Source organism: Leguminivora glycinivorella, chromosome 6 (genome assembly GCF_023078275.1).
Source record: "Leguminivora glycinivorella isolate SPB_JAAS2020 chromosome 6, LegGlyc_1.1, whole genome shotgun sequence".
Classification (NCBI taxonomy): Eukaryota; Metazoa; Arthropoda; class Insecta; order Lepidoptera; family Tortricidae; genus Leguminivora; species Leguminivora glycinivorella.
This window is the reverse complement of record NC_062976.1, coordinates 14,826,686-15,066,275: the sequence shown is the minus strand read 5'-3', so window position 1 is coordinate 15,066,275 and position 239,590 is coordinate 14,826,686. Positions and strand designations below refer to the sequence as shown.

General features: G+C 37.1%; 7 protein-coding genes and 1 long non-coding RNA gene across 8 annotated transcripts; 2 read left to right on the top strand and 6 right to left on the bottom strand.

Moving 5' to 3' along the window:
- Positions 1–7,107: 7,107 nt before the first annotated feature.
- On the bottom strand, positions 7,108–8,773 carry LOC125227395. Its single transcript, XM_048131703.1, has 2 exons — positions 8,257–8,773; positions 7,108–8,167 (listed from the first exon to the last, which is right to left on the bottom strand). Exons 1-2 carry the CDS (start codon positions 8,757–8,759, stop codon positions 7,108–7,110), a joined length of 1,563 nt encoding a protein of 520 aa, XP_047987660.1. The 5' UTR covers positions 8,760–8,773.
- Positions 8,774–11,658: 2,885 nt separating this feature from the next.
- LOC125227045 (LIM/homeobox protein Lhx3) lies at positions 11,659–111,383 on the top strand. The gene is given in 9 exon segments (XM_048131237.1): positions 11,659–11,922; positions 99,175–99,349; positions 100,383–100,585; positions 100,915–101,101; positions 108,116–108,191; positions 108,194–108,272; positions 108,764–108,952; positions 109,812–109,953; positions 110,783–111,383. Coding segments are annotated over 9 exon segments (1,197 nt in total). The 5' UTR covers positions 11,659–11,789; the 3' UTR covers positions 110,796–111,383.
- LOC125227046 lies at positions 71,153–72,551 on the bottom strand. Its single transcript, XR_007177137.1, has 3 exons — positions 72,018–72,551; positions 71,618–71,734; positions 71,153–71,276 (listed from the first exon to the last, which is right to left on the bottom strand). It is a non-coding gene; the product is annotated as an uncharacterized LOC125227046 (long non-coding RNA).
- A 139-nt stretch (positions 111,384–111,522) lies between the features above and the next one.
- Positions 111,523–147,732, bottom strand: LOC125227024 (protein phosphatase PHLPP-like protein). The gene is made up of 8 exons (XM_048131216.1): positions 147,726–147,732; positions 144,539–145,270; positions 144,232–144,425; positions 138,146–138,384; positions 116,240–116,351; positions 115,673–115,789; positions 114,981–115,134; positions 111,523–113,878 (listed from the first exon to the last, which is right to left on the bottom strand). Exons 1-8 carry the CDS (start codon positions 147,730–147,732, stop codon positions 111,531–111,533), a joined length of 3,903 nt encoding a protein of 1,300 aa, XP_047987173.1. The 3' UTR covers positions 111,523–111,530.
- On the bottom strand, positions 147,723–171,065 carry LOC125227273 (serotriflin-like). Its single transcript, XM_048131532.1, has 6 exons — positions 171,047–171,065; positions 155,123–155,214; positions 154,447–154,580; positions 153,436–153,581; positions 148,545–148,739; positions 147,723–148,061 (listed from the first exon to the last, which is right to left on the bottom strand). Exons 2-6 carry the CDS (start codon positions 155,211–155,213, stop codon positions 147,830–147,832), a joined length of 798 nt encoding a protein of 265 aa, XP_047987489.1. The 5' UTR covers position 155,214; positions 171,047–171,065; the 3' UTR covers positions 147,723–147,829.
- Positions 171,066–175,845: 4,780 nt separating this feature from the next.
- Positions 175,846–179,941, bottom strand: LOC125227605 (dynein axonemal assembly factor 6). Its single transcript, XM_048131949.1, has 3 exons — positions 179,749–179,941; positions 177,665–177,870; positions 175,846–176,131 (listed from the first exon to the last, which is right to left on the bottom strand). Exons 1-3 carry the CDS (start codon positions 179,921–179,923, stop codon positions 175,874–175,876), a joined length of 639 nt encoding a protein of 212 aa, XP_047987906.1. The 5' UTR covers positions 179,924–179,941; the 3' UTR covers positions 175,846–175,873.
- Positions 179,942–181,813: 1,872 nt separating this feature from the next.
- On the bottom strand, positions 181,814–183,507 carry LOC125227111 (probable 26S proteasome non-ATPase regulatory subunit 3). Its single transcript, XM_048131324.1, has one exon. The coding sequence runs from the start codon at positions 183,386–183,388 to the stop codon at positions 181,904–181,906; it is 1,485 nt and encodes a 494-aa protein (XP_047987281.1). The 5' UTR covers positions 183,389–183,507; the 3' UTR covers positions 181,814–181,903.
- Positions 183,508–184,105: 598 nt separating this feature from the next.
- LOC125227301 (extensin) lies at positions 184,106–190,080 on the top strand. Its single transcript, XM_048131578.1, has 4 exons — positions 184,106–184,920; positions 185,520–185,720; positions 186,897–187,127; positions 189,453–190,080. The coding sequence occupies exons 1-4, from the start codon at positions 184,294–184,296 to the stop codon at positions 189,936–189,938; spliced, it is 1,545 nt and encodes a 514-aa protein (XP_047987535.1). The 5' UTR covers positions 184,106–184,293; the 3' UTR covers positions 189,939–190,080.
- Positions 190,081–239,590: the final 49,510 nt, after the last annotated feature.

The following is a 239,590-nucleotide window of genomic DNA, read 5'->3' as shown; positions in this document are numbered from 1 at the left end:
AGGAAATATAATATATGACCACGCGCCATCTCGCGGAATTTCATTAGAACTATTTTCTTCATACTAAATGCAGAACTGTCACCCCATACATCAGAATAACAGAGCCCTCTTGACAATAGTCATATATTTGTGGCCCCGTAGCCGAATGGCATTTCTACGACGCGAAACGAAAACGAAACGCCGCCAAAGGTAGACTCTGGCTCTGTCGCGCCAATACGCAAGAGCGATAGAGATAGACATCTACGAGCGTTTCGTTTCGTGAGCATTTGTGCCATTCGGCTACGTGGTCAGGCTTTAGTTACGTAATGTGCGGTAAAGTAGCACCATAGGTTATATGTATGTGCTATAATAGTTAGTATTTGTTATACAAGGGGGCAAAGTTGTATTTTAACGCCGAGTTTTTCAATACACGAGAAGTAAAATACATTTGCACTCGTGTGTAACCACAGAATAAATAATAGTACAAGTACAGAAGGCCCACTGCTTTGATGTTCACGAAATGCCGCCTTTTATATGCCTACAAAATTCTAACAAAGAAACGAGCCGCACGTGCGCAGCGTCGGACGATAGGGTTGCCTATGCCTATGGATTAAAACGAATTAATACTTAAATGTTATACTATTATATTCCAGTCTTGGGTACTTCCTAGGTCACAAGCCTTATTGAAGATTTCCCTGGGACCTAATCAATAGTAGAGCTGTGGAAGATTGTCCTATTATATTCACGATGTCTATTTAACTAAGCACTATTAGCCATTCACACTCGGATATCGCATATAAAACTTTAAAAAAACTCGCGACGTAAAGTGCGAACAATAGAAAGTGCGAACGTGCGTTCCGTGAGAACGCGCGCCAACCCTGATTAGGCCGCGAACTCGCGGCCGCCAGCATGTACTTGTAGCGCGGCGATAGAATCGCGGAGCGAGCCGCCCCTGGTGTAACACAAAACTTTTCCCCTCACTATAGCGAGGAAAGTACAACGCAAAAAACGCGTTTATCACTGCTTCCAGTAGTTCCACAGGTGGTAAAACATCTTCATCACTAGATTAACCCACTTTTATCAATTTTAGAGCAGAAAATTTGCGTCTTTTCAAGGTCAAATCTTTATCCACTAGTGGATAAAATGAGTTTTTACCCGCTGGTATTACAGGACAAAACACGTGTTTCCGAGCTAGTGGGGGGAAAATGACATAGTTTATTATAGAATAGACCAAACATGAAAGAAAGACAAAACATCACTGAGCCTTGAGTTGTCATGCTCATCATGAGCCTTACCTTCCTACTTGTACGGGTACATCATGAAAAACTACATCACGCAACTTAGTGTGACGTAAATTATTCATTTCTCAACTTGTTGATGCCTACCTAACTACCTAATATGATCTTTAGTTCCGTGGATTTCTGACAATTGCCATAATTAGACATTTCAGGGATAGTGAACTTTTTACTGTAGGTCATATTATTGTCTGTAATTTTATGTGAAGTTCATATTGCCTGCATATAATTTGATGTATGTCTAAACATCAATATCACAAATATACGTAGGTAAACTCGCGTTCACTTCTTATAAACTGTGCCTATTCCCAAAAGGGGTAGGCAGAGCACATGAAGCTAAACACTACTCTTAGCAATTGAGGAAAAAAAAAGAAATACTATCGCCTACATCACATAGGATAGGAGTGTCTTTTCTACAGGACTTAACAGAGGTTATTTGTATCTATGTCTTCCTAGAGAAATAAACCTTGACGATTTATAGAAATAAGTCCTTTTGAAAAGTCACTCTTCAATTGAAGTCATGCGAAAAATTATTATCGAGTCACCATGGGCAAAACTTCAGTAGTAAAAACTTTTTAATTCCGTAACTATATAAATTGTATAATGTATAACGCATGGCATGTTTAAGTTACTTTATGTGTAATAGTACTAATAGTGCTGTATTCTAACGGTAGAAAGTTCCCGTAATATTCCCCATAGTAATAGTGATAAATGTTATGCAGCGTTCGCGGCTGCCGAAGCGTATCTTCAGCGGTCAAGGGCAGCCCGCGGTGCCGGCACCGGCGTCGCGCCTTCCGATGCGATGCGCTCTAACAGTGACACTTCTATATGGGAAATATCGCTTCCTTCCTGCCCCGTAGACGAATGCCATTTCTACGACTATAAACGAAAACGAAACGCCGCGAAAGGTAGTCTGGCTTAGCGTTGAAAAAACCGGAAAAAATCAAATGTTTTTTTCAGGAGTTTATGAAATTTTCGTTTTTTTTCGGTTTTTTTCGGGTTTTTTAGGAAAAAAACGAGCACATTATTAAAATAAGTATTTATTTAGTCACTCAAATCACTGTCACTCTCATCATATACTTCAGTTATTTCTTCCTCCATGTGGTCGGTGTAGTCCGTTTGTAGGTGCAAATTCGCCCGAATAAAGATTAATTTATCCCATCAAAAACGTAAATGTGAAATGAGAGCCAAGTTCAATAATATGATAAATGCCTTGGTTGTTCACTTCGACGACTTTTTCGTCGAAGTGAACAACCACTAGAGAACGCTTATTAATTAATATGTCTATCTCGCATGTCTCAATATATGAGCCAAATTTGACACGTTTATGTAAAATAGTTTTTGAGTTATGAGGGGGTCAAAAGTGGCTCCAAATGGTTCGTGTAATATAACACACGGTGCTGCTCGCCAGTTCTGTTACTTGAACTTGGCTTGACACGCTACCGCTTGTCTAGATTAAGACGCTTTGGCAATAGCCGATTTCTGTCTCTGGTGTCCGTCCAAACAATGACCAATTTCTCTCAGTTGCGGCGGACGATGGAGGAATACTGAGCAATCTAACTGCAATATTTGACAGCAGTTTGGTAGAACATAACCCTTTCCACCAACTCAGTGGGGTTATGTTCATGACAGGCCGCCAAATAACTTCATTTGCCCAAAAGCCTTCTTTTGCTCTCTGCATACTCGGCGAATTCAGCCATCAAATACCCGTCAGTAGTAAAAAGCAATGTGTAAAGGTTTCAAAACCTTTAAAAAGTCAAGTAAATACTTTTTAACTGAAATTTTTAAATTGAAAACTGCATTCGGTTTTTTTCAATTCGTTTTTTTCGGTTTAAATCGTTTTTTTCCGAAAAATACGAGCCGAAAGTTTCGCGGTTTCTTTCTATAAATTTCTGAAAAAAACAAGTGAAATGGAAAAAAACCGGGAATTTTCCGGCTTTTTTCATCGCTAATCCTGACTTCCCGCCCTCCCCCGATTCTTGGCTCGGAGAGCCTCACCATTATTCACCTAGGTAAGCTTCAGTGCTCATACCTCATATTTCAGGACTAGCCAGACTCTGGCTCTGTTCCGCCAATACGCAAGAGCGATAGAGATAGATATCTACGAGCGTTTGCGCCATTCGGCTACGTACCCTGAGATTTAAAGGCAGCGGGCTCTTTAGCCAAAATAACAATCGTTGACGCTCCGTGGCGAGAGACACGCAACGGGAGAACGACAGAAAAAGAGATAACTTGAGTATCTTGACCAGTGGCCCGTTTCTCGAAAGGTACAAGCCTTGTATTACAAGTGTGTTTCCATGACAACCCATACGATTTGACAGTTCGCGCACTTGTAATACAAGGCTTGTACCTTTCGAGAAACGGGCCCCAGGCCTTCAGGAGATACATGACTTGACGACCGGTCTGGCCTAGCGCGTAGTGACCCTGCCTGCTAAGCCGCGGTCCCGGGTTCGAGTCTCGGTAAGGGCATTTATTTTTGTGACGAGCACAGATATTTGTTCCTGAGTCATGGATGTTTTCTATGTACTATATAAGTATTTGTATTTATATATCGTTGTCTGAGTACCTGCAACACAAGCCATCTTGAGCTTACCCTGGGGCTCAGTCAATCTGTGTAAGAATGTCCTATAATATTTAGTTATTTATTTTATTTATTTATACATGTAATACAGGCTGTGCGGCTTTGGAACCGATAAGGTGCCATGTTTCAAACCTGGCTTGTACCTGTGTATATCTTATCTTATAGTCAGTGAGTTACAGAGTAATTAAGTATTGTAGCTAATCGTTTTAAAATGAGACTGTAACTACGTTTGTATGGAGAACCGAGCTTGCTACGGAGCTTTGAAGGTTAATCGACAAAAAATAACAATGAAATAAGTATGTCAAAATAAATATAATCGATTTATATGAATAATATTTAGATAGTTACAATATGAGAATAAAATATAGCAAACACGTTAACAAACAATATTAATATAACTTACATCTCATCTGTACTGCTGTTATTAATAAAAATTATCCTATAAGTGCGTATGTCCATTCCACAATCTGATGTAAGGACAATATTATGCTTTTCATTCTTTTCCGATTCCTCTGGCACACAGACAGGCAACGAAAGTATGGCCGACGTGTGGTGAGCCAGCCTCGCATAATTTTTTCTGGGTCTCAGTGTGCGCGACGATATGTTATAACCAACCTCGTTCTGAAGAATGTGACGTACATCCGACATGTTTGTGCCATCGTCGGCTAGTAACATTTCCAAGATCATTTTTCCATTAGAAGTATCTGAAACTCAAAATTAATTAAATTGATTGCTTAGATACCAAAATTGTGTCAATGTAGAAATCCAGTGACATACCAATAAGATTATCAAATATGTTTATCATTAGAGCTGATGCATGTTCAATTAAAGCATATCGTAAGGCCTTAACCATCAGCTCATTACGATGTGGGATCATTACTGTCGTCGTTCGGTAGCAGTCGCATGACTCCCCGCAGCGGCCCGAGTCACAGTCTCCAGGCGAGCTGCAGCTGACTTGTATCGAGTCTAATGGTGAGTCCCATCGCGGCTGTGACGTCACTTTTATGAAGAAATCGCCGTGTTCTCCTCTAAACCAAATCCAGCTGTTGCCTATTTGAGTACTTAAACAAATAATTTGCATATATAGCTTGTGTTCTGGGACCTCCTGGCCGCTTTCTTTTGGCAACCCCGGCAAATACATTTCCTTATCAATAAGATACAGCCTTTGTACATAAAACTTTGGAATCGGATTATCTTCGAACTGTATCGGAAGAGTAGGTTCAGTATCAGTAATACATAATTTATATGTACCAGAAGAATAAAATGGCGAAACGACTAGAACATCAACTTTGTTAGGCCGATACAGGGGCCCAGTTACTCTACATTTGAGGTGAGGAATTAATGCACCTATTAGCCCGTGGAGCGTAAATATGATATACGTATCAAAAATTCTCGTTTTATTGTAACCATGTACAAGGAGAGTTGCATTCTGTTCCTGGACAAAATTTGCTGTATATTTTACGGACACGTATAATTTCTTGTTGTTATCTCCAGCAGCTGCTTTTTCGACAGCAAAGTTATTTTTGCGGTTGTTAAGTATGCTACAATTCAGAATCAAAGTTTCTTGCGTTGCTGTACTGATTGCCACTTGTCTGGTTGAAGTCCTTAATATTGGAGGATTAAACTGTACGTAACCTTTGGGTATAAACATTGGTAAAGCGACAAATAAGTGCACAGAAAAAAAGAGCATCTGCAAGAAATTTGGACTTATAAAGTCTTTACTGGTTATAGGAAAATTAAGTTTGATTAGGTTAAGGGTCTCAATAATTAAACAGGCATTATTAATTATATCACTTTCTGAATCTCCTTCATTAACTTCGGAGAATATGGCAAAATAATTCTTCATAAACGAGCAATAATTCATAATTGCCGATATAACAGCAATGCCGTCTGATAAGTCCGTCGTTATGTTAGAAATCAATTTGACTGGTTTATCTTTACCTCGTAAGTTGTTATGTTGATCTCGAATTTGATCGTTATACCAACTTATCATGATATCTACTACGTTTCGAGGTTGTGATGTTACGCACACGCACTCAAAAAAACAACTGTCCATAATGAAAGCTTTGTAGCTTTGTAAAATAAAGTCGATCCAACTTTGTTTACTTAGTCTTCCAAAGAGACTGATATCAGCTAGCAGCTCTTGAGTCAATATAATGTCGGCATTGCAGGTTGGGGCAACATATTCACAGTATAAGCTGAATTGTTCGTAACTGAGCAAAAACTTTGCCTGTAATCCCCATAATTCTACGCCTCGAGATTTTAACAAATTTATTATTTCTTTGTACGTATCGAGTATCTCTTTAACGCTTCTCAATGGTTCATCGACGCCTAATCCTCTGCAGAATAAATAACAGATTGTTAGAAAATAAAGTTTAAAAAGATGCCAGTAAGTATTACAAAAAATATCAAAGTCGGTTATCAACTTATTAGTAATTACGAAGGTTGTTCCGAAAGTTGTTAGCTGCTCAGGCTCTACTCGTGCGATTTAAATAAATGTTATATATTCTGTGCGATGTTTCAATATAAATCATATCCAAAATAAATTATGAGACTAATGCGAATCATTAATTTATTATATTTTTTTTTACCAAAAGCTGTTTTCCATGGAAATTTCTGACTACTTAAAACATTCGATATTTTCTATAAAATATCGAATTTGCTATCCAAATAGGTGAATGACATGCTTGGATTCCCTCGGGATTGATCAACGGTGCCATGCATGAATTACTAGAAGTATTGTATATTTGTTGTACTTATTTGTAAACATCTGATATTCATGGTTTTAGGACATGACTCATTTGTAACCCTCCACTAAGTCATTATTATATTTACGTAATCAAGCTCAATTATACGTATATAAACAGCAAATATTCTCAATTAGTACCACCTACTATAAATATAATAACTCTTGCAATGACAAAATAAAGTTAAATCACAGTACGAAAGAGTCCGAAGAATAATTGATCATAAATGTTCATGTTGGTTAGGCGTCCACGGGTTCTACGCGTTCTACTCGTATATCTGGTTTCATTTATCGCCCTTATTAGGTTTACGCGCTGTATACATCACCATAGTCAATAATGATCCCTCAAACAGTATAAGCAAAATACAAATCGCATGAATACAATCGGAGCAGCTAAAAACTTTCGGAACAGCCCTCGTATTTACGAAATGATTATAGGACATATATGGAGCTGGATGAAAAATTCATTTTGACCTACAAAGTTTAAAAAAATGTAAAATAAATACTTACGTCACCTTACGTATATGTTTCATTAATGGACCAGCAGCCCTTTTAATGAAATTTAAGAATGAGACATTAATTCCTTTTGTTTTTGTGCCACCGCCACCGCCAGTTAGTGATGATGATATAGCATGAAATGTATCAGGTATCACAGGATACAGATCTCTACGAAATCCTTGTTGAAACATCCACTTCTCTAGAAAATCTACGCAGGTATTCATGTACTCATAAAGATCTCGCTGTGTTTCCAAAGGATAATATGGATATGGATGATCTTCTGGAGAGACCAAAAAGTTTGAGTGTAGAGTTAAAGGACAATGTGTAAAGCAAAAACTGAGTTCAATATCACAACCGGATCCACATTCATGGCAAAAACTTAGTATGAAATTCTTGAAAGATTGTGTTTCACAAAAAATTATAACTTCGACTGTGACAACTGTGTGATTTGTTTGTGAATTGTTAATTGTTTCACAAGAACTAATATTAGTTGTGACGCTATGCTCTTCTTTTGAAACAAAGTAGAACTTATCTACGGTCGACTCTTCTTCCAACTTCACAGTGAATGTCCGTCGAATACTAGTTCCTACTTTGCAAGGTGGAAATATTATCCTGTAGGTGCTTGGTGTCATGACCGGAGTTTGCTTTCTACCCTTGAAGGTAAGATTGTAATATGGTATCGTCATTTGTTTATCTAAATATAATAATGCTGTTGCTACATGCTTGCCTCGCCCTTTGGGATGAAATCTTACGGACAGTTGTGCATCACTTCCTCTGTCTAAATCAAATTTGATGTGAGTGTCGCTTATCATATCATTCTCCTTATGTAACAAGTTCAAACTGAAATTGGGCATCAGTTTAGCCGTCAAAATTGCAACATGTAAATAATATTTAGAAATGTTCGTAATAGTAAACTCGATGGTATTATTTCCGTTGGGTTCATAATCCATTTCGAATTCTTCAACAGATATTTGTATCCAAGGTACAGTGATAACTCCAATTATTCGACAAAAACTTATATCTTTGTTCAAGCTCTTTAGTTTCACTTTAACGTTATTTTTATATTGCCTGAAATTATAAAAATGCGCATTATATGTAGAATAATACACTCTTGATGATTAACAAGAAACATATACAGTTTGATAGTAAATACTAACTCTTCGTGTTCCGCGATGTAATGTCGGAGTTCAGTACTTGAAGATCTGTTATCTGGAGGTCCAAGTAATCCATTTATTTTAAAGGGAATATACATTTCATATTCTCGGCGAAAATTATCATGTACTCTAATATACACAGTCTTGGACTGACCGGCATCAACGCAAAACTTGAGAATTCTCTGTTTTTCATATCCTACAGCAATATATACTTTGAACACATTTTCGTCACCTGTGTCTAAAACTTCTACAACACTTCGTAATGTACTGAGATTTTGAAATGTGACTGGTACATACGTGATCAAATTACATGGTATTCGCGGCATGTAAATATTTTTTGGAGAAATTAGTATTTTTGGCTCCAAAACGTTTCCGCTTACAGGCAAAATCAAATTTTCTTTATTGTTAATTTTTACATAAATATCAAATGCAAATTCCAAGACACATGGTATTTTAACTATTATATCAAATGTTATTATCATCTTAGGTCGTATTGCTCCACTCATTGGTTCAATCTTGAGTCCAGGGATTAGAGGTTCAATTACATAAAAAACAGCAACTCCCTAGAGGAATTTTCGAGTTTCACTCTTTCAACTGTTTCTAAATTTAAAGCTATGTCTTTAAACTGTACAGCTAGTTGTAAAAACTTGATAGAAAGTTTTCTCGTAATCACGCTCAATTCGACCGGAATCACCTTTTTATTATTTGAGAATAATTCTACTTCGTGTACTTTTGATTTTGTAAGTTTGCAAGCATAAATTATATCCGTCATCTTTGAAGTCCGACTTGGGATTATACTTTTATTAGGCATTATTTCAAAAGGTGTGTCGGAAGTTATACCTTCCCAGTTAATTGTTACGGGGACATTAAAGTAATTCGATATTTTTATTGGTACCGAAATTATGAAACTTTCATTGGTAACCATACCAAACTTTAAAAACTTGTCTTGCACTAAAACTGTCGGAGTTCCCACTTGAAGTCTATATGGAAGTTTGCGATGGTATTTGTTATCTATCGTATAATCAAACGCTTCTTTCGCTAGGCCTTCCACATAGCCTCGTCGTAGAATCTTTACCCTTGCTTCTGTAAATGCCATGAGTTTCAGTTTTAAGTTTCGAACTTTGTTTTCTGTAAAAAGGATATATTCATCCCTACATAAATTGATGGTTATATCGTAATCTGTATTATTTATTATGGTTACATGGTGCTCACCATAAGTATCTACGCCAACTCTTCCAAAGTCAATGGAAAAGGGCAAAATATAAACATTGAAAACATCATATGTGTTTATACGTTTTGAGGGCCTCTTGCAAAAATTGTATTTTCTGTTTTGTAGGACTTTTATGTTCAGCGATTCTTCTGAATAACATCTAACTGTACCAGTACAAAATTTCTCTTTTGTGGGAAGTATCCTTTTCGACGCCTTGCTGAGTTGCCACAATTCATTAGCCTTAGCTTTTGTTTTTAAATGCTTCTCTATTTCTGCGCCCACGTATGTGTATTTAGCTTCAGGTTCTATTAATTTATGTAATGATTCCACAGTCACTATCTTTTGATTTTTATGATGCATCACATTCACCTTTACATTAATATTATATGTCAAAAAGTTTTCATCTATGGACGACTCAGTAAACTCGTCGTCGGGATTTTTCATCTTGAAAGTACAGCAATGTTTAAATTTAAAACATACGGGCTTTATAGAAATAACGATGTTTTTATAAGTATTCGGAGCTATCGTAAAACTAGCTGGAGTGACAACGAAGCCTGTTGCCTTTACGAAATAAAATTTAGCGGCTATAACACTTGAGTTGTTTTTGATTCGTACATGCCTTGTCACTGCAGTATTCATGAAAACATTTCCAAAGTCCACTACATGAGGATGATGCTCTATGTCACAATATTCATATTGACCGCAAATATAGTAGCGTCCTATTTCAGAATGAACTTCGTTATTACAGCACCGAGAGCCATCTACATGTATCAGGCGGATGTCGAACACGAATTGATTCCCGTCTTTGTCGTGTTTTGCTTTGGTAATGCATTCGTTACCTGGATTGAAAATTATTTTGATGATGCTGTTGCCGATTTGTTTTATCTTATAGGCTCTATGTGATGGAGACACGTCGCGAGCATCCTCAAACTTCTATAAAATAAGCGTCATAAAATATTATAAATTCTAGATTTGTACCTCTCTTAAAATTAGTAGACCTACATGATTTATTATTACGTTCTTTACATTAATTAATATCGTTATTTAGAGTTAGTCATTGATTAATCGTGACATTGTGATATTATAAAATGTGAAAGTTCCATATTAAAAGTTTTATTATTTTAATTCGCAATGACAAAAAATTAAAATGCAATGTGTATACATTGTGTACGCTCAGCTGCAGAGCTGCTAAGTGCCTCTCAAAAGTGATAAGCGAATAGTATTGCACTGTTGGGGAAAATGTAAAGTTTATGTATCAATACTGTACTGTGCTATATCTATGTCTATAATTACCATCAGTAAACCATTGCAGGTTGTTTTAAAGTAGGCAGACGTATTCAGATCTACTCCCACGTCCAAATCGATCGATGTCGACAACTCCACGAACGAAATAGGCACCTCGATTACTTGGAACCGTTTGAAAACATTGTCCGGGTTGAAATGATAACATGGCGACATGTGTGTAGTCATTTTGTAAATTTACATCCTCAAAAAACATAAAACGCATAGAAATAGGTACTAGATATAATAGAGATGACATAATAAGGAATCAATATGTCAAAACAATTTGTCATTTTTCTATTCATAGCACGTGTACCTAACTCAAAACCAACTCAAAACCTTTTCATAGATTGTAAAAACACATTTTTTTCTTTATTTACGATACTGTTTTTTATGAAAAATAAGGTCTGTTGAAAATAATTAAGGGATTATTTTAAAAAGATATATTGTGTATACAAAAAAATGTTTCAAGTAATTATGTACTTTCTAAACGACACCGTACGATTTTAATTACAACCGTTTTACAGGTTTTCAAAGCGGGTATAGGTTTTTATATGGCAACATTTCGAAACTTCAAAATTATTCGATAACGATCGCTGTAATCAAAGAGCATAATAATAGTATTAGAAATATGGCTATAATTTCGGAGTTCCCTTTCTTCACAAGGATGCCAGATGAGTAGAAACGAAGTGCCCTCGCGAACGGGATAACGTGCAGTAATATTGTAGATGGATGTAAGCACCGGGGGTGTGTCGTACGACTCCGCCAAATTAGTTCGGGGCGGGGGAGCCGCCCGCTACCCCGCCGGCCTAGGGGTTTATCAGATTCAGGGGGTAAAAAATGACTTCTCAATGGGAGGTAGCAGGGCGGTGACGAGTAGTCTGCGTCGGCGCCAAGCGAGCGTGGGCGGCGCTGCCACGTGGGGCCTTGGAGCGCGCCGGGACGCCCGCCGATGTCGCTCCGTTGATTCCTCCGGTCTCAAAACATTGTATCTGCAACGGAATGCCTCGTAGAGTGGAGCTGTGTTTACGGACGTAGTGCATTCATGGAAGGATACGGTGACGTTGAGTGCGTGTCTCGTGAAGGGCAGATGGACAGTTTAGAAGCCATGCACGCTCTGGACCCGCCGCCGCCGGATGTCCTGTTGGCGTTGCTTGCTAGGAACAAAGCACTAGAAGGTGAGACCTTTGCCAAATGTCAAATCAAAGGGTTTACCTGGCATATCATGGACTTACATGGAGAATCGTCGTTAAAAGTCAAGTTGTCCTAATAAAAAAATAGGTATATTATATTACAGGTTAAGAGTAAGCAACCGGTTGTGACAATAATTGCATATAATAAGAATGTCGGTAAAGTACCAATTATTTTTGCGTAAGTAGTTATTCCAACTTTAATCATATGGTCATGTCATGTGTATTGTGGATAGCTATGTAGAAACGCCCAATCCAGTATAAACCGGTACGTTGCATCCAAAACAAATGCAAATAAAACATAACTAAAAGCTGTTCACTACTGCGCCCGACACATTACCCAGATATTTCTTCCTGTTCCTTGTACAAATACTCCGATCAAAGACGCGTAGAATGTGCCATTAATTTACTTTACTTGGTCACCGAAGGTAGTTGTACTGAAAATTGGGGGCCTTATGGTCCACATTATACAATCGATTAAATAACATCATAATATCAGCCTTTTATAGTCCACTGCTGAGCATGGGCCTCTTTTAATACACCACGGTGATGACTTGATGAGCTAAGTATGGTATAGGTTTTCCAAAGTCCGACTGAAGTTTCGATTTCGGCATTAAATTAAGACCTTCGAACTTAACTGTTCGAAGATTCGGTTTTGATGCAAGCACTGCCCGGCTTCGGTCAAATGTTTAATTTCATAAATTATCCAGTCATAATGTTCATAGGTTTGTCTGGCAGAGATCGCTCTTTAGCGATAAGATCGCCTGTTGTCTGCTTCTATTTATATTCATTTGTTTTGTCACCACTGTATCTTCTTTCTGTATATTTTGCTGAGGTGTGCCATTAAAGAGTATTCTATTCTATTCTATATTCAGTACGAATATCAATTTAATTATTTTAAAAGTATAGACCATCGTCAGAAAACAAAAATGAAATTTTAATGTTGTGTGATAAGATAAAATAACGTCTACATTGATTTGTCTAGCAGACAAAGTTTTAAGTGGATGCAATCCTTTTTTCAGCAAAAAAATAAAGTCGCATGGTTCAAGTGGTTCAACATAAGTAAGACAAAAAGGGGTCACTAACTTGTTACTCTTAATGTTAACCTTTTGTTAGTCTTATTGATTCGTTCACAAGTTCTTGAGAACCAATTTTAATTAACCGATCATGCAAGTAGGCACATTGTAGATATGTATCTCTCTTCGTCTGCGTATATCTGTCGGCCTAGCCGTAACCGAAGTGACAATAGTTGACGCGACATAGCGATCGAAACGCAGTCTAGTTCAATCGTGCCACTGTAGAGCAATAGGGAGAGCTAGCGCTTATGAACCGTAAGCGATTCTGCCCTTGGCTAGTACACAGACTACTAAGTAGTCTGTGCGGAAGAGAGAGTGTCAACTCAAATCAAGAGGGAAAAGGCACTTTCTGGGCGAGGCGTGGTCGCTCCATCGTAGACCACGTCTTCACCTCAGCTAGTTTGCGGCCATGAGCACATTTATGATTTAAAAAAAAAAGTGCATTGGCAGCCACACATTTCACGACTCTTGTCTTTCCGCACACATTTCACGACTCTTGTCTTTCCGCACAGACTATAATAACAGATGCAAGTTGCATACAAGCGAGGTCTGGGTAAAATCTATTGTTACACCACGTAATATTATTGAATACACCACGAGTACTACATTTAGAATCCCTTTTTTAAAACCGATGTTCATATCGCACGCTACAATTACTGGCCGCCGACACGTGCCCGTTTTGAGGCGCACGCGGCAGGGCGGTGGCGGTGCCTCAACTTTATATGGGCACAGTGTGGGCTTTCACTGCCACCATCGGGCTTCGAGTAATCAAGTTAAGTGCTCTTCACAGTTGTAGGAGCGTCGATGAGCGCTTTTTGATTTTAACGCCAGACAAGGTAATGACCGGCTCCTATTATTCCGATAACATTGCACTTAGCAAATTGTGCAAACACGTGACGCGTGGCTTAAAAAATATACAATTGAATCTATAAGTAAATTGTTTTTCTATCTTATTTAGTGTTTATTGATTTGCTGCCACTTGCTTTTTGCTAAACTTATGTTTTCTCGCAAAGGAATAGGGGACAGGTATAACGTAATTATTAGGTATTTTATTGTTAATAAGCGTTAAAACTATCATAAAACCTGCCTAGTCTACAGCTATACTGGAAAAATATTGTGACTCTAGTTTGATCCTCTTTGCCCACAAGGCCATAACATAACAATTCCTCTTACCTCGGTGTAAAGTTAAACTAGTTTAAATATAACTTCTATATTGACCAGAGTTAATTGTTAACGTTATATTATCGTTGACGACCGGTCTGGCGCAGTCGGTAGTGACCCTGCCTGCTACGCCGCGGTCCCGGGTTCGAATCCCGGTAAGGGCATTTATTTGTGTGATGAGCACAGATATTTGTTCCTGAGTCATGGATGTTATCTATGTATACAAGTATTTATATATTATATATATCGTTGTCTGAGTAGGTACCCACAACACAAGCCTTCTTGAGCTTACCGTGGGCCTCAGTCAATCTGTGTAAGAATGTTCTATAATATTTATTTATTTATTTATTTTATTTTATTTATATTATAACAATTATTGATACCAAATGATACAGGATTGTTTCCAACTATTTTTGTTGTTTAAAATTTTCGTGTAACAAGTGACCCACAATACGCCACTTCACCCCTACATTCGTTCGCTGTTTTCACCGCTGAAAATAAGGAATTCATACCAACCATTTCTCACCAGATTACGTATCGAATTTTTTCATAATAGAACAGAGATTAACCACCAACTAACGTGGATTACATCAGTTCATCAATACTTTCCCTTACTGAGAACCCCTACTAATACAAAATCATTTCAAAGCCTATGATTACTCGGTTAGGGCGCGTTTAGCCGGCGGCCTATGGTTATTATTTCACTAAACTACATTGTATGGTTTGTATGAAAGTAATAATTGTTATTGTAGCGTTATTTGAAATGCACGTATCAGTCAACAATTGCGTTGGATTAGTTTGGCGTGGGAATTGCGAATTTATGATTTAGAAATTGTGAGATTTACCTACTTGACTGCGCCATTACAATAGTCATATTAATATTTTCTTATATTGAGATAATAATAGTTGGTAAACTTTAAAATAAAACCACAGAGTAATAAAGTGATAGGTACCTACAAAAATTAAAACTCGATAACATGGTTTGCATTCCAAAAACTTATCAGATCTCATACCATAATACCTATAGGTAGCCAAGACTATGTCGAAGTAGTTTACAAATGTATGATGCTTGGCAGTTTTATATATATAATTATGAAGTATTTTAGTTTAGTATGACTCAGTCGATTCCCTGTTACAAAACAAACTCGGGTCTAGCGAGACAGGTCGTAGGCTCATAGGTTCATTATTATTGCTAAATGGGTGATTAAAATACGTAATTGTATTGTACTATCAAGCGCTGGTAGCCTAGCGGTAAGTGCGTGCGACTTTCGTTCCGGAGGTCGCGGGTTTGAACCCCGGCTCGCACCAATAAGTTTTTCGGCACTTATATGCGAAATGTCATTTGCTATTTGCCAGTCGCTTTTCGGTGAAGGAAAACATCGTGAGGAAACCGGACTAATTCCAATAAGGTCTAGTTACCCTTCGGGTTGGAAGGTCAGATGGCAGTCGCTTTCGTAAAACTAGTGCCTACGCCAAATCTTGGGATTAGTTGTCAAAGCGGACCCCAGGCTCCCATGAGCCGTGGCAAATGCCGGGATAACGCAAGGAGGATGAGATGAGTATTGCACTCTCAACTTGCGTATTGTTATATGTACAAGGGAGCAAAGTTGTATTTTAACCGAGTGTGGAATTGCAACACGAACTAGCGAATGGATTCTAGGGTTGAACTACGAGCTAGCGAATGGATTCTATGGTTGAACCACGAGCGAAGCGAGTGGTTCGAAAATAGAATCCTGAGCGAAGCGAGTAGTTCAAAAATAGAATCCTGAGCGTAGAGAGTGTTGCAATACACACGAGGTAAAATAACTTTGCATCCCGTGTGTAACACATAACTTTTCACCTCACTAAAGCGAGGAAACACGCAATATAACCACAAAATTAAAATTTTGAAAAAACCCCCGACCGCGATATAGTGGACCGATTTTAATGAAACATGGCTAAGAACACTCCCGACTAACTCAGCTTTCAGACAAAAAACTAAATCAAAATCGGTTCATCCGTTCGAGAGCTACAATGCCACAGACACAGACAGACAGACAGACAGACAGACAGATAGACAGACAGACAAACAGACAGACAGACAGACATACACACGGACAGACACGTCAAACTTATAACACCCATTAGTTTTTGCGTCGGGGGTTAAAAAACAACTGGAACATAATTGCACATGCAGAAATAAGTCAATTTGCGTTTATTACAATTTCCACTATGCACCCACCGACACCACAAAAGTTTCAAATTAAGAATCAAGAAGAAAAATCTATTCGGGTGCGTTCCGTTTCACGCGTTTTGAGATTGCAATGTTACTTAAGGTGCGTTCTGAATAAGTACAGTGGAAAAGTCAAAAATACAATTTTTTGTACGATTTCAAGTGTTTTATGGTAAAATCATGTTATAAAATTGTTTGAATTTAGTGTTTTTAGTCGGATACAATTCGATATGAAATTATTTTTACGTTCACATCACATGATTTGTTAAGACAATTTAAGCACAGGGAGAAAATTGTCCCGTCCGGGACATGCCTTTACAAGAATTTATATTTAAAAAACCGGCCAAGTGCGAGTCGGGCTCGCGCACAAAGGGTTCCGTAGCAGCAAATATAATAAACTTATTATGTCAATTTATACACCTGCCAAAATTACAGTTAAATCAACCTATCTCAAAAACTATAAGAGATACTTTGATCAAACCAAAAATCGTTGAAAGAGTTAATTAGCATGCATCACCTCTATTTTTTTTAGAATTTTATACCCCGTAGTTATAAAAATAGAGGGGGGGGGACATACTTTTTACGACTTTGAGAGCTGATATCTCAAAAACCGTTCACTTTAAGAAAAATGTTTTTTAGAAAACTTTATATCATTTTAAAAGACCTTTCCATTGATACCCCACACGGGTATGTACATCGAAAAAAAAATTTTCATCCCTCAGTTACATGTATGGGGGGCCCCACCCCCAATTCTTTTTTTTACTATTTAGTGTCATAATTTTGTAGCGGTTCATACAACACATATTCCCATCAAATTTCATCACTGTAGTACTTATAGTTTCCGAGTAAATCGGCTGTGACAGACGGACAGACGGACAGACGGACAGACGGACAGACGGACATGACGAAACTATAAGGGTTCCGTTTTTGCCATTTTGGCTACGGAACCCTAAAAAGTAACTAATGACACGTTCGGATTTCAAATATTCTTTGCACTCTTGTGGATAAAATGCGATTTTGCTATCTGTTTTTAAAGAATAAAAAAGTCCTTTCCGAGCTAGTGAGGTGAAAAGTATTTTTTGCCTGTTTTGGCACGGTTATGAACTGAACATCAACGAAACATAAGAGCCATCCTTTTTCTCGGTAATTAAAAAATAAATTGTGTAAAAAATCCCGAACCTAACGTATTTTTTTTACAATTTTAAATAAAAATGCCTAATTTTAAAATTGACACAATCAAAGGCGTGAGAAAATCCCTTTTTAACATTAAAACAAGTAATTGATGAAGAGCCGGAGACGTCTCCTATTATATTATCACATTAGGACCGGAAGTGGCGCGTGGCGGCGCGTGCGACGCCAATCGCTTCCTTCCGGTGCGGCGGCACTTGGTGTTTTGTTAGTTTGTTACCTGGCCCCGTAGCCGAATGGCATTTCTCCGACGCCAAACGAAAGCGATACGCCGCTGGCTCTGTCGCGCCAATACGCAAGCGCGATAGAGATAGATATCTACTAGCGCTTCGTTTCGTGAGCGTTTCGTGAGCGATTGTGCCATTCGGCTAGCCATCCTGGCCCCGTAGCCGAATGGCATTTCTCCGACGCCAAACGAAAGCGATACGCCGCTGGCTCTGTCGCGCCAATACGCAAGCGCGATAGAGATAGATATCTACTAGCGCTTCGTTTCGTGAGCGTTTCGTGAGCGATTGTGCCATTCGGCTAGCCACCCAGAACCGATTTGGACGTGTTATCGTTATCGTGTTATCAGTGCACTTGTAACAGATGTTTTAATGATGTCACTGATTGAAATAATTGTAATGCTTCAGTATAATTGATTTCTAAGTAAAGTCTGGCGCGGTTCTTAGGCATAGGTACCCAGTTTCAATTTTTCATACCTTTTGTAACCGTCAATGAGCTTAAATTATGTGTCTATGTTCGTTATAAAAATGTGCCATCTTAGGCGTTTGTACCTGAGGAGTTTCTGAAAAGTTTTTCTTTTGTATAATTTTTAATTGAGGACCCGATTCTGACTTACAATAATTGAGCTCTAGATGATCGCATCTATATGCGTGGGATAAGTCCGTGTGAAAATCTACGTTTTATGTTTGAAGAAACATTCTTTTAGAAATCGACATATCCGAAAAAGATCTCGTGCTTATAGGTAGGTATATTGGACGTTCGAATCGTCTCAGAAACCACTCATGATATATATTATATATATATGATATATATATATATATACACTATGATATATATTTTTATTTATTCATACAACATACAAGCTTACAGTATTAAAACCAAGACGCTTACATGCTACATAATTTACAATTTACTTACACAAAAACAAATACATATTTAAACATTACACACTTAAATTTAAAAACATATATAACCCAGACAAAAATGACCCTGGGGAGTCAAAAAATACGTCAACTTGAGGCTGTTCGACTGAAAGTTGATTTAGAAGTGAGAGTGCCCGATTGGTGGGAGCATTACCAGCTTGCCGCGTGCGCACCCCGCCTGCGGCAAACAGTCTTCTTCTGCGTCGTGGCGGCAGAGCGCCACCCTCACTGGCACCAGGTACACACGTTCTCGGCGCCTGAGCTAGCAGTCCTATCCGCTCAAGCACCTTACTGTTATTAATTCTATTACGCAACAGGTTATAGTAATGCATTACTAATAACATTTTCCGCCGTAGTTCTAGAGTATCTAGTCCTACCATTCCAGACACAAATAATGAGGGAAAAAGTAGTGGGTAGTATCCATACGTCCTTTTGTAGACATAACGGGCAAACGGGTCATATAAAATTCTGCTCCACATTTAGCTACATATATCGGTAATTACCCTGGCTCATATCTAGTCACGCGCGTATCAGCAACATCAACAATTTTTATAGCGAGGGTTTGGAGTCATCATCCGCCCGACGGGGGGCGCCATCTGTCGGCGTTCGCCCCTCAACGCACCTAGCCTCACCTGATGATGCTACCGATTATGTCTTATTGGCTGAGGGAATTAACTTTGCTCTTTAATTACTATTAAATTTCTATCATATTTTTTGTACTTTATTTAAAATGTGTGTAAGCTTATCGTAAAATTCAATCAATGAATTTTAGCTCAGCAAAGTTAGGTGCAAAATTGAATAGATGCTGTAGGTTCAATTAGTACTAAGGAAGTAATAAGTAATAACTTAAGTATGGAATGATATCTAATTATTATTTTGAACAAAGCACGACATTGCTGTCTATATAAACATAAACGCAGTAGATTCCTACTACCCCCTTAGTCCCCCGAGGAGAAATAATGTTATTCATGGTTTTGACCGTAACACGAATATGAACAACAGCATGACCTAGTGATATCTTATTAGTCTCAAACGGCAGAAGCTCTACAAATACGAGGACACTCTACACCATCTCCATTTGTTTTCCAAAGACATAATTGAAGTCACGTTTCGATTCGTTTAATTTTTCCAGACAAAGAACATTTGTCGGAAAGCCATAATTTTCGGTGGCAGGGAGTTCTTTGATTGCTCGAATATAAAGGGCTTCTTTGTAAAGCTCGCAGTGATCAGCTTTAGCCCTTTGTTAACGTTTTAATCAATCAGAGGAGCGCCGACTGCGCACAGGCTTTAGGGATGTTAGTAGGTATTCGGGTGGGAAATTAATTTGTGAGTTTTGCTCGAATTTCTGCCGGAGTTGGCCTGATTTTCAATGGTTGCACCCATTGGGTGAAATTAAATTGTATTGGGAAAGTTCGACAAGTTAGGCAACTTAAATTAAAAGTGGAAGAGGTATTGTTTTTACAAACATAAAGCCAATAAAATTGAATTGGAGCAACTTTGCTGAAGTTTTATCTATAGTGTAGTCTCTTCTTCTGAAATGTGAGATTTCTGGTTGACCCGTGTGATTCACCATTGTAACATTGTAAACAAATGTTTATACGGTTGTTACACCATTAAATGACCGACACCCAAAAGTTGACCGATGGGTCTAAAAATCTGTATACCTAATTCATTCACGAATTATTTTACGCACCCGGAAGTATTTTTCGTAAACGCAGCAACTCGTCGCCGAAGTTAAAATTTGAATTCCCAGACAATTGAGCCACGCACACGTCCGTGAGCGGTCGTCAAGTTTGGGGTATTATTATAAATTCTAATAAAATAGATAGATGTACTATTGATCGTAGGATTGAAATTGTTCGTATGTTGGTCGTTGATTTTTTGACCAAAAGATGAACGGAGTTTTTTTATCTAATAAGGATTTATTTAAGTTCATATTTGTATGAAAACGGGATTGTTCAACTAAAGAATCTGTAGGTACCCAAAACGTGAACTAGGAAAATTTACTGGTTAATCTTTTAGGTTGGATTAGCATACCTAAATGAATTCTGTATCAAATTAGTTCGTTCGTTTAAAAAAATGTCAACGTTAGGAAATTCGCTTAACTGTTCATCTTTTGGTCATTTTACATTATGTTCTAAAAATCAGGGTATACTGGGCCTAGTGTAGTGTGATGAAAACCTATAAGTACTTAGTAGTAAAAAAAAGTTGATTTATACTAACTAATAAAGTTGATTTATATAACTTCGCCCTTATATTTGCTATTCTAATTTAGCAGTAACTACAGGTTTCCGACGGGGTGTTATAAGTTTGACGTGTCTGTCTGTCTGTCTGTGACATCGTAGCTCCCGAACGGATGAATCGATTGAGATTTAGCTTTTTTTTTGTTTGAAAGTTTAGTTAGTCGAGAATGTTCTTTGCAATGTTTCATGAAAATCGGTCCACTATGTCGGGGGTTTTTTCAAAATTTTAATTTTGTGGTTATATTTTAATAAAGATAGATGTACCGATGATTATTTTTTTTACAAATAGTCTATTTTTGACATACCTAGTTAAATAAAGTCAGTATACTCCAATTAATAAAATACTCCGCTTAATGATTATTGACCATGCATGTTTTCTCCCCAATAAATAGATATGAGAACACCGTATGGGTCTGCCGACGGGAGACAGGGGTAGCGGTAAATTATTATGGTAGCTGCTTTTTGACTTTCATTGTTGTTTAAACTCACTGTGGGTGGAAGCCCTATAGCTATAATAGAAACTGGTAGTTAGGACCGTGAGTAATTTGAATTGTTTTGTTAAATTTGGACTTTGGGTGATTGCTTCAATTTAAAATTTTTCGCGTGTAACTTTGAGACGAGTTTGATTTTAGGTGGTTTGACATGCCTATATCTAGAAAAAAAAATCTTAATTTTTTTTGACGCATTTTAACGTCTTTAGGCAAGACGTAAAATGCTCTTAAATAAATAACGATTCTGAGTATTCAGTAACTGTAGTAGATAGGGTAGCTTTTCCGTGGGTTACTTATATAATTATTACATTTATGTAGACATTGTCATATTTGCCATATGTGAATTATTGATTACCTATTTATGTGTATGTTTGCCTGATGGTCTTTCGATAAAGAAATTGCATGAGTGAGCATCTTTTGGGTGTGTTCATTTTTAACTTTCCAGAAAAAGTCTGCAGATATTTTTGGACGCAGATACACGTAATTACACGTAATAAGGATTAAAGCTACTCCAGTTATTTGTGTTTTTAAAATCAATGTGAATAAGTAGCATTCGTTATTATATTATGCCAGAATAAATATCAGTGTAAGTTATTTTTCACTCTTCTCAAGTTTTGTCCAAAAAGAGCCTGATAAATAAATATGCTTTATATAGAAACACAAAAAATCACTGACGAATCACAAATCTACTCTAAATAGCTATTTTGAACAAGAATGACCCATTTGTCCCTCGTATTAATCAATAAATTATATCCATAAAATTAAATTTTCAAGCATCCTCTAATGTCGTAAACCGTTTAATAAAGACGTACAATCCACCTGAACGGCATGTTAAGAGGACATTAAGGCGCCGACCTCGGCTGCTCATTACGGGGTAGTATTAAAAGCGGGGTCTTCTGCTAGAATATGTATTTTTACGGGCGTTCGGGGCTCCTGAATGTTTGATGGGGACAATCTCGGCGGCACCTGCGCACCGCTGGGCCCGAGGAGTCGAGATCTCTGCTTCGGGGGGCGATTTTTGAATTTCGAACGCAGGATTTTATCAATGGAAAAGTTGAGGACAGCAATGCAATTTTTGTAATATGAGCAGTAGAAATTGGGATTTTTTGATACTGATCTGTAATTTTAAATGTCATAAATTCGTAAGATATAAAAATGCTGGTCTTGGAGATATTATTGAACAAAGTACACGAAATCAATAATCGGCCCCTTAGATTTGTATTCCTACATGTGCACACCTCTATTTGGTAGTAGTGCTTGGTACAAATAGTCAAAAGGAGCCTGAAGATCAAGATATTCTGGACATCGTTCTAAGACTACTCTAAGAATGGGAGGCTCTCTCTGGACGCCCTACCCCGTGAATGACGGAACTTATCACCTGTCACGTACATGAAAAAAATATTAAGAAGTGTTTGTTCGGCTGCAGCAACAAACATTTAACTATTCATGACCATGATATCATATGATTCATATGTACGTTTTACTTCTGACCACTTTCAATCATAATAATATACCTCTTCCTATTTACAGATAGGTATCTAAACAAAAATGTATCACTTTTTTTTTCCTCATAAATATTCTCCGTTTTTCTCATTTAATATGCGTTATTTATAGTTTACATTTGAATAGGTAATGATATTTTATTTTGCTATTAGATTATGTGATGTGCTGTTTATGATAATTTGTAAATCGACTTACTCTATACTTAATGAAAATATTTAAGTTAATCATATTTTGATACTAAATTACTCACCCCATGTAATACCAACATACAACCTGTTTTTATTGAATTCCGTTAACTTTAAGGGAAAGTTCTTTAGATCAAATACAATTAATATCTCTAAGAAACAAGCGTCTTAACTTTTACGGTTATAGAGTTATTTAAAAAAAATAAGATATTTACTGAACGTGTGTGACAGCCTTTACCAATTCCTAATGTTATTTGTTTTGAAATGTGGCGTCAATCACTTGACAGTAACTTGAATGTAATTCTTAAGGGTCTCTTACACAGGGTCTCATACAGGATGGTTATAATGAACCTAACGACGTATCGAATTTAACGGAAAACAAAAAACACGGTGTATAGCTAGTTCGTAAGCTATCATAAAACACAAGTAAAACCAATAAAATAACAAAAAAAATGAAGTCTACTTATAGTAAATATCCGAAATTCACGGGACAAAACAAAACCTTTACGTATTCGCACATATTTATATTGTTATAAATGCAACAATATTACGTGTACCTAAGTGTACGTGTATTGTGGAGGCCCGACTGCGGGTGGGGGGAGGCAGACGGGGGTGTTCTGTAATCAAGAAGAGTACCAAGCGTCCCTAGGCACCTCCCCCGCCCAAAACCACCTCGAGGGCAATGCCTCAAACCTCTATTGACTTGCCGCTTGAATAAAGAAATATTTTTTTATTTCTTTTGTGGCTTGGAAATTCTGTGGCGAAACCGGGTATGAATGTGGAAAGAAATGTTATTTGAAACTCTACCTTTACCTGGACTATTTGTATAATGCATGCGGAACGTATAACTGAAGTTGGACTGAAACATTTGTATGAGAATTTTAAATAAATTACGGAGCATACGTCAGAAAAATATTTTCCCCTCACTAGCTCGGAAACACGTGTTTTGTCCTTTAATACCAGCGGGTAAAAACGCATTTTATCCACTAGTGGGTAAAGTAATTTGACCTTGGATAAAGTCAAATTGACTGCTTTAAAATTGTCAAAAGTAGGTGAATCTAGTAATTAAGATGATTTACCACCTGTGGAACTACTGGAAGCAGAAATAAACGCATTTTTTGCGTTGTAGTTTCTTCGCTGTAGTGAGGGGAAAAGTTTCGTGTTACACTCGGGTGCAAATGTATTTTACTTCTCGTGTGTTAAAAAACTCGCAAGTTCAGGATTCTATTCTCGAACCACTCGCTTCGCTCGTGGTTCAACTATAGAATCCTTTCACTTGCTCGTTTTTCAATTCCACACTCGGCGTTAAAATACAACTTTGCCCCCTTGTATAACAAATAACTATTACTTGCTTATTTTTACCGACGTTATTCTAATGATACCAGATACAATAAGGTTGTATTGTAATCTAAAGATAATTTTGAAATTAGATAAATAAATGTTACACGTCGTCACTACTTTGAAAAAAAAAGCTTGTGTCTTCTTCTGTCAATGAAAAGAAAAATGTAATAAGTGTGTAGGTATGCAATTCATATAGACTTACTGCGTTTTAACTTTGAGGAGCAGTGTGAGATACGAGATTTTTTCAAAGTAGTGAAGATATTTAACTTACGCAATAACACTCGTTCAGTATCGATTTTCACATAGAGAAAACTTACTACTTTTTTTTTCACCAAAGTTTCAAAAGTAGGTAAACAAGATGGTATCAGGTAGTCGTTTAATCATTATAACAATGGTATTTCGTCAATAAAAAAACAATGAATAATTTATTTAATCAATTAGTAACCGGCAAATAAAATGCGTTGTAATTCACATTTGTGCCAACAATCGGACTTGTAATGCACGGCCATTGTGGAATAACAAAAGTTAACCTGTCGGCTCGTCGGGCCGTGGAACAGAACGATTTTAGGGTTGCGAGGGTAGCAATGACAAGTCTCCCCACAATAGCACAAAAGCATTATATTTGCAGTCGAACTCCCTCAGCCAAACGCTTGGCAACCCTGTTCCCTTGTAATAGAAGTTAGGAAAATTTGCAGGAAATTTTAACACAAGGTTATCCAAATAAACTCGCCATGTGCGCGAGGAGCCACCGTATGGCACAGCGCTGACAGCTATGCGATTTTTGTAAAGAAAATGACTTAGTGATTTATTTAAATATCTTGGTATTGAGTATGTTGTATTGACATCAATATGTAGGGAATTATTTATTAATTTAAATATTTATTCATTATAAACAATTACACTTAATTGTTACAATTAATGTGCCAAACGAGAATAACCAGTTTGTTGACGCCGCGCAGTTCTAATAAGCTGGTAGGTATTTATCAAGTATACATAACATGTAGCATTTTAAAATGTATTTGATGAAGAGATGTATATTTTGTCTAACATATTTTTTTTTTATACTTGCTCATCTCTGCTTTTATCTACATTCTAAAACTCTTTACAGTAAACGGCCATAAAGAATGCACATCGGTCTTTGGAAAGAGACAATTAAAGTCACATAAGCAAGAAAGACATAATGCTCTACGAAGACGAAAAACCGATGTGTATTCTTTATGGCCGTTTACTGTAAATAGGTATCAATAAAACTAATAAAATCGCTTTGGGAGTCGAAATCTACTGGCTGCCTCTTTACTGCATATTGTTCTACCGTATAATTTATACATACCTAGTTGATACAGAACAAATCTGTAACGATCATGTTTTAATATTTAATGTTTAATGTTTTTTTAAATAGTCACATTTTTACTGTCTTCTTGTTAACTATAAACTACCTACGACATTGAATATGCTACTCTTATTATGCATGAAATAAATAAGCGATCCACATTCCACATTAATTTGGATTATGCGACGTTCTTGCCAATGTCACTTTTTCCTATTCGCAATTCTGGACAATCTGAATTCTACGAAATTAGTATTTCACCTCATTCGCTATTGTGAACAGTAATTACTTGTGAACAGTGGCGACTCTTCCTGTTCGCAATTCTGCACATTCTGAATTGCACACAATAGGTATTTCGCCTCATTCGCTTCTGTGCACAACCATTATTTGTGTACAGTAGCGATTCTTCCTGTTCGCAATTCTGCACAATCTAAGTTCCACACAATAGGTATTTCGCCTCATTCGCGTCTGTGCACAGCCATTATTTGTGTACAGAATAGTTTTTTCCTATTCGCAATTCTACGCAATCCGAATTCGACGCAATAGGTATTTCACCTCATTCGTTATTGTGCACAGTCATTATTTGTATACAGTACAGTTTCTTCCTCTTCGCGCTTCTACGCAATTCGAATTCCACACAATAGGTATTTCGCCTCATGCGCTATTGTGCACTGTCATTATTTGTGTACAGTATAGTTTCTTCCTATTCTCAATTCTACGCAATCTGAATTCGACCCATTAGTATTTCACCTCATTCGATTTTATGCACAGTCATTACTTGTGTAAATTAGCGATTCTTCCTGTTCGCAATTCTACACAATCTCAGCATCCTCAATCCCCTCAAACACGCACAAACAGAAACGCAGAAAGTGCTTTCCACGGCGCCCTAGCATAGGCAAAGCTCCATATAGCATTATTAATATTAACTATCGTCATACGCACTGTATATATCTTGTAAACAAAATGTTAAAATCGAACTATAGGCCAATGTTTACTAAATAAGTACAGATGTAGTGCGAAAAGATTTTCCTTCGTATTTTTCAGAAAACGTTCGTATTTTCATGGTATGATAGTTCACACTGTGACATATTTTGATGAAGTAGAACTGCTGATAATAGATCAGAACGAAACTCCGCTCATGTTAGGAGATTTCTGCGTTTCTATTTGTGCGTGTTTGTGGGGATTGAGGAAGCTGAGATTGTGTAGAATTGTGAACAGGAAGAATCGCTAATTTACACAAGTAATGACTGTGCATAAAATCGAATGAGGTGAAATACTAATGGGTCGAATTCAGATTGCGTAGAATTGCGAATAGGAAGAAACTATAATGTACACAAATAATGACAGTGCACAATAGCGCATGAGGCGAAATACCTATTGTGTGGAATTCGAATTGCGTAGAATCGCGAAGAGGAAGAAACTATACTGTATACAAATAATGACTGTGCACAATAACGAATGAGGTGAAATACCTATTGCGTCGAATTCGGATTGCGTAGAATTGCGAATAGGAAGAAACTATTCTGTACACAAATAATGGCTGTGCACAGACGCGAATGAGGATAGATACCTATTGTGTGAAACTTAGATTGTGCAGAATTGCGAACAGGAAGAATCGCTTCTGTACAGAAATAATGGATGTGCACAGAAGCGAATAAGGCGAAATACCTATTGTGTGCAATTCAGAATGTGCAGAATTGCGAACAGGAAGAATCGCCACTGTTCACAAGTAATTACTGTCCACAATAGCGAATGAGGTGAAATACTAATTGCGTAGAATTCAGATTGTCCAGAATTGCGAATAGGAAAAAGTGACATTGGCAAGAACGTCGCATAATCCATTAATTTATAGGTAATAGAAACATGCCATACATATTATGATATTAGATAATTATACACGGTGTTTCCGGTATCACTCAAAACCTCAGACACCCCAACTGATTTTTATTTTTTTAAACTCATCTAGAGTATTCGTCTTTTAATCTGATCGTTACTTTTTTTTTAATTGAATTTTTAATTTTCTGTACAGCTCTACTTGACTTTTAGCTCTACACTCAATAAAATAATTGCTAACTACCATCATAAACCATAAGACTATTTATTTGTGTACGTTACTGCAACGACATAAGGTTTACCAATAGACAGCTAAGATGTCACTGTACTCACTGTAAAACACTTTAAAGCTTTGTCACAGTAAACTTCAAATTGGACAGGTAATCGCAGTAAGCAAATAAACTCAATATTCAAAATGACAAGGTTGTAATTAGGTAAGAGTTCAATTTGTTATGACTTATGATAAACATTAAGATTAAACTGACAAACAACGTCAAACTAGTAGCGGAAAAAATAATCGTCCAAGTAACCGGCCAGTATTAATACCCCTAAATACTGAAAAAAGGTAAACAACCTCTAGCAATGCGATATACACAATGTTGTATTACGAGTACAATAGAATGGGCACGTAAAAAATAATTAATAATACTAATTTAAATAAAAATATTACCCCCATCAAGATATAGCTCAATCGATTCTACTCTCGATTCTGAACAAAGTGTTTTCAGGTTTTTAGTGTTAAGTGAAACACGGTGTATATTATATATTGTATATAGAGGTTAGCATTTACGTTTATGTATACTAAACCATTTTTTTAAATTCTTATCTACTTCAGCTTTATTTTAACAAGTTTAATGAGATAATCACCAAATGCTTTTGCACTGCAAGTGTGTAACAGCGCAGTATCGATCATTTACACCATGCACCAGAACAAAACAATCTCATAACTTAATCCGTGCCATAAAGTCGCAAATCGAGTGATTAAACGGTCTAATAGCTAATACCATTAACTGATACATGCAACGAGCCGCGTTTGAATAATTCCACAGTATGGATACAATGTACGGCTTTAGCTAAACGGCTCCATATTTTCAAAATCCCCATAGAGCAATAATATTCAATGAGGCGGGTGAGATGGATGTATGGGGGTGTTCGGAGGTGAGAGGGACGGAGGACGGAGGGACATTGGATGGCAAATCCTGCAGATTAGCGCGACGAGAGCGACATGTGGCCTCCCGGCACTTAGTGCCGCCCCGCGCAATCCTTCACCCTCGTAGACCTGCTGTGAATCTACTTGCCAATGATTATTAATGTCAATAAATAGTATAGGACACTCTTACACATATTGACTAAGGTCCTTAAGCTAAAGAAAGCTTGGTTTGAAAGTTGGTTTGGCTCAGACAGCGATTCATATAATTTATCTCAAGAACAAATAAACCTACCTCATAACATTTAATATCTGTCTGCTCATCACACAAATAACTGTCCATAAATGTGTAGAATAATTCATAAATGGTAAAAGGCGGCATGCCATTTTTTTAACATACCTAAATACTCACGCTGTGCTGAAGTAGGTATACCTACTAAGTAGATAAGCAGAGTATTTTTCGCTGTTATGAATTTCATCTTCGTGGGTTTATTTATATATAGGTAATAAAAACGAAGCAGATCACGTTGTTAGATCACCGTCTGTGACTGCACTTGTTCATGTTTCTTTTTTTTACATGCGCTTTGTAGATGTTTGATATCAATGGTATCATGCCATTGATGTGTATTTTTTATTTTTATTATGGTGTCATATTTTTTCCAAAATTGTTGCATTTTAACGCTCTAACATGTTGAAATACTCACAGAACTGTATATCGTTATTATTTCATATTTGAATAACGTTAAAGCTCAACAAAATATCAAGAGGTATGAATAACAAGATGCGGGTAATTTTCAATCTGATTAAAACCTGAATGCGATAAGTATCAATGGATCTTGAATGTAACATTTGTCAATGTTCATACAAGTGTATTTCACAAAAGGAGTCCCTTTTATGTAGATTGTACAGTTGTAAAGTGTAAGCACCACTTGTAGCTTTTAGTGTGGCGGGAATGGCGGGATGATCGCTAGTCGAAGATATCGTGAATGTATTAGGGCGTATCTTATTTGGCAGTAATGTTACTTACATGTATGTTTTGGAGGTTGAATGTAATGTATATTCATTCAGTTAAGTAGGAAATAAGTATAAGTATATGTGTATACGTATTTTTGTTGAATAAGGTAATTTCATTATACTTACTGAATTTATTTTATATCATAAAGAAACGTCTGCGAGCAATACTATATGTAGGTATACCTATACGTAATTTTAAATCCGACCGATTTTCATTTTGGATTTAGACCGGTGTTCCAGAGAGTCGCAAGTTTGAGTCCTGCCTGGGGGTGTGAATTTATCCATTTTTCCTTTAGTTTATAACTACTGTTTATAAATAGGTACTTTCTACAGATTTGACTTTTCACAACTGATGCACTCGTGATCCATAATATCCACTAGTTAACACATTTTCAGTAAAAATAAATAATTTAATATAAATTGGAATCAGGCAGCACGTTTCTTTGTACAGTCAGCAACAAAGCTATGAATACAGCCAAAGTGCCAACAATATGTATACAGAACTTTGTTGCTTGTATATACATTAAGGTGTGTCGGTATACATATTTTTGACACTTTGTCTGTATTCACAGCTTGGTTGCTGACTGTACCTAGGAACATGTTACATACTTGAAAGCATTAATAACACCACTAAGCACGACATCTCAGATCACAATCGTGTAATATACGGGATAGCCCTTGTGCCATCACGTGTAAGGTCGGTACGGGTCACTTCGGCCATTCTTCGCCATCGGAGCGGAACGAACATTACGTACTGTTAAGGTGAAGGGAGTTCTTCTTTTCTCCCTATGCGAGCAAGCGTTATGTATTTATTTTTTATTTTTGGTAGGTTTTTTATTGAGAAACAAACAACATAACAACTATAAATAAGCTTAGAAATAATAATAAATAAAATAAATTAGATTAAATTAAAATAACTTATAAATAAAAAACCTCGCCCAAGTCGCTGCCACCGGGCAGTATGCCCAGAAGGCTGGCCGCATTGCCACGTTGGATGGCAATGCTAATGCGTTGAGCAAAATATTGGCCAGCCCTCTGGTCACCTGTGACGTCAATAAGGCGCGCCGCTAGTTCTTTGTACATCTGACGCGCGCTTGGCCCCCATGGCCCCAGTGTTTCCACACCAAACGCCGCAAAAATGTAACTGCTGCCAAGGGTAGCATATTTGCGGCGCTTGAGGTCTTCGGCCACAGACGCCGCATGACCAGCACCACCGCTGGTGCCCTGAAGATGGGACGGCGCAAGTGTGTCAACACACGTGGCATCCCACACCAGAGGCCGACCCAACTTCCAAGGCACCAGAGTCATACCGTCGGGCCTCTTGCCATCGTCCCTTGCCAGGCCGACTGGCTCAAGGATTTTTGGTAGGTTCGTTTAAATAGAAGCAATTTTCATAAATGTGCATGATTTGCTTCAGTTATTTTAAGCAATAATAGACATATTTGTGATTTTTTTTTTATAGATCGAATGTCCTAAACTCGGGATTCGAATCGTTCTATGCCCTAGAGAACGCCCTCAAAATTACTAATCAAATCTGGAGCAGCAGCGTCCGTAGCAGTTATTAAGAAATAAAATTTTGAAAAACCCCCGACATAGTGGACCGATTTTCATGAAACATGGCGAAGAACAATCCCGACTAACTCAGCTTTCAAACAAAAAAAACTAAATGTAAATCGGTTCATCTGTTCGGGAGCTATGATGCCACAGACAGACACACATACACCGACAGACAGACACGTCAAACTTATAACACCCCGTCGTTTTTGCGTCGCAACGCAGAAAGCACTACGACCGTTCTTAAATCCCTTTCATGAACCTACTGCACCTTAAGCGCAGGCGCATGCACCAGCGTAGAGTACACGCCATATGTCGCACGCATTACCCCGCACCCCTCACAGATTGACGGTGATTGACTCGATGGCACATTCAAACGTATTAAGCCATGAAAATGTTATATGCACTTAAGCAAATGGGTGAAAAATTTCATTTATGAATGGTGTTTATTCATTATTCAAAACTGGGTCGTCTGTCATATTAAATGGATGAGTTAAGTTGGTATGTTAAAAAGTTATGTTCATATTCGTACCTATACCGATATTGTATTAATTTATGTATCATATAAAATTCCTCAAATTAATTGTTTTGCTCGTTACAACAGTGCCATTTTATTATTAGCTACATGTCATGGTACAAAATGGGTGGTTAGATACGAGCTTATCATCAGCATATCGTCATAGTGATATAAGCTTTTATTTAGTTTTCCCTGTGAATCTGTCCACCCGTTGTCTGTCTGATCCCCTTCTTGGTTTCGATGAAGTATGAGTTTCACACGATACTCCTCAACTACTTACATCTCTAGCCGAACACTATCAAGGTATGGACTAAGGGACCGGCCACATCTAAGAGACGCATGTCCTGAGGCGCGGACGTCCGTTGCGAGACACGCGACGCTTAAGTGGGAACGCTAGCTAAGAGCAGTAAGAGCCCTGGGTGGCTAGCCGAATGGCACAATCGCTCACGAAACGCTCACGAAATGAAGCGCTAGTAGAGATATCTATCTCTATCGCGCTTGCGTATTGGCGCGACAGAGCCAGCGGCGTATCGCTTTCGTTTGGCGTCGGAGAAATGCCATTCGGCTACGGGGCCCTGGCCCCGTAGCCGAATGGCATTTCAAGCGCGATAGAGATAGATATCTACTAGCGCTTCGTTTCGTGAGCGTTTCGTGAGCGATTGTGCCATTCGGCTAGCCACCCAGGCCCCGTAGCCGAATGGCATTTCTCCGACGCCAAACGAAAGCGATACGCCGCTGGCTTTGTCGCGCCAATACGCAAGCGCGATAGAGATAGATATCTACTAGCGCTTCGTTTCGTGAGCGTTTCGTGAGTGATTGTGCCATTCGGCTAGCCACCCAGAGCCGCCAGACCTGCCTCATTTTCTCAAGGATGAAACTTTGGGATAATGTAGAGTTCGTATCGACGTTTAATGTCTGCATATTAGCTAGTTCATCCCGTCCGCCATTTTTTTGCTATAAGGATTTTAAAAAAAACACTAACTCTCTATTAACTTTACATTATCCCAAAGTTTCATCCTTGAGAAAATTACTAAGGTCTGTGGCTCTTAGTCCAGTCCAGTACTATATACCTACCTAACGACTCTTTTGGCATTATTTCATTTAACATGCAAAGGTACATTTTCAAAAACTCGCAAGAAGTGTCTACAATGCACAATGCACCATTTTTATCGATGTGAACGCAGCGAAGCTCGAAGTGAAATTTTGAAACGGAAAGTAATTGCGCCGGGTCGCGTCGCTCGCGCGGCGGGTTCCACAAAAGGCCATTAAATTATTCTCTCCGGTTAAGAATAAAGTAAAGGCCTTGCAAAATCGCCTTTACATATAAATATAAACCTCATTTTCCTCCCAAACCCAATAATTAAATGCACTTTGACCATCTGAATGTCAGTCGCTTTCGTAAAGTAGTGCCAGTTTGGATTACTTATCAAAGCGGACCCTAGGCTCCCATGAGTTGTGGCAAATGGATGTCAAGAAGGATGATGATGAAAACGATTCTTTGCTCCTTTCTAATTGAATAAAAAGTCGACCATAAAAATATTTTTTTAAGTGTCACAATACCCAGAGAGGAAAATGGATACTAAATTTGAATGGAAAATCAATCGTCTCCTTTCCTTTTAATCGCGAAGATCGTTGGCAGGTCGTTGAACCCCATTTGGTGTTCAGTTCACTTCATTAGCTAACTCTCCGGGTAAATGTCGAGTGTTTGCGATTCGGATCCCGGTGGTAATCGGGGCTAAGGCAGATGGGTGGGACTAGGAGTTGTTTTAAAGGTTTTTTTTTTAATAAATTACGTTCGAGTCCGTATCTACGAAGCAAAATGTAGATTTACGACGTTAACTTAGTCGCGTTATTTTTATATGTATAAATACGTAAGAAAAAAACTAAGTGCTGAGTTTCAATTTGGTTCTATTATTTGCATTTGACGTTCCTTGAGGGCTGTAGGAATTGTTTTAAGAACATTTTTTAGTTATGCTTGAGTCCTTATCTAGCAAAATTTAGCTTTACTCGTACTTAGACAGTGACATTAACTTAGAATACAATGCAACGAGTTAAAATAAGAGCAATGGGATATACTATAATTGAGGAACTGTTGTACACCCATATTCATACACTTTACTGTACTTTTTGTGCCTTGACGTAGGCATTATTTGTCTAAATTGGGATTTAGAGGTGTCTGTATTGAAAAACACTTATTAATAAGTGAGTAGTAAATATTATTTACTTATAGCGTAAAAAACGTAGCTACACCATTATTGTTTAGTACTTTCGTATTTGGAAAAACAAAGGTAAGCATTATTGACGTGTTTTATCAAAAAAAGTTATTAATATTTAAGTAGGAACTAATAATCATTATGCAAAAAACGAAGTTACGTCCATACATTGTTCCGTACTTATCCAAAACTAATGTTATTCTTTCTCACAGCAGTAAAAAACGGCAGGCACCGAGAGCTGTCATTCGTTTTGTAGGGTCGTTTGCACCCTTGTTTTACCATCAAAACACTTGGCACAAAAAGTGTAATGGAGTTTGGTAATGACCCCCTCCCGGCGGAGAGAAAATACAAACTGCGTCGACCCGCTGAGAGATGGCACTTTTGTTTTGGTATTTATGGTTATTTTTAATATAACTCGCATTCACTTGAGATGAAAAATAATAGAACTATCATAACTACTCGTATGTATAATCAGCTGCAGAAAAAGTGGCATCTACATGCAAAGTTGCTAAGCGAATAGTTTTGCTGGCTACATAGATATTGGCTATGAATAGGTATGTTGGCTACAGAAAATGGGTTGTATGTATTGAAACTATATTTGTTAGTTATTTTACTTATACGACGTAACGAGTAATAGAAATATATTCGCATTTAGTGTTTTTGTTTTGCTATATAGTTTACGCAGAGATACACAGTTATTGAAATCGCCAGTTAAACATTTAGCACATTAAAGCAAATACAAACCGACACTCCACATTTATAAGCTCTTTCCAGCGATTAAAGATAGTACTCCCCTACACTAGAGACAATAGCGGGTTATAGAGGTCACATACGAATCAAATGTATCACTAATGGCCGGCGGGTATCGAGCGCTGAATAAGGTCGTAAGTGTACTTCGACCCTAAAATATAAGGGCCCTTTGAAAGTAGCACCTAAGGCCCCGTAGCCGAATGGCATTTCTCCGACGCCAAACGAAAGCGATACGCCGCTGGCTCTGTCGCGCCAATACGCAAGCGCGATAGAGATAGATATCTACTAGCGCTTCGTTTCGTGAGCGATTGTGCCATTCGGCTAGCCACCCAGGGCAGAGGACCCTCGCGATTCAATTATCACGCCGGGTTTACACTGATCTGCGTCATGTTGGTGAAAACGATACTTGTGAGAGATTGCTTTATTGTTTTTTCTCGCGGCTAAAAAGGCACACGACCAAGTTTTGATAAGGGTGGTTGGATAATATTATTGTTTTTGATTATACATGCTGAAATAACTGATTGAGATAAAATTGATGAGAGCTTTTTGAAGAATGAGTTACGAGTATCGTTCAAATTGGCGCAATGATTTTTTATTAACCAATAAATTAAAAAAGAAACCCTTTAGCAAACATTAAGTACACTTTCCCAAATAACCAGGAAAAATGTATACGTTAATAAATAAATCGGCGAACAGGTGCGTGCGAGCGTGCGTGTTGCGAATGCTCCCGAGGTTCGCGAGAAACGTATTGTTTACCAAATTCAATTACAGTCCACCGCAGACCGAAACCTCGGCGTGATTCAACAATAAACTGCGCTAAATCAACCTCGGCTCGTGTGAAAGTTCATTGTTTTTGTATACGCCGCATAACATTTTTCTCCGCGCGGAACTTTGGGCTAACTTTCATCGGGATGAAAGGTTAAGTGACAATAAGTGGCTTATAAGAAGCGAAGTTGTGGTAAACATGTAATTTATTCGCGTAGGTACTTTTCAAAGGATAATATAATTCTACTTTAACTTACTTTATTGTTATTTTTGAACGTTTAAAAAAACAGTTAAAGTATTATCAGAACAACATAATATGTATAGTACTTATTCATTATTAAATAATTTAAACTCTCCAAACCTTATGTTACGTATAAATATAGGCAAAATGGTCCCAGCAGACGCCATGGCTTTTGTCAATAAGTAATGGACGCCGGACGCGGCGGATCGATAGACCGTGGATGGAAGCTAAACAATGACATAACCTACTCATTAATATTACTTTTAAGATTAATATTCTTTACTTCAGTATAATTATGTTCTTAGTTGTTTTTAGGTAGGTTTATTTATGTATTAGACAATTATGCAAATAAAATATGCCATGGCGTCATGTCATGTAACTACATACTCATAATTTAATTGATTGGAACGTTACCGCATTTTTAAGTTTTTCAGTAGAAAAGTAACCCGTCGTCAAGAGAAATACGTATATTACTTACCTACATATATTAAAGGTAGAGGCTATGTGAATACGCGTATAAAATACTAGCTTTTACCCGCGGCTTCGCCCGCGTAATAAAAGTATTCTTATTGAAACGTTTACAAAAAATAAGATTTTCATTTGGATCCGTAGGTTTTTTGTAGGTACATCTGTCCGCGATTATTTCGATTAAGGTAAAGCGGGGCAATTCTCGACTGGAGGGCCATTGTAACTGATCTATTTGCTGTACGGTCCGGTTTTGGCTGACTGTACCTTACACATATTACTATTGTTTTTAAAGAAATTCTTGCAATGATTGTAGAATTGTTACACAGCGACCACAGCGTAGGTAGTAGGTACGAATATGTATGTATTTTACCTATATAAATATTTATACTGGGGAATCTTCATACAACCCACATATTGTATGAAGATTCCCCAGTATAAATATCTCGACGCTATGGTCGGTAGGGTAAAAAGTACTTCCTTGCATTATCGCTTACAATTTTTTCCATTTTGCTTATACTTATTGCAAACGTAAACATATAAAAGGCAAGCCAACAACGATCTTCTTACAGCACATTGAATGTAATAGACGTAATAGTTATTACGGATGCAGGATACTCGCCGATGCCTACTTACTAATACCTTCCCACTGAGCCACCTGCATTTTACACTGCCTAGATATCGATTGCCGACCGATTATTCCGACCCCAATCCCTATTCTTATCCCCGTCCCTATCTCTATCTTTGTCCCCGTCCCCGTCCCCGTCCCGTCCCTGTCCCCGTCCCTCCCCTATCCCTATCCCCGTCCCCTATTTTTATCCCTATCCCTATCCCTATCCCTATCCCTATCCCTATCCCTATCCCTATCCCTATCCCTATCCCTATCCCTATCCCTATCCCTATCCCTATCCCTATCCCTATCCCTATCCCTATCCCTATCCCTATCCCTATCCCTATCCCTATCCCTATCCCTATCCCTATCCCTATCCCTATCCCTATCCCTATCCCTATCCCTATCCCTATCCCTATCCCTATCCCTATCCCTATCCCTATCCCTATCCCTATCCCTATCCCTATCCCTATCCCTATCCCTATCCCTATCCCTATCCCTATCCCTATCCCTATCCCTATCCCTATCCCTATCCCTATCCCTATCCCTATCCCTATCCCTATCCCTATCCCTATCCCTATCCCTATCCCTATCCCTATCCCTATCCCTATCCCTATCCCTATCCCTATCCCTATCCCTATCCCTATCCCTATCCCTATCCCTATCCCTATCCCTATCCCTATCCCTATCCCTATCCCTATCCCTATCCCTATCCCTATCCCTATCCCTATCCCTATCCCTATCCCTATCCCTATCCCTATCCCTATCCCTATCCCTATCCCTATCCCTATCCCTATCCCTATCCCTATCCCTATCCCTATCCCTATCCCTATCCCTATCCCTATCCCCACCCCTACCCCCACCCCTACCCCCACCCCTACCCCACCCCTACCCCTACCCCTACTCCTACCCCTACCCCTACCCCTATCCCTATCCCTATCCCTATCCATATCCCTATCCCTATCCCAATCCCAATCCCAATCCCAATCCCAATCCCTATCCCTATCCCTATCCCTAACCCTATCCCGTTCCTGTCCCCGTCCCCGACCCCGTCCCCGTCCCCGTCCCCGTCCCCGTCCCCGTCCCCGTCCCCGTCCCCGTCCCCGTCCCCGTCCCCGTCCCCGTCCCCGTCCCCGTCCCCGTCCCCGTCCCCGTCCCCGTCCCCGTCCCCGTCCCCGTCCCCGTCCCCGTCCCCGTCCCCGTCCCCGTCCCCGTCCCCGTCCCCGTCCCCGTCCCCGTCCCCGTCCCCGTCCCCGTCCCCGTCCCCGTCCCCGTCCCCGTCCCCGTCCCCGTCCCCGTCCCCGTCCCCGTCCCCGTCCCCGTCCCCGTCCCCGTCCCCGTCCCCGTCCCCGTCCCCGTCCCCGTCCCCGTCCCCCCGTCCCCGTCCCCGTCCCCGTCCCCGTCCCCGTCCCCGTCCCCGTCCCCGTCCCCGTCCCCGTCCCCGTCCCCGTCCCCGTCCCCGTCCCCGTCCCAGTCCCTGCCCCTGCCCCTGTCCCTGTCCCTGTCCCTGTCCCTGTCCCTGGCCCTGGCCCTGGCCCTGTCCATGTCCTTGCCCCTGTCAAATTATCATGCTAGGAGGTGAACTTTGAAAAATCCTTTCTTAGTGCTCCTCTAAGGAACTTCCGTGTCAATTTGAAATCTCTTGAACCAGAAGTAAAGATAAAAACTAAAGCTATACTTATGGCTATTTTGGATATTTTAACCCTATTGCACAACAACAGGGGAGAAAATTTCTTTTCCACCTCATTAGATTTTAAAATCGTTGTATTTATCCTGATCAGAGACCCGATAAACCATAAAAACGATACCCATATTGTGTTTTTGTCTTTACCCCCTTTGCACCCCTTTAGGGGTCAAATTTTCAAAAAACCTGAAACATGTATTTAGTCATATGTCTTTAGGAATCCTCCTGTGAAGTTTCGAATAAAATAGTCAAACTAATCTTGTTTCCCCATACAAACTTTGAACCCCAATTTCACCCTTTTAAGAGGAGAATTTTGAAAAATCCTTTCTTAGTGCTCCTCTACGCCATATAAGGAACCTATGTGCCAAATTTGAAATCTCTAGGACCAGCGGTTTCGGCTGTGTGTTGATATGTCAATCAGTCAGTCAATATCTTCTTTTATATATTTAAACCCCATTGCACCACAACAGGGGAGAAGGTATTTCACTTCCGCCTCGTTAGATTTTAAAAACGTTGTATTTATCGTGATCAGCGACCCGATAAACCATAAAAACGATACCCATATTGATTTTTTGACTTTATCACCACCTTTTCACCCTTTTAGGGGTTAAATTTTCAAAAAACCTGAAACAGGTATTCAGTCATATGTCTTAAGGAATCTTCCTGTGATGTTTGGAATAAAATAGTCAAACTAATCTTGTTTCCCCATACAAACTTTGAACCCCCATTTGACCCCCTTAGGAGGTGAATTTTGGAAAATCCTTTCTTAGTGCTCCTCTACACTATATAAGGAACCTACGTGCCAAATTTGAAATCTCTAGGACCAGCGGTTTCGGCTGTGTGTTGATATGTCAGTCAGTCAGTCAATATCTTCTTTTATATATTTTTTTGATATTTAAACCCCATTGCACCACAACAGGGGAGAAGGTATTTCACTTCAGCCTCGTTAGATTTTAAAAACGTTGTATTTATCGTGATCAGCGACCCGATAAACCATAATAACGTTACCCATATTGATTTTTTGACTTTATCACCCCCTTTTCACCCTTTTAGGGGTTAAATTTTCAAAAAATCTGAAACACGTATTCAGTCATATGTCTTAAGGAATCTTCTTGTGAAGTTTCGAATAAAATAGTCAAACTAATCTTGTTTCCCCATACAAACTTTGAACCCCCATTTGACCCCCTTAGGAGGTGAATTTTGGAAAATCCTTTCTTAGTGCTCCTCTACACTATATATGGAACCTACGTGCCAAATTTTAAATCTCTAGGACCAGCGGTTTCGGCTGTGCGTTGATATGTCAGTCAGTCAGTCAGTCAGTCAGTCAGCTTCTTCTTTTATATATTTATAGATTATGTTAAAAAAACAGTATGTTTTGTAGGTAGCAATAATATTAAAAACTACTTACTTCAGTTTTTCTTCAAAAAGCTTATTTTATAGTTAGGTAGGTACCTACTCTGTATGAAAACATACGTACAGCAAGTCAGGGTTTAGGGATGCGAAGGGAAGCTCAATTTGCGTTTATTAGGCTATATGTCAATCAAAAAAAAAAAAAAAAAAAATTTTAAATTATTTATTCAATAAAAGTAAAACAGTTTTTACATAAAACTTTCCGCCAAACTGTAGAACAGTTTGTTGGCAGGAATAGGCTCCCTTTCATCACATTTACTGTTGTTTCTTAACCTTAGGTGCTAAAGTGTTAGTACAAGTTACAAACATAGTTAGTTACTTAATACTAATTACTAAATTATTTTATTTTATTTTAATTACGTAATTTTATTAACTAAAGTTGCTATCAGTTTCAAATTGTTTCAACATAAACTTTTTTAATTTTGATTTAAATACATTTTTGCTGGTGCTTTTTCTAATGCTTAATGGTATATTGTTATAAATCTTAGGTACAAGATAAGATCTAGTCCTTTTTCCATAATAATTAACTTTCCTGGGTACAATCAATGCTTCCTTAGCCAATTTTCTACGCAATAGTGGTTTAGTAACAGGGACTTTAAACTCACAGGGTTCATATTGTTCCACTGCGATCTGAAAAGACACTCTCTCAAGGACCGGCAACATATTACATTTAATAAATAATTTATTATAATCTCCTCTACAAAGTAGTTTTGTTTTCTTATCCACTAAAGCTTTCATAAACCTAATCTGCAGTAGTTTGATTTTATCAAGGTATGTTTTAAATGTTCTGCCATATGTGCTAAGACCATAAGAAAGTATCGAGTCAGCAAGTGCATAATATACTGCATATAAGGTTGCCCTGTCTGTGAGAAACTTGAGGTGGAAACCTGGCTTTGTTATGTTTGGAAAATGTAAGAAGTTTCCAAACTTCTGCTGACAAGTAACATTGCCTGATCCATAATAAATGGCTCTTGTAGCGGGTCAGATTCCCGGTTTAACCATGTATTTATTAAAAAGATAAAAAAAAATGCGGATTTACTGTTTTAAAAATAAAAATAAAGTCTTCTTTTAGCGAAATATCGTATCTTAAATCGTAATTTTCTCTCCACGTGGCATAGCCGTGGGAAACCCTGTATAATGTTTACTAGATTAGAATATTTAGGTTTAGGTATCTATTAAAATGTTATTTCTTGATTTAGCCAGGGTATGTACACGAATGTGTCTTTCCATTTGCGAAGGGTCCGTATACCTCATGTGCAGTAGATTGTGCGTTTAGATACTTTTAGATTCCCTAGTAACTAGAAGGAACAGATACATACATTTTAGTATGATTGGTAATTAAGTTATTCATTTTTGTCGTGCAACAATACAACGCATCATTAACATAGTTATTATCTCGCTTAACAATAGAGTCGTGCAACATGTTATACTAAGTGCCAGTCATGAAGACGCGCTTATTTATCGAACCTAACCTTTGATTGTATGACAATACGAACCTTGTCACGCGCAATCATGAATGACACAATAGATATATAACAGAATGTATGTATGGAAGAATACAAACTGTGTAAAAAAAACAAAGTATGTATTAATTAATTATCTAGTGATCCGCGTAACAAATGGTTGTCGTGTTGCGTAACGTTAACCCATTAAATGGCGACCTAGCATATGGCGTAAAGTCACTTACTGTAATTACTGCTTTAATAGAAAACAATAGACGTGCTTACCCGTAGTTACATGGTTAATAGTTAATGAGCTTCTGTAATGATGAGTTATGTTTACGTATCTATAATGTAATGCAAACTTATTATATACCGTGTTTTTATTGAAATCCGTTAACTTCGGCATATAGTTAGGTCCATTATAGGAAACTGAATGGCATCAGTTAATATTATTAAATTCGTATTTTTTTCTAAAACAACCATACACCTGCGATAGATGTTACTTCAATTGCTAATTGAGAAACGGGCTTTACAATTAACTCACACTAAATAAGTGTCAAAACTACGACATGTCAATCGCATATCGAACACACAAAGCCCGTTTCTTAATAGCAATGAGGAGGCACACTCAAAGGTTATGACAGAATGGCGCCACCCTATTAGTCCATACGTGAGAGCGAGAATATGATATGCTTTTTCTCTCTCTCACATATGAATGACAGTAACATGCCTAGACACTTGCATAGCCTGGCGGGATAAAATGTCAGTGTGCCTCCTCATTGATGTAACATCTACCGCAGGTGTATGGTGTTTTTCAGAAAAAGTAACGAATTAAAAAAACTAACTATTCTATTCTGTTTCCTATGGACCTAACTATATGCCGAAGTTAACGGAATTCAATAAAAACACGGTGTAGATATAAATATACCTAAGGTACCGGCGCATACATATTTCATTTCGCCGTTAGACGTAAGTTTGGCGAAACGATAACAAACGGTAAGGTAACTGTCCCATATTACGGGAACTTAAGACGTTTCCTACTTTGAGTGAGGATTGTAAAAAAAATGCGAAGTTTCTAGTCGTGTTAATTATTTTATTTTAAGGATAAGTCTTCTACGATGGATTTAAGACACTATTTTCCATCGTAACTTCTAATTTATAGAAATTACCGTTGTTTTACTTAACCCTTAGTTTGCCCATTATTCCGGGATACAATTTTGGTATGGCTTCAATTCCGGGAGTCGTTGTACGTAATTACGGGATACCTTTAAAGTCGACGTTCTTTAAGCATAATGTAAGAAAATGAATTAAAAATGTTGTTTACATAAATATATAAATGCACATATCGTTTTAATGGGTGCGCCAAAGTTCATATAAAATTGTTATATAGATTTTTGGTAGTCCGAAAATGTTTCTCATACAATTTTACATTATAACGATCATTATTTATAACAATTTTATGTTAATAACTAACGTAACTTCGAATGACTTATGTTCATAATGTCATTCATCATAAATACGTTTTATACTAATGTTTATGTTTATATACTTATTGATCATAACGATTGCGAGTAATATAATTTATCGTTATATTATTGTTAACAGAACAGACATCACATGTGACAGTCCAGTTAGGTGCGACGACGAGCGTAGCGAGGAGGAGCGTGTTAGGTTGACCGTGAGCGAACCAGAAAAGAATTTTTAATGTAGATTGTATATGTCACTGTAAAAGCTTCGAGCGCGCTTCTATAAATGGCACAAGTTTTTCATAGAACTTCCCCAAAACTTTTTAAATAATTTTATGATGAATGATTTTCTTAAACACAAAATTATGAATGTTATTAATTATTTGTATAAAATGTATGATTAAAAATTTTCGACTAAATTATTATTATGAACAGTGATAGTAGTACTATTGATAATAATGAAACAAAATTATGATAAGTAAAATTATGAGAAATGATCATTCGGAGCACAAATCGGTATAAACAATAATTTTATAACAAATAATTTTATATGAGCCAATATGGACCCCGTTTTAATAGATGCTTATACAGAGTGTATTTTTTATAATTGGCAATGATTTGATGGGTTGGGGTGGGATGGGAAACATGATATTTTACGGTATAACGATTGTATGATATAATGACAGGGTGTTATAAGTTTTACTGTCTGTCTGTCTAAGGCATTGCTTATGAATGGATGAACCGATTTAGATTAGTGCTGAATTAGTCGAGAGTGTTCTTAGCCATGTTTGATGAAAAACACTTCACAATGTCGGGGTTTATTTTTTCAAAATTTAATTTCAATCCAGAACCTATTGCCGGTTATAAAAATTGCAAGGTACTCGTGAAAATTTCAGTTTTTTGTTACTGGTGATCACTGAGCTACACCGTATACATATATGGTGGTGATAGGTTATTCAAGTATGTATATATAAATAAATAGTACTCAATAAATATTATAGGCCGTTCTTACACAGATTGACTGTCCGACGAATTTGTACTATTTTATATTTATATAGCTTTCTAGTACTAATAATGATTGAGCTAAATTGTAGACGGACAGACTGACTGACGGACAAACCAATGTGCGGTATAAAGATTTTTAGCTAACTAAGGAAGTTTAAAAACATAATAATAGTCGGGTCTCTATACCTTATTTTGTGTTTTTATATTTTAATATACTTTATATGGGCATACCGGAATAAGATACACTCATAATAAAGTCGTGTACTTAATTACGGCAGTCAAAACGAAGGCTATATTAAAAGACAAACAAGATTTTATTCTTAGTACATTGGAAGATTATATAACAATTATACTCAAAACATCGAAATAAGTAACCTTTGTGCTTTAATTTTATGAAATAAAACAAATTTAATGTCGATGCCACACTCCAATATTTCGCACGTATTACTCAACGAGTATACATTTCGTACTCAATTATGAGACTAAAATCTAAAACATATATGTGCCGTAATTATGTCACTATAAATCTGAAATCTTTACTCAATATATTTACATCAAATATATAAATATACTTCACCGCAAATAGTAATAACACATAAAAATATTGTAGACTGTGTTTCCGTTATTCCGTGATACTCCCGCAATTATGTACACCGCGTCAAAATGGTGTACATTATTCCGGGAGCGGGTATTTTAATTAAAATATGCTTTAAATTATTTTGAAAAGATGATATAAATGTTTTTTAATAACTATAAGACCATTATGATACAAATTTAATATAAATAAACTTACCCGCATCACAGTAAACCCTTAAGAAGTTCCGCTGCCGCGTTAAGCTCACCGTCAAACACGCCCATAGAAACCACTGCGTGGTTGCGACTGACGCGTTTGGAGGTACCTCACGGCTTCAAAATATATGATACATATTCGAAAATTGACTTTTTCGGTTCTATATGATCTATAGTTTATAAAATACTGCATTGAATTATGATTTTACTGATAGTTTCCTTAGTTTGCGACAAAAACCAAAGTATCCCGGAATAATGTACCACATTTTACTATCCCGGAATAGTGTACAGTTACCTTACATATATCTTTGTTTTCAATAAATAAAAATAAAATACGATGGCCAAGCGTTACAATTTTTTTAAATAAATGCAAGTTTATTGCAGTTTTGTTTAATATGCTAATTAACGAACATGGACACGTAATTTAAGCACTTTGAGACTTATAAATACCTATAGGTACAGACGTATGAAAGTATGAAAGAATCGGGCCATCTTACGCACCAGACGCCAGTATCTTACAAGATATTGCATTAGTTAGGTTACATACCTAAATATAATTTATGACTTAATTATGGCTGTTTAACAATTATAACAGGTAACAGGGGGGTTACCATGACGTGCTAAAGCCGTTCAGTTTAGGTTGAGAGAAAGGGACGGAGCTATGTAACTGCTATAGCTGTGTCCCTTTCTCTCAACCTAAACTGAACGTCTTTAGTACGTCATGGTAACCCCCCAGGTAAGCCAGCTCATGTTAGCGTTTGGCTTACACATTTCGTATAAGTATGCACAGCAAAGTGTCAGATTATGCGCAAATGAGTTGTGAATGAAAATTTAACATAATCACTCGATTTTTAACAATTTAATCATACGTGACAATTATTGTCGTTATTCAATGTAAGCATTGAACCTGTTTGCTGTGTCAGGCACATTCACAAAATAAGTACCTAACAAATACCAACAAGGAAACAAGTATTTAGTTCGTACTTTCTGACACAATCGGGCAATGCTAAATTGCAGGTGTTTAAAAAAAGTAAGTCATGTTATCGAACAAACCAGTTTTCGCGACAAAAAAGATTGTTCATTAAGTACTCAACTATTTTTGCAAATTTCCTTTAATATGTCCTTTTTAACTAACGCATAAAGGACAGTACTTACCTAAATTTAGAGCGCATACATAGATATCTAAAACTTAATCTATGTAGTCTTAGAGTCAAGTTAGTCTTAGATAAATTACCATCTAGGAACTTAATTAGTTATCAACTTTATTATCTATAATAATTGTACTCCATGCATGATTTTGTATCACGAATCAGACTCATGATACACATAATATATTCCAATTACATAGGTAAGGTCAATGCGGGCAAGACCGGCATATTTTAATTGAAATAAAGCTTGAGTTGATAAAACTCGACAATTAAAGCTGTCTGGAGTAATCCGCATGGTCATATGGGCTAACATATATTATATTTTACAAAGCTGTTATAATACTTTGGTGAATTAAAGTAAAATTATATCACTTTAAAAAGTTTAAAAATCACTTTTTTTAAGGCTCGGTTGACCGTCCTCCCGCGCTGAGTAAGGCAAGACCGTCTAGTGCTCGTTGTTGCGTAATTTTTTATGGGAATAAGTATCAAAATCATGAATATTGTGATAGATATTAAAACAAATAACGTTGAAATTTTCAACATATCAGCAGTTTTCTATTTATAAGGCAAGACCGGCATAATATGTCATATGTGTGTGATTTGAGATCTATTTTTTGTACTCGTAGTATTGACATTTTTTTCTGTTTTAAATAAGAAATCACAATGCACGATACCTAATTTATTTGTTATTTATTGATCGCAGCGACAGCGTGGGTCTATGGTGTAACTCGATTTGCTTTTGTCTTTATTCTCAACTGATTCTCAAGAAGTTTTTTTTAACAGGGTCGTTGTACTACAAACACAACAGCAACTTGAATAGGAACTTCACGTAGCCGTTTGCAATTGGCCTCATTAAAACAATTGAAATATCCTTACATTAGACTCATAAAGGTAAAACACCCAGTTTTGATTGGTCAAGGTTCGCGTGCGTTACGCGATATTATCTTGTACGTAAGGGCGCGCCACCGCCATCTGGCGGGCAGATGCCGCTGACGTCATCCGAAGCCCCCGCCGTGGGGCTTCGCGCACGCGCCGCATCTCCCCAGCTGACCCATCCTGATTTACTCATATCCTCGCCTTTTATTACGTCCTGGTACTTGTGTAACCTGATTCAACGCTCGTAAGATTTTATTTGCTGTTATTGTTTAGTTCTGTTAACTATATCACACTTTTACGTATAATCGAATATACTTATGACAGAGACATGTCTCTGAAGTCAGAACTCACTAAAATTATATTGTCCACCTCGCCTGTAGGTACCGGCTTATAATGAAAATTGAATAAAAAGGTTATATTAAATAAGCCATGCCGCGTAGTAATTTACCATACATGTCATGACTACGGTTGTGTTATCATTAGTATTATTACGCCGACTTAACTAAAGTTGTCTTATTAGTGGAGCCACAGATGTCGCTGATATGTATTTGTGCAGACCTGCAACTTACATCAATAGATAGATGCAGATTTCTTAATATAGGTAGACTATTTGCTTATCGCTCCTAAGCGTATTAGATAAAAATAATATGCTGATAATTCGTCATGATATGCTTTTTTGATAATATTGGATTGAGTTTATCTTTCTCCGTCAGATTTCATTTGTTAGTTATCGTTTTTTGATATCCCTTAAAAATAAGCAATTACCGACATTTGATAGTGATAGTTAGATAGTTAGATAGCCTATGGCTGAAAAGTTTTTGGCTCATTAAGATTTACTAATGAAAAATAGTATATTTTATTTGGTTTACCATAAATAAAATCATATTAGCCTAAAGATAACTTGCATCAAAATTTTAATCACAGCATAATTAACCTAAAATAATCATGATCAGATCTGGTATTTCTAGACCAGTGCATGAACACAATGCCCAATACATGACTCACATTGATTAACAATGACTTAAGATAGAAATTGGCATCTACTGAGTCCACACTGGGTCACTATTGATCACTGGTTCTTTTACCTTCAATCACCATTCGCTTGCCCTTATACCAGTCACTAGGGGTTGTTCCACTTCCATACAACACTATCGCCCCGCACGTCATCGTCATTAACTTGTTTTCATTTATGTCATCTCTCACACATACTATCTATCTCACTTTTACCTTAAATTTAGGTAAAAGTGAGATAAATAATAAAACAACTAACTTTTATTATGGGACCAATGCTGAAATCCCGAAAAAAATTTGTTCCATAGAAATGAGCGACATCATGAATCATGAATTCATGACAGACAGTCGAAATGTATGAAACACCCAATTCTTTTTTATTTTAGCAATGTTCCCATAGTAAAAGGTGTTCATTATGACCTCAAAGGTCACTAAGCACGCTTGAATGGTCCTTTTTATTTCACCGTGTATAAAAATATCATTGGGATATCTTTTTTAACAGTTCTTGTTATTAGATCTATGTATTAATCATGAAATCATCACGTATCTGCAACAATAACCTCAGTGGCTTCACAATAATAGGCAAGTGTCAGCACGCGACGGCAGGCAGCAAGGGGTACAAGGGCAGGATGACTTGAATCATCACGGCACTTACTTCGTGTCGAGGACGGACTGCTAGGTCAGGTGCATGGAACACATGACTTTTTATTGCGTTTTCATTTTTATTGCTTTAATCACGATTTTCGGTGAAAGAAGACATTGTGAGGAAACCTGTATCTGCGTAGGAATTCAAATGTGCCGAATTGAGGGGACTAAGCCCCAGCCCTCTCACGCATGAGTTGAGGTGTGCTCAGTAATGGGTCAGCTACACTTCTGAAACTCAGAAACTAAACTTACTAGACTCAAAGATTATCGAGTAGGTATATACTTAGATAATGTTATCTTATGTTAGATATGTTATGTTAGAGAGGGTGCAAAAGTCATTTGTACGCTTCCTTTTCCTTAAAACCTATGGATATTATCCACATCTTTACCCCACCCTCTATGTACTAGGAATGGTAAACTATACTTCACTAGAGTGCAAAAGGAGTTTGTCCCTTGTAAGATTCTTAAGTTAATACGCGGCCAAATTTCTAACCCTTCCTTGTTGTCGCTCATTTCACTTAAAGTGCGTCCAGTCACCGGTTTAGAACTCCGTCCCCGCCGACAGACTCTATTCGCCATCCCGGTGGCACGCACCCATGCTCTGTCGCACTCTCCACTGCACCACGCTTTAACCCTTATCAATGACATACTGGCTAGCGACAGCAAACTGGATATGTTTCACAGCACTGAGTCGCAATTCCTTGCGATCAGCGCCCGTCACTTGGAGTCTATAACTACTCCAAGTTCGATCCATGTGTGAGTACCTACTATTTTATGTACTTTGTGTTCCGCCACACTATTTTTAGGGTTCCGTAGTCAACTAGGAACCCTTATAGTTTCGCCATGTCTGTCTGTCCGTCCGTCCGTCCGTCCGTCCGTCCGTCCGTCCGCGGATAATCTCAGTAACCGTTAGCACTAGAAAGCTGAAATTTGGTACCAATATGTATATCAATCACGCCGACAAAGTGGTAAAATAAAAAGTGGAAAAAAATGTTTTGTTAGGGTACCCCCCCTACATGTAAAGTGGGGACTGATTTTTTTTCATTCCAACCCCAATGTGTGATATATTGTTGGATAGGTATTTAAAAATGAATAAGGGTTTCCGAAAATCGTTTTTTGATAATATTAATATTTTCGGAAATAATCGCTCCTAAAAGTGTGTCCCCCCCCTCTAACTTTTGAACCATATGTTTAAAAAATATGAAAAAGACTTTCTAGGAAAATTGTTTTGAACTTGATAGGTTCATTAGTTTATGAGAAAAATATGGAAAACTACGGAACCCTACACTGAGCGTGGCCCGACACGCTCTTGGCCAGTTTTATATAAGTGTACCAGGTTTATTCATGTTTATTACCCTCCTGTATATATTAATGTAAATTTAAGGAATAAATAAATAAATAATTCCTGTCATAGTAAAACTTGTAGGTAGTCACAGTGCATAGACTACTATCTCTCGAAACAGGCTACAAGCTAAAACTTTGAATCTCAGTTTTGAAAATTTGGCCCATATTCTTAACATGATATGTGTTAAAATTGTCAAATATATTATTAATATTAGCACCATGTAGCCGAGAATCAACCATGGGTGTATAGAACCATCGAAAGGACCGTACATTTTTCTTGATGGTTCCGAGGTAAATAGTTTCTTGATGGTTGTGGAAGGCAACATCCCACCACCATCCGACCATCCGACGACCGGTCTGGCTCAGTCGGTCGGTAGTGACCCTGCCTGCTATGCCGCGGTCCTGGGTTCGAATCCCGGTAAGGGCACTTATTTGTGTAATGAGCACAGATCCTGTTGATGTTTTCTATGTATATAAGTATGTATGATATGTCTGTGGGATATGGGGTAAATTGTGGCGTAGGCGAGAGGCTGGCAACCTGTCACTGCAATGTCACAGTTTCGTTTTCTTTAAACCCCTTATTTGCCAAGAGTGGCACTGAAACTTGAGTAGTTTCATGTGCTCTGCCTAACCCTTCATGGGACACAGGCGTGATTGTATGTATGTATGTATGTATGTATAAGTATGTATTTATCTATTTAAGTATGTATATCGTCGCTTAGCACCCATAGTACAAGCTTTGCTTAGTTTGGGGCTAAGTTGATCTGTGTAAGGTGTCCCCAATATTTATTTATTTATTTAAACATGTTCCACTTTGTTGCTTACCATGCATTGGAAATGAGATTTGCTTGAATCTTTATTACGAACAACCTGTCAAAACTCCTTTAAAGGAATTGTCCAAATAGAAGGTTTTTCCAATGGCACACATACATACACTACATAAAAGTTGACTCAATAGAATAACATCGAATTAACATATCCAATTTTATGGGATTTTTTTATGGTTGCCTAATACGTTTTTAACTCACGTTATTTGAGTATTTAAGTATGGCTAAAAATAACATTTATAAAAGTAATCCAAATATTCACGATAAATATTGTATTATCATAATTATCGAATGTACAGGCTTTTAAGGCAGCATAACTAAACGCAGAATAGCGCGGGAGGCATGCGTATGCGATTCGATTTCAGCTACTGGATCCAGTGGCCGCGTCTCGACTAAGGGCGGGTTCTGACTTCTGACAGTTCTGACTGTCTACAAAAATATAGTAGGTACCTACTTATTTCTTTAAATCTTAACTTGCAATTCTGTCCACAGTACTAACGAATATGGACTTTTCGGAAAATTTTAACCTGAAAAATTAAATGGGCAAGCTTAGGTTAGGAACCGAGCCAACTTAATCGTGTATCCGACTTTTTGCAAAAACTTAAAAACTGCTCCTTGAGCCGTAATTTTTGGATCTTTTGTTTTAGTACTACATATATATCGATTATTTCTGAGAATATGAAGTTTGTCTAAAATACTTTTTGAAGACACTTGTTAGACAATATAACACACAGACGGACAATGAACGTGGTGAAATTATAAAGGTTTCTTGTTGACTACGGGACCTTAGAAAGGACGTTAGAGCTTACCGATTGGGTGTCAAGACTGTCAAGAGGGTCGTTACGTCATAGGAGTAGGTACCTAAGGATATTTTTATACATAAGATGATATTACCATATATTTCTTTTATTTATTTTGCTTCTTAGGTTAAGCTTTTTATAATATGAATATAAAAGTAAAATACAAAAACACATAAAAAACAATATAAAAAATATATAAACACATTATAAAAAACCTAACCTAGGGTGCCGCCAGCAGCGGGGCAGGGCCCAAGCTGCCGGTGGTTAGGGCCGCAGAGAGAGGAACCGTCGGACTATCCGCGCTGTGTCCAAGATCACCGCCTTCTGCATCTGGCCCTTGATCCAGCCACCTAGCGAGAGTCTCTTAAGATGTTGGTCGAGACTCTTCGCTATGAGACCGTTCGCTGAAACGACTATCGGAACAATGATCGTTGATTCAACATCCCACATGGCGGTTATCTCGTGAGCCAAGTCTAGGTACTTACTGGACTTGTCCTTCTCGGCTTTCACGAGATTCTCATCATGGGGGATGGTGATGTCAACGAGCACTGCCCGGCGTTGCAGTCGATCTATTATCACAATTACCATATATTATTATTAGATACCCAATTTACTATAAGTAAATATAACTCATCATGTGCCGGTTATATAAAATAATATTACTGTTTAAACTCCAGTAAATGATTAAGAAATATAAAAAGAATCATATGCACTACCCTTTATGCCACGTAACTCAAGCACGTCGCTTTCTTCTTAATGTACCTCATTAACCGACAAAAATGCGTTCGTTAAAAATAACAATGTTTATTTGCTATTGTTAACTCGATTCTCAGTGGCTAAGGTGCATACAAGCCTTTCCTTTGTCACATAATCATTGAAAATAAACGAAAGTGTTATAAAATTAAGGCGATGTACCAAAATATCACAGACTTTCGGAATCTTTCTGCATGGAATGTACAGTCAACCAATTAGAACCCTAGGACACTGTAGAACTATGTCACAGTGACGTTATAATTCAGATTGTAAGAAATCTCTTAATGCTTGTCATTTTGACATGGTTGTAGAGTGGCCTCGGGTTCCAATTGGTTGACCGTACTTACCTAAGGAGCAACGCATTGATTAATAAAAAAATCAAATGTTCACAAAAGTAACCTTTTCAGGGTATCACACTCTTGTTCCTCTCTGTTTATCTATCCGTTTATTTGTTGGTGATCTCGGTGACCCAAAGACGACGTACATACATCATCATCATCATTGGCCACAGCATCTTTCCAGACGATAGTTGCAGCACTTGCAGCGACTAAGTAAGAGGTAGGTAGTCTACAGCCCACATCAGTTGTGATGGCTGTACAAGCCAATGGCGGATCGGCATTTTCTGCCGCATCGATCACAAATGTGCCTTGACTCCTGGGGTGGTCCAGCAGCTCTACAGAGACGCTTTTGCTTGAGTTGGTCCAGCCAAAGCTCGTCATGCTTTACAATACCCTCCCTCAAGCTACGACGCCACTCCGGTCTCATCTCCGCACGTTCCTCCCAGCTACAAGATGGAACATACAGCGTCAATATAATCATAGATTAACTTGAGAAGATTATACCATCCCTGATCCCATACATTGAAATGCGACCGCCTAAGAACGTGCAAAAAGTAGATGGCACCACTAAAAATGCCTTGTTTCCATCTATTACGTTGCCAACAAGTATAATCAATGGCAAGAAGGCATTTTTTTAGTGGCGCCATCTACTTTTTGCACATTTGGCGGTCGCATTTTAATGTATGGGATTATATTATAATCTTCTTATATTTAATCTATGATATAATATTATATTTTGAGATGGGCTCGGCTCGCACTTGCCCTTTTTTAAGAAAGGCTGAAACTTACGAGTTAAAAATTACCCGCAAAAATTCCGTCTCGAAAGCGAGTTATAATAAATTGAAAAACAAATATATTGGTGCACGTTTATTGTTTGTATTTGTCTGGCAAACAAATTGCCCCAGCCGTGGTTACCCCATGGAGGGCTTGTTGATGGGCAAACATAACTAGATCAAAGAATCGAAGTACTTCAGCACAAGATTTTGTGGAAATGTTGTTATTATTAATTTTTTACAAGCTTTTATTCAACTTGCCTTGTTAAATAGTATGATATTGAATAGTGCGCGTCGAAACGTAGAAGCAAAATTTGACCCACTTACCGGTTTTCGATTGAGCTGAAATTTTGCACACATATGTAGGTAAATCACGTGACAATGCAATATTATGGTATCATGGAGCTGATCTGATGATGGAGCAGAAAGGTGGTCATAGGAACTTGTTATGAAACGTCGTATCCCCATCGAGTACCTAAGGGGTTTTTAGAAACGTCTCGGAGAACAGTAGATGACTGCTGAAAGGAAGGTAGGTACAGTCGGCGATAAAAACTTGCGCCAAAAATTAAATTTTTGCAAAAAACTTTTACTGTTAAACTGTTATGGAAGAGTGAAATCATTCTCGGTAAGGAGTTTGTAGGGACCTAGACTGGAATTCGAAACCTAAAATGGATGTGGACGGGGACATGTTGCTAGGCAGAGAGAGAGAGAGAGAGAGAAGCACTTGGCATCCGTTGACTGTGGTGGACGACATCCGGAAAATTGCGGGTCACAACACTGACAACTGCATGGATGAGACTAGCTCAGGACCGGGACAAGTGGCGTACTAAAAGAGTAGATACTTAAAGTCATAGTCAATAGAGTATAGTCAAAATATGACTTTGTCAAAAATGGTTAGGTACTTTTCATTCGGGTAATATCTGTATTTTTAATAAAATACCTACATAGATTGAAATAGTGTCGGACGTATTATATCTAAAGATATACTTATATATTTTCATATTTGTTTGCCGGCACACCACAAGCGAAATTGTCTGGTTACGAAGTGGGCACGGTCTGGTTTTCGTTGTTTGCCAAATATATTATATCGTTATTTACACAGCGCGATCATTAATACAGACGAGGGCCCACTTATTAATTTTAATAAGTGGGGTGACTCGGAATTTGAAGGGGCGACGACAGTCCGTTAAGTTTGTTTTATTAGTTTTGATTTTATGGTTTCGCTTTATTTAGTTATACGGAAATTATGCAAGTATTTATAATTTGATGTTATTGCTCATATGTGCTACATGTGTCACAAACATATTTTTACGGCTCTATGGCTCTCAAAATCATCAATATTATTATTGACCTATAGCTGGAGAAATCCTGCTTTGCGGGCCGATTTTCGAGTCTCACGCGTTCGAATTCAGAAAATTGTCACTGAAAATAATAAGCAAGTCACCGTTTTCAACCGGTATTTTAGTGACAAAATCCAGTATGCGAGATTCTAAAATCACCCTCTTGGTAATTCAATAACGTAGGTAGGTATCTGAATTAAGTTGTTGATGTTGAAATTAGTTTTAATCATAATATTTAAAAATGGCATTTCACCATTCCACTTCCTATGACTCACTCCTTTAGATATTTAAATATATGTGCCATTTTGAAATAAAAGAAAAAGTCGCTAGCGAAATCGTACAATTATACAATACAAGACAATTTTGTTCTTAAACGAACTTAATCCTACAAAACCCATCCTTAAACTTTAATGATATAAAAAAATTAAACTATAATTCGACGATGTCATTTGATACCAAGGGTAGATACGAGCAGCCCCCACCGAAGCACCACGAGTTCGCCGAGGCGCGTGCCGCGGCACATCTCTAAATTGCAATTTAATCTAATTACCGAATGATATAATTTTTCGGTTCAGCCTAATCAGATAACGAAAGCATTATCGAGTTATACCGCCGTTTGGACCCGGGCGGGATCCCGAACGGCACTTTGGCGTCAATTATTTATGCTAACGTTACTCTGCCGTTATATTTTATGCGCATGCCCTATTTAACTTTACGGATTTGGACATTAAAAGTATTGATTTTTACACGGAATATGGATAATGTGGAGGTAGAGTCACCGGAAAAAATATCGCATAAAATGAAGGTCGCATAAATATCTGATATACCTAATCTTATTCCCGGAGTCATAAAGAGCGTGTTTGATATTTATGCAGCCATCTTTTTGTACGATGTCATTGCCGATGACTGTACTGTGTCATTGGAGCATTCATAAATAAAATAAAAAAGCCTTTTATTCCGACTCATTTTTAACTTATTACTACTTACATCTATATGTTATACTTTATTTAAACGAGCGGACCTCTTCGTGAGTGAAGGCCTCTCCCAGTTTGCGCCATCTCTCTCTATCTTGGGCTTCAGTGTGCCAATTTCTCGGGACATGCTTTATTATGTCATCTATCCATCTAGCCTGTGGTCGTCCTCTGTTTCGTTTACCAGGTGATTGGAGCATTCATAATGAATCGATTTAATCATCCTAGATTAGGTTACCTCTGTGTATGTATATGGAGAAACAGGCACAGATAACTAGACACAGACGGACACCGGATAGATTATTTTCAGTATTAGTTTCGTTAGGTAAAACTAACAAGAAAATATTAACGCTTGGCTTATTATATTAACCAACTAACAATGTCTGACCCTTGTCTGTCCTGTCTAATCGTGAATTAGAAACAAGGTCAGGGGGCCGATTTTTGAGTCTCATTGTCACTAAAATACCGGTTGAAAACGGTGAATTGCCTATTACATATTTTCAGTGACAATTTTCTGAATTCGAACGCCGTGAGACTCAAAAATCGGCCCCCTGGACGCTTCACAAACCACATTCATTGACTTGACACTTGAATTATGCAAAATTGAACCCTATCACTGTGAAATAGAGCTCAAAATTTGGTGGGAAATATATTCCCTATGCCTTATAAAGGCTTAACTAGTCCATGAATGTGACTAAGCCATTTCGTTACTAAAATAATTAATTATCTTCTTACTATAACCAAGGATTATTTATATAGGATTTACAGTCTCCATACTAAGAATCGTACCTAATTTTTTGTAGATTAGATTAGATTAGATTTCTTTATTTCATGATAAAAATTACACTATAAATTTGTTACATGCCAAAGTTAAAGTTTATCTTCTCATCATGATCGTCGAAAATTACATTATAAATTGAAAATAATAAATCTCCCAATAAGGATCGTCATTTACAAATAGAAATACACAAAACACAATAAAATTAAGAAATGAAATAAAATCCGAAGTCAGTGTAATCAAATGCATGCTATCACAAATTCAATTCCATGTACTCATTTACAGAGTACAGAGGGTTATCTAACAAAAGGTCACCACCCACCACCACCACCACCACCTATTAAATGCTATCATAACTACACTGATGATGCCTACAAATTATTATTTTTTTAAATGTGTATTGATGTGATATCATGATATTAAAATAAAAACCGGCCAAGAGCGTGTCGGGCCACGCTCAGTGTAGGGTTCCGTAGTTTTCAGTATTTTTCTCAAAAACTACTAAACCTATCATGTTCAAAACAATTTTTCTAGAAAGTCTGTATAAAGTTCTACTTTTGTGATTTTTTTCATATTTTTTAAACATATGGTTCAAAAGTTAGAGGGGGGGGACGCACTTTTTTTTCCTTTAGGAGCGATTATTTCCGAAAATATTAATATTATCAAAAAACGATTTTAGTAAACCCTTATTAATTTTTAAATACCTATTCAACAATATATCACATGTTGGGGTTGGAATGAAAAAAAATATCAACGGACGGACGGACGGACGGACGGACGGACGGACGGACGGACAGACAGACATGGCGAAACTATAAGGGTTCCTAGTTGACTACGGAACCCTAGAAAACGATCTTAGTAAACCCTTATTCATTTTTAAATACCTATCCAACAATATATCACATGTTGGGGTTGGAATGAAAAAAAATATCAGCCCCCACTTTACATGTAGGGGGGGTACCTTAATAAAACATTTTTTTCCATTTTTTATTTTTGCACTTTGTTGGCGTGATTGATATACATATTGGTACCAAATTTCAGCTTTCTAGTGCTAACGGTTACTGAGATTATCCGCGGACGGACGGACGGACGGACAGACAGACATGGCGAAACTATAAGGTTTCCTAGTTGACTACGGAACCCTAAAAAGCATGTCATTCGTTCTTATAAAAAATATTTCGGGAAAATATGATTTTGGCCACTTCCAGGCTGCGAAACAGCGCTATCTAGTTTTAAGCCTAAAAGGCCCATACATTTCTGGAGTACGCTATTTTGTATGGACTTTGTCTGTCCCGTATTATATGGTCCTTGCTATAACTAGTATAGTTTTTCCTGTAAGTACCTAATGTACCTACCTATCTGGTAAAAAAGAAGAAAATTAGTCAATGATCTCTATGCTTAACCCTTAAATGCATGAATTTTTCTTTTAACGAGATATTAATATATGTGATAGACAATGGTTTTCTGACTCTGGGAAAAATAATAAAACCGCAAGCCCGCAGATTTGAAGACCGCAGCCAAATAGCACTAGACCCTACTCATAGTGTTGTGTTCCTGCCGGTGAGTAAGGCTGCCAGAGCTCAACGAGGGTGCGGTGTGCTGATGACGGGAGGACTTACGGAACTAACTTGTTCCGTCTATTGTCCTTTGAGTCGTCGGCAACCCGAACCCTCCTTGGAACTTGTACACTCCTTTTTGCTGTGTACTTAACACAGCAAAAGGGAGTGTACAAGTTTCTAATGGGGTGGCAACGCGCATGTGACACTGTTTGAGTTGCAGGCGTCCATAGGTTACGGTGACCGCTTTACATCAGGCGGACCGTATACTTGTTTGCCACCGACGTAGTATAAAAAAAAAATTAATACCGATTTTAATACTAAGTCAGTGTTAGAAGTTAAATAGGCCAAAACTTATTTATATAAATATATAATTATTGATAAGTTTTATTTGTAAAGTTTGACTACTATTAGAAAGGTACATTATTTGTGAAACCCCCATGATAAAATGTTTAAACATAAACTAATTACTAACTCCGAAAAAATCTGCCTAAATCACATACTAAAAATCGCCATCATCCTGTTTTTCACACTTTTCCGCCATTTCATCTTTATCCTTAAATAATAAATAGTAAATCATAATATTATTTGATTTATTTAATTATTTATTAAATAATAATAAATACTGAATAATAATTAAGCTATAAATGTGATTTTGGATAGCTACATAAGGACTGTATCGATAAGTATAAGGACAAAACAAACCTCGTCTAAATGTTGACATGTGCATAATTTTATATTATTATGTTCCGAGAGTATGATCTGAAGGTATTGGTAAGCACTATTTGATATAAGAAGGTCTAATTTTTATTTTATTTTAGAGACTTTATGGTACTTTCATTAAGGTCTAGCAAATAAATTTCGGACAACCCCTATCTGGCTTAATTTGAGAATATTTCAATGACTGTTTGCACGATTTCAACAAACAAAGGTTAATATGCTGCCAAAATATTTTCTTTAAGAGTCCTCTTCATGGTTTTTCAATTGGGTACTTGCAGAATAAATGCGGTGAATTTATATAATTAAAAAAAACGCTATTTTGAGCAACGTTCCGGATTGTCGTAAATTTTTGATGCAAGCAGGATGAGAGAAACAGATAAAAAAATTAGCCATAGGCCAAAGTCTAATTGATATTCACGGTGTTTGAACGGTGCCTAAACCAAATCGATATAAACAGTGTATGATAGTTAAATTCGACATCAAAGTCGGAGTTAGAGGAAGCACCATGCCACATTCTCTAAATGGCCGCCATACACAGATCCTGAACTTTATTTCTTAAAAATAACTATGGCTAGACTATGTCCAGATATTCTGCTTTGTGGATCATATGTCGTTGAGGTTCACACAGTACAATTTTTTTTCGCAATCGTATCGTTTTTTACGCACTTTGTGAATTTTCTAGTAGCATTTGTCCGGAATCGTAATTGTTACTCGGGAGGATTAAGTCAATACTGTCTAAACCACTTGCTTTACGTCGAGTTTCTAGGACAAAATGTGAACCTTATTATGTGCCTTATTAAGCCTATGTCTTGTTTTAAGAAAAAAATATAATAGCAAATAAATACGGCTACTCAAAGTTGTCCTCATACTTAACGATACAGTCTTATTGAGCCACAGGTAATCAAATATATGATGCATATATACATCACCATGCATTTAAGGGTTAAACAACTGAATAAAGCCTTAATGAGTTCAATGAGCCAAATTGGCATGTTTAAAAATATGAATTTATCAGTCACATTTTTCTACTATAGATATTTAGTTTTATCAATTTATCAGATCATTGTTATCAACAATTTTGATAAGATTTGTTTTCCACCTTCCGTAGGAAGTGAATTGGTAATGTCAAGTTTAGTATTGTTAACCGCGCCTGCACAAATACGAAATGCAAAACATTATATGCTCGTATACGTATCTAATTGTGTTCGTTCATTATTCAACATCAATATTGTGGATGTGGCCTAAAATTAATGTATCAATAATAATGAATTGGAAAACTTATGCATATTGATTATGGCATAGCTATGCAGGTAAAAAATTAAAGCACACTTATCTGTATTTTTTTATACGTATATATTTTTATGGAAAAAATAGTTATTTGTTTTACAAGGGGGCAAAGTAGTTGTTTAACCGCACGTGCCAATATTGATACCCGAGCAAGCGAAAGATTCCAATATTGAATTGGTTCAAAAAGTGGAATCTTGAGCGTCGCGAGGGTATCAAGGCACGAAGGTTAAACAAACTTTGCCCCCGAGTGAAACACAACATTTTTCACCACACCAACACGAACAAAATACTGACTATAAAACATCAAAATAAATGAAATCCATCAATTAATTCAATATTTATGATTTAAAATCGTCATTTATAGGTAAAATAAGGCAGCCAGATTAAGACATTGAGTTAAACTTTGTATGAAATTACTTTGCCCCCTTGTGGATAAAATGCAATTTTGCTATCTGTTTTCGAATAGCAAAGAAAGCCTTTACCAGTTGGTGTGGTGAAATAGTTATTTGTTATACAAGGGGGCAAAGTTGTATTTTAACGCCGAGTGTGGAATTGAAAAACGAGCAAGTGAAAGGATTCTATAGTTGAACCACGAGCGAAGCGAGTGGTTCGAGAATAGAATCCTGAACTTGCGAGTTTTTTAACACACGAGAAGTAAAATACATTTGCACCCGAGTGTAACACAAAACTTTTCCCCTCACTATAGCGAGGAAACTACAACGCAAAAAAATGCGTTTATCACTGCTTCCAGTAGTTCCACAGGTGGTAAATCATCTTTATTACTAGATTCACCTTTTTTTATCAATTTTAAAGCAGTTAATTTGATTATATTCAAGGTCAAATTACTTTACCCACTAGTGGATAAAATGCGTTTTTACCCGCTGGTATTAAAGGACAAAACACGTGTTTCCGAGCTAGTGAGGGGAAATAGTTATTTGTTTTACAAGGGGGCAAAGTTGTTGTTTAACCACACGTGCCAATATTGATACCCGAGCAAACGAAAGATCCCAATATACTCACTACGCTCGCGGTTCAAAAAGTGGAATTTTGAGCGTGGCGAGGTTAAACAAACTTTGCCACCGAGTGAAACATAACATTTTTCACCACACCAATACGAACAAAATACTGACTATAAAACATCAAACTAAATCAAGTCCGCCTATTTATTCAATATTTATGATTTAAAATCATTATTTATAGGTAAATTCTACCAGCCAGCTTAAGACATCAAGTTAAAATTTGTATGAAATTACTTTGCACTCTCGTGGATAAAATGCAGCTTTGCTATCTGTGTTTTTCACAAAATATTTTGATTATTTTTATATTTCTTAATTCTATATTTAGCGAACATTGATACTAACCGACTGATGTCGGTGATATAAAGTAGCGATTGCGAAGATAAGCGTAGTTTCCCAGTAACTGGATAGGCCCTCGCCCGTAGGTACACGCGTCACTGTATTTGTCGACAATATTTAATTGTGTTTGTCGATTTTGCAGGATGGACTGTGGGACAAATTTCGTATTCCGATATAGATCTGTGTTCTACTAGTAGGAAGTTTTGTTGTAAATTAAGCTTAATCGGTATTTTATATGATCAGGGGGCCGGTTTTTGAATGTCGACCATTCGATTTCGTGAACTTCGTTCAAAAATATCTCCACTACTAGCGATTTAAATTCTACTAACATAATCGAAATCGAGTGGTCATTACCACTAGATTTAATATGACCAGCCGTCCTTTTTCAAAAACAGCGTTTCGTCGTTATCCAGAGATTTTTGAACGGCGAATTCGTGCGTTCCAAATTAAAAAATCGGTCCCCTGGTTAAAAAATATCACAAAATAAGGCTACTATATCAGTAATCAGTAATCAGTATGTTTATTGCTTTCATAGGTTATACAGGTAAACAGGTTATATAATATACCAAAGACTATATTAATGTTAAAATGTATGGAGTCAAATCAGCTCCAACGGCCGCCCCCAGCTTTCATGTTTGACCATAGAAATAGGGTGTCAAAGAAAACTATCAAATATATTATTACGTAAATAAATAATGTTCTTTTTAACAGTTTAATCGATGCCTATACATAAATTACCAACTGTCCTTTAAAATACAACTTTTCGATCCGTTAAACTTAAATTGAGATGGCATGGCCGTTGTCATCCGCTGCTGAGATCAAAAATGGTCACGTTATATCATTTGTTGTCTGCCTCTTTTGGAGTCATGACGAGATACAATACATTAAACCATAGCTTCCATTTCGTACACTTCAGCTACCTTTAAGCTGAGGTGTGTATTATGACTATGACATGCCCATTACGAGTATTTTGTGGCAATCAGCGCCACACCTTCAGGCCCCGTAGCCGAATGGCATTTCTGTGACGCCAAACGCCGCAGAAATGCAGTCTGGCTCTGTCACGCAAATACGCAAGAGCGATAGAGATAGATAGCTACGAAAGAGATGTTATCGTGAAGGTTTGTGCATTCGGCTGCGCACACAGGTAGGTACGCTGTCAATAGTTTGTACTCCGTACTCTCCGTAGCGTCGCGTATTCTATTCATATCTCCCTGTTACTCCTCCATTAATATCATGTATATTTTTTCTTTTTTTTAGATGTACTTTAACACTTAGAGACTATACATCTCTAAAATCTCTTATTAATCATAGTAGCTTTGCACTTTGTATAATTTATTGAAATGAATTTCCATAGAGTAGGTACCTAGTCTGTTAATTTAATATTTCTTTTTTTGATGAATACTTTTGCTGATTAAATTGTATCTCGTTTTTTAATGCATGTTAATTATAAGATGTAATGTTTAAAAAGAAGTGGTCCGCCGAGTTTCTTGCCGGTCCCATAGTGGATACCCCCCTCCAACTGAGGGGGGACTGAAATCTTCTCGAGGCCGAGGCACGGTTAGAGCCGGCGTAGCTTTATTTGACGTTCATAAGCGCATTGTAATATGCCTACTTGGAAAAATAAATATTTCATTTCATTTCATTTCATATGGACAAAATAGCACTTATTATCCCGGATTTGTAAGTTCATATTTTTGACACATTTGTTTTGAAGTATGTTGCGATGTGGCTAAGAAGTATCGTTTGCCAAATATAACGATTAATTTCGAATTGGTTAAATCGATTAGGCCCTATGTACAAGGGGGCTTAAACATAATTATATATAATTTCTATCAAATTACTGAAATGTCATTTGAATCGAAATGACAGACTCTGCTACAGCACTAGTTTAAAAATAAAAATGAATGATAAATGACATAATAAGTAAATCCTGTGTGATAAATTAATATCGTAAAATACTAAAAAGGCCCTCAGTGCCCTGCGTATCCAGTATAACAATGGGTTCAGGATGCTGTTGGGACTGCCTCGTTATTGCAGTGCGTCAGGCATGTTCGCTGAGGCCCGCACTGACAGTTTCGGTGCTATAATACGCAAAAGAACTGCCTCCCTGATGCGTCGCGTGCGAGACAGCTCCAACAGCCTTGTGCGCCTAGTGTTGGAATCGCCTGCTTGTGCTATCAGGAAACACTGGGATGGTGTACATATGGAATCCAGAGGCCAAGTGTATAATTTATTATAGTTGTAGTTTTTTTTTTTAGATGTAATAAATAATATGTAAATGTAACTAACATAGGTTTAAGGGAATGTACACTAACACTATGGATTTTTTCCGAAATAAAAATTATTGAATTGAATTGAATTGAATTGAAATACTCACTAACGAAGATCCGCAAAAATGTAACATGTGTTAGATTATGTTTAAAGTAAGCGAAATATTGTTTTTAAGTACTTGATATTTTTAAATATTATTACAGGATTTTATTTAAAATTTCATTAGGTTGCGCGAGTTTACGTTCTGTGGACGCTGTCATGTGTCAAAAAGAGGTTCTTACAGCTCTAAAGATAACATTGTGCAATCGCCACCTTGCCGAAATGACGTCGACGGTCAAAATAAAGCGTGAAACGGCACAAATCTGATAACATAATCGTTATCGTTATCACTTCACGTATCGGATTAAGAATAGGATATAATAATCGTTGTCAAACACTCTATTAGTCAACATAGTGAAGCTTGATTCCGACACCCAGACTACTGTGTACATCAAGCACATGCCAAATGAGCCATTGTTTATTCATGAAACAGATAATGTTTATATTCGCTATGGCTAATGTCCAAAAATAGTCCGATTATGATGTACAATATAAGATATGGCTGTAGTTAGATAGATAGTGGGTTTTTTAATTGATAAAACATTAAAAATACATATTTTTGCATAGATTCGGCCGGATTTCAGCTTTGTAAGCGAGGTGGTCCTTAATCTGACTATTGTAAGATTTGTAAGTACGTAAGTCTAACTCCGTATCTCGTACATGAATAAAGTAACTGGTTCAAGCCAGTGCAATCATAATTACGTATTTACATTAATTTATTCAATTTGATTTTCAACTTTGAATTTTCAAATCACAAACGCTGTTAACAATAACATTGCTATCAAAATAAATTATAAAGGATTACTTTACTATAATAATATTACCTGTGCATTTAAGTACAACATTAATCCAAAGAACTTAATAGTCATTTTGGTTTTGGTCCAATGCATGATCAAGGCTTATGGTACGTTAAAGTGTCGACACTTGTTTCTACCAAAGAAAATCAGCTAAGACTAGATTTAACAAAGTTATGTCGGAAAAGTAGTTAGAATTCTAGAACGAATATCATAAATTGCAATCATTTTACAATAAGGCAGCGATTCCAATGGATTTGCTGATTTTTCATTTACACCTCTAATATTATGGACTCTGCTCTCTTATACTATACAATTCCGTAAAGGATTAAGGATCCGACGCTATTGACTAAATACGCCTAAGAGATAACACAGCTTTTTTAGAAACACATGTACCGTATGATCTCAATGTTACTAAGGTGTTATTTTTAATGTGCTTTTGTACAATAAACAGCTACTACTACTACTACTACTACCGTACCTACCTACATATATGGTGCTCGTGAGCATTGCGAGAGATTTTAACCACGCATTTCTGAGGTTAAAAGAAATATACTTATATATTTTTTTAATACAGATGACGAAATTTTGCCAAAAAAAATTTTTTTTAAATTTTATTGTACTATTTTTGAACGTACCTATTTCCACATAAATAGTAAATGTTATTTATAGAACTGACACTTAAAAAAAATAGTTTTGACATTTTTTTTCTAAAAACTTCATTTTCTCAAACATGCAATGAAATATTGTCTTTACGTTCCTTAAGAGGATACTGTAACAGAACAAGCGTCTAAGACGAGGAAAATGACTCGTTATTACATATAAAACTTACGGTGAATCAACTTATCCTTGACCAACTATTTGGTGCATATTTTCTTTGGGATTTCATTGGATATTTTAACAAATAATATCTGTGATGTTTAATCACATGTATAGTCACGTCTTCACTCATAAAATTCACTATTATTTGATGCAAAACAGGTTGGAAACACGTATTTATCAACAAACTACGTTCACATGGACGGAATACTGACACTGACAGTTGTCAGCTGCGTAACGTTCCGATATTATGTCTTGATTTCAATCACAGGTCATAAAAGTTCATAATGATTAGTAGTATACTTTCTGGATGTGTTTAATGTAGCATTTAGAAACAAAAATGATATTTTACTGCGTATTTGATCTACAAGTCTAATTAAAACCTTTTAACAAAAAAATATCTGCATACCTATACTAACCGCAATACATAACTCTTCGTCGCTTAACTAGGTATCAATAAAATTATTCCTATATCACTTTGGAACACGTGCAGTCATGCAGATGTTACTATTGAGAAGCAAAAACGTACGTGCTGAGCTGTCTTGGACAATAATGCCTAAGGCATACGGCTTAGTAAACAAAACAGTTATGATCTTTTTCTTATGTGCGCAAGTTAATGGCTTTCTGTCGATATTGTGTCTGCGGTACGTCTGCAGTCCGCATTATGTCTGTAAAACATCTGCATTGTGTCTGCAAAACGTCTGCAGTCCGCGCTATGTCTGTAAAACGTCTGCATTATGTCTGCAGTCTGCGGTTTGTCTGCAAAACGTCTGCAGTCCGTATTATGTCTGGATTAAAGGCTATAAAAGGGTCGGAGCGAGCCGACGCGCGTCATTCTTAAAATATCTACAAGACTAACAGTGTCTCTGGCTTTCGTGTGTTATACTGGTGAGTGAAGTTGTTCTGCTATTATTTCTCTGTTTGTTTTTACTTGGAAATTATTCTAAGTGATTGTAAACTTTGAAATTGTGTCTCTGTTTGATTGTGCGGGGACAATATCGTCGTACAGTTGAACTTAGACCTGTGGTGGAATTGCTTTACTGTCAGTTGTGGGGTTAATTTAGTGTTCTATTTATAGTGTAGTGTTATATTTAAATTGTTGTGTATAGTGAAGTTTTCTGTGCTTTGTTTCATGAGTGCCTTCAAGCAATACAAAGACTGGGTCGATGTATGGCTGGTGCTTGGAGATAAGTCTGTGTTTGGTTTTGTAGGGAGTAATTCTTGCAAAACTAAGCGTAGATTATAGCACGTAAAGGAAACTTCATTCGTTTGTTTAGTTGGTCGGTGAAATTGAATTTAGTAATTTTCCATGGGGTTATTTTGTGAAAGTTATAAGCCAGATCATTGTTTGTGACAGACTGTTGTCCGGCTAAGCGCTTTATACCTTGCGGCTGTTAAACATAAGGCGTTTAGGAGTCTTTTTGTTCCAAGTGGAGGGCTTGGGCGTCTTTATTTACTTACAAAAGGCGTACTTTCTCACCGGTCTCAAAGAGTCCAACTGTTAGATGGAAGTGAGGACTTTCACGATTGACGAAAGACATTAGGAGTAATCCTTGCTCACTGAAGTCGGCAGTATTTGAGGCTGGGGTCCTATATATATATATATATTTATTTACTCGGTGCTCTAGTCCATGCTGGCGTTGGTCGCTGGGGATTTCGGTTGTGATCGATCCACATCTAAGTAAAGTTGATCGCAGCTGGGTCTCTCATGTGGCTGGTACTGGTGTGTCCTAGAATACTGGATATATACACGGATAGGGCGATCTACTCTCTGCTACCCTAGCCCGCGGGCAAAAGCAGAGGGGGGGATCTGACCGACACAAGCCTATAGGTTGCCTATCTCAGCTTCGCTGGCTGAACTGTACAGTTCTAGTAGGGATACACTTGTACATATTCTGAACACAAGATCTATGGTAAGTGAGGGTCTGTGTTTCAGATATGTTAGAGTAGGGAAAACAATAGGATTAGGGTAGAGTCACACACTATTTCTATGAAAGTAGAGTTCTGTTATGATTGGTCTTAAATTATAATTGGTCAACGTGTATTGTGGAGAAATAATTTAACTACTACTACTTATATGGTTTAAATGGACTTTAAATGTGGTGTTTACTATCTTAAAATATGTGGTAAAACTGGTAATTTATAAAAACTCTTATTACTTAATTTATTTGAGTGAAATTAATAATTGTGGTAGCAATTTCTGATTCTTCATGTAGCATCGAGCCAGTGAGTGTTGCTAACTAGTTTTTCAAGGTAAATTCTATCAAGTTGGTTAGGGAAACAAACTATTCTTTGGAATAAAAAGCATAGGTTTGTTATAGGGCCCAGTGGCATGCGAGCGCCGTCCACTGATGACAAGTCAAAAGCTTCAAGGAGTTACTAGACTTATTTACTTCGTTCTCAGTGGTAGCAACTACTCGGAGCCTTGATGATACATTAGAAGGATCGAGAAGTTATGGTCTATTAGCAGTATTGGGGAAAAGGGGGGTTTAGCTAGGGGAAAAGAAACAAAATAAAAGGGGGGTTAGTTAGTAGATAGATAGCCCTTCTGGCTTGGCATAGGACTCTCAATAAAGCAGTTTGATTGAGATTAAGGATCCTATTCCGCAACGCAAGTTCGTACCCAAGCCAGGATCACTAATAGAGCGTAGCGGTTGTTTTCCAAAATAATTTTTAATATTTATTTCATGTATGTTTCACTCACTAACTTTTATTTTAAAATTTCTTCATTACGTCATTAATTTTCTCACATATAACTTTCTAGGCCTAAATCTGATAAAATACTCTTCTATAACACTATATTATTATGCTACAATAACCTTTATTCTTCTTTAAAATATAAATAAATAAAATTTTAAAAATTAGTCAAAAATACAGCTGATACTCATTAAAGGATCTAGGTTATCGCGGTTCACGTCGAAGGGTTCTACTTATTCACGCTAGACGATCACAAGGCCAAATTTACGGGGTATATTTAAAGGGGGGTTAGTTATACTAATGGTTAGTCAAGTAAGTAAGTAAATAAGTAAGGTGAGCGGAGTTTTAGTTACATTTGGTTCCGTGCCCAAGGGATCTAAGATGTGCTCTGTAGAACACATCTTGGATACCAAGGTTTATAAATAAATAATAGGAATTAGCCTTACCAGGCTACATTTGTTGTTGTGAAAACGAGTGGGTGTGCTGTATTTCTTGACTTATTTCATCTCTAAATAAAACTCATATACCTAATATTTTTATTCAATCGCTATTTCATAAAAACTAAAATAACTTTATCGTTAATAAACAAGTCTGTAGTATTTTCTTCCATTGTTAATTCTTGCCGCGTTCCGAGCGAAGTTATGCATCAGTACAGAATCAATTATATTTTCGTCTTCCTCTGGTATCTGTAAAAATAAAATAATAAAATTAAAGTAGCGTAGTAAACTTAGACAAAATCTATTTCTAGGAAATTAGCTCATAATCGCAGTGGTTGAACTAAATATTGTCCCGATTAGGCAATTTTAGCACCATTCGGGTTGCATTGCTACGTAGCAATTGTTGGCATTGGCACATCTTGACGTTCCTTTGCGCCTGTGCGTAGTACTATTATTTATTCTGTGTCTTAATGTATGTTTTATGGCTGTTGTATAGGCAGGGCAAGTACTGGAAATACTAGGTACTTATATAGAAAATACCTATGTATCTAAAATAATAGGAAGCGCGGAGCTGTAGCACTTTAGAAGAGTTTGCCACCTAGTGACCGGAATTGGAAACATAAGTGTGTACACTATGTACAATAGTAATAGAATTTCATGTTAAAACAAATAGTTCTCTATATGCCCAGTACATTTTCTTAGCAGGTTCTGCCATCTTCAGGGCTATTTTGAAAGCTTTACATCACGTTTGCGCTTTACATTGGAGATCGGATAGCTTCGATGCTGTCTTATATAGTCCATGAACACTCTGATATGTATATTCTTGGTAGGCGCCTGTTATACAGAACTTCATTCATAGGCAGGATAACTACTAGTTAGGCCAGTAAGTAGGTCGCTAACATAGTCTAGATGTAAGATTATTTTCCTAAAATAATCCAGGATACCTAAGCCCTAGATTTAAGACCTAGTAATACAAGAAGATAGGCTTTAGTCTAATGGCTATGGGGGCGCGATTATTCGTTGTCGCGCTGAAGTACAATATTATATGGGGCGTCCCGCCATTTTTCTATGAATACTGAATAGCTACACGCATGTTATACTATGACAGTACCTCCTTCGATGGATGGTTTGTTTGCATTTCAGTTGTAACTCTATAATCTAAAATTTGGCTGACAGGATTTCATACATCATACAATAATTTGGCATATTGTTTGTACGGTTTGTACCAAATATTGTCACTGTAGTGCAGCCATGAGAAGAACAGGTTTCTGTCTGTTAAGATATAGGTATTAATCATATTAGGACTAATTTAGTTCATTAGCTTATAAGTCATCATATATTTTCATATTACATCCGTAGTAAACAAGCATATGTCCCTCTTGATGGTAGAGGTCACCGTAGCCTATATCTGCCAATTATTTCAATAAATTAAATCCACTGTACGAATTTCAACTTTCTATAGGTATACATTTTTACTGTAGTAATACAAATAAGTATGTATGTATAAACAAGATTTTCAATAGCTTCATATGACATGAGTTCGTTATCTTACATGATAAGCTGTAGGCTAGTCTAAAATAGTAAGTGTAAAACCATACAATTATTATGTTCGGTAGATTGTACACAGCTTTTATACAATATTTCACAAGTCAGGAGTATGCCAACATACTGTACTTCATTACAACCATGTCAAACATATCCTACGAAATATTAGCATTACCAGCATCTGGGAGGTCGTACCTCGCCATACCTTAACTCCACCACTGCTTGATCATTGTCACAATTGCTTAATGAATTTCATGAAAATTGATTGAAATTTGTAATATTCCTGTTAAGTAGGCATAGATAATAAGCACCATTATCTACTATAAAACCATATTTTACTGAGGTTCAGAAATAGTATGTGGAATGTGGTACGCAGTAGGTATGTAAACTTACCTGATATGACCGGGTCCAGTCTGATTGTCGGATTACGTTGTAGTTCAGTAACGTTGAACATGAGCTGGTTGTGCAGATCAGCGAGACTGAAAAGAAATAGTCAGACATTAGAAATGTTCATATATTATAAGAAATAAAAGGGTTTAGTTTTAGAGTTAGGTTCTGCCAAATTGGGTTCAATATTATTTCATTTATCTACTCACGGGGGCGCGTCGCTTAATTCTGGAACTAAGACACGCCCGTGAGAAATATTGTGTCAGAAAAAACAACGCATACTACAAAATTTACAAAAGGAAAAAAAAAATATTAAAAAGTTTGAGAACCTCTGCTTTGCAGTTCATATCTACATGAGTTAGTACATAAATAAGTTAATAATGAGTTTACTTAGCCAATAAAGTAAGTATAAGTTTAATTTTCACTTCATCGCTATAGTCATCGCTATCCCTCGCAACTAAATTTTCTAAATATAATATTATTAATGCCATGAGCTGTTCACTTTTAAATTTAATAATTAGAACATGTTATTATAATAAAACATAAGTACCTTTCATTTATATGAAGTCAGTAGATATATGGAAGACGGTCCAACCTGAAGCATGGCCTCTCGGGTAAAACCTGAAATTGTACATATTGAAAGATTAGTTAAAATAGGGTGTATGTATGTTTAAGGAATTTTATTTATAAGTATGTATCATTAAGATTGTTTATATTTATCTACTGCACTCACAGTTAGAAAAAAAAAGGACCTACCATACCCATTTTTCTAAGTCATGTAAGATTTTCTGCCGACTCGTTTTACTCACTAAGTAGAGTTAATTAAGTTAAAAAGTAGCTGTTTAGTGGCAATGATTTTTTGTACTTACTTGAGGATAGTGCTAAGACGAAGTACAGTCCATAAAAAGACACACCGGAAAATTCCTCAGTCAACCTGCATGTTGCCGACAGCTGGTTGATGTTCTTCAATGATGATAATCCATTTCATATACTGAAAATTGATACATACATTGTTTAAACTCAATGTAGCAGAAATAAAATCTATGCTAAGTCTGGATTTTTAGTCTACATAATTTTATTTAAGTATCAGACGTCAAGTTTTATCTTTGAAAAATACAAAATTAAAGTTTGGACAAGATTCAATGCCTATTTTTAAATGCCATGACATTCATTTGAGGTCCTACAAATATTATTTTCCATAGCCCATAAGCCAGCGCTTCAGAAAAATAATTGAGAAGTTTATATGTTGGTACGGAAACAACGTTACAATTTCCAAGAACAGTTAGGTAGCCTAGATCAAATAAATTAGTCGAACATATTTTTAATGCTTACCGTTTAACCAAGGTATGTTCAGTTTCTATAAATATTGATTTCCATAAATTTGTGGCAGATGTGTAGAAATATCGGACATTGTAAACTTTCCAGAGAAATTCCAATTAGATGTTGAAACTGAAAAATCGAACAACCATGTAAACCTCATTGAAAGTAACAAATATATTTTGTTAGTTAGGCCTATTTCACGTACATTTAGATCCTCTTAGGGAATGTGAAAGTCAGAAAGTAACGTGGGAAATTTACTAATCATTAATTTATCTGACGACAGAACAACGAAATAAGCAACATTTCACCATATATATTTGGTCTATTTATTGTAGTTCGCAAGTATGTTCTGCTGGGTTTCGAAAACAACGACTTGTTTGAAAACACATCAAATAATAAAACAAGGACTTACCTTTCTTGAAAAGCTGCGTTGAAGTAGGTAACTTAATCAGTGGAGACATGGCCCGTTAAGACATCCTTTGCATGGGCTGTTTGCTCATTAGATCATGAGTATGAGCACTAGATTCTTCTATTATCTTGATGAGAAAAACAACAAAACACATGTCCATTGCATTGCATTCACTAAATGTCATGTCAATTTCATAACCTCACTTTCGCTATCGGAAAATTACATTGCAATTGCAGTTCGGAGTTCAGTTTGATAAAACAAGATCACTTTGTCGGCATTCGGCAATATTATTTGAGAGTAACGCGTGTTTAGGGCAAATAATGTTTTGTTTGCATTTTCTTAGTTTGCAAAATGACAAAATGGCGAGTATGGACGGCTCATGACCGGCGTCGGCGCCGAATTGCCTGTCGGTTGTTTAAGCCGATTAAAATAAAGCAGATATTTAAATAATTCTAATTGTAGATCACGTAATTAATGACGAGCTTATAGAAAACAAAAACGGATCTGCTATTCTTTCGCGAATAGAGCGGTTTGGCGATAAACATGACAGGTAGATTAGAGAAAATAATTTAACCACAGATAACATATATCTCCGCCAAAAGGTGTTCTATCGGTGACATTACACAAACTATCATTGTTTTTAAGTTGGTACGCTTGATCGGTCATACAATTTTCGACAAAAGATATTCAGTAATTCAGTAATTTATTGTCCGGTGTTGTCATTTACAAAACTTTACTTCACTTTTCTCTAGGGCTAATCACATGTCCACTTACAAGTGCGGTCCGACCGTCTGTTAGATCCTTAAAGAATCTCACAATATATTTTTTTAAACCTGGTCACACTATAATCTAAGTTGCGTACACGCAATTTCCTACGCATTTAATGTTTGTGACTACACAAAACACTATAGTGTGTTTACAATGAAAATACGCCCATGAGGACAATTGTAAAAAAAAAAAAAAACGGTTAAGGATGACAATATTGACAGTGACAGTTCCTTACGAAAAAAAATCTGAGCGCGAAGTTATTAAATTTTATTTAAGAAAACGATTTCACAGAAATTATAGTGTTATGTAGCTTCCAATAATTAGTGTAATTGATAGTGTAGGACACGTGTGATTTTTAGTGACGTCTTATTATCACACGAAGAGAAATGTTAACTACGGTTTGAAACGAAGAGCTCTGTTAGTGAAAACATAGTAATTTCAATTAGTTTTAGGCTATAATTAGTCAGTTAAAAAGGTGTTAGTGCAACAGTGCATGACTTGAGTACATGGAAATAGAGTTAACAACAAATTGGACGCGACAAACATGAAGTGAACATTGAAATATTTCGTGCGACGTTAGAGTTGACGTATCCGACTTGTTTGATGTAAATGAACGGAGAGGCAAGAGTTTTTGAGCCTGGTCTCACACCTGCTCATAGGACCAACGTGTTACTGAAGATTTTCAATATGATTATGTTGTTATTGGTGCCATATTATGCCACACTACGCAGAAGAATGGAACAGAAAATGAGGATCAAGAAAAATACATATATGTAAGTGTTCAAAACCCCAGTTAATTTACCCTACGAGTATTTTTGTTTTATCAAGCAAACAAGACGGAGTTTTATAGTCTGCAGTAATTTTGGAGTTAGAAAAATTAAAGTCACTTAGCGATCAGACATCATACTTGAGAAAAATAATAATAATAATAATTGTAGGTGAACGCAAATGAGACGTACGTCTCATATGGTTAAAGTACCTAGATGGTCCTGCAACCTTAGTTGGCATATTTTTTTGGAAAATATTTTAACGCTTGTGATTTTTATTTTATCTTTCCCTCTGTTTATTGGAAGTCTTTAACTTAACTTTAGTTTTAACCTAAGATAGATTCTTACCACAGCAGTGTTCTGTCATTGAACATAGTGGATCAGCGAGGACGGTGGAAACATGCGGTGAAAACTTCAGTGTGTGTTTAAGTGCATGCTTAGTAACGCTAGTGAAATAACAAGTGTTTATGATATTCGATTTATGCAATATTTTATTTTTTGACCAATGATTGGACAAATAAGGACTAGCCAACTTTAGAGTTGAAGAAATATTCATTGGTTTCAAGTTACTTGCTGTGTTCAAAAATAAGTAACTGGATCTTTTGCGGTTATGCTGATTGTGATCAAGTGTGCAACGTGTCTTCGGAAGAGGTTTCATGGTGTCCTGGGTTATGACACCGACTGAGAAGAGAATAGTTTGGAAAATTTTGAAATATTACCAGGAGGCCAGCAGGATCTAATCATCATCATTAGCTACTCAAGAACTCATCATAGAACTAGCCAAGTATGAAAAGAAAAAAAGGAAGAGAGACACTTTAACCAAGTTCCTCAGCCCATTGTCGTGTTTGTTAACAATTTGCAAAGTTTGCTGCAGCTGCAAATGTAATGAAGAAGGAATAAATTGCCCGAGGTTACAAAAGACTTTCGGGGCATGTTATACAATATTGAAGACATAGAATAGGACAATACAAGTTTTAAGCTCGTTTCAAGAAAAATTCATTATTTTGTTATATTATTATCCAATCAAATAAAAGTATTTTGAACCTACTTATGACATCATTTTGTATTTTATCATAAGGCAATTAAAACCAAAATAAAATTTTGCAGATAGTTTGAAAAAAAAAAGGGAATATATTTTATCAAAATCACATCAAATTTGATGTTACATTATATTTTACAAAAAAATATCAAAACCATATCAAAATTAAGGATACATCATATTTTGCGGGAAAAAATTGAAAATATGAAAACCACTTCAAAACTGCAATTACTTTTTTTTGCAAAATTGTATTATGCGTTTATTATGAACATTACATGATGTGTAATGTAAATTTTATGAGTACATTGGTTACAAGTCAATGACTTCTTAGTAAAGAATGTTTATTTATTGCGACATACTTATGTGGAACATTATTATTTTTCTTTCTTATCATCATCATCATTATCATTATTTTAAATGCGTCATGAGTTTTTCAAAATTTTATTGAGATTCACTGTTATTATTATAGGGGTGGTAGAAGTCAAAATTTTGACTAAAATTAATTTTATTTCTATAGTGATATGAGTGTGATAAAGGGCCTTATTGGCTAGCCCATCGTAAAGTTTCACTGTATTTTAGTAGTTTCATTCCTAGGATTATAAAATGGTGTATGATGGATGTAAATTTATAATACGGATTTTTTTTATTATCTAGATAAAGAAGTCGGTTCATTATATGGACAACAATTTTTTTTAAAAATCTTTATTTTGTAAGAAGAATGTATTGGATATACATTGTATGGTTAGATTATTTTAATATAACAATAACTGGACATCATAGTAGCTAGTCTGTCTGGGGTAGACGTTAGGAAAATCGAGATCGGTGGAAAAGCTATTTTTCATTTTAGTTATTACAGTTAGCAGTGATATTTATTATTTATGCGTTATCATTTATTACATTATATAGGGTGGTATACTGTACGATATCGGTAATCACTCAGATCACAGACACAGCAGATCCTCGTTCCTAAGCATAACTTGGTCAGTATTTTATCCTACAAAGATCGGAGTAGGAGGGCCACTATTTTTTTAGCTGACTGTACTTACTTTTATAAATTTTTTGCATTTTATGCTATCAATTTTGCATTATGAACTGTAAAAAAAAAAAAAAAAAAACAAAGACAGGAAAATTGAAAGTAGGGTAGTGTCCTTACAGTAATTGACTCTAATTAAAATGTGAACATAAAATGTAACGTTTTCTTCGTACGAACATTTTATTTTTAGTATGTGCATCAAACAATTTTCACACATTGTCAAATTGTTTGCGGTTAGTAATTATTTTATAAAATTAAATATAGATGTATAAAATGAAACCTATCATAAATAAATTGAAATTTTCTTTGCCTTCGAGTCAGGGTAGAGTGGAGTAAAATGGGATACGTAAACTTTTGAAGTTGTTGTGTAATTTTATTTCCATTTTTATTCGTTATTTTGATTACTTTTAAAAGCGTTGGCTTTCTGTTGAGATCGAGTGAAAGAGCGAATGAGGAAGTAAGAATGGTTACATTGTGTGTGTGTGTGTGAATAATTTAGAGATGATGAATGTTTATAGATGTAAGAATGTTTTGAATGGGATGAATGACTGAATGATGTGTGTCTTGAATGTTTTTTTTATAGAATGATTGGATTGATATAGACAGACAGCGCTGGAAAGTGGTCAAAACTAGTTTGGTCGGAATTTGCGGGAACAAACAAGGGGGGAATTTTGGGAACACATTAGTCATAAAATTCTTATTGGTTAGGTTAAAATCCAATGGATTCGACCCATTTCAAGGGTAGTTTTTTGTGACTACTAACTACACAAGGTAATAAGACCCACACTGAATCCACACACCTCATCTTGAATGGGATGTATTTGACAATCGACATATAAAAGGGCCGATATCGTCTAGTGAGAACGAGGCTCTTTTCAATATTTGTTTCCTTGTTATGTGTTCAAATATGTGAAGTTTAGTATCATCAAATCATTTCTTCATTTGATCATGATATGGTACCGAGTTGAGGTACATGCTTATGTCATTTAAGGTTTGTTTTATAAAAAAAAAAACACATCCAAACAGATCTTAAGTCAGTATATTTTATTCAAGTATGAGACATGCGCCAAAACATGTGGCTGGAGTGATTAGGTAGAGAAATTGGTTTGAGTTCCGACAATGGAGATTGAAGGCTCTGGACTTACAATGAGAGCTCTAAAGGTTTCTTCGTAATTGCGTGGGAAGTTATTGTGAACTCGTTGAAATTATTACGATAATTATTCCGGTCCAACAGTGTGGATGGAATGAATATTCGCCGCGACCGGGGAACGAGCTAGCAAGAACGGGTTAGTAGGACCTATCAGATTCACAACCTGGTATCCCTGGCGATGCGTGGACTCTGAGAAAGGGGTTATCATGGTTCATTGTCGAGATTCTAATGAGCTGATTTCAAAACTGAGTCGCTAGCAGTTGCATAGTATTGGAATACACACTACACGATTAGAAATGGGGGGATATTTCCGACTGATCTAGAGATATTTTTCTTTTATTCTTTTATTCAATTTTATTGCTTCTTTTGCTAAGTGAGATTGGATTTTTTTACAAACCACTTTGTATTTTATAAAAGAAATCCAATCGGGGGCGAGTTGTAACAGAACAAGCGTCTAAGACGAGGAAAATGACTCGTTATTACATATAAAACTTACGGCGAATCAACTTTTCCTTGACCAACTATTTGGTGCATATTTTCTTTGGGATTTCATTGGATATTTTAACAAATAATATCTGTGATGTTTAATCACATGTATAGTCACGTCTTCACTCATAAAATTCACTGTTATTTGATGCAAAACAGGTTGGAAAAACGTATTTATCAACAAACTACGTTCACATGGACGGAATACTGACACTGACAGTTGTCAGCTGCGTAACGTTCCGATATTATGTCTTGATTTCAATCACAGGTCATAAAAGTTGATAATGATTAGTAGTATACTTTCTGGATGTGTTTAATGTAGCATTTAGAAACAAAAATGATATTTTACTGCGTATTTGATCTACAAAGTCTAATTAAAACCCTTTAACAAAAAAATATCTGCATACCTATACTAACCGCAATACATAACTCTTCGTCGCTTAACTAGGTATCAATAAAATTATTCCTATATCACTTTGGAACACGTGCAGTCATGCAGATGTTACTATTGAGAAGCAAAAACGTACGTGCTGAGCTGTCTTGGACAATAATGCCTAAGGCATACGGCTTAGTAAACAAAACAGTTATGATCTTTTTCTTATGTGCGCAAGTTAATGGCTTTCTGTCGATATTGTGTCTGCGGTACGTCTGCAGTCCGCATTATGTCTGTAAAACATCTGCATTGTGTCTGCAAAACGTCTGCAGTCCGCGCTATGTCTGTAAAACGTCTGCATTATGTCTGCAGTCTGCGGTTTGTCTGCAAAACGTCTGCAGTCCGTATTATGTCTGGATTAAAGGCTATAAAAGGGTCGGAGCGAGCCGACGCGCGTCATTCTTAAAATATCTACAAGACTAACAGTGTCTCTGGCTTTCGTGTGTTATACTGGTGAGTGAAGTTGTTCTGCTATTATTTCTCTGTTTGTTTTTACTTGGAAATTATTCTAAGTGATTGTAAACTTTGAAATTGTGTCTCTGTTTGATTGTGCGGGGACAATATCGTCGTACAGTTGAACTTAGACCTGTGGTGGAATTGCTTTACTGTCAGTTGTGGGGTTAATTTAGTGTTCTATTTATAGTGTAGTGTTACATTTAAATTGTTGTGTATAGTGAAGTTTTCTGTGCTTTGTTTCATGAGTGCCGTCAAGCAATACAAAGACTGGGTCGATGTATGGCTGGTGCTTGGAGATAAGTCTGTGTTTGGTTTTGTAGGGAGTAATTCTTGCAAAACTAAGCTTAGATTATAGCACGTAAAGGAAACTTCACTCGTTTGTTTAGTTGGTCAGTAAAATTGAATTTAGTAATTTTCTATGGGGTTATTTTGTGAAAGTTATAAGCCAGATCATTGTTTGTGACAGACTGTTGTCCGGCTAAGCGCTTTATACCTTGCGGCTGTTAAACATAAGGCGTTTAGGAGTCTTTTTGTTCCAAGTGGAGGGCTTGGGCGCTTTATTTACTTACAAAAGCGTATTTTCTCACCGGTCTCAAAGAGTCCAACTGTTAGATGGAAGTGAGGACTTTCACGATTGACGAAAGACATTAGGAGTAATCCTTGCTCACTGAAGTCGGCAGTATTTGAGGCTGGGGTCCTATATATATATATATTTATTTACTCGGTGCTCTAGTCCATGCTGGCGTTGGTCGCTGGGGATTTCGGTTGTGATCGATCCACATCTAAGTAAAGTTGATCGCAGCTGGGTCTCTCATGTGGCTGGTACTGGTGTGTCCTAGAATACTGGATATATACACGGATAGGGCGATCTACTCTCTGCTACCCTAGCCCGCGGGCAAAAGCAGAGGGGGGGATAAGAACACAAGCCTATAGGTTGCCTATCTCAGCTTCGCTGGCTGAACGGTACAGTTCTAGTAGGGATACACTTGTACATATTCTGAACACAAGATCTATGGTAAGTGAGGGTCTGTGTTTCAGATATGTTAGAGTAGGGAAAACAATAGGATTAGGGTAGAGTCACACACTATTTCTATGAAAGTAGAGTTCTGTTATGATTGGTCTTAAATTATAATTGGTCAACGTGTATTGTGGAGAAATAATTTAACTACTACTACTTATATGGTTTAAATGGACTTTAAATGTGGTGTTTACTATCTTAAAATATGTGGTAAAACTGGTAATTTATAAAAACTCTTATTACTTAATTTATTTGAGTGAAATTAATAATTGTGGTAGCAATTTCTGATTCTTCATGTAGCATCGAGCCAGTGAGTGTTGCTAACTAGTTTTTCAAGGTAAATTCTATCAAGTTGGTTAGGGAAACAAACTATTCTTTGGAATAAAAAGCATAGGTTTGTTATAGGGCCCAGTGGCATGCGAGCGCCGTCCACTGATGACAAGTCAAAAGCTTCAAGGAGTTACTAGACTTATTTACTTCGTTCTCAGTGGTAGCAACTACTCGGAGCCTTGATGATACATTAGAAGGATCGAGAAGTTATGGTCTATTAGCAGTATTGGGGAAAAGGGGGGTTTAGCTAGGGAAAAGAAACAAAATAAAAGGGGGGTTAGTTAGTAGATAGATAGCCCTTCTGGCTTGGCATAGGACTCTCAATAAAGCAGTTTGATTGAGATTAAGGATCCTATTCCGCAACGCAAGTTCGTACCCAAGCCAGGATCACTAATAGAGCGTAGCGGTTGTTTTCCAAAATAATTTTTAATATTTATTTCATGTATGTTTCACTCACTAACTTTTATTTTAAAATTTCTTCATTACGTCATTAATTTTCTCACATATAACTTTCTAGGCCTAAATCTGATAAAATACTCTTCTATAACACTATATTATTATGCTACAATAACCTTTATTCTTCTTTAAAATATAAATAAATAAAATTTTAAAAATTAGTCAAAAATACAGCTGATACTCATTAAAGGATCTAGGTTATCGCGGTTCACGTCGAAGGGTTCTACTTATTCACGCTAGACGATCACAAGGCCAAATTTACGGGGTATATTTAAAGGGGGGTTAGTTATACTAATGGTTAGTCAAGTAAGTAAGTAAATAAGTAAGGTGAGCGGAGTTTTAGTTACAATACGATACCGAAGCACGAATTCAAATTTGAGATTTTTAGGTCTTTATCGCCGTCGCGCTGACGGGGGCGGCACCCACAGAGAGGCCCTGCGTGCGTGCGCGTGGCGCACGCACACACCCACGTCCGCCGTCGGCGCAAGTACTTACTCGCGCTCAAGCGCTCTCTATTTTTGTCTAGTTTCGGACTTCTGCAGGCCTAGCACATGATGGCCGCGGGAGTATGTCGCCGCGAGATAGACTACCTGTCCTTATGTCATTAATACAATTAGACAAAGACGTGTCATCTATCTCGCGGCGACATACTCCCGCGGCCTACTGATGCATAATGTTTTGGACTCCGTGAAGATATTAAGTGTACTGATTTGACTAAAATGCAAATTTGTAATGTTTTAAGGAATGGTAGAAACAATTCCTTATCTTATACATAATGTGATTATCTTAAAAGATGATTTCTTTTAAGATAGTCACATTGTTAGCGAAATAAAGTTATTCGGTATGTAAAAAGCTAAAACCTTTTCGATTTCAAAGAGAAGCCATATTAAGTATAGGAGTAGGTACGTACAATCAACCAATTAATCTGAATCCTAGGTCATAGGCCAATCTAGACCCTTTCACAGTAAAAGTAAAACTGACTTCTGTAGCAAATAAAGGACGGTGTCAATACGACAGGGTTCTAGAGTGGCCTAGGATTCTACATAATTGGTTGACAGTATCTACCTACCAAAAATGTATGTGAATCTTATTCTTTTTTTTGCACATGTTTGACAGAAGTGACAGCGTAGGAAAATTTAACTAGGTAACAATTTGGTACCTATTATACTTACCAGACACCGGATTATGTTCCAAGGTAATTAAAACTTTTTAGCAGAATTCTAACAAAAAATCTGCCAAACAAAATCTTATTGCATATGAAGCATAAGGACCTTTATGGAAAGCTACATATGCATCTTATATTTCTAATTTTCTAGGGTTGTGTATACATATTACCTACCTAGCATTAGAAATACAATGCTTAGCACAGAACAAGACCAACCATAAAAATGCTTAACTAATTTGCCAGCTAAATTTAAACCTAGGTATCGGTACTTAAACGTAGATACTTTTGATATTTTTATTATTTAAAACTTATTTATACTTACATATCAGCATTTCTGTTACCATAGAATTAAAACGTATATAACACTCATTTCATCTACCAACTAAGGGCATCTGTAATCTACATACAAATAAGGCCCGGTTAAAAGTCTCGAAATGTTATGTACATTTTATAATTAGATAAGTGTAAATGGGTCAAAAAATTGGGTCCATGTGCAATTGTGCATTAAGTAGGTGCACTTTTCCCAAATTGCTGCATGTATGAAATAAGGCCCATCAGTAACTTAACAAAAAATCAGGTATTTCTTACATACCGAATTAAGCGTAATTGTGTCGCTTAACTTCAAACCTGGATAAATCCATTCTGCTACAAGGTTAATATATATTTTTTATATATTCAATCTTAAAGCAGAATGGATTTAAGTACCCAAGTTTGAAACTAAGCGACACAATTGATAGTATGTATCTAGGAGATATTTTCTTTACAAAATCGTATTATTCAAGAGCACAGAACTTAATTTAGATAGAAGAAACAAATTCATATATTTGTATAGGGGCCGAGCGTGTCAAATTTTGTACTGAAGTTGATTCTTGCCTGTAATTTTAAATATGTCTCAGGCTCTTGATTGTTCATAATTTTTGTGTTGTTGCAATTGAATATCACGTAACGAGGCATTTTTTATGTTTTGGTTGACTTCAACTTACAAAAATTGACGCCCGAAAGCTGCAAGCTGCGAGTAAAGACGGACAACTCAGTGGATTTCACTGAGTTCATTTGACAGAAGTAGATACGTTTGCTTGATCTATGGTATATATGACAACTGTGTTCAAGAGCGCTATGATAAACGCACGTCGAAATAAAGTAAAATTGACAATATTTACCGATGAGATTGTGCTCTGTGTGTAATGGTAAACATTAATAATATGAAAAGTAATTGTTTCAGTCAGAGCATCTTCACTCGTCAATTTCGTCTTACTCTTTAGTTGTGAAACATGGGTGACAAAGGACGGTCGCCGGAAGGAAAAGAATAAAAATATATGGATACCTATATATATTATAATATTTATCCCGTAGGACAGCAGGTTACTTCAAAGTACTTTAATTAACTACCTAATTTTAATGTTGGTTCGGTTCCCGTCGTCGTTCGTCGTTCGTCGAATCCCGGTAAGGGTATTTATTTGTGTGATGAGTACAGATATTTGTTCCTGAGTCATGGATGTTTTCTATGTATATAAGTATGTATTTATCTATTTAAGTATGGTTTTGTATTTATCTATGGGATATGGGTTAAATTGTGGCGTAGGCGAGAGGCTGGCAACCTGTCACTGCAATGTCACAGTTTCGTTTTCTTTCAACCCCTTATTTGCCAAGAGTGGCACTGAAGCTTTAGTAGTTTCATGTGTTCTGCCTACCCCTTTATGGGATACAGGCGTGATTGTATGTATGTATGTTATCTATTTAAGTATGTATTATTTATTTATTTATTAGTAAAAACATGTTTACATGACATTACAGTAAAACCAATGCGTCACGAAACTTAGATAACAAAAAAGAAAAAAAAAACAGTAAGTAAGAACATGAAAAAAAAAACAAACAATAAAGTTTAAAACTAAACAATTTATTTGGGCGATGACGTAACAGCGTGGCTCCGTTGCGTCGTTTGCCCCGGTGTAGGATTCGGCAAGTTGCCCCGGAATCACCGAAAAACCACACCTTTCGGCCAGAAGTCTGCGCTCGCGATGGTGTCCTGAGCTATATCGTCGCCTAGCACCCATAGTACAAGCTTTGCTTAGTTTGGGGCTAAGTTGATCTGTGTAAGGTGTCCCCAATATTTATTTAATTATTTAATTACTTACCATAATGTAATAAAATGTGCATTTTTTCGTGGTTAAAAATGCTTAACTAATTTGCCAGCTAAATTTAAACCTAGGCTATTTAAACGTATAGATACTTTATATACTTTTATTATTTAGATCTTATTTATACTTTTCGGCAAAGCATTTTTGTTACCGCAGAATTAAAACGTTGGTAATACTCATTTCATCTACCTACTAAGGCCATATGTAATGTCAATGCAAACAAGGCCCGGCTATTAAGTTTCGAAATGTTATGTACATTTTATAACTTGATAAGTGTATGGTTCAAAAATTTCGTGCAGTAAGTAAAAAAGTAAAAAGTAAGTATTATTAAACAAAAAAACTATGGGTCTTATTTGATGCAGGTATGAAATATGGCCCATACCGCCCATGTGTCCACATGTTCACAACCTTCGATACCCAAGAAGTAGCGCTGCGGAAATAGAGATGGATCGGATATAATCTTCAAAATTGAGCTATCAACAGCGCCAGTATTTGAGTGGTGGCCTCAGAGTGGACGGCGACCCCGCAAACGCCCAGTACTTATGATACACAATACATTATAATATTTATTGCCCCGTAGGACAGCAGGCTACCCCACACTACTTTAATTAAGTACCTAATTTTGTCCCTTTATACTTAATATGAAATAAAGTCTGCCTATCTTGACCATATTGACCTTGACGCACTGTTTGTTAAGACTTGAACCCCTCTAATTTAGAGTACCATATCCTAAATGCATAGTCCTGAATAAATGTGTTTTAGACGACAGACCGTAGTATAAATACTTATCACAAAAATTGATGATTGAATTCATGAACACAATGTTTACACAAAGTTATAAAACTTAAGAAGCGAGCGATGGGCCTTATTTAGAGAAGTAACTATTTAGGGCATTTTTTGATTCTATGTCTGCGAAGAAAATATACAAAACGGCATGATTGATAAAACTTAGAAGAAATATAAGCACTGGGCCTTATTAAGGGCAGGTACTGGTACCAACCTGAACAAACTATGTATTACTAAATAAGGCCTATCGTTTTTTTAAATATATTAAAACATGACTTAAATTATTAATATTATGTCTGTTTTTATTGTGTGTAAATAAGTACATATAATATGACTAATATAACTACTTACCTAATTGGTGTTCGGCAGAATAGTAATAAATAAACAATGATGACCGAATACCAAATTTTCGGCAAAATGGCTGAAAAGACCGAATACCAAATAGTTGCCTAATATTCGTGGAATCTATCGTAAAATACAGCATAACTTTATAATTGTTACTAGTAAACCAATGACGAGAAAAGTTATGCATGTATAAAATAAACCTATACCTGTATGCAATTGTTACGTACCTATACTTATAAACATATGGACTTAGTATTTCCACAGAATATATAATACAGATTCAAACTTTCACGATTTTTACACATATTTAAAATTGCAAACGGGACTTAATCGCGTATTTACTATGTTTTAAACACTAACCTCCGACGTTTCAAGGACGGCATTGTCCCCGTGGTCTCGGAGCAGACTGGTCTTTTTTGGACCACCAATTTTAAATATGAACATATAATAGATAGTACCTATTTCTAACTAAAAAGTTCGTCAAACACGGTATGTCGATATTTCGACGTAGTATATCGATAACTTTTCACATCACTAGATTATCGACATTAGATGTCGAGTATTTCCCATCACTTTATTTCAGTGTACGTATATAAAAACTTAGCCCCGCCCCTAAATTTGGTGCGATAGGGACAACTGCAGCTCAGGCGCGAAATCCCGCGTAAAAACTGCAAAAATCGAGGTTCCGCTCTCGACTGTTTCCTCCTCCAAAACTTAACCAATCGTTACGAAATTTGGAAATCAGAATGACAAGGAAATTATCTGTGTCGAACCGTTTCGTTTTTTTGGATAATTGATCTCAGTTTTGAATACCACGCCTTTCTTTCTGGCAAATTCAATTAAGCCGTTTTGGCCAACTTTGAGAGGCTCTAATTCCTTTTAAAACAAAAATATCAAAAAAAGCAAAACGGTCCGACACAGATATTGATAATAAAAGTCTGTGTTGAAAAAACCATTGATCTAGCTTCAAAAACCAGAGAGGAAACAGGCGAGAGCGTTTGTATGGAGAAATGAGGGGTATCGTAGCGTCTTAAAATAGGCTGGGAAGTATCGCTTTTTGGGCGCAACAACTCGAGAGGACTGTAAAGGGATTTCATATTATTTTTCAGGCCTAGGCCTGCAAAGTAACTTTTTTTTATAAAATATTGTCCTTTAGAGCATTTTTTTTTTATTTCATTGTATGTTTGAGAAAAGCACTATACATGCCTCGGCGTGAAAACGGATTCCCGGATTTTGAAAGGTTTTACTTCTTACTTGTGGACATCAAATAAACTAAACTAAACTAAACATCTATCAATGAGGATAGTGAGACTATTCTCCATAATGGCATAAACGTCGTTAAAAAAGCCTTCTGTTCTGAGTAACAATAAGATTTTTTTTTCAATTGGTAATAATAACTCTGAAACTAGGCGAAATCTAGAAAATGTATAATGAGTATAATGACATTTTAGTCTTAAAATGGGATCAGGAATATGCTCTTAAAATCTCTCGCAATGCTCATGAGCACCGTGTATAACGTACTGTATATTTTACGCTCCCGAGATTAAGCTCTCCCGTATCAACGCGGCTTAACTGGTAGTGCTTCCCAATTGTTTCCGACCAAAAGCACTGCTGTCGCATCCGATCACCGCATTTACACGAAGCTCCGACAGTGCAGCGGTATCCTCCTGCTACTCTGCCTAATTCAGCACATCATATAGTTTTAGACTTTCAGTGGATGTTTATAAGGGTACAGTTACACTGTCTCGTGGATGTCGGCAAACCCTCAATTAGCGCGCACGCGCCGATGCCCTAGGGAGCGTGCACGCGACCACTCCCTGCAATTTATGAAAATATTGTGTGACTACGTTGCGATTCTCATGTTTGAATAGTGATATTTTTAAATTTTTGTTTTGGACGTGTAACTGCATATAATTTTATATTTGGTAACTTAGCATTAGATAATAATTCTATGAAGTGACTAGATACAATAAAAGCTATCTAAGTATCTAACTGTTGAGTAACCAAAGCAGCAATTTGCGTCTAAAAAATCTACAACATCAGGCAATTAATGCTTAACAGAGTTTGGTGATAAATAATAAATTAGGCCTGTCCTGTGTCTATCTATGAAGAAGGTAAACTGCTTTACTTACCTATATGTTTAGAAAATTGATTAATCAAATCACAATTGTACAAATCTCGAGTTTTATTCCTTTCGTACATTTAAATTACAAAATAACAGCGATTATTAAGTCATTGAGGTTACCGTTACAAAACACGCTTATTACTCAAGAAAGAACCCGCGTGTCATTGGCCCTATATACTTACTACGAACACTTACCTGCCGATCTTAGGAATGAGCCATGTGACGAAGCATTTAAGCGCTAATTGAGAAACCTTTTGTTAGATAACCCTCTGTACTCTGTAAATGAGTGCATGGAATTGAATTTGTGATAGCATGCATTTGATTACACTGACTTCGGATTTTATTTCATTTGTTAATTTTATTGTGCTTTGTGTATTTCTCTTTGTAAATGACGATCCTTATTGGGAAAAACTATTCATTTTATTATTTTCAATAAAATTTTAAGCCTTAACAGCCTTATAAGTGTAATTTTTATCATGCAATAAAGAAATCTAAATCTACTTCAATTGATAATTAATTAATTAATCAATTAAGAAATGGCTAACTTGCTTCATTCAGCATGCGAACAGAGTATCTTACAAATATGAAGTACTGAAACTTTGCAAGTTAAAGTCGTGTAACATATATGTGATTCGATATCTCAATATTAAAATCGATATGTTTCATCAATAGCTCCCTACGTATTGTATAAGTCATCAATTCATCAATGACACTTGCAAAAACTGGACTAGATAATACAGATAACGAGCGAAAGCGAGCGATATAAATTATCATGCAATGTTTCGCATCGTACACAAGTAATCAGAAGTTTGGTCTGTTTGTAGCGCTACGGCGGAGGGCGGAAGCAGTGACGCTAGCGAACACTACCTACAGTGGCTTGATTTATAGGCGCATAAAGTCGCGAACGCACGGATGCCCTTGCGCTCACTTGTATAATTTATTGTTCTTGCAACACTACGTCACGGTTGACCCGGGCCTAGACCAGCCTAACAGATTTATAGTGCCTGCGGTTTTATGGAGCTCGACGCTGGACCTTGTTAGTTGGTTTTTTGACTTTTTTTTAAACTTTGAGCTTGGTTGTCGTGATTATAAAAGTGAAAGCTACATTTGGAAGTTTGACTTATCATGTTACGTAACTCACACACGTTATTAAGATTTTTTTAATATTTATGTTGTCGAATTAGTATTGTTAATTTCCAAAAAGACATTCTCAAATTACTCTTGATTTCATGATTTTTTAAAATTATTTTATTGTAAAGATCTGTCTAACAAATTAGATTTTTTCTAATTTAAATAGTTTGCCATTCTCAAGTACCTACTTTTTGTTTAATTACATATTTTATGTATTTTACTACTACAAATGTTTTCAATGTGGTGCGTAATCACATTTTCATAATTTATATTTCATTTATTCACATAGTATTTATATTAACCATTTAGCAAAATATTTGTCACTATTTACACACACATCTCACAATGTACTCGTAGTTAATACTAATAATGGCAATATTTCTAATGTAATAAAATTAAAATTTGGAAATGAGGACTCAAGTCCTTGTGAAAAATATCTCTCCACTTTTACTTTAGTTTGCAACGACTAATTTTTTTTCTGTTCGTGTTTTTACAGCCGCTGACACTGTTACACTGCCTATAAACTTTTGAGTACCTACCTACTTATTCTACTGTTGTTCCGTATACTTAAACGTGGGTGCGGCATATAGCATTGTTAAATGCTGACATTATAATAGTGTTCTGAATATATGTAATTATATTTATACGTATTACATACATACATACATACAATCACGCCTGTATCCCATAAAGGGGTAGGCAGAGCACATGAAACTACTACAGCTTCAGGGCCACTCTTGGCAAATAAGGGGTTAAAAGAAAACGAAACTGTGGCATTTATACGTATTAGCTGATTATAAATGTGTCTGTTTTATAAAACTCATTTTATAAAGTTTGTACCTGGTGAGCATGGCAAATGAAAGAAAAAAGCCAAATGAAAACTATTCTGTATCAACATTTTCTCTTGATTTTTGTCGACAAAGAACGTACCTACTTTTAAAGAACAGCACACGTTGAATGCAATTTGCTTATTGTGTTCATAAAATAAATCTTAGGTATATTTTATATTTGTGAAATATCCTAAATAATAGTAATATATAGTATAACCACGGCCTCTAAAACAAATATTGTATATTGGTATATTATATTGTTTGTTAGAAATTTATATGTATTGCATGTAGTTGTAAAAAACATAAAACTGTAAAATTCTCACCAGACAGTTCAAATAGTCGACGTAAAAAAACCCGAGTAATTGCTATAACCTCCACGAAAACTGCATTTGCGAAAAGACAACACGCATCACGGTCTGCAAGTTGTACAATGTACTTAATGAATTCTTAGACATTTATCCAACTAGATTATATGAATGTAAAAGTAGTAATAAAATGGTTGAAAACAAAAAGCTATAAAGAGATTGAAGACTTACTAGAATAAAATAGGATAGAGAAATAAAAGCAATTAGGTAGTAAGATTATGGAAATTAAGCGAAAACTCAAAGACACTCGGACACGCACATTGACATAAATACACCCACGCACACACACACACACACACACGCACACGCACACGCACACGCACACGCACACGCACACACACACACGCACACACAAGTACCTACTGATATTGTTAATTTTTGCGGAAGAGCGGTTATCTCTTAATACAAGTATCTTGAATACTTACAAAGAGAAGCCAGCATGGATATGGAAATGTTATATTTAGTTATTGAATAAATTTTATTTTATTTTTATTTTTATATTACTACCTATATTACCTATTTATATGTATTTACACACACGAAATTGTCAAAAGAAGTTAACAGCTTCTTCTTCTTCTTCTTTGTTTATTTATTTGACAAAATAGTAAACATGATTTTTCTTCTGGTTTCAGGTGTTTTTCATACTGATAGATTCGAGTAGGTACCTACTTATTAGAATAAGGATAGGGGTTAAGGAGACAATCAAAAGGAAACAAATTTAAAAAAAATACTTTCATTTTGTAGAGGTTCACGATGTTCATAAATATTCTAAATTTCAAAGCGATAGCTAAGTAGTTCTCGAGATATTTAGTAATGTGACAGACAGACAGACGGACAGAGCGGCACCATAAGGGTTCCTTTTGTATATTTTTGGTACAGAAACCTTATAGGATCTGTCATAAACTTTAACCTCGGGAACTCATGGAGCTATCGAATTGAACTTACAACCATATACCACTCAGGTGTCTAGTCCCATAATTTAAAAACATGAACTCTCTACTATAAAGCAAAACAAAATAGGTAGATCCGCTATTACAATACTCCAGTTAGCCTAGAACTATAAAATTCGTATCGTTCAAAAACTTTGAAATAAAAAAAATCATTACTAACATTCTACTCAAACCTTGGCGGGCGAGTCCGATTCGCACTTGGCTGTTTTCTGTTAATTAGATTTGGATTGAGTTTTACTGCGATTTTTTGACTAGTTTTTCAAATTGGAACAGACCGTAAAAGTCGTCATTTATGAATTGCTTTAATACAATAAGTTTGCTACCCTATAATTAGGTAGATCAATAGTGAATAGTTACCCACTAACCTAATATTATAATTAAGTATTCATTATTTAGGCATTACCATAAAATAGCGTTATTGGAGAGGAAAAAAAGAGAAACATACGAATGCCGTATTATAACATTTAATTTCTTTTTTCATGTTAGGAAATATGTGGGTAGAGTTTCGATTAACCTAATTATTTTTTAACGATACGAGTGTCTGAGATACAAAGATACTGGCGAGTAAAAAGTCTGAACTGTCCTGTTCGCATTTTGACTCCACATTCGACCAGACTAGGACTTTAATATGTATTTAAATTTTAACTTCTGATTAGCAGAAACGTCTGCAATCGATGCCGTTAGGCTTAGAATAAATTTAAAAGTGGAAAATGTCTGCCTTGGGTGAGACTTGAACTCACGGCCTCTGGATCGATACTCCAGCGCTCTGCCAACTGAGCCACCAAGACTTCGTCCAAGCCAGCGAAATTTTCCACTACTGAATATATTTAGTTAGGTAGTTCCAATATTAGGTAGGTAGGTATGTACATGTAGGTATAGGTATGGATAGGGAACGATATGAATCGGACATGTTATTGTTAAAAGTGACGTTTTCATTTGAAAAATGTATTTATATGGAGCTATTTGGTACCTAATTGTCGTACCTACCTCAACAAGCAGCATTAGAACCATACTATACTTAAACAAACGACCGGATGTTACGTACGGCTCTCGCTACAAAACTCTACAAATCAAAAAGTATCACACTGGACATAGGTAGGTATCTATACAAAATTAACGTAAAATTTTCACACGTATATTTTTTACTAATAGAGCAGCTATTCTTGAAAAGCATTTATTTAAATTTGTTTAAAATGCATTTTTCATGCGTTTTTTTCATAATGAAAAATTTGTGAAATATCAAAAATTATCCTCTCTTGGGAAGGGAAAGGATATTTGGTGAAAACGGTACTGTTAAAGACTTTTAGACACCGTAAAAAATACTATAAAGAGTATTAAGAGCATAGCCACGGACACCTGTCTGCGAAGCACTAGAGCAATGCAGGCGTTTAATATCTCGTATGGATGTGCGAAAATTCTGCAATCGATCGATGGGTGTGCCCGCGCTGGATTGGTCGATGGGCGTGGTGGCTGTTATCGCCGAAAAGGCGTCAGCCAATAGCGTGGAGGCAGCGATAAGAGGGTTGGGGTTGTGAACCCTCAGTGTGCCGGTCGCTTCGGGACGGGACGGGTGTGCCATGCTGGGGACCATGATGTACCCCGCCGAGGAGGAGATAGAGGACATGCGCGTGCCGCCGATCCAGTTGGAGCACCTGCCTGAAGTGTTCCTGTGTACGTAGTGCGCGTGTTTTGTTTACATTCGGTTCATAGTGTGGTGTCTTAGCATTTTTAGCTCCTAGTAAATAAACCCTTCAGAGTGGTGTGTGGGTAGGTGATTAAATAATAGTGGCAGAACGGAAAACATCGTTAGCTTTCTGTGGCAATTGTTTTACCCACGACCCTACCCTACGGAAAGGGCATTTGCTGTCAGGAGTTAAATAGTAAACTCTATTGCAATGATTTTGGGGTCAATAAATAATGTTCTGGTGATTCTTCGACTGGGTAATTGTAGTAATCATAAGATCAATGACCATCCGACCAAATAACAGACAAGCATTAGTGACCAGAAGGACTCTAACCTTGTGGCAATGGGTTTTGGGTTTAGTTTTAATTTAGGTTTTTTTTTATTGTATTTAATTTGTAATTTAAAATGAGATACTTAACTAGGTATAGTACTTAGCAAGAAACATGCACGTTATGTGCTAGTGTCCTACAATGCAGTAGCTGATATCCAACTGCAGTTATGGGAACTACATGCCGACTAGACCGTGCTTACTGTCAGTGTTCAGTGCCCATAAGATTTGCAGCTGAAATGCTGTCTGATTTCAGTTACCTTACCTAGATATACGTAATTTAACATAGACAACAAATACAATACAAAAAAACTGGCCAAGTGCGAGTCGGACTCGCGCACCGAGGGTTCCGTATCCGTACAAACTTTCAACAGTTAAAATAATCTCATGTTTCTTAATATAACTTTAAGGACGTGACTAGAAGTATAGGTATAGCGCCATCTCTCGGTGAATTTAGCAACTAATTTGTGCGACCTGTATGGTATGTTGGTTTTTCGGGGATTTCGTATTAATTTGAAGTACGATAATATATATCTGCAAGGGTGATTAAATTAAAAGTTAAAATCTGAAAAGTTTTTTTTTTTACTAAAAAAAGGTTTCCAAGATACAGACACCGCTTTATTTTTCCTGTAATATTTGGCATAAAACTAATATTTCATAATTTTTCGTTGGTAAACTTCGGAGATGAGGGGGGGGGGGGTGCGGTATTTTTTTAAATTTTCCTTCATAGTTATTTTTTTCCACTATAAAAAAATATAAAAATAGTTTTGATATGATAGTTTTGATATGTACAGTTTGAGCTCTTTCTAACGATACCCCACTTGACATTTACAGTTTGCCCTCCTTGCATATTGGCCATTTTCTATAATTAATATTATTAAATAAAAAAAAATACTTTCAGTTTGTAGAGTTTAACAATGTTCATAACATATTAACTATTCCAAATTTCAAGTCGATAGCATAAATATTTCTCGAGATATTTAGAAATGTGACAGACAGACAGACAGACAGACGGACAGAGCGTCGCCATAAGGGTTCCTTTTGTAAGTACCTTTTTGGTACGGAACCTAAAAATGTTCTTTCAAAATAATAATAGATCCTCTGCAAGATGACAGTGACTTTACACAAGTTAAACAAAAATAATACGAGTTCATCTCGTATAAGACGAACTTCATTCTGAGCTTATGATTATGTAGGTATTACCAACGACGATTTAATACTGGACTGACAAAGCCCATACAAAAAAGCGTAGGTACCCCTGAAATGTATGGGTCTTTTAGGCTTAAAACTAGGTGGCGCTGTTTCGCATCCTGGAAGTGGCCAAAATCATATTTTCCTCAAATATTTTTGCGTGTTTTTATTTTTTATTAGAACAAATGACATACTAATTTCTTTATTTTAATATCATGTTAACATAACATGTCGATGCACATTTTGAAAAAAAAAAAAAAAAAATTGTAGGCATCAACTGTGTAGTTATGATAATATTTAATAGGTGGCGTTAAAAAATTGAAGTACGATTCTATATAAATCATCCTTGGTATTACTATATCCAATGGGGTAACGTTAGCATATGGCAGGAACATGGAATATACCTACCTATAAAAATAAATATTTTGATTAACTATCCTTAAACAAGTAATCAAATGCCAAATCTTAAATAATTTCTGGGGGCCGATTTTTGAGTCTCACTGTCACTAAAATACCGGTTGAAAACGGTGAATTGCCTACTATTTTCAGTGACAATTTTCTGAATTCGAACGCCGTGAGATTCAAAAATCGGCCCCCTGGTCCTTTATTTGAATTTCTTCTTTCAACACTTTACAGACACTTCAATTAATCAACACTACAGTCAACACTCAACACGTTGACGAAATATTTACGTAAGATTTAATTCGTCAATGCTCAAGAACAATAGGGTTATCGATGGATAACAATAGAGGTAGGTATAGCTACGGTAGATCACGAAAACTGGTGTAGAAAATCAACCATAATAATTGATCATGGCCACTGAGCAGTGAACTAGGAAATTTTCCTTGCAATGAAAACCGATATTTAAGATATTTTGAAGGTGGCCGACGGTTTCGTGCAAATATTATAAATGGGAAAGTGTGTGTGTCTGTTTGTTTGTCCGTCTTTCACGGCAAAACGGAGCGACTAATTGACGTGATTTTTTAAGTGGAGATAGTTGTAGGGATGGAGAGTGACATCCATAGGCTACTTTTTGTCTCTTTCTAACGCGAGCGAAGCCGCGGGCAAAAGCTAGTAATTTTATATAATGAACACGCCTGACCAAATCCTATTCAATATTTGATATATTCATATCATATCCTAAACAAATCTCATTTTGTAAGATTCCTTCCTATGTAGGTATGAAAATATAATAGTACATTTTGCAACTTTCATTACATTTGAGAGGAAAAAATCATGTGGCAAAACCTTTAATGGCGGAGCTGCGACCAGTACCTAGTCTATTTTCACCTATATAGGATTTTTCATATAAATTCATTGTTTTTTATTACGAACGCTTTTTGAGCCCAAGCAAACACTTAATAAAATACCTACTGCATATAGGTAAATTAAATGCAATGTTTAAAGAAGCATAAAATTGAACTTATTTTACATGTCCGTCAAAAAATGTTGTCAACATTTTTTTTTTCATTTTCTAATTGAAGTTTCTGTTGTACTGCCCGTTGCTATGACAACGCGGTCAAGCGCGAAACGAGATGGTTGTCACAATTTCCTGTCAGATTGTAAATTATAACGACTTATCTGAATGAAATTTACGAAATAAATGCAAAACACACTGAATTGTAAAACATAAGTAAAATGCATTTTTCATACCGTTTAATATTTTTTTATAGCTCAATAGTAAAATTTTAGCTGTGCAACAAAAATCCTTGGCTGATTGAAATATCCTCTGCCAGAAGTATTGTACGGATTGTATTAATTTTTAAAACTAAATCCCTAACTCCCTTGGGAACAAAATAGTACATTATTCTTCACACACGTAGACGCAATGAGACCTTTAAACAGCAAATGTGATGAAAACATTATTATGCTTAGGTAAAGCTTAGAACAGTTAGTCCAGCAGGCTAACGTTTTTAGGGTTCCATAGTCTTCTAGGAACCCTTATAGTTTCGCCATGTCTGTCTGTCCGTCCGTCCGTCCGTCCGTCCGTCCGTCCTTGGATAATCTCAGTAACCGTTAGCACTAGAAAGCTGAAATTTGGTACCAATATGTATATCAATCGCGCCAACAAAGTGCAAAAATAAAAAATGGAAAAAAATGTTTTATTAGGGTAGGGCCCCCCTACATGTAAAGTGGGGGCTGATATTTTTTTTCATTCCAACCCCAACGTGTGATATATTGTTGGATGGGTATTTAAAAATGAATAAGGGTTTACTAAGATCGTTTTTTGATAATATTAATATTTACGGAAATAATCGCTCTTAAAGGAAAAAAAAGTGTGTCCCCCCCCCTCTGACTTTTGAACCATATGTTTAAAAAATATGAAAAAAATCACAAAAGTAGAACTTTATAAAGACTTTCTAGGAAAATTATTTTGAACTTGATAGGTTCAGTAGTTTTTGAGAAAAATACGGAAAACTACGGAACCCTACACTGAGCGTGGCCCGACACGCTCTTGGCCGGTTTTATCTATTCATATCATGTACCTACCGGGTGGGGTCTGTAACAAAAGCAGAAAATTAAACTGTAGGCTATAGATACTCCTTATTTTTACCAATATTTGTTCAGCAACTTTTAAAATATGTAACTTGTATTGTATTTAGATTTGTATGACCCTTGAAAGTTTTTCCTAAGCGGTAATGTACTGCGAATTATTTTAAGTTTAAACTGTGACAGACAACGTTAATGACAAATATGTAACATGTATTTAGATTTGTATGACCCTTGAAAGTTTTTCCTAAGCGGTAATGTACTGCGAATTCTTTTAAGTCTAAACTGTGACAGACAACGTCAATGACAGCAATAATGGCGTACATTGAAGCTAATATTTATTTTGTATGAAAAATTAAAGACTAAATTTTTTTAAAAGTCCCTGAACAAATGTTGATCAGTTTAAGGAGTATAGCCTACAGTTTATTTTTTTGCTTCTGTTACAGGCTCCACCCTGTATAATAAAAGAGATCGAATATTATCAGATCTGCTTCAGAACATAATTAATTACTCGTGCCAGTAGTAAAGTGACTCTAGTATCTACATAATTACTTAGGAATAATGTTTTCACATTATCCGATCCGATATCGGATGTAGTAAGGATGCCAAAGGCAGATGACCAACATGGCACCTTGGACACTTGACATGGGTCCTTCATTCGATATCGGATCGGATAATGTAAAAACCCTGTAAGGTTCCTAAATATTTTTTTTAGTGGCTCGGCTGCTTCATGTATTCAACTATAGGCCATTAAATAGCTAGCCCTTATGTAGAGCAAGTGTCCCAGAGCCGCCAGACCTTCCTAAGTTTCTCAAGGATTAAGCTTTGGGATAATATAGGCATTGGAAATTATTATCATTTCCTAACAGTCTATAAAAATCAGTTTTCTAACATAAAAAGCCTTGAGAATTTTAGGGCGTTCCCTGCGCCAATGACCTACGGTTTGAATCCATTGATATTATGGTAGTTTCTAAAGCCTATCATATTAACAGCATAGTCTTTAAACAAAATAGTATCTCATAATTCCTTCTTAGAACATTATTTCTGTAATATTTGGCATCAAAGTTGAACAATTTTAGGGTCAAAAACTGGTTTTTTGGTCATAACTTTTGTTTTGATTACTTTAAAATTTAAATCTCTCTTGAATTTTTAGAAAAGTCAAAAGTAAATCCAAAGATGTCGATTTCATGTATGTAATGCCCTTCACTAAAATAAAATTTCGATAAAAGTGTTTTTTATACCATGTTTAAAAAAATCATAAAAAATTAGTATTTTTTTTTCAAAACATGGCTCTTACGAATAGAGATAAAAGATTGAAGAACCGATGACCGTTGGTCTTATAATTCTATGTGTAATGCAAATTTAGGAGTTTCAACTCAAAACTTGTCAAAAATCGATGAAAACCGTGTGAAGCCCCTTAAGGAACGTTTGTGTTCTTTTAAGCCTTCTAGCAAAAAAGGCCGTCGGGCCGAACTATTGTGATATGCAGATATTTCAAATCCTTGAGAAAATGAGGAAGGTCTGGCGGCTCTGGGCTCTTAGTCTGCCTACTACTTAATACCAAGGAGATTCATGGGGCTGTAAGTAGTACGATTTTTCTTTAAAAAAACCGGCCAGGAGCGTGTCGGGCCACGCTCAGTATAGGGTTCCGTAGTTTCCCGTATTTTTTTCAAAACCTGTTCAACCTATCAAGTTCAAAATAATTTTCCTAATATAAAGTTCTATTTTTGTGATTTTTTAAACTTATGGTTCAAAAGTTAGAGGGGGTAGGTCGCATTTTTTTAAACTTTTGGAGCGATTATTTCCGAAAATATTAACAATATCAAAAAATGATTATAAGTAGTAAACCCCTATTTATTTTTTTATTCCTATTCAACAAATGAAAAAAAAACTCTCCACTTTACGTGGGGGGGGGGGCACTTTGTTGGCGTGATTGATATACATATTGTTACCAAAGTTTAACTTTCTAGTGCTGACGGTCACTGAGGTTATCCGCGGACGGACGGACAGACAGACATGAGACAGACATGGCGAAACTTTAAGTTGACTACGGAAAATTCTATAAAATCCGTTCAGTACATTTGGAGTCGTTTTAAAAGATGACTTGACGTTTTCCCTTACGTTAGCAGATGATAGACAGACATAAGTAATTTACAAACTTCGCTTTATCAATCAAACTAAAGTCGGAATTGTCAGAAATCATTTGAATTAGGATTGAATCACATTGGCGCTAGCCTTGGCCTAGTTCTTTTAAAATTTTGGAGGTTAACGGTCCTTGTCTGTATCATTTCCTAGAAAATAAGGACGGCTTAATATAGGTACATATCTGCAAATTTTATCTACGATTGTTGGATATTAACGTCATTTAGTCGGTTCCGTCCGTGTAAACGCAGCTGCCGTTGAATTCTATAAATGAACCTATTTAATTCTTGCTTTTTTATGCAGTAATACTAGCAAGGGTTTTTTTAAGTCGAGTAATCTATCATAGATATTTAACTTAGTCATTCTTTAAGACGATACAGGAGGGGTCAATTCTCCATACAAACGCTCTCGACTTAATTTAACACAGATTTATTATTATTTATCATTTTTATCTGTGTCGGATTGTTTTGATTTTTTTGATATTTTTATTTTTAAACACGCTAGAGCCCATCAAAAATTTCCAAAAACGGCCTTATTGATTATGGCGCAAAAAAGGTGTGGTATCAAAATTGGTAACAATTAGCCAAAAAAATTAAACGGTCCGATACATTCATTTCATTTCATTCAGATTCCCAAATTTCGTTACAATTGATTAAGTTTTGAAGGAGGAAACAGTCGAGAGCGGAACCTCGATTTTTAAAAATTTTTTGCAATATCTTTTAACTGAGTTGTTCTGAATGAACATTTTTTTTCGAAAAAATCTAGTTAATAACACTAGGTAATTTAAGTAAAATTTCCATATTGAAAGAGGCCTCCTTTCCATTTTAGCATTTTCGCTCCTGTATAGTCTTAAATTAAAAAAAACTTTGTAAACTTTCTATCAAAAATTTAATTGCCATCAATGTGCAGCAAAAAGTAATTGTGCCGTTAATTAATATGATTGCTGATACAACTATTGCTAATGGATCATATTATTGTCAGTTTTAATTAATAAATGCCCGCATGGGTAGCACATTGTATAAAAAAATAAAGAATTAAAATGCACACTGTATATGAAAATAATTTACTCCATAGTCAAAAATAAAATGAGTTTTGCTCTGGATTCATGTACGAGTAGGTATATAATACTTAGTTCTCTTTGCGCCGTAAACGTCATTTTGCTCCAGTCGATTTAGAAAATGGTCTAAAACTCGTGACGCTTTTATGGATCACAATACTGCTGGCATAATTTTAATAATAAACAATCTTGAGACTTTTTGTAGGGGGCCTTTATCCAATTGAATTCTTAGCATTTAACTTTTGCTCGATGGAAAAAAATCGGGAACATACATACCTACGTAGGTAACTTTAGGTCGCTTAAGAGTAAAATGCACTTGAAAATTTTCATATTACTTATAAAAGGTATTCGTAACAGAAACAAGCTCCGATACCCAATTATTGTCTGAAAGAGAAGGTTTTAAGCGAAGATAGCGTTTGTTGTTATATGTACCTCCGCTTTCTATTTTGGAAAGTCATTTTTCAACTCAAGAGTCTAAAGTACTCGTTTTGTTGCAGCCAGTATCCCGAAGTGCGGTGGCTGCCACGAGATGATAGTAGACCGATATGTTCTTAAGGTCTCAGACCGAACCTGGCATGCGGGTTGCCTGCGCTGCGTCGAGTGTCGGGCCATGCTGTCCGGGAAATGCTTCGCGAGGAACAACCAGCTTTATTGTACGGATGACTTTTTCAAGTAAGTTTAAAAATAATGAAATTTTCTGTGTGTTATTGTTTCGAAATTCCGTGGCAGTCTCGAGATGAACACTATCATTCGAAGACGCACCGATGTCAGGCTGCATGAGGGTGGCGATACTTGCGCCTCTGCTGTGTCAAGTGTTGCGATCAGGGCATTTTTTTTTTTTGCCAATATTTTTTTTTAATTGTTTTAGGAAATTTTAGGTCAATTGTACTCAGAATCACGAGTACTTTCAATCTCACTGGGAGACAAAAAGTGTCCCAGAATTTCCATACATTTTTGTTACTTTCCTCTTTTGTTACCCCATACAACATGTACGAAAACTGGTAACAAAATAAGAAAAAAACGTATGGGACAATTTTTTAACTACTATGATTGAAAAGGCTAGTAATTCTGAGTAGAAATAGCATTTTTTTTTCAAAAATATCACACTTCATAAAAGTGGAAAAAAAAAAAGAAATGCTCATCAACAGTATTGTTGAGTAAGTTAAATACTGTATACTGTCTCTGTTTTCAGTACAGATGGTGTTTTTTTTTACGCACTAGTGCGAGAAGTGGTTCATTATACTTATTTATATGTCAGGTCGAAACTTCGGAGGGCCATCTGTACTGAAAAACGTCGTACGATACACGAGCGAAAAGAAAATTCGTAACTCGTTTCGAACTTCCTTTTTTACGCACTTGTATCGTAATGTACAATTATGTTTACTGTATACACATGTAAAATGAGCTAGGAATATACGAGACAGTGGGTGGCATGATTTAAGCATTATTTGCTATTACGGTAGAGCATGATGGTCCTATACTAGACTCGACCACTGGAGGTCTAATAGTGATTATTTCAGTTATATGTGCGAAATATATCTATCTATATCCAAATTGATATGTGCGAAATGATAAGGGTTTTAAGGTTAAGAATGATTTATTACAGTAGTGTGATACAAAATCTCAGTTCTCCAGAAAGTACGTTGCCTAATATATTTACTCTTTCACGTTGATAATGTTATTGTTTTTCCGGCTGTTGTCCCAGGCGGTTCGGCACAAAATGCGCGGGCTGCGGGCAGGGCATCCCCCCCACGCAGGTGGTCAGGCGGGCGCAGTCGCACGTGTATCACATGCGGTGTTTCGCGTGCGCGGCGTGTGCGAGGACCCTTAACACGGGAGACGAGTTCTACCTGATGGAGGACGGGAAGCTAGTCTGCAAACCGGACTATGAAGCGGCTAGAGCCAAAGGTTAGTAAGTATGCTTTTTGTCATTCTGCTTTTAAATAAAAAGGCGAATATCAAGTACAGTCAAGTTTAAAAGCATCCTACACGCAACATAATAAAAAATATATCACAGCTCTCAATTTGCAAGAGCAGAGTTACACTTGACTGTACCACAGTATCGCATGTCCGAGTATGATGATACGTATGATCTGTGCCATTTCAGGCGTATGTCAAATAATATGTGTTGCTTTGTCAAATAGTCAACAGTCAATAATCATTATTTTCTGCACGTCAGATATTTCAAGGAAAGACGACGATACAAAGTCGGTATTAATTTATTGTTTCTCGACTAGGCGGAGAAGGATCATTAGACGGTGACGCGGCAAGTAAGCGACCACGAACCACCATCACAGCAAAACAGCTAGAAACGCTAAAGAGCGCATATAGCAGTAGTCCAAAACCTGCACGGCACGTCAGAGAACAGCTCGCGCAGGACACGGGGCTGGACATGCGCGTTGTGCAAGTGTGGTTTCAGAACAGGTAAGAGATTAAAAATCATAAATACTTATCTATTTATGAAGTCTCCGGTACCCGGTACCCGCGATAAGTCGGTAAGCGGCCACGGACCACCATCACAGTAAAGCAGTTAGAGACTCTAAAGAGCGCGTACAGCATTAGTCCAAAACCTGCACGGCACGTCAGAGGCTCGTGCAGGACACATGACTGGACATGCGCATCGTGCAAGTGTGGTTTCATAATATTTATGAAGTCTCTCTTACCCGCGGCAAGTAAGCGATCACGGTCAAGGCAAAGCATTTAGAGACTCTAAAGAACGCGTACAGCAGTAGTCCGAAACCTACACGGCACGTCAGAGAACAGCTCGCGCAGGGCACGGGGCCGGGGCTGGACATGCGCTTGTGCAAGTGTGGTTTCAGAACAGGTAAGGAATTAAGAATCATAATATAATTACTCGAGACTTCATCAAATAAAGCTGTAACTCCCTACAGGTAAAACTGTATCTCTCTTCGCTCGCAATGTCGCCTAAAGGTCTTCAACGACAAATTTTGCATGAAGTGCATTTATCGAAAATAATCGATTTTGTAATAAAAAATAAATACGAGTAAATTCACATTTTAGACAACTTTTGAGTCCTAGCGTCCAAAAATATAGTAGTCCAAAAATATACCTTATGTAGTGCGTAGGTAGGTAAAAGAAAATCATTCATTCATTGACAACTATGGCGAACGTAATCCGCTAAGCTGATTTAGAGTTATCGCAAAAAGTCTTCCCTTCTGGGTTATAAGTACAAAGACGTCAAGCATCACAAAGAGAAGGACGATTTATACCTTTCCTGACCACTAAATTAAATTGGGTTATGAATGTTATGATATTTATTCTGACGATAGATAGTTACCCGTACCGTAGTAACTATCTATCTATACGGAATCTTACTATGAGCATGGCTCAAGAACATGCTCTTCTCCGGTTAAGATACGATATTATGTAGGTATAATACCTATTTACATAAAAATTAAAATTTTGATAAAAACTCCCGACATAGTGGACCGGTTTTCATGAAACATGGCTAAGAACACTCCTGGCTAGGCTAACCCAGATTTCAAACAAAAAAAAACGAAATCTAAATCGGTTCATCCGTTCGGGAGCTACGATGCCACAGACAGACACACACACAGACAGACAGACAGACAAACAGACAGACAGACACGTCAAACTTATAACACCCCGTAGTTTTTTGCGTCGGGGGTGAAAAAGACAAAAGCGTCGCAGAGCACGTTGCGTGACGAGGTGATACATGGACATGGACACATTGGACACTGCAGGTAATACCTCTTCTCATTTCATTATACCGGCATGTCATGAGAGCCTGGGATCCCCTTTAGCAACAACTCCCAGAATAAGGTGTATGCACTAGTTTTTACAAAAACGATTGCCATCGACCTTCCAACCCAGAGGGAAAACTAAGCTCTATTTGAGATTAGTCCAGTAGTCTATTGAAATTAGCGACCGAAAAGCATAATATTTATGTAGGTACTTAAATTACTAATACTTATTGGTACGAGCTGGGATTTGAACCCGCGATCTCTGTATTAAATGTCGCATGCACTCATCGCTAGGCCACCAGCGCTTTTGCGGTAAATGTATAATATCTACTAAGTAAAAATAATTTCAGGTATCTTTCATTGCACGTGCTGTTCTTGCTTTAGTTAAGCCTGGACGAAAAATTTGATATGCGACGCGGAGCGATAAAAATTGCAACTCAACCATAATAAATTAATATACCGTAACGTTTGCATGTCCGTGAGTTCTGTAATCAATTTTCCATATCTGCACAATTAAACCAGGCAAGCGAGTTAACACAAATGATTTTGAAATGGTCAGTGACTTAACAAGACGTAAAAGTTTTATCGCTGCAAACAGAAATATAGGTTTTTTCAGTCGTGGAATGAATGCGCATATCTTGCTTGTTATATTTGTTATTTTCATCGTACATTCTACCGGAGCCAATTTTAGAAAAGTCTTGATTATTAATTTTTTGATATTAAAATGAAAAAAGTTCCTCGTTCTTTTACTATAGAATTTTGTTCAATTACGAGATGGTTAGAAATGAAAAATAATTTCATGAATTTAAGATTTTGCTGCTCGAGAATCTGGTATTATTCCTTTTTGTGAAATTCCAAAAACATTCCTTTTTCGTTTTTCCTGTATCCTGAATAAAACTAGAATAACTTTGAAAATTGCAATTTTTACTAATCTTTGCAAATCTATTACGCGACATGTACATACTTATATGACCGTCCTTGCTTAACAATTGACCTACCGTCCATTCTATGATATTGTTGGTGCATCCTTGTTCGCATCATATGCATTGTAAGATTTGTAAGGCACAGGGTCGGTGGGGCATGACCCGGCCTGGTCGCGCCCTGTATTCAGCCTTGCTCGTTATCAGAACCGTTCGCCATTTTAATACTTGTGAGTTCACGTGGATTTAGCCGGTCTTGGTTGGTGGATATTAGAGCAGGGGCCCATTTCTCAAAACTGAAAGAAGTTACAAGCGGAAGTCTCATTTCAACTTGTCAATTTAGACATTGATACCCACTTGTAAATTGTAACTTGTACAAGTCTGACCAAAAAGAGTAGAAATTAAAAAGTGGCAACTGTGCAGTGTCATCTCTTTCAAATCAATACGTGTGGGAAAACGAGACGACACTACGATGTTGCCACTTTTTAATTTAACTACTCTTTTTGGTTAGACTGTAGCTTCGAGAAATGGGCCCCAGATCGAATAATTATTTTGGTTAAGTCAAATAATACAATTTTATTAACTGAAATTAAAAATGACTTACTCCATAGTTCAAAATCAAAATGAGGCCCTGGCGATGTGTAAAACAAATGTTCCATAAGAATTTTTTTTCTTGACCAATATCTTTCATTTTTAGTTGTCCAACTAAAGTGAAAATATATTGCGTACAAAAGTCTAATATCGAGATTTCTTGGTTTGAGATTTAGCTCGTATAACGTAGGTACATACGTATAATATGATTTTCATAACTTTCATTAGCGACAAAATATTTACTTTTAATGTGCCTACTATAAAACCCCGTTTCTTCACCTAGGTACTAGGATAAATGTGCAAATTCGGTATAAATTCAAACTATAAATTTTACATTATTTTGACTTTTTTCTTGTTTTCTTTTCTCAATGAAGTTAACAAAAGCATAATTAGAATATCATTAAGTACTATCATTAGGTATTTAGTACTGATTTCATTGAATATATGGTCTCTATTGGTTCCAATATAGTTTTCAGTTTAGTTATAATATAATACCTACTCATAATGTAACTCGTTTGTCAACATTTTCGTTAGTCATAATTTGGTTTTTCACAGAAACGCGTAATTTTTCAGGATTGCCATAAAATTAAAATAACCTAACCTATCTATAGATGGTTAATGAAAACGCTGAAAAGTTAACCGTTTCAGAATTATGACTAATGATAAAGTGGCAATCATTACATTATGACTTCCAATTATTATGTCAAACAAAGGGATCCGTTGAAGATGATTATCTTAATTACACTAACTCAATTTTTCTTTTTACCCGACCTAGTAACCTTTATATTTATTTCGTAAGGCTCAGTAGGTTCGTGTTCTCTAGACATATTTATTCATTTGTATTTTGAATAAATAAAACCGGCCAAGAGCGTGTCGGTCCACGCTCAGTGTAGGGTTCCGTAGTTTTCCGTATTTTTCTCAAAAACTACTGAACCAATCAAGTTCAAAACAATTTTCCTAGAAAGTATTTATAAAGTTCTACTTTTGTGATTTTTTTCATATTTTTTAAACATATGGTTCAAAAGTTAGAGGGGGGGGGACGCACTTTTTTTTCCTTTAGGAGCGATTATTTCCGAAAATATTATTATTATCAAAAAACGATCTTAGCAAACCCTTATTAATTTTTGAATACCTATCCAACAATATATCACACGTTGGGGTTGGAATGAAAAAAATATTAGCCCCCACTTTACATGTAGGGGGGGTACCCTAATAAAACATTTTTTTCATTTTTTATTCTTGCACTTTGTTGGCGTGAATGATATAGATATTGGTACCAAATTTCAGCTTTCTAGTGCTAACGGTTACTGAGATTATCCGCGGACGGACGGACGGACGGACGGACGGACGGACGGACGGACAGACAGACATGGCGAAACTATAAGGGTTCCTAGTTGACTACGGAACCCTAAAAAACTGAGTATCCTTATAAACCTGGGCGATCGAGCTCCGCTCGGAGTTCAAAAACTCGAAAATTCGCGTTTTCTGAGACCTAAGACTAAGCTAGATCGATTTTTCACCTCCGAAAACCCCCACATAACAAATTTCAGCGAAATCTTTATAGCGATTTCCGAGATCGCCGATCGCCGCGCCGGTATAAATAAAAAATAAAAAAACCGGTCAAGTGCGAGTTGGACTCGCCCACCGAGGGTTCCGTACAAACTTTCAAACTCCCCAGTTAAAATAATCTCATGTTTTCACATAACTCTAACGACTTGACTAGAAGACAAAAGTATAGGTACTAATGAGCATTATTGTGTATAGCGCCATCTCTCGGTGAATTCGCTAACTAATTTGCGCGACCATAGTATGTTGGTTTTCAGGGATTATTCTTTATAATGTTAACCGATTTAAACAGTTTTTACTTTATTGGAAAGAAGATGATTTACGTAACATCTCGTATTAATTTGAAGTACTATATACATCCGCAAAGGTGGGTAAATTAAAAGTAAAAATGTGAAAAGTTTTTTGTGAATAAAAAAAAAGTTTTCAAGATACAAACACGATTATATTTTTCCTGTAATATTTAGCATAAAACCAATGTTTCCTAAAATTTTCATAATTTTTCGTTGGTAAACTTCGGAGATAAGGGGGGAACGGTATTTTTTTTTACATTTTCCTTCAAAATTCTTTTTTTTTCCACAACAAAAAAATTATAAAAAATAGTTTATTTACGTTCAATTTAAGCTCTTTCTAACGATACCCCACTTGACCTAGTAACTTGAAATTTACAGTTTGCCCCCCTTTCATTTTGGCCATTTTCTACAATTAAAATTAATAAATTTAAAAAAATTATACCTTCTATTTGTAGAGGTTCACAATGTTCACAACTATTCCAAATTTCAAGTTGTTAGCATTAGTAGTTCTCGAGATATTTAGGAATGTGACAGACGGACAGACAGACGGACAGAGTCGCACCATAAGGGTTCCTGTTGTACCTTTTTGGTACGGAACCCTAATTAATAAGTAAATACTTTAAGCAGTAGGTATTCGTGATTTACCTGAATAATTTAAATGATTCTTTGGGTCGTGACATTCTCACGCAGAGTCCTAAAAACCTGTTAAGCTGAATACATAATAACATGATTGAGATTTATCGGGGATTCATTCAATAAACCAATTCATAGCTCATGGTCTTTTTCAGAAAATCCTTTTTAACCCCCGACGCAAAAACGAAGGGGTGTTTGACGTGTCTGTCTGTGTGTATGCAAAAACGAAGGGGTGTTATAAGTTTGACGTGTCTGTCTGTCTGTCTGTCTGTTTGTCTGTCTGTCTGTATGTGTGTGTGTCTGTCTGTGGCATCGTAGCTCTCGAACGGATGAACCGATTTTGATTTAGTTTTTTTTTGTCTGAAAGCTGAGTTAGTCGGGAGTGTTCTTAGCCATGTTTCATGAAAATCGGTCCACTAGGTCGCGATCGGGGGTTTTTTAAAAATTTTAATTTTGTGGTTAGGTTATTGACCCCCGACGCAAAAACGAAGGGGTGTTATAAGTTTGACGTGTCTGTCTGTCTGTCCGTCTGTCTGTCTGTCTGTCTGTCTGTCTATCTGTCTGTCTGTTTGTCTGTCTGTCTGTGTGTGTGTGTCTGTCTGTGGCATTGTAGCTCCCGAACGGATGAACCGATTTTGATTTAGTTTTTTTTGTCTGAAAGCTGAGTTAGTCGGGAGTGTTCTTAGCCATGTTTCATGAAAATCGGTCCACTATGTCGCTGTCGGGAGTTTTTCCAAATTTTTTTTATATAAATAAGTACTACCTATTATCCGGTTTAGCGATAAAATTGGCCGTGAAGTGGCCAGTTACAGTTAAGAGATACTTACTAGAATAGAATCTGTTAAATGAGTTCTCACCAAATAATTGCATTAACAGGGTGTTTTAACGTAGCGTAGAAATAATAAAAATAAATAGAGAATCTATCAGCCCCTTTCCTCTTCACGATTTACATGTTGGCTACGCGCCGCATAGCCTTCCGTAGGTAACATTCATTTTGTAGAATGGGGGTGCCGAGGGGAACTGCGAGGCACTTTAATTAATCAGGCTCTTTGTTGAATACCCGAAGCTCCCCGGCGAGCTATAAAACACGCAAAATGTGCATATAGAGCAGTTCGTTGATACCAATCTGGATGCTTTAAAACAGTTATTATTTAAAGACGTTCCGATATAGTATTTTATGCAACAGGCGTTTAAAGGAGGTCAAGAAAGACGAGTGGCGTGGGTAACAATTTGAGGCGAAGCCGAAAATTGTTATTAAGATGCCACGAGTATTTTTTGACTCAGTTAAACACCGTTGCATACAATAGTTTTTCTACGACCATGCACTTAGTTTTTATTTATTTATTTATTTATTTATTCAATCTTTATTGTACACAAAGAAAGAAAAAACTTATAGTACAAAAGGCGGACTTAATGCCAGACAGAGCCAAACAATGCGTTTTTAGTTTTTTCGATACTGCGCGCATGCGCGGAAAGCCGGCGGACACTGGCGTTGGGGAATAGACTTTTATGTAGGGTTTTAAAGATCTATGCACGACCCTGTAAATGACGAATAACAGTTCGAGAGTAGAAAAACATAATTACATAATTGACAATTATAAAATCTAACTGTACAGTGATCTAAGTCAGAGTAATTAACTGCTATTATTTATCACTGCCACTTTTTGCCTGTATAAATTAGTCAAATTAACGAAATTGTTCTATTAATTGCAGGCGAGCGAAAGAAAAGCGATTAAAGAAGGACGCTGGACGCACGCGCTGGTCACAATACTTTAGGTCTATGAAGGGGGCGGCAGCGGGTCACCGCGCCACGAAAGACTGCTGGATAAGGACGAGCTGAAGATAGACCTGGATTCCTTTAGCCACCATGGTAACCATTAATGATGATACTTACAAAATGATACTCGCTGGTTGCAGTACTTTAGGTCTATGAAGGGGAGCGTGAGTGGATCGCCGCGCCACGAAAGACTGCTAGATAAGGACTAGCTGAAGATAGACCTGGATTACTTTAGTCACCATGGTAACTAGATACTCAATGTTTCTTACTTTAGATAGTTCGCGACGGTCTTTTGTTTTGCCGCAAAAATTAAGAACATTGATAGGTACTCAGTCAAGTCAAAAAAAAAAAGGTACTCACTCGTGTGACTCGATGGAGTGGTATTTTATGTCAGTAATTTTACCTGAATATTATTAAGCATACCACCACCACCACCACCATCAGAATGTAAGCATAAAACAGATGAGGTAAATATGTAGAACAGGTCAAGTCCAGCCAATGCAGCCCGTATTCTACAACCATTTTCATACAAACTTGGACCTTCATCGCTTACGTTAATTAATATTACACATTGTTTTTTGCAGATCTCAGTAATGATAGCTACAGCACAGTAGCGTTAGGTGGCGACGAGGGCTCACCAGCGGGCGGCGGCGGCACGGGCGCTACCGGCGGGGCGCGCTACGCCGCCACACCGCCGTACCTGCGCGCACATTCCCCACCCCCGCACCCACACTACCACTACCCTCCAGACCACCTAGTGTACACTAATATTGGTGAGTCGATAGCTACAGTCGGTAACGCTGGTCGGGCACTACACCGCCGTACCTGGGTACGTAGCCGAATGGCACAAATGCTCACGAAACGAAACGCTCGTAGATAACTATCTCTATCGCTCTTGCGTATTGGCGCGACAGAGCCAGACTACCTTTCGCGGCATTTCGTTTCGCGTCGCAGAAATGCCATTCGGCTATAGCACCAGCACGCACATTCACCACCCCCGCATCCACACTACCATTATTTTACCCTCCAGAACAGTTGGTCATGTAAGTACACTAATATTGGCGAGTAACTAGCTATGAGGCTATACTAGCTACAGTAAGGTAGACGCCACAACGCTGTAACTGCACACCGTTACTGTCACTACTTCCCACCTCCACCTCGTTTATTCTAATGTTGGTAATCAATAGCTACAGTCGGTAAGATGGGGGTGGGTTTCACATATATTGCTGTAACTGCATACGCATTCACCAGTCCCAATCTACACAACCAGTTACCGCCTATGGTGTACTTATCTTAACAAAATAACAATAAGAGACAATTGAGTACGTTTGTATGGAGAAATTACCACTCCTATTTGGACTTGCAAGCTTTCGTCCGTCCTAATACTTTAAGACATATGAATGAAATGCTATGTCGGATCGGATAATGTGAAAACGCTCTTGCAGCAATCACGGCGTGTCAGACAGAACTGCATGATTATACTAAACAATGAAAACAACCGCTATTAAAATTTGTCGTTCAAAATTCAGCCAATAAATAGCTCACAATTTGCATCTAACTACTAATTGCATAAATTATTTGGAATTGAATTTAATTTGCAGAATAATTAATATTATGAATGTCAAATTTCAGGTCAGGCCATGAGCGGCGCGGGAATCGGCGCTGGGGGCGCGTCAGATCTCAGCAGTTCATCGTCACCTGCCGCGGGAGCGTATCCTGACTTCCCGCCCTCCCCCGATTCTTGGCTCGGAGAGCCTCACCATTATTCACCTAGGTAAGCTTCAGTGCTCATACCTCATATTTCAGGACTATAACCGGTTTTTTTAACCTACAAGTTGCTAATTTTTATCTTATTTATCGATACAAACGTATCTTATTTTACTTAAATAGGTTATCTTTCGAAGGACGTTACGTAACAAAAGCACGATGTAATGAAAACAAATGATAACAAGATTCCGGCTTCCGAGTAACCCTCAATATGGGCTGACAATTACATGTAAACGAAATAAACATACTCAATATCGCCGGATATAGACTGATACTTAATGTTGATAAAGAATTTGGGATTCGCCGAAATAAAACAAGCTACCTACTTAATAAGATTTTGTAGAAAACACGCCCGTTCCGTGAACACGCCATATCACTTATACCGCGGGCGAAGATTTCTGCATGTATGTATGAAGGCCGACACATCTGTGAATACAGACAAAGTGCCAAAAATATGTATACACACCTTATGTACAGGCAATAAAGTCTAGGAAAAAAACGTACCTCAGTACCATACAGAAAAGGTACAGTGGCCTAGATAGCATTACACCTTTGGGGTACGCTCAGCTAGATGGCGCTAATATTAATATTTGACATTTTAAAACATATCATGATATCAAGCTAAGAATACGGGCCAAATTGTCAAAACTGAGGTTCAAAAGTTTTAAGCATGTGTCAAGAGATGGCAGCTGACAGTTTCTATACAAATTGCAGTAGGGTCCGTCGGAATCTGCGGCCCTTCCATAAAATGATGGTCTTGATCAAGCGCGAGGATACATTTTTTAATACTGGCAGTGGTTGGAGGGCTTAACATAAAGTTATGGTTTATTTTCCAGGGGCTTCCCCTAGCGACGGCCGCCGCCGGCGCACGCGCAGCCCGCGCCCCCGCCGCTCCCCGCGCCCTACCCCCCGCTCGCGCTCGCGCAGCCGCTCGAGCTCGTCGTCAAGCGAGAGCTGTGACCGACCGGACTCTGACGATGACATGAGGTGCCAATAACTTCACAAGGAATTGGATGAAAATGAAAGTTTTAAAAACATAATACCAAATCAGGACTGTAAATAAAAATGGAACAATAAAAGTATGCCGACGATCACGGTTTACGATTTTGAAGAAATTTACGGATACTCCCACTTTGTGTCACACGATTTTTTACTGTTGTGGTGTTTTGTGGTGTGATGGATGTATCCAACGTGAGCACAAAATAAGCATTTCGAATCGCCTTACTAGTAGAAAGGTATTCTGTAAATAAATTATTAGAATTCAAATATTTTTAAGATGTTAAAATATGTATAGTATGTATTTCTAATAAAAGACGTCGATATCTTTAAGTATTTATTTATTAAGATTATTTTATTATCAATTACTTACGGCGTAACTCAATGTTCGACAAACTATATAACATATTGTACATATGAGTGAATAAGTGTTAATTTAGCCGACAATTATCAATAAGTCTATAGTGATATAATACTTTGTGCAAAATAAATTCTAGTCGACAAATTAATGGTATAAATTACTATGATACATGAATTATACCTACGTACAATAACAGCGGAAGTTTTATTTACAATATTTAATTCTAGTTACAGTTCGGTAGTGGCTACGCCCCAGTATTGTTGCATGCGACCTTCGAGGTCCAGTGAGTCTTGGGATTGTGCGGTTTTTTCCTGTATCACAGCAAAATCATACTCCATATTGTATGGCATAAGTCTCTGCAGGGATCCAAAGTAAGCAGCGTTTGGGCCTCCATTTGGTATCCTTCCAGAACCAAACCGAAGATCTGGCTTTAAAGCAGTTCCGAAAGACCGCGCGCTGCCAAAATGTTTCGACAAAAACGGAACACCCTTTGATTGTTTCCCTGTCAGATGGAGTTGTGGACTGCTACCGGACAAGCCTTTTAGGTTCCTTAAGCTGCTTACATTAGACCGTATTCCTTTGGAAAGATTATCGAGTTCTTTGTCAAAAAGCATTTGTGTGTTTTGTTCTAACATATACTCCCAACACTTGAAATTTTCTTCCGGGTTAGGTTCATGGTCTTCTTCTTTATCTTCCTCGACCCGGACGCGTATAGCTCGGGCGACTCCGCCGCGGCAACTCCGCCTCTCCGAAGCTCTTGTCTGCGTGGAGCGCACACTGGCGTAGTGTTGGTGGCTCACCGCTTCACTCGGAGGACGATCGCTTTGGCCGCTCGGAGAAGAACGGTCGCTGCTCGGTTTAGGTGGCGTAGCTGAATGGCAACATGGGTCTAGGCGCGAACAACAACAATCTGGTCTACAAACTGTTTTATTAGTATTTATAGTCTGTCTTAACTCTCTCATTAGCATGTCAACATCAGATTTTCCGGTATCAAATCGTATTATAAGAACTGATATGCATTCTTCTACACCGTAACTTTGAGCCAAGTCCTGTAATCTTTTTGCAGCAAGAACTGGATTACGCTCTGCCCTAACTTCAGACACAGCAGTCTCTATACTGATGGCGCTCCAAAAAATTCCATTACCTAGTATTAAAAATTCGTCATCTTCCTTTATAATTGTCTGTACGATATCAGGGTCTGGTATTGTATTAGGATACCGACTTGAGTGCCCCAAACGTTTGTTATTTTCAATACCAAGACTTAGAGGTCCATTCCGCCTGCTTAAAACAGCTTTCGTATCACCAACATTAGCTAGTCTCATGCTGTACCTGGTAGGTGTGTGTCCGAATCCATTCTCAGTGGAAGTCACTGGAGATAGATGACACATTATCAAGCAAGCACCCTTTCTTTGTCCCTTTTCTTTCAGTTCTCTATGTGCAGAAAGAACCACATACTTCATATATTCACTTACAGTTTCTTTTATTGATCTCTCTTCTAACAGGAGCCCCGGCAAACTTGACTGTAATATTTTCGGAACTTCCATATCAGTTTCTCCGTCAATTACTGCAAAGAAACCCTCTTTATTACAAAATGATGGCAACCTTATTTGCGCACAGCATAGTTGTAGAGACTTGTTAGGACACTCTGAAAACCCAGTAGTCCAAGGGCTAGTACCGTTTAATTCTTCGTGGTAATTATTCTTCTGAGACCAAGCCCCTGATTGTCGTCCAGTTACGTCGACTAAGCTCAAAGGTCGTTGACATCTGTATGCGTTAAACTGCGAAGGGTCTACTTGTAACTTTTTATTACAAGATATGTCTAGGAACTTAAGTTGTTTCGGTGCAAGTAGTCTGAGGTCTATGCTCTCTAATTCATTATGTGCGAAATCAAGAATTTTAACAGATGCACTACAAGCAAACATCGGTACTGAGCGTAGCCTATTAGAGTGTGCTCTGACACATTTTATATTATTAAGTTGCGGTAAATTCTCTGGAAGTCTCGTAAATCCATTTCCCGAAAGTACAAGTTCTTCTATTTCCGGCCAAAAATTTATGCAACTCTCCGGGAGAACTGTTAAACAATTATAGGCAAGATGCAATGTCCTCAAACCACGAAAAGCAATGATAACTTCTGCCACTTCATCCGTTAAACAGTTTGCAGTTAGATAGAGTCGTTCAAGGCAGTGAGAAGATGGCCCTCTAGCCGGCGGCAAGCGATTCAGTCTATTGTTAGAAAGATTGAGAACACATAACCTGTCACAAACAGAGAAGAAATTTTCCGGTAGTGATTGTATGCAGTTGTTGTGAAGTAGCAAGTCCTTCAGTGGCGCTCGTAATCGTGGCATTGACGGAATATGCGAGATTTTGTTGTGAGCCAGGTGAAGACTCCGTAAGCTTGATAGTTCACTACAGAACAAGTGCTCCGGCAAAGACATCAACTGATTGTTGTTTGCATGAAGTGTGGTTAAATCGGAACACCCGCTGAGCCATTGGGGTAGTGATTTTAATTTGTTGTTTGTCACGTCTAATTCTACCAAATTTATAGGTGGGACCGTTGTCGTCAATGTCTCCAGTTCTGTAAAGAAATAATAAAATAATATGAAAATGATTTAAAATATATTCATTTACACAGGTAACTAAAACTTAGAACTAAACCTGCCCAGTAAGTTCATCAAGAACCTAATTATAAATGTAGTTAGGTAATGTAGAAGAAAGAAGTCCTGAAATGGTTTTTTTTATTGTTTGGTTTCGTATTCGTACATTAAATTAACACTAATTTGCTGAGGGTTCATATTTGTAAACATTTGGGGCATTTATTTAAAATACGATCGTTACCGGTCTGACCTACCGGTGGGTACCTGGGTAGTGAGTAGGTAGGTACTATGTAGTTACCCTACCTGCGAAGCCGATGGTCCTGGGTTTAAATAACAGTATGGGCTTCTATTTGTGCGAGGAAACAGATATTTAATTTATTCTTGTTTATATTATGTAAGTACATATGTAAAGACACATATGGGACATTGAACCGCTGAACATGTTATGCCAAGTCGGACAAATGAAGTAAGAACGTAATATTGATTGCTAATTAGAGCTTCCATAGCTCATAATTTATTACTCAACAAACCTCGGTAACATAAATAATGTCTTGACTATGAATAACACACTAGCAACCACTATTTTTTTTAATTTATGACTACATTGCATTACCAGTTTTAGTACGAGTAGGTATGCATGCATAACAACCTATATTTAAACTTAATGATGCGTGTGTGCAATACAAGAATAACGATACTGCTATATAGATATCTACTCCAAATGAATATAATGGTGGACCATTTCATCAGTGGCCAGTGGTGCCGTAATAATTCATCCTCGGCAAGAACAGGGCCATTTTTTTTAAAGTTGTTTTTTTGGATTTAGCAATTTTTATGTGCTTTCCACTCATTCCATCCTAAGTAATAGGAGATGGCGGTAACGGAATGGAAGATTTGAAAAATGTATGGAAATCTTGGGACATTTTTTTTCTCCTATCAGGATCGAAAGAGCTCGCGATTAGTATGAATCGCGTAAAAAATACCCATGTTACAAAAAAAGTGGGGTGGACAACTTAGAAAAAAAAATGGCCCAACTACTTATGTCAAGAGTTCAGACAGGTTCGAGATACGCAAAGAACTTACGGTTATGTGGTGCTCTCAATGTACGCAGGGAGCCACCGTGTAAAGCCAGGTGGCGAAGCGCGTTGTTGGAGGCGTAAAGCTCTCGGAGGCCCCGTAAAGCTGACACCATCAGAACCTCGATCGAGTTGTTGGACACATCCAGGCTGACCAGATGCTGGAATAAAAAAAAATGTGTTGAATTTAGAAAAAAAGTGTATAGCACTTAGCTCTATATATAAGTAGTACAGAAAATCTGTTACCAAGACTGAAGTGTTTCACGTTCTATCCAGCAATGTGCAATACTTATGCTATAGCACCTTGCGATTCTTTATGGAATATTTTAAAATGCTTATTACATAACTCTGATAATAAGTCAACAGTGTTCTGATTGTTAATGAACGACTGGTCAATATTACAATATTACGATATTAAGGTTATGCTTGTGGTATAGTACCGAAAGGTAGCATTTCCTCGCTGGATTGTCAAGCTGAACGGGGAAGCTGCTAGCTCTTCGTTCTCTTGTGGCGTCTTTTAGTCTCTTTGATAAGTCTTTGAAGATTTCTTTGAAATTGTCATCAAAATATTCTGCGAATCTACATATCTGTAATTAGGAAATTTTTCGTGTCCCAGAACTCATCCTATTAGGTGAAAGATACTACAGTAGAGTTAATTAATATAAGTATGTATAAAAAATTCAATATAGATGGTCTTACTTCATAGTTCCCCAGTATGATGCTGCCCTTAAGGTTATTATTACGGAGGTCGACGCTGGTGAGCGGGGCGGGAGACTCCTTATTGTCATCGGGACCCATATGTGCGCTTTCTTTGTTCTGGAAAATATATGAAATCAAATTAAGGTATAGGTTCCTTCTAAGAAGCAATTTCGTAAGGGAAAGCTTTGTTTGTATATTATTTTTTAATTTATATGGCTGGGCCTTAGTGCGTTTTCACATTATCCGATCCGATATCGGATGTCGGAAGGAATTCGATAGAAAAAATTCAAGATGGCGCCTGTAATGTATGGATATCGGTCCGACATACGATATCGGATCGGGTAATGTGAAAACGCACTTAGGAGGATATGACATCATGATAATGGCTTGAAGTGTAGCCGCCCTGAACACTCATGCCTGACGAACGATCTCCAAATGATTCGAAACATGTCACCAGCAAGTAGCGATACAATAAACGTAGAACTATTATGTATGTTTTCAATACATAAAATATATCTCACGAAAGTTTCACTTTTATAATTGATTTTTATAACTTTATAAGCTTACCCCAAAATGCGTAATGAGATTTCGCGCCGCAACGAGGTTGCGCAGACGCGGCAACCGGAGAGCGCAATCTACAGATTGCAGCTCGTTGTCGCTTACTTGCAGGTCTTCTAATCTGGAATAGACATACGAATATATTAAACGAGGTAGAATCATTGGACTGAGATTATTGTCAGTCGAAGTACTTGTTGCTGAAGTTTACAACTTTACCCTATCAACGTTACGTACCAATGAGTTTTTCGAAACTTATGTGCGAAATGTCATTTGATATTTGCCAGTCGCTTTTCGGTGAAGGAAAACATCGTGAGGAAACCGGACTAATTCAAATAAGGCCTAGTTACCCTTCGGGTTGGAAGGTCAGATGGCAGTCGGTTTCGTAAAACTAGTGCCTACGCTAAATCTTGGGATTAGTTGTCAAAGCGGACCCCAGGCTCCATGAGCCGCGGCAAATGCCGGGATAACGCAAGGAGGATGATGGTGACATATAACTACGAAGTATTTTTAGGCAGGCAAGTATTTATTACACGCACAATTTAATATTTTCAATGAAACAAAACATGCTTTAATATTTTCAATTGTATGACCACCAATAAGTATTTAACATAGTTTTATATTTCCATGGAGTATAACAACCATCGTTTTGGGTTAATTCAGAGCGTGTGTCTTACTGACACAATGTTAATTATAAGATGTAATGTTTTGTCGATAATCAAAGAGAGATCGCCAACTGTGCCTTGGGAATAAATAATAAGATGTAATAATTATAAGATGTAATGTTTTGAAAAGAAGTGGCCCGCCGAGTTTCTTGCCGGTCCCATAGTGGATACCCCCCTCCATCTGAGGGGGGACTGAAATCTTCTCGAGGCTGAGGCGTAGGGTAGTCGTAGGGTTAGAGCCGGCGTAGCTTTATTTGACGTTCATATGCGCATTGTATAAGTAATACCTATGCCTACCTGGAAAATAAATATTTCATTTAATTTCACGACTTCTGATTCTCTTCCAATTGGATAAAATTTGGAAGACGGCAATTCTTTGACTAGGTCTATAATCCAATTATACATTTGTATTCCATGTTGTAGAAGAATTATCGAGCAATCGTTTGGCTTTCGGTCTCCCCAGTTTAAACCACTTTCCCCAACTACTTAAACTACGAACTAGAAAATTTTAATGAAAAGAAAAATACCGCAATAATTACTGCGATTACACTGCAAGTTTGTCTAGATTTGCATGAAGAGAATGCGTTCGTTGAACCGTAGTTTTGAAATAATTGTAGGCGCAACACGCTCTTGAAAGCCGGCAGTGAGGCAAAACTTGATATCCATCTGTAAATATTATAAGATTGGAATCGCTATAAACGCTAGATTGCTATCCAAGGAACATTTTTGTTACTGAATAAACACTGTGTTAGCAAAATTTTATTATTAAAGTTATAGCTCTATTACACGCATTTAATTGTCTATAAGTAGTAAGAACTTACGTCATTTAATGTAAAAACGTTCAATCAGTAGGAATATATTGTTCACGGAAATGTATGTAATTAGGTAGTCCGTCGTTGTAGGTACATAATGATATAAATGCAAAGGAAATGAATACAAATCCTAAAATCATTGAAATGTGTGAAATAAATTAGGTGTAGGTATTGTATTTATCGTGGGGTTTGCAATTCCAGGTATTATTTATTTGCTACTCAACGTAATGCTAATGTTCAATGAATATAACCTTACCACTTTATTAAAATTTTGAAAAAACCCCCGACATAGGGAGAAGAAGTAAGAACAATCACGACTAACTCAGCTTTAAAAGAAAAAAAACTAAACCTAAATCGGTTCATCCGTTCGGGAGGTACGATGCCACAGACTGACACACACACACACAGACAGATCAAACAGTCAACGTTAAACTTATAGCACCCCGTCGTTTTTGCGTCGGGGGTTAAAAACACGTCTAACTACTAAGCTACACTATTGAATATTCATGCAATATCAGTATTAGGAACTATATACCATTCATAGGTTTCATACATTTCCGACGACATAATTATACACAAATACTAGTAGGTACCAGTGGCGGCTGGTAAAATTTTCTGCTAGGCAACACCAAAGCAAAAAGAAACCTACTTTAACATTAGGTACTTTACTAGTAATCAATTTTAGGCAAGCCGGTGGGAATCGGCTTGTATGGACCAGCCGCTGCTGGTAGGTACTTACTTACATCTAATAATTGTGTGTGATTTGGATTGATATGATAACGACTAAATTCACTACTACATATACAGAATATACAGATGTAGTGCGAAAAGATTTGCCTTCGTATTGTTACGGAAACGTACGAACGTGTCATGCTATTTCAGTCAGTGTCAGTACAAGATGAACTGACATTGACTGAACTAGCATGATAAATACGAACGTTTCCGAAGGAAACCCTTTACGCACTACATCTGTACCTATTTTTTTATTGTTCACAAACTAAGAGTTATTTTGATCAAATTAATTAAATATAAGTGGACCAATAGTTTCATATAAGAATAGGCTACTTGACCCTTTTTCAAAGTATGTCTTATATTATTAATTACTGTCTAATTAAACGAAAAAAAATAGTATCATATTTTATTACGACTTAAAAACCTGCAAAAAAAAAATTAAAGTTTACTTTTACGTGATCAGGCAAAAACAACATCAGCCATATTAATCTATAGAATATCTATGACATGACGTCAGTATATTTAGAAAAAATATTTCACATTGTCACATCCGTCAACGACTATGAATTTTAGTACAATAGAGATTGCTTCTATGGAGATCAGATTACTACCTCTAATTTCCATAGTTGATCTGAATTATGTGACGTCACTCCATTGGCCAACACCGTTTTCGGAGTCCATAATTAAAAAAAAACATACACACATCTTTAATTAAAAATACGCAGTCATCACGCACTTTTAATGCCCGCAAGCTATAAATATTGATTTCTTAAGTCAAATACTACAGAAAACAATAACTTGATGTGCTAAATTCGATACGAGTCTAGTAGCCTATAAAACATAAACAGGTCCGTGGCTTTTTTAGTACTAACAGGTTTCTATTGTAGGTAACTACTTTTGAGAAATTATGTTTGTAAATCATGCGATGTTACTAGCTTACGAGTACAACTTCTAAGGGATCATCCACATATTACGTCACACCAAATTTCAGGTTTTTGGACCCCTCCCCCCTCCTATGTCACGCTTTTTGTATCCCTTTAACTGGGATTGTCACATTTAGTTTGACCCCCCCCCCCCCCTTACACTGTGACGTAATATATGGATGACGCCTAATCACATTTGTTTTCGTATGTTTTTTTTTCTATACATCTATGTATAATTATCATCATCAACTACCTATACTTTGTTTATCTACTTATAATGAAAAGAAACGTGCATGTATCGTATAAATGGTCATTTTATGTGTGTCTGTAAATCACATAATATCTTAGAATCTTCATATAAATATCAGTGGCGGCTGGTGAAAATTTCTGCAACATCAAAGCAAAAATAAACCTTCAACATTTAGGTACTTCACTAGTAATCAATTTTAGGCAAGCCGGTGGGAATCGGCATGTATGGACCAGCCGCTGCTGATACATATAGTACCACAAATTTTTATCAGCTAGTTTAGTCGGCATTTGTTTGTATTGCATAAGTTCTCAACAATAGGTTTTGTTTAGAAGTTTCACGTCTTGCGCTGACTGTAACATATCGCACCGTATGTTAATCGCGGCCCATAAGCGCACGGGCCGTGACTGAAGAAATTAAAAGTTGGTATTTATTTTTGAAAGCCATTTTAATTAGATGCGTTTTTATTTTTTATTTCGTAGAAACCAATAGAAAAACTAATTACTTACTCTATAATAAAATTAAATATATACAGTATGACCAAAAAGAGTAAAAATTAAAAAGGCAACATCGTAGTGACGTCCCGGTTTTTCACACATATTGGTTTGATATACTGATATACATTATACAGTTTAGTATTATACTTAGGTACCTACTTATTTATTATTTGCAAAAAATACGAGGTAGATACCTAATAGGTGAAAAACTTAAGAAAGTCACCTGTTGTACCTATGTGTGAGTGACGTGTTTAAATAAGCGTTTGTTTTGTTTGTGTTACTAATTTTAAATATGTGTTCTCTATTCGAACACGTCACTCACACATACAACAGCCCCTCTAGCACAACTTGCCTTGTCGCGCGCGAGTCCATACTTGAAGTCGCGCTTGATGTATGGACTCGCGCGCGACAAGGCAAGTTGTGCTAAGGGGACAGGTGACTTTCTTAAGTTTTCGCCTATAAGTAATTGTAAATGAGTTGTAAACAGGAATCAACGATTTTGATAGTTCCCGATGTAGAGAATTGAAGATGTTAAGTTATTACATAAGTTTGACGAGAAGAGCGACAGTCGTAAAATCGCTTGGCACGACGCTAATTTTGAGACATGAAAATATCACCACAACACACCTACACTTTTTATAACATCTCACTTACCAAATCTTCTTCTACCAGTAACACAGGTGATGTAAAAAAGGTTATAAACAACACAGAACGTACTCGTAACCCTGTCTTGCACTACAAACCATCACTTTTATGCTATCACAAGCTTTCGCCACCATTAAATCGAAACATTGAGTAGCGATTATCACGGATAAAAACTCGCATGTTTATTACATTTTAAAATAAACGTAAAGGTTTGGTGCTGGCTTCAGCGGAGTTACGCCTAGACTGACCGCAGAGGCGAGTCGCCCCACTGACCACGCGTTTAGCAACAAGACGCAATGCCTCCACCATTACATAGGTACCCACATATTGTTGTTCAGGTTATCTCTTAATAAATCTATGCAATACCACTTAGCTATGGATCTTTGGCTCGTTACGTGGCTTTGCATTTCCCTTTCGAAATAGCTATTGTACCTTCCCGAGGCGCTGATTGATAGATTTCTGTATAATCATTAAATTAGTCCGAACGCTTTTACTGTGTTAACTAGTTTACTGTTAAGATTTTTTAAAAGAGGTCCAATGGACATCCCGTTTCCCTAAGACCGTTATCACATTATTCGATCCGATATCGGATGTCAAAAGGAAGAAAAAAATCCAAGATGGCGCCTGTAATGTATGAGATATCGGTCCTACATCCGATATCAGATCGGATAATGTGAAAACGCACTAGAGCAACCAAGAGAGCGGCCAAATGTAATGACCGACAGGTCAAGACATACCTTGGCATTTCGTCTCGATCCAGAGTCGATGGAGTCCCGATCTTATTATTCGCTACTTTCGACTCTGCCAAAAGTTTCAGATACTGTACCTTCGTTTAACATACTTCATACTTATTTATTCGTAATTATTATTATAAATTAGAACCGTGTGGTGACGGGTTAAGAATTTCACCACCCCCTTTCTTCCCGTGGGTGTCGTAAAAGGCGACTGTGGGATATGGGTTAAATTGTGGCGTAGGCGAGAGGCTGGCAACCTGTCACTGCAATGTCACAGTTTCGTTTTCTTTCAACCCCTTATTTGTCAGGAGTGGCGCTGAAACTTGAGTAGTTTCATGTGCTCTGCCTACCCCTTCATGGATACAGGCGTGATTGTATGTATGAATGTATTATAAATTAAACTTACTGTTTTCTATACTTAGTTTAAAATAAAGTTAATTCATTAACTAAGTTAAAAACTTAGTTAATTATCTTATAGGTAATAATGAGTCTGGCTTAAATAAGTTTACATTATAACCTTAAATCATATTTAAATATTTACCCCCTTATACATAAACGTACTCTAAAGTTATCAAGCCGATAAAGTTCGTTTGTCTCTTTCCGACGTATTGGTGTGATATTTATTTTATTTATCGTATGGCATATAAACAACGTCACTGATTACAATTTAAAATGGAGACTTAAATTAAATTAAATTAAATTTTTGCCGTTGCCAGTACGCTACTGGTCCGACAAGGTTTTAAAGTCGTCGACCTGTGTATTTAGTTAGGGGGCATTCCAGAATGATGTGGTTTATAGTCTGGTCAGGGTGTCCTCAGGGTGTTTGACCTCGAATAGAGTCAAATTAACTGCTTTAAAATTGATAAAAGTAGGTGAATCTAGTAATATAGATGATTTACCACCTGTGAAACTACTGATAGCAGTGATAAACGCATTTTTTGTGTTGTAGTTTCCTCGCTATAGTGAGGGGAAAAGTTTTGTGTTCCACTCGGGTGCAAATGTATTTTACTTCTCGTGTGTTAAAAATCTCGCAAGTTCAGGATTCTATTCTCGAACCACTCGCTTCGCTCGTGGTTCAACTATAGTCTAACTAGTCAGCTTCGTTCAAAAATAAAAAATGAGATAGTCGAAGCCCAACGTGATTATATGGAGCAAGTGTCTGAGCGCCTATATCGTAACCCAACTCAATTCTGGTCCCACGTCAATTCCTTGCGTTGCAAAGGCGGCGTGGAGCCGAGAGTTACGCGTGGCGATGTAGAGCACTCGGGCGCTGACGCGGCCGCGGCGTTTGCATCTCACTTCGCCTCCGTTTTTCTACGCGAGGAACCAGTTCTGGATCCAAAGGTCTCCAGTGAAAGTCTACCTGTCGATGCTAGGAGCATTGACATTCGAGGCTTTACAGAGAGCGACGTGAGGAGAGCAGTAAAGAAATGATGTAAAGCTGATTAAACCGATTCGGAGGCGGGGGGATTGTGAAGAGCTTCAACGGGACTTAGAGGCAGTCCATCGCTGGAGTGTTGAAAATAAGCTCTATTTTAATGCCAGTAAATGCGAAATGATGTCATTCACCCGGGCTCGCACAGTACAAATGTTTAATTATACCATAGGCGGCGTTGACGTGTCGCGTTCGGAACAGGTACGCGATTTAGGGGTTCTTTTTGACTCAAATATCACGTTTCGTGAGCATGTCCAGGCCGTGACCAACACTGCGTACAGAAGATTGGGCTTCGTCCTGCGCAATTCCGCGCCTCTGACAGTGGAAGCCACACGCGTGTTATATGCGGCACTCGTGCGTAGTATACTCGAAATGAACGCAGTGGTGTGGAGTCCGCATGAGAGTAAATATATCCTCATGCTGGAACAAGTTCAAAAGGCGTATCTCAGAGCATTATACAAAAAAATACACACGTGCTATCCGTATATGTACCCCACGTTGTTTTTGCAGGGACATCTGGGATACGACTCGCTTCAGTTACGGAGGTTACTCTCTCTGGCGAAATTTACGATCGGGGTTATAAGAAGCACAATAGATAGCGTGGATCTGGTCGAAGCCTTCATGCGCTTATTTGTGCCTAACCAGTACACTCGCGCGCGGCGCCATCCGCTGCTGGCGGAGGGCGCCACGCGCACACGGGCGCACGCGCAGGCGCCGGTCGCGCGCGCGCACGCACTGCTCAACTCCGTGCTAGAAGCATACCCGGAGTGTGATTTGTTCGCTAGTGCAATTGGACGATTGATGATTGAATGTAAGAAGATGATTGAGAGAGAGATGCCTGTAAGTAGTATCACTATTAATTAAGATAATTTTGTAAAATATACTTGTGTACTGGATGTATAAGTATTATCGATAACAATTTGTGCCGCTGTGGCCTTAGCTGTTAAGGTACAATTGTATACTGTAAGTAAATAAATAAATAAAATAAATAGAATCCTTTCACTTGCTCGTTTTTCAATTCCACACTCGGCGTTAAAATACAACTTTGCCCCCTTGTATAACAAATAACTATTGTCTCTTTCCGACGTATTGGTGTGATAGAAAGGGACAAACGAACTTTATCGACTTGATAACTTTAGTGTACGTTTATGAATAAGAACCTAGGTAATATACTATGTATTTGTACCTACACACTTATAATTTGTTCCGTACAATAAAGTGTTTACTACTTATTTAGTTACCTACATAGAATGACCAGTCTGGATTCCGGACAAAATAGCCGAAATTAGTTAATTACAATATAAGCAATTGAACATATTGATTTGGCCTTCAAAGGGGCGTACCTAATTAAGGAGAAACTATAGGTTATTATTTTTCATCACATCCGCACTTTAAATGTGCTATTGCACGCAGGCGGAGCGTGAGTTATAGAAAAATCGTTCTCCCAAGGGAATAATGAAATTTCTTGTACCGTACTTAATTTTTTTACATCTATTTACATATTTTTTACATTGCGAGTGTGATGAAAAACATTGTGTGTAACTCGGGGAGTATGAATATTACTAACTCGAGTTTTTAAATCGCTCCGGCAAGCCATCGCGATTTAATTTACTCTCGTTAGTAATATTCTACTTCCTCCCCTTGTTGCACAATGTACTATTTAGTCACGTTTATAGGTACAATGAGGCTGATATGTGAGAGAAATACTGAAAAAAAAAAGAATAAACACACAAGTGTTTAACTTCTTCATAATACATATTCTTCAGTGGCTATATTTCCTATTTTGATATGAGCAGTTTGATTCCAATATAGATTTTTATTCACCTGACGCTGGCACGGCTGGCATATATGTATATCTGAAGGAACAGTACTTTATACCTAACTACCTAGTAGATTACCCCGAACTTGAACTCGCACTTTCTGAAAACTGCCCCGCATCCTTTTGATTTCTAATTAAATCAGGGCAGTGATACCTGGGTACTTATATTTTTCATCAAAGTTAACCGTAAACGAACAAGAAGCAAATATCGTTTATAGTTTTTTTTATGGATAGAATATGTCACGATGCTTTGTCATTATTATAAAATTTATAAGGTTATCTAATCAATACTTTATTTATAAAAACTCGTAAAAGTAAACAGATAATAAAAACAAAACAAATAATTCACATCTTCGCATTAGCTGGAGTATCTTGGTTTATAAAATTTATAAGTGAACGGATTTTGTACACTATTTTAAATAATAGCTGAATGCCGGGTGGCATGTGCCTTCGTTTGTTTTGGTGAGTTGGTGTTGTAAATGAAGCTAACATTTTAGTATTTTATGCAACAGGCGTTTAAAGGAGGTCAAAAAAGACGAGTGGCGTGGGTAACAATTTGAGGCGAAGCCGAAAATTGTTATTAAGACGCCACGAGTATTTTTTGACTCAGTTAAACACCGTTGCATACGATACTTTTTCTACGACTTACTTTCGAATAGTTTTCTAGAATAACTTTCGTGAAATCCGCACTGTTTCCTACAAGTATTTTGACTTGTCTTCTGCAATGTTTCTGCACTCACCCTGTCGCTCGCACTCCCCCGCGCCGCCGCCCGCCCCCGGCCGGCGCCCCGCGGCCCGCTATATCCCTTAACGGCTACCTAACAATGCTGTAAGAGCTATATCGTATGCGTGGGTACGCGGGGCGCCGGCCGGGGGCGGGCATCTTTTATGTAGGGTTTTAACGATCTATGCACGACACGGTAAATGACGAATAACAACACGGGAGTAGAAAATGATTATTTGTGCGTTAGCTGCCTCGAATAATGCACGGAAGCCGTAATAGGACGAAGGCGGTCCATCCTTCTCTTGTTAATAATAATCGTTAACTAAAGCCTTGATACCATCAAATAATTGCCGTAACTCGTCTTGCATTCAAATTTCAAGGATTAAGGAACCTATGTATGTAACTTTAGCTACTACAGAGGCCGGGACAAAGGGGGTTGCCGGCCGAAGACATATAGACGGCCGAGCGAAGCGAGGATAGGTCTGAGGCGGGCAACCCCATTATGTATAGTGCTTTTCTCAAACATGGTATGAAATAAATAAAGTCTACTGAAAATAGTAACATTGGTTGGCTGTATCTCCTAAACGGTGCGTCGTAGCGCAAAAATAATCGAATTTTCGTTCCCCTTTGAACCCCTGTATACGCTTATAAAAAAACAAAAAGTTAAAAAAAAATTAAAAAAAAAAAACGAAAAAAATTTTTTTTGTATGAAAATGCACCCAAAATCAAATATTGTCTAGGGCCCGTACCAGTTGCAGTCGGCACGTCTATAAAGCCCCTTATAGTTTTTTTTTAATTGGTTAAATACCTGGATGTTATGTCACAATTATGTGTTTGGAAATTAAAAAAGAGGACTTTGCCGGCCTTGGCCTGCAAGGTTTGTATGAAATTCCATTATCTATCAATCGTCCTAGCCGCACCTGCCTGCAACGTCATACTTCGCTGCCAATTATAAGGCACATAACATCAATATTTCATACCATGTTTGAGAAAAATAATGTACCTAAAATAAGGTAACTTATAAGTACTTTTAAATTTATCATAAAAAAACTTCCAAAAACATTTTCCGATTTTACAATAACAGCAAGCGGTTCTAGTGGCGCCACTTGCCTTGATAAACTGTGAGTTTCTTGCTTCCTCATTAAGTAAATAATTCTTAAGTTTCTTTTCAAATGCTATTTAATTTTAATCAATCATAAAATTTGAATATGACCACCTCGGACACTGGCGATCAAATATATGAAAGAGGCGCGTTCCTTAGCACACAGTCTAAGCTCGTGTCGATGAACACGTACCATGCTTGTATGAGTGAGGTATGACAGGTCGACGGTTCGCGTTTTTGACAGGCGGTAACTGTGAGGTAACCGAGAGCGGATGAGGTGCACTTTCAGCGGGGAGTGGAAGAGGCCATACTCTACGGCTTATGTTTCCTCTTCAGGTATACCTACATAATTTGCATTAAGAATTTATTAATTATTTTGTTCTGTTTCTACATGGTACTTTGTGTGGGTCATGTTAGCTAACAGTAGGGTTGTACTAAGGCAAAGTGAACGTGGCACGCTTCGACGCACAGATGGAGATAGCCCCAGTGCCGTACGCAAGCACTCACTTAAAAAATTAGCACACAACGGAAACGTCTAACAGCTGAACGCATGTACCTGTGGTGTATTAATTTCATATAGTTTTGTATGGAGAAACTTATTTAAATAGAAAATAAACTATATTTTTATTAGTCCGTTTTATAAAAATGTTGGTTCGTTGATTATTTTCTACATAATGCAACAAGTTTACAAGTCTTTGTAACGCCGTCAATAACTGAGCCGCAAAAAATAGATATAGGTATATACGGAAAGAATAGACATATACATAGGTATATGAACAAAACGACACAAATTCCTAGGCTCAAAAGTGTGGCCTTTTCTAATGAACTGTATCAGCAGCAGCCGGCAGCAAGTCAGCCGGAATACAACATTGAAATGGGAAACAGAAGAAGATTCAATAAGGTATACCGGGGCAATTTTAACTGGGAACAACTTTAACTAATCACAATATTTTCAACGTTTGAAACTATTAACTTGAGTGCCATATGTGTCTTCCAGCGCGTTCAGTGGACACATATACAGCTGTATTTGGATTGCTCAAATATTTCTTGTGGGTCCGCATTCGGATCCAACAAGAAGTATTTGGCTTACGAAGTTCCCTGCGTTCTTGGTCGAGAGGTATATAACTACCACAAAAATGCAAGTTTGGCTAATTGAAATACAAAAAGCATTAGGATTATAATCAACCCAGGAGACCGTGACTACGGAGTGTCTTGATTAGAGATGGGCCGAATATGGACTTTGCCGAATACGAATATTCGGTCGAACATTCGGTTCAGCTCTTACCGAACCGAACATTCAGCCGAATATTCGGTTACGCCATATTTTTAAACCGAATGTTAAATAAGATTAAAACTATGAAATGATTTATAATGGTTATACACACTACAACTATGTTCTTATGATTTAGTGGATAACTAAAACTTAGTTAAAACAACTCTGAATTCTTCTCAACTCTTAAACTACGGTTTTTTAACTTTTTTATAAAACAATTGTGTTTATATTTTGACGCATTTTTAGTAGTTCCTTAGAAGATACTAAAATAAAAACTTATTATTCAATGGAATACGTAAGGGCCTGGCCACATGGGCGCGTTGCGGCGACGCACCGCAAAAATTCTGCGTTGCGTTGCCGCGCCGCCAGTTTCTGCGGCAGGAAATCTGCGGCGCGGCACCGCGACGCAAGAACTCGCGGTGCGTCGACGCACCGCAAAAACTCGCGGCGCGGCACCGCAACGCAGAATTTTTGCGGCGCGTCGCCGCGCCGCCAAAACTGGCGGTGCGTTACCGCTGCTCGCAATTGTGAACTGTTGTGTTCGAATTAAACTTCGTGTCGTTTATATTTAACCCTTCTTTACTTGGTGATGGATTTTTTCCAAGCATCACGAAAATTGAATCAATAGTAGATTTAGTACAGTTTTTCACGATAAAATACTAAGCAATATTCGAATTTTTCAATATGCTATTAAAAATCATCTTTTTTAGTTACGTTGTTTCATATTAAAAAAATGGTGATAGATTTTTTTCATTATTTTTCCAGTGCTCAGCATATATACCACCATGCTGTCATATATCTGTAAATTGTTAAAAAAAGTAAAATCATGCAATTAAGGGTTTATTGACAATGGAGTGCCTCTCTAATTTATATTTCCGCAATGGGTACATCGATGGGTAGATTTAAATAATAACATTTTTAACCCCCGACGCAAAAAACGAAGGGGTGTTATAAGTTTGACGTGTCTGTCTGTCTGTCTGTCTGTCTGTCTGTCTGTCTGTCTGTCTGTCTGTCTGTCTGTTTGTCTGTATGTCTGTCTGTCTGTGTGTGTGTGTCTGTCTGTGGCATCGTAGCTCCCAAACGGATGAACCGATTTAGATTGTTTTTTTTTTGTCTGAAAGCTGAGTTAGTCGGGAGTGTTCTTAGCAATGTTTCATGAAAATCGGTCCACTATGTCGGGGTCGGGGGTTTTTTCAAAATTTAATTAAATAAATAATTTTATGACTTTTATGTAATTCCCAAAAGATTTGACAATTTGTAAATACATAGGTAAAGAAAATATTCGTTCTATCAGAATATGACGATAGGTAGGTACCTACGTTAAAAATAGAGCGCTTTCGAACTACGTCCGAACCGAATCCGATAAATTCGTGAAAATAAAATTACGCACTATTATGGACTATGGACGGAAATCTGGCAGGATTTTGGAGTAGGCCCTTGAGGCAACCTGCTAAGATGCTTCTCTTATCATAGTCAACCTCAGGTCCGCAAGCTGGCAGCTGGGGAGCGGGGCTAAATCGACAATCGATTATATTTTTAAGACGATACAGGACGGTTCAATTTCCATACCAACGCTCTCGATTATTTGCTCCCTGGTTTTTGAAGGTAGACTGATTTCTTCAACACAGATTATTCTATAAATTGAAATAGACATCATACACGAAAGAAAAAACGACAAGGCCCAAGGCAAAAATTAGTGCTTGCACCTCCTATATGAATCCATTTGCAGCATTACGATATAGCGAAAGACTATTTTTAACCCCCGACGCAAAAACGAAGGGGTGTTATAAGTTTGACGTGTCTGTCTGTCTATTTGTCTGTTTGTCTGTCTGTGTGTGTGTGTGTTTGTGGCATCGTAGTTCCCGAACGGATGAACCGATATAAATTTAGTTTTTTTGTCTGAAAGCCGAGTTAGTCGGGAGTGTTCTTAGCCATGTTTCATGAAAATCGGTCCACTATGTCGCGGTCGGGAGTTTTTTCAAAATTTTAATTTTATTGTTAGGTTATTAAATAACAAATCAAAAAAATATTCAATAAAATAATTTGATTTGTTCCCAGTCAGATTGTTATTAATTATTAATCTTATCTGTGTTGAAACGTTTTGATATTTTTATTTTTAAAGACGCTCGAGTCAATCAAAAATTTCCAAAAACTGCCTATTTCATTATGGCGCAAAAAAAGTGATACTCAAGATTGGTAACAATTAGCCAAAAAACCAAAACGGTACGGTATAAATTTGATGAAAAACGTGTGAACGTACGTCGTTTTCGTACGTGTTTTCACTACGATCAATATGCAAATGGATAATTTAGTAGGCAAGTTTTATTTAAATCTATTAAATCGTAAATAGTGGCTTGCAGCTAAAAATAATGTTCAACTGGAAAAACCTAGGTACGTTTTTTCGCTAGAATCTACATTTTAGTAGGAAATTTTCTTAAAAATAGATTAAAATTAAACTGGTACAGATTTTTTTAATTAGCCCGTTATAGTGCCCTACTGCTGGGCAAAGGCCTCTCCCCTTGATTTCCTCAACTCCCTCTGGTGTTATTTTTCCGGCCATGCAGTCACTCATAAAGGCGTCCAAGTCGTCTCACCATGCATGCGACAGACCAGACGTGGCATGCACAAATACACTTCAGCATGGCGGTTTTCTTCCCTACTTACTTTAATATGTACAGATCATTTCTGTCGTAGATCAATTTTAGCTGTAGACCACCGTTAACGACTAACTTACGAAAAACTAAAAAATGTTTACAACATGTCGGTGTGTACCTTAAACAAACCATGAAAAAGACCGCTTCCTAAAAATAAGCGCGTTACAAAACACGGAGAAAAAAGAAAAAAATAATTTTACATTGCAATAATATTGATGATTAGATTTCCTACCTAAACCTTTGAAATCAGATTTCTTAAGACGATACGATACAGGTCAGTTCTCCATACAAACGCTCTCGACTATTTCCTCCTTGGTTTTTGAAGATAGAGCAATGATTTTTTCGACACAGATTATTATTATTTTTTCTGAGTCGGACCGTTTTGATATTTTTTGCTATTCTTATTCTAAAAGATGCTAGATCCAATCAAAAATGTCTAAAAACGGCATTTTTCAATATGGCTCGAAAAAGGGATACTCAAGATCGGTAACAATTGTCCAAAAAATCTAAACGGTCCGACACAGATTATTTCATTTTAAATTATTCAGATTCTCAAATTTCGTTCCGTTTAAATAAGTTTTGAAGGAGGAAAAGAGAGCGGAACCTCGATTTTAAAGATTTTTTCGCAATATCTTTTAACTGAGTTGTTCTTAATGGAATTTTTTTTTTCGATAAATCTAGTTAATAAAACTAGTATATTTAACTAAAATTCCCAAATTGAAAGGGGGACTCCTTTCCATTTTAGCATTTTCGCTCCCGTAGCGTCTTAATGTATTACAATAATCTAAACATCCAAATTATAGACTAATCAATTATTTTTGTTAGTAATTAAATTCCGTTAGGCCGTTTTCACATTATCCGATCCGATATCGGATGTCATAAGGATTTCAATGGAAAAAATACAAGATGGCGCCTGTAATGTATGGGATATCGGTCCTACATCCGATATCGGATCGGATAATGTGAAAACGCACTTACGATTCATTAAGTTTTGAAGGAGGAAACAGTCGAGAGCGGAACCTCGATTTTAAAGAATTTTTTCGCAGTATCTTTTAACTGAGTTGTTCTGAATGGACAATTTTTTTCGATAAATCTAGTTAATAACACTAGTATATTTAACTAAAATTCCCAAATTGAAAGGGCTCCCTTTCCTTTCCATTTTCGCTCCTGTAGCGTCTTAAACCTTGTTTATTGACTTCAGTAAGGCGTTTGACACTTTGAGGCACCACACACTTTACAACAAGCTCCTGCGAAATGGTATACAGGGCCCTTTTCTAGAACTTATAAAAAATTATCATAAAAATCGTTTCACATCAGTTAAGATCGAAAATAACATGATTCCAACAGAAAGGGGAACCGCCCAGGGATCGATTTTCTCACCTACCGAATACCTACTGTATGTGAACGACATGTGCAATATATTTTGCGAGGGTTCTGTATACCAATTCGCAGACGACACCTGTCTAGTAGCCGCCCACTCCGATATAAAAATTGCAGAAAAAATATTACAAAATAACTTTAATTTATTATGTGCCTGGGCCCACGATGTAGGATTAATAATTAATTACGATAAAACAAAACTTATGTATATCCATTCCGCTCACAAAAAATGCCAGATAAAACCTAGAATCATAGCACACAAACACCAATGCCTACACAATATCACAACGAACACATGCGATTGCGGACCCTTACAGCAAGTCGATAAACATACATATCTTGGTCTTATAATAGATAACACATTTAACTGGGGCCCACATATAAATTACGTGTGCAATAAACTGAGATCCATACTGGCCAATTTATCCCTTTTAAAACATAAAATACCCTTTAGTACCCGTAGAATGTTATACATGTCGCTAGCCGAGTCCATAATTAGTTACAGTTTAAGTAGTTACGGTAGAACTTACAAAACTTACCTAGATAATATATATAAAATACAGCTAAGATTAGTAAAAACAATTGTACCTAACTCGATAAGGAAAATGTATAAAAAAGACGAACGTAAGCTATTTGAGTACTGTAAAATAATTAATGTATACGATAAGTTTAAGATGATGCTAGTATGTGACGAAATATCTAACCTGACTAACCTTAAAAATAGAACTAGGTCACAAACATTAAGGAATATCAATATACCAATGTATGTATTACCTACTTACCAGAATACCTATGGGAAAAGAATATGGCAATTCATGTTACCTAATACTCTAAACGCATGGCCTAATGATGTAAATCGTAACATAATTAATAATATACACAAGACAAAAACAATTATAAAAAACGTATTGTTTCCAAGTACAGGTGCGCACTCGGGTTGTTTGCAAACGACCAGCTAAACTGAATGCTTATTTCCTTATTAATTAGATAAGAACTGTTTAATTACCTACTTAGATATAAATTTACCTCTTTCGAATAAAAAATACCTACAGTGTAAACGAGCGACAACAGCGGCAGATAAACCGTTAGCGGTTTTCGCTCGCTGTTCCAATGTAAAAAAATAGTTTGTCAGTACTTAAACACCTAAAAGTACTTAAATACCTAAAAGAACAACCAGCGAATCGTGTCATCAGTCATCACGCACGCACACAAGGGTAGCTTAGCTAACAACTGCGACACGGCCGGCCGCCGCGGCACGTTGCTGTACTTGCTGTATCGTGCAAATGCCACATTGAGCGGTGTAGGCCGTTTTCACATTATCCGATCCGATATCGGGTGTCGGACCGACATCCTACATCTGATAAACGCTTCCGATAGTGTCGGATGTCGGTCCGATAAAACGGATTGTTCCAAATCAATGAAGTATGATTTTGTATCAAAAAATATTTTTAAAAAGTTTTATATTTAGGAGGCTGCAAAACGTCGAAAATACGCATGTCTTGGCGACGGTTACGTTTTTGCAGCCTTCGCTGTGGAAACTTTAGGTCCATGGGGGCCGGAGGCCTTAAAATTATTCCAAAGGCTGAAATATCTCCTAATCAAGTCAACTGGTGACCGTAGGGCTGGCTCGTTCCTCGCTCAGCGCATTGGCATCGCTATCCAGCAAGGAAACGCGGCCAGCCTTATGGGCACACTAGGAGGTACTGGCAGCGACTTGGGAGACATTTGTAGATACAATGTAGTCCCCCTAGGTTAAGTTAGGTTTAGTTTAGTTTAAATTTATTTCTATTATTTAAATGTATATTTCCTGTTGATTGATTGTATTTAGGTGTCCCATTATATTATCGATATCTATATACTATATTTTAATAATCATAAGCACTATATTTCAAATATTTTATTGTAAAATTAAAATAACGAGCATAAAAATACTCAAGAGCGGCAAGTAAAATAAATACTTATAATTTTACATTTAACTATATCTACTAAAAGATGAAAAAATTAGTATCCGCAATTCGGACCGATGAATTACAATCTTTTTGTTTTCAACAGAAATTCATCATTAACAGCAGCTGTTTAATAGACGCCATTTTTGTCACGCACACTACACTACAAACGTATACCTACATTATATACGCACACACACAAATATTATCGGCCGACAGCTGGCGGGGGGTCCGGCATGCCAAAAATGTCGGAAGCGTCCTGCCGATATCGGCAGTTCGGTGGTGCCTCGGACAAAAACTGTTCTAGGAGAGTGCCATCTGCATTAAATCCGCAATTTTTGCGTTTTATATCGTTTTTTAGTAATAATGATCTATTAAATACATAAATAAAAACCTGGAAGCGCATAAATCTTACATTTTACATCCTTCCTATACCCGATATCGGATCGGATAATGTGAAAACGGCCGTAGGGTTGCCAACCGTAGGTAGTATACACAAAGACAGGAAAAATGCTCTGAGGAAAATGATATGATATATAGTATTGTAAGTAATATATTATTTTGGTTCAGCGTACTGTAATTATTTTTAATTTCTGTACCATTTTTTTTGTAGGTACTGTACTGCACACAATTACACCGTCATGTTTAAAATAGATACCTAACTTGGATAAGTACTCGACACCGATAGCAATAAGAAGTTGCAGGGCAATCATGGTCGCGCGATAAATGATAAAACATCGGACCGTCCCTAGTCCCTATCGCACTTACAAATAGTGCGATAGGGACGGCCTGATATTTTTATCATTTATCGCGCGACCATAATTGCCTGCCTGCTGTCTATAAGGCTGTCCTTTCGTCCTTTGTCCACATTAGAGATGGGCCGAATATTCGGTAAATATTCGGTATTCGGCATATTTAGTTAATCTCAGCATCTCCAGAGGTCCGACAGGTTTTCTAAATATATATCGTTTTTTTATTCGAGGTGAGATTTTAAAGACCAGTTCTTCGAAACTTGCTATTGTCATTCTGAAATATTCTTTGAACTTCACTTCACTTGTCTTTAATGCCGCATATTTCCTTTCAAAATGAGTTCCGTCATTATTCATTTTATATACAGAGTGCGGCCTGTAACAAAGGCGAAGAATTGAACTCTAGGCTATTCTCCTTATACTGATCAACATTTGTTCGGCGACTTTTAAAAATAACTTGTATTTTGATTTTTATCACCCTTGAAAGTTTTTTCTAAGAGGTAATGTATTGCGAATTCTGTTAAGTCTAAAGTGTGACAGACAACGTCAATGTCAACAATAATGGCGTACATTGAAGCTAATATTTATTTTGTATGAAAAATTTAAAATTTAAAGACTTCATAATTTTTAAAAGTCACTGAACAAATGTTGATCAGTATAAGGAGAATAGCCTACAGTTCAATTCTTCGCCTTTGTTACAGGCCCCACTCTGTATATATGGGTTGACCCAGCATCTTCTTTTCGTCTCCTTTTTTTTAAGCGCCTCCGTAATACGAGCAAGAGCAGAATGCGCGTAATGGGATCCATGTCTGGATAAAGACTGATCGTGAAGTTCTGCACTGTATATAGTTATCGAGGCGCGGCGACGCACCGCCAGTTTTGGCGGCGCGGCGACGCGCCGCAAAAATTCTGCGTTGCGGTACCGCGCCGCGAGTTTTTGCGGTGCGTCGACGCACCGCGAGTTCTTGCGTCGCGGTGCCGCGCCGCAGATTTCCTGCCACAAAAACTGGCGGCGCGGCAACGCAACGCAGAATTTTTGCGGTGCGTCGCCGCAACGCGCCCATGTGGCCAGGCCCTAAGATCTTCATTAGTGCAACCGAATTATTCGGCCGAATACAAACATTGAAAAACTTGCCGAATATGCCGAATACCGAATATTTACCGAATATTCGGCCCATCTCTAGTCTTGATTGATTAACTCATTTAGCCTTGATTCATCCTTATCACCAATTCATCGTATTAGCAGCCGTTACCAAACAAAGATCAACCAGCCGCCCGTATCTCTAGCGAGGACTGATTGACTCCCAGCAATTACTAAAATAGAAAAAAAAAAGATATATACATACAATCAGGCCTGTATCTCATAAAGGGGTAGGCAGAGCACATGAAGTACTCAAGTTTCAGTGCCACTCTTTTTTTTCTTGGTGGCTTATTAGATATTTTATAAAAAAATGCGGGTTTCTTGCAGCAGTGGCCGAAGGCTGAGTTGAGATTTTGGCCACGCACCACCGCCCGAGCGTTACAGAACGTGGCCCATCATGTGCGTAACCTCTAATGATATGGTTTGAATTTGGAAATGTATGTCTGGGGAACAAGATTGTAAATTGTATACAATTTCAGGTAAGTACGTACTTGGATAAGCTAAGTATGTGCGCTCATGTTGTTACGCCTCTAAATCAATATGCGGTTTGTTTGTCCCTTGGCATAACGTTGCATATTATATCTTTGCGTATTTACATACCTACATATGATGACGTATTAGCCAGTAATGCTTTTGAAACATTGGAACCCAGTTGAAATAGTTATAATCTTAATCCCTTGAAAAGGTAGTGACGACCATCATTTGAAAATTTAAATTAATTCAGTTGTTCAACTACATTTTCACGTATTACAAATACTCGTATACAACGTGTTTCCGGTAACACTCAAAACCTCAGACACCCCAACTGATTTTTATTTTTTTAAACTCATCTAGAGTATTCATCTTTTACGGTATAACCACTTTTTTTTTAAATTGAATTTTTAATTTTCTGTACAGCTCTACTTGACTTTTAGCTCTACACTCAATAAAATAATTGCTAATTTCCACCATAAACCATAAAACTATTTATTTGTGTACGTTACTGCAACGACATAAGGTTTACCAATAGACAGCTAAGATGTCACTGTAAAACACTTTAAAGCTTTGTCACAGTAAACTTCAAATTGGACAGGTAATCGCACTAAGCAAATTTAAACCCAATATTCAAAATGACAAGGTTGTAATTAGGTACGAGTTCAATTTGTTATGACTTATGATAAACATTAAGATTAAACTGACAAACAACGTCAAACTCATAGCGGAAAAAATAATCGTCCAAGTAACCCCTAAATACTGAAAAAGGTAAACAACCTCTAGCAATGCGATATACATAATGTTGTCTTACGAGTACAATAGAATAGACACGTAAAAAATAACTAATAATACAAATTTAAATAAAAAAAATTACCCCCATCAAGATATAGCTCAATCGATTCTACTCTCGATTCTGAACAAACTGTTTTCAGGTTTTTAGTGTTAAGTGAAACACGGTGTATAAGAAACACTCGACTCTTGCCTTTCTACATTTTTTGTTAGAAAAGCAGGATACTACTTCTTATATCATAATGAATAATTTACTTTTTATAACCACAAATATCTACCTCTGAAAAATCCTCCCATAACACTCTCACTCTCTCTTCGGCCGCTAATGAGAACGTTTAATTAAAAGTTAATATAGAAAGTTATACGTTACGTCTCTAATTATATATTTATTACAGCAATTATCTACTGCTAACATTGCATTGCACATCTTAACTGCCATGCAATTTTCTAAGATTAGCATTGCACATTTTGTACATATACCTACCTAGTCAAGATATTTGAACATACAACGTAAATAATATCATTCAGTGCATCGTTTTGATGTCAGTGTCAGATTTGAATTTGAATTGACCTGTGAAATACGGTCTTGACAGAATATAATAGAAGACTGGGCTGAGTAGGTAATGTTTTCGATTAACATTATGAAGAGTTCGTTTTGTCCAAATACATTTGTTTCAATTGACTCCTACCTAAACCGAAAGGGAACGTCGAACAACAAACGAAACTCACTGCGTAAGCTGTCATATTTCCTCTGGCAGCTCACAGCTCTTTTACTAGCGTGCTAGCGTGTACAGTCAGCTAAAAAAAACCCCCCCAAAACAACAACAAACAAAATACAAATTTGTATGCAAGGGGGTCTACTTTTCTCTGCAGCTGACTGTACTTAGCAAGCAGACGTAGCACGCGCACGCGTCTGTCGCGTGTTGCGCCAGCGCGTCGCCAAGCAACGTTCCAAATAACAAATGGCACTCACTGCGTTAGCTGGCATATCTCCCCCGGCACCTCCTTTATCCTGATATCGCTGATGTCTAGGTGGGTAAGATCGCGCAGCGTCCACGCTTGCGGCGGCAGTGTGCTAAGCGCGTTGGAACGCAGCCGTAGCACGCGCACAGTGAACACGCCGCATGCAGGGCGAGCGCGTCGTCTAGCAACGTTCCAAATAACAAATGACACTCACTGCGTTAGCTGGCATATCTCCTCCGGCAGCTCCTTTATCCTGTTATCGCTGATATCGAGATGCGTGAGCGCGCGCAACGTCCACGCTTGCGGCGGCAGCGTGCTAAGCGCGTTGCTGCGTAGCCGTAGCACGCGCACATGAAACGCGCCTGTCGCGTGCTGCGCGAGCGCTTCGCCAAGCGACGTGCGCCCGCCGCCGCTCAGGTCGAGGACGTTCGGCGGCTGCGTGCTGAGAGAACCCTTGAACAATAATAATGATTATAAATATTGGTTTTGCCGTGTGGAGTTATTTGTAATTATTGTACATGGGATTGATGGGATTCAAACGCATTGCATTAGAAAGATTGCAGGTTAGACAAGATAAGCCTTTGGTCATGATTATTTGGACTACGTGAACTCTCATGGCTTCAGCATATGTTTTGAAAAAATCCAAATGTATTCGATACAATAATCTATTTCATTCTTGGACTGTTATGAGATGTTAACCATTTGAAGCCCCATTTGATTTATATTATTACGATGAGGACCGTAATAATAAAAATCATGTATATCATGTCATATATATCCATTAAACAGGCGTGCCATTCTCATGTCAAAGTTTTGAAATAAAATGACAAAATTATAATTATATGAAATAAAATAACAACATTTACTGTCATATTCAACAAAATTGCCTAAATTTGAAAATAATTTAAATAACGGTAGACAAAAGACGCGGAGCTACCGCTAATGCAATTTCTTTCAGATATAGGTACGAGTACATAGGTGTAACAAAAGTTATGGAGATCCGTTCGGTATCGTGATCCGATTACAAAATTAATGTTTCTTTTAATGTAAGGTACAGCGGGGCAAATCTCGACTGGGGGACAAATGTAACTGGTCCATTTTTTCCATTATTACACTATGATGTTGAGTTCTACATGTATCCACTGAACACGCCACCATATATAACCGGTGGACACTCTATTTAATAATGCAAACATTGTAAAACGTTTAATAAATTTCAGTGTTTAGGTACTATTAACTATTTTTTCTTATAAAATAATCTGCCTCTTCAGATTGCCAATAAGTACGATATAAAATACCTAATTTATCTAAAAACTTTTGATTTATCGTAATGACTATTTACTTTGACTTGTTTTGTTTCTATTCATAATAAAATTATAGAGTCAGGGCTCAAGCTATGCATGAATTTGCCCCGTGTTTGTATGCGAAAAATGCGTAAGTGTTTTTTTTTGACAAAACGTTTTTGTATTGCTGCCAAGATACTGGCTTAGAATGAGAAATTCATCTTAATAGTCGGCTTGTTGGTGCCCTGGTAGTGTTCAGCTCTAAAATGCAGATTGAACGTACCACATCGTATCTCTCCTTGAAAGTGGAAGGTTCCAAGCTATCCAGAAAGTCATCGTCTCCGTTTGTTAGACTAAACACGTCGAGGCTGTCAGGCTCTTCGTCGTCAGACTTCATCGTGCTTTGTTCCACCATCACAAACTTTCAAATACACTCATTTATCTGAATTTGTGAAACTAAATTCATTCAGATGACAGTTCAAAAGACTACAGTCTCGGTGCGTAATCATGGGGCGAACGAACTCGAGAGCATTGTTATTCCCAAAGACATCGAATTCCCGTCTGCCACATCATTATTCCGATCACGATTATGTCACTGGCATAAATGGCTTTTAGTCCTTTGTCGATTGTTAAACACTAATGTGAACACGCTTCAATTTTGATACTGTGCATATTCGCAACAGAAACATAGCTGGTACTTTTGAATTTCTTGACTTTGTATCACAAAGACAACTGTATCACTTGTTATCACTATAAATAATCACTGTACATATAAGGAAGCAGTAAGTGTAAGCCTGTGCAGGAGAAATGCGGAATGCGACTGTTTCGAGTGAGTTTTTACTTGTGAGCAAGCGCCGACTGTGCCGCCCCGCGATCGCGGTCTCGACATCTCAACCGTGACATCTTGGGGCGACACGAGCGCTGTTTGTTATTAACATACTTTTTATACAAATAATACCAATATTTTACATTGTGCTCATTATTTTAAGTGTTAAGTACCTACCTACTATTTTTTTTAATTTATAACTACTCCACCTTCAATAGGTTACACAAAGACGACCATCAAATCAATCATGAGTTTGCAGCATCCCTTCAAGATTGGTATCACATCTAACTGACGATTAGATGATTCTGACCTCAGCCGGCTTAGCCAAAGTGTTCCGTGGCGAAGGGCCTCTATCACCAATACGCAAGAGACTTAGACGGAGATACGTTCTAAGAAGCACAATTGTCAATTTAATTTTTGGCATCGGCGAAAAGGTTCCTCTTAAATAAGTCCTAATTGTGGGTCTAAGAAAAATCATCCTTATCACTTTACAGCTGGAGTAGTACGCGAATGTTACTTAGTTAGGTACCTATCGGAATTCCTGAATTTTACTAGTAGACTGCCAGAGTCACTTAGCTTTGCGAAGCTACACATTAGCTGAGTGCATGGTGCAAGAAATTTATACAACTTCATTTTATAACATTTTCAACAAATACGAGCCCTAATCAATCCTATTAAGTTAGGTGTAGTTGCCAGTACTTTTTATCATCGATTAATATTTAATTGGGTAGTGAAAACTTTCCACTTATATTTCAATTTTTGCGATAATACTCGTACCTAAATACAGTAAGTTCCTATAAGTACCTAATTATATCGTATGACTAATCTAATGTAACCTTGGCTTTTACTTCAATCCTATCCGTGGTCAATAATTATAGCATAGAGCACAATGTGACCTAGTAAGGCCTAAAATAGTTAACAATACATATCAAGCAAAAACTTTGATTGACGCATTGTATAATTAACCGTCAAAGATGATCCACAGAGCACGAATCATTCCAAGGTTGTGCAAACTTCGGGTCCGGTCTAATATAGTAATAAATGATTATTTTCACTTCCTTCCGTATGCATACCTGTATAGTGTATAATACAGTAATCAGAAAAAATATCGTGTGATTCGGTCAAACTGTGTTTTTTGAAAAAAAAAAAATCCAAATAAAATAAATGTTTGATACCTTAGCGTAAGGTGCTTTGCGCACACTAGCGTCCCCTCCCGCCCTGGGGAAAGTATACATTTTAGAAAAAAGTTGTCAATGAAAGAAATAATGCTCATGAAATTCCCAAGAAGAAAGGTCGTATAATATTTTTTGATATCATGCACTATTTTCATGTTATCTACATACATAAAAGGCAAAGTCCTGAGTGACTGACTGACTTAAATCAAGGTAAAGCCCAAACCGCTGATGCTAAAGAATCCAAATTTGACACGTAGGTTACTTATAAGGTCTACGAACCCGCTAAGGAAGGAATTTTCAAAATTCATCCCGTAAGGGGGTGAAATGGGTGTAAAAATACGTATGTGGATCTACCTTTATTTTGAGAATATGAGCTTGAAACTTCGTGTAAAGACTATAAAGGTAAAATTACAATGGAAAGAAACTAATTTCAGCGTTTTTGGATTTTTATCTTTTAAGAGAGTTAAAATGAGGCTGGCTGAAGTTTGTATGGGGAATAAGTTTTATTTCAAGCTACAGGCTTGAAACTTGGTAAAAAGGTACTTCAGAAAGGCAAAAACTAGTAGCTTGATAAACTTTGTCAAAATTCTGAAATTAAATCACTAATACACATATGACTATTTCATTAAGTACTGAGCTATATCGAACTTCAACAAGCTAATGCACGAATATGGTAAGTGCTACAAAAAAAAATGCATATAACCTTTTTTGTCTAAAATTTAATAAGAATGAATTCTTTCATAGACACTTTTTCCCACTCTGATACTTTTCTGAAAAATGAAGAAAAACGTAAAACAGGACCTATTTCGTGCTAAAAGGGGATGTTGCGTCAGGGGGACGGTAGGGGACGCTAGTGTGCGCAAATCACCTTACCCTAAGGTACCATACTACATTAAAATTTTGCTGTATTTATTTTGTTTTTATTTCCCATACATTCGAACACAACTTGACCGAATCACGTGATAGGTATAGTACTTATACCTAGAGGTACTTCAGTTTGAAATTACTCGAATTCTATTTTGTGGAAGGAATACCAACTATACCTACTATTTAGACACCACAATTATATGCCAAACTAACCTGACCACTAAAATTTAATAAAATGAATTAGATATTGAAAAATGAAGAAAAAAAAAAAACCCTGACATTCGAACACAACTTGACCGAATCACGTGATAGGTATAGTACTTATACCTAGAGGTACTTCAGTTTGAAATTTCGAATTTATGGAAGGAATACCAACTATACCTACTATTTAGACACCACAATTATATGCCAAACTAACCTGACCACAAAATTAGAATTAAAAAAAAAACCCTGACATAGTGAAACACCGATTTTTATGAAACATGGCTATTAAGAACATAGGAGTGCACTCCCGACTAATTCAGCTTTCAAACAAAAAAAAAACTAAATCTAAATCGGTCCATCCGTTCGGGAGCTACGATGCCACAGACAGACACACACACAGACAGACAGACAGACAGATCAAACTTATAATATAACACCCCGTTTTTGCGTCGGGGCACAGAATATATAATAGTACAAGTACAGAAGGCCCACTGCTTTGAAGTTCACGAAATGCCGCCTTTTTAAATGCCTACAAAATGATTACAAAGAAACGAGCCGCACGTGCGCAGCGTCGGACGCTAGGGTTGCCTATGGATTAAAAAATAATAGTACTCAGATAAAATGTTATGCTATTATATTCAAGTCTCCTAGGTATATATACGGTATTTATATATTTTTGTTTAAGTCCCTACGTCACAATCCATGACTGAACGTTTCCGTGGGGCTTAAATGACATAATCAATAGTAGATCTGTATAAGATTGTCCTATTTTATTCATGATGTGTATTTAACTAAGCATTATTAGATTTACTAAACATTCCACACGCGGATATCGCATATGAACCTTAAAAAAACTCGCGACGTGTAGTAACAATAGAAAGGGCGAACGTGCGTTCCGTGAGAATGCGAGCCACCCCTGATTAGACCGCGAACTCGCGGCCGCCCGCATGTACTTGTAGCGCGGCGATGGAATCGCGGAGTGAGCCGCCCCTGGTCGGGGGTTAATAAATAATACTAAGTATGACCAAATGTCACAATGGCACATTGTCGCTACGCTGTCGATATCACTGTTTGTAATATCGAAAATAATGCCCGAGTAAAATAATGCCGTTTCTACTACAGAGGAGTTTCAATTATGTTGGTTTAATTTCCATTGATATTCAATTATGAAAATTAACTACTGCGTGAAAATTTCCATTTAACGGTAACTATTTTGGAATTTAATTGTTTTTTTTTTTAACTAAAAAATTGGTAATATAATTACTATTTTAATTACGAGTATGAATTATGATGCATATCTTTACTACAAGCAATATGTTTACAATAAAAACGATTCTTAGATATTATGGATGCATGGAAAATTGTAGGTACCTACAACCGGCAAACACCTGGTTAACTGAAGTAGGTGAATATACAAGACGTTTGAGGAGAAATGAGCAATATTAAGCCTGCGACTGATTCAATTATGAGCAACTGTTTATTACTTACTAGTATTTTTGAAATGGACATAGATTTTTATTGATTGCTAAAAAAGTAAAGATTTCATCAGCCTGTATAAGTACTTAAACTATTCAAATGTCAAAAGATACACGGTAATCGGCTGATTTCTAGCAATTTGGCGCTGTTATGACAACCGTTCGGTTCGTTAGTTTGGGAAGTGTGCCGGAATCAAACGCCAATCATCTGAGAGTCTGCACCGCACAGTGCACACTAGCCAATGGAACTAAACACTTAAACTGCAAGATTTGCTCTAGTTACACTTCGCAGAGATGCATGGAATTGTTATGATTTAGTCAACATCAAGTAAACGTTGAAATAATGTTTTGTTTCTTATACTCGCCTCATCGACAACCGGTACATAAATGTTTGCTTTTAAAAATAACTGCGTGCTACTTCTTTCGCATGACTAACTCTTAGTTAATACGGATTAAAATTATGTGCATACCTCTTTCAGCCAGCTGAACCACAGATTCCTCTCCCAGACAGTGCTAAATCCGAGGAACAGGTGATTCATGGCACTGTCGCCGGCGACGCCGTTTCCTTGACAACGCGGCTTCAGGCACAACACTAGTCGCTGGGCCTTCGGCTGACACAGTTCGATACTTCCGCCGCTTAGCTCGATAACTTCCCACGCTGTCCCTGAAATAGCATATAAATTTATAAATACAAATATTTAGTTTAAATAATAATGGTGACTGACATGTACGCTGAATTAAAGACCATTAAGATATTAAAACAAAGATAAATCTCACCATGCATGTGAAGCCGAGAGCCAATAATGTGTGCGGGTCTTGGTTTCCATTGTGGAAACACGTGTCCTTTCAACACGTGAATGGTACCAGATCGGCGTACTCCACCGGAACGCGCCGCCGGGCCCGAGCACCATCGCAGAGAATGCCGCAACTCCGGATCAACGGCCAGCCGTAACCTCCTAGCTTCAGATTTCCACCCGCAAGTTGCCAAGAACTGCTCTTGAATCCTTAAAGGAAATTCGTCAATCTCCAATCTCCTTGTAGTTTCCCCTCCAATCTGAGACCATATAGTAAGCTCGTCTCCAAAACCGAGCTCCTTGTTAATGTCCTCGACAGTGGTACTGAGGGTGACTTTCACAAGTTTGCTGGGTGCGTCGACGGCGAAAGGCTCGAGACCTTCGAAAACGCGTATCCAGCCGTACTCGTTGGCGGGGCGAGGTTTGAAGCCGCGCGTGGAGGCGAGGCGGCGGAGAGACTTGCGGCGCGCGGGAGGCGATGAGCCGTGCGGGCCGTGATCGCAGACCATGGCGCGTCCATGCGCTCGGCGCAGGTGCGGAGGCCGGCAGCACAATGCCCGAGTGCCCGCGCCGGACGGAGCGCCCGCCGTTGCATTACAATTGGGTCGGAGAGGTGGGGGTGGGAAACATGTTGCTCGGTCAGTCGGGAACACGGCATGTTTATGCGAATCGCTTTGAATCCTAAGGCAATCGTTTGAACGTTTGTGCACGTACGCTGCTCACGCACTCGTATCGCATTTGTTTATATTTACATAATCAAAAGTGTCAAATATGTAAACCTTAACTACGTGAGAGCTTGAGAAGTCGGCATTTCTAACAATTGGGAGTATGGAAGCACCCTCACGTAAAGGGAAGAGTTCCATAAATTCCTTGTATGTTTTCTCAATATAACAGTTATCTTCTGTTACACCACTGCTCTAGTTACGATGGGTAAACTAATAGTTTGTTGCTATATTTAATTGCTACGTTAACTTAATTACGCCACACTTTTCGTATCTCTTTGCAAGATGACGATCAGCATTTAAACATTATTAACGCATTTATTAAAAATATTACGACATCCTCTTGGCCGTACGTTTGACAAGACAATCAAATATGTAATCACAAAACAATGTTTTGAATATACCGAGGAAATAAATTATACTTAATACTTATTAATTTCTACCTTTTTCTTTGTCAAACGTACATAACAGTCAATAAGTTACTTAGGTATACTCGTATTTATAACAATGAATTTCTGGCAAGTTTGAGAGGTCTTCAGGTCTTCACGCATAACTTTCGCCTTTCCAAAATAACAATAATTCACAGAAAAAAAAACAGGATAATCCTCAATAATGTACGAAAATAGGTTTAGTTTCGTTTTCTGCGAACAAGTATAGCATCGGCTCCAGTTTTTTTATTGGCTTTGTGTTTACCATAAGTGTACACCGACCTTAACAGCGCAAAGTGTAAGGGACCATGCGCGTACGCCGTTGCGAGACGTTCCGCCCCAGCGCGCACCCCACCTGCTGACTCACCCACTCACCTGCCAGCCAGCGTGTGATGAACCTTACCCCGAACTTCCCGAAATCCTTTTTAGGGCTCCGTACCAAAAAGGTACAAAAAGAACCCTTATGGTGCGACTCTGTCCGTCTGTCACATTACTAAATATCTCGAGAACTACTTATGCTATCGATATGAAATTTGGAATAGTTATAGACATTGTTTATTAGAGTTTTCCCTGACCCTTCTGGTGTACCTAATGCGGACGTTGGTTCAGGTTAAACGGTTTGTTCAAACTTCCTGTAAACACTTTCACCCGACTTGGCGCGGGCTATGAATTTGATGACCCATATGACTGTAAATTTTGTAAGAAGTAACTGTCAATGTCAGACGTTCTTGGGATTTTTTGGTACAATACATATGTACCTATAACATTTTTTTAATTTAGAACTTTAACAATGAATTTAAAATTGGAAAATGTCTGCCTTGGGTGAAACTTGAAGTTACGGCCCCTGGTTCTCGTTTAAGAAGTTTAACACTCTTACGGTACATGTCGCTACGGGTCCCATTGTCCTTAGTGGTGAAAAATTTCGCTGCCTTGGTTGAAGTCTTGGTGGCTCAGTTGGCAGAGCGCTGGAGTATCGATCCAGAGGCCGTGATTTCAAGTCTCACCCAAGGCAGACATTTTAAAACGATTGCAGACGTTTCTGCTAATCAGAAGTTAACATTTTAACAATGAAGCAATAAAAATTCCGTAAAAATCTCATCTAGCCAAATATCTGATTTCTTTTTCATTAATACGTCGTTCCAAGAGCAGAGGAACGCCGTCATACGGGTCGTCTTAACCCGCGTCAGGTACCTATACAAAATTGATAAGAATGCCTATTTGTACCTATGACTTTTATCGGTTGGTAATTTCAGTAAAAATACCTAATTGTTGTTTTTATAATAAAGAAAAAAATAATTTGGAAAAAATAATTTGGACATATGTACTGCAACTATGTAAATGACTCATCAAGATATAAAAATATCGAATTTATAGAGGAGCACTCGAGCCGGCAAAGAAGATGATAAAATATAAAGATTTATTACTTATAATTATTTATTTATATTAACTTATCTTCTCTAAATAAATCCTAAGATATATCTACACTAAATTAAACATTACGTAAGCTAACGAGGGATATTAAAATGTAAGAACGCATTTAAGGCGTTCGTTCGTCAACTACTTGTTTAACATTATTTATAATGAAAATCAGTCACACACATACAAGGCCACTTTCGAGTTTCGATACGCAAGTCAATTTGGTTATTTAATGTTTTTTTCTAATCAATATAATAAAAACAGTCAAATAAAAACAGAATAACTTCACATATTAAATACCTAGTTAGAATATGAATCATAAAGTTTTAAAAAATGTAGGTATATTTACATATGTAAGAATGAGAATTAATACTGTAAATGCTGCAGCGTAACATACATATTAGGTAAGGTCAATACGGGTAAGTGTATCATAAGGAGAAGTGTGTCTGGCTTACACATTTGGCCTGTTTAAACCAATGATCAGTGTTTATTGAGAGTTTATACGTTTACCACTAATCGTGAGTATTACTAGCAAATGTATGAACTTGCAAAAACACCTGTGGCAATGAGTAAAAAGGTTGAAATGTAAAGGCCGTCTGGCTACACTTCATCTTATAACGCACTTAGCCGTATTGACTTTATTTACGAACTGACCAAATTTTAAATTCAAGATTGTTGTTGGTATCTACATACTCTTACATACTGTTTCTAGACAAACGGGTAGTTTTTATGAATCTTCCCTTTACACGCGCAAGTAGCGTTGCACACTCCCTGCGTACACAAATCCGGGATGTTCAGCTGGGACAGTTCGTCACAGTTGGAGTAGTGGTCTTTCTCCATGCAGATGTTTGTGCACAGGCCTGACACGCAGTGGTCGGGGCAGTCTCCGCAGGGAAGGCCTATGCGGTACGGGAATTGGACTATACCGTCGATGTTGCCACTGAAATATTGAAGAAATAAATTACTGTCCATGAGCATTATGTCCTTGTGTTATACATGTACTTCATTCATCAAATAGGAGATACGCAAACCTTTCCTCAGAGGGCGCATTGTGTACGTTAAGGAGGGCTTACCGCGAACCTTGTTCGACGTGTCAGTGTGCGTATGGTAGCTGAATGCCCAAACGCTTCACGATTCGCTCACGATTCGTGAAGCGTTTGGGCATTCGACTACGCACACAGTTCAGTACTTTATCGCTATAAATCCGCTTGTAAATTCGTACGCGAGTGTGACAAGCAAGCAACATAAGTAAATATAACTTTTCAAAAATCGTTTAAGGCATAGTATAAGTTACACTATGGTTTACGGTGTGTGAAAGAGGTGCACTCTGGCGATAAAACATTGCCGTAATATTTCCTACTGACTGTAAATTGAAGTTGTATTCCTTAGAAAACCAATAAATAAGTAAGTAACTCATATTTACCCAGGACAATAATGGCACACGTAGTTATAGAACTGTCCCCACGGGCCCCCGCTGCAGCGCGCGACCCCACAACCGAGTTTGTGCGTTGTGGCCCACACCATCTGGGTGTAGTGGCCTATGGCCCGCAGGCTTTTGTAAGGCGCGCCGTATGTGAAGTTCTGGTATTCTAGGAACCAGTCTTTGATTGCGAAGAACCTAAAACAATATATTTATGATTGAATTTCATTTACAAAATTCTCCTAAATGAATTTCAGTAAGGTATGGTGGGGAAAAGTTGAAGGGTTTTTCTTGCGGGGTATGATAAAAAAGAACCCCTCAATCTTCGCCCACCTTACTTTACATAATTCTAACCAGTTACACCTAAATCTAAAGAATTATAACTCTATTAGAAAATCAACTATGATGGATTTTATTTTTTAAATAAAAAAGCAAAGCATGTAGAATGCTGTAGTGGAGAGCGATGAATAGTTTAAGTAAGTACCTAATACGCAGTTACTTATTTTTTCAGTTTTAACGGTAAATCCAAATAACATAATATTGTGATTGGTTAGCCACATGCCCAGAGCTTTTAACGCGTCGTAACGTATTATTATTTTATTAAAGGAAAGCTGAAAGTGTTCTAATATGTTGACCTATTCCATAATTAAGTAAGGTACAGCGGGGAAAATCTCGACTGGAGGGCAATTGTAACCTGTCCATTTTTCCATGATTACACTATGATGTTGAGTTCTACATGTATCCACTGAACACGCCTGGCATATTTAACCGGTAGACACTCTATTTAATAATGAAAACATTGTAAAACATGGAAAAAATGGACCAGTTACACAGTCGAGATGTGCCCCGCTGCACTTAACTTAATTTTGTTTCCGATAAATTAATTTGCAAACGTTGTACTTATATAGTCCGTATGTATTAAATATACAAACTTATTACATTGAGCAGGTAAGTAGTAGCATACGCTAACGTCAACGTAACTTGCTGCTACTTTCTTGCAGATACATAAATATTCAAGACGGATATAACCCATACAACAATGCTGCAATTGCTGTTTATTTATGATACATATTAAGAAACAAAAAAAACTATTTTTTTAATATTTATGCGTTTAATCTACTTAGAGACCGATATACCCTTTATTCATAAACGTTCACTAAAGTTATCCCTTGTCCCTTTCTATCATACCAATACGTCGGAAAGCGACAAACGAACTTTATCGGCTTGATAACTTTAGTGAACGTTTTTGAATAAGGGGCTATAACTGCTGCTAATAATGGCAGTGATATTCGCGGCATCGTATATAGTATTTAGTCTTCTAAAAGTCTCTCTTAGGTTTAATGTTGGAGAAAACACTAAATATTAAAAATAGGTACACATTGTTAAAGCAATATGTTTGTATGTGATCTTGATATTCTTGATGGTTAGCGATAGCAATTTTCACTTCCTTTCATAATTACCACTCAGCGTGAGCTCTCGTAGTCGTATCAAAACAACAAAATGAAAAAAAAAACCGGAATCGGCCCCTTGGCCTAGTTTTAGGAAACGTGATGGGTGATGGGTGGCACAAAACTTTCTGAGGCTGTTTAATTTTATGTACATTAACAAAGAATAATAAAATAAAAAATCAAGGTTTCAAGTATTTCTTAAATAATGTTATGATAATATTACCATACGTCTTCCCAACAATGGAAATTATTTTAAATACAATTTGTACAAACACGCATATTTGTACCTAAACTACGCATTTATAAGCACTCGTTTAGGGTTCCGTAACTCAAAAGGAAAACACAGAAGACTTATAGGCAGAATCACATTGTTATAAATATATGTACAATGCACATATTGTACATACTTCCGTCCGTCTCTCTGTCTGACATAACCCTTAACGCGAGTGGAGGTTATTAAAATCATACTAACGAAAATTAAAACCGTGATCGAAATAAAATTTCCACGTTACCACGTAAAAAATATAATAATATGGCCATCTAAGCCGTAAAAATCTATATTTTAATTAAGGAATTGATGGCCTAAGAGACCTTACCTTACCAAGAAATTTGGCAACGCGATTGAATTGCACAATAACCTAACCTAACCACAAAATTAAAATTTTGCAAAACCCCCGACCGCGACATAGTGGACCGATTTTCATGAAGCATGGCTAAGAACACTCCCGACTAACTCAGCTTTCAGACAAAAAGAACTAAATCAAAATCGGTTCATCCGTTCGGAAGCTACGATGCCACAGACAGACACACACACACAGACAGACAGACAAACAGACAGACAGACAGACAGACACGTCAAACTTATAACACCCCTTCGTTTTTGCGTCGGGGGTTAAAAAAGGGAAGAGTCAAATGAAAACATTAAAGTAAAAAAATAAGGTTAGTTTAAATGGAACCCTCGGGGCTAATCTAGCTCGCACTTGTGGTTTAATTTTTAACTATTGACAGTATTCTGACAAAATAAAGTAAATCATCGCAGAGCAAACTTGAACATCTCTGAGATGAATACATATTTACAAACCGAACTGGCACATCTCGCGCAACATGGAATTCATAACAAAAAGTGCTCAACGGAAGCATATTATAAATTATAGTGATCATACGAAATAATAATGGGTTATAAAAAAATCACCTTTGCAAAATTGGAAGGTGATGTAGGTTTCATTACTAATAACAGGTCATGTTTATAGTTTTTGCATTCATATTAAAACATTGGCACTACGTTAATGATACTTACCTAAAATGTTATATTCGTCACTTATAGTTAGTTTTGGTTCCGTATCCGAATGATTTTTTATATGCGAGCTTACTCGCCATATTAAAACATATTAATACTTAAATTAAAGTAGTCTTAGTTGAATTAAGATACCTAGGTATAGCCTTGTTTACTTACAGCCTAATCAGTCCAAGACACATAGATTTTTAAATAATATGATATTGTTTTGGTACTAATCATAATATGTATTACCTACACTCACGCACATATAACTTACTTTTTTGTCCTTAAAAAAAGAAGGAATGAATTATAATTATGCAATTAAACATAGAAATATTCATTGATATAAAAAGTAAATATTTTTAAAACTATTCACGCCTCTACAAAAATAAACAATTTACTGCACTGTTTTAGTAAACAATGGTCTAACGGATCCCTAAGACATTGAAAAAGACAGATGATGTTTTAAATAGCGTTTGTAATGGAACTGTGAAATCTATAATTAAGTATACACGAAATTACTATTAAGTATCCACATAGTAAATGCTCACAAAATCGTGACGATAAGGCGGACTGCTCCGCGAGACGAGGAAACGAAACGAAACATGAAAAAAAGATACATAAAGATTTATTATATCAAAGGACTATTCAAATACTGACACGACGTTGTGAATAAACCTTGAAGTGCGTAGTTCATTGTAGTAATTGTCAACACGGAGACGCGTCGTTGTTTGGGGTTATTATAGTCAATCAGTCAAAGCCAAGGACGAAGAGCTAAATTTGTCTCTCATGTATATCAGATGTTTCTTATGAAACGCCAAATTTTAGCTCTAGTAACGATATGGATAGGATAATATAATTATTAGTATTAAGATATGACGTATCTAGTCTAATTCATATTTATCGTACCTACCTTAAATTTTTAATCGAGCCGTCTATCTTATTTTAATGTCGTAGATAGTGTAGGTATCATAGTCATAGTACTTTATTCAGTAACAATATACATTTTGTTTGAACATACATAGGTACATGAAAAGAAAGAAAAAAATATATATCTACCTAACAAGATCTATAATAGGCCAAGCATTAATAAGGTGTAGATGGCAATGTAATGAACACAACTTTTAACGCGGTTTTGTGAATGAAACGGTTGTTTTAACAGCATATTAAGCCTATGTAACATCGACGCTAAGGTATGGTATTATATTCTGGGTAAACTCAGTTGACAGAGAAGTCGCATTTAAAGCACAAAAAAGATGTATTAGGTCATTATGTGGTATCCAGCAACTAAGTTCATGTAAATCATATTTTAAAAAGTCAGGAATATTAAGTCTTCCTTGTCTGTACATTTTCGAAACGGTAGTTTTTGTTAAGAGCAATCCGCAGTTGTTCCAACATTTTAAAAGTATACGTCTTAGAAATAAAATTAATTCGTTGCCTTCTAATATGTACAGTACAGCTTTATTTAGGAAAAGTATATTTGGAATGGCTCCAAAAAATTTAATAAACTTTCTGATGAGCTAAGAAATATTGACGACATTAATAGTTTTAAAAGCAAGGTATTTAAATTTTTAATTGATAAATCTTATTATAGTATTAGTGAATATTTGTTAGATAATAATTCATGATAACTGTGCTCAGCATGCAGCACAGTACTTACTAAAAGTTGTACGCCTCACGGCACCACATAGTGAGACAAAAATGTATAATGAGACCTGTACTTATGTATTATATTAAATGCTTTTTACTTTTTACTTTTACTTTTAACTTTGTTGGGCTAGTCTAGCTTTCCCTTATATTAAAGCACAAAACTCATCCTCTCACACACTTAAAGTATAACTTACACGGGCACCAGTAGAGAATCTAAAATGCAATCAGTCGTAGATGCACTTACAAATCAGAGGGCCTAACACACTAGCGTGATAAACCTTATCACGTCAGTGTATCATAAACAGAGATCGGGCAGTTGGGCGTCATCTGTATGACGTTTTCGGAATAATTAACCTTATGTTGTTAGAATGACGCCCAGTTGTCCGATTTCTGAGGTCATAAAGTTTATCACACTAGGGTGCTACGGCCGCAGGACCCTGTGGCAGGACATACTTTACCTACTCGTACTGTTCTTTTTATGTATGGACGGACGAACTATAAGAAGTAGGTTAGTACATACCAGGGTGTCTTCCGCTCAGCGGCGAAAAGGTTCTGGCCACAAGCGCCCAAATGCGTAACAACCTTCTCCTCAATAGGGTTGTGTTTCAGAAAAACGCAGCGATCCGCGTACTCTTGAGCTTGCCGCGCCGCTTCTGCGTGCCATGACTGAAACGCGAAGCGAATATAATTAAGTATGTATTAGAATTATGCACATAGTGCGAAATTCCATAAAACCTTATCGTTAATAGAAGTAAATGGATCGACAAAATATTGAAGTAAGACAATTGCAGTAGAAATCACCTACTTAGGAAAGGCGGGGAGCACAAATATGTTGGTTTCACAGGTCTAAGAACTCTCAAGTGTTTATTTGTTGGCTCACTTTGACGCAATTTTACCTTAAAATAATGAACTCGTAAGACTCGGTTTGCTGAAACTTGCCATAACGTTTTCTAGACCTAAAAGGAAAACTGTTCCAGCTTTTAATTTAGTAATTGTAATGAATATCACGCACAATCAAGGCAGTGAATGCAACATGCCTCCTTCCACTCCTTCCTTAATGAAGTTGATTGGGAAAATCAACTCAGGGCAAAGATAAGGAAAGCCATAAACATAAGTATTTGATACGGTGCTTATTTAATTCAAGTCAATAGTAAGCAAGTCAATTCAATAGTAAACATGCTTTATAGTTCCATTTTCGATGCAGTTTTGGGTCGAAACTCGAAAGTAATCTGATCTGTAGTTTGCTATGTATGTTTGCATGAGAAACTACTTAGTATGCAAAGATACTAGTATTTACAAGATGATTTTGGTAACTGTACCAGCATTTTATACTGTCCGAATAGTCCGATCACGGGGCGGGCGCCGCCTTTATCTTACGCTCACTAAAGTAAACTATGACTAGGTACACATGCGCACACTTGCAAATATGTCAGTTATCGATACAGATACCGAAAACATTATTTTTTCAACCATAACCTACATTTTTGTCACTAATCAAATATGCCATTAGATAGAAATACATGTCACTTACCATTAATGCCATGTTGGAAGCTGTGGGGCGGACTTTTGTGCGGAAGAAATTGTGGTAAAGTACTATTTTTCGTCTCACTATCGGACGTCGAGTGCTTAGTGCGTTTTCAGGTATCTTGCTAGATGGGAAACGAGCTGAAAAAAAAATTACAGGTTACGTAAAGAGACGCAATTATTCCGGGGTACATTTCTTGTCAGGAGGGCGATTTCTCAATCTCGCATACGGGATTTTGTCACTAAAATACCGGTTGAAAACGGTGACTTGCTTATTATTTTCAGTGACAATTTTCTGAATTCGAACACGTGAGACTCCAAAATCGACCCACTGGTCGAAAAAAGTGCCATATGTACTGAAAAACGTCGATACACGTGCGAAGAGGGAATTCGTAACTGGTGTCGATTTAAAACACTCACTTTGGTCGTATTTTAATTTGTCGCCATTCCTTTCAATCTTTTCCGCAGTTGTATCGTTCAGTTACCTACTTTGTTCTGTTTCAAATATTATTTTAGGCGGGATCTTTGTACATTCTACAAGCCTCTAGCACAACTTGCCTTGTCACGCGCGAGTCCATACTTGAAGTCGCGCTTGATGTATGAACTCGCAGAGGCAAATTGTGCTGAAGGGTCTGGCCAGTTGTGGACAATATTAGTAAGCAAAGTATTGAAAAAAATCTTACGTCTGTAACCCCATGACTGCATACTGTGCAATAAAACCAATGTGTTCAGGAGGACTAGAAAAAAACACCAGGATGCTGCTGGTAGGGCCATTCTGAAAGAATATTAAGTTAGTATAAAAATATATATATATACCTATATTATTGAAACAAAGTACGATATAATACGGGACAGACAAAGCCCATACAAAAAAGCGTACCCCTGAAATGTATGGGCCTTTTAGGCTCAAAATTAGATGGCGCTGTTTCACAGCCTGGAAGTGGCCAAAATCATATTTTCCCCAAATACTTTTGCATGTTCATATTTTTTATAAGAACAAATGACATGCTTTTTTACTTTAATATCATGATATCACGTTAATACACATTTTGAAAAAAAAAATACATTTGTAGGCATCAGTTATGTTAGTATATAATATATTTATAATACTAACATATATGTATAGGTGTCGCTAAATGTTTGAGGTACGATTCTTAGTATGAAGATTGTCAATCCTATGTAAAATCATCCTTGATTAAAACATTAAATCTATTTATGCAATTTAAATAACCGTAGCAAATTAAACAGGCGCACCTATGCATGCTATAAAATAAATGTTAATCACCTGTAACATATGAAAAATCACATTCCAATAAACAAATGAACAAAAAAAAAAGAAAAAAAAATGTTTTCAGTAGGTAGTATCGCGCAAAGAGGTTAATTTCTTGTCTGTGCGTATAGCCGAATGCACAAATGCTCACAATAATATCTCTTTGGTACCTATCTATCTATCGCTCTTGCGTATTGGCGCGACAGACTGCATTTCTGTCGGCGTCTGACGCCAGAAGCAGATGGCATTCCATCCGGCTGATTTCGGCTAATTAGCATGCCAGGCCCCGTAGCCGAATGGCATTTCTCCGACGCCAAACGAAAGCGATACGCCGCTGGCTCTGTCGCGCCAATACGCAAGCGCGATAGAGATAGATATCTACTAGCGCTTCGTTTCGTGAGCGTTTCGTGAGCGATTGTGCCATTCGGCTAGCCACCGGTGCCGTAGCCGAATGGCATTTCTGCGACGCGAAACGAAAACGAAACGCCGCGAAAGGTAGACTGGCTCTGTCGCGCCAATATGCAAGAGCGATAGAGATAAATATCTACGAGCGTCTCGTTTCGTGAGCGTTTGTGCCATTCGGCTCCGTACCCTGGTCGAAAGTGTCGAAACTGCGGCGGGCCATCTGTACCTACTGAAAAACGCCGTACGAAACACGTGCGAAAAGGGAGTTCGAAACTAGTGGCGATAAAATCAACACGAGTTGTAAATTGGAACTTGTACGAACGTGTACTATTAATGTTACATTTACAATGAAACAATTTAGTACAGTAGTGCAGTATGTACCAAATAAAACAATGGCAATGTTTTTCAATTTTTGTTTTCTGGTTTGGTAACGCAGTTGCATATCTATGACGAATGCCAATACATTACAAATCACTGTTGTACAAACTTGATATTGGTTATGTGTGTGCTTGATATAGTAGGTATAACCATACTAATATTATAAATGGGAAAGTGTGTGTGTCTGTTTGTTTGTCCGTCTTTCACGGCAAAACGGAGCGACGAATTGACGTGATTTTTTAAGAGGAGATAGTAGAAGGGATGGAGAGTGACATAGGCTACTTTTTATCTCTTTCTAACGCGAGCGAAGCCGCGGGCAAAGGCTAGTTTAAATATAAATAAATAAATATTATAGGACATTTTTTTACACGGATTGACTGATGAGTTCCACGGTAAGCTCAAGAGGCTTGAGCTTACCGTGGGAGTCAGTCAATCCTGTTGTGGGTACTCAGACAACGATATATACCTACATACATATAAAATACAAACTTATATACATAGAAAACACCTTACCGGGATTCGAACCCGGGGCCGCGGCTTAGCAGGCAGGGTCACTCACTATGCGCTTGGCCAGACCGATCGCATGTCCCACTGAGTCTACCTACCTAGGCTACTTAGTAGTACTTCACATAGGTACAAACAGATACTAGATACATAATAGTTTCTACATATTTTTAGTGATGGATTAAAGTCATAAAAGTACGAAAGTAAAATATTTATTTGTTTTACAAGGGGGCAAAGTAGTTGTTTAACCGCACGTGCCAATATTGATATCTACCCGAGCAAGCGAAAAATTCCAATATTGAGCCGCGAGCATAGCGAGTGGTTCAAAATCAATCGTCAATTCTAACAGCCAGCTTAAGACATCAAGTTAAAATTTGTATGAAATTACTTTGCACTCTTGTGGATAAAATGCAATTTTGCTATCTGATTTCGAATAGCAAAGTAAGCCGTTACCCGTTGGTGTGGTGAAAATGAAATTAATAGTTTGTATTTATTAACTATACTTGTCTTAGTAGTGATACTAAACAATATACAAGGTGCTCGCGAGGAACCCGCATAACTTGAACCACGCGTTTCTGAGGCAAGTTTCTGAGAAAGAAAAAATGGTATATGAATTTTAAAATGTTTCGCAAAAAAAAAAATTTTTTGTTTTTTTTTACTTTTTTGGACGTATTTTCACATAAAAATTTTTTTTTATCCATAAAGTTGGCAATTAAAATGAGTTCCTTCATTTATTTTTCTAAAAACCAAATTATTTGTAAGTTTTTCTTGTCACATTTTGACATCTATCAATGACTAATGTGAGACTATGCTCCACAATTGCGCATCAGCGCCGTTAAGAAACCTTTTCTACTGAGTAACAATACGGAAATGTTTTTTTTTAATTGACAATAACTCTGAAATTAGACGAAATCTAGAAAAGTTTATATGACATTTTAGTCTTAAAATGTGACCAAGAATATGCCGTTAAAGTTATATGGGTTCCTCGTGAGCACCTTGTATAACAAATATTAAACAATGTACAAAATAAATAATTAAATCATTGGCGAAATAATTACGGACAGTGTCTGGTCGCGGCTATTTACTTGCAAAGTCGAATTGTACGGCATGATGACATTGATGACTGTGTGTGTTGATCAATTTGACATCATATCTACACCTAAATTAAATTGATGCTTTATGAGTTTTAGATTAGAGTAGACCAATATATGTATGTATATTCTTCGCTCTGGCGCCATGTAGGTAGGTTTTGATATGTTTGCTGTATGATAAACATGGGACCAATTATGTACCGTAATACCTCGTTTCTTCGCCTATTTTTTGTGGAATGAACAAAAATAATTAGTAGGTAATACATATAAAATTTAGAAAGCCAGGTAGTTAGGTATACTATGCGAAATACGAGGTTTTACGGTATACAATATCTTCTAATAATATAATCGTATGACCAAAGACATGTAAAACTCCGTGTAGACAGATAAAGTCTAAGAAAAAAACGTACCTCAGTACCATACAGAAACATGTACGGTGGCCTAGATGACATTACATTACACACCTTTGGGGTACGCTCAGCTAGATGGCGCTAGTATTAATATTTGACATTTTAACACAAGCTAAGAATATGGGCCAAATTGTCAAAACTGAGGTTCAAAAGTTTTAAGCTTGTGTCGAGAGATGGCAGTCTATGCACTATGATTACACATTTTACTTCGACAGCAACTCTGTATAATACTCGATCCTCTTTGGTATGACTAATTAATTTGCTATTGACAGGACAGTACCTACAATCCTACATGTATCTATCATATCGGCATAGTGTTTACAATATCAAATATCATATAACGCCAAACATAACCAAGTGCATTCTTCAATAAGTAGATATTGGCATTGTAAGACAGTTCGATATAAACTGGTGAGTCAGATGAGAGTGAGACTGTTTATAAAATGCGTAGACTTGGCTGTCCGGTGAATTGAATGCCGCATCAAAATGAAAGCTTTGTCACCACGCAAATCATACTATACGTGCCATATAAGTATTATGCTGTCTGCAATCAATAGGACCACATCTCTGTTATATTATAAATAATGTTTTTTCAGAGTAAGTAGACCTTACTTTATACAACAAAATGTTTTTTTACGAAAATAGGGTTCACCGGACGAATGCAGGTATTAATGGTAGCTATTATTATACTTTCACTTTTTCCTTGATTGCTAAATAGCAGTACTTACTAATTATTTGTGTAAACTTTGATTTCGTAATCACCGCGTAAATAGACGCAAAAATGGTAAATTTTGTACATAGTACTCGTATGCGTATCTGCTTGATATAATACTTTTTTTGTAATGACCTGTCTTAATCTGGACTTTGAATTTCATAAGCTATTATTTCCAGAATAGCAGTAGATATTAGTACAATAAGTAGACCAACACTAGGTGGAATGCTTCAATGAAGTATACAATACAATACAATACAAATACTCTTTATTGCACACCTCAATACACGAAACAACATAGCAAGCAAGGACCATTTAATACTAGTAGCCTAGGAACCATCCGGTCTTGCTACTACTGGGAAAATAATTTAATTCTATAACAGTACTTTTTATGTCACCAAAAATTAAGTTTGGTAATTTGAAATAGTTTTTTTAGTTAAGCCACCAAAATTTGTGACAAAAAACGTATAATAGAATAAAAAAAATATTATTTTAATTCACTAAAAATCAGGCGAAAATGGAATCAGGACTTTTGTTTTAAATTCGACTACTTTAATTTATGACCTTTATAACACATTAAGAAACCACCTATTTTTGTGAATGATACTTCGTAGTAGCAAAAAGCGGACTAATTAAATCAGTTATGACACAAGCAATAAAAGGACAAGTGAAGTTATGGTTGTTTTGTATATACATTATGTGTTGAAACACTATGAAAACTGAAACCACCCCAAAAACAAGACGGATGTTCAATATTTTACTAGCTCGGAATAACATTCACGGCAAAAATTACATAAGCAAAAAAAATGGAACAGACTTTTCGTTAGGATCATAATAAAGAAGAATAAAAATTAATCCACCTTTAAATGCTCGCCAAGAAGCGCTAAAACCACATACGTACGTACTGAAATAAGTATTTTCATATTCTTCTTACCTACAAACTCTCCACCATTGACGATGTAATTTCCTGCATTATTTCAAAAGTGACTCATGTGTTTAACCGCATTTTCATTACATCATGGTATAATAATATTATTTCGTCGCCACTACTATCGCTTAAATAGCTCAGGTTGTACTAGCGTAACGTAAAATGACGAACGGTTCTGATGTCGTGGGTTCGATCCCCGGCAGTCGAAATGAACTTTTTTTGGTTTTTATTTTTATTTTATTCTTCTTTTACCGCCTTTTTACCCCCTTTATTTAAAATATTGTTTTTTTTTTGTTGTATATAACATTTTATTTAATGCTGTGAGTAATTTAGGTACAGTCAAGATATTTAATTCCCTAGCCATTTTAAAATGTTATTAGACACATGTAATGCAATAAGGTCGAAAACTGTATTTCAGTATTAGTATTGATTGAAGGTAACCTAAGGTTCAACATCGTTCCTCCCCGCAACCGCAATACTCTGTCTTAGCTAACCATCGCTAGACGTTATGCCCTTGTAATAAGGATTACAAATGTACAGTGACAGTTGTCCGGTATGACTCATAGATTTATATAATTATTATTAAGCTAGATTGAGTTGTTAGGCCAAAAAGTGTGTCCACATGAGAGGGTAAAGTTGGGGCTGGTGTCCCTCTCGCACTTATTGCCACTGTCAAAATTATTTGAATGACGTCATCACTGTCATTATTTGGGGATACCAGTCAATATTCAAAGTTACTACCAAATCTACTAATACCGAATTAAAGGTTTTTTTTAATTGCGCAAATCTTTGGTTTTATGGCTTCATAATAATGACTTACCAATTCGCTACAAGGTATTAATATCCTTGCCTCGATCGATATAATACAAAAATCATTTAAGAAGTTTATTAACTTAGTCATCATACAGGTAAAAACACTACTACTATAGTAATCTCTTTAACACTGGTCACACGTGCGAGAGGGACACTAGCCCCAACTTTGACCCTCTCATGTGGATACACTTTTACTATCCTAATAAGAACGTTTTTCTGCACCGGTGATAAAGTTCAATTTATTATGGCAAAAAAAGTGTGAGCTCAGTCCTTATTGAAAGTCCATGATATGACTCAATGAAAAATTGGCTAAATAGTAATCTGAAAATAAGCAAAAAGGGTAGAATATATTTCTATAGGTTATTTCGTTGGATTACATTACAAAATGAATGTATAATACATTATAATACTCGTTGTAATTGTATAGATTTAAATAAATAATTTTATTAGTTCAAATTAATGACCGTTAAGGAACAAAAACTAATTGAGTCGCTATTAGACCGTTTTCACATTATCCGATCCAATAACGGATGTCGGAAGGATATCAATAGATGAATCCAAGATTCCGCCTGTAATGTATGGCATATCGGTCCGACATCCGATATCGGATCGGATAATGCGAAAACGCACTTTGGTCTACATTTTACACTTTTGAAAACCAAGATTAATTAGAGTCAGTTGTATGGTCGGTATGTAGTGTAAATAAAAAGTCGAAAAGTAGTAGGTTCTTTCTATACTTTTTGCTATGTATTTTATATTTCAATAGGCAGGCTTCTGTCTGTACCCATATTACAGTACTTTCAATATGTGCTATCCTATAATTAAATTCGGACACTCGCGTAGACACTTCTAATATTATTTGAATGGCATTATTACCAACATTAAATCTCCTTTTGAAAATAAATTTTAAAGAATATCCCACTATCAGATCAGAGCCACTGGTATTTAATTTAAAACAAATGCCTATAATAAATAAATCCGATTAACCTTTGGGTTGTCTGCTGTCGAATTTAATTATTTTCATAGAAAATATTTTTATTTGTATCCATCCAGCTCGAGATTCTTGGAAGCCCTGTAAATTTTTCTCTGTGACGACAAGATATGACATGTCAGGAAATTTACACATACATACATTACATACATTTATTGTAATAAACGTAGTACAAGTGACCAAGATAAAGATGATACAGTAGGGTATTTTTAAAGTTTATGTAATGAAGAAGTAAAATTGCGGCCTTTTTTAGGTATTTCTATTTATGAAATAAATTGGAAATATCTAATACCTACATACTTATTATATATTGGTAGCGGCTCCATTCGTTCAATATTCGTTCGCAATTCATTTTGACATTTAAGTCATTTGAGCATATTATGACAAAAGGTATTTTGATAAAGAGTTTTTAGTGTGTCGCAGTTCCATTGGCAATTTTGATACTTAGGTCTTTATACACTAAGTTGGTTATGTTATGGCATGAACGATTTTTTCCTAAGCAGATAAGAAGTTAACGTTATTAGCATCAACAAGAATGTTATAAATGTAATTTAGACCATGCTTTTTAAAACATTTTTGTTATGAATTGTGCGTCCTTGTATTTAATGTCATTGCAGTAGCTTTTACTTATCAACTTATAATATAAATAAAACATAAAAAAAATGAATTAAAAAAGCTGTAATATCTACGGCCTATGTATGCGACGACTGAGATTTGAACCCGTGACCTGTGGCTTGTAAGTCTATCGATAATCGCCGGGGCTATACCTGGCCGTGACATATGGGTCGAAATTAGACTTTACATAGCTTTCGCGTGTTTGTAACAAGCGTTGCTTCAACGATTCTGAAGAATGGAAGAATACATTTCACAAGATGACGGAGATCTGTCAAATGGTAGAAGAGAAAAACGTGAGATAGATGTATGTACTGACAAGTATATACTCTTTTCGACGACTGTCAAACCGCATGCCTAAAATAAATATGTAATTTTTTAAATTACTTTGGACTTTATTATCGGTGGGAAACGTCTGTTTTTAATCTACCTAAAATATTACTTATGTAGAAATAGGCATGTAATGAGGAGGAACACTCAAAGGATACGACCGATGGCGCCACCCTATTAGTCCGTGAGACGTGAGAGCGAGAAGCTGATAATTATGTTTTTTTCTCTCTCTCTCACATATGAATGACAGTGACATGCCTAGACTCTTGCATAGGCGCCGCCTGGCGGGGTAAAATGTCAGTGTACCTCCTCATTTACGTGAATGTGTAATAGAAGAACAGAATAAAAAGCATGCGACACGGCTCATCACCTACTCTCGGCCCAGCGCCACTGGCGTGGTGGTTTGCCATATGGATTCCTAAATGTAAGACACTAAGGTCCAAACCAAACCACGCAAAAAATGTAAATATATTATTAAATAAAGGTCAAACTTATTGGGTGGATTATCATGCTGTTAATATTGTTAAATAGGGACAGTAAAAGTCAACCTCGTACTATTATCTGTTCCTAATTTGCCCGGTCAAATATTTAGATTTTTTATTTCCATATAAATATATTGGTGGTTTTTATATGCTAAATATCTGAAATATTATGTGCTATTCATTTCTGCTTAAAAATATCTGTTGTTATATTTGCTCTAGAGCACGTTAGAAAAAATTCAAAAATTCTATATCATTAAAAAAAGTCTTATTTCCCGTCATATATTTAGGTGGCTTCGGGTTGTAAACCTTAAAACTGATTTTTTTTTACATGTGTCCACCATTAAATTACTGTGAGGTATTTTGCTGAAAGAAAACGCTTATTTTTTGGGCGTAGTTTTTTTTAGTATCTTCCATTCCAAACTATTGGTGGATTCGAAAATATAGGTTTTTTAAATTGCGATTAAACGCCGTATATGAAAAAAAACTACTGTTGTAGAATTATTTTCAAAAATGTCGCACCGTTCTTAGGCTATAGACTGATATAGCCCATACAAAAAAGCGTACCCCTCAAAAAAGCTTAGTTTTTGCTTTAAAACTAGATGGCGTTGTTTCGTAACCCGGGAGTGGAAAAAAACATATTTTCACACATATTTTTACTTGTTTTTATATTATACTATGAATAACTATTAAAAAACTTTATTTTAATATCAAAATATTGGCTCAAAACACAATTTTTACAAATTATATTTTTTTGTCGGCCTCGACGTAGTTGTGATCGCTTCGCTGGCTAAGTTTGTTCGCATGTTGTCTAATTATTTCCAAATAAAATGACTAGATGACTTTGGTTGACTAGGAAAATGTCACATCCGTTTCGTTGTTCATTAATATAATATACTTAGTGATAATAAACCTATATGTTGAGCTCAAATACGTTCAACAAAACGCAATCATTGTGCCAACAGATGTGACATCCATGTCACATCACAAATGTCATTGTATGCTTTATTGAACATTCATAATATGGATATTAAATATTTTAGAATCGCAGCAGCAATGCGAGTAGAGATACAGAATTAATAACTGTGTAAATTAATAATTGTATGACCAATGACCTCATACATAAAATTACCAGTTTAGGTGACAGAAGGCGAATCCAATTTGTAAACATTAAATGTGCTAAGGAAAAGAATCTTTCCGATTTTCAACGGGACACGGCTGAAGAGGCGAGCTGGTTTCGACTGCGCCCATGCATCTCAATTGTCCAGAAAGTTCATTCGATAATCATTTTGCTTATAATAATCTGAGTAATCACAGTGAATGGTTTGACAGTATTTCAGCTAACATGTAGAGAGACTTGCTAGCTTCGTCGGTCAGGCTTCGTCTTGGACACAACGCGGATAGTTAGGCCGCCAGGTGTGGCACTTTGGATTACGTTTTACGTTTTTATAATAAATTAATGATAGTTTGTATTGTTTTGGTAATATATTTTCTACTCGTATACTACTCGTTTGGTACTCGTATAAACCTAAACTGAGATAATAAATGAATAAAAGGAAATAATTAGTGAAACTCTGACATAAGTAATAATTAATGAGACTAAATGCGTCTTCACATTATCCGATCCGATATCGGATGTAGGACTGATACCCCATACATTACAGGCGCTATCTTGGATTTTTCCCATTTAAATCCTTCCGACATCCGATATCGGATCGGATAATGTGAAAACGGACTAAGACAATAGATACCTTGTTAGTGTTATATACCTATGCCTATGTATATCCCACCAAAAACAGTCTGTTAAAAATAGCCGTCTTGATGGAGCTGCTTGTTTATCTCTAAAAACCGGCCAAGAGCGTGTCGGGCCACGCTCAGTGTAGGGTTCCGTAGTTTTTCGTATTTTTCTCAAAAAGTACTGAACCTATCAAGTTCAAAACAATTTTCCTAGAAAGTCTTTATAAAGTTCTACTTTTGTGATTTTTTTCACATTTTTTAAACATATGGTTCAAAAGTTAGAGGGGGGACGCACTTTTTTTTTCCTTTAGGAGCGATTATTTCCAAAAATATTAATATTATCAAAAAACGATCTTAGTAAACCCTTATTCATTTTTAAATACCTATCCAACAATATATCACACGTTGGGGTTGGAATGAAAAAAAATATCAGCCCCCACTTTACATGTAGGGGGGTACCCTAATAAAACATTTTTTTCCACTTTTTATTTTTGCACTTTGTTGGCGTGATTGATATACATATTGGTACCAAATTTCAGCTTTCTAGTGCTTACGGTTACTGAGATTATCCGCGGACGGACGGACGGACGGACGGACGGACGGACGGACGGACGGACGGACGGACGGACGGACGGACGGACGGACGGACGGACGGACGGACGGACGGACGGACAGACAGACATGGCGAAACTATAAGGGTTCCTTAGTTGACTACGGAACCCTAAAAAGTAATGAAATCTACATAAAGTTCCTTACTGCGATTTCTTTATTATTATAGTTAACTAGCCTTTGTCCGCGGCTTCGCTCGCGTTAAATTCGAAAATCTCTCCACAAACTTCCATCCTCCATTCTAAGGAAGTGGGGGGATATAAAAAGAGACAAAAAGTAGCCTATGTCACTTTCCATCCCTTCAACTCTCTCCACTTAAAAAATCACGTCAATACGTCGCTCCGTTTTGCCGTGAAAGATGGACAAACAAACAGACACACACACTTTCCCATTTATAATATTAGTATGGATGTTGTGTGACTTGGCCGTTGAAGTGTAGCGGTGCTGGCGACAGATTGGTGCAATGGTGTCATGGAGCACCTGGTTATAAACTTCTTTTCTCCTCACTAGCTCGGAAACACGTGTTTTGTCCTTTAATACCAGCGGGTAAAAACGCATTTTATCCACTAGTGGGTAAAGTAATTTGACCTTGAATAAAGTCAAATTAACTGCTTTAAAATTGATAAAAGTAGGTGAATCTAATAATAAAGATAATTTACCACCTGTGGAACTACTGGAAGCAGTGATATAAACGCATTTTTTGCGTTGTAGTTTCCTCGCTATAGTGAGGGGAAAAGTTGTGTGTTACACTCGGGTGCAAATGTATTTTACTTCTCGTGTGTTAAAAAACTCGCAAGTTCAGGATTCTATTCTCGAACCACTCGCTTCGCTCGTGGTTCAACTATAGAATCCTTTCACTTGCTCGTTTTTCAATTCCACACTCGGTGTTAAAATACAACTTTGCCCCCTTGTATAACAAATAACTATTAATACCCTTGTGTATAAAGAAGTTTATAAGTTTCATATTCGATGAAGCCGAGCTGATAATCATTGTCGCTAAACGCCGATCGAAACACAGTCTGAACTGAAGTGGGTGATAAACGTACGATACGAGCAGGTATGCGTACTTATGGCTCGACGACCTTTTTCGATTGTGTGTCACCGTAAGTCAGCAATTCCCGTCAACTTTGTACAATGCCACGTCAGCAAATTTTAATTGATCCTATTTTGTTACCAACATTTAGTAATATAATTCGACTTTCGTAAGATATATACAGGATAATTGTTATAATTAAGAAAATATAGATACTAGAGAACCTTAATGACGAAATAAAACTTAATAAAATCTCAATTCATCAACAAAATCTTGGTAACAAAATAGGAATTAATAAAAACAAATTTAACTTTTCCCTTAATTTTTGTACAAACTTTTCGAGAACTGCTGAAGTACGCGTAAAAACCGCTACGCATAGTAGTCGACCATCCAACGCGTACTTGCTCGTACGCCTATCACCCACTTGACGTCGCGCCAACACTTTATGGAAAAAGCGGGTTTTCGACAACTACCAATAAGATTTTAGACATTCAAAAATCTTCAATAATACTCAACTGTTTCGGTCGCACTCGTTCAAATATAGGATAGGATTGGTATGAGCGAGACGGTCAGGAGATTGATTGTCAACATGATATCTATCATAAACACCGTTCGAAATGGCCTCATTAAAATCTAAATTTTAAATATATTGAAAGTAATATTACTAATCATTGACGTCACGCTCAAAATGAAAGAGATAGAAAATTTGACAGTATGGTACTCTTTTGCATGATTGTCATAATTCAAAATAAGAACGATGGCTTGCGTTGTAAACAGGGACTGAAACATGACACGGGCCCCTAGCGTCATCTATATACTTTTCACTGTATCACTTGTAATGCCGTTGAACTACCCCGTGCGTATTTTTAAAAAAAAAACGACATTTTTATTCAAATGACACTCTTAGTGACATCTAGTGACATAAATTTACGGCTGCCAACGGGGTACGGTATTTAATATGGACTCTGCTGGTCCTTTATAATCGTCCTTGATAGCAAGTATAAACAACAACTTAAGAGGTAAAACAAGAGGCGGTCTTATCGCTAAAGAGCGATCTCTTCCAGACAACCTAGGTAGTGGAGAATAATAAATTTAACCTTATAAGTAGGTGTACTAAATGTAGACTTAGAGGAAATCTAGCACAAACTATACTACGCAAAACAATATACTACACAAGTACACACATAAAAATAAAATACAATACATAAACATACAAATACATAAATATATAACAAATTACATGCCAGCTATAGGGGACATAAGTCTATCAAGGTATCATTGATCAATGATCAGATAAAAAGTGAAGCTTGAGAAGTATCTTAAAAGAAGTAGGAGATTGAGCGCGTCTAATATTTAGGGGTAGGGAATTCCAAAGCCGCACAGCTTGAAATGTAAAGGAGTTGTTATAGAATTTAGACGAGGACGACGGAACGGAAAGAAGCAAATTCTGAGAGGACCGAGCAGAACGGAGATAGCTGAAACGGTTCTTAAGATAGCGGGGAGTCGTTAAGTATACTTAATATTTACCTACTATAAGTTATTCTTGTTCGCAAACATGGTTAAATTGGTTAACAAAGCTTTGATTTTATAGTAATGATAACAATAATTCCCAGCTTTGAGAATTGTAAGGCCCTCCAAGCCGCAGATGCAGATACCTACATTCTTATGTCAGAGTTAATTAAGTAGCTTCATATTTATTTCAATTACCTACGTATTTATTTCAAATATTTTTATTTAATTACATAGTATCTATTGGACTACCACAAACTGTTTCCCTACATAAGTAAATATAAAATCTATCTGTACCAAATTTTTTTTACAGCACCAACCGGCAAGGGCTTTCTTGATTCTACAAAATCGGACGAGATAGTTGCATTTTATTCACAAGAGTACAAACAAAGTAATTTTATACACATTTTAACTTGAAGTTTTAAATAGGCAGGCTGCCATACCTTTAAATTATAGATAAATTTTAAATCGTAAATTAATTGATTCGATTTAGTTTGATGTTTTATTTACAGGGTATTTTCCTCATGGTGGCGTGGTGAAAAAGTTTTGTATCCACACGGGGCAAAATTACTTTATCTTTCGAGCCTTGAGATCCTCGAGGTGCTCAAGATTCTAATTTTTGGATATTGGAAACTTGTGATTGATCGGCTATCATAGCACGAGCGGTTAAGCAACAACTTCGCCTGTAAATAAAACAATTAACTATAGGTAAGTCATTTGATTCAGATAAAAAAGCCTTCTTTTAATAGCTTACAAGAAACAGCTAATGACTTAATATAGAGGTACAAGGTGGGCCTGAGTTAAAATTAGACTTGGAATATTTTAAAACTTTTCATAGTTATTATTTAAGTACAATACATTGCAACAGACAATAAAGTGCCATCGAATTATTCATTAATTTAAATTGAGATAGAGTCCATTTAGTTGACACATTATTATTTAATACAACTAAATTATAAATGATTACCGACGATATACGACTATGTCAAATTAATTAAAAAACCTACGCTATTAAAAATACGCTATGATGTATTATGTCCATAAACTCAAATTCATTTCCCAACTTTTTCCCAATTATATTCTTAATTTTACTCCTGTGCACCTGTGCACGTGCACAGGAAAACGTCTCACTTTGTCGATTGCTATGAAGCCGCTTTGTCAGTTTATTCATATAAAGATACAAGTAAATCACACCTTAATAGTAACCGACAAAGTGGGACGTTTTGCTAAACACACTCACAATTATGCAAAAAGTTCTAACTTATAAAAATAAAAATAGTACACTTACTTGTCCCGCAAAGGAAGCCACTTCTAACTTATCATTAAATATTTTGCTACAGCCATTCATAAACAAACAGCTTATTTTCACAGTTGTTTTTGTTATTAATCAATTGTCCGTCTCACGCGGCCGTCTGACTCGGAGGAGTCGGAGTAAATCAGAGTATGTTGCGAATGATTGGACATGCTATATTATAATACAAATGGACTAATAGCCCAGAGCCGCCAGACCTTCCTCATTTTCTCAAGGATGAAACTGTTGTTGATGTAAGTATTATATATTTTTCTCATGTCAAAAAAACCTTGTATTACCTAAGAACCTAGGAAGAGCGGTGCCTCCCAACACAAACACTTTCTGCTTACGGGGCGGCTCCATCCCCTACATAAAATGTACTTGTATTTTTTTTTAATGAAGACTTTGTGTATTATTTTTTTTGTATTTAACTTTGGGACAATGTAGAGTTCGTATCGACGTTTAATGACAGAATATTAACTAGTTCGGCCCCTAAGCCATTTTTTTGCTATAAAGTTATTTTTTTAAAGACGTACTTTCCTTAAATTCTCAAGGCTGATTTTTATATATGTAATAGGAAAGACTGTAAGGATTTGAGAATCATCATTTCCAGACCATTTCCGCCGGCCGTAACTTTTACCAAACGCTTGAAAGTTGAACTTACCCGAATTTCTCAAGCTATTATAGATACGGCCGGCGCAATCGTTAGGAAATGATGATTATCAATTCCTAACAGTATTTTCTAACATATATTTAAAAATTTGCCTTGACACCTTATAGAAAAAACCGGCCAAGAGCGTGTCGGGCCACGCTCAGTGTAGGGTTCCGTAGTTTTCCGTATTTTTCTCAAAAACTACTAAACCTATCAAGTTCAAAACAATTTTCCTAGAAAGTCTTTATAAAGTTCTACTTTTGTGATTTTTTTCATATTTTTTAAACATATGGTTCAAAAGTTAGAGGGGGGGGGACGCACTTTTTTTCCCTTTAGGAGCGATTATTTCCAAAAATATTAAGATTATCAAAAAACGACTTATAAACCTGTTATCATTTTTAAATACCTATCCAACAATATATCACACAAAGGTTGGAATGAAAAAAAAAATCTGCCCCCACTTTAATGTGGGGAATAAAACATTTTTTTCCACTTTTTATTTTGGCGACTTTGTTGGCGGATATACATATTGGCCCCAAATTTCAGCCGAATGGCATGAGATTTCTCCGACGCCGGACGGAAAGCGATACGCCGCTGGCTCTGTCGCGCCTAAAATACGGCCGTCGGGCGATAGAGATAGATATCTACTAGCGCTTCGTTTCGTGAGCGTTTCGTGAGCGATTGTGCCATTCGGCTAGCGGCCCTGGGCTCTTAGTTCAAAATGCTGTACAATCAACATTCCAGCACCATACAGTTCAGGAATTATTTTGTAGGGGGTAGTCAACCAATTTAATTTTTACACCACTTTAACCTTCCGCTGTCGGTTGTTACTATTTTTTATTTTGATACTTACACACTCAACTTTTTCCGCAAGGTGAAAGGTTTAATTAGGTAATCACCTATTTTTTTTTATCTAGCCTATAATGGTGTCCCACTGCTGGGCAAAGGCCTCTCCCCTTAACCTCCATGACTCCCGGTTTAGTGCCTCTTCCGGCCAGTTGGTGAGGAAGGTGTCTAGGTCATCCCTCCATCTCCTTCTGGGCCTGCCGCGTCCGCGCTCTATTTGTGGCATCGACTTGGTGGCTACACTAGCCCATCTGTCAGGATGCATGCGGCAGACGTGACCAGCCCAGTCCCATTTGAGCCTGGCAGTCCTCTCGCCGACGTCGGCAATGCGGGGTTTTGAACGCAGCGTGGTGTTCCGGATACGATCGGTCCTCTTCACACCTAGTCCGGTCCTCATCACCTATAATAATTTTATTTAGAGGGTGCAGTGCACAACAAGCATACACATATACCCTTTTGGACTTGCTGGAAATCGTCAAAAAATTGCTTTTATTGTTTTTCACCATTCCAGAATTCAGGGTTGACGTATTACTTTTAACCCGTAAAATATTGCAAATATCTAAACAAACGTTCTAACTAAATAGCCGTCGTAACAATCGTTTAACCCAGAAAAATATCGTAGTTATCTATCTACAGATGTCTCGACTAGGGTTGCAAAAAAAACGTTTTTTTTTCTGGCTTGAATAAAAAGAAAAATAAACCGTGAAAAAAACAGTTTTTTCTGGAGTAGGTATGTTTTTTTTTCTAAAGTACGGAATCTCAAAATTTGCAAAGCAGTTAATTCTTTTGTACGGTTTAATAGACTTAATGTTAACTATTAAACGACTTTAATCAAATAACTTTAATTTCTAGTCTTATAAAAGTAACATTTACGAAATCTGTAGTTGGTAGTTATCACTATTTACTGTTGGCAATACCACCGCCTCTCCACGCTGCACGCCGCATCGGGGATTCCCCAATAATCGTTTGTATACTGAATGTTAATCGAATAAAAATGTACGTTATTGTTATTGAAACACGTTACAACTCACGAAAAACTGTTATTGTCGAATTTTTTTTATACCACGTCGGTGGCAAACAGGTATACGGCCCGCCTGATGGAAAGCGGTCACCGTAACCTATGGACGCCCGCAACTCATGCAACTCAACTCAAGGGTTCCGCAGGGGAGCCGCAATTATTTGTTCATCTGAAAAAAAAACTATATTTAGAAAAAAAAACCAATGGTGCTTGGTTTTTTTCAAGTTTTTTTTTCATAATTCTGAAAAAAAAAACATTTTTTTTTTATTTGCAACCCTAGTTCCGACCGTTTTGCTGGGACCAACAGTTACGTTTCGTTCGCCATGGAGCAGGAACGATTATTAGTATTATCACTTCGGCTAGGCCGATCGGCGGCGTGAAAATAGCTAAAATAGGTGTACGATACGAATACGATTTTTAATTCTAAAATCGCTTTTCTTAATAGGCTGTATCTAAATTAAAAATCATGATACTCATATACGATCCTTTAGGTACATAATTACACTATTAATTAAGTGCAATTGCACTTGCAATTAAAGCAAGAACAACCCAACACAATAGTTAATTAATCAATTTCAAAATATATAGGCGGATAATACTTCGTATTAAAACGGCCAAGATCATGTCGGTCCATACAGTGTATATACTCCAATTGCTAATTCGAGTCCAAAAAAACTACTACGATGTTGCCACTGCAATAAAATGTTTGTAAAATAGTATAATCCTTTTTTATAAAAACACACGCCAAAATAAATTATTTATTATTTATTTCAATCCTTTGATTTATATATTTAATAGTCTTTTATTATTTACATAAATACTAGGACGCTCGATTTTTTTCTTTTTTTCCGTGATTTTTAGTTGTAAAGTTGGTATTGCGCTTGTATCACTTCAGGTATCAATAACATTTGGTGCTATATTTTGCGGTATAGAACAAACTATTGATGATATAGATATTGTGACCAATTTTTAGGGTTCCGTAGTCAACTAGGAACCCTTATAGTTTCGCCATGTCTGTCTGTCCGTCCGTCCGTCCGTCCGTCCGTCCGCGGATAATCTCAGTAACCGTTAGCACTAGAAAGCTGAAATTTGGTACCAATATGTATATCAATCACGCCAACAAAGTGCAAAAATAAAAAATGGAAAAAATGTTTTATTAGGGTACCCTGACTGATATTTTTTTTCATTCCACCCCCAACATGTGATATATTGTTGGATAGGTATTTAAAAATGAATAAGGGTTTACTAATATCGTTTTTTGATAATATTAATATTTTCGGAAATAATCGCTCCTAAAGGAAAAAAGTGCGTCTCCCCCCTCTAACTTTTGAACCATATGTTTAAAAAATATGAAAAAAATCACAAAAGTAGAACTTTATAAAGACTTTCTAGGAAAATTGTTTTGAACTTGATAGGTTCAGTAGTTTTTGAGAAAAATACGGAAAACTACGGAACCCTACACTGAGCGTGGCCCGACACGCTCTTGGCCGGTTTTTATACATATATTTTACAATTAGGTAATCAGCGAAATAGTGTATAGTGGGCTTTATGGTTGCCACGGCCGCCATTGTTTTGGAAGCGGCCATGACACCATGGTCTGTCAAACTATATTTGAATTTATTATTATGTATGATACACAGATATACAGACTACATCTTTGATATATGATAGACAGACGTTAATATACAAGTAGCGCTTTATTGACAACCGACACTTATGAACCTTTTAGATAAAAAATGGCACATGTAATGATCTATTGTTTTACCTTAAAGAGAGTATTTGCAAGTATGTAAGTAAGTTTGAGTAATGTTCTTCAATTTATGGTTCCTAATCTCCTGAGGAGTCTCAGAGATACATTGGGCACTCGTTCAATACGCTAAGGAAATACCTTTCGTGAGCCCCTGACTTCGCCACGCGCCATTCTGAGAGCCAGTTCAGGTGCTACCCTTCAGCAATAACATTCTAATATTGGTAATGGGTTGTTAGACTCTAATGACTAATTTAATAAACATTGGCGAAAATTGCAGCTGACTGAGACAGGGCATCTTTAGTGCATACATTTGTCTGGTTTAAGTTTTATTATTATTAGCAACGTGAATGAAGGTGATGTTGATTGTCACAAATACACGTAATATAATGCGAATTACCAACATTTATCATTAGTGGCGACCGGTGGAACTAATTTGACGTATGAGAATTAAAACAAAAAAACTAAAACGAATTTTCTTCACAATTTTATCATCAAGTATTCTTGGATTTCTTACGTGCCAAATAAAGAATGTAGAAGGTTGGCGAAACCTGAAAAGTATTTTGACAGTGACATAAGTGACATTGACAGCTGTGACATTGACGTATCTGTCGTAGTTTTTTTGGACTCGAATTAGCAATTGGAGTATAGGTTCTGTAGCTACCCACCTGTCAATACAAGGCCACTTCCATGTTTTCGCCCAGTTAAACCTTTTGTAGGGTTCTGAGACGAAAAAATTAATATCTACAGCTAATAAATGTACTTTTATTTTATATAGCTATAAAAATGAAATCTAACAAGAAATAACATTTGTAGCTACCGTGAAATCAGATAACTATAGTTTTTTTTAATGTTTAGCACCTAAGTAGTTGTTATAGTGAATTAAATTGAATGCTCTTATTTAGTTTTAAAATAATAGGTAGTTTAAACATCTACATTCATACGTAGGTAACTACTTAATGGTAAATAATAGGTAGGTACGTATAAATACGTATTGATCTTGAAATGTTACACGTAAATAAGAATCTAAGAACTTAAGGAAGGTGATTACAATAATTACGAATTACTATGTCAATAAACCGACTCCAAATTACATTAAATGATACCTACGTAAGTTAACGATATCAAACAAATACCTCTACGTAATAATTATTTTCTCACGCCATTCGTTCAATTAAATGCGGCGCTAGATTCTAATCATACCTCATCAAGAAATTTACGCCTTGACACCTAGCGAAGCAGTGATTATTTTCAATAACCGACTCAGTCTAATTGTGTGTAAGGACGAATTGAATAGGTAGGTACATACATTGTGTTATGTATTATTTCGTAAGGACCTGGCATAGAACTAAACCCAATAATGCCAACGCCAGTACTGTGGTAGTAACACAGTTGCAAGTTGTGCAATGCGGGACAAGCAGTCTAAAGCGTGATGCGAACTTATCAACCAATCGCGTTCTATCGTTCGACCAAGGCGAATCAAATGAAAATATTCAGTCGAAATTATATGAATTGACTTATCCTTGCTTTTGAGATCTTTGAGTGCATATAGGTATTATTATAGGCCAAAACGCAATTATTTTTGTTGTACCGAGTTAGCGCCCAGGAATTTCAGCAAACATAAAAACTTATAATAAACTTAATTTAATAAGCGTAAGTATTTCTGAATTTCATTTCAATACCGATAATTCGTTTATCACATGTCACACTATCGTGGTGTGCGTAAGTGGCACGAAAACTTAGAAATAGTCCGGCTCCACAATACAAAAAATTGAAGTTCAGTAGTTTTGGAGGGCTGTAACAGACGGACAGACAGACTGATATAAGGGTTCCGTTTTTCCTTTTTGAGGTACGGAACCCTAAAAATGGGGAGAAAACTGTTAACGACATTTTCAGAGATGAAGAGACTAGGTAATTATAAAAAATACATTTGTGTGGCGGGAATTATTTTATCAAAGACTCAGTGTTTTATTCTGAAACTTTCGCAAGGTTCTGGGACGCTGAATCTTCAGATTAGTTTTTCGAAACAAACAACTATCGTAGTGTAGATTTAATGTAATTAAAATAACTTAAAAATTAACAAAATCGAACTCCCTTTGCAACATCAGCGTCAACACCAAGGTTTGCTCCGTAGCATCCCAGGAGGCTTTGGACCGGTCTGGGTCGATGTCGTGCGGCAGCGGCAGCTTGAGGCAGTACTGCGAAGAGTTGACAGTCACGCTGCTGGTGTCTACCGCTAAATCTATGTTCTCCATTTTGTCCCCGGGCATTTTGATGCGGACTATTAGGTTCTCGCAACTGGCCGAGCCTGGCGTTTTTGGGCCGATCTAGAAGAAAGCGCGGGGGTAAGACGGTTTCTTAAATTATTACAGCTTATTAATCTTATTATAATTGTGTTCTGGAATACAAGCCACAAATGAAGTAAATATGGAATCTTTAATTAAACAAAATATTTCGTTAGTCTACGTGGCAGGCAAGGTTCCTATATTCTTCTGGATACTGGATACTATGACAACAGTGTCTGTGTTTTTTTTTGCGAGTTTAATTAGACCAATTTTGGCTCACTCTGTTACAACCCTAACGATTCAACGGACTATAATGTTCATTTTCAGAAATACTTAACACACTACCTAATAATGTGTTGTTATTTCGGGGCAAATTGAAATAAATATAGGACGAATTTATTTACCTGTGTAATCAACCAAGCTTTTCCTAAAGTTCAACAAGTGGTTCAAGAAAGTTTATTGCCCCCATATTTTTATCACATGACATTAATTTGTATCTGTCTAAAGTAACATGTCTCGTCAACACTAGGAAACGAACTTTGACACTTGTATAATGAATTCAGTGTAATGATTGCTGTCAGTCATCATCACTTTTATTGGAGGTACCTTCATTGAAGAGGATTATTGTATCATAGTAGCGCCGCAGGGGCATCTCTGGGCAATACTTCGTACGATGACTTATTGCTAACGAATTTCATTAAGAATGACATAAGATATGCAGACAGGGTACGTAAAGGGGTTGTACGTAAAGACGAGGCCTAATGAGTAATGAGATTGTAGGCATTAATAAGTAAGCACGTATATCGAGAACAAAAGGATGGATAATAGCATGAACTGCCACTACAACCTACGCTTAACCCTATGGTGCCCTAAGACTGGTTTTAATGTCCCGCTGACAGGCTAATAATGCTAATTATGTCGGCTGAGGGTCGCGACCACATGAGGTCGTTATTTTTCGCACCAAAGCTCTCCACTCCGCACGGTCTTCAGCAGTCCTAATAATGCGCCTGTGTTTGTATCGTAACATTTCGGCCTCTACAACCTCTAGTTTTCCAGGTTTTTTCAGACTGCGTACGTTCCACGTGCCTATTATCACTAGCGCTTGGTGCTTGGTGTTTATCTTTTTGTCAGCAGTAACCCAATTTCTGCAAGTAGCCTGGTCGCCCACTGCCTTGCAGCCGGTAGCTAATATGTATGATGTGGTAAAAACTATCCCTAGTTTTAAAATACCGCTGAGAGGTTGATATCTTAAGGAACTGGTGTTGTTCCTCAAAATACTTGTTTACCAGGTTAGTGGGGTTCAGCTCTTCGGCCTCCTTATTGTTTCTCTGAAATATTTACCTGAAGGAACACCTCTGCACTGACTGCTTTTTACACTCACAGTCGGCGCCTTACTGTCGTTTAGGCCTCTGCCTACGTGACTCGACTCCTTTGGGACTATCTACACACAGGCGACGCACGTCCTAAGACGCGGTACTAAGGGCAGCGCGGCGCTAGCGTCCGTTCCGCGTCTTACGACGTGCGTCGCCTGAGTGTGGGTTGCCGCTTAGCTTCTTGTTCCTCAAAAGTATTTACCTGAAGGAACACATCCTCTGCGCTGACAGCTTGTCTATAGTTCATGGTGTACTCCGGTGCTTTCCGGCCGTCGAGGCCTCCACCTACGTGACTCAGCTCTTCGGTCTCCTTGGCTTCTTGCTCCTCAAATTCCTCTATTGTCTTTGGTGTGCGTTTTACATTTTCGTTATTGGGCAGTTGTCCTCTTGTTGAAGTAATTTCACAACCTAATTAGAAATAAAAACATTTCAAATGTAGGTTACAGTCAACCAATTGGAACCCTAGGCCACTCTACATACCATGTCAAAATGACAAGCAGTAAGAGATTTCTTACAATCTGATTTATAACGTCACTGTGATATAGTTCTACAGTGGCCTAGGGTTCCAATTGGTTGACTATACATAGGTACATAACTTCCTACCTGTGTTTAGCTAAGAACAAGTGATTACGTACAGTCGAGTTCATAAATATGTGTACCTACGTTTCTTCAACTTAATACATTTATGAACTCCACTGTAGGTACAAACTTAAACTATGCCTAAAAGTAGTCCTAGTCGGGTCAGTTTTTTAGAACCTTGACTTCTTAAGTACCTGTCTAACACGCATTAGTATAGGTAGGTACCTAATATATTTTTAATTAATTGGTGGGGGCACTGCCGTGCCCCCAGATACGACTTACCACTTTCTGTCCGAACCCGCGGGTTCGAACTCCTGGGCCCTGCTTGTAGGGTACCAATGAGTTTTTCGGAACTTAAGTAGGACCTACGTAAGTGTGCGAAATGTCATTTAATATTTTCCAGTCGTTTTTCGGTGAAGTACAACATCGTGAGGGAACCGGACTAATTCCAATAAGGGTTAGTTACTCTTCGGGTTGGAAGGTCAGATGGCAATTGCTTTCGTAAAACTAGTACCTACGCCAAATCTTGGAATTAGTTGTCAAAGCGGACCCCATGCTCCCATGAGCTGTGGCAAATTCCGGGATAACGCAAGGAGGATAATATTATGATGATGAGATGACAGGTAATAAAAAACCGGCCAAGAGCGTGTCGGGCCACGCTCAGTGTAGGGTTCCGTAGTTTTCCGTATTTTTCTCAAAAACTACTGAACCTATCAAGTTCAAAACTGTTTTCCTAGAAAGTATTTATAAATTTCTACTTTTGTGAATTTTTTCATATTTTTTAAACATATGGTTCAAAAGTTAGAGGGGGGGGACGCACTTTTTTTTCCTTTAGGAGCGATTATTTCCGAAAATATTAATATTATCAAAAAACGATCTTAGTAAACCCTTATTCATTTTTTAATACCTATCCAACAATATATCACACGTTGGGGTTAGAATGAAAAAAAATATCAGCCCCCACTTTACATGTAGGGGGGGTACCCTAATAAAACATTTTTTTCCATTTTTTATTTTTGCACTTTGTCGGCGTGATTAATATACATATTGGTACCAAATTTCAGCTTTCTTGTGCTAACGGTCACTGAGATTATCCGCGGACGGACGGACGGACGGACGGACAGACAGACATGGCGAAACTATAAGGGTTCCTAGTTGACTACGGAACCCTAAAAACTAACCTAACCACAAAATTAAACTTGAAAAAATCCCCGGCCGCGACATAGTACTTACACCGATTTTCATGAAAAATGGCTAAGAATAACACTCCCGACTAACTCAGCTTTCAGACAAAAAAAACTAAATCTAAATCCGTTCGGCGGGACCAACGATGCCACAGACAGACACACACACAGACAGACAGACAGACAAGTCAAACTTATATCACCCCGTCGTTTTTGCGTCGGGGGTTAAAAATAGTAATAAAGAGTAAGCTTACATAAAACTAAAACCAATAATTAACGGCCGAAAACAAGCTCACTTTCGACAGTCTTGGGTAGTTTTACCTATTTGATTTTTTTTTCAATAGTAGCTAGGTATACCTATATAAAAAATCAAATGTTCAAAGCAGGAATCTTATATACCAGGTTTTTTTGCAATAGAAAACTAAGTCAATTTGATTGAAGAATGTAGTTTCTTTTTAGTAATAACTGGCAATACATCATCGGAAAAAAGCAAATGTTCAAAGAGTCACAAAGAGTCACTCACCAGAAGAAACCAAGTCCTCGCCCTGTATTACGTCAGGTTCCGGAACTCTAAGCAGGTCCACTAACTTCTCCATATTTCCCGGTGACAACTCCATTTTTGCACTTCTCGTGTATTTTACCGTTAAAAGAATCGCGACCCGTGTAGCACCGATTTCTTTAGTATAAATTGTAAACATTGACTAAATTGAGTTGCTTGGATACGGTTGCCAAAGAGACGCTTTGATTTTTATTTCATCTTGAGTTGCGATATTAGAAAATTAACATGTGACCTACTTGCTCTATCTGACATCCTGGGCAACCATTAAAAACAAATGTTAGTGAAAGTTTATGCCGCCTAACTTGGCCTAACGTAGTGACACAGTAGGTATAATAAAGAGTACTGTCGTACAGTATGGCCACTCCCGCTCCCCGCTGAAAGTGCCGCCCACCCCCTCTCGGTTACCTCACAGTTACCGCCTGTCAAAAACGCGAACAGTCGACCTGTCATATCTCACTCATACAAGCATGGGACGCGTTCACCTACACGAGCTTAGAATGTGTGCTAGGAACGCGCCTCTTTCATATATTTGATCGCCAGTGTCCGAGGTGTGGTAGTGATTCAATGTGGATTCAATGCTCTTTGCCCGAAACATTGCATTATGCTTGGAGCAAATATTAGTATGTAAGTACCAAGAACGATATATTATATGCGTACCTACTAGGGATGTCACGAATGTCGCATGTGTCACATTCGCGAATGCGAATATTCAGAATGCGAATGCGAATGTGCGAATGCGAATATCGCTGAATTTCATAAAAAACCAAGCAATCACCAACAACCCGCTAGGTAAAAATGCTTACTATTGGTCAAAATGCCGAGTACGAACTTCACGCCGTACGAATTTGACCTATCTGCGCATGCGCGAGTCGACAGTCGACAAGTAGCAATTAGAGCGGCCGGCGCGGGCGAGGAACAAGCTGCGACTTGCACACATTCGCATTCGCAAAACATTCGCATCGTTTGAAGCGAATGTCAATGCAAATGTTTCAAAGAATGCGAATCATTCGCATATGCGAATGCGAATGCAAAATGCAAATATTCGTAACATCCCTAGTACCTACTGACAAAGCCCATACAAAAAATGTACCCCTGAAATGCATGGGCCTTTTAGGGATAAAACTAGATAGAAGTGGCACAAAAATCATATTTTCCCCAAATATTTTTGCGTAATTTAATTTTTTATAAGAACAAAATAAATGACATATTTCTTTATTTTAAAATCATGATTTTCACGTCAATACACATTAAAAAAAAAAAGAAATTTGCAGGCATTATCAATGTAGTTATGATAGTATTTAATACGTGGCGCAAAAAAATTGAGGTACGATTCTTAGTATGAAGAATGTCAATCCTATATAAATCATCCTTGGTATATAAATAGTTATTATTAAGGATGTACCGACTAGTCGGGAAAGCCGACTATCCGGTCACATTTCTAGTCGGCGATTAGTCGGCGACTAGTCGGCAAAAAGGGCCGATTAGTCGGCACCTCATTAGTGATAGAATAACAGTACAAAATTAAATTACCATCTGAAAATTATGGTTGTATTATGTAACTATTCGTAATTCCCATTTTTTTTGTCTAAATAACAAATATCTGTATTTATCACAGAAATAAATATCCCACCTAGGATTATCGACTTCATAGGCAGGATCACTACCGGATACTAAGCCAAGCCGGTTGTCAAAAGTGGAAAATGTATATAAACATTGTCATGAACCTTTGAACTTGCAAAAAATCATGAAAAGCGCATTCGAAGGACCAAAAATGACATTCAAAATGTGAATTTAGTCGAAAATTAAGTTTTGGCCGACTAGCCGACTAGTCGGCCGACTAATCGGCCACCCAAGCGCCGACTAGTCGGTAGTCGGCCTAGTCGGCCAAATCAATAGTCGGTACATCCCTAGTTATTATCAATTGACATGGCTTAATGTTTGGCTGCAACAATGTTACAGCAAATAGAATAGAAGTTAACCAAAAGTAACACACTACCTGAGTAATAAAACATTCAATAAAACAAATCAATTCATTAAGGACCTTTATTGAAATTAGTTTGTTACATAAACAGAAACTGCTATATGAATATATTGTATGAGTTTATAATAAAAGTTACATTCAAGGGAAGCCATCATCATCTTCTTCGGCCATCTCTTTAGCCAGCTCCAAGTCCTGCTGCTCACGTTCACGCCTCTCCTCAGCACTCTCTAGTTCTTTCCCATAGGACTTGGGAGGGTACCTCATCGCCTTGACACTCTGGTTATGCAAGTCCAAGCAGAATGATATACGCTGATGGAAGGCCAACTGGGGCTCTCTAGTGCAATAAATGTCTGAGCTCTCCTTATTGCTCATATATCCCTTTTCAGGGTCCAAGGTAGCCTCTATAACTCCATCTCTGATAGCTTTCGCCACAATGAACTCTGCATCTTCCGCAGAATCCAAACCCAATTTCCTTGCAATGTCTTTTGGAGAAATTCTTGAATATGACAAGCCAATTGAACGGATAGCGGTCTTGATGACATTTTGTCTAAGACGAAGAATCAGAGTGAATGTATGATCATTGCGGAATTGGGGCCCAAAGTTTTCTAGTACTTCTCCAAATCTTTGCAAGTTGCCAAGTCTAACAGCCTGCGTAAGTTGGAAGTATGGGGCCAAGGAGCGTCTGAGAGCTGCCTGCCGGAAGATAGCCCTCTCAGGGATGTCACCCAGCAACAGTTCTACCACTATAGCCAGCTTCTGAACAGTTTGACGAAAACCTACAGCAGCGGTTTGCGGAGCCTTCCTCAGTGCTTGAACAAGGTGCTTGTGAGCGTCACTGTATTCAAGGCGCGCTGCTTTTATTCTGCCCAGATAAAACAAGAATCTGGCCCACTCATTGTTACTAGCATTTTCTGGGTACACTGATTTACTGACCAATTTGTCAGCTTGGTCATACAGAGAATAATGTAAATAATTACGCAGCAAGCAATTGATCAGAACAGCTTGGCCTTCATAGTCACTACGAAGAGTTGAAGTACGCAGGCGCGCATGAAGGAGTCCTCTTATCAAATCCAACTTGTTAGTGAGTTCAAACACCCTGGAGTGGTAAAAATAGCACTTGGCTGCTATTAAATCTAGGGTCCTTCTATTCTGAGCTGTAATTTTGGTCATCAGTTGCTGTGAGCATTCAGTAGCTTCTTCAAGTTTGTTAGTATCCAGCAAACGCAGTAAAACTAACAAATGAATATAAACATCCACCTCTGGCACTGGTGTTTTCGGAGCGCTTCTTGAACGTGGAGTTTCAATTTCAACAGCACCAGGCTGCGGAGCCTCAATGAAAACAAACAGAGCTTCTTTGTCTGAACTTGAGGGATACAGTTGGTTAATAATAGCACGTAGTACGTTACCGTTTAACTTCCTCCGTGTATTAGGAAGGGATCTAAGAACTCGCATGGCAAACCTCGGTTCCTTGGAGGTAACTGCTTTATCAATTTGTCTAGCATGTTCACGTAAATCTTGGACGGTGAGAACGTCGGCGTCCTTTTTCACCTCTCCGGTTTCTGCATCACTTGCCGCTGCGGGACTCTCCACATTCTTCATTTCAACATCTTCAGCAGGTGCCATTTTTATATTCTAGCACTTATACGAGATGATAATACGATTTGTGTTATAGCAAGCCTGACGAGACAATTTTAGTTTCTACTAAACGAAACCATACCACAAATGTCAAAATTCTGCCGAGTAACCAATTACAACGCTAGCAACACACCATTTATTAAAGTGCTACTAGCTGAAAAAACTTGGTCAATAAATTATTTCATTATGTTATTTTACAAAAGTCGTGCTTTTTATTAAGATATGATATACTTACGAAATGAAACCATGCTTGATAATTTTTTATTTTATCACATTTATGTAAAAATTAACAACAACTTTTGTTGTTATTTTGGAAGCGTTCAAATGTAGCTCAAACATACAATATGAGTATGAGTTTGTGATAAATAGTTTTATTTCTTTTTATCACGTTGATTTTATACAAGGATGAATGAAACAGAACATTGCTAGACATAATGAAAACAGCTAGTGAGGTGCTCTGATAACAAGTAAACATACTGATACAACAATAAAAAAGCCATTTAAATAAATACATTTATTTTTTATTCAATATGTTTACCTAATCGTCCTATAATGATTTAAACCTTTTATGTTAATATCAACATTAACATTAAATTGCACTAATTTAAAATAGAAACAATGAATTAATCAACACTTATCATTCATAGAGTATAGAATAGACAAGACAAAACTACTCTACCTACTCTACTAGCATTGCCCGTGGTTGCTTAACCAATATAATCTCGGGGAATTCTGATAAAAGCTTATTACTCCTAATGTTACAATTGAATTGGTGGATTATAACCATCTCAATATTACAAAAACCGTGAGTGACAACAATCCTAAACAACGGAAGCGCTTCGGCAGCAGGGGACCGGTTGATTCTTTACACAAATTTTCAATGTGTTCTGGAAATGGTTTGCAAAGAGGACGTGGTATCATGGTTTAAAGAATTGGAAAGTTATAAACGCATAGACGCAATGTGTACATTGTTAAATATGTGCTTGCCATTTGAACTACGTTTCATTGGCACATATCTCGAGGAGCTCGGAAAGCGCGACTTCCAAGAGTTGCGTGGTGCCGAACTTCGAGCAAACAATCCTTCAGACTTGGCTGCAGACATCGGTGGCGCGAACACAGATCCTCGAACACGACGGAAAATGGCCTTATACGTGTCTCTGTTACGCTCGTGCAACTTCGCATGTGCCACTACATTGTACAATGCTATGGTCAGTTTGGAGAAGAGTGGTTTGTTGAAAGGTTTATATGGTGATCTCTTGGAAGAAATATTACTACTATATACCATGGCACTTCATCATCCTGCATTCACATTTGATCAAAAGTCACATTTTGGTGAAATATTAGATAAATTGAAAGTTGAAGACCAGCGGTGTCAGTTCCAAGAGCAGGCAGAGCACATGCCAGTGAGCAGTTGTCACGCTCAGCCCACTGTTGCGCCCAACATGTCGGTGCCCCCGCCAGCCCTTTCCAGCTTAGGGCCGCCACCAAACATCATGTATGTCAAATCACCAACAGTACAGGTTAGTTATTTTCTGAACAGTAATTTGTTTTCTATTTTATAACTATGATAGAATATGCTTATATGATTCTTTAAAGGACTGAGCAAACATTTATTAGAAATACCTGAAAACATATATATAGGAAATGACACAAAGTATGGTTTAGTATAAAAGTATGTCTGTTGAATGGGACATTCATTAAGAATTAAGTATAAGATACAATACATAAAATTTGTATTGTATGTTGATATTTCTTATAAGCCTTATTAACCTTATTTTGTTTATAATTGTTACCTTATTGGTACAATTACTATTAGATTCTTACAAGGTTTTCTTGTTATGACTTATTTTAAGCGGCATCTGGTCTAATTGTCCAGAAGTTTGTTGTTATCTCAAAATTATTTTAATATATGTGGGTAATTTACTATGTAGTGTGAAGAATTGTTTTTAGTTTTGGTATGAAATTATGCTTCATAGTAACAAATAAATGAAAAACGAAAATTTTCTTAATTCTTTATAAACAACAAGTTTTTGTGCATTTCATTATATTTGTTATCATGTTTACTATACAATTGTTTCTGAGGAAGTATCTAAAGTTTTATCAACTTTTGCATTTTCAGCCTCAAAGTTTAGAAGGTGTGCCTCCCGAGCTCAGTTCGCCACCAGTCCTAAGCGGGGCTGGTGGGGCAGTCCCTATGCTAGGGGAGGTCACACACCCGCCGCCAGGCTTGCCATTACCACAGTACAACATGGCAGAGTACATGGGACAGCATCCATGGCCTGCCAATATCATTGTTTCACCATTAACTCAACCTATTGAGGTTAGTAAACCATGAACCTACAATTCTATGGACGGATAACTCCGAAGAAAAACCTGTGATTCCATCATCCACATTGATAGCTTTGTCTATGACCTCATCCACTAATCTCGCGTCAGTTGGATCGAGGTGTCCGTGGCGAAAACATCTCCAGAAAAATAAGAAAATATGCCTACATGCGTTGTCAAATTGTATTAAAATGACAACAATTGAAAGAAAAAAAAATACGGAGCAACTTTTCATGCGTAAATTAATGCTTTATCACGTTATTATGCGTAAAATCACAATATTAATTAAAGTTCATAATCGTAAACCAACAAACTGCAAAACAAGAGTGTGACCAGTATTTTTTTTAAATAGTGTTTGCACACAGTGCGCCACTGAGTCATTATTATTTGTTAAAAACAAGATATTGTTTGGACAAATTTTTTTTTTTGTTACTAGTATAGTAATAATGCAACTTCTATAATTTCATGACAATTTTATTTCTAATTCCCATTTTTTTCTTAACTTTCATAATGATGATAATATATTTTTTTTAGTTATTCCTTCTTATCCTTAATTTGCTGTCTATTGCGCTGTCCTGAATGATACACTTTTTAAAAAGTAAACAGTATTCTTACCTTGAATATCACAGTTTTTAAATACCGACTGTGGTGTTGAGGCTTTAGAAAGTGATATATTGGGTGGTCCATATCTAAGGAATCTTTATGCTCCTTAGACATAAGGAAATGTGACGTTTTAATAAAATGAAACCTGCAGGGTTAGCATATGATCGTCGCGAGAGTGTGCTGCCGCGAGATAGATCACACGGTCTTCTTCTTAAATTGTATTAATGTCATAAGGACGGGTAGTCTATCTCGCGGCGACATACTCTCCCGCCAATCATGTGCTAACCCTGCTGCTAAGAAACTACAAAGTACTACAGTATCATACACTAAAAACTTTTTTGTCTGGGACACAGTCACTCATATATGTAGTGTAGGGACGCTCGGCCGGAAGCAGGCGGACTCTCGATCACTTGTCGTGTTCATTCAGCCCAATATGTCACCCATATACGTCTTTAGAGGTACTCAGCCAAAGGTGTATGTTTTCTTAATAAATTCGCAGACCGTTTGAAAGTTTTTGACCAATAAAGGTAAGAACTATCAATTAATAAATGTCACGATTACTCTGCAGGTAATAAACTACCCGGTAAACGCGGGTGCGAGTACAGGTGGTGGCGCGGGCGCGACGTCGCCGCTGGCGTCGTCCGGCGGGGACTCGCGCGCCGGGTCGCCGCGGCGCCGGCGCGCCAGCCGCGAGCGCTCGCCGCCGCCGCCGCCGCTCGCCGCCATGCCGCCGCCGCCGCCGCCCGACCAGCAGCTGCCGCATCTCGCGGCCAACTTTGACAATCTCTCCGTTAATGAGGTAATTATTAAACACCACACTAAACGACTGACTACATACACGGCATGCTTAGGCCGCCTTTACACCTATGAGTTTTACCGCTTACGTAAGCGACTCGTGCAAAACTTTCAAATGTAAATGATTTCTGTAAGCAGCTTACGGTAAGTTTTGACTACTTTCGTAAGCTGAAAACTTTCAAGTGTAAATGGGTACGAGGTTTGCTTACGGAAGCCACTCACAGCTTATCGAAATAAATTGATAAGTTTTTGACTCACGAATAAGTAACTGCGCGGTAGTTTATTTTCTTTTCAACTTTTGTGGCTTGCAACAATGTAAACTTTCAATAAGTTAAAAATCAAAAAACTTCCGTAAGTCATAAGTGTAAATGGAACAATAAGTTGTTTATGAAAGATTTACGTAAGTAACTTACAGATGTAAAGGCGGCCTTACACTAGGTATGACGTACCTGTTTGTCGAAAAAAAAAAAAAACGAACACAGATGCCGATCACTGGCAAACACCCAACGTGTTCATGTATGTTGTTTGCCAATCATGAGAAGAAGAAGCCTCGATAATCACTATTTTGCGAAAAGGCAAAAGTGACTCTTTCTTTGTGTGCGACGGCTGGAGCTTGGAAGTCGAACGAAACTAGTATTGAAGAACAGGAACATGTACCTGTTAATAACGGAAAATGTAACTTCGTTCGCTAAAAATAGGTTAGTCTATTGAACGCGAAATAAAACTATTCATTAACCCGAGCCAATTTGGTCAACACGCCGTCTTGCCTTCAGGAAGCTGTTCAAAATAAAATGTACTTAGAATGGTTCACGAAAAAAAACTATCTCGGTCATGTCGCTTTTTAGGCTCCTGTTGGGCACGTCTTTTGTGTATCTTGCTTCAATAATTTTTAAATAACTATTTTGTAAGTGAGAAATATATAATTAATAGTTATAAGTCGTCTTTTGCATTTTATCCATGAGAGTGCAAAGTAATTTTATACAAATTCTAACTTGATGTCTTAAGCTGGCTGGTAGAATTTACCTATAAATGACTCACCAGCTCACCACCCACTACGCTCCGCACTCCGCTACGCTCGCGGTTCAATATTGGAATCTTTCGCTCGCTCGGGTATCAATATTGGCACGTGCGGTTAAACAACAACATTGCCCCCTTGTAAAACAAATAACTATTTATTTGAAAACACCAAACACAAATCGTCCTTGCGGGGTGAGGCGGGCGCGCACGGTGCTGCCATTGGTCGTTTCAAATAATGGCGCGCCTTTATGATTAGCAGTAGGGATGGGAATGGGACATGTCTATTATAGACAATGGTACCGGTACCAGTACTGTGGTGAATTTGTTTTGCAACAAATTATAATATTATAATTAAATTATAATAAGGCCTAGTTACCCTTCGGGTTGGAAGGTCAGATGGCAGTCGCTTTCATAAAACTAGTGCCTACGCCAAATCTTGGTAGTAGTTTCCAAAGCGGACCCCAGGCTCCCATGAGCCGTGGCGAATGCCGATGCCGGGATAACGCAAGGAGGATGATAATTGTGATAGCATCTCAATAAAAATCATTCTAGTAACAATAACTAAACTGTGCATTTTTACTTACGTTTACTAAGTTAAATAACCAACTAAATATTCTAAACTAATCAATGAACTAAATACCACTACAGACTCTACAGATTCTAGATAATTTAAACTATTACAAATCTGCTTTCTTTTATATTTCATAAAATGGTAGCACATGGTACGAACGGCAGTACGAAGTTCCCGCAACAGACATAAACTAACATGGCCCCATGCCTAGTCGTTTACGTGAAAGGGATAGCATATCACATTGTTAACTCGGCAAAGAGGGATGGACGCGCCTCGGCGCCGCTCAGCACAACCATATTGACCAGTATAAATGAACTCCGCGGACAATAAACAATATTCAACAAAATAATTAATTTGACTTAACTGTGGAATGTTGTTCCATCTTTTTTACATGTAGAAGTGTTAGAAGACTTGCCACACCACTTTATGCTGTAAGAGACCATTGTTTGCAACCGAAATTGATTATTTAAGATTTTTTCCCGAGCGGACACGGACACTGTTAGCGGGTCGTATACTTGGGCGCTACTGATCGGTGTCGCACGCGTTCAAACTTTTATAAACCTGATTTGTCGTATGCTTGGTGACCGCGAGTCGCCCTGTAAGGGCCATCTTGTATAAATCGAATAAGCTCCACGGTAAGCTTCCCTTATTAGATTCCTGCGTCATCACGTTTGTAAATTAAAATTTTACACGTCGTTTGTATTATTTCGCTCACGCGCTCGAAACGCCGTTTATTCGCAGATGCGCGAGCGACACACGATGGACGACAGGTTACGCGAAATAAGCGCAATGCAGCAGCAGTACCGGTCCCTGGAGAAGCTGAACGGCGTGCGGAGACGGGCGGGCGCGTACCTGCCGGCGCGCTCGTCGTCCGACTCGGGCTCCAGCGCCGCGTCCAGCCCGCCGGGTACACCGGCCCCGGCACCGCGCCGCCAGCCGCCGCCGCTGCCGTACCTGTACCCGCGCACGTACGGCTACCCGCCGCCGCCGCCCGCCTACCGCCCGCCGCCGCCGCCCTTCGCCAACGGCGAGCCGCCGCCCTACCCCGCGCCCGGCTACGGCGCCTTCGTGCCCGTGCTCTACGCGCCGCCCAAGCTCTCCTGCTGGAACTGCGGCGCCGCCGGCCACGCGGGCCACGAGTGCAAGGAGCCCAGCATGGAGGAGATCACGCGCGCGGGCGGCTACCAGCTCGACTTCGGCGCGCCGCCCGAGCCGGCCGACAAGTAGCCGAGACGGTGACTCGCCGCAGTGCCAGGGTGGCGGACGTTCGCCGCCGCTCTGCGATCTCGGGGCGCCGTTCCCGCGTCCGTCGGACGTCCGGTCGTCGCGCGTGGGGTTCGGGAACGGTCCTTAGATGTGAGTAATGTTTAAGAGTAATTGCACTTTTGATTTATCCGTTTGCGACGGACCGAATCGTTTTGGAAAATAAATCTTTAGTTTATCAGATCAAACTACGGACTGCATAATATTTCTGTATTTATAGGCATTTTGATCTGTACCTACGTGCTATTTCTGTATGAGGATGTGTGATTGTGCCTATTGGTGAAGAATTGAAGATAGATTGATGATTGAGATTATTCCGATAATCTTAAGTCCACCTAAATGTGTATAGATAGTCTTCTTTTCATTTCATCTTCATCTGTGGGTCCGTTTTCGTTGAATCGATTGCATGTACATATTTACTTTGCTCAGTGAACTAAAAGTTTTAGGTTAGTGACAAAAATGTAAGTATAATGTTTTTTTTAGATAGCTAGGAGGCAGAGATACTTTGCAAAATGATTTGCACGTATAACCAGTCCAAATTGAAAGTGCAATTATGAATAGACATCATTTTTATATTTGAAATTCCGTATATTAGATATTTTGGATACAAAAATGACAGCAGCATCTATCTAGTTGTACAGTCTATTTTTTTGCTATGTTAAACCGAAACAAAGCAAAACGAATATCTCCTAATAAAATTTATTTCAACTCGAAATATTCCAATCAAATTGGATTTAAATGAAAAAAAAACTGCTTACGTAAAATTAGAAAATTTGTTTGCATTGTTTTGCGTCAATTGCGTGTGCCATATTGAAAAAATTCTGTCGAAAAATGACTGTATTCTACAAATCCACTACAAAAACCCCAGTGAAAAATCTCACGACGAGCATTTATGTTGATCGGTAGCTTGAAATATGCATTAATGTAGAAAACAACTGTAAAATCTCCAACGATCTCAATCAAGTGATTTTTATGAACTTTAAAGATTGTCTGATCGTTGCCTGAGTCACTAACAGTAATTAAACTTAAATTTGGAAAAGACTGGGAAATATAATCGTATTTTGAATTATGTAAATGTTCCATTGAAATCATTGCCTAACCATTGTGACATTTTAGTACATCACTATTAGTACAAGTGTACATTTTGTAAGCAATTTTAAGGTGTCGATTTTTATTTCATATCGGTAATAGCGCATTCGCATAGATGAAAAATGATTTGTTTACTTTTTTTATAATTGCCAAAGTCTATTTTAATGGTTTTGAAACCATAATTATGAATGACAGTAGTTTAGTACAGTCAAGACAGAAACAGACAGATTACTTAAGCTTATGGTTTCGGACATTGCTTGATGCTACAAAATGTATGTTAAGAAAAAGATGTTCTAAATAACGATTATCATGATGTAAACAACAGGACAACCAATAGCCATTTTATTATCGTTCATGCAACTACTGGGGACATAGCATTTTAATCAAGTGTTTGTAAATTTCCTTTCTTATATTTGTAAAACAATCCAACATTTCGTAATATATATTTCTCTTTTACTTTATATGTAGATTTCTAAAAATAGATATTAATATTGTTGATTTAAAATGTGTCGTATTGATATCTAAATATTTGCTGCTGCCTTTCACAGTACTAGCTGTCGTATCAATTCCAGATCTTGTTGTAAATACAATTATATCAATTCAAACATAAAAAGAAGGATCAAGCTATGTAGGCAGCTATTTTGACAGCACACTGTGCAAGAAAATGTTTCGTTTACTTAACACGTCCAGTAGGCCTAGCACATGATGGCCGCGAAGTATGTCGCCGCGAGATAGATCACATGTCTTCTGACTGTATCAATGACAGAAGGACGGATAGTCTATCTCGCGGCGACATACTCTCAGGGCAATCCTGTGCTAACCCTGCTGAGGCTTGGCTATCAAAACCGTTGCCAACTTAACATGCTCCTACTAGGGTCCCTGAAAATGACCCGGGTCTTGTTTGTGTATATTGCAAGGTGAAATATAGTAAAATTAAATTATTTTACCTTACCCCACGAAGTGCCCAACAACCAACAAGATTGTCATAATGTTTTTTGCTCATTTCTTTCTAATTTGAAAAACGAATGATAGCAAAAATTACTGTGTTTGCACTTAGCAGTAAAAGAAAATAGAACATACCTTTCTAGTTACTTCAAAAGTAACTTTGTTATTAATTATCTGCTTGTTTTTATAAAATCCAGTCCATTAAATTAAAGTGGTATTTTTAGAATTAGATTTGTCTAAGGTCATCGTTACGAATCCGAGTACCTTTCTACGACTTGTTGCGATTATAGATATAGGACCAGATTAGCAGTGAATTAAAAACTCATGTAAATATACGCTGTACATGATTTTCCATAAAATTAAATACTTATTATGTTGGAAAACCAATAAAAAATAAAACAAAAAATATATAATCATGAAAATTTTGTCAGTGATATGACGGTATACAACGCGCGAACGGCTGACATTTTGATAGAGTAGTTTATTTTGTTGGTTTTTTGTCAATTGCCTTGTGACATTCATAATGTCGTGAATGTTTTGATACAAAATGTAAAAATCAAAGAATAGAAAATATAGCGGACCTAAATGGTATATTCAATAGTAAATTTTGAAGGCGAAGCATGTACTGAATGGTTTTCTTTGACCCAAGACTGATTTTTAATAATAGCGATTGATTCGGCTTTCGATATTATGAATTTGTCTATTTTGATAAAATAATAGACTCGTACAAAAGTTGGTTTCCAAACTGTTGTTATTTACTAAGAATGTTGTATTGTGATTTAATTAAATGAAAATATAGCACTCATCGTTAAACTATTTTCAGGGTAGTGACACAGTTGACCATTGTAAACTTTTGAATACTTTGCCGCACCCACCCGCAATTCGTTTTAACTGAAAATGTTAACTGTAAACTGTTGCTTACTGAACTGTAATTAGAAAAGCAGACTGAATCGAACCGTGAGTGAGCATATAGGATTTTAACATTTTTAGCTAAAACTGTTCGTTAAAGTCGTCATCGCTCACACGGGTGCATTTTAGTATGTAGTTCTATAGAACGCACGTACGAGTTGAGCTCTGTTGCTTGAGGAATTTGCAGTTCCATAGAACGCAAAGGAAGTACCCATTTTCTGTACAACTTTGATTAAACCATTTTGAGTCTATTGAACAAGGGATTATTTTGATCAATGCTCTTTTAAAATTAATGTGTATACCCAATAGTCATTGTAAATAGTTACGAATATGTAAGAGAGTGCACGCTAACTTCGACGTGAACGTATTTTGTAAATAATTCAGTTTATATAATTAGTTAATATTTAGAGATTGAGTATATTTGTAAATTACTTTGTAATATGAGTGTCCCTATAGGAATAATATTTGAGTGTTTCCGTATGATCACTGTCACAAATCACAACTTGCATTTTTAAAATTCCCGTTTTTATCAATAGTTCAAATTAGAAAGGTTGTATATGACAGCGTAACTTATAATAACCAGTGTTTCTGGAACGTTTCGGATGCGGGTCACGCTGTTCACGCTGGGGGAGGACCGGTGCTGGCTGTGGCCGAGCCGTTACTCACTTACCCAAATATTTTACAAAAAAAATCCTGTTCACTCCAAAATTGTGCTCACGGCGAAAAATGAATTTTCTACAACTTTTGAATGGTTTGCTTTAAAATGAATTTTATGAAAAATATTATAAATCAACATATCACCTAGTTTATGCTGTAAGTAGTGGATAACAAAAAACATTTGTCTCATTAGAAGTATCATAAACCTACTGTTTATCGCATTTGCATAGCTGACAATCATTACATAGTAAATGCGAGTCACAGAATGACAGAACAACAAGTTGACAGAATAATAGTACATTACTACAGAGGCCGGGACAAATGGGGTTGCCGGCCGAAGACATATAGACGGCCGAGCGAAGCGAGCCCGGATAGGTCTGAGGCGGGCAACCCCATTTCCCGCCGAGGTATGTATAGTGCTTTTCTCAAACATCGTATGAAATAAATAAAGTCTACTGAAAATAGTAACTTTGGATGGCTGTATCTCCTAAACGGTGCGTCGTAGCGCAAAAATAATGAATTTTCGTTCCCCTTTAATGCCCCGTATACGCCTATAAAAAAACAAAAAATTTAAAAAAAACGAAAAAAATTTTTTTTGTATGAAAACGCACCCAAAATCAAATATTGTCTAGGGCCCGTACCAGTTGCAGTCGGCACGTCTATAAAGCCCCTTATAGTTTTTTTTTTAATTGGCTAAATACCTGGATGTTATGTCACAATTATCTGTGTTTGGAAATTAAAAAAGTAGACTTTGCCGGCCTTGGCCTGCAAGGTTTGTATGAAATTCCATTATCTATCAATTGTCCTAGCCGCACCTGCAACGTCATACTTCGCTGCCAATTATAAGGCACATAACATCAATATTTCATACCATGTTTGAGAAAAAGAATATTCATTTGTTGCCACGAGCTTACCCGTTGATGCCATAGGAGTATGTACTTTTAAGTAAAACATGGGACAATTACTGTTAAAACTAGGTACATATTATTTTCATAGCATCCCTTATAAAGGTTGTATGTCCACGTAAAGTAACTATTGTCTTATTTATATTAATTTTATCATGATATTTAAAAAGTTGGAATTTAGAGTAAACATAAGAAGAATAACTTAATATTAGTAGGTATTCTATTTTGTACTATGCCTAATACTAGCAGTCCCGCGTGACTACATACAAACTGCATATCATCTCAATACGATTGAACTCAGTGACTGCAGAATTCGACTTTAATAGAGATTTTTGACGTATTGTAAAACTCTTCGAAAGATTTTCCTTCTTCGCTGCTTCTGACGGCCATTGTGAATACTATGGCTGCCTAAAATCACGGTATGTTGCATAGCACACATAATTTTGAAGACGATATGCTATACTCGTATATGCTCAAAGTCGAAAACTGATACCTACTGTTGCCGCGCTTTCTCTAATCACCAACTTTTGCCATCTGTACTATATGTTTCTTAATGTCTTTGGCAACCATTTCTGTCAATTTAGCTAGACTCACGTAAGCGCTTCACTACTGCAAATTTAAAGTTGTTGGTTGCTATGCTATGCAGTTTTATTTTGTACTAGTAGAAGTATGAAAATATTTTTTTACTTTGTACAGGTTATAAATGTGATAAAATAATTTTTGACATAATTAGAAAATGTGATTTAGTAAGGTGTGTAGATTATTATAACTGATGTAAAAGAACTCGCTTTACTAAATTTATTGTACCGACTACCTACAGCTAAACGTTGTTTTCCCACATTTTATATTTGGGTACTTATTATTCTAAGCTGTTGTAATACTAATAAAATAAAAATATTTTCAGGAAAACAAATGTTTCGGCCCAGTATTGTATGTCCTAATACCCCACCAATGCTGTGAACCATTCGCTTCCTGAGAAATAAACAACCAAAATATGGATTCTCGTTTTTATTTTCTATGTTTCTGTACCTATTGTGCCTGGTCACTGGTCAGGTTTTCTCAACTTTTGAAAGGAGATCACGTCATCACATTTTGGGAAAACAGACAATAGATTAAGATTCTTAATTTGGGAAAATCTTGTGATGCGGTGAAATAAAATATTTAGTCAAAAGTATATAGCAGGCCATTTTTAAGTGCCAGATTCTAATCTACAGACTAATAGTCAAGTTACAAAAAGGGTTCAAGAAATTGGACATGTTCTCGGGTAATTTAGAAAAAATATATCGAGTATAATAAAAAATTGTGTTTCCAAATTACTTGCTTGATGGTAACTTCCATCCATTACAGAAGGAAAATGGTGTACAGTCAGCAACAAAGCTACGGCCAAAGTGCCAAAAATATGTACAGACAAATACCCTCGTAACGTCCACCATACAAAATTTTTGCTAAGGAATTTTGATTCTAATTGTATTTGAAATTGTGTTGAGTTTCATTGTTCGAAAAATTTTAGAAACAAGAAATTATACTTTATTTACTTACATGAAAGTTAAAATTCCATTGAAACTAAATGTACATTAGGCGGCAAGAGGATACATGAAGTTCTCTAATACGTTATATTTGACACCTTCACTGTAGTTGTACCTACTATTAACTTTGTTGCCGAGTGTACCTACCTGTCGGATGGTTTTAACTCCACCTAGTGAAACCAGTTAGTAACTTTGTCCTGTTAGTTACTAATTTCTAACGTTTCCGGGTAATAAAAAAAATAGTTCTGTATAATATCGTGAGATGGCGCTATTTGTTAGCAAGCTAACCTATTTGGGTGCGTAGGCAAGAGGCCAATCGTTCACGTTCCTTAGGGTATTTAAAATATGTGTTAATGTATTTCTCTATCGCTCTTCGGTATTAATCCGACAGAGAAGAGGCATAAACATAACGATAATAACGATAATCTACGATACGTTACGGAACGTGAACGATTGCCCTCTTGTTTATGCGCCTTGTTGATTAAAGTAGAGATTCCGGATACTTAGTTGAGATTCATGAAGATTTTAAAAGAATACTTTATCAATTTGTAATCAAATTATCTAAGAAATTCCAAATATGTATAAATATTTAACAGCGTCTTAGAACGAAAATTATTTTCATATTTTATCTAAGTATTTATTTTACTTTACCTGTAATAATTTACGATGTGAATAGGTATACCTATCAGCAGCGGCTGATCCATACAAGGCAATTCCCACCGGCTTGCCTAAAATTGATTACTTACTAGTAAAGTAGCTAATGTTAAGGTAGGTTGTTTCTTTTTGCTCAGTGTTGCCTAGCAGAAATTTTCACCAGCCGCCACTGATACCTATGTATGTACGTTATACATATATATGTACGTGAACCTATAGAGGTTCATACCTAAAATAATCAATCCCGAAAGAGGGAAGGAAAAATAAATTGACTGTCTCACGCATTTTGGCTGTCTGACCTCGACAGTTTCCATGATTTTATTTTTATTTCATTCTCTCTTTTACATCTTTCTTTTTAAAAAGTGAGTTGAAATACCTAGTATATCATCCGCATAACAATGAATGTCGCTGGTTTGCAGCATGTCATTGATATGCAAGAGGTATAGCACACAGCCTTGGGGAACACCAGCATTCACAGGCATGGAGTCAGAGCATTTACCGTCAACTAAGACCTTTATGCTTCTGTCTGCCAGGAAGCTACCTAATACCCAAACACATAATCTCTCGGGAAGCCCGTAGGATGGTAACTTCGAAAGAAGTGCTTTGTGCCAAACGCGATCAAACGCTTTCGCGATGTCCAAACTAACTTAATAGCCATATTGAACCATATTACGTTACTTAAAAATAACACCAAACCATATTGTAACCAAATGTATTTTTTTTATAATATACATTTATTTTTGATTATTGGTAGGTACCTACATATATTTTTTTCCCGCCACTAGCTCGGAAACACGTGTTTTGTCCTTTAATACCAGCGGGTAAAAACGCATTTTATCCACTAGTCGGTAAAGTAATTTGACCTTGAATAAAGTCAAATTAACTGCTTTAAAATTGATAAAAGTAGGTGAATCTAGTAATAATGATGATTTACCACCTGTGGAACTACTGGAAGCAGTGATAAACGCATTTTTTGCGTTGTAGTTTCCTCGCTATAGTGAGGGGAAAAGTTTTGTGTTACACTCGGGTGCAATAGTTATTTGTTATACAAGGGGCAAAGTTGTATTTTAACGCCGTGTGGAATTGAAAAACGAGCAAGTGAAAGGATTCTATAGTTGAACCACGAGCGAAGCGAGTGGTTCGAGAATAGAATCCTGAACTTGCGAGTTTTTTAACACACGAGAAGTAAAATACATTTGCACCCGAGTGTAACACAAAACTTTTCCCCTCACTATAGCGAGGAAACTACAACGCAAAAAATGCGTTTATCACTGCTTCCAGTAGTTCCACAGGTGGTAAATCATCTTTATTACTAGATTCACCTACTTTTATCAATCTTAAAGCAGTTAATTTTACTTTATTCAAGGTCAAATTACTTTACCCACTAGTGGATAAAATGCGTTTTTACCCGTTGGTATTAAAGGACAAAACACGTGTTTCCGAGCTAGTGAGGGGAAAATGTATTTTACTTCTCGTGTGTTAAAAAATGAACTTGCGAGTTTGTGTTTGTGAAAAGTTTGTCAAAAAATGCCCTTTTTTCCAAAATCTCTAAATGCCATTTTTCATCAATTTGAACCCTTAGACTATTTTCATGTAGGACTACGGGATCTCATACCGGCCTTACTGACCCGCTATTAAAATACACCCTGTATAAGTCCTCATAGTAAAAATTAAAAAACTTTGAATGCACTTTTACTAAGTTTTGAAAATAAAATGAAGTCTTCTTTCAGCAAAATATGCTATCTATGATATTTAAGGTACTTTCCCTCCATGTTGGGACACCCTGTATACAGTAGGTCTTACCATGGTCTTACATGACGTAACGACAGTTCAGTTTGTTTTAGGGATTATATGACAGAAGACCGTATTTATTTTTAAAGTTATGCCGAAATATTCTCCAGCAGCGAACTCTCTTTAGTTTCAGGCTGATAGAAACTTTACGTTTAAATCAAAGTTGCTCTCAAGTTGCAGGGCACGTTCTTCGTAAAAGATGTCCCAAAGAATAATATTTGTTCACAGTTTTTTAGAAGGACTTTCAGATTTGGAACTGTTTGCTGGTGATAGTTTGAATTTAGTTTTCTCAGATTCTACGTAGGTAAGTATAAGATATAATAGGTAGGTATATACTTTAAATGGTCCGGAATACAGCGCATCCAATTTTGTCCCTGTTTCATTTTTTACTAGTACTAAATCACCTGTTTTATATGTTATAGGATTTACATATGAATCATACTTTGTCTTTCTTATATTCTTACTTAAAAGTAAATTTTCTCGTGCTTCGCTTTGTGACAATTGCAAACGGTATTTTAATTCGCAGGGATAATTGTCAAAATTGTAAAGGGGCTCAACGTTTGATGTAATGTTACTAGGAAGTGAGCATATTTTTCCAAAAACTAATTCGTAAGGGGTAAACTTCGTTTCAGAGTGTACTGCCGTATTATAGGCAAAACACCAGAAGGGCAGCCACTGGCTCCAAGTTTCTGGGTGATTTTCGGTTTGTATCCGGAGAAAAGACTTCAAATGTTTATGTGTTACCTCAAGTGCGCCAATTGACTGGTGGTGGTATGCTGTCGAGGACAACTTCTTAATCTCTAGCAACTTACATGTTTCTTGGAATATAGTCGACATGAATTCTTGACCTCTGTCTGTGGCTATTTCCTTTGGTACACCGTATCTAAGAATAAAATTACAAACTAGGGCTTTTGCAACTTCTGTCGCCTGTTTTGTGTATAATGGAATTGCCTCAATATATTTCGTCAGTTCACATTGCAGTGTTAGTATGTATGAGTACCTATTATCGTCTGTTTCTAACGGTCCCACTAAATCGAGGTAAACCTTTTGAAAAGATGTTTCAGCTGTAGTAGTCAGTGACATAGGTTCTTTTACTGGCAAGGAATACTTATTACGTTGGCATTGATCGCATTTTGCTACGAATTTTTTTACGTCGTTATCAATGCCGGGCCAGTAGTAATATTTTTTGATCTTATTAATCATTCTCTTTACACCCGCGTGTCCACTGCTGGGCAAAAGGTGGAAGTCATTGATAATGACACGTTGGTCATCTTTATCAAATACCTTTGTTACATTATTTAGAACACATAGCCTAAGCCCTGAATTATGTTCAGTTTTGGTCATTTCCTCTGCCAGTTTTTTAATAAAAATATCGTTGTCATTATTTTTAACTATACACAATTGACTTATGTTTTCTTTCATACACATTTCATTTAATTCCTTCACAAACTCCGCTCGCGTTATTAGCGGTAATGAGTTGTAGTGCTTTATGTAAATGGTTTGTTTATGGCGAACATAACATAATGTTTTACTTTCATTGGTAATTATACCTTTTTTCCTCATATTTTCTATGCCTATAGCGTCACTGAAAACTAACTCTACCGATTGTTTTGGCTTAAAATGAGTACTTACTACTTTTTGATTCGTGCTATCAGACCTAACATTAGCGTGCACTATATCTGACGGTGGACACATATTTGCCAACTTACGTGCCTGTGCCCTTGTCATGACGTGAATGTCATGAAATTCTTTTAATTGTTCGGATGTTACAGTAATACGAGACAACGCGTCCGCAGCCGCATTATTTGTGCCCTTTACATATTCAACTTCGAAGTCATATTCTTCTAAAACCATTCTGAATTTCATTAATCTACTAGATGGGTCTCTTAGATTAAACAGATAGATTAACGGTTTATGGTCTGTTTTTATTTTGAAAGCTCGTCCGTACAAATATGGACGGAAGTGTTTGATTGCCCATACTATAGCCAAAAGCTCTTTTTCTATAACCGGATAATTTTTTCTGCTGGATTTAAAGTCCTACTTGCAAAAGCTACTGGTCGTCCATTTTTGTTCGACAATATAGCACCGATCGCTTTATTAGACGCATCGGTTTGCACTATAAACTGATTTTCTTCTGTTAAATTTGGATAATCAAGAACTGGTGGAGTTACTATATGTTCTTTCAATGAATCAAATGATTTCTGGCAATCGTTATCCCAAATAAATGGTGTATTTTTCTTACACAAAGCATTCAAAGGCTGCGCTATGGCTGCAAAATTGTAAACAAATTTCCTGTAGTAGTTAGTGAAAGCTACAAATCTCTTAACCTCTTCTGTATTTTGTGGGCGCGGATAATTTTTCACCACATTTATTTTTTCTGGATCTGGTAATATTCCTTCGTTTGAAATGACGTGACCTAAGTAAAGTATTTTCTTTTTTAGAAAATCGCATTTTACTGGATTCAATTTTAATTTAACCTCCCGCAATCTTTCGAATACACTCTGCAAATTTTTGTTATGACTTTCTAAATTTCTACCAAATATAATTAAGTCATCGAGGTAAATTAAGCATTTTTCATAATTTAGTCCAGCTAAGGCGATATTCATCATACGCGAGAAGGAACTGGGGCTCGATTTTAATCCTTGTGGCATACGAGTCATTTGATATTCCCCTGAGGCGAATGCTGTTAACTTTCTACTATTTTTCTCAAGATCAACATTGTAGTAACCCTGATATAAATCTAAATGGGTGAAATATATGCTTCCAGATAATGATTCCAAGATTTCAGTAATATTCGGCAGTGGAAATTTGTCATCTTCAATAGTATTATTCAGTTTTCTATAGTCTACTACTAGACGCCACTGTTTTTTTGCCGTTTTCGTCCAACTTCTTAGGGACTAATAATATTGGGCTAGACCATTCGCTTTTACTGGGTTCTATTATACCTTCTTCAAGCATTTTATCTAATTGACGCCTAACTTCTGCCCTTTGAGAAAATGGTAACCTATAAGGCTTTGTGAATATTGGCTGGGTATTTGGTTTCAAAGTAATGGAGTGTTGATATATGTCTGTGGTAGTTAGAGAGTCTCCAGGTAAATGGAAAATATCCGCATATTTTGCACATATACTCTCGATTGTCAATTGTTCTACTTTATTGAGGTGGCTTAGCTTTAGTTTTTCAAATAAATGTTTAACTCTATCAGCATTTTTTGTTACGTTACCAAAAGCGCATAAATCGTAGCCATTAAGGTTATGAATCGTGGGTGTTATGCTTTCCAATGATATATCAGTGTCAGTAACATTTAATATTCTTATCGGTATCACTCCATTGACGGGTGTCGCAATTGAATTTGCTACGTATATGCCTTCTTGTATTGTGTCTGAACAAACTACACAATCCTCGTTAAATTCTGTTTCTACATAGTGTACTGATTCGCACCTTTTGGGAATATTTATTGCTGTATTACAGACTGTCGTTATAGGTATAGAAATAAATGTTTCAGCATTTATTTTTAATCTTAATTTATTATATTCGAAATCTATATTAGCTTTATACTTCCTTAAAAAGTCGCGACCTAATATGCCGTCCGACTCCACCGGCAATGTTCTGAATACGTGGAACTTATGTTGCACATCCCTGTCTCCCAATTTGAGAGTAAGGTAGACATATCCTATCGTTCCTGCCCTTCCACCGACTCCATTTATGACTATGCTCTCAGTGTGGATTGGAATTTTGTGTTTAGCTACATGTCTATATTTGATAGCAGACAACGATGCCCCAGAATCTGCTAGATAGGATACTGACGAAAGGTGTACGTAACAGTCGCTGTCAGTGGCTAAAATTGTATGTTCTGGTTTAGTCACGAAAAAACTGATTTGGGACTTCCGGTACGAGGTTTGCTTCGTCTGAGTTATCATCCACCGGTTCGGTCATAATGTTAAGATCATGTTGAGGACGCGTTCCTTGATAGCGTTGGGTATACGTACCTCTGTTTGGGCGGGTCTGCAGATTCTGAGCTCGTGACGTAGATGGCTGTGGCTGTCGTCGCCATTCGCGACTTTGATTCGAATATTCGTAGCTGCGGCCTCTGGAACCGGAGGCAACCCTGTGGCCGCCCCCCCGGAATCCCCTGTATCCGTTCCTATTACCTCTGTCTGAATAGAAATAGGTATTTTTATACATACCCATTATTTCTCCCGATGTGACAGTTGTGCCCATTTCTTCGTCCTGAGCGCCTTGAATCGCATCCTTGAGGGAGGTATAATTCCTTGCTGAAATTATTGTGCTTAATCTACGGTTCCGTAAGCCGTCGGCAAATTGTTTGATTGCATATTTCTCATTAATTGGTTTCAAAATATCGTAACAAGTCGTGTTCCCATCGGCTTGCGTAACCGTAAGGTCAACAAATAAGTTTGTCAACTCCTTCCCGTAGTCTAAAACCGATAAATCATTTTGTCTAATTTTTTGCATCCTACTCTGGATAGCCGTGGCTGCCTTTTTTGGCAATAATTCTGCCCTCATGTCCAAAATCAAAGTTTGTACGGTGTCATATTTAGTCTTCATTTTAAGTTTGGCAGCCTGCGACAATCTACTCTTTAAAACGAAGTTTATTAAATTTTTCTTACACCCAGAGTCAGTGAGAATTGAATCATAATATTCAATATTATCTATTAATTGCTTAGTAGCATTTTCTTCATCTGTCATGCATGGCAGAAGGCTCAAGGCCGTCTTTAAATCGAATGTCGACATGGTTATACTATTTATCTCGCTGGCTCCGTTCACTGGAATATCCTTACATAAATTTACTATCTCGTCATATAATGATATTATTTTCTCGTTAAATTTCTCCAAAACGGGTAAATCTTTCCCGCTTATAATCCCTGAAGTAATTTGAGCGTCAATATCTAATAAACTCGTAGTATGTCGCTCATATATCGCGTGCGCTTCGTTACTTTTTTTGTAAGATTTGACCTGTCCTTTTGGATGGGCCTATTTTAATTAGGTACGTCCTTACGTCCCTCAACTCATTAAACAGTAATTCTAAGATACTTGCCATAAATATATGATCGATATAATACTAATCAATCGAACGTCTTTAATTGAAAGACATTTAACATTACAGTGCTATATATTCCCATCGGGGCGAGTTATAAGTAACTTTCTAATCTACTTACAGTTTCTATGTTGCACTTTCATATTTACCATTTAGCACTATCACTTCACTTTATGAAAATGGAATGCAATTAAGTTCACTTAACTCCCGGATCAAATTAAAGTTCATCAAACGTTGAGCACTCAATGAATCATTCGGTGACCATTTACGGACGCGCGGCAAACATCGGGCACGAGTGGTGTCGTATGGCGGCGGTGGCGCGTGCACTGTACCTACTTTCGTAATTGCAAGTTCAATGCTCCATCCCTATCAAAAGATGTAGACTTGTAAAATGTTTCAAATTTGAAATTTAGATTCCAACATTCTTATTCACTTCTTAGAATCACATTAATCACCGTATTATACCCCTGGCACTCTTGGATATAGTTTTGGCTGAACGCCGTCACTGCCTGCGGGGTCCGCTGGTGCACGGCGAAATACTGATCTCCGTAAGGTATTGCGATGAATTTCTCGCGTTATCCATCCCACGTGGCACTTCCGATACAGCTTGATAATGGAGTAGAGTAGACCCAAAATTATGGATAACACTATTATAGACAACAATATGTTAGTTGTTGTAATGTGAAATTTAAGTTCTTCAACGGAAGCGTTGTTATTGCCTCCCGCGGCGTTCTGCACCACTATTGTTTCTTCGGACTTGGATTGCTGCTTTCCCATTTTGCTGGTATATTTATCGAATGCACACACACGTCTGTCACTTTAAGATCACAAAACTGAATTTGAATCATCGTTACTTCGTAAGTGATCTATGTATCCGCCTATAGATAGAGAACGGTCTCATATCCGTATTAGGCACGACGCGTGGATCCGAGAGGGTCGACAACCTGTCACAGTCGCCATGTACGGAGGACGTTGGGAAGGATGTGAATCAAACAAACATTAGGCTCTAACTGAACTGTATTGGGTACAAGGCATGGTTATATAGAGTACATAAGGTTGAGTATACAATGAATATATGTCTTACCACTACACATTAAGTGTTTTAATTATTATTACGAATTTTAAGCTTCTTGTATTATCTCAGTACTATTTTAAAACTCAATACTTCAAACAGATGTGCTATTACATTCTAGAATTATCCGGAAATAATAGGCACATACCGCCATCTCTATTTGAGCTTTCGTGGCAAAACGCGCGCCATCTCGTGTGGAGTAGCTGAGTTGTTAAGACAGAATTCTTTCGCTCGATGTAAGTACTATTTATGATAAAACTAGATGGCGACACAGGTCAAGGATACGAAACAACAAACATTGACTAACTTATGAATCTTATGACACGGTGTTTTCAGTCAAAGGAAATAGTAAATCCGATGTACTTTGTATATGTTTAGGAAAATTAACGATAGAGGGCGTGAAAAACAATTTTATGCCGTAGTGCAAATTGTTCGCTAGATGTCACTGTTACCCCCGCAAACTGGGTAATGATTGTTATCGTAAAATGTATAAGTATTTTTTGATGTCCAAAATTTTCGCTAGATGTCGCTGTACCACCCGCAAACTAGCGAACGGCATTCTATGGCCAATTACATGTATTAAATTGTAAATTTTGTTAATGTCCTGTTTTATTGGCAAATAAGTTAGCGTTCATATATTTATTAATTAATGTGACTGGTAGATGAAGGACCCATTTAGAAATCTTGCCATAAATATGTGGCGTTCCACGTTTAAGAGGGTCCACATCAAAGAATATAATACTCACTAGGAGGTCCACATGCTTTATACTTTATGTTCTTAAATCCTTTAGGCATGGAAAGTCACATGAAAAGTTGTCGTAACTTAATAATAGATGGCGCTTCATTCGAAAATCTTGACTGATAACTCTATACCATACTATCACAGAATATATAATAGTACAAGTACAGAAGGCTCACTCCTTTGAAGTTCACAAAACGCCGCCATTCTAAATTATTACCTACATTAACGAACGGACCGCACGCGTGCAGACGACATTGAATTCTATTGCGCCGCGCGAAAGTCGTCGTCACTGAATGGGCCGCGAACTCGCGGCCGCCGGCATGTACTTGTAGCGCGGTGAAAGGATCGCGGAGTGAGCCGCCCCTGATACTATTCAATATACTCTATGTCTTATGATTCTCGGGTGATAAAACTTACGTATTCATTAAGTGTTTTAATTATTATTACGAATTTTAAGCTTCTTATATAATATAAACAAGCGTCAAGTGTTTTATTAGCATACACATACGATACAATTTCCTGATAAGTTATACCAATAAGGTTTCTGATTTCTCGACCTATTTGAAGTCTTGAGTTTCGAGAAATCTCGAGCCCAAAGTCTCGAGTCTCGAGTCTTTTTTTATTATAGTAGCCATAGTAGGTATAACTAAGATATTATAATAGGTAGGCTTAGGCATATATGTATTACCAAAGATTTATATAACTCCGTATAGACGGATTAAGTCTAAGAAAAAAACGTACCTTAAAGCCCTAGAGAAAAAGGTACGGTGTATGGCATAGATGGCGTTACCTACACCTTTGGGGAACGCTCGGCTAGATGGCGCTAATATTAAAATTTGTCATTTTAACACATATATCAAGCTATCAATATGGGCCAAATTGTCAAAACTGAGGTTCAAAAGTTTTAAGCTTGTAGGTATCGAGAGATGGCAGTCTATGCACTGTGATTACACATTTTACTTAGACAGTAACTCTATATTACTGGATCCTCTTACCAAGGATTATTTATATAGGATTTACATATGTATGATTTACAAAAGTATATACTTCATACCTCGATTTTTTAGCGCCACCTATTAAATACATAAGTACTAATAATAATACACTGATGATGCCTACAAATTTATTTTTTCAAAATGTGTATTGACGTGATATCATGATTTTAAAATAAAGAAATATGTCATTTGTTCTTATAAAACATAAAAACACGCAAAAATATTTGGGGAAAATATGATTTTGGCCACTTCCAGGCTGCGAACAGCGCCATCTAGTTTTAAGCCTATACATTTCTGGGGTACGCTTTTTTGTATGGGCTTAGTCAGTCCAGTATTACCTAAATCGTTCTTGGTCTTAAATATGAAATATTAATATATTAGGTTGTTGCATAATTATTTTCTCACTTACAAAATTTCTTGCTATTTCCAGTATTCTCTGGAATATTCTAGAATAAATCTGGTATACAGGGTGGCCCATTCAAATCGGTCAGTATGGGAAAGTCTGAAACTATAAGACATACGAAGATTTGTTCTTAGGAACCATGTCACCGATTTTGATAAAAAGAAAAACTGCATTCATAAAATTAAAAAAAAAAGTGTACCCAGCTGGGGAATCGAACCCGGTTGTTTTGAAAAAATAAACTTACACTATTTCTATTCAGAATCTGGTATATAGCAGAATGTTCTCGAATCTTTCACGTCGGGTATATAAGCGCGGGTTTGTCACACGGATTTAGTTAAAATATAAAAAAAACGGTCAAGTGCGTGTCGGACTCTCACTCACCGAGGGTTCCGTACAAACTTTCAGTAGTTGAATCATCAAAATGTTATTCATAGAACTACAGATTTTACTAAATCCCTCAAGACTCAATTTCCCACATAACAAGTAATATTTTAATATACAATTTTATTGTTAGACAACGTCCAAATAAAATCAAGACTATTCGACTTCTATAGTTTACGACTTACGACATGTCGCAAGGACGCTCCTGAACCGACCTCATTATATCAGGAATAACCTAACCACAAAATTAAAATTTTGAAAAAACCCCCGACCGCGACCTAGTGGACCGATTTTCATGAAACATGGCTAAGAACACTCCCGACTAACACAGCTTTCAAATGAAAAAAACTAAATCGAAATCGGTTCATCCGTTCGGGAGCTACGATGCCACAGACAGACACACACACAGACAGACAAACAGACAGACAGACAGACAGACAGACACGTCAAACTTATAACACCCCGTCGTTTTTGCGTCGGGGGTTAAAAACGCGATGTAAGAAATGAGCGTTCAACGTACAGCGACATCTATCGGCAAATTGAGTAAACTAATGTGCGCGAGCTAGTATGGAAGATGATTTTTATGGAATAATTGATTATTGCGTGAAGCGATTTTAACCATTTTGCCTCTATTTGAAAGCAGGTAATTTAATTGTTATTTTGTTAAAAAATACAGGTACAATAAACGCCCGCAAGGGTGTTGAAATTGAAAATGTAAATCTGAAAGATTTTTTATAAATTAAAAAAAAAGTTTTCAAGATACGTGTACGATTTTATTTTTCCTGTAATATTCATTGTAATAGCCATGTTTGGTGAAAATTTCATAAATTTATGTTGGTAAACTTCGGAGATAAGGGGGGAACGGTATTTTTTTTTACATTTTCCTTCATATTTTTTTTTCCACAACAAAAAAATATAAAAAATAGTTTTGATATGTACAATTTGAGCTCTTTCTAACGATACCCCTCTTGACCTAGTTACTTGACATTTACAATTTGCCACCCTTTCATATTGGCCATTTTGTATAGTTAATATTAATAAATAAAAAAAAATCCTTTCATTTTGTAGAGATTAACAATGTTCATAACTATTCTAAATTTCAAGTTGATAGCGTAAGTAGTTCTCGAGATATTTAGAAATGTGACAGACGGACAGAGTCGCAACATAAGGGTTCCTTTTGTACCTTTTTGGTAAGGAACCCTAAAAATGGACCAGCAACATCTTCGAGCGATTTACTTATACAAACTTAAATTGGGAACCAGTTCAAGGGAAACAGCAAATAAGATTAACAGTGCTTTTGGCCCAAACACCACTACCGATCGCACAGTACGAAATCGGTTCCAGCGCTTTGATGAAGGAGATAGAAGTCTAAAAGACATTCCTCATACTGGTCGCCCGTCACTTTTGACGAAGTGGCATTGCGACGCGAGCTTGAGTTGCATCCGGATTCCACCACCAGAGATTTAGAGAAGACTTTAAAATATCAGTACAGTACCATAGATCGCCATCTACAATCCATGGGTTATCGTAGAGTTTTGTCAAGATGGACGCCTCATGCTTTGACCGATGCTCAACGTGAAGTACCTACGTGTTAGCATTTGTGAAAGTCTGCTGCTGCGCCCCCAAAAAAAGAACTTCTTGAAGTCGATCATCATTGGAGACTAATCCTGTATCTTGTACGAGAACGTCACACGAAAAGCCTTTTGGAAACCTGCCGATAAACGGCCACCAACACAGCCGAAAAGCAGTACGCATGGTCGGAAATTTCTCCTGTCAGTCTTCTGGGATTCGCAAGGAATGTTGTTTTGGGAGTTACTGATGGAGGATATCCAGACTATTGACGCCGAAGTCTACGACTACGTGAATCAACTGAAGAAGTTGGCGAACGCTGTTAAAGAAAAACGGCCAAAACGTCTTGAAGTGTCATTACTTCATGATAATGCAAAACCACATGTTGCGAAGACGACCCGTAAATTTCTAGAGGAGCTCGGTTGGACTACGATACCTCACTCACCTTATACCTAGCCCGATCTGGCACCTTCCGACAATAAATCACCTTTTCCGGGCTTTAAAACAGCATCTTCGTAAAAATAAATTAGAAAATTCATGCGACCTAAAAATCACCTTGCAATTTTTATTTGCCTCTGAGCCACTTTCTTACTCGTCTATGGGTATTGAAACTTTGCCTAGCAGATGGCTACATGTTCTAGATAATAATGGTGATTATATTGTCGATTAATTGTTTCAATAAATAGATATTACAAAATAATTTAGTCGCATTTCAAAGTGGGAAAATTGTGCGACATTTAGTTTTAAAAGCCGGTTGTCATTAACACCACGTTTGCAGCTTAAACCCCATGTTAGAAAAGAAAACAGAATAACGAAGGACGCTGGCGTACTTAAGCACTGGGCGACATGGCCGGGCACCGTTTGGCTCGTAACAGGGCTTTAACGAAAGATTTAAAATTCAAAACACAAATCTACCGCCCTCTTCCCTCAAATTATTAACCACTGACGTGAAAAAGGGAAAGAGCGAGGGATGTTTCGAATTACAAAATGGGAAGTACCCATTGTACCCAACCCAGTGCGGCCCGACCGCACGCGGCCTTCTTAACAGTAAATTTTAAAATTTAATTAAACTCGCGTGGTCGCAAGTGCTTGATAAACGCTTTCTACCCGCCTTTATTCATTATCCGAGAAAATTGTTGGTCTAGATTTAAAAGGGTGGACGTACCCTTCTGACGTAAAAATATAAAAAAAGTTTGATCAATTAAAAGTTTTCAGAAGTAATCATTTTGTTCTAAAATTACTTTTCTTTTGTAAAATTTGGTGGTGGTGGCCAGCTTCAGAGTCCAGCCATAGACATTGTGTGGTACCTACTACTTATTTATTAGTCTATCAACAAATAGGTAAGTATCAAAACTGTAGCGTGGTACGCAAATAGGTATAAATACATTGATGTGGGGAGTTATACACTCTGTTTTTTTTTTTAATTCAGTCAAGTTACAAGAATTCACAATTTTTAGCAAATGTTTAGGTACCTATTTGCAAACCAATATTTTATTTGATACAGCTACAGCGAACTACATAATTATCAGCTAATTTCTCTACTACTGCTTCAGCGTTCCTTTTAGATTTCGGTTAGGTAATATAGGTACCTACCTCACTATATTTTTAAAATTTAAACATGTAGGTAGTTGAGAGCAGCATCTGCAGCGTGGCAGGTACTTAATACCTCAAAATATTTATTTATGACACTTTGAAAGGGCTTTTACTTCATAATTTGCTTAGGTTTCTTGTAGTACCGTTCTACAGTATGCCTAATAGGTACTTAAGAAAGACCCTGTGGTGTGGGACCCAAGGAGGCTAGTTTCCTACTAGTCAAATCAGCTTCTTTTTAAGAACTGTCGGTTGTCTATTGTTTGCCCGACAGTCATTTAACATAATATTCATTTGCCCGAATCTAACTTGCCTGAATTTCATTTGCCCGAATGATTTGTTTACCATAAAAATCATATGACATACTCGTTGTTTATCCGAATATTACCTTCCATAATCATACAATGCCATACTATTTGTTAGCCATATTATTAAGTGCAATAATATGGTTTCATAGAATATTCAAACGCCATAAGCAATTATTGCCATATTAATTGTTGCCCATATTATTACCTAACCTAACCTACTTTCTGATAGCAGTTTCATTTTCCAGGGGTCACAGTTCTAACCTAACCTAACCTACTTTTCCAGCAGTTTCATTCTCCAGGGGTCACAGTTCTAACCTATCCTAACCCGTCTTTCTGATAGCAGTTTCATTTTCCAGGGGTCGCAGTTCTAACCTAACCTAACCTACTGTCTGATAGTATTTTCATTTTCCGGGGGGTCACAGTTCTAACCTAACCTAACCTACTTTTCAAAGCAGTTTCCTTTTCCAGAGGTTCACAGTTCTAATCTAACCTAACCTACTTTCTGATAGCAGTTTCATTTTCCAGGGGTCACAGTTCTAACCTAACCTAACCTACTTTCTGATAGCAGTTTCATTCTCTAGTCCTTCTAGTACCTATTATAGTAGTTTTCGATTCTGCCAAAGCACATTATGGAAATTGACTTTTCTGGACGCTAATTTGTATGACAAATGATGGTATGGAATGTGGTAATTACGGATTTCGATGATTCTGACAAATGACATTATGGAAACTGACTTTATGGGAAACAAAGTTTCTGGCACTAGATTAATATAGTAAACAATGATTATGGCATAAGATGTTATGAGAAACAATATTATGATTGTTGAATAGGATGGCAAATAAAATTATGGCAAATGAAATTCTGGCAAATGGGGGTATCCCATTTACTTTATATCTTTCTCTTTGACTTATTAAATAAAAATAAAAACCGGTCAAGTGCGAGTCGGACTCGCTCACCGAGGGTTCCGTACAAACTTTCAATAGTTGAATCATCAAAATGTTATTCATAGAACTCTACAGATTTGACTAAATCCCTCAAGACTCAATTTCCCACATAACAAGTAATATTTTAATATACAATTTTATTGTGAGACAACGTCCAAATAAAATCAAGACTATTCGACTTCAATAGTTTACGACTTACGACATGTCGCAAGGACGCTCCTGAACCGACCTCATTATATCAGGAAAAACGCGATGTAGGAAATGAGCGTTCAACGTAGAGCGACATCTATCGGCAAATTGAGTAAACTTTTTTTTTTTAATAGGTGTGGTTGGAATTTGGAGCAATGCTCCATCATATCCAATAGCGGACGCCGGGATGTCCCGAAGGGACATCCCGGGGAAAAGGGACATCCCGGGGAAAATTGAGTAAACTAATGCGCGCGAGCTAGTATGGAGGATGATTTTTATGGAATAATTGTTTATTGCGTGAACCGATTTTAACCATTTTTCCTCTATTTTAAAGCAGGTAATTTCATTGTTATTTTGTTAAAAAAATACAGGTTCAATAAACACCCGCAAGGGTGTTGAAATTGAAAATGTAAATCTGATAGGTTTTTTATAAATTAAAAAAATTTTTTTCAAGATACGTATACGATTTTATTTTTCCTGTAATGTTCATTATAATAGCCATGTTTGGTGAAAATTTCATAAATTTATGCTGGTAAACTTCGGAGATAAGGGGGGGGAACGGTATTTTTTTTACATTTTCCTTCAAAAAACATTTTTTTTCCAAAACCAAAAAATTATAAAAAATAGTTTTGATATGTACAGTTTGAGCTCTTTCTAACGATACCCCATTTGACCTAGTTACTTGAAATTTTCAGTTTGCCCCCCTTTCATTTTGGCCATTTTCTATCATTTATATGAATTAATTTAAAAAAAAATCTTTCAACTTGTAGAGGTTCACAATGTTTATAACTATTCCAAATTTCATATTGATAGCATAAGTAATTCTCGAGATATTTAACAATGTGACAGACGGACAGACAGACGGACAGAGTCGCACCATAAGGGTTCCTGTTGTACCTTTTTGGTACAGAACCCTTTAATTATGTGGTGCTTTATTTCGTGCACTGCATAAAATATTTATTTTAAGTATAGGAAACTAGCCTACTCGTTGGTGGTTTTAGACGGTAGTCCTGATTGGTTAGGCCGTAATGGCCCCTGTTTCCCCCGGACCAGGCGTAAAAGCATGTCCCAATGTAAAATAAAGCTACTTCAGGCCTGACTTAATAGTATTTTATAAAAAATACTCATGCGTCTTGGTCCGAGCAGATTCATATCTTCTTCTCAACGTGCAGTATATTCAAAATTGTTTTCAACCTTATCCGTCTCACGACGTTGAGGCTGTCACGTGACACGGAAGCTAAAGTGGGTAAACATGGATCCTGGGGCGCTAACACGCATATTGGGAAACTTACCATATGAAATTGCTTTAGTATAAATATTGAGTTTTGTGAGATAGGCAGGTACTGAAGACGTATAGCGTTTCACATCAGACTATAAAATTTTATACGAGAGGGTTTAACGTAAGAAAAATGAGGTAAAAGATGCAAGCTGGTATTTTGCAAGGAAATAGATTCGGAGTTTCCCACAACCACGTTTTGCTTGTTTTGCTCGTGTCTATGTGATATACTTACTTTAATTCTTTTCCATTTCTCATGCTCTGAAAGTGGGCCGTTATTTAATACTAGCTTTTACCCGCGGCTTCGCCCGCGTAATAAAAGTATTCATTAAGATTTTCATTTGGATCCGTAGGGACCGTAGGTTTCCCTGTAGGTATATTTATCTGCGATTATTTCGATTGCACATAATACTTTTGCTTGCAATGATTGTAGAAATATTACACATCGACCACAGCGTAGGTAATTCTATATACGCTGGGGAAACCTTTATAAACATCCCACATAGCCCGTATTTAGACACTATGATCGGTGGGTAAAAAGTACTTTTTTCTATTATCCCTTACAATTTTTTACATTTTGCTTATATTTATCGCAAACGTAATCTTCAAGCAAGCAAACAACGATCGTCTTAGAGCACATTGATTGTAAGAGACCGCCGACCGATTATCCGTATCCCTCTAACGATACCCATATTATCCGTATCCGTATCCGTATCCGTATCGCTATCGCTATCGCTATCGCTATCGCTATCCCTATCGCTAACGCTAACGCTATCGCTATCGCTATCCCTATCGCTATCCCTATCGCTATCCTTATCGCTATCCCTATCGCTATCCCTATCGCTATCCCTATCCCTATCCCTATCCCTTATCAAGATGTTTAATGATATAACACTTTAAGTTCTCGCGCTTTGTACACATATTTAAAGTCACATACAGGTCGAACGCGATTAATTAACATTATTTTTACCTTTTTTCCCAACGTTTCGGCCAGGTTGCACTGGCCGTGGTCGCGGAAGACTGACGTCCCAGCAAAATGTCACCGGAGATGTAAACAACACAAAACTACCCGATATTAATTATATAAATGTTCGGGGTAGACAAATAAATATAATCTACCCGCTTTTAGTTAATGTTTATTTCCCACCATGTTTATTTTAAAGGTAAAAATAATATTAATTAATCGCGTTCGACCTGTATGTGACTTTAAATATATGTTTAATGATTTCTTATCAAGTGCTAAAATATAAAGTTTCATGGTTTTATCATTTAAAATTAAGAAATCCCATACAAACTTTCAACCTCTTTTTCAACCCCTTCATCCCTTTTTTTCGAAATAAAAAGTAGCCTATGTTCTGTCTCAGGGTCTAAAGATTGTCTGTTCCAAATTTCATCAAAATCGGTTGCGTGGTTTAAGCGGGAAAGCGTAACAGACAGACAGACAGACAGACAGACAGACAGAGTTACTTTCGCATTTATAATATTAGTATGGATACCTACCTACATACCTATAATACGTTTCGACACTTTCGACCCCAGAGAATTTTGTAATTTGTTTTGTTTGTAATGGAGAGCTGGTATAATGTCTATGATCATATTAACTCCATACGTATCACTTTATTTAGTAAATGGGGCATTCCACGAAAATGTCGCTTACGACATACTTTTGTAAGCGGCGACGCGCGCGAACGAGGGTAGATCGCGCGCTGTCTACGCAACTTTGACATCCACCCGCCTTCTTCAGTTTTCCGTGATCCTGATATTCATGATGCATGCAACTGCGTCGAAATATCGGGAGTTCGACAAAAATCAAACAGGCAATCATGGTCTATATCCCGGTCAATCAGTCTAATGAAAATAAATAATTCAAAACTCTTATTGTGCAATTCAGTTGTTCTACGTTGAATATTGCAATGCCGGAAACGAAAAAGGTTAGAAATATATGTTATTTAGCCAATCAAAACTTTTATTGACCAATCAGAACTTTTTTTATGGCGGGAAATGGATAGTATCAGGCCAGCGATATATTATATGCCGGTCGTAAAGAAACCCGGAGTTAAAATAAATATGTAACTAAACTATTTTAGACATTATTTTTTCTGTGTTTATGAATAAGGGGGTTAATGTGTAGATAGGTTGCGAAGTGAGAAGATGAATTCTCCATACCAATGAAGCGTGTGAAATGTATTTGGTCGTGTGTAGGTGTATGTTCGTTTGCGGTAATTCGAATTGTAGGTATAAGGGCGTGTCGCATTGCCATAACAGAAAGTTAATACTAAGAAACCGTTAAAATGATGTACTTACCTTTACTGCGTGGGTGGGCACGCTGTTGAAATAATTCGGTATACCATGTACCTACAGTTAATAATTAAGTGATTATGGATATTTCGTACCCTTGTTCAAATTGATAGAAGGAAACGATGACTTGGTTATGAAGATGGTTTATTACATGAACGGAGAACGGAAGACACTGATACAATTTAGGACGTTAATAGTAGTAGGATCGAAACAAGAATGAATTCCCAACGCACTAGAACATTCATCTGACTTTTTATTCAAACATTTAAATTATGTTCTAAGTGCGTTTATGTGGTTACCTAACATTTTCTTTGGTTTACAAAGCATGCTGATTTTTCCAACACTGGCCCTTAAACCAAAAACAGTCTTGTTTCAACACACAAACAAATTCATAACTAAAGAAGTGACCTACACTTCACAGTAACAATAAATCAATTAACAAAAACATATGCACTGAACTTTCGCTACAATACATCAACCAAGTTCAGTTATTCACATTATGAATTGTAATTATATTGATATGCAATCATTTAAATATCATGTAATCACTATCATGTATAAGCAAACTAACAAGTAACTGAAATAACCATGATGGTAATTACATTAAGAACACATTCTTAACTATCAAATAAATACAGAGTTTTAACGCATTTACTTACATGAAAGTAACATGAGCTGTCTCACAAACTTATAGTGTTTAACTTTACACAACGCCTTTGTCAGTATATCTGCCAACATATCATTTGTATTAAGATACTCAATAGTAATCGTATTACTATTCACAAGTTGCCGAATAAAGTGGTGGCGAATATCTATATGCTTACTCCTAGCATGATGTAAAGTTCAGTTCAGTTCAGTTTTTAAAATTAAATGGCTTCAGTCCATTAGGACTATTTCGCCAGTGTCAAGGTGATATGAGCTAATATTAGTAATTTTTGTACAGTAAGTACGACATTGTACGGTGACTTAGCACTTGTAAATTGATAGCTAGATTTTACAAGAGCACGTGGACTACCGGCCGTTTACGACAAAAAAGAGGCTAAACGCGTTTCGAGAACAATTCTTCATCAGCTTCTCACTACACCATTAGTTTACTGCATAATACGCTATCAATATTACACTTTAAACAACATTAATGAGTAAAAGAAAAATAAATTATTCACGACACGAAACCGCTAAGATGGCGTCCCAACCGGAAGTCCATGATGTAAAGAGTTCCTACACAGTTTCTGCGCTGACTGATTGTCATTGAAACTTGTCGGCACAATTTCTTCGTTAAGGTATCTGTACACTATTCCGGGATAGTAAAATGTGGTACATTATTCCGGGATACTTTGGTTTTTGTCGCAAAATAAGGAAACTATCAGTAAAATCTTAAGTTAATGCAATATTTAATTAACTATAGATCAAATAGAACCGAAAAAGTCGATTTTCGGATATTTATCTTATCTTTTGAAGCCATGAGGTACCTCCAAATGCGTCAGTCGCAACCACGCAGTGGTTTCTATGGGCGTGTTTGACGGTGAGCTTAACGCGGCAGCGGAACTTCGTAAGGGTTTGCTGTGATGATGGTAAGTTTATTGATATTAAATTTGTATCATCATTGTCTTATAGTTATTAAAAGACATTTATATCATCTTTTCAAGTTAATTTAAAACATATTTTTATTAAAATGCCCGCTCCCGGAATAATGTACACCATTTTGACGAGGTGTACATAATTGCGGGAGTATCACGGAATAACGGAAACACAGTCCGTAATGTTTTTGTGTCCTATTACTATTTACGGTTTAGTATATTTATATATTTGATGTAAATACATTAAGTAAAGATTACAGATTATAGTGACATAATTACGGTACATATATTTTTTAGATTTTAATCTCATAATTGAATACGAAATGTATACTCATTGAGTAATACGTGCGAAATATTAGACTGTGCCATCAATATTAAATTTGTTTTATTTCATAAAATTAAAGCACAAAGTTTATTTATTTCAATGTTTTGAGTGTAATTGTTATATAATCTTCCAATATACTAAGAAAAAAAATCTTGTTTATGTTTCAATATAGCCTGTTTTTGACTGCCGTAATTAAGTACACGACTTTATATGAGTGTATCTTATTCCGGTATACTTATATAAAGTATATTAAAATATATAAACTCATAAAATAAGGTACAAAGACCCGGATATTATGTTCTTAAACTTCCTTAGTTAGCTAAAAATTTTTATACCGCATATTGGTTTGTCCGTCAGCCAGTCTGTCCGTCTACGATTTAGCTCAATCATCATTCGTACTAGAAAGCTAAAATTTACATGAGGACAATACATAATAGGATAGACATATATAAATATAAAATAGTACCTATGTAAACCGATTTCATCAAACATGGCTAAGAAGAACACTCTCGATTAATTCAGCTCTTTCAAACGAAAAAACTAATCAAAATCGGTTCATCCATTCGAAAGCGATGCATTAGACAGACAGACAGTGAAACTTATAACACCCTGTCGTTATATCATATAATCGTTATACCGTAAAATATCATATTTCCCTTCCCATTCCAGCTCACCAAAATATTGCCAATTATAAAAAATACACTCTGTATAAGCATTTATCAAAACGATATGTGCATTATATATTTATGTAAACAATATTTTTAATTCGTTTCTTTACATTATGCTTCAACAAAGTGGACTTTAAAGATATCCCGTAATAATGTACAACGACTCCCGGAATTAAAGCCATACCAAAATTGTATCCCGGAATAATGGGCAAACTAAGGGTTTAGTAAAACAACGGTAATTTCTATAAATTAGAAGTTACGATGCAAAATAGTGTCTTAAATCAATCGTAGAAGACTTATCCTCAAAATAAAATAGTTAACACCACTAGAAACCTCGCATTTTTGTTTCAAACCTCACTTAAAGTAGGAAACGTCTTAAGTTCCCGTAATATGGTACAGTTACCTTAATAATTTCTTTTAGAAATGTACGAATAAACAAACCCTCTTTACAGGAGTTCGACAAAGAATAGTATTCAGCTTCGGTTGAGCTAAGGCTGACTGTTTTTTGTTTACAACTTGCCCAAGTAACAATTGACTCACCTACTTTGAAGACATATCCCGTGTACCACCGCCTGTCCACGGTGTCTCCACCCCAGTCTGCATCTGCGAATCCAGTGATGTCCAGCTGCTTGCCTTTGAAGAACATTCATCTGACTTTTATTCAAACATTTAAATTATGTTCTAAGTGCGTTTATGTGGTTACCTAACATTTTCTTTGGTTTACAAAGCATGCTGATTTTTCCAACACAAATAACGCCACGTCTGCAAAATGTTCACTTTTCAGGAGAGAGGTTTAAAGATTTCGTGAGTGAATTTTTGAGGATAACTTTTTAGTGTTTAAAGCAATGTCCCCAAAATTTTGAGTGAGTATTTTTGTAAATGCAAGTTCTATGCGCTTAACTCTGTCTTATTAAATGCATTATTTTTAAAAATAGTATGGCGGATGTGCACATACGGCATTATTTTACCAAAGATCAAGTGACGCGTGTGATGATCCGTCGTTATTTGTAAATATTAAAAAAAAGTTTGATTTATGTTCAATTCATAGCATAATATCTGCAAAATATATGTTCGAGCCGATATGTAGTTTTGTTTAGGTTAATTACTCAATTTCCCAATAGATGTCGCTGTTACAGACGGAAACTAGTTAACGATAGGTTTTTATAGAATATTATGTAAGAAACTGTCATATTAAGAATAAATGTTTGGTATCGTAGCAACGCGTCTCTTTCAATATACTTAACATATTATTAGATCATTTTTATTAATATGCCAAAAATCAATAAAGAATATCGTATGTGACGATCCGACTGCCTAATTTACTCCAAAAAACAGAACTTCAACAGCCGTATGTGCAGATGCGATAGTTTTACGCAAAACTGTCTTAATAACATTTAAAACTATTCTCCATTCGGAATATTATTTTTGCACCCTTTTTATGCCAATTTTGATATATCGTGCGGTACATGTAAATGTTCCGGTAACACTGACACAACTGATTTTACGACAGTATGCGCACCGCAATGTGCTCGCGGAAACGACGTAAAAAAACGAAGCATATGCGTAAGTAAAAACTTACGTTGTTGTTCAGAAAAATATCTCAGAAACAAAAAGAGATAAAAATAAATTTCTTGAAGTATATTGTAGAATGTACTATTTTAAGGCTTTTTCCGAAATAAAAAGAATATCGACATAAAGTCACATATTGCATTATTTTACCAAGGGAGCGATTTTAGTAAAAGCCATAGTTATTACTTAAATTACATTTAAAACGCTGGTTAATAATAAATTAGGTTTAATGAAAATGTCAATTATTCATTGGAACCATGAATATTAGCTAACACAATCACTTTAATATTCATGTCAATGGAAACCTTGTTTGCCCAATGTCCAGTCAATAGTATTATGCCAACGTTCATGCCATGCAGTGCTTTCATGTTATGGACGTATTTGGATGGACACAGAAATTAATTTCGACTAAAAAAAAAAATAGAAGACTGGTTTAAAAACATAATACAAATCTCAAATAATTATCAAATGAGTTCAATATTTAGACCAAAAATTAGACACTAAAATAATTGTTTCTACTCCCGAACATTTACAGGGTCATTTTCGTCATTTACAGGGTCGTGCATAGATCTTTAAAACCCTACATAGTAGTACATTACGATACAAGTGCGTAAAAAAGGAAGTCCGAAACGAGTGGCGATAAATTAAAACACGACCGAAGGAAGTGTTTTAAACGGACACGAGTTACGAATTTCCTTTTCACACGTGTATCGTACGACGTTTTTCAGTACAGATGAGCCTCCGAAGTTTCGACCTGGCATATAATGAACCACTTCTCGCACTAGTGCGTAAAAAAAACACCATCTGTACTGAAAAAGTCTATTCCCCAAGCCAGCGTCCGCCGGCTTACCGCGCATGCGCGCAGTAACGAAAAAATGAAAACGCATTGTTTGGCTTTGTAACCATAGCGATGCATTGTTATTAACGATACTCCGGGCGTGCGCGGGATGGCTTTGGGCAGCTGCGCTGGCAGTGCAAACCTTTGCGTCAAAATACAGGAAACAGTGTGAATTTCACGAAAGTTATTCTAGAAAACGAATTAAAAACTAAATGCATGGTCGTAGAAAAAGTATTGTATGCAACGGTGTTTAACTGAGTCAAAAAATACTCGTGGCATCTTTATTAACAATTTTTGGCTTCGCCTCAAATTGTTACCCACGCCACTCTTGTTTTTTGACCTCCTTTAAACGCCTGTTGCATAAAATACTATAAAGACAGACACACAAGACATTAGTTGATTATCGCTGAAAATACAAAAAAGTACATGCAAACTACATTGTATGTTCTAGTACAGAAACTTTTCTAAACACTTAAAAACAAACTTTCTAAACACAAACATAAAAACCTAAAATATTATAAAGGACTTTAGTTAGGAACTTCCATCTCCACTGTATATTATTATTATAAGTAAGTATCTCGCTTAGCATTTATTTTGCACGTGTTAAGGATTTGTGGCTCGCATTTTCCCATGGACATAGAACGTAATACTTACACAAAGGACGTGTGTGTTATGTATTTAAGCAAGATTCTTAGGTAGGTACCTAGTACCTACTTACTCTACGATTTTTAGGGTTCCGTAGTCAACTAGGAACCCTTATAGTTTCGCCATGTCTGTCTGTCCGTCCGTCCGTCCGTCCGTCCGTCCGCGGATAATCTCAGTAACCGTTAGCACTAGAAAGCTGAAATTTGGTACCAATATGTATATCAATCACGCCAACAAAGTGCAAAAATAAATAAAAATGGAAAAAAATGTTTTATTAGGGTACCCCCCCTACATGTAAAGTGGGGGCTGATATTTTTTTTCATTCCAACGCCAACGTGTGATATATTGTAGAATAGGTATTTAAAAATGAATAAGTGTTTCCTAAGATCGTTTTTTGATAATATTAATAGTTTTGGAAATAATCGCTCCTAAAGGAAAAAAAAGTGCGTCCCCTCCCTCTAACTTTTGAACCATATTTTTAATAATTTTTAAGAAAAAAAAACCGTCGCCTTTCGGGTTCTGGTGAAAGCTACTTGCGAATGTTGGATTAAGTATGTAGAAATGTGTAAGTATTTTTTAAAACTGCTTTTAATGCTTTAATTATTAGATGGAAACACAAATGAATATACGTATAACGTTAAGGTTTGAGGAGTTTCCTCAATTCCTCATGAATCCGATTATATTATAAGAAATCGAAGCTTGACAAACTTTGACTTCAAAACATATGCTTAACAAACATAACTAAATAAATGTCACTGTTCTGAACTTAAATGCATGCTTTTCTTACAAAAATACCAAAGTCACTATGAGTGTGCCGTTCAGGTTTGAGGAGTTTGGTTCTGGCCATCATCAGCAGTTCCACTGCACCAAATGTCACTGTTCTGGACGAAAGTGCATGCTGTTCTTATAAAAATACCAAAGTCACTATAAGTATGCCGTTCAGATTTGAGGAGTTCGGTTCTGACCATCATCAGAAATTCCACTGCACCAAATGTCACTGTTCTGGATGAAAGTGCATGCTGTTCTTATAAAAATGGCAAAGTCACTATAAGCGTGCCGTTCAGATTTGAGGAGTTTGGTTCTGGCCATCATCAGCAGTTCCACTGCACCAAATGTCACTGTTCTGAACGAAAGTGCATGATGTTCTTATAAAAATACCAAAGTCACTATAAGCGTGCCGTTCAGATTTGAGGAGTTCGGTTCTGACCATCATCAGAAATTCCACTGCACCAAATGTCACTGTTCTGGACGAAAGTGCATGCTGTTCTTATAAAAATGGCAAAGTCACTATAAGCGTGCCGTTCAGATTTGAGGAGTTTGGTTCTGGCCATCATCAGCAGTTCCACTGCACCAAATGTCACTGTTCTGGACGAAAGTGCATGCTGTTCTTATAAAAATACCAAAGTCACTATAAGCGTGCCGTTCAGATTTGAGGAGTTCGGTTCTGACCATCATCAGAAATTCCACTGCACCAAATGTCACTGTTCTGTACGAAAGTGCATGCTGTTCGTATAAAAATACCCAAGTCACTATAAGCGTGCCGTTCAGATTTGAAGAGTTCCGTTATTAACACAAAAATCACCATATGTATGCCTTTCAGATTTGAGGAGTTCCCTCGATTTCTCCAGGATCCCATCATCAGAACTGGGTTCTGAGAAAAATGGGACCAATCTGTATGTATATACATTCAATCAAAAAAAAATTTTCAAAATCGGTCCAGGAACGACGGAGATATCGAGGAACAAACATAAAAAATAAAAAAAAAAAACATACAGACGACTTGATAACCGTCCTTCTTGAGATATGAGGCGACGGTTAAAAATCACTAAAGTAGAACTCTATAAAGACTTTCTAGGAAAATTGTTTTGAACTTGATAGGTTTAGTAGTTTTTGAGAAAAATAAGGAAAACTACGGAACCCTACACTGAGCGTGGCCCGACACGCTCTTGGCCGGTTTTTCTAGCATTCTTTACTTAAAGTCTGCGGAAGAAAAATGTCGCAGAATGTATAGGGCCCCATACATTCCACGACTTCTCTTTCCGAACAGACACTAATTTGGAAGATTAAGTACATATAATAATAGAAAAAGGCAAGTTTTTAATATTTAAACTAAATTATACTTATTTCAAGATAATGACTATGGTCATTAATACCTACGTTTACTAAACAGATTGTGTATTTAAACATCTTGTTTGTTTTTCTAAAAAGTCAATAATGTCTGTTTGCATAAGATTTCAAGTCTAATAAAAACGTGGACCTAAATTGAAAACGGAATCTAAGTCAGATCTCAGCAAACGTGCGGTACATACAAGGTGGAGATCCGCTTACACGTAGGGAGAGCTTCGGTAGTTCGGGAATAGAATACGAGTTCCTAAGGCACTGGTCCCACGGCGAGCTAGCAAACTATGAGCTATCGGCTATTTGTGCGACAAAAGATAGTCGCTCCCGTATAAATAAAAGTGACAGATGTATTATAGCTGAGCTATTGACTATTTTATAGTTCATCGCTCAGCTATAATACATCTCTTTCTTTTGTTTACACGGCAACGACTATCTTTTGTCGCATAAATAGCCGATAGCTCATCGCTTTACTAGCTAGTCGTGGGACCAGTGCCTAAGGATAGATTGTTTACTCCATATAATACATCAAGTCTTGCCAAAACGTTTATTATGTTCATAGTCGGTTGTCATGTCATTGATATAATCGCTACCTCAGGCGTCATGCAAGTACAAGGCAAGAAAAGTATAATATTGTAGTCCTGTTTTTAACCTCCGACGCAAAAACGATGGGGTGTTATAAGTTTGACGTGTCTGTCTGTGTGTGTGCCTGTCTGTTTGTCTATCTGTCTGTGTGTGTGTCTGTCTGTGGCATCGTAGCTCCCGAACGGATGAACCGATTTCGATTTAGTTTTTTTTTGTTTGAAAGCTGAGTTGGTCGGGAGTGTTCTTAGCCATGTTTTATGAAAATCGGTCCACTATTACACTGGTCAAAAAGAGAAATAAAAAAACAAAGTGTGATGTAAAGCTGCATTTTTGATATGTTATTTGGGGTCCTTGGGGGAATATAGGACTATATTTTGCAAGCAAAAAAATGGTGTGCTAACTTCGTAATTTAAAAAAAAAGTAAAAAAATCAGACTTTTTTTGGTTTTTGCCGTTTTATTAAAAAACTATGCATTTTTGGTCAAAAGTTGCTATGTAATGTTGAAAGCACATTAAATTTCAAACAGTTGGACATCTTTTTTATCAATGTCCGTCAAATATTTTTTGAGATATGAAGCGTCAAAAAAAGAGCATTTTTCCCCTTTCTATGAAAATATTCGTTTTGCTAATATTTTGAGACAGATATCAGCAAAACAACTCAGGCTATTACATAAATTGTAAAACAAAAATGTAGGAAATTTTACTAGCTTTCATTTAAGACCAAAAGAGTGCCAGTTATTTAAAAAAAATAGGATTATATCATAAGTCTAACTGGATCAGAAATAATCGGTGGATGGTAATGGCCAAATGGGATAGTTTTATGTAAACTTACAGGAGGCGTAGCGGAGAACGAATTATTATTATTTGGGGGCTGTTCAAGTATTACTCAGACACATATTTGCGTATATCAAATCAACATTTATTAAGTAAGTTAAGTTTACGGTCAGAAAGACCTCAGGATCGCCGCTTGGCGGAAAAAATATTTACGAGTAGAAAACCCTCATTAATTGAATCAGATTGTTCCGAAATTGTTCTTGTATGGACTGGTTTTTAAAGCATATCAGTCATATCACTGAGGGTCAATAACATCGATGCAATCTCACGAGCGTTGTCGTTGTCGAATCATAGTATTCTCCGTTTAACGAAATATCAGTACATAGTATGTGTTGTATTGCACGCGCAGGTCTCTCACCGCCGCGTAAGTGTAGTCGGACCATAACTCGACAGTATACACGCTTGTACAAAAACTGAGGAACAGCTGTCTTTTTACGCTACATTTGGCGAATCTTCTAGCCAACATGTTTGCCCTTACTGCGGTGGCTCGCCTCTGCCTTTCTATGTCCTCCTGGTCTTTTAAACTGGACAACAAGATGTGGCCAAGATATTTGACTTCGTGTACTCTCCGCAATTGAACTCCATCAAGCAAAAGAGGTGGTACATGATTAGATTAGATTAGATTAGATATATTTATTTCACAACATGATTACAGTACAAATTACATTTATTACATGTGTGGGCATATGTGCTGCCTCCATGAGCATAAATTCAGACTTGTCCGGATTGTATCTCATGTTATGCTGGCTGGTGTATCTCTCGCATTCTGCAAGTAACTTACGCATAGCTCCCACAGATGGTGCTAGTAGGACCATATCGTCTGCATATGCGATGTGATTTATCATTTGCCCATTGATGGAGCAGCCAACCTCGGTACTGGTCAAAGCCTGCGACAGCCCATCCATGTATACGCTGAAGAGAGCCGGAGACATACTGCCTCCTTGTCTCACGCCACAGTTTAGCCCGCTGGCTGTGGACAGAGTTGACTTCCATCTTACTACGTTCTTCTGCTGGGAATACCACTTCTCCAGTATCTTAATAATTGGCGTGGGCGCTTTCCGTTCCCGTAGTTTATTCCACAGCAATTGGTGGTCAAATACAACTCAAGTGGATTTTCTATCACTACAGGAGTTGTGCCATCAAGATGCAGAACCAGGACCCTCAAAAAGGAAAAAGTAAAATGTAACTAATTCTGTTTTATTTTTCTAATTTACTAAACTTCAAAATTTTACTGTATTTTATTTCTTCATTAGTAATAGTCAAATCGATGCAAAGTTAGCTTAGACAATTTTTTCAGATAAACGGATATCAAAGAAAGTAAGATCGAATAGATAGCACTTTCAACCTGAAACTTTTAGCGTAAACTATTTTACCTTAACCAATCTACCAGACTCTTGGCTTCTCTATTTATAGATTTTTTTGTTTACCAAAGTAACTATTCGACTTACTGACCTTTATTTGCACTAAAACTAAAGCAAAATAAATTTTATACAATGTTATATTGCAATATATATCATATCATGAAGTATTTTGCAGATATTTGTCTAAAAATATTGGCAAAACGCTACTTTTTATAAATGCGTCAAAAATTAACCTTTTTTGACGCTTCATATTTCGAAAACTATTTGACGGACATTGATAAAAAAGATGTCAAACTGTTTGAAATTTAATGCGCTTTTAACATTACACAGCAACTTTTGACCAAAAACGCTTAGTTTTTTAATAAAAAAATAAAAACCAAAAAAAGTCCGATTTTTTTACTTTTTTTTTAAATTACGAAGTTAGCACACTTTTTTTTTGCTTGCAAAATATAGTCTTACATCCCCCCAAGGACTCCAAATAACATACCAAAAATCCAGCTTTACATCACACTTTGTTTTTTTAGCCGATTTTCATGTAAGATTTGACCGGTGTATATGTCGCGGTCGGGGTTTTTTTTTCAAAATTTTATCTTAGAAATGACATCGTTGACGCTGGACGCAAATTGAGCAATACAATTTCGAATAATCGCGACTCTCGTGACATCTAGTGTGAGTAGCGACACTGATGAATCCACTGCTACCGCTAGACGTAGATCAAATCAAAGATATATGTAACTCCGTATAAACAGATAAAGTCTAAGAAAAAAATTTACTTCGGCAGTATAAAAAAAAGGCACGGCGGCCTAGATGGCATTAGGTACACCTTTGGGGGACGCTCGGTTAGATGTCGCTTATATTAATATTTGGCATTTTAACACATACCAAGCTAACAATATGGGTCAAATTGTCAAAACTGAGGTTCAAAAGTTTTAAGCCTGTATCGAGAGATGGCACTGTGATTAACACATTTTACTTCGACAGTAACTCTCTGTAGGTAATACTGGTAGGTAATACTCGATCCTCTTCGACGTAGATTGATGAGCCTCTATAAGTTTAAAAAAATTTAGAATACGTTGTTCGATAGCGTAACCGTCACGGAAAAGGCTCTAAATTTATTATTTGTTAATGCACAGGCAGCTTACTTATAGCAGATACATGCACAACAATGTCCTGCGGTTAATACACTGTGGGTGCACTGATTAAAATGGAAGTGTGGAGTTAGATTCTATGCCTGGTTTATTGTCATAAAAGTGGCATCGACAGGGTAAAGTAAATGAAAAAAAAATAAAGTGTTTTTTTGTGCTTTTTTGGATTTAAATATGTTTTTGAGTGTACCAATGATACCAAACAGGTAAAACGTGGCAGGATAAAGAAAGTTTGAATAAAAAAACAAGATTACCACTAAATAATTCAACATATATCGATCATTATGATTTTGTTAGGATTCAAACATCTTTCCTTAAGTAGAAACAAAACAAAGAAAAAAATTTAAACTAATAATCCACTTTTTTTTATTCAGAACAGTTAAAGTTCTTATAATCACAGTCCTGTAAAATAACAAAACACGTATCATAATTCACAATATGAGTTGTGCTTGTAATTCCTGCAATGGCTGCCCCAGTGGAAGAGCTGGTTAGTCTCCCTGATGTCCCCTTGGTAACAGATGTCGAGATAATGAGGGCAGCATTTAAAATGAGGGCCAGTAAGAAAGCTCCAGGGCCGGACGGCGTGCCTTGGCTCTTTAAAGATCTTGGAAGCAGATTACGCGGCCACATTGACGACTGCCTCTGGGAGGGTATATATTCTCGTTGGAACGTGGATAGACTGTGCCTTTTGCGAGTCCAGCTGACTGTCCCTTAGGATACCGTCCCATTGCATGACGTTTGAGCGCATCATCGCAAGTCTCATCTACTGCTGTGCATGCATCTTGGAGGACACGGGCCCAAACATCAGAGATCGGCAATTTGGATTCTGGGAGGAACGATAGACGCAATTGATGCGCTGCAGAAATTTAGCGGTCTGGAAGCAGAGAAAAGGGAGGGAGCCATCGCTGTATCTCTTGACATTGCCAATTACTTCGGCTCTCTTCCTTATGTGGTAATAAAACAAGCGCATTGCTTCCACGATGTGGCTTTCTATTTGAGTCATTATCTTGCAGATAGGGTAGTGCTAAGATGCCTAGAAAGACGAATGGAGTGTGGTGTTCCTACCGGCTGCGCCATGTAAACGTATAGGGACAGATCAATGAGACCACGTGCTCAAATCAAGACTGACTTCTTTATTCTCCTTCTTACCCACATTCATATTCATAATAATCATAACCTACCCACAGTGTTCCACAGGGGTCGGTACTGGGGCGCCTGCTCTGGAACATTGGCTTTGACTTGGCTATCAGAGTAGTCCAACTTCTCCAAATGATCACCATTGTTATGCCGACGACACAATAATAGTAGCCGTGAGGGGCAGAAAGTACCAGGAGAATAAGGAAAGCCACAGTGGCAACTGAGCTCACAGTTGGGCGCATTAATTTGCTTTGGCTTACGGTGTTACTTGCCAAGACCGACCGATGACGTGGTTTTCGGGGGAAAGGCTGGCTTCTGCCCTATGAAGTGATCGCTGCTGACCTAGCCAAAATGGCAATCGTTGACGCTATACGCCGATCGAAACGCAATCTGGCTCTGTCGTGCTTATACGCAAGAGCGATAAAGATAGCTAGCTACGATAACTGTTGCCTGTTGGCGGTAAGGCGGTCCCTCTTACGCCCCAAATTAAGTACTTGGGCTTAATTTTAAACCGAAATTGGGACTCCGAGGAACATTTTATCAAATTGGTTCCTAGCCTCGTCGGGGCTGCTTCGGCGCTGAGCAGACTATTGCCCAATATCGAAGGACTCAATGCCCCATGTCAGCTCTTATATGCGAACGTCATCCGCAGCGGGTATACAATATTCAGCTCAGTCGGTTGAAAATTTCTGCTTCAAATTGGGTTGCATCATTTGACCTCAACATACATACAAACATACATACATACATACATGCATTGCAAGTTAGTAAAAACCATGTCAAAATAGCTTTTTTTTACTTGTGCTTCTTTATCCTGTCGACAGTCACTTTACCCTGCACAGAGTTGGCAGGATAAAGTTACACAGGGTGTAGTGAAAATCCGATTAACTAGATATTATCTCCGAAAGTGTTGATAATACAACTGTCATAATTTTAGTATAAATAGTCATACTTCAATACAACATCAAAATGTTATTAGTAAAAAAACTGCCGTATTAATATTTTAAAATAATCATGCCAGAATAAAGTGTACATACCTGTTACAAACTCCGAACGTCACACTTTGAAAACTTGTAACCACAAGACCGCGGCACCTCAAGCACAAACCTTTACACCGGCGGCTAGAACCATACTGGCTACGTGTTTTACGTATATTAGGGTCTCAATAAGACTTTCTGTGTGTGAGTGAGGTGCAATACCGCAGGCGTACAGGATATGGAGAAAATATCGCTGGACAAACTTTGAACGTGAAAATTTGTGTTCAAAAGTAATCGAAACATCCCGTGCAAAGTATATTTAAGAATGTAGTAGTCTATTCTGTACAAAAAACGATATTTTATTATCATACAACTGCAGTTCAATAATCTAAAGAGCGAAAACTTGAGCAGTGTCGCGTTTGGACAAGGCAGGGTACAGTAGAAAACGGTCTTCTTTATTTTTTTTTTACAAAAGTATTATATTTATAGAAAAAATATGTTTTGGCCTCGATGTTTCACGTTAATGTCTACTTATGAAAATTTTAATTATATGTGAAAATTATATATTTCGGATACTTTCTATTCAAAAACGTGATGGCAGGGTACGATGCCACTATTTTGAGAATTACCCGCCTATTTATTCTCTATGATTCAGGTGAGCTTTATTTCACTAGTTCCAATCTCTAAAGACGTACGACCCCATATCACGGAATGGTGCAAGATTATTACCCACATCCAGAATTTCAATTTAAATTGTAAAGCGAAGGGGTCTTAGTGTATGAGTAGAGTATCTAGGTAGTGTGCTAGATATTGTGTTTGTGCTATACTTATATATATACTTATATATATCGTTTCGGAGGCCAAGATTCACTTTGGATCACTGAGCCAAAAGTTAGTTAGTTATACTTATTATATCGTAGCTAGGTATGATTATCCAAGTTTATAGGTACATAAACACGCCCGGCAGCGGCAAACCCAATACCATGTAAATTATTAATAAATAGTACCTGCCTACCTGCAGTTCAATTTTCATCTGCAAATACCTATTTTGTAAAAAGTATGTAAACAAATGGTATACGAGCTCTCAAAACCGTATAAATAAATAAAAATATGGAACCCAAAAATTATTTGGGCAGCTGGCTCGAGCGCTGGCAGTGCAAACCTCTGCGTCAAAATACAGGAAACAGTGGAAATATCACGAAAGTTTTTATAGGACATTATTAAAAACTAAATGCATGGTCATATAAAAAGTATAACTGTGTAAAAAAATACTCGTGGCGTGTTTAAGAATTTTCGGCTTCGCCTCAAATTGTTACCCACGCCACTCGTCTTTTTTCACCTCCTTTAAACGCCGGTGCATAAAATACTATTTCAAAATTGACTGAACCTAAATAATGTGGGGTTTCATTATAATATTTATAACCAAGCAGTGCTCTGAAACATCAGTGTGCGTAGCCGAATGCACAAACAAACGCTCACGATAATATCCCTTTCGTAGCTATCTGTCTCTATCACTCTTGCGTATTGGCGCGACAGAGCCAGACTGCATTTCTGCGGCGTTTGGCGTCGCATTTTAAATGCCATTCGGCTACGGGCCCTGTGTGCCTAGCCGAATGCACCAACGCTCACGAAACGCTCACGATAATATCTCTTTCGTAGCTATCTATCTCTATCGCTCTTGCGTATTGGCGCGACAGAGCCAGACTGCGGCGTTTCGCGTCGCAGAAATGCCAATCGGCTACGCCCCCTGGTCACGTTCCTCGAAAGCCTTGTTAGGCGGAAACATCAGCTAACTTAAATTCGTTTTACGCTTTCGTTTTCATTCTTCAAAATGGACTGAACCCAAACGACTATGGCGTTTCATTACAATCAAGCGGTACTCTGAAGCGTCCAGTCACGTTCCTCGAACGCCTTGTTAGGAGACATCCGCCAGCGCGCCAGCGGAGCGGGAGAGTAACAAATAACTGAGTAGTGAATTTTTATGCTGTGCTCAGTAATGTCATTATGACAATTTATTTCATTGTTATTGCTTTTAAGGATATTGTTTTAAGTTTCAAATCGAATGTACTATCACATTAGATACGAAGTAGGAAACCTTTTTGGTCTTTATACCCATTTTTTTTTCTACTCGACGACTGTATCTGTCAATTAGGACACCACAGACTAAACTATAAATAAGTGCTAACTTTTCAGTGTTGGATACTCTATGGCAGTTCCGACTCAACTATAATAATATATGTAATCTCATTATAGTTGACTTTAAGTTAACTGTAATAATTTTAAAAATAAAACATCATACAATTTCTATACTAATTTGCGATACCTGGCAAATTATTCTGCATCTGAAATACATTTTTTTTTATTTGTCGCGTTATCGGCCAATCAGAGACGGTTATTACAAACAATTGGATGCTAGGTAATTCGATGTTGATACAAAACAAAGGTGAACGACGCTATTAACATTAATTTTAACTTGCATGAATGATGATATTTCCGTCCATTGATGATGAAGATGATGACTGAGAAAGAAAGAAAGAAAAAGTATTGTATACAATAGTGATATAACTAAGTTTTTACTCTCGTACCGTACTATTAGGCCACTCAGCAAGCTTCGTGGCCTAAACATGGTACTCGACTGAAAATCTTTGTATTATATCACGATTGTATAAAATACTATTTTGAACTATTATTTCTAAAAGCTCAAAAAAGGTTTTTAGCAACTATAACGTTACTTTTCAAAGTACTTTTAGTGATATAGTGTCCTCCTCTTTTCTATGGAAATATTTTTGATTAAAGTGATCGTGTGATTTTCTTTCAAATAATTTTTGGTCTTTAAATTGTTCTGAATAATTGCGACTCACGGAAAATACATTAATTCCAAGCTTCCAAGTAAAATTAAAATGGCAGTCCTGAACGGATACGTCCAAAGTACGGGCTTACCATTTCCTTTACCTTAATAAGGGTTCCGTATTTGCCGGAACCCGGAACGGATGAAAATACTGAGACTTCAATTTCATTATTACTTCAGTATTTCACGAAATACGATTGTTGTAGTACCCACTAATGCCTCCGAGCAATGAAGTTGAGACACTTCCAAAGAAACTCTTAACAGTGTCTTGGGACACTGGGATCTCCCACGAATTTAATCAAAAGCCGACACAACTTTAATAATAAAATGTGGCGTTCCATGCCTGAACAGTCCATATGCCACATCCATACTCCATACTTAATATTATAAATGGGAAAGTGTGAGTGTCTGTTAGTTTGTCCGTCCTTCACGGCAAAACGGAGCGACGAATTGACGTGATTTTTTAAGTGGAGATAGTTGAAGGGATGGAGAGTGACATAGGCTACCTTTTGTCTCTTTCTAATGCAAGCGAAGCCGCGGGCAAAAGCTAATAGTATGTACTAAAGATTCATTTTATCTGAATTTCTGTTACTATTTCGAATGCAAATGATTTTGATGCATTTGAAAAATAAGAACCCTTTGGGAATGGAAGATCACAACAACATAGTAATAATATAACCGAATATATTGAGCAAGTTATTTTACGAAGTATTTCGAGCGTTCTATGTTTTGAGATGCATGATAAAATTTCTATCATTAATACATGCTCCTACGGGGTTTGTTCTAATGGATGGTTATTAATAAATTATATGGGTTAAAACCGATTGAAGTTAGGTTTATCGAGGGTTGGATATATTCATCCTGTTTATTTTGTAATTCCTTTACGTAAGTAATTTAAGTTATTGCAATTATTTAAAGTCTTTATATGAGACACTGACGTGAGAGATATGAGCGTTTTATAAAAAAACATGTTTTCATGTGTTGTCTATAATCATGTTATGGACCAAGTGATTAATAAGGGTATTATGTATAATTCCCGGGCATTTTGAATAATAACGTAGCTGTATTGGATAAAGTGATTATTCACTGTCTAGACCCCATTTTTTATCACATTGCCCGGTCATTACATGAATATTGTCTTTAAAAACACTAATTCTAAAGGAAAATGACCCCTGAAAGTAAATATTTATTACGAGGACATGAGTGAAATGTAGGTACATTTTTTCTGAATAAGGCTTAGACAAGTATGTATACATATATTTTTTTTTATACAACGTCGGTGGCAAACAAGTATACGATCCGCCTGATGTAAAGCGGTCACCGTAACCTATGGACGCCTGCAACTCAAACAGTGTCACATGCGCGTTGCCACCCCATTAGAAACTTGAAATGCATGCTATGAAATGCTTGAATTTAACAATGTAAAGTATTCTTCTTCAATGTGCTAATGTACTACAAGTTTGAAGGCATTTCTGCGGTTAAATAACAGACTTCCGTTCCAAACTGTACGTTGTAGGTATGAGAATTTCGAGCCATTCTTGTCGTACCTATCCAGTAAGGCGGGGATCACATACGGCTCATATCTTACCTACATTCACAGCATAAGAGCTTGTTTACATTATTCTGTGTTTGATAAATTTATTACAATATAGATATTAATACTTAAGACATAAATACCAAACCATGTTAATAGGTAGTAGGTAAATAAATAGGTACCTAAGTAGGTAGTACCTACGTGGAGGCAATATCTGTATAGAAAACGAATGCTAAACATTCATAGTTACATAGATATATTTAAAGTATAAAGACGTTTTCAAAAAATTGGCGTTCCTGGGGGCGGGTTTAGATCATTAGTAAGCTATGATTAAAAAATATGTCTGATAAATAAATTACGGCGGAATCAGAACTTGGTCGTGATCTTGGTCTGATGGCATCCGACACTAGACTCCGCCTTTCCTGTGCGATCCTGATGCTACTACTACTAAAGAGGTCGCACAGGTCTTCCTGGACCTCATCGACCCATCGGTGCCTGGGCTTTCCGACCAGGGTGGCTAGCCGAATGGCACAATCGCTCACGAAACGCTCACGAAACGAAGCGCTAGTAGATATCTATCTCTATCGCGCTTGCGTATTGGCGCGACAGAGCCAGCGGCGTATCGCTTTCGTTTGGCGTCGGAGAAATGCCATTCGGCTACGGGGCCTGACGTTTCACATCACTTTGAGATAAGGTACAACGGGCCAATTACCGAAGGGGAGCAATTTTCAACAAATGAGAGTACCAACAGCTATTTTCATAGATAATACAACAAACAAAGAGCCAATTACAGGAACTCACAGGTAGTGATAGAACAATAGTTATTTGTTATACAAGGGGGCAAAGTTGTATTTTAACGCCGAGTGTGGAATTGAGAAACGAGCAAGTGAAAGGATTCTATAGTTGAAGGTTCGAGAATAGAATCCTGAACTTGCGAGTTTTTTAACACACGAGAAGTAAAATACATTTGCACCCGAGTGTAACACAAAACTTTTCCCCTCACTATAGCGAGGAAACTACAACGCAAAAAATGCGTTTATTATCACTGCTTCCAGTAGTTCCACAGGTGGTAAATGATCTTTATTACTAGATTCACCTACTTTTATCAATTTTAACGCAGTTAATTTGACTTTATTCAAGGTCAAATTACTTTACCCACTAGTGGATAAAATGCGTTTTTACCCGCTGGTATTAAAGGACAAAACACGTGTTTCCGAGCTAGTGAGGGGAAAAAATAACTGTACACTTAGTGCACACGTTCGTGTCACCGCACACGCGAACATAAAAAAAGTTATACATTTAAAAAAGAAAAGTTTATGCAGGAGAAATTAAATTTCACTACTTCGACAACTACAAAAAATACACTTTGTGAAATTCTTTGTGTAGAAACCTAATGCAGTTAATTATCAACTAACTTAGTGCGGTTTAAAAGCTAAGATACAGTTAAATTTTTACATTTAAATTTCATATAGAGTCAAGGGCCCAGCTTCAAACTCTGCTGAAAAACTGGTAAAAGTGCAAAGTGTACATATTTTTACTTTTACCAGTTTTTCAGCAGAGTTTGAAGCTTGGCCCTTGGCTCTATGTGAAATCTGATATATTTGATAGGCGAGCCGGTCTAGTTTTGGAAAAATTGACTTGAAAATGTTTTTGGTGCGATACCTTTTGTATTCAAGAGTTGTATTTTGACCAAAGACATAATTATGTAACTCCGTATAGGTATACCTAGATGGCGTTACACCTTTGGGGAGCGCTCGGCTAGATGGCGCTAATATTAATATTTGACATTTTAACATACATCTCGCAAAGAATACGTAAATTGAACTGAGGTTCAAAAGTTGTAAGCATGTGTCGAGAGGTGGCAGTCTATGCACTGTGATAACACATTTTAATTTGACAGTAACTCTGTATAATACTCGATCTTCTTTGATTTTGACAAAGAAGATGTACAAAGGGACGTGAACATATTAATATTTTTTGTTAGCAACACAGACCAGGGGGCCGATTTTTGAGTCTCACGACGTTCGAATTCAGAAAATTGTCACTGAAAATAATAAGCAATTCACCGTTTTCAACCGGTATTTTAGTGACAGTGAGACTCAAAAATCGGCGCCCTGGAGGCCGAGGCCATTCGATTTCGTGAAATTCGTTCAGTAATATCTCCACTACTAGCGATTTTAATTCTACTAACAGAATCGAAAACGAGTGGTCATTACCACTAGTTTTAAAATTACTAGCAGTTCTTTTTCAAAAATAGCATTACGTCGTTTTCCACAGACTTTCGAACGGCGAATTCGTGCGTTCGAAATTCAAAAATCGATCCCCTGATGGAAAATTGAGGAAGTAAATTGAAGAGGACTTTACTTGACTTACATTATTATTCAGTCAGCTACAAATTACTTTAGGGATGTAATCAGTAATTATAATATATTTTTCCGACTCTTTGGTTGATCGCCAATGTTCTGATGGGATAGTAATTACATGATATAACGAAGCCTCGTGTTTTCTTTGATCAACGGGTGGCAACATGTTGGTAGGTCGTGTGATCCACGAGGACGCGTCGGCTGCCCTACGCAGAAATCAAGTATCTCAAATTTTTTCAAAAAATGTTTTTTTACATCATTCGATTCATTTTTTTAAAATACATCTTTCAGTATTTTTTTGAAATTTTTATAATGTATATTTTTCAAAATACAGAACTTTAAAAAATTCAAGTATCTTTTTTTAACGGGGTATTCTACGCTAAAGTCAAGTATCTACCCTATTTCTATCTTGAAATCAAGTATCTTGTGAAAGATACTTGCAATTCATATTAGATGGCTAAGTTACTTGACTTCAGAGTTGAAATATTGATATTGATTGATAAGTTACTTGACTTCAGCGTCGAACTATTGATATTGATTGCGAAGTTACTTGACTTCGGCGTCTATAATTTTGTGATGATGTCAAAAGCTTGTAATTACTTATACATGTATTAATTTGGGTTTCAGGTAGAAATTGTCTTAGTATTAAAAACAACCAGATATAAACAGTAAAAGCACGAGGAACTTGTCTTATTTAATATGTAACTTCTTTTATACAAAATATGAAAATACATATAACGAACATTCTTAATAATTATTGCATGTTGGTTAGTTGATCAATAGGCTACTTGCCTCCTAGTCAAATCAGCTTCTTTTTAAGAACTGTCAAAGCGAATTTGAACGACTTGCTAATATGGAATTTATATGAAATTGAATTTAGTGACGTCACGGTCAACTCAGTTACTTTATATATTTCTACCTGACTTATTAAGTAGAAATTGGATTTAAAAGTAACTGCTGTCCATGTTTTCTCATAAATATCTGTTGCTTTATTTCGTGCATGGTACAAAATATTTTATTTTAACTACAGTTCCCTATTATTATAATTAAGGAAGACTATAACTTTCATTATTTCTTTCTGTCTTAGAGTATTTAGGCACCTACCTACTTAATTCATATTGTGCGTTCCACGGGAAATTGCTTTCGAGTAGGGATGTACCGACTATTGATTTGGCCGACTAGGCCGACTACCGACTAGTCGGCGCTTGGGTGGCCGATTAGTCGGCCGACTAGTCGGCTAGTCGGCCAAAACTTAATTTTCGACTAAATTCACATTTTGAATGTCATTTTTGGTCCTTCGAACGCGCTTTTCATGATTTTTTGCAAGTTCAAAGGTTCATGACAATGTTTATATACATTTTCCATTTTTGACAACCGGCTTGGCTTAGTGGGTAGTGATCCTGCCTATGAAGTCGATAATCCTAGGTGGGATATTTATTTCTGTGATAAATACAGATATTTGTTATTTAGACAAAAAAAATAGGAATTACGAATAGTTACATAATACAACCATAATTTTCAGATGGTAATTTAATTTTGTACTGTTTTTCTATCACTAATGAAGTGCCGACTAATCGGCCCTTTTTGCCGACTAGTCGCCGACTAATCGCCGACTACAAATGTGGCCGGATAGTCGGCTTTCCCGACTAGTCGGCGACTAGTCGGTACATCCCTACTTTCGAGGTTTTTTTTTGTTATTTAAATAGTCTCCTACAACGTATGTAATTGATTAAGTTTAATGATTGTTATTGAACTCTTCGTGACAGAAAAACCTCTTAAACCTATAATCTCAAGAAAACTTGCATTAAAACATAACCAGAGCTTCTTTTCCGTTGATTACTCCAATATTGCATTTATATTTAAACCTATTTAATTTACACAAGCATGACATACACTACATTAAAGGCATCTATTAGCACCTATTAACATATACTAGCGGTCCGCCCCGGCTGCGCACGGGGCTATCATAAAAATGGTTATAGTAATTTATCCTTAAAAGACAGACATAAGCTAATACGGACTTTTTTGTTTGCCTATGACAGATACACAATATTGCCATACATTGTTTTGATATAACTAACAGTTTGGGCAGCGTTTTTCGATTAAAGCTCTCAGCCAGCAGAATTTTGTCCGACTTGATTAGCAAAAATTGACATATTTCAACCAATTCAAACAAGATCTCAACAAATTATATACCAAAAACTTTCCCAAGAATCATTCTATTCATTAGTGAAAACCACATGAAAATCCGTTCTGTAGTTTTTGTTTTAGATGCAGTCAAAAATAACAAGCCTACGAAAGTTAAATGAAAACAGTTCAAGATACTTGCTTTAAAATTTTCTTATCGCATTCTACGCAGAAAGCTGTCTTTGTATTTTAAAATGATTGTGCTAAATATTTTGAAAAAATAATTATAGTACACTATTAATGATATCTAGTATAATAAAGTTCGTCTGTTTTAAAGGCTATTAATTAATTAATAAGCATATAATCAGGAAAAATAAAAATAAATCGTTTTTTCGCTCTACTGTAAAATTTGACAAAATCCAGATACTTGATTTCTGCTTAGGGCAGCCGGCGTGCCTTGATTCGTTTTCTCTTGATTTTGACAGATTTGCGCGTCATTGCAAGCACGGTATCGGATACTATTACCAAGGATAATAAATTATTTATATAGGATTTACAATCTTAAAGTTTTTAGCGCCACCTATTAAATACAATCATAACTACACTGATTATGCCTACAATTTTTTTTTCAAAATGTGTATTGACGTGATATCATGATATTAAAATAAAGAATCATGTCATTTGTTCTTATAAAAAAAAACATGCAAAAATATTTGGGGAAAATATGATTTTAGCCACTTCCGGGCTGCGAAAAAGCGCCATTTAGTTTTAAGCCTAAAACGGCCCATACATTTCAGGGGTATGCTTTTTTGTATGGGCTTTTTCTGCCCCGGTATTATAATGGTCTTTGGTATCGGATACTATTACACTGTATGACGTGATAAGCTTTGTCACACTAATGTATACGTGCTTCTTAATAATTATATTCATTTTATATTTATACGCCTATCGTATTTAAAATGGAACCTAGTAAGCCCCGGCAATGGAACCTAGTAAGTAAGTCTTTGTAATAAACTTTTATTAATAATAACACTTAAATAAAAATTTGGTACAATAAATATTATAAACTAGGCATTAAAAAAAAATAATACTAAAACTAAAAATCTAAGTCAAAAGAGGGCCCCTGAGGCATAGTGCCCAAGATGCTGGCAGCATTTCCTCGCTGAATCGCAATACTTATACGTTGAGCGAGGAAGCTGCCAGCTCTTTTGTCCCCCGTAGTCTCAGTCAGCCGCTTCGCCAAGTCCTTGTATAAAATCTGGGCGCCCGGGCCCCACGGACCGAGGGTCTCGACGCCAAAAGCAACAAAGTTGTAATTGGCGTCGAGACCTCCGTACTTACGTCTTTTATGCGTCTCTGCAGCCTCTGCAGCCGCGCCCGCTTTCTTAGTGGTATCGTGAAGATGAGACGGGGCCAGTGTGTCCACACAGGTTGCATCCCACACCAGCACTCGTCCCATCCTCCACGGTATCAGCGACATTCCGTCGGGTCTCTTACCATCATCCCGCGCTATACCGGTCGGCTCTAATATTGCGGGCACGTTTACAGAGGTAAGAGACCGTCGGATAATGTCGTTAAGCGCGGCGTGACGCGACAAACGCCCCGCACTTCGCTGGCAAGAAAGGCCGTGGCGCCCCAGCTGGTCCACTTCGCTCCCGCAGTGGCATT

Bases quoted from the DNA above. Each gene is read 5' to 3' on its own strand.
- LOC125227273 (XM_048131532.1), bottom strand. From the start codon at position 155,213: ATGGCCCTACCAGCAGCATCCTGGTGTTTTTTTCTAGTCCTCCTGAAC. The intron at 148,740-153,435 runs GTATGTACTAAC...ATATTGTTTTAG, and splicing joins GCTGAGCGGAAGACACCCTG to GTTCTTCGCAATCAAAGACT. The intron at 148,062-148,544 runs GTAAATATGAGT...TCAATATTTCAG, and splicing joins GTGTGCCATTATTGTCCTGG to TGGCAACATCGACGGTATAG.
- LOC125227605 (XM_048131949.1), bottom strand. From the start codon at position 179,923: ATGTTTACAATTTATACTAAAGAAATCGGTGCTACACGGGTCGCGATT. The intron at 177,871-179,748 runs GTGAGTGACTCT...ATTTCTAATTAG, and splicing joins CGAGGACTTGGTTTCTTCTG to GTTGTGAAATTACTTCAACA. The intron at 176,132-177,664 runs GTAAATACTTTT...GCTTTCTTCTAG, and splicing joins CAGAGGATGTGTTCCTTCAG to ATCGGCCCAAAAACGCCAGG.
- LOC125227395 (XM_048131703.1), bottom strand. From the start codon at position 8,759: ATGAGTGGAGCAATACGACCTAAGATGATAATAACATTTGATATAATA. The intron at 8,168-8,256 runs GTTAGTATTTAC...TTATAATTTCAG, and splicing joins TACATCGCGGAACACGAAGA to GCAATATAAAAATAACGTTA.
- LOC125227024 (XM_048131216.1), bottom strand. The intron at 144,426-144,538 runs GTGAGATTTATC...ATGCTATTTCAG, and splicing joins CTCTCGGCTTCACATGCATG to GGACAGCGTGGGAAGTTATC. The intron at 113,879-114,980 runs GTAAGTTCTTTG...ATTTCTTTACAG, and splicing joins ATTGAGAGCACCACATAACC to AACTGGAGACATTGACGACA.
- LOC125227111 (XM_048131324.1), bottom strand. From the start codon at position 183,388: ATGGCACCTGCTGAAGATGTTGAAATGAAGAATGTGGAGAGTCCCGCA.
- LOC125227301 (XM_048131578.1), top strand. From the start codon at position 184,294: ATGGTTTGCAAAGAGGACGTGGTATCATGGTTTAAAGAATTGGAAAGT. The intron at 185,721-186,896 runs GTTAGTAAACCA...ATTACTCTGCAG, and splicing joins CATTAACTCAACCTATTGAG to GTAATAAACTACCCGGTAAA. The intron at 187,128-189,452 runs GTAATTATTAAA...GTTTATTCGCAG, and splicing joins ACAATCTCTCCGTTAATGAG to ATGCGCGAGCGACACACGAT.